This window comes from Capra hircus, chromosome 5 (assembly GCF_001704415.2).
Source record: "Capra hircus breed San Clemente chromosome 5, ASM170441v1, whole genome shotgun sequence".
In the NCBI taxonomy this organism is placed as follows: Eukaryota; Metazoa; Chordata; class Mammalia; order Artiodactyla; family Bovidae; genus Capra; species Capra hircus.
In genome coordinates this window covers 80,571,337-80,859,694 of record NC_030812.1, presented here as the reverse complement: position 1 = coordinate 80,859,694, position 288,358 = coordinate 80,571,337, and the positions used below count along the sequence as shown (strand labels likewise).

The following is a 288,358-nucleotide window of genomic DNA, read 5'->3' as shown; positions in this document are numbered from 1 at the left end:
CTCCGTTCTTCTTTCTCAATACTGCTTTGGCTATTCAGGGTCTTTTGTGTTTCCATATGAATTGTGAAATTTTTTGTTCTAGTTCTGTAAAAAAATGCCATTGGTAATTTGATAGGGATTGCACTGAATCTGTAAATTGCATTTGGTATTATAGTCATTTTCACAATATTGATTTTTCCTAATCAGGAACATGGAATATCTCGCCATCTGTTGATGTCATCTTTGATTTCTTTCATCAGTGTCTTATAATTTTCTGTATAGAGTTCTTTTGTCTCTTTAGGTAAGTTTATTCCTAGATATTTAATTCTTGTTGCAGTGGTGAATGGGATTGATTCCTTAATTTCTCTTTCTGATTTTTCATTGTTAGTATATAGGAATGCAAGTGATTTCTGTGTATTGATTTAGTATCCTGCAACTTTGCTAAAATGATTAGCTCTAGTAATTTTCTGATACTATCTTTAGGGTTTTCGATGTACAATTTCATGTCATCTACAAACACGGAGAGCTTTACGTCTTCATTCTGATCTAGATTCCTTATATTTCTTTTTTTCTCTGATTGCTGTAACCAGGGCTTCCAGAACTATGTTGAATAATACCGGTGAAAATGGACACCCTTGTCTTGTTCCTGATCTTAGGGGGAATGGTAAAAGAAAAACTAAAAGTTTTTCACCATTGAGAATAATGTTTTTGTGGGCTGATCATATATGGCCTTTACTGTGTTGAGGTAGGTTCCTTCTATGCCCATTTTTTGAAGAGCTTTAATCATAAATGGGTGCTGAATTTTGTCAAAGGCTTTTTTTGCATCTATTACCGTATGGTTTATATCCTTTGCTTTGTTAATATGGTGTATCACATTGGTTGATTTGCATATATTGAAGAATCCTTGCATCCCTGGAATAAACCCAACTTGATGATGGTGTATGAGCTTTTTGATGTGTTGTTGAATTCTGTTTGGTAAAATTTTGTTGAGGATTTTTGCATCTATGTTCATCAGTGATATTGGCCTGTACTTTTCTTTTTTTGTGTTGTCTTTGTCTGCTTTTGGTATCAGGGTGGTGGTGGCCTCATAGAATGAGTTTGGAAGTATTCCTTCCTCTGCAGTTTTTTGAAAGAGTTTTGGAAGGATAGGCATTAGCTCTTTAAATGTTTGATAGAATTCTCCTGTGAAGACTTCTGGTCCTGGGCTTTTGTTTTTTGGGAGACTTTTGATAACAGCTTTGATTTCAGTGCTTGTAATTGGGATGTTCATTAATTTCTATTTCTTCCTGGTTCAGTCTTAGAAGGTTGAACTTTTTAAGGATCTATCCTTTTCTTCCAGGTTATCTGTTTTATTGCCATATAGTTGTTCATAATAGTCTTTTATAATCCTTGGTATTTCTGCATTGTCTGTTGTAACCTCTCCTCTTTCATTTCTAATTTTATTGATTTGATTCTTCTCTTTTTCTTGATGTGTCTGGCTAAAGGTTTGTCAATTTTGTCTGTCTTCTCAAAGAACCAGTTTTTAGTTTTATTAATCTTTATTGTTGTTTCTCTTCTATTTCTTTTTCATTTATTTCTGCTCAGATCTTTATGATTTCCTTCCTTCTGCTAATTTTGGGGTTTTTTGTTCTTTTTCCAGTTGTTTTAGGTGTAAAGTTAGGTTGTCTATTTGATATTTTTTGTTGTTGTTTCTTGAGGTAGGATTGTTATCACTATAAACTTCCCTCTTAGAACTGCTTTTGCTGCATCTCATAGGTTTTGAGTTGTCATGTTTTCATTGTCATTTGTTTCTAGGAATTTTTTTATTTCCCTTTTGATTTCTTCAATAACCTGTTCATTATTTAGAAATGTATAATTGAATCTCCATGTGTTTGTGTTTTTTTACAGTTTTTTTTTTTTTTTTTTGTAATTGATATCTAGTCTCAGTGTTGTGGTCAGAAAAGATGCTTGATACAATTTCAGTTTTCTTAAATTTACTGAGGTTTGATTTGTGAACCAAGATGTGGTCTGTCCTGGAGAATGTTCCATGTACACTTGAGAAGAAGGTGTTTTCTTCTGCATTTAGATGGAATGTCCTGAAGATATCAGTGAGATACATCTTGTCTAATGTATCATTTAAGGCTTGTGTTTCCTTATTAATTTTCTGTTTTGATAATCTGTCCATTGGTGTGAGTGGGGTGTTAACGTCTCCAACTATTACTGTGTTACTGTCAATTTCTCCTTTTATGTCTGTTAGTGTTTATCTTATGTATTGAGGTGCTCCTGTCCTTCCTTATTTCTTGTAATATTCTTTATTTTAAGGTCTACTTTGTCTGATACGAGGATTACTATTCCAGCTTTCTTTTGCTTCCCATTTGTGTGGAATATATTTTTCCATCCTCTCACTTTCAGTTTTTAGGTCTGAAGTGGGTTTCTTGTAGACAGTATATATATGGGTTTTGTTTTTGTGTCCATTCAGCCAGTCTGTGTCTTTTGGTTGGAGCATTTAATCCACTTACATTTATATTAATTATTGATATATATGTTCCTATTGCCATTTTCTTAATTGTTTGGGGTTTGTTTTCATAGATCTTTCTCTTCTCTTGTATTTCCTGACTATATCAGCTCCTTTAACATTTGTTGTAAAGCTGGTTTAGTGGTACTGAATGCTCCAAACTTCTGTGTGTCTGAAAAGCTTTTGGTTTCTCTATCAATTTTGAATTTTTAAATTATATATATTTAATATATATATTTTGTTGAAGTATAGTTGATTTACAGTGTTTCAGGTGCACAGCAAGGTGATTCAGTTATACAAATACACATATATTATTTTTGAAATTATTTTCCATCATAGGTTATTACAAAATATTGCCTATATTTCCCTGTGCTATACAGTAAATTTTTATTGCTTGTTGCATATCTGTTTTTAATTAGAAATCTAGCATTCTATTCATACTAAATTAAGCAAATGGAATCAAAATGTCGTAATTTTCTTAGGCAAAAATTCATAAGATTTCTAAAATATATGTTATGCATATATATATATATATATACAAAGCTTTTCTCTACTTGATAAAGGCTTGAGAAAGAACAAGCCAAGAAAAGAGATGGAGAAATTGGAGAATATATATATATATATATATTCAGTAACTTATGTTTCAGGAGTGTAATTCTCAGGGCGTAGGTCAATGAAGTCACCAATCCATTTCTTTCTAAACACAGATGATGCAGAGATCATGGTCCTAGTCTGGTAAAGCAAACACATCTATTCCTTGTGGGGCAGTTTAATGGGAAGAGCGCCTACTGCTGCGTCAGCAATGAAAGAGTTCATAATGGGCCAACCCACTTTTTAGAGCTATAATTACCTCACTGGGGTATGTTGGTTCACAGAGTTCTACTGGTGTGATAAAGTGTTATATACCACTGAGCTGGTAATTGTTTTTATTCAAACAATCACTATACACATTTAACAGTAGTTCAGGATATTCTTTCAGAATGTGATGGGATCGAAGTGGTTTGACTTTATATTTTTTGAGTGATATTTGCAGTAGCACATTAAATAAAGATAAATGTGGAAGGATTTGATTCTACAGGATTTCTTGGGTATGGAGGATAGAGTTATAGGGGTAGTATAATTGTTTTTCTTACATTTTTGTAAAAGAACATTTTCAGAATATTTATATAATATTTTCCCTCTGAAGACATGACTGACTGTAGTCAGCAGTCTGATTTCTACCAGACTACCCCTCTGCTTCAAGAAGTGTGCAAATATAATGAAACAAACTAAAAGCAAGGTGAAAAGACAACCTTTAGAATGGGAGAAAATAATAGCAAATGAAACAACTGACAAAGAATTAATCTCTGAAATATACAAGAAGCTCATGTAGTTCAATGCCAGAAAAATAAACAACCCAGTCAAAAAGTGGGCCAAAGAACTAAACAGACGTTTCTCCAAAGAAGCCTTCAGAGGGCTAACAAACACAGGAAAAGATGCTCAACATAACTCATTATCAGAGAAATGCATATCAGAATCATGAGGTACCATCTCACACTGGTCAGAATGGCTGCCATCAAAATGTCTACAAACAATAAATGCTGGAGAGGGTGTGGAGTAAAGGGAACTCTCTTATACTGTTGGTGGGAATGCAAACTAGCATAGCCGCTATGGAGAACAGTGTGGAGATTTTTTAAAAAACTGGAAATAGAACTGCCATATGACCCAGCAATCCTACTGCTGGGCATACTCACCGAGGAAACCAGAACTGAAAGAGACACATGTACCCCAATGTTCATTATAGCACTGTTTACAATACTTAGGACATGAAAGCATCCTAGATGTCCATCAGCAGATAAATGGATAAGGAAATTGTGGTACATATACACAATGGAATATTATTTAGCTATTAAAAAAAAAACGCTTTTGAGTCAGTTCTAATGAGGTGGATGAAACTGGAGCCTATTATACAGAGTAAAGTAAGTCAGAAAGAGAAACAGCAATATAATATATTAATGCATATATATGGAATTTAGAAAGATGGTAATGACGACCCTATATGCAAGACAGAAAAAGAGACACAGATGTAGAGAACAGACTTTTGGACTATGTGGAAAAAGCAAGGGTGGGATGATTTGAGAGAATAGCATTGAAACATGTGTATTACCATATGTAAAATAGATGACCAGTGCAAGTTCGATGCATGAAGCAGGGTGCTCAAAGCTGGTGCTCTGGGACAACCCAGGGGAATGGGGTGAGGAGGGAGGTGGGAGGGGGGTTCAGGATGGGGGGACACATGTACACCCATGGCTGATTCATGTTGACATATGGCAAAAAGCAGCACAATATTGTCAATAATTAGCCTCCAATTAGAATAAATTAATTAATTTAAAAATAAAAGAATTGTGTAAATAATTGGAACATCTACTCTAAAATTCTTGCCCCCAATTGAAATGGAACCCCCTGTTTAAATATATTAGGTGCATTTTACGTTATAGCTCATAATGTTTTTCATATGGAATTTTAATATATAAGATTTTCACTGTGGTCCATGATATTTGTTATTAAAAAAATGAAGTTTAAATATTTGTCACAAAGGAAAATTGGTGTGTTTGGAAGCTGAGCTGTATTCATTCTCTCATCCCCACCCCCTGCCTTATACAGTTGCATAACACATGCAATTGCATAACACATGCAATTGTATATAGATTTATTTTTATATAAAACTTCATGGTGGACTTTCATCACTTCAATCAGTTCAGTAAAAGTGTTCAAAGAATAACAGCTTTTGAATTCCGAAATTGCTTAGAATTTTTGATTTAGAATCTTTCTGTGGGAAGTAAAAAATATTTGCCAATACTGGAAAAGCTGGGCGTAAAACTTTAGAATGAGATAAACAGCAAGCCATTACTAAACACTACAAATATGATTGTGAAACAACATGTTAATTTAAAAACATGTGGCCCTTATTTGATGTAACATGTCAGTAGATATTGTGACTACTACAGTTTTAGAACCTCAAGGGAAATTTGACTATATTAAATTTGATATTGACATGGCGAAAGTGAGTTCATTGAGGACTTTGGGACATCAGAGATTATCAGATTATTCATTCACCTGGTATTTAGAGCATAGTGCTTAGTACTGTGAGAAGACACAAAAAATTGTACACTTAATCTTTTTAACACTGAAAAGATTAGTTTGAAGCTTTTTGTCCAACTTTAGATTTGTGAATCAACTCTAACATGTAATTTCTTCAACTCTTTAATATCTGTTTATTTTTTGGCCAAGAGTCATCACTTTGTTGTACTGCTTCACTTGATCTTTACTTCTATTAGTAGCCCTAAGCGATGAGCTTTTTGACCATCCCACAAAGGAATGTTTTCAGTCTGTTCATCTGAGTTACTGCATAGACTAGAAACAAAACCATGTTGGAATACAGATGTTTATGGTTGGCTGGGCCCCATGTAACTAGCCAAACACCCCAAGCTTGTAATTTACATTTGCTTCTCAGCTCAACTAGCCTTATTCATCAGGACCTTGCACCTAAAATTAAAAAATGCCAAGAGTCTCTTTGAAAGAATCTATTCTTTGACAACAAAGTCTTACTGAGGAGGCAAAACAAGGATATTTAAACAGTGGAAATCAATGATCATTAGATGCCCAAATGAATGCATGGGTTGAAACATGAAATGGCAGTGAGAGATGGGAAGACGATGTGGGGGCATAATATGAAAGCCTTTATTATTTGAACAAGACATGAGGACTGGCTACAAATATGATTTTGAGCATGGTTAGGCATCCACCTGATTTATTTGATTGTAATTCTTACACACCCTATTTCTGGTCAAAGGGAGCCAGGATTTTGGACCCAGGGCTCTCTGACTTTAAAGTTTATGATGTAAACCTTTATCCTATATGGTGACTCCTACAACTGTTTACACTCAACTAGTCTATAATGAAGGACTAAAGCTGAAGCTCTAATACTTTGGCCACATGATGGAAAGAGCCTACTTTTCCTACATCAGGAAAAGACCCTGATGTTGGGAAAGATTGAAGGCAGGAGGAGAAGGGGGAGACAGAGGATGAAGGTGGTTGGATGGCATCATCAACCCAATGGACATGAGTTTGAGCAAACTCCAGGAGATACTGAAAAACAGAGAAGACCGACATGCTGCAGTCCATGGGGTTGCAGAGTCGGACACGACTGAGCGACTGAACAACAATAACACCTCCTTCACGGTCCACACAGTGATGGCCTTTCCCTAAAGTCTTTTTAGATCTCCTGATCTGGGTCCTGTACCACTTTGAACCTTTAATATACAGCTTTAGTTTAGTCTTTTATGTACTCGTTTCCCCTCCTGGATTGTGAAGATCCAACCTTCATGGGAAATACAAATTATATCCCATAATATTCAGTACAGAGATTTGGCCTGTACCTTGGATGTGAGGGTTGGCAGTAGAAGACAAAAAAAGGTAGTATGAAGTGAGTATTGCCTTAGAAGCAGGAGTAGATAGGATGAAGCAGGAGTTGACATGAAAGAGAAAAGACCATCCAGGTTGCATGAAAGACCAAAAACAGAGTGAGATTGGAAAAGTAGGTAAAGGATAAAATGAGGATTTGGACTTTACTCTGCAGATGTGGGAACCAATGAAAAACTAGCTTGATACAGCATGCTTGGGGCTGGTGCATGGGGATGACCCACAGAGATGTTATGGGGAGGGAGGTGGGAGGGGGGTTCATGTTTGGGAACACATGTAAGAATTAAAGATTTTAAAATTTAAAAAAAAAACTAAACAAACAAAAAAAGATGACTAAGACCATCTCTAAGTGTGAAATTGATGGTGAGTAATTTAGCAGTATATTTTCCCCTTATTTTATTTGGATCATGTCAACCTATCAATCAGTACAAAAGAGCACTGGGTCATATTTTAGGTGACACATTTCCCTAGATTTCCTGGAGATTTTCTGAAAGTGGTAGATAACTCATGAAGGGAACATCTTCCTGAGTCATGTGATGGTGGATATCTGGATAGCACTGTCTTGCTGCCCGTGTGAAAAGTAGTCATACCAAAGTTCCTGTTAACGCTCCCTCAGCCTTTTGCCAAATGGAAAAGACGTGGAGGATAAGATGGGATGGGAACAAATTTGGAAGATTTAGGATGCCCTCTGAAAGTGAAAGTGTTAGCCGCTTGGTCCTGTCCAACTCTTTGCAACCCCATGGACTGGAACCCACCAGGCTCCTCTGTCCTTGGAATTTTCCAGGCACGAATACTGCAGTGGGTTGCCATTTCTTTTGCTAGGGCATCTTCTGGACCCAGGGGTTCAAACCCGGTCTCCTGCATTGGCAGGCAGATTCTTTACCATTTGAGCCTCCAGGGAAGCCCTAGGATCCCTCTGGTAAATCTATCCTGAAGGCTTTCTAAAGGGCCTAAACCACCTGGAGAGGCCTTGTTTACCAAAGGAAAGATAGACGTTGGTCAGTTCATTTGATTCCTTCATTACTCATGGTAAATAATAAAGAGTATTATAACTTTTATATTCCCCGTATGCCAAGGTTAGCAAATCAGAAAGGTCTCTAAGTGTCTATGGCTGTGCATGTATATTGTATTTTAGGTATCTTATCCTAAACCATACAGGGTATACTTCATTGTACTCGCCTAATATTTCTAACTAACAAACAATTTGAGATTTCCTTTTATTATCTATGACTTTAATGAAATTAAATTATTATCAATAGAGCACAGAGATTAATTATACCAGTTCAGGACCCGTGTTGCCTGAGTTGTGATCCCAGTTTCTCCACTTAACAGCAATATAATCTTTTGTAAGTTATTTAACCCCTCTCCCTCAATTTCCTCATCCGTTTGATGGGGATAATAATTTGCTTCTCTCTGTCTTTGCCAGAATTAAGTGAATGAATTTATTGTTCGTTTACTAAAAGTAAAATTGTTAGAATAGTATCTGGTACACAAGTTATCAATACATATGACTTCTTATTGTGTTGTAAATGAGGGAAAGCAGCTAAAGGTGAAGTGACTCAGGTAGTTACCCAATAAGATTACTACACTAGATTGTTGTTGTTTAGTCACTCAGCTGTGTCCAGCTCTTTGCAACCCCATGGACTGTAGCCTGCCAGGCTCCTCTGTTACGGAGTTTGACCCAGTGATTGAACCCTGGTCTCCTGTATTGCAGGCAGACTCTTTACCATCTGAACCAGCTGGGAAGCCCCACTCTAGGATTAGTGTTTCTCATTTCAGGATTTAGTCCACGGAAATAGCTGTTTCCTAGACCAAAGGTCGGGAAACTTTTTCTCAAAGGGCCAGATCAGATAGCAAATATTTTATACTCTGTAGACCTTACTGTCTCTGTTGCATCTTCTCAACACTGTCATTGTGTTCTGCAAAAGCAGCCATAGACAATATGTAAACTAATGGGCTTGACTGTGTTCCAATAAAATTTTATAAAAACAGATGGCAGACCACATTGTCCTGCATACAGACTCCTGCTTTAGATGCTTGTCTAACATGAATAGAGCTTCAAATTCCATTTATAGTATGAAATATGGCATTATTATAATAAGCAGTAACTTCCCTTCCTAACTCCTAGAGAATTCCATGGACCGTACAGTCCATGGGGTCACAAAGAGTTGGACACGACTGAGTGAATTTCACACTTTCACTTCCCTTCCTAATGAATATTAGTCTGACATGTTACTTTCCATTATGATGGTCATGCTTTACAACATCAAAGGGGTTTAGAAGATAAGCAGTAATGATAAATCTGTTTTCCATCTCAAAGGGATATACGGAAGTCATTTATTTAGTGGTTTGGAGAATTTTCTTGGTATTTGAAATCTGAGATTTGGGCAGGATGTTAAGGGTTCATGTTATTAAATGCATGCAAATATACTGGGTTTTGCGCTTTTTTTTTTTGTAATCTCTGAAAAGGAAAGGTTTGTGAGTCATATAAAAAGTTGTTTGTAATTATCCTTGTCATTACACTAAGGGTTTTTCTGCTAGGAATGTAGTTTGCATGGGTTTCGATTTTTTGATGGCTTAACTTTTCAGTTTAATAATGTGCTCTTGTTTTTAAATTAAACTTGTCAGTCAGCCTCTTTGTGAGCAGCTGGCTGTGTTGGTTAGTTTGTATTTATAGTTACTCTGTTTCTGAGGAAATGATTAAAATCTCTTGAATTTGGTCAAAACTGCATCACAAAGGGTATCTTTGACTTACTTAAACAAGGCTCATGATGGAAACTCAAAAAATCTCATAGTTCATGTTTATAAATGTTATTATGTATTCAGTCCTGGTTGCGCCAATAATCAGAGTTCTGTGCTGAGGGAAGGCTCGAATGTTCCCAGTGCTTCTTATTAATAGTTAACATGAATTCCTCTGGAGCAAGTTCAGGCAGCACTTTGTTATATAATACTCTTGTAAAAAATCGTTTTCTAATTTTACATGTGACTTTGAGGTGAGTCTTATAGAACATAGCTAGGTCTTCTTCTTCTCCTTAAATTGTTTCACTCTTTTTTCTCCTTCTTTATTCCTGTTCAGGTAGTCCTGACATGTAAAACATCTAAACCTTGTACATGTAATTTCTAACAAAGACCACCCCCCACCGCAGGTCTCCCCACCTCTGCAATATCCGAGTCCTCCGCAGCCTAGCTTCGCGCCCTCACTGTGAATCAGTCATAGCAGTGGAGGGGGCCCGTATTCTGCTCTTTGTTCAGGGCACTGGGTGGGAAGGAAGGGCAGGCCTGGCTTTGGTCGGCTCAGACACAGGCTGACCTGTGCTCTGGGACCCAGGCTGGAACCCACGTTTTCCCATAATGGGCTCTGTTAGAGATGGTGGTTGGGATTTGTGTGATTATGCTTCTAGATCAGCAGTGTTATGAGCTCATTGAGATTTCTGCCGTAGCTTTTAACGCAATCCCTGTTTAGTTTGAACCCTTCTGTAAGCAGCTCAAGAAACCAATTCTCCAACTTAAATCTTGGATCAAAGTATAAAACAGTTAAAAGTGCAATTACTCTGCCCGCTACCACACATCTATTCATCTCTGCCTCTGTTCTTAGAAACACCTATTGGGTAGGGTTCCCAGACACTCACTTTAGAAACTGCTGATGAAGATGCCTGTTTGCTTTTGGAGCACACAGTAGTCTTCAAATCAGGTTTGCTTATGTATGCATCATTAATTGCTTAAAATTTACCTGGATTGGTGTGTATGTGTAAGTCGTATATGAAATCAGCTTTTGAGGAGGTTGAATGGACAGAAGCTTACCTGAGCTGAGAAATTCCTTCAAGACAGCCTCTATCCACCATTCATGCCTAAATTCCATTGCATTTTATTTTAGTGTTAAGCTCCTGCCTCTTCTGAAGCTCTTTGTTTGTTTGTTTAATGAAAATGTTCTCAAGATCCATATCCATTAAGTTGGAATCTTTGAGCTGATCCTATTGCTTCTGTGTTTAATTAAGCATGTGAGGTCACTGGCTCCTCAAAAGGACAGAGAGAAGGACACAGCTAAACTCCTACTTCATAATTTTGTCTAGAACTGGTCCTGATCATATGTACATTTGAAAAGCACATGTGAGATCATGCCTCTAGCATTTGACATGGAAACACTCAACTTTCTCATTTGGATGGAAGTAGTTATGAGATATTGGGACATTTACTATTCCTCAGTATTCCTTCATGACCAGAATATATGATACTACTGTAATGGTGAGGATATTCATGCCCAAATATATAGTACTGGAAATTTTTTGTTAAGTGTATGCTATTTAAAAGAAATATGGGAATCAGAATCACAAGTCTAAAAAACAGCATGTTTCTACATACTGTTTATGTATTATTCTTGTTGAATAAGAAAATAATAAGTTTCTTCCTTTTTTTAAACCTTAACAACTAAGCATTGGTGAACTATGATTAATTCATTTACTCTGGAAACATAAAGCACCTAACCTATTCCAGATACTTTGTGATATAAAAACTAATGATGGTAGTTCTCTGCTGAAATTCAGGTTTCAGGGAATATATGAAGTTGTGGCCAGTAACTGAGGAAGTAAGGAAGAATGAATGCTGGAAGGGGGGAAGGAAGAAAAGGAAGGGAGAGGAAGGAACAGTGGAAGGATAGGTGGAAGGAAATTAGTTAAATCTGTTGGTCCTTAACACATATTATTGTTTTATTCATTTTTAATTTTTATTTAATTTAAAATGTATCTATTTGACTGCACTGGATCTTAGTCGTAGCACACAGATTCTTTGATCTCCATAGTGGCGTGCAGGATCTTCAGTTGCAGCATGAGAACTCTTGTTTGCAGCCTGTGGAATCTAGTTCTCTGATCAGGGATCAAACCCAGATCCCCTGCATTGGGAACACAGAGACTTAGCCACTGGACCACCAGGGAAGTCCCATGTTTTTTTGTTTTTTTGTTTTTTTAATTGCACACATGTTATCTAGTTTGATGTTCTTTGCTTATATAATAATTCACCATCTATAGGGTCTTTTTATGGTGTGTCATAGTTTGAAGTTGGTTTTAATTTATTTCCTTTGTATTTGTTTCTTTTCAGTGTAAAAAGGACTTCATGGATCAGATTGCTAACAAGTTCATGAAAGATTTGAAGAGCTGAAGAAAAAAAATTCACTGTTAAACTTGTTTTTTAAAATGTAAGTAAACTCTGCTCACTGTTGTTCATTTGTGTCATCTTCATAGCCTGCAATGACCTTTCTGTACTCAGTGTGTAAATTTTTTTCCCAGTAGTAAAGCTGCTCATCTGCATGGTCTGCTCATAAAGTCTACAATAATTTATGACCCATTCCTCTCCTTAAAATTTTTTTAAATTCTAAAAGTAATATGACTAACATAGGTGGTTGTAGAACTTAGTCACGTTGTGACAGTCAGTGAGTAAATCTTTCTTTGGCATCAAGAGGGAACATAGATCTGGCAGCACATAGAAAGCACCGCCCTTTTCGCAAATCCTCTGTTGCTCCTTACCCTACAGGTTCTTTTAGTGAACCATGTAAGTCAGTGAGAATTGTTGGTCAACCTGTTAAAGAAGCCATAGACTTAGAGAAGTGAGGTGTTTCCAATATAAGCTTATTTATCTTTTCCTCCTTGTTTCTATTGCTCTGTAATAGTAGTGATACTTAGCTATGTATTGAACTTCTATTAAAAGACAAGCACTCGACTGATTCAATTCAATCAGTGTTCATTCAGCAAATGCTTTTTCTGAGTGCTTGTCATGTGCCAGGCACTGCTCTGACACCATCACCTTGTGCTACACTTGGGGCAGCCTTGCAAAGTAGGAGCCCATATTTTAGTGATGGTGATCCAGGTGAGTATACTGAGGTTCAGAGAGAGGTAAGGAGGCTACAGACGATCACACAGCTAGGAAGGGGAGGAACCTAGAGTGAACACCATGCTGTCTGACTTTTCTCATTTGCCATTTTCTAAATAATGTTGAAATCCTCAACCTGGCTCAGTTGTTGTTGAGTTGAATTCCAGGTTCAGAATGGAACCTTCTGGGTTGTGTTCTTAATAGGAATGTGGTCGTGATTCTTCTAAACCTTGGCTATAGTCTCAATAAGAAAGGAAGTTAGAGAAACATCTTCCCAAGTGTGAGAGGTACTTTTGGTATCTGGAAAGGGAGTTAAGAGATCTAATGTCTAGACTGACCTTTCCCCAAATTTCTGTGTGTCTTTGGGTTACTTAACATCCTTGGAAAACAGTTACTATTATGCCTGTTAAGGAGAGCAGACCAGATGTTCTCCAGGGTCTCTTTCAGTAGGCTTTTTATTGAAGTATCTTATACACAGAACAAAGTACACAAATTATAAGTGTTTGGCTTGATGGAATGATTGTTACAAAGTGTACACATCTGTGTAACCAGTGCAAGAAAACAGAAAATTACCAGCCCCTCCAACTCTCCTCCCCTAATGCTCCCATGAGTAACCAATTTCCTGATTTCTAATGCCATTGATACAGTTTTGCCTATTTTTATCATTTATATAAATAGAATCATATAGTTTATATTCTTTTGTGTCTGGCTTATTGTGCTTATTATGTTTGTGAAATTCCTGTATGATATTGTATATAGTTAATTTATTTCATTCTCCTTAACTATCATGGTATTCAGTTGTACATGTATTTTATAGTTGCTGGCTATTTCAGTAGCTTCCAGTTTGAATGTATTACAAATAGTGCTCACCAGGGAATGTTTTTGTGCACATCTTTTGGTGATGACTTTATTTTGGTCAGGGACTAAATTCAAGCAATTTGAATTCAGCAGTCCTGTGGAGTGATGTTGAAGTAAGCGTCTTTGAAAGCAGACAGGTGGATTTTAGGAAGGCAGGTGATGTGTCTGCTTCAGCATGATGTTCTGAATGTTGCTGGTCAGGAATTTGGAATCTTCTTGGGTGTGGCTGGGCAGAAACCCTCTATGATAAGTGTGTGATGATGTAAGGTTTGCTCTCCTGGCAGTGGAGGGCTTTGATTCTTTTCAGGAAGGTACGATAGAGCAGAGAAGTCAGATCCAGAAGACAAATGTGTTTGGGCTACCCTAGAAATGATTAGGATATGTCACCCGCCAGATCAAGAATCTGGAAAAGTGATAACCCAGGGGAAGAACCAGCTTATGAGACCTGAAGAGTCTAGGAAATGAACAGAGAAATAAAAATTGATTTCAGCAGGCAGGTGGGAGCTCTCAAAGCATTTTTAGACAAATTTATTAAGTCTAATGAAACTCTTGGTCTCTCAGTTATGTCCAACTCTTTGCAACCCCATGGACTGCAGTCCACCAGGCTCCTCTGTTCATGGGATTCTCCAGGCAAGAATACTGAAGTGAGTAGCCACCCCTTTCTCCAGGGAATCTTCCTGACCCAGGGATTGAACCTGGGTCTCCTGCATTGCAGGCAGATTCTTTACTGTCTGAGCCACAAGGGAAGCCCTTGTTAAGTCTAACTCCTGTTTAAGGAAGCTTTGAAAAACCAGTCCCTAAAGTATGAATCTTGAGTCAAGAATGAACTTAATGAAATTACCAAACTAAGAACAAATGTATTTTTCAAGTAAATACAGGATGTGAGTGTGTGGGCTTTGCCGGGAGACTGTTCTGTGTCAGATCACAGCTTCACTTTCTTTCCCTGTAATCTTTCCCACCAGCTTCCTGATCTGTAAAATGGGGATATTGACACACCCACCTTGTAGATTTCCTGTGACAGGGTACTTCCATAGTGCCAGGAGTGTGCTGGGTGCATTGCACTGGCACTAAGAATGACAGCCATTATTCTTATTATTTGTCTGATTTTTACTGTGATATTACATGTTGACTGCATCAGATACGTGGTAGAAGCTTTCAGATTATTTTTTTAAAGTATGAGATTAACATAGTTTTTTTTTTTTTTCAAGTGTGGAGAACACTAACAAAAATATTTTCCGACTTGCCTCACCTTAAACTGAAACTCAGAGGAAAGCTGAAGGGAAACATTGTCTGTGTGTCCTTGACAGGTCCCTCCCCAGCGTGAGTCAGTAAAGACACTTCTGGTTGTTGCAACTGCTTTACTTGGTTGTTTCAAGAAGAGACCAGACGAGCTAAGATTCACAAGAGAGCTGGGTCATTTTGCACAAAGGAAAATCATGATTTTATTTATTTCACTGTCAACTTGTATCAGGCATTTTGCAAGTAAGTGTATGTATGCAGCAGGGAGCTTTAATGAGAGGCTCTGTGAGTGATTCACTACAGACTGCGGCTGGTATAGGGTGTCCATTCCAACTGACTGTGGCTAGTGACGTCTTTCCACCTGTTGGTAAATTCTGGACTAACTTTTGGGGCGTCTGTTGTAGATTAAACGTAATTTTGCCCTCAGTGAGATTATGATCTCACAAATGAATATTTGTTCTAAGAAGGAAACTTTTAGAGTGAGTTGAGTCTAAGACAACATTTGACCCAAGACTCTGAAATTCTAATTCTGACTTCTCTACAGATGATCTGTGGGACTTCAGGTATAGCATTAATCCTGGGTCTCAGTTTTCTCATCTGTAAAATTAGAAAGTTAGACTTTGAGGCAAAGGAGGATTCTGTGAATCTCTAAAGTTAATAGTATCTAGTTTGGGGTGTAGTTTTATTTTTCTAAAAGCTGTATTCTTTCATGGGTTTTCCCAAGTCAGAAGGTCTTATGACTGCAAATTTTGGCACTTAACAATAGTAGAGGAAGGAACAGTTTTAAGATATGACCTAAGTTCACGAAACAGTTAATGTCCACTGCAGATAAAAAACAAATGACCTGACTGTTGTGACTGACATACAGTTATGTGAGTATATATAAATTTACTTTCACACTCGCATTTACTTTAACCAGCTTTCATACACTTGCTTTATTCATTAAAGGATATTTATGTTAAACAACATAAATAAATATTTAAGACACTGTATATAGCATAACTGGATTATGGAAACTGCGTTGGCTTTATCTCATGTATCTATGTAAATTCTCAGGTCTCACATTACAGTCCCACAGTTGGGTGTGTCACAAATTTGAGTTTGTTTTGTTGTTCCACATGTTGAAGAAATTATATGTTAAAAATTATATTTGAAAATGAAACACTGGATTCAATTGAATTAATAAGAATCCTAAGTAGTGTTATCACTGTTACTTTTAAGTAATACTCAATATAATTGCTTTTAGGTTTTGAGCTCTATGTTCTTATACCCAAGGGTTCTTATTGTTCAGTCCCTAAGTCGTGTCTGACTCTTTGCGACCCCAGGGATTGCAGCATGTGAGGCTTCCCTATCCTTCACTATCTCCTGGTGTTTACTCAAACTCATATCCATTGAGTTTGTGATGTCATCCAACCATCTCATCCTCTGTCACCACCTTCTCTTCCTGCCTTCAATCTTTCCTAGCATCAGGGTCTTTTCTAATGAGTCAGCTCTTCGCATCAGGTGGCCAAGTATTGGAGCTTCCGCTTCAGCATCCGTCCTTCCAGTGAATATTCAGGGTTGATTTCCTATAGGATTAACTGGTTTGATCTCCTTGTAGCCCAAGCAACTCTCAAGAGTTCTCCAGCACCACAATTTGAAAGCATGAATTTTTGGGAACTCAACCTTCTTTATGGTCCAAGTCTCACATCCGTACACCCAGGCGTATGCTAATAGCTGATGCAGGAGGACATATAGGAAATATTTAAAGAAAACTGAGAACTTTGGAATATTTGTGCTTTGACCCATTTAGTTGTTTTGGCAAATGGCAAACGAAATACCATTTGCCTAGTGTGCAGGCAACACCCTGGTCTCTCTGATGTAATCACGGATGATGGTGGTGAAAGCTCTCTGGTTATACTAGCCTTGAGGCTGAATAGACCAAGTACAGGAATGAGGAGGGGGCTCATCAAAGCCTCTTCATCAGGCGGAGGAAGGCTCTGGGAATGTGCAGGTCATTCCTCAGGCTTCCCATGGGATCATTCTACCTGCTCGTGCAGTGGTTTCTAAGAGGCGATTTGCAGCCACTGAGGCAGTGTCCTTTCCCAGAGAACTTCCCCTTTTGTGCTCTCTGTCTGTACCCTTCTTCCAGTCTCTATCATTTTATTTATTTATTTTTCTTTTGCCTGTGCTGGGTCTTCATTGCTTGTGGCAAGTAGGGGCTACTGTGCATTGCAGTGTACAGGCTTCTCATTGTAGTGGCTTATCTTGTTGTGGAACACAGGCTCTCAGCATGGAGGCTTCAGTAGTTGCGGTGCATGGGCTTAGTTGCCCCGAGGCATGTCGAATCCTCCTGGACCAGGGATCAAATCTGTGTCCCCTGCGTTGGCAGGTGAACTTTTTACCTCTGGACTACCAGGAAAGGTCCCTATCACTTTAATTATTACGGGGGATTTGAAGTTTTCTAACTCCTGACTACATATTTTGGACCAGATATTCCTTATTCTAGACAATTTGTACTAAACATTCTGAAAATGCTACTTGGAGATGACTATCTTGTTCGGAGTCCTGTGTCACATGTGTGGTTTTGTCTTGTGCTTCTTTGATTCCTCATAGCCTGAGATAATACATAAATAAACTTGTTCATTAAATTTACGAAAGCTTTTCCTTTCCATTTTTCTTTCCTCTAGTAATCCCTCCCTGTCTCATGAAGTATCTAAGATCAGCTTTGCAATCAAATGGAGATTTAGTTGGGCTGTTAGAATCCCTTAAGCATCCCTGAGTGTGAGCGTGAATAGATGGAGTTCAAGGGCTGCTCGAAGTTCTTGTCTGAACTGGCTGAAGTCATAGTCATCTATTCATTCTTGGTTGTTCCTTTTCCCTTCACCTCTTGGGAAACTGGTGGTCAGTGCCTTTGACTTTCTCTCTCCTTAATCCAGATGTGCAAGAGGGTAACTGTTGACAGAGAGAAGGAAATGTTTACATATTTAAATAACCAATATGTAGGGGGCATGTGTGCAGGCTTGCGCATGCACAGGCTCTGTAACTGCAAGGTGGTATCTGTTTCTCTTAAGTCGCCATGCATATCCACAGATGATGAGGAGGCCCTAGCATCTAGAATGGCACTCAGGTGTGTATTTTCATCAGTGTTTTAAGGAGGAATTAGGTTGGTGGGAGTTCTAACTCTTAGTGGATCTATGGCTTAAAGTTGTGATATTTTCACTGATATATTTAAAATGGATAACCAACAAGGACCATGGAACTGTGCTCAATTTGATGTGGCAGTCTGGATGGAAGTGGAATTTGGGGGAAAATAGATACAAGTTTATGTATCTTATGGCTGAGTCCCTTTGCTGTTCACCTGAAACTATCACAACATTGCTGGTGAGCTATACCCCAATACAAAATAAAAATAAATAAAATTGTGATGTTTTGGGGAAACCTGGGTTCTGGCACCAGAATTTCAGTTAGCCAGGATCTCCATTGCTTTGAGAGTGAAGTGAGATAAGTATTTTCAGTCATTCTTAAATCCATTACTTAGTAGTAGCTCAGGGCTTTGTGCTGAAGTTAAAGCTCCAATACTTTGGCCACCTTATGTGATGAGCCAACTCATTGGAAAAGACCCTGATTCTGGGAAAGACTGAAGGAAAAGGAGAAGAGTGCGGCAGAGAATGAGATGGTTGGACAGCATCACTGACTCAGTGGATGCGTTTGAGCAAGCCCTGGGAGCTAGTGAAGGACTGGGAAGTCTGGCATGCTGCAGTCCCTGGGGTTGCAGAGAGTCAGGCATGACTTAGGGACCGAACAACAACAAACACAGGACTTTGTGCATCAGAATCACAGAACTGAAGTTGGATCCTCAGGATGTGTTCAGTGTTCCTTACATACTATAATGGTGGCCTCTCCCAGAGATGCCCCAACCAAGAGGCGACTTAAATTAGGGGTGTGGCAGTTCACAGCCATTGTAGCAGGAGCCATTTAGTCTTCAGGCAAAAAGAAAGTGTTCTATCTCCTTTTAAATATTACGTTGCATTCAGAGTTTGAAATAGCCTTGACAGTTTCCTGTGGCCATTACCTTGAACCGAGGTGTAATGCCTTGCTGATAACTGACTCCCAAGTTTGGTACAATAATTGTGTTTGTTGTCTGTGTTTTAAGTTTGTATTTCTAAATACATGTTGTTATACCATCATCTTTTCTTGTTTGTGTGTTCGTCTTTACTTTATTCTCTTACCTTCGTAGTAGTAATTATGCTTGGCTTTGGATACTTGTGCCATTTGATACTGTGATATTAAGAGATTTTAAAAGAAAAGGTCATCAGCTGTCTTTCTGGGCTATTCTGGGCATTTTGTACTATATTTATTTTGGGCCCAGCTTTTCTTGCCCTTGGTTTTTGATTAGCTGTTCCTCTTCCTTGCCTTGGCCTCTCATCTTGCCTGGAAGCGTTTCAAGAGATCTGTTTGGATGACTGTTTTGTTTAACAGATAAACACTACCTCAACCTTGGGAGAGAGTCAAGATGACAGGATGGAACTCTCCATTAATGCTTCTGGATCTAAGGCATGAAATCCCTGGAGCAGAGAGTCTGGCCTCTTAGTATAGTACACTCATGTCGGGAAATTGTTTCATGCTTTGAGATTAGCTTTTACAAGGGAAATGTGGGATTCTGGGACATTCTCAAAGTTTTGCATAATTTGGTGGGACTTAAAGTGTCTTATTGTTTATAAATTAAAGAATGATAATTTGACTAAAAAAGTGGGCTTTTTGGTTCTTCAGGGTCTAAATTGATCTTAGCTGAGGTCTGGCACAGACCACTCCTTTCAGGGAACTTTCACTAAGATTATTGGGGTTCTCAAAAAACCAAGTATTGTATAAAGCAGAAAATAAATGGTCTTCAAGGAGTATCAGGCCATTAAGCATAAGACGTCTCCCAAGAGAAAACGGTAATGCCTCCAATACCCATTTACTTTGACCTTCTTTGAGAGACTGTGTCTGAGTGACTCTTCAGGGACAGAAAAAAACAACTAATTCTACTGAAGTGTTGCAATACCCAGAAGGTGGTTTCTTTTTTCTTTTTTGTCATTTTTTTTTAAAATTGAAATACAGTTGACATACAATAACATTAGTTTTAGATACACTTACAAGATGGTTTGACATGTGCATACATTGTGAAATGATCAATGGACATGAACTTGGGCAAACTCTGGGAGATAGTGAAGGACGGGGAAGCCTGGTGCTCTGCAGTCCATGGGGTTGCAAAGACTCAGACACAACTGAGCAGTTGAACAACAGCAGCAGCAGTGAAACGCTCACCATGATAAGTCTGGGAACCATCTGTCCCCACGGTTGTTATAACACCATTGACCATAATTCCTTATGCTCTGTGTTACATCCCCATGACTTACTTGTTATATAACTGGAGGTGTGTACCTCTCAATCCCCTTCACCTATTTCACCCACCTCCACATCCTCCTTGCTCTGACAGCCAGCCATTCATTCTCTTTATCTCTGAATCTGTATTCATTTTGTTTGTTTGTTTTTTAGGTTCAACATATAAGTGAGATTATGTGATATTTGACTTTTTTCACTTGGTAGAAAGTGATTTCTGCTTCCTCACTTTGTGGTCTTACTGAATCCTCAGGAGGTAGAGCTGGAAAAAAAAAGAAACCAATGTGTTATGGCTGGTTCTTTGCACTGAAAATCCAGCTGATTCTTGTTATTTGTAGTAGTTACTGTCTGTAAAGTTGCCAGAACTCTGAAATAGTGCTTACTGAGCCATTGCTCCTAGCGGATACACAGGCTTAGGTTCCTGTGAGCTTCTGTCACAGTGTTTTCCCAACTGACCAATGCATAACCTTGTTTCCATTGCAAGTGACCTTATTTCATGTTGTTGATACATTAACATTGAACTCATGATGAACAGCACTGTAACTCATGCTTGAATGAAACTTATCTGACACGTGCATTTTCTGTCCCAGGCTCATCACAGCTTTTCTTGCATTTAGAAATGCTGAAGTGCTTGGGAACCATCTTAAGCACTGACATCACCAACCAAAAGCATGTGAGTGTGAAACATGACACGGGATAGATCATGGAACACTTACTTAATTTTTTTTGGCCACACCATGTGGTATGTGGGACCCTAGTACCCTGACCAGGGATCAAACCTGTGTCCCCATCAGTGGAAGCTTGGAGTCTCAACCACTGAACTGCCAGGGAAGTCCCTGGGACACTTATTTGTAGTGGGAGAGCTGAGCAGAAACAAGAAGGCAGAGCATTGCCTTGTTAAGCCTCAGCTGGGACTGTGCACATGGGCACTTAAATTTTTTGCTGCTCTGTGTATGGCCATGAACAACAGCAGAAGCACCATTGATAATGGTTTTGGGGTTACAAGTAAATTTTAGCTAGTGGGAAAATTCATAAACATCTACTGTATAATATAAGCAAAATAATCCCAGACATTGTAGCAGGAATCACCTTCAGCTCAGCTTTATAGCTCATGTAGAAAGCCAGTCATTCAAGGTAAAAATGTATTTCAAGTTGGTGCTATAACCAATATCCAGAACACATTTTTTAAATAGCGTCATGTAAAAGTGAAAAAGTGAAAGTGTTCGTCGCTCAGTCATGTCCTACTCTGCTTACCCCATGGACCATGCTCACCATGCTCCTCTGTCCATGGAAATCTCCAGGCAAGAATACTGGAGTGGGTTGCCATTTCCTTCTCCAGGGGATATTCCCGACTCAAGGGTCAAACCTAGGTTTGACCGGCATTGCCGGCAAATTCTTTACCATCTGACCCATCAGGTCATCCCAACTTCAAGTAAAATGAAGGCTAATTAGTAACTCCTTTTGTTGAATATAAACGATAGTTAACTCTTCTGATGCACTTTGAACATCCTGTAGAATAGGAACAACGTCTTGTGTATCCTCCTGTTCCTGGCATGAAGGGTAATGCCGACACATAGTGGCACCTCAGTAAGTGAATGAATAATAAACAAATGAAAGAGCCAGGAGAAATCTGTTCCATGGTGCCTGGGTGCCTGAGGGCACAATAGGAATCTAATGCATCATTTCAGCTTAGATAATTTCCTGTCCATTAACTCATGTAAATGCTTATTAACCATCAGAGAGAGTAGTGTCTTGGATCTGGTGTAGCATGGAGGGTATCATAGCTGGGCCTGAGGATGGAACAGGAGTACCACCAACCATTTTGAGAAAACTACTAAAAAGAGCTGGAACTGAATTGGACTTCTTCCATCTCACCATGGAGCTAGGTTGGCAGCATTTTTTTCTCTAATATTCCCGACACCAACTTCTCTCCACTTTAACCTCACTCCCACACTGCTGTTATTAGAAACCTCTCTCTGGGTCATGGATTTGATCATGTCAGTCTCTTGCTTCAAGAACTCCATTCTCCCCTAAGAACCAGTTCAAAGCTCCTTAGTAACCTGGCCCCATCCCTCTACCTCAGACTTCAGACTATTACCATTGCACCCATGCTCAAGCTAAACTGGACACATCCCTGGAACCCAGCCATGCCTTTTAGGATTTACAGTCGTTGCATAATGTTGTCTGCTCCTTCACCCAGCTCTTCCTTTCAGCCCTAGCTCAAATTACAGCCCCTGTGCTATGTCTGGCAAGATAACCAGTCTCTCCCTAAGTAGACTCACATGTTAATGTTCAGTAAACATATTTGAATGAATCAGTGCATCTAAATATTATGTACAACAGTGGTCCCCAACTTTCTCGAACCAGGGACTGATTTGGTGAAAGAGAACTTTTCCAGGGAGCAGGGGTTGGGGTGAGGGGTGGTTTGAGGATGATTCAAGTGTATTACTTTTATTGTGCACTTGATTTCTAATCTAATGCTTCTGCTGATCTGAAGAGAGGTACCAGTCCTCAGGCTAGAGGTTGAGAACCCCTGATCTAGAGAAAATAGGAAGCTTTGAAATATCTTTAAAGCAAAAAGAAGAGGCTAGACCTCAGTTTCTACTAAGGCAAGTAAAAAGCTGTGGCTGCCTTTTTGTTAAGTTGCTTTGTCTGTTGTACAGAACTCAGCTTTTCCACTCAGGAAACACCTACACTTGGCCACACTCCACAGCCCCCAATATAAACATCCAGGGACTAGACTTGATTAAAGTAGAAGCAAGTGAAATTTTATGTGTGCAGAAGTTACATTCAATTTCAGATATTATCTGTTTCAATTATTTCCTGCAGATTAGCCATTTCAAATATTCCAAATATTTATCGTGGAGCTACTATATATTAGAAACTTGGCCAGGGGCTTTGACGCATGAAAAAGATAAGTAGAACGCAGGGACTTTTGTCTAGTGGGATGAAAAACGTAGAAGCACATTTCTGTAAAACAGGATAAATTGTACACTTACTGCAGGTAGTGATGGTAGCACAAAAGAAGGTGAGACTTATTTTCAACCTGCTCAGTTCCATAGAGGAGCTTGGATTTAATGTGAGCCTTAAAGGGTACATTTGGGAGTAGGTAGGTAGCAGGGTCGACTGAAGGAAGAGCATGGTTAGAGCGGTTCCAAGGGGAGGGAACCATGTGAACAAAGGCACTGAGGCAGGAAAGTACAGGGAGCAACGGCAGGGATAAGTACAGGGACAAGTAGGGCAGGGAACGCAAGGGTGAGGGAGGAGCATTGTTAACCCAGACTGGGAAAGCACATCATAATCTGGTGGAAGGAAATGTAATGGCAGTGTGCTTGGACTTAATGCTGTAGTCGTTAGGAGCCATGCACAGTTTTAAAACAAAGGAAATATAAGACAGCAAGAGCAGCTACTAAAATTTGTCAACATTTACTAGGTGTCAGGCACTTTTACTTAATCCTTACTGTAGCACTTTGAGATGAGTACTGTTAGTATCACATTTTATAGATCAAATGGAAAACCCAGAGAATTTAAGTAACTTTCCCAGGATCTACCACAAATAAGTGGTGGATCTGGGACTTGAAGCCTGCAAGTTTTATTTAAGAACTTGGTTGTGAACCTGAGTGTGTAGGGTTTAGGCAGTCTCTGAAACTTTCTCAGTTGTTTGCAAAGTGTTTAGTATATATGAATGTGTGTGTTTGTTTAAGAGAACATCTAAAGCTTTAATCATATGAAAAGTATGTTCCATAAAAGGTTAATTAAGAAAGACTATGGTAGCCCTCTCTTTTGCTCTCTATAGTCCCTCAGGATGTTCATTATATGGTGACTTTAGGCTTATGTTGCTTCTTACATTGGAAGAAGCAGAAGAATATAGCACCAGTCAAAATGAAACGTCACAGCATATATAAGAATTGTTATTATAGTGTTATAAGTGGCAAGCTCTTCTTGATCTGTGAGAAACATGGAAAATGCTCAAGAAGTTCTTTGAAGAGTAAACATGAGCTATCCAGATCATAAAACTTATGATAATTTTTAAAAGAGTTTTTTGATGTGGACCATTTCTTAAAATCTTCATTGAATTTGTTACAGTATTGCTTCTGCTTTATGTTGGTCTTTTGGCCATGAGGCATGTGGGATCTTAGCTCACCAGCCAGGGATAGAATGCACACCCCCAGCTTTGGAAGGCGAAGTCTTAACCACTGGACTGCCAGAGAAGTCCAAAATTTGTGATAATTTGAAGGCAGAAAGCCTGGGTCTCCATTAGACAAACATCATTCTTACAAAAGCTAAATAAACTCCTGAAATTTGAAATGTTTTTGAAAAATGCCTAGATGCTAATCTTCTTCAACTGTTCCAGTTTGGTTTTTTACAGTTAGAGGGACTTAGGGGATGAATATGTATTAACCTATGAGACTGTAAATTCCTTGTAGCTAGTAGTAAATTCAAAGGCAGGTGTGCAGATGAATGAATCCACATTAAAGAATTGCCCAGTTTATATCACTTGAGAAATCAGACTATTACCTAAGTTTTGTTTAGAGTGAAAAATACTAATGATTTAAATATGTACATCTTTAAGATGTTCAAGCTGGTTTTAGAAAAGGCAGAAGAACCAGAGATCAAATTGCCAACATCTGCTGGATCATGGAGAAAGCAAGAGAGTTCCAGAAAAACATCTATTTCTGCTTTATTGACTATGCCAAAGCCTTTGACTGTGTGGATCACAATAAACTGTGGAGAATTCTGAAAGAAATGAGAATACCAGGCCACCTGACCTGCCTCTTGAGAAACCTATATTCAGGTCAGGAAGCAACAGTTAGAACTGGACATGGAACAACAGACTGGTTCCAAATAGGAAAAGGAGTCCGTCAAGGCTGTATATTGTCACCCTGCTTATTTAACTTATATGCAGAGTACATCATGAGAAACGGTGGGCTGGAAGAAGCACAAGTGGAATCAAGATTGCCGGGAGAAATATCATTCACCTCAGATATGCAGATGACACCACCCTTATGGCAGAAAGTGAAGAGGAACTAAAAAGCCTTTTGATGAAAGTAAAAGAAGAGAGTGAAAAAGTTGGCTTAAAGCTCAACATTCAGAAAACGAAGATCATGGCATCTGGTCCCATCACTTCATGGGAAATAGATGGGGAAACAGTGGAAACAGTGTCAGACTTTATTTTTGGGGGCTCCAAAATCACTGCAGATGGTGACTGCAGCCATGAAATTAAAAGACGCTTACTCCTTGGAAGAAAAGATGACCAACCTAGATAGCATATTCAAAAGCAGAGACATTACTTTGCCAACAAAGGTCCATCTAGTCAAGGCTATGGTTTTTCCAGTGGTCATGTATGGATGTGAGGGTTGGACTGTGAAGAAAGCTGAGTGCCGAAGAATTGATGCTTTTGAGCTGTGGTGTTGGAGAAGACTCTTGAGAGTCCCTTGGACTGCAAGGAGATCCAGCCAGTCCATTCTGAAGGAGATCAGCCCTGGGATTTCTTTGGAAGGAATGATGCTGAAGCTGAAACTCCAGTACTTTGGCCACCTCATGCGAAGAGTTGACTCATTGGAAAAGACTCTGATGCTGGGAGGTATTGGGGGCAGGAGGAGAAGGTGACGACCCAGGATGCGATGGCTGGATGGCATCACGGACTCGATGGATGTGAGTCTGAGTGAACTCTGGGAGTTGGTGATAGACAGGGAGGCCTGGCATGCTGCGGTTCATGGGGTTGCAAAGAGTCGGACATGACTGAGTGATTGAAGTGAACTGAACTGAATATGTTACTATCACTGATAACTCATGGTAAAGAATCTGCCTGTAATGCAGGAGACCTGGGGTTCAATCCCTGGGTCAGGAAGATCCTTTGGAGAAGGAAATGGAAACCCACTCCAGTATTGTTGCCTGGAGAATCCCATGGACAGAGGATCCTGGTGTTCTACAATTCATGGGGTTGCAAAGAGTCAGACACCACTGAGCAATTAACACATCACACAGGCACAGCAAATATGATACTTTAGTAACAGAGATCTGGATTCCCTACTTACTGGATTTTTTTTTTTAATGTTTTTTCCCATCTTTGTTTTACCGTTCTCTATTTTATTTTATTTTTCCTGAACTGCTTGAAAGTGTTTAATATACAGCCCCCATTCAGATTTCTCCAATGATTAAAAAATATCTTTTATCATAGTTTTGTAGATTTGGAGGATTCAATAAGGATGGTAAATAGCAATTGGTTGTCAGATCTCTTTTTGTCTTTTTTGAATTATCTTGTCTCCCTCCCTCTTTTGTTTTTTCTTGTTTTGTATTTCATGACATTAACATGTTTGAAAAGTCTAAAACATTTGTCTCAAAGTATATCTTTCAATACGGGTTCATCTGACTGTTGGTTTCCTAATGATTAGATTAAGATTCAACAGTGCTAGGAAGAATACACCGCTTCTCTTTAGAAAGTATGTGATAGTGCTTAGGCTGGATTTAATCACTGGATTAAGTTGGTGTTCCCTGGACCTCTCATCGTACAGGTACCTAATCCCCTTAATAAATTATCTGTCAGGTAATCTTTCAGGACCATGTGTATATTTTGTTCCCTGACACTCAGTCATTCATCCAGTGTTTTTAACATTCATCTTGAATCTTTATGCGAATCAGTGACCAGGTTGGTGGTTGCAATATGGTAAGTAAGTAAGTAAAGTCACTGAGTCGTGTCCGACTCTTTGTGACCCCATGGACTGCAGCCCACCAGGCTCCTCAGTCCATGGTATTCTCCAGGCAAGAATACTGGAGTGGGTTGCCATTTCCTTCTCCAGGGGATCTTCCTGACCCAGGGATCGAACCTGGGTCTCCCACATTGGAGGCAGACGCTTTAACCTCTGAGCCACCAGGGAAGTCCACTAACTGAATTTTTGAAAGTTACTTTACTAAAGAAAATTTCTCCTTTTTACCCCCATCCCTGTTTGGAAAAAATCTAGACCCCAAAGACAGGTGGCAGAGGAGCCGACAAAAGTGAAACTCAGAAACAACTGTCCAAACACATATTATTACTTTCAGTGTCAGAAGTGTTTTATTTTCTGAGTGGATGTATAGGAAGAAAGTTCTAGAAAAGAGAGAGAAAGAGAAGTGTGTCTTTTAGTTTGGGGGATTTGTCCTTAAAGTAATAAATCTTTGTTGGTGCAGATGAAGAACAGCAAAACAAATCACCTTTCTGATTTCCTTCTAGACTGAGAGCATTCAATTAATAATGAGATGAATTTTCTTTTTTTTTTTTTTTTGAGTTCTTTTTATTTTATTTTAATTTATTTTAATTTTTATTTTTACTTTATTTTACTTTACAATACTGTATTGGTTTTGCCATACATTGACATGAATCCACCACGGGTGTACATGCAATCCCAAACATGAACCCCCCTCCCACCTCCCTCCCTACAACATCCCTCTGGGTCATCCCCGTGCACCATAATGAGATGAATTTTCATTCACAGCCACAATCTGAAAAGATATTTCATGTCTGCCTTCCTATCTGAAAATATTCTTTATAAATAGTTCTTTAAAGGTACGTTAGTTGAAATCAAATGGGCATCTCAACCATGAAATTCCTGTGAAAGGTAGATAGTAAACAAAATTGTTTAGGAGGGGGAGATTCCTTGATCTAGACTTAGAATTCTTTCAAGAATTATCCTAAAGCATTATACCTCCCCTGCTCACGACCAGCTCACTCAGTGACTTGGTGTTATCTGATGAGGATCTCATTTCACTTTTGAAAGCAAAGTGTTGTTCTCTTTGTTGAGGTAGTAAGAGGAGGCAGGAAAAGATTGACTCTGGACATTGCAATTGAAACCCCTGCTCCCCGCCCTGCCCCGGCCCGTCTTGAGATGAGCAAGTACCGTGAATGCAGTATCAGTTCTCTTGTTTGCAGTTCATGATGAAAAGACCTATTTTTGAAGCTTGTTAACTATCCCTCCTGCCTAGACAAAACTATTCTTGAATACTGGGGTCATTACCAGAACTCTATGAATTCAGTTATAATTTGCTTTGTTTTTCTTTTCATTGTTTTGTAAGAGGATTTTGTACATTATTGTTGTGATCAGGTAGACCTTGGACCCCTTGCTCCCTTTGAGCATTTTCATGGTATGTTCTTGAAGTTTGGAAAAGTGATTTGCCCCTATTTTGCTGGTATGGTATGATCACATACTTTTTTCTCTTGTTGAGATCTTGCTGAGTGAGAAATTGGTGTGGCATGAGGTGGTCTGTGAAATTTACTTTAACCAATCCTAATTCTGTGTTTGGAGACAGCTGAATACTCCTTACATTTGTTTGATAATTTCTTACCCTGCATGCTGGATTGTATTACTGTGTTGTTACAGAGTCTAGAATATGAATAAGGCAAAACCTTGCTAATTCAAGCATCTGAGCTTTATCACAAAACTGAGAAGTTCACTTGAAGAAATTAGATTAGCACATTGCCTGGCAAGCACAGTCATTCTCCTAGAGTCTTGAGGTTTCTGCAGAGCTGGAGTCGCTCCATGACCATGCCAAATTTGCTCTCAGTTCTCTTGCCTTGTGGTAGTCTCCTCCAGCCCCAGTCCCTTGGATACAACACAGAGCAGAGAACCTGGTTCTGGTTTGGCATGCAACTAAGAGCTTCATAGCATATTTGACACTATAATAAATGAGGAGGTACTGAAATATTTCCTGTTTTTAAACACTTTGACTCACTTTCTAAGATGTAGCAGAACAATCTCAAAGAATATTTGGAATTACAATTTTTATAAAGAATATTTATTATAAAGGCTTGTAGAGTACATTGAGTCATAGAGGTGAGTTCATACTTGTCAAACAGGTTTATACAACACTAATTATTAGAATAAACACTAATATGTTGGAAATAAACACTAATATGTTGGAAATCTTCCGAATGAACAGGGCTTCTTTTTAATGTGGGCAATCTTATAGTAGTTCACTTGGGGTGAGTTTTCCTCAGAGGTTGACTTATTTAATAAAGAATTGAACAGACAGTAAGAGTGGTTACAAGTTCCATGATGGTAGGAGTTGTCATCTTTCTTTTAGGTGTATTCTAGTGTCTCATCTAAAGCAACAATAAGGCTCCATATATATTTGTTGAATTAAATTTTCGAATTAATGGTGCTAAGTCACTTCAGTTGTGTCCGACTCTGCAACCCCATAGATGGCAGCCCACCAGGCTCTCCCTTCCCTGGGATCCTCCAGGCAAAAACACTGGAGTGGGTTGCCATTTCCATTTCCAATGCATGAAAGTGAAAAGTGAAAGTGAAGTCACTCAGTTGTGTCTGACTTAGCGACCCCATGAACTGCAGCCTACCAGGCTCCTCCATCCATGGGATGTTCCAGGCAAGAGTACGGAGTGGGGTGCTATTGCCTTCTCCGTCAAATTAATAATAGTTGCTAAATTCTTCTGGCCTTAGTTTTTCCAGTCTACAGGTCACCACCTCCCCTGACCTTCTGCAGATAGCCATTTCCTCTTCTTCCTGTCACCCCCAACCCTGCTTTCCTATTCTTGATCCTGCTGACCAGTAACTTTTTTGACTTAAGGAATAGGAAGTCTAAGCTATTGTGTTTCATTAAAAAAAAAAAGTAGGAAAAAAAAGAAATAGAATATATTCAAATCTTAAAATGATTATATAGAGATAGAGCACTCTATAGCAGACTCTGTTAAGATCTTGCAGTAAAAAACAAAACCTGGTGCTTGTCTTCAAGAGGTCAGAGTCTAAAATAGTCATATCAAGAGAGCTGAAACATACAAGCCATGGTGTGAAGGTGGGGACTGAGGGACAGCTTAAGTAAAGTTGATGATGTCAACTGCAAGAATCACTTTTGGCCTCTTAGCAACCCTGGAGCAGTGTCTTTAAGGATGAGTGCCTCAGGCAATGGGGGACTTGAGAAGGCATTGCGGGAATTCTCCAGAAAGTGGAGAAGGTAATTCTGTGTTTGTGTGTTGGCTCTTGTGAGAGAAGGAAGACTGTTGTTCTATTGAGGAATTTGGAGAGTGTAGATTAAAAGATCTGGGAAAAGAAAAGGGCAGTCATTGTCAGTGCCCGTGGATGTGGTGGATGTGCCCTGGCTTGAGAAGGAGGGGCAAAGTCTGCTCCTGGAAGGAAGTGAATGAAATTCATGGGGTAATGAACTCAAAGTCTTGGTGAAATCAGGAAGCAGCTGAAGGTGAAGGAGGGCATTCACATGAGCTAGTTGAATTGGGAAATTTTCTCAGAGGTAGATAAAGTGAGGAGTCGGCTGTGCAGAGACTCAGGGTGTAACCATGGACATAGATTGCTAAAAATGCACTATTCTTTGATTTCTTCATTCCCATGGTACTTTCTTTCCTGGGACAACATCCTTGCCAGTGTCAGTCATGTATAACCTGCCAGGGTTGCACACTTTAACTCCATGCCAATTTGTAAAGTCCTCCATTTTAGACTAACCATATTTGTGAATCAAAGAATCTCATATGTGAAACCTTTTAAAATCAACCTACCCGTGTTGAATTGGTTATTTAGTATTCAAGGTCCGTTTAGTCAAGGCTATGGTTTTTCCTGTGGTCATGTATAGATGTGAGAGTTGGACTGTGAAGAAGGCTGAGCGCCGAAGAATTGATGCATTTGAACTGTGGTGCTGGAGAAGACTCTTGAGGGTCCCTTGGACTGCAAGGAGATCCAACCAGTCCATTCTGAAGGAGATCAACCCTGGGATTTCTTTGGAAGGAATGATGGTAAAGCTGAAGCTCCAGTACTTTGGCCAGCTCATGCGAAGAGTTGACTCATTGGAAAAGACTCTGATGCTGGGAGGGACTGGAGGCAGGAGAAGGGATGACAGAGGATGAGATAGCTGGATGGCATCACTGACTCGATGGATGTGAGTCTGAGTGAACTCCGGGAGTTGGTGACGGACAGGGAGGCCTGGCGTGCTGAGATTCATGGGGTCACAAAGAGTCGGACACAACTGAGCGATTGAACTGAACTGAATGGACCATGTGCATACTCTTACTTGCCATAACCCTTTATAGTCATGTGTTTACATGGCTTTATTTCTTAAATAATAAGTCAGCTGGAGGCTTCCTTGGTAGCCTAGTGGTTAAGAATCCACCTTGCAATACAAGGGACATTGGTTCGATCCCTGGCCTGGGAAGATCCCACATACTGCTGGGCAACTAAGCTATTGAGACTGTGCCCTTAGACTCCGTGAACCACAACTACTGAGCCTACATGCAGCAATTACTGAAGCCTGTGTTCCCTAGAGCCCATGCTCTGAAACAAGAGAAGTCACCGTAGTGAAAAGCCCCCACTCACCACAACTACAGAAAGCCCGTGTAAAGCAATGAAGACTCAGGGCAGCCATAAATAAATAAATTCTTTAAAAGAATATATATTTTGTTTACTGGGGAAAACAACTTGTGGGGATTGTAGAATAGGGACTATCAAAAAGTTTAAAAATCTGGTGGTATGGGGTATCCTAATTCGAAGGATTCTTGAGGTTGGATTCTCTTGCTTCTGCGAGAGAATCTTTTCTTTTGTACCAGTTCACAGGGGTGCTCAGTGGCCTCCTTGGGGTCCTCTCTCCCCAAAAGTGAGGAGCGGACTTGGGGCCTTAGCCAGCGGAAGACCCACCCGAACTTCAGACACGAGAGGGCTGTGCTGGAGTGAGTGTCCTCCTTCTCTGGTGGACCTGATAAGACTGAGGAGATCTCTGCAATATCTGTCCCTTGGCTGCCAGTTGCCTCGCTTATTGTCTGCCAAGAAGACAAATGTTAGATATTGTGTAACCTGGACGACAGTGGGGCCAGTATATGTCCATTTAGGGAGCTCAGATCCTTCAACTGGCTTCCCTGGTGGATCAGATGGTAAAGAATCTGCCTGCAGTGCAGGAGACCTGGCTTTGATCCCTAGATCAGGAAGATCCCCTGTTGAAGGGAATGGCTACCCACTACTCCAGTATTCTTACCTGAAAAATCCCATGGACAGAGGAGCCTGGCAGGCTACAGTCCATGGGAGTCACAAAGAGTCAGACATGACTGAATGACTAACACACAACCCAGCTATATGTGCTCAGTTTCAGTACTCATTAATATTCACACACACACACACACACACACACACACACACACACACACTGGTATTTTGGTCATAATTGTTGTCTTTACATTGCTACGCTCTTCTCTGTCTCAGGGCCCCTCAGTATTTTGCCTTCCCCTCTGCTCTCCCTTCTATAGTGGGGAGTAATGCTCCATGCGTTCCCACCTGGACCCTCCACCAGGCCCATCCTGTGCTTGCCTGTGAGGCACCTCTCTGCTCACCTTAGCAAGCTCCTGGTTCTGAAGCCTTGGAAGAATCTCTGGAAACTGGTTGACATCTTCATTTTCTAGTGGGTTGAGCTTGGCCAAGTCTTGACAGCTACCATATTCTTGATGACTAGCCTGAGCCATACCTGGAAGGGAGCTGCTAGGCAGCTGAGAGTCTTCCTCCTGAGCAGATTCAGGGAACACAGAGTCGTCATCATTGTCATCTTTCTGGTTCTCTAGAAATTTCTCAAGCTTTTGCACAAGACCATCCAGTTTGCTGAGAGTCATCTGTGTCTTCTCTTTGGGGTGCTTGTCTTTGTTGTCTCCACTTAGGTCACAGTTAGCGGTCGAGTCTGAATTGTTAGAGGCCACGTCAACATCCCAGGCCAGGGTGATGCTGAGTTTGCAGAACTGCTCTGGGCCATCCTGTATTTGGTCTCGTCTCGCCAGGCGCCTCCCTGTATTTTCAGTCCACCATGACCCTTGGATAGGAGGGACAAAGTGGACTGAAGAACCTTCAGAAGATGAGTCTTCGCAGGAGAGGGTGTCCTCACAGGGGAAATAGCCCACAGAGAGACTCAGGTTTGATTCAGAACTGCTGGAGAATGAGTGCACCATGGAGTTCGGAGGCTCAAATCTCAGGTCTCCCTCATCCCAGGGATCTTCAAAAGAGAAAATCTAAGTGGGACTGGGGAGGAGAGGAGGGTAATATGGTACTTACCCAATAACATTATCCGTTCTTTTTTCTATTTGGGACTATCCCACTCTGAGAGAGGTTCATCTGTTTTACAATCTCCAATGAAGAACAAAAGAGGCAGCCCTCTCCCTTTAAAAACCTGCTCTATACCACCCTCTCCGCTAAGCATCTTCACTGGATGCCTCCTATCATCTATGACTACAGTTGAAAAAACTTGTATCGTAAAAGAAAAATGATCATGCTGTGAAATTTGAAAAATATAAAAAAGTGTGAAGTTGAAAATAAATATGCTTGTGATTCCCCTGTCCAGAGATAATGATAATCATCATGAAAACACTTTGGTGGATTTCCTTATAATCTTTTCTTTTTATTTATATGTACTTATGTGTATACAACAATATATATATATGTGTATATATATATATATGTACCATCATGTGTATATGTAGATATGAAAGTCACATCAGTTGAAACTGAGATGATTATGTTTTATGGCACAACGTGAAAGTAGCTCAGTCCTGTCTGACTCTTTGCGGCCCCGAGGACTATACAGTCCATGGAATTTTCCAGGCCAGAATACTGAAGTGGGTAGCCTTTCCCCTTTCCAGGGAATCTTCCCAACCCAGGGATTGAACCCAGGTCTCCTGCACTGCTGGCAGACTGGACTGCAAGTGGATCAAACCAGTCTATCCTAAAGGAAATCAGTCCTGAATATTCATTGGAAGGACTCATGCTGAAGCTCCAATACTTTGGCCACATGATGCAAAGAACTGACTCACTGGAAAACTGACTCACCCTGATGCTGGGAAAAATTGAAGGCAGGAGGAGAAGGGGACGACAGAGGATGGGATGATTGGATGGCATCACCGACTTGATAGACATGAATTTGAGGAAGCTCTGGGAGTTGGTGATGCACAGGGATGCCTGGCGTGCTGCAGTCCACGGGGTTGCCAAGAGTCGGACACGACTGGGCAACTGAACTGACTGAACTGATGGCACAACCTACATTAAACGTGTATATGGCTATTCTGTCTTTTTTAACCACTTTCTTATTAATGACTTAGTTATTGTCTTTAATAGACACGTCTGCAGTAAAACTCCTTGTTAATAAATCTTCGTGTCTCCCTTTATGTTTTTATAGGTGGGTTTAATCGATCAAAGGCCACAAATGTATTAAAGGCTCCTAATAGTTGATACCAACTGGCTTCCCAGAAAGGTTATAGCCATTTAGATGCACGTCCTTCCACCCTCGGATGGCACTTTTTCTATGATGTCCCATAGAAACAGGGGAGAGGGTAGGAATACACAGGCACACATGCATGCACCTGTTGTAGTCTCTGTAATGTTCTGCCTTGGTGTCTGCCCACGTGAGAGGGGTGCTGCCAACTCCTGAGCCATAAACTGGGGACATGAAAAATCCTTCAGGTCCTGAGTCTCAGTAGCTAAAAGTCCAACTGCCAGCAGTCTGTGTTCTGGGACTGTTGGTTACCATGGTAACAGAAGGACCCAAGTTAGAGTCAGCAGTGTGGGAAGAGAGAAGAAAGGAATTGAAAGCTACAGGAGCCAGTGCCTTGCTCCCAGAATATCCCATCCCCTCATCAACTCAGCTGACAAGACTCCTTTCAATGGCAGGACAGATGCCATGACAGTTCCTTTCATGTTGGTGTCCAGGATGGTTCCTGTCTTGAGGGAATTTAGAACCTATTTGGTGAAACGGACATAAACAGCCTTTTATAGGACAGAATGGTAACTGCAGCAGCAGAACTTAAAACTAATGTGGGAGAACGGAGGGTGGAGATCTGGGAGGGGGCATCAGGAGAAGCCTCCCAGAGGAGATTCCTTCCGTCTGATCTCAGCATTTAGTGGGGTGTGGAAGTTAGCTGAAAAGGAGGGAGTGACTAGGGGAGAGGACCTTATAAGCAGATGGGACACGTGAGCAAGGACTCCCAGGTGAGAAACAGCCAGGTGTGGGGTGGAGATCAAGCATGAAGTGGTAAACAGGGTCACTAAGATCATGGAAAGCCTTCCACCCCTGTTAGGGAACTTGGCTTTTATCCTGTGAGCACATACTCAGGTAGTGGTTTCATTTATTAGGCATTCTTTCTGGTTAACTCAAAGTATATTGAATGCTCAACATGATGAAAACAAGCAAACAAAACAAAACTTCCGGTGCACTTGGCACAGCATGAATGTTATTGGTTGGCTTTCACGAGAACAGAATGAGTAGCTTTGCCCTGGGTTGAGAAATGGATGGGGGGAGACGAGGTGGTAACAGTGGGCCTAGACTCGACTTCATCTGTGTCTGAGTGAGAAAGTGAGGGAGGAGGCAGAGGCCAGCTTAGTTTCTGCACCCACTCCCCAAATACAGAAGAGGGCACAGTCAGTACTGGGGGACAGTTTAAAAGGTTGGCTGCTGCTTTCAGAGAGTAAGGGTGGGATACGTGTCATGGGCAGGGGGCTTGATTGTAATAATACTTGGTTATTTCCTGGTGTTAGAAGAAAAAATGTGAAGGTGGATATGGACAGGTATGGAGGAATGCATTGTTGAGGACTTCTGTATTCTTCTTTGAGCTTCCCAGCTAGGCTTTGGCCTTATTCCTGAGGTTGTCTGTATTATTTTACACCAGTTCTGTTACCTGGATCTCTGTCCTTGTTGTCCTTGTTCTCCTTTGACAGTCTCTTCAATAACATGAGGCACCTTGATTTTTTCTAGACTTTGAGCTTTGCTTTTCCTTGTCATCCTCCTCTGCTGACACCCCTGCTGACCTCACTAGGTCCTCCCACTTCCTGGTCTGCCCTCCCCTTCCCTATGGCATCATGGAATTATGAGGGGATTGGTGAGATCTCTGGGGGCACTTTATGGGTGGAGGCAGTAAGTCTTTCATTGTCTGCTTCCCAAATGTGCAAATTCTGAGGACAACTGGGTCATGTAGGATTGAAGGCAGTCAGTCGGTTGCAGAGGCTAAACAAAAATTAACCTTTCCAACAGTAGAATCATCCTAACAAATGTAGTTACAGCAACTGCCAGCCTGGTCTAAACTGTGGGGCTGTGGGGTACTGTTTCTGGGTCAATCAGTGATTCTCAGGAAGGGAGTAGGGCTTCCACTCAGAGTTTCCAAGGAATGGAGTGCATATGTAATTGGAAAAAGTACATGTTACGTTTAAAAAAAAATTTTTTTTTTCACTTAAGTATAGTTGATTTACAATGTTGAAAAAGCATGTTCCTAAATTAATATTGTTTAGAACTTTTTTTGGTCACTTTAAAAAAAAGTTTCAAGTTACAATCAGTATTAAAAGAAACCAAACGGTTTTTATATTTATCCAAAAAGAAGCATAGGTTTCAACATACACACACACGCACGAAAAGGAAAATAGCCAATAAACACTGGTCTGACTTAAAGAACTCGAGCTCATTGGAATCTATTAGTTGCTAAAAGATCTTTTTCAAACATTTTTCTGTCTTTATTTCCATTTGACAAGATTATATTTAACGTTTGCTACGTTTGCTCAGTATCAGTACAATGCTTTTGCTGTTGTACTGGTTAAATTTCTCTTGCTCTTGTTTCGTCACTCAATCGTGTCTGACTCTGCGACCCACAGACTGTAGCCTGACAGGCTCCTCTGTCCATGGGGTTCTCCAGGCAAAAATGCTGGAGTGGGTAGCCATGCCCTCCTCCAGGGGATCTTTCCGACCCAGGGATTGAACCCAGGTCTCCTGCATTGCCAGGTGGATTCTTTATCACTGAGCCACCTGGTCAGTCCCACTGATTAAATTTCTAGGTTTTGTTAGATTATTTTCGGTCAGTCTGTTTAAGGAGTTATGATGTCCTGGTGTGAAAAATAGGCAGAATTGGAATTGGGGAGACACCATCTATACTCTACAGAGGCCACATGGCAGGTGACCACAGATGCCGCACATTCCATGAGGGTTTGGGGTCCTAGGTTAATTATGGGGAGCTCAGGTCAGGAGCAGCCTCCTCTGTAGCATTTATTGCCCACTTATGGATGCCAGGTCCTATTCTAAGCACTTTGTGTGTACTTATTGTTTAATCTTCACAGCTCCTCAATCAGTTAAGCATCGTTAGTTGCCCTGTTTTACAGACAAAGTACCCTGGAAGAGGTAATGACAACCCACTCCACTGTTCTTGCCAGGGAAATCCCATAGACAAAAGGAGCCTGGTGGGCTTCAGTCCATGGGGTCCCAAAAGTCAGACATGACTTAGCGACTAAACCACCACTACCCACAGACAAAGGAACCAAGGCGTGAGCAGTTACGTACCCTTCTCACATCACCCTAGAACCTGGGTTCAGACATAAGCAGTCTGGCTCCAGAGCTCGAACTCTTACCCTCTACACACTCCTGTCTTTTGGGAGGCTGGCCACCTGCCTCCCCCGTGAAAGATTCCTGGGACTTAGGCCAAAATTAAATCTGTGTTCTGGTGCCTTGGAAGAAGCTCCTTTGAGTGGAACTGTGTATTCTAAGTACATAGACCATAGGACTGGCCCCAAGCAATGGCATCCACATTTGGAGCAGGCTAAAATGAGATTTAAAATAAATATTCAGCTTCCTCTTTGGCATGGTGAGATCTGGATTCCTCTGCTCTGGCTTTTCATAAGAACTCTATGACTGCCTCCTAGGGTACTGGGAGCCTAGAAAAGGATTCATGAGTTCCTTTCTTTCCATGCAGCTGGAGTGAAGTTCTGGGAGAAGCTGTGTGCTATACCATTACCCATGCCAATGGAATGCTTTGAACTAAACATAAAAATTTAAGTGGGAAAAAATTATTTCTCAGCCTAAACTACTAAAGTATAGAATCATCCTGAAGAGAAAAGAGCTTCACACAGGGGAAGCATCAGAGAAAACTTGAAATCTTATATATTTGTACATGCTGCCATTTCTTGGTATACTTTCTCTCTCTCTCAGTATATATATATATATATATATATATACACACACACGTGTTTGTGTATATATATGTATACATATAGATTTCATTATAAATGCATATGTGTATATATATATTTAATATACTGCTCAAACTCCTTGAAACTTGCCTTCTCACCTACCCCAGAAAAAGGATAATCACTGTTAATTGCTTGTTATATATTCTCCAGGCCAGAGTACTTGAATGGGTAGCCATTCCCTTCTCGAGGGGATCTTCCTGACCCAGGAATCAAACCTGGGTCTCCTGCATTGCAGGCAAATTCTTTACTGTCTGAGCTACCAGGGCACCCCTATATATTACATAATTTATTCTGATATTTTTTCCTAAGGCATCATTGAAGTAATAACACATCTTTAGGATGCCATGCTGAGGAGTGTAATCAATTCTAAAAGGTGACTTAGCTTTTACTTCCGAAAACAAATCAGAGGATTCAGGGTCCTCATTAACAATACCAGTTATGTTCATTTCTTTCCTAGGGCCTTATTTTGACTTGGTGACCTACCTTTCCTTGGGTCACAGGTATATTATCTAAATAGTATAGCTGGCTCATTACCTTTTCTCTTGAAGCAGAATCATCTATAATAAAGCTCGTGAGGTTTTAAAAATGATAGTATGTGGTGAATTTACAATGTTTTAGAACTGAAGCCAATAATAATGACAAGTTTAAAAATTGGAATGCTTCCTCAAATCCATTTGACTTGATGGGATTTAGAGCCTAAATATATAAAGTGGAAAGTTTCTGACTTAGAAATTAAGCTACTATTATGGTTAATTTTATGTGTTGACTTGACTTGGCCACAGGGTACCCAGATATTTGGTTCAGCATTATCCTGGGTGTGCCTGTGAGGGTGCTTCCAGATGAGATTAACATTGGGATCAGTAGGCTGAGTAAGGCAGATAGCCCCTGCCTAGTGTGGGTTGGCCTCCAATCCTTTGAAATCGGAACAGAACAGAAAACTGAGGAAGGAGAATTTGCTCTCTCTGCCTGACTGTCTTTGAGCTAGGACATTGGTTTTCTCCTACCTCTGGACTCAGACTGGAACATACATCATCAGTTCTCCTGACCCTCAGGCCGCTGGACTTGGACTTGAACTGCTCTATTGTCTCTTCTGGGTCGCCAGCTTGCAGAGGGCACACCTTGGGACTTTTCAACTTCCCTAACTTGCATGAGCCAAGTCCTTATAGTAAGCCTCTTTTGTCATTCATATGTGTGTGTGTGTGTATGTGTTGATATACATACACATTCATATGTCTGCTATTGGTTCTGTTTCTCTGGAGAACTAAGACTAATATAGCTACAGATTTTTCATCTTTGAAATTATGAAATATTTTGACAGTATAAAAAGATATCACAAACCTGTGATATGGTACACTAAGGACACAGCTTCATTTTTGTGGTAGTCTTGCCCATAATGTGTAATCACAGCCTAATAATGAGACAGTATCAGACACACTTCATTTTTGAGACACTCAACAAAATAACCAGTGTCAAGGCCATAGAGGGCAAGGAAAGACTGAGAAACTGCAGAAGACTCGAGAGAAATAACTAGATGGTATTATCAGAATGGGAAAAGGACATGAGTGGGGAACCTGGGGAGACTTCATTGTGTTTTTAATTTTAGTTAATGGTGTTGTCCCAAAGTTAAATTTCTGGTCTGATTATTGTACTACGGATGCATAAGATGTTAACATTAAGGGAAGTATGGTGAAGATACATGGCTACTGTATTTGCAGCTTCTCTGTACATCTAAAATTAGGTCAAAATAAATTTTTGAAAAATAATAGATAAGACTATAGTCAATGATTTAATACCTATAATACTTACAACTAAGTTTGGTCAAGTCAACATTTTGGCATATTTGACCCATTGTTTTTGTGAAAAGGAATGAAATGTTGGAGATGAAACTTAAGTCCTATTGTATTCCTTCCCTGATCCTCATCTTTCCCCACATCTCCCAGGAACACTGTCCTGAATTTGTTTTATTTATCTTGTGCTGCTATAATGTGGTTTTACATATTAATGTATTGTTTTACCTTCAGAGACAAAAACCAACATATAGATTTACTTGGACTACATAAATATAACTTAAATGGACTACAGTTCATGCTCTTTAGAAAAGAGGACGTCCCCATGGTTTATTTTGGTTATAAGAACTATTGTGACAAAGATATCCTTTTTCCAGATCGAATTCTTAGCTGAAATTACTTGAGGGATTAGGGAGAGGATGGGTATAATTTCCTACGTTCTATTTATATGTCCATTCCCAAACAGATAAAGCCTTATTAAAGCTCATGTACTTAATTAAAGAAGGATGGTGGTGAAAATAGCATTTTGGTGTTAGCAAAGTTCAGTGGTGCTTTTACAGGTGTGGTCATTTAATTTTCAAGACAGTCCTTTGAGTTGTGTATTTTCACCCCAGTCTTAGCTTTTGCAGTTTATATTACCCAGTTCTGCCTCCAAAGTCCAGAGGTCCCCTAGAGCCAGGCTGCTGCTACTGGGTACCAACTTCAAGGAATCTGTTTATACATCATAAATATTGAATATTGTTAGTCGACAATAACAGTGGTGAGAACTATAGGTCTCCTCTCCCACAACTTCACCAACCAGTATTGCCATGAAAGCAACTCTTAGATTGAATTTCTGCCACATATACAAGTGTTTAATGGCAGGCACAAAAACATCATACAGTCTTGTTTTCTAAGCCCCAGAACTGTGCTGTGCAACAGGGTAGCCACATGTGACCATTAAAATTAAACTTATAAAAATGCTTCTTCGGTCATTCTCATCACATTTCAAGTGCTCAGTGACTACCTGTAACTAACAATAGCAATGAGAACTGTAGGTCTCCTTATTGCTACCTTATAGCAAGCTCACATGCTAGCAAAGTAATGCTCAAAATTCTCCAAGTGAGGCTTCAGCAGTATGTGAACCGAGAAGTTTCAGATATTCAGGCTGGATTTAGAAAATGCAGAGTAACCAGATATCAGATTGATCCAACATCCTGTTGGATCATAGAAAAACCAAGATAATTCCAGAAAAAAAACATCTACTTCTGCTTCATTGACTATACTAAAGCCTTTGACTGTGTGGATCAAAACAAACTGTGGAAAGTTCTTAAAGAGATGGGAATACCAGACCACCTTACCTGCCTCCTGAGAAATTTGTATGCAGGTCAAGAAGCAACAGTTAGAACCGACATGGAACAACAGACTGGTTCAAAATTGGGAAAGGAGTACATCAAGACTGTATATTGTCACCTTGCTTATTTAACTTATATGCAGAGTACATCATGTGAAATGCTGGGCTGAATGAAGCACAAGCCAGGATCAAGATTGCCAGGAGAAATATCAGTAACCTCAGATATACAGATGACACCACCCTTATGGCAGAGAGTGAAGAGGAACTAAAAAGCCTCTTGATGACAGTTAAAGAGCAGAGTGAAAAAGCTGGCTTAAAATTCAACATTCAGAAAATGAAGATCATGGCATCCAGTCCCAGCACTTCCTAGCAAATAGATGGGGAAACAATGGAAACAGTGAGACTATTTTCTTGGGCTCCAAAATCACTGCAGATGGTCACTGCAACCATGAAGTTAAAAGATGCTAGCTCCTTTGGAAGAAAACCTATGACCAACCTAGACAGCATATTGAAAAGTAGAGACAGTACTTCGCCAACAAAGGTCCGTCTAGTCAAGGCTATGGTTTTTCCAGTGGTCATGTATGGACGTGAGAGTTGGACCACGAGAAAAGGTGAGTGCCAAAGAATTGATGCTTTTCAGCTGTGGTGTTGGAGAAGACTGTTGAGAGTCCTTTGGACGAGGAGATCAAATCAGTCAATATTAAAGGAAATCAGTCCTGAATATTCATTGGAAGGGCTGATGCTGAAACTGAAACTCCAATACTTTGGCCACCTGATGCAAATAACTGACTCATTGGAAAAGACCCTGATGCTGAAAGATTGAAGGCAGGAGGAGAAGGGGAGAACAGAGGATGAAGTGATTGGATGGCATCACCGACTCCATGGACATGAGTTTGAGCAAGCTCTGGGAGTTGGTGAGGGACAGGGAAGCCTGATGTGCTGCAGTCCATGGGGTCACAAAGAGTCGGACATGACTGAGTGGCTGAACTGAAATGAATCTTAGTAGCTTCTGGCCTACCTTATTGTGCTGGGCAAAATAATATATATATATATATATATATATATATTCTGCCATTGTAGAAAGTTCTTTTGGACAGAGCTACTCTGGAACTTCCTGTGGTCTGTCCTCTTGTTCATTTGGATAACACTCTGAAAGAAAGTTTTGTTAGAGCCAGATGGAACAATACTCTAGCTAACCTGTTGGGATTTAGTTAACTTTCTTGTTAGGATTGAGGGGCAAAATTTCCTTCAAAGTGTCTAGAAACAGAACTAGTGGGAATCTTTAGATGAGTACACTGTTTTGCTTTTTTTCTAAAAAAAAAAAAAAAAATTTACGTATTTAGGCTGTGCTGGGTCTTAATTGCCGTGCGGGCTTTTCTCTAGTTGGATTGCGTGGGCTTCTCACGGGGGTGGCTTTTTTGTTTTGGAACATGGACTCTAGGGCATTTGGCCTTCAGTAGTTGTGGTTCCTGGGTTCTAGAGCAGAGGCTCAGTTTTTGTGATGCATGGGCTTAATTGCTCTGAGACATGTGGGATCTTCCCAGACCAGGGATTGAACTGGTGTCTCATTGGCAGGCTGATTCTTTACCAGTGAACCACCAAGGAAGCCCATCCAGGGCACTGTTTTGAAAGATTTTGACAACTGGTTTGCATAGAGTCTTAAATTCAGTTTATGCAAGTGTGGGAATGTCTGTACAGTACTTAGAGTCCATCATGAAGATAATTTGATTGATGAAAAATCATGTGCGACAGCCATCAATGCTAAATAAAAACCCTGTAGTTTTCATCAAAGAGAACTATAGTTGACTTTATAGTCAACTATATGAGCTTTTGATTAGTTCTTCAAATGCCAACTGCCCTAGAGTACAGGTTAAAAATAATTATCAGCTTTGCTAACTTGTTCACGTTGAAGTGTTTTGAAACATTGCAGACAGTATGAACAGTTTGAGTATAGATTGTCTCATTCAGTCTTTACAGCATCCCTTTCTAGTAGGCATTGCAGTTATTAATCCCATTTGTGGCTTGAATTCCCCAACATCCTGTAGCCAGGCTGTTACATGATAGCGTCAGCTTTTTTATTTATTGAGTGAGAATTCAGTGCAAATCATTTGTACAATTGCCAAACATAAATGTATAACTTTTCTTGTTTTATTCCTTAACATCAAAGCTCATACCCACTTCGGGCCAAGAGAACCTATAGTCCTTTCCTACCTCTCTGTTAAAATATGCCCTCTATTTTTCAATATTTTGAAAATAAACAACTGTGTACATTTCCAGTTGAGAGCCTACCAAGTTCCAGGCCACTCCTAGCAGCATCTAAGTCATTTTTAACCCAGCTTTGCTTCATCCATAAACTAGAGATAATAATATCTTCCTTGCAGAGTTTTTATAATGATTAGATATTGTATATAATGGGATGCATGGCAGATGGTTGTTTTCATTCCATAATTGAGGAACCTAAAACATCTTCCTCTTTCATTGGCATTGCCCCTATGGGCAAAATGTTTTGGTTTTATTTTAAAATTTCAAAAATAAACCCATTGCCCATTCATGTGTACATTTCACAGTCATACTTGGTTTTCTGATTGTCTTCCCCCAAGTGAACCGGAGCCTCCAGGAGAACAAGGCAGGTCCCTGTCTGTCGTTCTGGGTAGTGTCTGCATCTGCCAGCATAGTGGCAGATCTGTGAACCCCTCTGGGATTCTGGTAGTCATGGGTAACCCTCCTTTCCCAGGGTGTCACTAACATGGGAGCCACCCTAAAGACTTTTCCATTTCAAGTGCATTTTCCAGTTGGGGTGGAAATACACAGAAGGATCTTTTGGGGCTAAGCACTGGTAAAATGAGTGTCATCTGCTCTGGACGGGTAGAGTCCCTTTGATGGAAATTTTCACAAGAAATCTATGAGGGAAAGGTGGGAAGATATAATCTCTGCAGATGCTCTTATTTATTTTTTTGACCACACCACACAGCTTGTGGGATCTTAGTTCTCCAATCAGGTATTGAACCTGGTCCATTAGTAAAGAATCTGCCGGCAAAGCAGAAGATCTGGGTTCAATCCCTGGGTTGGGGATTGAAGGAAATGGCAACCCAATCCAGTATTCTTGCCTAGAGAACTCCATGGGCAGAGGAGCCCGATGGGCTACAGTCCTTAGCAACTGAACAACATCAGCATGGCAGTGAAAGCAGAGTCTTCACCACTGGACCACCAGGGAATTCTCCGCTGGTACTTTTAATTATCTCAGAGGGAAAAAGAAACCCCAGCTCAAAGAACCTAGTTAGCATTTTACCACCTTTCCTTAAAGGACTAGCAGTAAAATGTTCAATATGCAAAGGCCTTTGTTCACATTCTCTAAAAGATTGCAAAGGAAAGGAGAAGAGGTGGGAGCCAGGGATAGAAGTCTAAGGGGATGTGCCTAAGGTTGATTATCCAGAAGGACCTGAAGAGTTCAGAGGCAGATAGACTGGCACTCTAAGTAACTCAATGGGAGAAAACATGGATAGGAGCTCATCTACAATGTTGTTCTTATATTCTGGAAAATCAGAAAGATGGTGTACAGTGTCTGAAGAAGGAATGAATCATGAATGTGAATAGGAGCAGGAAGTGTGAAAGCCTGCTATAAATACTAATTAACTGCAGTTTAATTTGAAGGGAATCAGAAGAAAAGCAGAACGGGAACAGTGGGGTCTGGGGTGGGTTGTGGACTGGATGTCTCTCTACGTCTCTTTGGCCATTATCATCAGCCACTGCAGAGTTCCCACAGGTAGATACTCCCTGTAGCCCCCGCTTCTGTCTCTCTTCCTCCTCCCACCTTTAAATGATTTACCCATTCAGTCCCTTACATTTTTGTCCAATATTTTCTTAGCACAGTTAAGGCTTTCTCTCCACTTTCCTGAGGCTGAATACAATTATGCTATGGGAGGTTCTTCACCTCTGGCTCAGATCTCCGGCAGCATCTGTGAATGGATGCTGTTGTGTGTCTGCACAATGGTCTCCATTCAGTTATGAACCACTTGTGCACATCTCCTTCTGGAAGACGGTTTGTTACCCAGAATGCATTTGTGGTGGCCTACTGGCTTTGGAACTGGTTAATGAAGAGGATATTGGTTAATTAAAATTATAGGAAATTATCAGGTAAGATTTTTTCAAATCTTTTAATTTTAAAAGTAAGTTTGTTTTTAAAAGCTCTAAAAACATCATGAGATAATTATGGAGAAACACAAAAAGGAAATTTGGCATTGGCCAAAAAGTTCATTCTAGTTTTTCCATTAGATATTAGGGAAAAACATGAATAAACTTTTTGACCAACCCATTGTTTTTAAAAGCAAAACTTTAGGGATGGAAATCAGTCATTATTAGAAGCCAGGAAAGTAGAAATGGTATGTGTTGTAAGGAGACTGAGGGCATTCTTTGGGGAACAGAAATAATCCATTACTGTATCAGCATTGTCTAATAAAAATGTGACTTGAGCCACAAATGATAGCCAGTTACTTTTAACTTTTAATTTTCTTATAAGTACATTAAAAAGGGGGGAAAAAAGTAGAATTAAACTGTACTATATTTAACCCAGTATATGAAAAATATTTTAATTTCACCATATATTAATAAGATCTATGCGTTTGCATTTTTAAAAACCAAATCTTTGAAGTCTTATATTTTACATGTCTGATTTTGCGCCAGCTATGTTTCAAGGGCTCACTAGCTACCTGTGGCACCTGTGGCAACACAGCTCCATACTGTTTCGGTGGTAGTTACACAACTGCATGCATTTATCAAAACTCATTGAATTGCAAAAAGATTCATGCACTTCAGTGTTCATAGTAGCATTATGTACAGGAGCCAAGGCATGGAAACAACCTAAGTGTCCACGGACAGATGGATGGCTAAAGAAGATGTGGTATATATGCAATGGAATATTAGTTAACCATAAAAGAGAATGAAAATTCCATTTGCAGCAACAGAATAGACCTAAGGATTATCGTATGAAGTGAAGTAAGTCAGAGAAAGACAAATAATCATATGATGTCACTGATATGTGGAATCTAAAAAAGAAAAGATGCAAAGGAGCTTATTTACAAAACAGAAATAGACTCATCAACATAGAAAACCAATTTACATTACCAAAGGGGAAAGAGGATGGGGGAGGGATAAATTAAGAGTTCGGGATTAACAGATACACACTACTATATAGAAAATAAATAAATAATAAAAGACCTACTGTTTAGCACAGGAAACTATATTCAATATCTTGTAATAGCCTATAATGGAAAAGAATCCGAAAAAGAAAACATATATAACAGTCCCTTTGCTGTATATCTGAAACATTGTAAGTCAACTGTATTTCAATAAAATAAAAATTAAAAAAATTAACGATTATGAACATTTAAAATAACCCGAGTTGTGTACCTAAAAAGGATTACTTTTACTTTATTTAAATTGTGTATCAATTAAAAAAAGAAATATTTTCCTGCTAGCCAGAATGACCCAAAATAGGTTCTGTCCATGAACAACTATTAAAATTCTTTTAAAACACATCTCAGAAATGGAATTTAGCAATTTAAAAAAAATGAAAGTTAACATACATCAGAACCCCCAAGGCTATTAATTTTTGTAGATTTCAGATGTGTATGCGTCTGTTTTCCACTTCCTACCTCAGTTAAGAAAGGGATAGTAAAAATTGAATTAGTACAGTTTAAAAGCAAAGGATTTGCATGTGTTTGACAAAATAAAGATGAACACAGATTGTTTTAAGAAAGACCCAAGCTAATTCTAGAGAAGAGCTTGTCATTTTCTGTTTCATAGCTACTTCTCTTATAATGCTATTAAAAATCACATGTCTTTTCCTTCTGCTTCTGTTATATAACATGCTCTGTAGCAACTGTTTTGACCATGGATTTGTCAGTCTGCAGGCATTTTGGGGGTGTTGGGGAGATCAAGGGTGAAGCTCATGTACCCACTTGATAGGAGGGAGTGGTGGGGCAGTTGGTTGTGGGGAACTAAATTTAACTTTCATAACTAAAGCCAGGAAATATTTTTGGCTGTGAGATGATGTGCCACTAGTTATAAATGATGTCATTTGCTTTTTGACAGCTATTTTGGTGTTTTCTTTTTACACTTAAAATTCAGTGTTTACATTCTGTTGAAGCTTACATTAACAATTTACAAATGAATACTTCTAGATGAAAAAGATATTTTCTAAGTGGTCTTAAAGCTCTGGTATCTGGACCAACAATTAAAAAATAAAATTCATTAGGACTGAAAAGTCAGTTCCGTAAGTGTAGGCTGGGGAAGAGACCCTGGTAAGAAATTATTTCACAGTATTTGTTGAGGATAAAGTGTGATTATCATTGTTTTAAAACTTTATAGTTTGAAGAATACATTTACGGTGTGGACCACAGGTTAGGAACAAGATAAGCTCTTGTCATTTCGTTTCATTTTAGTTCAGGGATTCATTAAATGTTCTATACTCAAGAAGCAGTTCTTCTAAGCCTGTAGTTAACAAGTTGAATCTCATCTACAGCAGGGGCGATGGAATTTCAGTGTGCACTGAAGTTGCAGGCCCCGGTGTGTAGAAGTTGCTAGTTTAATAGACTAGAAATGGGGCTGAGACCCTGTCCTCTCAACCAACATACACGTGCCAATAGATTCCACCTTGAGAAACACTGACCTGTAACAACCATTTAGATTTGATTAGGTTTTCTCTTTATATCAGACACTATGCTGAGTTTAAAAAAAAGGCAGGATCCCAGTAGGAAGGTACTAACGTAGTGTGTAATACAAAGCAACATTCTGAGTGGCCCAGCTGGAATGAAGTGAGAGAGCTCAGAGCAGGAGGGCAGCGCCACCAGCAGTGGACTTGAAGATGTAGGTAGGGTTCAGGTTAGTGGAGGCAAAACTGGGTGCCTGGACACCTTGAGGGAGATAGTGTGGGACCCAAAAGAGAGATGGCCTCACCTGGAGAAGGAGTCTTACTTAGATGTTGACTATAATTTTGGAGGACCGAGAAAATTGTAGCACGAAATAGAATTATGGAATTTAGGAAGCAAACAGTTGTGGGAAATCTGATTGGATTTTGTCAGTGGTTCTTAAACTTAAATGTGCTTTAGAATCACCTGGAGGCCTGCTTAAAGTATAGATTGTTCAGGTCCACCTTCAGTGTTTCTGATTTCGTGGGTCAGGGCTGGGGCCTGAGAATTTTCATTTCTGTTCCCAAGTTTTGCTGATGCTGTCTGGGTTGGGAACCATACCCTGAGACACTGTTCTTCATGAATTTGGTGTCTTGATTTATCAGTAATCCACAGATGAGGACTGGGACAAGTTGTGGAGGCAAGACAGAGAAGGGGATGGCCGTCAGCATGTTACGTGACCTAGAATGCCTACAAGTGGGCTGTCTTTCCCCCTTTTTCTTCAGATATTTCTTTAACCTCGGAGCAAGTGGTCAAACTAAAAATACCCTGAGGTGGGGTCAGGAATGTGGTCATAGACAAGAATTTGAGAAGTATAACCTTATATTCAGCCCAGAATACTTCCAAAACCATGGTTGACACTGTATTTCTCAGATTTTATTTTAAACACATGTAAGTATCTTACTTGAAGACTAGCATTTACTAGCATATTCACCCACTGCTTTATGGAAATCTCTAAAACTGAACCTATGACCATAACCTGTCAAACTTACTCCTCACAGTATTCTTTATATATGACATCCATCATCTGCCCAGTTTTTTGTACATCATCCAGGACATTTTTCCTTTTCTCTCATACTTTCAGCCTCCATCTAATCATTCCCAAAGTCCTGTCAATTCAGTCTCCCAGTATAGTTTGTCCAGTTCTCTGTCATCACGTGATCCATCCACCAGTTCTCACCTGGACCTTCCCACACCCTCTCTGGCTCCCTGTGGAGCAAGAGAGATTTGTTTCAGAAACACAAATCGTATCAGGTCACCCCCATGCTTAAGACCATTTAGTATCATCCCTCTGGATGTAGGATAATCTTTAAATTCTCAAAATGGCCCGCATGACTTGCAGGTCATGGCCCAGACCAACGCCTCCTCATTTTGCATGTGTGCATGCTAAGTTGCTTCAGTCATGTCTGACTCTTTGTAACTCTGTGGACCATAACCTGCCAGGCTCCTCTGTCCCTGGGATTCTCTGGACAAGAATACTAGAGTGGGTTGCCACGCCCTCCTTCAGGCGATCTTCCCAACCCAGGGATGGAACCCGAGTCTGCTGCATTGGCAGGCAGGTTCTTTACCACTAGTGCTACCTGCCACTGCTTTTTATTCTCTAAATTCCAGGCACACCGACTATGTCACTTTCTGAACTAAATGTGTTTAAAACTACTGCTTTTCACTGCAGTGATTCTAGACTTATACCCAAGGGTAGCCCTGCAGAAGGTGAATGTGGCACTGGTCTTAAAGAGCTTTTGTGCAGTTAGGAAATGGCTGTCCTCCAGGCGGATGTAGCACCTGGGCTGGAACAGGCTGGGGTTCAGCCTCCACTCACTGGGGCAGAGAACCCTGTACAGGACACAACCTGCACAGCCAGAAGGGTGACTCTGACTTGAAGATGTTAGTTGGTTTATCTCCAAATTAAAATAAGTCTCTTTGTCCTATTTGGAAGCAGAAAATTGGACAACTTCTGGAAATCCTTGATAGCCCAGTGACTTAGTAATAATTTTAAATATTAAAAGGCTTTTTACCACAATGCTGTAGAAATTGTTCTTTGCATAAGCAGGATGACATGTATGTTTCTTTTCAAGCCAACATGGTTCTATGTGTGCTGCCTAATTGGAGCCTTGTCTCATAGTTGAAGCTCAGGAGGGACTTTCAATCTAGAATGTAGCTATCTGCTAGGATCTGAGTTTGTAAGTGAACCTGTGATGCCCCTGGACTAATATGATTTTCCTATTTGGAGGAAGGCCTCCAACCTGGTGGAGAGGCACAGCATTCCTTCATATGGCGTGTTGGCTCTTGTGAAAGTGACTTCAAGTAATTGAGAGCTGGCAGCAGAAGAGATGGGAGGGGATCTAATTCTTGCTGGGCATGAGTCATCTTATTATACCTTTAAATTGATGATTTTATTAAGCAGTTTCTTTGTTGATACAAAACTATTCCTCAATCCTAGATTGTTTGGATGTACGTGTTATGTATCCACATGTCCTCTGTCAGGATCCTAGCATAGACCTCTCCCTGAGCAAACACTGAGAACATATTATTACCATAATTTTGCCTTTGATTTGGGGGGCAGTTTTGTTTCTTGTGTTTAAAGTCAGTGTTGAATATTCAGGGGAGGTGGTTGTGCATCTTTTTTCAGATTTATGGGAATGCCTAAATCTTACTTGGGGAGGAGGAGTATAAGAAAGTATAAGAAAAAAATCATGTATACTTGATACTTCTGTAATTTCAAAAGACTTATGGATGTTCCCTGCAGATTGTTGCTGGGTCTCTCAGGAGGAATAGAATTTGAATCTGAGAGCAAGCGATTACTCTGTAAATGTTTGTTATGTTACTGCAATTGCTGAGTATGCTGCATCTAATTGAATTTGTGTATCATGCTCATTACTGGGTCATAAAGACTGTTGTTGAATGTTTTCACAGAAAAGAGCAGAACGTGGCCAGCACCTCGTGGCCTTAGAAAACTCACTCATATACAAAGATGTAGCTGGATTTTTCATGCCAGCTGCATTCTAAACTCTGCCTCCTAGGAAGCCCTGTACCTTTGTAATCCTGTGTCTGCTTACCCTGGCCGTTGGTCAGTTGCTACTGCCATAGTCCAGCATCTCATGCTAGGCCTCACCACTTGAGATAGTTGGTTAAGGCTGCTGTGATAGAGTAAGCCAACCAAACTGGGTGGCTTCAGCAACAGAAATTCATTTTCACAGTTCTGCAGGCTGAAAGTCCCAAAATGAGAATGTGGGCAGGGTGGGAGTCCTCTGAGTACGGGATCTGTTCCAGACTGCTCTCCTTGACGTGTAGATGACTGTCTTCTCCTTGTGTTTTCACATCACCTGCCATTATGCATGTCTCTCTGTCCAAATTGCCCTTTTTTATGAAGATGCCAGTCAGGATGAAAAAGGACCCACTTGAATGATTCCATTTACCTTCATTATCTCCATATAGACCTTCTCTCCGAATGAGGTGCTAAGGTGCTGGGGGCTAGAACTTCAACATAGGAATTTGGGGTAGAGGCACTTCAACCCATCCCACCAATTATAGCTGAGCTGTGATACAGATGAGCCTCAAAAATCAAGCTATACTTACTTTGGAATCTTCTTTAAATCACCAAAGGAAATCTGTAAATTAGCTGAATTAGTGTTGGTGGTTTTGCTTCTGCAGTTAACAGTTGTCTCAGTCATTTCATGAGTCATGAGGTCAAAAAGTGTTGGATAAATTAAAACAAATATGAGAGCAGCACTTTTTAGGAGGGGGCTTCTGACACACCATTTTCACCCAAGTCCACCACCTGTAAACTGTCTAACCCATTCCACATTTGGAAAACTTAAAGTCCTGTAATATGTTGATCTGTACTGTGTTTTTACCTGGAACTTGCCTTGGCTACCCTGCTCATGCATAGCCTTTATTTTCCCCATAAGCCTTGTTCAGCTGAGTGGTTTTGACACTCAAAGCTCTGCAGTACTTTGGACTGACTGTGTATTCCAGGAATTTATGGCAGAATTTTCTGGCAGATCATTGTGATACACTGTGATACATTGTGCAGTCTGCTAATAAAACTACCCATCCCTGCGGGAAGCGGAATTTAGAGCTGGTTAGGGCTTCCCTGGTAGCTCAGTTGGGAAAGAATCCACCTGCAAGGCAGGACACTGTGGTTCAATTCCCAGATCAGGAAGATCCCCTGGAGAAGGGATAGGTTACCCACTCCAGTATTCTTGGTCTTCCCTGGTGGCTCAGATGGTAAGAATCCACCTGCAATGCAGGAGACCTGGGTTTGATCCCTGGGTTGGGAAGATCTGGAGGAGGACATGGCAACCTGTTCCAGTATTCTTGCTTGGAGAATCCCTATGGACAAAGGTATCTGGGGGGCTACACTCCTGTGTAGTTCAGTTCAGTTGCTCAGTCGTGTCTGACTCTTTGTGGCCCCATTTACTGCAGCACGCCAGGCCTCCCTGTCCATCACCAGCTCCCAGAGTTTACTCAAACTCATGTCCATTGAGTTGGTGATACCATCCAACCATCTCATCCTCTATCGTCCCCTTCTCCTCCCACCTTCAATCTTTCCCAGCATCAGGGTCTTTTCCAGTGAGTTAGTTCTTTGCATCAGGTGGCCAAAGTATTGGAGTTTCAGCTTCAGCATCAGTCCTGCCAATGAATATTCAGGACTGATTTCCTTTAGGATGGACTGATTGGATCTCCTTGCAGTCCAAGGGACTCTCAAGAGTCTTTTCTACACCATAGTTCAAAAGCATCAATTCTTTTGTGCTCAGCTTTCTTTATAGTCCAACTCTCCCATCCATACATGACTACTAGAAAAACCATAGCCTTGACTAGATGGACCTTTGTTGGCAAAGTATTGTCTCTACTTTTCAATATGTTGTCTAGGTTGGTGATAACTTTTCTTCCAAGGAGGAAGCGTCTTTTAATTTCATGGCTGCAGTCACCATCTGCAGTGATTTTGGAGCCCCCAAAAATAAAGTCAGCCATTGTTTCCACTGTTTCCCCATCCATTTGCCATGAAGTGATGGGACCAGATGCCATGATCTTAGTTTTCTGAATGTTGAGCTGTAAGCCAACTTTTTCACCCTCTTCTTTCGCTTTCATCAAGAGGCTCTTTAGTTCATCTTTGCTATCTGCTATTAGGGTGGTGTCATCTGCATATCTGAGGTTATCGATATTTCTCCCAGCAATCTTGATTCCAGCTTGTGCTTCTTCCAGCCCAGTGTTTCTCATGATGTACTCTGCATAGAAGTTAAATAAGCATGGTGACAGTATACAGCCCTGACGTAAACCTATTCCCATTTGGAACCAGTCTGTTGTTCCATGTCCAATTCTAACTATTGCTTCCTGACCTGCATACAGGTTTCTCAAGAGGCAGGTCAGGTGGTCTGGTATTCCTATCTCTTTCAGAATTTTCCACAGTTTGTGGTGATCCATACAGTCAAAGGCTTTGGCATAGTCAATAAAGCAGAAATAGATGTTTTTCTGGAACTCTCTTGCTTTTTCTATGATCCAGTGGATGTTGGCAATTAGATCTCTGGTTCCTCTGCCTTTTCTAAATCCAGCTTGAACATCTGGAAGTTCATGGTTCACATATTGCTGAAGCCTGGCTTGGAGAATTTTGAGCATTACTTTGCTAGCATGTGAGATGAGTGCAGTTGTGCGTAAGAGAAGCGAAAAGCAAAGGAGAAAAGGGAAGATATACCCATTTGAGGAGAGGGCGATGGCACCCCACTCCAGTGCTCTTGCCTGGAGAATCCCATGGACGGAGGAGCCTGGTGGGCTACAGACCATGGGGTCTCGAAGAGTCGGACACGACTGAGTGACTTCACTTTCACTTTTCACTTTCATGCATTGGAGAAGGAAATGGCAACCCACTCCAGTGTTCTTGCCTGGAGAATCCCAGGGACGGGGGAGCCTGGTGTGCTGCCATCTATGGGGTCGCACAGAGTCGGACACGACTGAAGCGACTTAGCAGCAGCAGCAGCAGCAGCATACCCATTTGAATGCAGAGTTCCAAAGAATAGCAAGGAGAGATAAGAAAGCCTTCCCCAGTGGTCAGTGCAAAGAAATAGAGGAAAACAATAGAATGGGAAAGACTAGATATCTCTTCAAGAAAATCAGAGATACCAAGGGAACCTTTCATGCAAAGATGGACTCAATAAAGGACAGAAATGGTATGGAGCTAACAGAAGCAGAAGAGGTGGCAATAATACACAGAAGAACTATACAAAAAAGATCTTCATGACCCAGATAATCACAGTGGTGTGATCACTCACCTAGAGCCAGACATCCTGGAATGTGAAGTCAAGTGGGCCTTAGGAAGCATCACTACGAACAAAGCTAGTGGAGGTGATAGAATTCCAGTTGAGCTAGTTCAAATCTTAAAAGATGATGCTGTGACAGTATTGCACTCAATCTGCCAGCAAATTTGGAAAACTCAGCAGTGGCCACAGGACTGGAAAAGGTCAGTTTTCATTCCAATCCCTAAAAACGGCTGCAGTCCATGGGGTTACAAAGAATCAGACACAACTGAGCGGCAAAGCACAGCAAAGCGCAGTTGCTCCGTGGCATCGTCGTCATCTCTAGCGACGTGGAAGGAGACCAGGGTCAACAGTCTTTGCTGTCTGTGTGAAAGGCCCAAGTAATACTAAGATGAAGTAGAATATTATAAAGTTTCTACTAAATAAGAAAATTTAGGTATATATGTAAAGATATCAGCCATCTCATCTCTCATTTACAGTGGTCTCCAACCTCTTTGGCACCAGGATCAGGTTATATGGAAGACCATTTTTCCATGGACTAGGAGGTGGGGGATGGTTTCAAGATGATTCAAGTGCATTACACTTATTGTGCACTTTATTTCTATTTTTATTATTACATCAGGTCCAGTTCAGATCATCAGGCATTAGATCCTGGAGGTTTGGGACCCCTGCTTTAAAAACAGGTTTCTACCCCAGAAGTTCTGTATCTGGCTGGTTTCTGTTTATTTACAGAATCTTGAGCTATTGACTTATCCCCAGGTAGAGAAAGACCTGCGACAATGGTGAAGAGTCAGAGCTAGATCTGTAGCTTCTGAAGGGCAGGGAAGAATTTGAGAGTTCTTTTTTGAGTGCTGTTTTTAGGTCTAGAAGAGTTTTAAAATGTTTATTGGTTGAGGAGAAGGAAGCAGATGAATGCAAAAGACTGAAGATACAAGGGAATGAGGGAGTGAATGTGAAAAGGTTGGACTGTCATTGAGAACACGGTGGAGAGTTTTCCCATGACAGAAGGAAACAAGCAAATGAGAGTGTATAGAACAATTAGATAGAGGCGAGTGCCCTGGGATTCTCAGCAAGGTAGGATATGAGGGAATCTACTGAGATTAAGGGTAGAGAGAAATAGGAATAGATTAGGGGAGAGTCTGGTAGGAATTTTGAGAGACAGCCATTATGAGAAATGTGATAGGGCAGGAAATAGAGATAAATAAAGGATCACTGAGTAACATTAAGTGCCCTGCTGAGATTAGATAGCAGGCATTTGAAGTGGAGCCAACCTAGCTTCCTCTAACAGATCAGTAGAATGAAATCAAGACACAGCTGGGCATTTCATAAGGAGAAATACATTTTTAATGGTCTATCACTATTTGGCAGAAGGCAGGACTTGAAGGTATCCTGAGATTAAGACATTCAATACACATGGTTTAAACAGCAAGAATGTAAAAAGTATACTTTTACATATTAAAAAAATAGTTTAATACTTAATCAAATATACAAACACTATATATTTTATATTATGTAAAAATAGTATATTTTTGTTGAATACATAGTAAAAAAGTATATTTTATATTTATAAAAGTATATTATTCCTTTGCTTTGTTTTTAAGCTCAATCACTGTGTTAAGTAGAATGCCCTAGTTTGGGATTGCATCTTGAAAATAAGACCAGTGCTGTAGTTGGCTAAGGAAAATGTATGTGTCTGGCAGGTGGACTCACCTAACCAGGTGCGTGAGATGGACTTTATTGGAAAGCAGAGATAGCAGTTGGGGATGGTCACTGGAATGAAAGTTCCTCAGTGCCTAGAAGAATTCCTGGTACATGATGGATGAATGACCAGTATCCTTTGAATAAGTGTATATATGTGTGTATGAATGAAACGATGGATTAGCTGTGTCATTTTGAAGCAGTAGTTATACCAGATAAAGTATGGAGAATCTTGATTATATTGCTTATTTGGTAGCCCTTACCCTAGGCATTCAACTTATAGCTATACTGAAAGCAAGCTTTCAGAATCCCGTTGAGACAGTTCAGCATATTTTATTTGTTCCATTTTTCTTCTCTGTCTCCCCATTCCCTCTCTCCCAAAAGCTGTTGGATTGCCAGAACTTTTATTAAAATGAAAACAAAAATCTGGGTTGACTGTGATAATCTTAAGGGGTGAGATGGGTGGGCGGGGGGTGGAAGGGAGGTTCAAGAGAGAGAGGACATATGTATAGTCATGGCTGATTCATGTTGTATGGCAGAAACCAACACAATATTGTAAAGCAATTATCCTCCAATTAAAAGTAAGTTAAAAAAAACTGTGCTGATGATCTAAAACATATTGCAGGCAAATTCCTTACAATGAGTCACCAGGGAAGCCAGAGTGAAGAAGAGCTCATCAAATCCTAAAAGCCCTAAGCTTGTCCTGAAAGCCATAGGGAGCTGCTGCAAGCCTCTGAGCTGTTTATCATACAGTCCTACCATTGTTAGTGGTTGGCCAAACAAGTCCATTAATGTACTGTTCTTTAATATATAATACTCTATAGCACATTTGGTGGTGATTAATGAATAATTTCGTGTTGATGGATGTTTGATAGTGAATGATTGTTCATCTATTTATCAAATCTTTTTTGAATACAGGGCTTCCCTGTGGCTCAGCTAGTAAAGAATCTGCCTGTAGTGCCAGGACCTGGGTTTAATCCCTGGGTTGGGAAGATCCCCTGGAGAAGGGGAAGGCTACCCACTCCACTATTCTGGCCTGGAGAATTCCATGGACTGTATAGTCCATGAGGTCGCAAAGAGTGAGACACAACTGAGTGACTTTCATTCACTTCACTTTCACTTTTATTGAATATATGATCTGAGCTAAGCTTGGTATGGAAGCTTATTATTAAGAGCAGGACCTTCTTTTTAAAATAGTGTTTTATTTATTTATTGGCCATACTGTGTAGCATGCAGGATCTTAATTCCCTGGTCAGGGATCAGACCCATGTCCCCTGCAAGAAGAAACATGAAGTCTTAACACCTGGACCTCCAAATAAGTCCCAGGACCTTAATTTTTAAAAAACTCCATCTGGCAGAAACGGCATTTCATGGACCTAATCAAGTGAGCCTAACTATCAAAGACATCTTTTTTTTTTTTTCCAGCCAAGTGCAGTGTCTGTCGAGATAACCAGTGGTCCATATGGTACCTGGTTGTAGAGGTTTAAAAACAAAAGAGTGTTATGGGAGTGCTTGATGCTGAGGTGGGGGTTTTTCTTGGGTAATCTGCCATGATGCACAGCTTTCATATACAAGATCTGGCTATTTCATTAGGCTTCAGTGTAAAGGATGATGGGAATGACTCTCCTTGGATGATCATTTTATAGTTCTTGCTTCCTTCCTTTAGTAGATGGAAGGACTACTTGTCATGCTCAGTTTGGGAGCAAGTGGTTCACCTCACTAAATGGCCATCCATCTCTCTATGGATTAGGCCACTGACTCGGGTCCTTTATTTTTCCTAAACACTCATCAAATTTTATTAGCTTTTCCATCAAAATAAACACAAGATGTTAGGAAAGTTGTTACCTTGTTAGAGTGTGTGTTACTTAGGTGTATACACTCCTTAGAACTCATCAAATTATGTAGTTAAGCCCTGTGCCTTTCAGTTTATGTAAATTGCCCTTTGGGCTTCCCTAATGGCTCAGTGGTGAAGAACCTGCCTGCCAATGAAGGAGACACAGGTTTGACTCCTGGGTTGGGAAGATTCCCTGGAGAAGGAAATGCCAACCCACTCCAGTATTCTTGTCTTGGAAATCTCATGGACAGAGGAGCCTGGGGGGCTACCATCCACGGGGTCACATGAGTTGGACATGACTTAGTGACTAAACAACAACAACAAAATTCCCCTTCTCGGTTCCCCTCTCCCCACCTGGGCCTCAAATACCAAATACATGAAACTGTCCTTCCTCAGGGCCTTCACACTGGCTATTGTTGCAGCCTAGAAGTTCTTCCTATATATTCACATGAATTTCTCTTTGACCTCTTAAGGGCTTAGTTCAATATCATTCTGTCAGTGGGGTCTTCCCTGATTATCATATTAAAATAGTAGCTTCCTCTCAGTCTCTTTCTGCACAAAGAGCCAGCAGATTGTACAATTAAAATCATGGGCTCTGGTTTCAAATCTGTTTTCTAGCTGTATGACTCAGGTACCCTTTCTGTGCCTCAGTTTTACCACCTATAACATAGAGATGAGGGACCTCCCTTGTTGTCCATAGGTTAAGAATCTGCGTCTCAGTGCAGGGGATGGAGGTTCAGTCCCTGATCAGGGAACTAAGATCCCACATGCCACGGTGCAACTAAGCCCACATACCACAACTCGAGAAGCCTATATGCTGCAGCTACAAAAAGCCCTCATAATTGCAGTGAAGACCCTGCACAGCCAAACAGAAAAGAGAGAGATGAATATCATGTCAGAAGGGTTGTGAAAGATTAATGTATTCATACATTAAAAGCATGTAAACCAGTTCCTGATATGTAAGCTAGTGTGATCTTACCCGCTTTGTTTTACCCATATTTTTATCATCATCTGAGTTACTATAGAGTTCACCCACTTATTTGTTAATGGTTTCTTGCCATTAGAATGTATGCCTCATCAGAGCACCAACCTTTTATTTACTTTTTTTCTTTCTTTTTCTTTACTTCTGTACCCTCTTCCCTTAGAATAGTGCCTGATATATTATGCGTGTGTGAGTGCACGATCGTGTCTGACTCTTTGTGACCCCTGGACTGTAACCCGCCAGACTGCTCTGTCCATGGGATTCTCCAAGGCAAGAATGGTATGGTGGGTTGCCATTTCCTACTCCAAGGGATCTTCCTGACCCACGGATCAAACCCTTATCTCCTGTGTCTCCTGCATTGGGAGGCAGATTCTTTACCACTGAGCCACCTGGAAAGCCCTCTGATGTATTATACATTGTCAGTAAATATTGTTCTGTCAATGAGAAAATGTGCAAATAGGAAAGGGGCTGGGGCAGAGGTCTGCTAACTTTTCCTGTAAAAGGGCCAGATGGTAAATATTTTAGGCTTTGTGTTTATAGCTGTTCAAATCTGCTGTTGTAGCATGAAAGCAGCCTAGAGGATTACAGAAACGAATGCGTGTGACTGTGTTCAGGGAAATTTTATTTACAAAAACAGGCAGAGGGCCAGATTTGGCTTATGGGCTATAGTTTGCTAACCCGTGGGCTGGGAAATAAATTTTGGCTTTGCTTTCATTTATTTATTTGTTATCTATCTGTCTGCCCTAGGTCTTAGTTGCAGCACATAGAATCTTTATTTGTGGCATGTGGAGTCTAGTTCCCTGACCAGAGATCAAACCTGGGCCCCCTGAGTTGGGAGTGTTGCTTTCCTCATTTTCATCATCCCTCCCTTAATCAAATCTCCCATTGCAGCAATTAGTGCTAGTCACACAAACCTGAAGTATTAGTAATTTGAAAAACATTATATTACCTCTTATTACGTGGCTCAGTTCAGTTCAGTTGCTCAGTCATGACAAGCTCTTTGTGACCCCATGTACTGCAGCACACCAGGCTTCCCTGTCCATCACCAACTCCTGGAGCTGGCTCAAACTCACGTCCATTGAGTTGGTGATGCCATTCAACCGTCTCATCCTCTGTCGTCCCCTTCTTGTGCCTTCAATCTTCGATCAATTACTTGGCTCAGTCTTCATTAATTGTACACAGTTTCCATATGTCTTATTTTTTAAAAACTTTTAATTTTGTGTTGGGGTAATCGCTTTTAACAGTGAGTAACAGTGTTAAGAATATATTTTATACTTTCAACTGTATAATTTCAGGGCTCTGGTTTTCCGTTTTTTTCCTACAACAGCTGGAGATATATCTGTACTGCTGATTATGGCTAGAGGCGTGTATGCTATAAAGGGAAAAAATGATGACATTCTATTTATCATACAGCTAAGAATGTAACTGCCACTCAGTTGAAATAGAAAAGCAATAGAAATTACCTATTAGACAAACAGTTTAGTTTTTTAAATTATTACAGTCTTGTTTCTGTATGAAACTACTCCCTAGCCCACAATTTTTACCACTCTTCCTGGTGTGCTGGCAAGATTCTTACGCTTTAAATTAAAAAAAAAATTTTTTTTGAGCCATGTTGTATGAAATGACAGTCTGTGAAATTTTAGTGAAAAATATAATAGCTTTTATTGCTTTATTAAAACAGAGATGATCAGGATACATTCTTTGTGGCTGTGATGTTTTGTAATTAGACATGTAAGTGGTTCCTTACAGGTGTACATTGGAGATACTGTGAGTTCAGTTCCAAACCACTGCATTAGAGCAAATATCAAAATAAAGTGAGTCACAGGGAATTTTTTGTCTCCCAGTGCATATGAAAATTATGTTTACACTATACTATAGTGTAGTAGACTGTAGTCTTAAGTGTGCAAGAGCATTTTGTCTAAAAAAAAATCAATGTACATACATTAAGAAGCACTTTTGCTAACAATGCTGTCATCTGAGCCTTCCAGCAAATCATCATGTTTGTACTGGTGGAGGGTCTTGCCTCAGTGAGATGTTGGTGGGTGCTGACTCATCAGGTGGTGGATGGTAAAGGCTGGGGTGGCTGTGGCAATTTCTTAAAATACGACAACAGCGAAGTTTGCCTCGTCAGTTGTCTCTTCCTTCCATAAATTTCTCTGTACCATGCAATGCTGTTTGATAGCATGTTAACCTCAGTAGAACCCCTTTTGAAATTGAAGTCAATCCTCTCAAACCCTGCCACTGCTTTATCAACTCAGTTTATGTAATATATGTAGTACTTTACCGTCACTTCAACAATATCCACAGCATCTTCACCAGGAGCCGATCCTGTCTCAAAAAGCCACTTATTTGCTCATCTATAAGAAGCAGCTCCTTATCTCTTCATGTTTTATCATAAGATTGCAGCAATTTAATATCTTCAGGTTCCACTTCTGATTCTAGTTCTCTTGCGGTTTACCACCACATCTGCAGTGACCTCCTGCACTAAGTTTGAATCCCTCAGAGGCATCCAGGAGGACTGGAATCAGCTTCTTCCAAACTCTTCTGAATGTTGATGTTTTGACCTCTTTCCATGAATTACGAATATTCTTAACGGCATCTAGAATGGTGAATATCTCCAGAGGTTTTCAATTTAGTTTGCCCAAATCCATCCCAGAAATCACTGTCTGTGGCAGCTTTAACCTTATGAAATGTGTGTCTTAAATAATAAGACTTGAAAGTCAAAATGACTCCTTGATGCGTGGGCTGCAGAATGGATGCTGTGTTATGGAAGCAACATTAATCTCATTGTACATCTCCATCAAAATTCTTGGGTGACCAGATGTGCTGTCAATGAATAGTAATATTTTGAAAGGAATCTTTTTCTCGAGAATGGCTGAAGAATGGATCTCAAGAATGGGCTTAGAATATTTGGTGCAACGTGCTGTAAATAAATGTGCTGTCCTCTAGACTTTGTTGTTCTATTGATAAAGCACAGGCAGAGCTGATTTAGCATAATTCTGAAGGACCCTAGGATTTTCAGAATGGTAAATGATCATTAGCCTCCACTTACAGTCACCAGCTGCTTTAGCTCCTAGAAAGAAAGTCTCTCTTCTGAAGCTTTGAAGCCAGGCGTTGGCTACTTTTCTCTATGAAAATCTTAAATTCATAACTTTTTTTCAAAGCTGTTTCATCTTCATTAGTGCTGTGTAGTGTAGCCACTTTCATTAATGATTGGAGCTGGATCCTCTGGATAAAACTTGCTGCGGCTTCTACATCAGCACTTGCTGCTTCACCTTGCACTGGTATATTATAGAGAGGGCTTCTTTCCTTCAACCTCTGCTAGCTTCAGACTGAAATTCCGCAGCTTCCTCACCTCTCTCAGCCTTCGTAGAACTGAAGAGAGTTAGGACCTTGCTCTGGATCAGGCTTTGGCTTAAGGAAAGGTTGTGGCTGGTTTGATCTTCTATCCAGACCACTGCAGCTTCCTCCATATCAGTCAGCAATAGGGCTCTTTCACTTTCTTATCATTGGTGTGTATACTGAAGTAGCACTTTTAATTGCCCTCAGGAAGTTTTCCTTTGCTTTCACAACTTGGCTGTTTGTCACAAGAGGCCTCGCTTCCAGCTTATCGTGGCTCTCAACATGCCTTCCTCACTGAGCTTAATCATTTCTTGCCTCTGACTTAAAGTGAGAGACATGCGACTCTTCTTTTTGTGAACATTTAGAGATCACTGTAGTTATTAACTGGCCTGATTCCCATTGTTGTGTCTTAGGAAATAGGGAGGCTCAAGGAGGAAAGAGAGATGGGAAAAAGGCCAGTCGGTGGAGCAGTCAGAATACACACAACATTGGTCAGTTAAGTTTTCCGTGTTACACAGATGCAGTTCGTGGTTCCCCAGAGCAAGTCTGATAGTAACATCGCAGGTCACCGTGAGAAGATTTGAAATATTGCTAGAATTACCAGCATGTTACACAGAGTCATGAAATGAGCAAATGCTGTTGGAAAAATGATGCTGATAGACTTGCTCTTCGCAGAGGTGCCACAGACCTTCAGTTGGTAAAAAAACACAAAGCTGTTGCTCTCTGTGAAGCACAATAAAAGTGAAGCAGATTAAAGAGGCATGCCTGTATGACTGCCATTGATGTTACTTTAAGAGAAATGTGTTTTTTGTTTCACTTCTTCTGAATTTAGCCATATAGCATCGTTGTCAGTGCCAGCACTTTTCTACTTTGCATTGAGTTATTTTAACCATTTGACTGTATGGAACGAGAACAAACCTGAACTATTCTCCCTACTTGTTGCAGTCCTCTTGCCAATCCGTCACTCCTTCTGTCTGTGCTCTGCAGTGACAGTTCTTGTGTAAAGTCCTGTGTGCACACCCGCTCCCCAGACCCCCACCCAGTGTGTCCTTCATAGCAGTGCTTCTCCAGCCATCTCTGGTGAAGATGAAAGTTGTTTTTTTTTTTTCCTTATTTCCAGTCCATCATGGATTGATTCTTTTTTTTAATTCAATTTGAAAATAATTGGGCAGCAAAATTACCATGAAATTGGATATCACAGCAAGATGATGTTGCTATAAAATTTCTGAATACTTGCTCTGAATTTCTGTACTTATAATAGACCAGTACAGTTGGTGAATTAGCACCAGTTCATAGACCATGTTTTACATAGCACCACTTAAGAGAAAGAGGGGCTTCACTGGTGGCTCAGAAGGTAAAGAATCTGCCTGCAAAGAGAAAGAAGTAATTTTCAAATGTTTTTGACCCAGTGTAAGATATACTGTCTTATCTCATGATGCAGTACATATACACGTATGTCCACATACACACACACACCCCCCACTGGAATGTCAGTTCCCTAAAGGCAGAGTGATTTTTCTTTTTGCTTCTCTTTCCCACTATTCTGTTACCAGGCCATGCACATGATAGGCCTTCCATCATTTGTTACATTTATATTTGTTACAGGCAGGTATATGTATAAAATGAAATCAAAAGTTTCACAAAATTATACTTTTACTTCTTGTGAGACATTTTGATGTCTTCTATTTTATTAAAATAAATGTTGATAAGACTAAACTTTTTCACTACCTTTTAATCTGAGGGTTTATAACACAGTTCTTCAGAGGCTGCTCACGTATAGGCACTTTGTCCATTTCCTCCCTTTTGGAGCTTTGAGTAGCTGTTACCCATCCCTACCCTCCTCAGGAGTATGAGTCTGGGTCTCATGTACCCCAGAGCTGCTTTCTTCTGAGCCAGCTGAGTCGAGGTTGGTAGACCTGGGTGGGAAAACAGGAGAGAGATGAGTCACCAGGTTATAAGACCTAAAATGAAGAGATTAGAGTGGGTGAAAAAATTAGAAGTTGAAACCTGCTCAGGCCCCAAAGTCCATCATATGGGGAACGAAGTAGACGTAAAGGAATAGCATCATTCCACAGTAACACAGTAACTTGGTTCATCTACCTCCTAAAAAGCATGAACATTTATTTTGTGAGATTGTAGTTAACAAGGGTGATAGTAGTGATCAAATTTATCAAGATTTATCTTAAAGGTTAAAGTGAGAAGATAGTTTTCTGGCCTATGCCACTTAGAAGAAGCTCATGCTGTTCCCCAAACCAGGGAGCATAGGAGCAAGACTAGTTATGACATGACAGTGTGCATGTTTGAGGGGCCCCTGGGCATGAGCATTTGTGCTGCAAGCATTTGATGTCCATCACTTGAGACACTGGGGTTGCAGAGACCAGGAATACAGTGTCTGTAATCAAGGGAGCTCACAGTGCAGTCACAGAGACAGATACTGTAAAATTAGGGCTCTTGTGAAGTCATCCTGGTAGGATGTTCCTGGTGGGCTCAAGAAGGCCTTGGAGGAAAGGATGCCTGAGCTGTCTTGAAAGTATGTGTCCCAGGGTTTAGAAGGGGTGGTGCAAGGAGAGAGGTGACAATACAGAGGTAAGAGAGCAGGGTGTGTCCAGAGCAGGGTATGTTGTGCAGAGAGACAGGCAGGAGTGGGTGTCCTGTAGGTGGTATATAATGTGGACCAGAAGCGAATGAGAGGTCAAGGTTGGTGGTCCTAGTCAGGGCATAATAGTTATTTGATAAGCACCTGTTAAATGAATGAGAAGTATACTTGGGTTTTAGACTGAAATCTCTCTTCTTGAGTGACATTGGGCAAATCCATAATTTTGTGCAGTCATCATATAATGGTAGAGTAATGAGATGGTTAGATAGCATCGTCAACTCAATGGACACAAATTTGAGCAAACTCCAGAAGATAGTGGAGGACTGAGGAATCTGGCGGGCTACAATCCACGGGGCGGAAAGAGTCAGACATGACTGAGTGATTCTTTCAGTTTATCACAAGATCTTCTGATTTACTGGCATCTAATACACATTAGTCTTTCAAATAGCAGCAACATCCTTTTATACAAGAAGTAAAAGATCTTGGCTTATTGTAACGAACTTTTGAAATCATCTGCCTTCTTGTTATCATTCCTAAATATTGATAGCAAAGAGCCAAAACGTTCATTTCCTTTTCTTTTGTCCTGTTTTCCTTGCTGCTTTGTTTGTTTGAATACTTAACCATTTTTTATGGCTCTTCATTTTAGTGAGCACGAAAGTAATCTTTTTCTAACACACAGTCATGAACATGCCCTCTTTTGTGCTTTGCCTTACATCTCTCTGTGAGAGGCTATTCCATTTTCTGAGTGTGCGTTTGTGTTTATGCAGGTGGTTAACATAACATGTACTTTATTATTTGATTTGTAAATATTTGGTGAGCTCTTGGTATGCTTGAGGTTATGCTAGAAAAATAAAATATTTAAGCCAATTATATCAGGGTCAAGAGTGTTTGAAAATCCTATTGTCTGAAGACATGGGTAAAAAAGTTTAAATATTTTATTATGGAAATTCTCAAATATATGAAAATGTAGATAAAATAGTATAGTGTTACCCCTATGTACTTATCACCCATCTTCAACAATTTTCAAATCATGACTAATCTTTTGTCATCTATATCTCTATCCTTTCTTCCCTTCTGTTTATCTTATTTATTTATTTTAGTTTTATCTTAATTTTTTGGTTGTGCTGTGCAGCATATGGGATCTTAGTTCCCCAACGAGGGATCAAACCCATACCCCCTGCATTGGGAGTACAGAGTCTTATCATTGGACTACCAAGGAAGTGTCCTCCTTCGTTATTTTAAAGCAAATTCCGGATGTCGTATCATTTCATCCATGAATATTTGGTCATCCCTAATATGCCATAAACACTAAAATAATTCCTTAATATCACCAAATACACGATGTTCATATTTCCAGTTCTGCCATCAATATTATACTTATTTTTACAGTTTGATCAGACTTTTTACTTGTGTGTTTTAACATCGACATCAACCCCACTGCCAACATCCCTGCTGTTTTCAGCGCTTTTCCTGCCCCTCAACCCCCACTCCTTACTGTGCTGCCCTTTTCAGTTGATTCTGAATTCATTTTCTAGGGTTGTTAGAGCAGACTGGAGGTGAAAGGATTTGGGCTAATAATACTGTGTGGAGGAGGAAATATGTGATACATAGCAGAGAACCAGAAAGCGAGGATTCTATAAGAATCTTAAAAGTTGTGGGCATAACAACTTAGTAGTTGAAGTTTAAAGGGAGAGATTTTACTGGGTAAAACCTGAATTGCCTCTTCAGAGCTGTTATTTTTTAGATCAAAGGTAGAAGCAGGAGGTGGGGAGAGGAGCTCTGCCCTTGTTTACCTTGGTAGCCTGTTCCCAACCCCTCTGGGTGGGGCTTGTTGTTCGAGGAGGAAAGAGGACTGCTTGTGCTCTAGCACAGTGACGGAGTGGGCATCAGAATCACGTGGCAGCTCATACAAACCTTGCTCCTAGAATTCAGATTCAGTGGATCTTGGCCAAGGATTTACATCTGAACTAGCTCACGGGTGATGCTGTGCCACTGCTGGGCAGTCCCCACACTTCGAGAAGCACTCAGCAATCCTTCCTAGTCCAGTTTTTTTTTTTTTTTTGGGGGGGGGAGCAAATAATTTTTATTTTTTTTACAATTACACCAAAGAATCATGCAATGCTGCCAGCATTGGATGCAATCCTGGGCCACAAGTCTGCACATTCCTTTGCAACTGGTCCTGTGATGGCAGAACCTTTCATCTCACCTTTAATGTTTACTATGACCCCTGCATTATCTTCAAAATAAAGAAACACACCATCTTTTCTCCGGTATGACTTTCGTTGTCGAATTACCACCGCTGGATGTACCTTCTTTCTGAGCTCTGGTTTGCCTTTCTTGACTGTCGCCATTACCATGTCACCCACACCAGCAGCAGGAAGTCTATTCAATTGTCCCTTGATCCCCTTCACAGAGATGATATACAGATTTTTGGCTCCTGTGTTGTCAGCACAGTTGATCATGGCTCCAACCGGAAGACCCAAGGAAATCCGGAATTTCGCACCAGAGGACCCACCACGTCCTCGCTTCGACATCTTGAAGGCCGGAAAGGGACAAAAAGCCCTAGTCCAGTTTTTAAGACATTTCTTTGCTAAGATTGTATTGCTGCCTGCATGGGAAATCATCTTGTGATTGATTGACATCCCTCATGAGCATCTTGGGGGAAAAAAATTGATGAGAGATCTTGGGTAATTTACATGAAACTATATTGTTTTCATAATGGCCACATATAATAACATGGTGCTCCACCAGCCTAGTTGAATGTGTGTAAACATTCTCTCATTCACTGAAGGGATTTCTTCTTTTACGTGTCCTTAGTATCTGTCTCTGGACACGGAATTCATAGTTCTCTTTCAAACTTAAAACATTTTACTTAAGGAAAGCTGAGAAAGTTAGGACAAACGTCATTCTCACCAAAGTTTAGAAACAGATTCTGTAGTTTTCTTACAGTCTTTCTTTCATACTTCATGGAGAGACTGGGCAGCTCTTCCGACCTAGAACACCAGTTAGTCAACAACCCTGTAAAAGTTGTGGTTTTCTGCCAACCTTTAAGCCACCACACCCATTGCTGGAACTTTCCCTGATATTTTACCTTACTCAAATCTGCTCTAAATGGGTCCTGACCAAGCTTGAAATACACCCAAAATATTTCTTCATTGGTAGTCCTTTACCATTACTGTAAAATATGAATGTTACCTCCAGGAGCTTGCTTTTCCAAGACTTTCTGAACTCCTTTTCATTAAACCGTTAGAATAGGAAACCACTAGACTGAGGTCTCCTTAAAGCAGAACTGATCTCTATTTACATCAGTTCAGTTCAGTTCAGTCGCTCAGTCGTGTCCAACTCTTTGCGACCCCATGAATCGCAGCACGCCAGGCCTCCCTGTCCATCACCAACTCCCAGAGTTCATTCAGACTCATGTCCATCGAGTCAGTGATGCCATCCAGCCATAGTAAAGGCTTTCTTCAGTTTGAACTATGACCTTGAACCCAAACCACACTCCTTTGTTGTTGGTAGTTGTATTTTCTGGTGCCTTTTCCATCAACAGGTCATTCAAATGAGTTTATATTAGCTATTTAGAATCCAGAAATAATTTTGGTATTGTGTGGGAATTATTAGATGGTAAAGTTTCTATTTTCTAAGTGGTTTTGTGTGTCCAAAAGATGACAACAGGTTTCTAGGTAAGGAAAGAGTCCAAACATAGGGAGCTGGATATTCTGAGTTTAATTTTAGACCTCAGGTGCATATAATTGGATTATTCATTATTCTTTATTCATGATATATTATCATATAAGGCCTGCATATCCTACTTACATTCATTCATTTTTTTGGTTCATTTTAAAATATTGTTTCAAAAAAATAAAAATATTGTTTCATTTCTAATTTCTAACAGCCATCTTCAACCCTAATTTTAAAAATTTGAGGTGAAGCTTACATACAGTGAAATGAACACATCTTAAATGTACAGTTTGATGAGTTTTGACAAATGTATAAGCTTGTATATATCCATCAAGATACTGAACAGAAAGTCCCCAGAATTTCCCTGAATCATTCACCACTTCCTGCAAGAAACTATTGTTCTACTTTCTATCACCATAGATTAACTATTTGGAATTTTACATAAAAGGAATCACACAATGCATAGTCATTTATGTCTGACTTCTTTTGCTCCAGGTAATGTTATATTTATTAGTCTTTTTCACCGTGGAGGAATAATCCATTGTATTAAGTATGTGAAGATGCCCTGGGGAATCTTCCTCTCAGAAATGTTTCTGATAATATAGGAAATTTTTGATATAGCGTGAGATTTTCTGAGGCCTTTTATAAAATAGTTTGACTCAGGCATAAAAATTGACATAACCTTATTAACACAGATGCTCATGAAGTTAGGTGGCCACTAAAATAGCTCAAGCGTGGACAAGTCAGATTTTAATAAATATGGAAGCTCTGTTCTTAACATTAGTACTTTACCACTTTCGGTTGCTGTTCTTACTCCTCTGTATAATCCTTTAATTTCCGTTTGGAATTTATTGAGACTTATTTTGTGGCCTTGCATACATGCATGGCCTGGCCTAGTGTGTATAACATGTGGGTTGAAAAGAATATGTTCTGCATTTGGATGTTTTGTTTTGTAAATTGATTTAGGTCAAGATGGGTGATAGTATCGCTAAAGTCTGCATTATTACCTGATTTGTTTCCCTGCCTTGTCTGTCATTCCGAAAGAAGGTTGAAAAGGAGGAACAAATGAAAGGTGGGATAAACAGAGAAAAAACGGCAGGACAGTAGATTTACATCCAACTATATTGACTATTAAATATAAATGGACTGAATTTGTGTAATTCTCCCTTAGTTGTGTCAGTTTTTGCTTCATGTTATTTGAAGCTCTGTTATTAGTTGCAGAAACATTTGTGATAAATTGACTCTTATCATTGTAAAATATCCCTCTTTCTAGTAATACTTGATTGAAAGTCACTTTTCACATATTAATATGGCGAATCCTCCTTCCCCAGGCTTATTTACTGTGTATGCATTATCTTATTTTTCATTCTTATATTTTATATGTCTTTACATTTAACTAGTCTGACAGTCTTAGGCTTTTATTAAAAGTTTATTCCATTTACATTTAATGTAATGGTAGATTATATAATTGAGTCTAAATTTATCACTTGCCATTTGATTTCTTTTTCTCCCATCAGTTCATTGTTTCACCTTTACTTCCTTCTTTTAGATTAATTGAGGATTTTATTAACATTCTATCTCATCAACTCAACTGGCTTTTTACTTTCTCTTTGTACAGTTTGGATGGATTATATTATATATTCTTATCACAGCCTGATGTGAATTGGTATTGAACATCTTTGTGCATAATGTAAGAACTACCCTCTTCTATCCATTGAGCCAGTAAGATTGTGATTTCCTTCACAAGCCCTAATCACTTTGCATCATGTGGACGGGGGAGTGCCCACAAGTGAAAAGATGTATGAATGTGAACCTCACTTGTTATGTATGGTTACCTTACTCAAGAGCTAAACCCCCCATAGTTTCTACCTGCTTTTGTTTTCATTTTAGCCCATTTTGCATTCCCATTACCATTCTGTTAGAGAGTCTGTGAATTCACATCCTTGTACAGTACTTAGTAGTGTCCACTGTTTTGCCAACGGACTGAATATAAAATGATACCACATTGCTATCTTAAATTCTTTGAGTATTGATAACATTAAGCATCTCTTCATATTTTATATTGGTGAAAGTGTTTCCCTTTTGTTATATGTCTATTCATGTCTTTACCTCTCCTGTTTTTAAATCAATTTGTAGTGATTTTATACTCGGAAACCACTGAACTACCACCTATATTTAACTAAATTTAAAGAAGTCTTTGATCTTTGAATCTGTCATTCTTCCTGACAACTCGATTTAATTTGTGTGCACGTGTGTGTGCTCAGTCTTTCAGTCATGTAGAATTCTTTGAGACTCCGTGGACTGTAGCCTGCCAGGCTCCTTTGTCCATGGAGTTTTCCAGACAAGAATCCTGGGGTGGGCTGCCATTTCCTCCTCCAGGGAATCTTCCACACCCAGGGACAGAAGCTGTATCTCTTGTGTCTCCTGCATTGGCAGGCGGGTTCCTTTACCACTGAGCCATCAGGGACCTCTCCAAATTCCTGACCCCTTGACTCCCTGAGGATAACTGCTCAAATTTCCTCCCTTAGCACCTACCGCCTTTGCCATATTATGTACATATTTATTAATTGTGTTTACTGTCTTGTCTTTTCCTTATTATTACATGTAGGCTGCTGTGTGATAGGTATAGAGATTGAGAGTAAGCATCTATAAACTTCTATAGCACTTTAATGTTTACATCATATTATATTAAACAAAGACTTGGTCTCTAATAAACTGGAAATTTTTAAAAAAAATTGGTTCTTCTCCAACATTTTAAAAAGCATCACCTAGGTTCTCATACCTCCGTGTCTTAGCATTTGAAAGGTTCACTGGAACAGAGAAGAAATAGATAACTACCTGTCTTTCTTGAAAAAGTGTTCTTGATCTACACAAATTGCAGTTACCTGCAAAGATTTGGTGGGGTGATGAGAGCTTTTCTAATGTGAGCATAATTTTATTTTATTGATATTTCCCATGTTTATAGCTGAGCCTGGCATGTATCTGTCTGTCTCTCTTATTTATAAACACACACACACAAATACAGATAGATAGAGAGCATCTATCTAGAGCTCTTTGAAGTTCAACTTTAAAATGAAAGGAAATGTAGGCTACTTAATTATGTGAAATTCAAGGACCGTACACTCTTTGGCTTAATCCTTCATGTCTCTTGCGTATTTAAGGCTGAAGTGTGATCATTAAATTTCTGCCCTACCTCTCTGGACTGTGCACTAGCTAAATGTGGTATTAGATTTTTGAGAATGCCTAGGTTTATAACCTAACTTATTAGCCCCTTGATTTCTGGGTGACTGTAAATGCATGCCTTGGGTGTTTTTGTGCTGTAGTATTTAAAATGATAGTGATATTTTATACCTTCTGAAGGGAATAAACTCTGGGAAATTCTTTGTTATTGTTCAGTCACCAAGTTGTGTCCAACTCTTTGCAGCCCCATGGATTGTACCACACCAGGCTCCCCTGTCCTCCACTATCTCCTGGAGTTTGCACAAATTCATGTCCATTGAGTTGGTGATGCTAGCTAATCGTCTCATCCTCTGCCACCCTCTTCTCCTTTTGCCTTCAATCTTTCCTAACCTCAGAGTCTTTTCCAATGTGTCGGCTCTTTGCATCAGGTGGCCAAAGTATTGGAGCTTCAGCTTCAGTATCAGTCCTTCCAGTGAATATTCAGAATTGATTTCCTTTAGGATTGACTGGTTTGGTCTTCTTGCTGTCCAAGGGACTCTCAAGAGTCTTCTCCAGAACAGTTTGAAAGCATCGGTTCTTCAGTGCTCAGCTGTCATTATGGTCCAGTTCTCACATCCATACATGACTACTGGAAAAATCGTAGCTTTGACTGTGAAACTTTGTCAGCAAGGTGATGTCTCTGCTTTTTAATACTCTGTCTAGGTTTGTCATAGCTTTTCTTCCAAGCATCTTTAGCAAGCATCTTTTAATTTCAAGGCTGCAGTCACTGTCCACAGTGAGTTTGGAACCTAAAAAAACAAAATCTCCCACTGTTTCTACTTTTTGCCCTTCTATTTGTCATGAAGTGATGGGACCGGATGTCATGATCTTTGTTTTTTTTTAAATGTTAAGTTTCAAGTCAGCTTTTTACTTTTCCTCTTTTCCTTTTTCACCCTCATAAAGAGGCTCTTGAGTTCCTCTTTAATTTCTGCCATTAAAGTGGTATTATCTGCATATCTGAGGCTGTTGATATTTCTTCCACCAGTCTTGATTCCAGCTTGTTATCGATTCACTGCAGCATTTCAGATGATGTACTCTGTATAGAAGTTAAATAAGCAGAGTGACAGTATACAACCTTGTCATACTACTTTCCCAATTTTAAACCAGTAAGTTGTTTCATGTCCATTTCTAACTGTTGCTGCTTGATCCACATACAGGTTTCTCAGGAGACAAGTAAGGTGGTCTGGTAGTCCCATTTCTTTAAGAATTCTCCAGTTTGTTGTGATTGACATAGCCAGAGACTTTAACCTTTGAAATTCTTAGATGAAATATATGAAAACTATCCAATCAGAGTAAGATTTCACAATGATTAATGGCATTTTATGAGAGTGAACGCATAATAGAGAATTGATCTAAGCAGCTGTTTATCAGAGCTGTAAATATGTTTGTAAAAATAAAGTGGTAAGACCTAGGTTGCTTGGAAACAGAGGGCAAAGTTTTCTGTTAAGCAGCATATGCTTTATTTCCCAGGTGTTTGTTCTACCACAGTAACTGCTAAGTAGCAGGAGCTGTATTTGAGTGTGTTGGGAGAATTTATTTGGATGATTAGCTGGTACCTGAAATGCCTTAATTAATATTGAAAATCATATAATTTGCCTTTTTTCCTGTTAGTGGCCAAATTTTTTGCAAGAATAATTTTAAATTATTTTTTTAGCTGGTAAAAGAGTGAGTAGATTGTGACATAGTTTCAGCCTAACTCTATTTCTCAGATAGGATTAGAGAAACAAAAATTTAATATTACAGTGGAAATCAGATAGACCTAGTTCAAAAACTGGTCTTTGTAAACTTGTTTTTGTTGTATTTACTTGCAGTCTTTATAGGCAAAGATCATTATGAAATGAAGAGGGATTTATGCATTTAATAGGGTTTCTCTCATGACTAAGGATTATGGGTAATTTATATTAATGTCTGAGACTCAATACAGGATATACACTCATAGGCACTCAATACAGGATAGCCATTGTCACAGTGCAAAATGCCAGTAGGTATGTGTGTCCTTGTTATGTATGTTCCCGAATCATTTTCTTAGACAGATCTCATCGTAATTCCTTATTGAGGAAAAAAATAAAACTAAAGGCAAAACTGACAGAGCAGAATTGGGTGAAGCCAGTGCAGATAGAACCAAGTCTCATCTATCTAGCATCCCTCGTGGCCCTGGGCAGGGTTCCACAGCCACCTCTGTTGCCCTCACAGAGACCTAGAGCTCTCCAGAGTACAGCATGGAAACCGTCCTACTGGAGTTTAAACACTGTGGGTGCAAGAACTGAATCATACTCACTTTATTAACTGATCAGGCATAGCATGAGATCCAGCGGTAGAGCAGGCACACAATGACTGGTCACAATTTATTAAATGATACATTTAATTCAGCTCTGATACTTCACAAATTCTCTGTATGTCACTGCTAGGTGGAGTTACAGTTTAATGTTGAAGTATCAAACCCACCAGGAAGCATATATCATTTGAAGGATGTAATGATAAACATCATTGTTTTTTCAGATCTAGGTTCGAATTTGCCCTTGACAACAAGATGATGAGTGATGCAAGTGACATGTTGGCTGCAGCGCTGGAGCAGATGGATGGGATTATAGCAGGTAATCTGCATCCTCTAAAAGACGCAGTCGTGGCATTTACTTGGCTCTCTTGGCTTTTTTTATTGCAACTTGTTTATTACCTCTCCACTTTGATAGTTTCATTTATTGGCTTTCTCCAGTGCCTTTAGGTTCCCCATGGTTTCAGTCTTTGCCCTTCTTCCCCAATTTCTGCCAGAATTATTCTTAAATTTTGTTTTAAAATGTCAAAAAATTCTGGTACCTTCCTCGGCTTCCAAACCCGAGTAAAGGGGACTCTGGTCCAGGTGGTCTGTGGACTGCATTTGGAGGGAGGGATTAGTGCTCTACCCAATATTCAGGATTGTTCTTATCTTTTCCCTGAAGTTTAACATTCACTTTCCCAGCAATGAGTCTCACATCTGTTTATTTTTCCAATTCTTTGCTAAGCTTCAGGACCTTATCTCTACCAGCCAACCAGATAACCCCCTGCAATGTCTTATTATAGACGCATCTTGTCATCATTTAAAACATTGAGCTCACCATCTTTTCTCAGAAGCCCCTCTAGTTGTGTGTTTTTTTTTAATTTATTTATTTTAATTGGAGGCTAATTACTTAACAGTATTGTAGTGGTTTTTGCCATACATTGACATGAATCAGCCATGGGTGTATATGTTCCCCATCCTGAGCCCCCCTCCCACCTCCCTTCCCATCCCATCCGTAAGGGTCATCCCAGTGCACCAGCCCTGAGCACCCTGTCTCATGCATGGTACCTGGACTGGCGATCTGTTTCACATATGGTGTCTTTTTCTTGGCTAATCTCATAGTCCTCCCTCTATACACTTTCATAAAGCAGTTTAAATCATTCTAGACATGACCCTTATGTTCCTGCACTTAGTCAAATTCTGTCAGTTCTGCCTCCTGCCAAATTCTCCCAGTCCCTTTTTTCCTCTCTAAAATCTGTTGTGTTTGTGCTACCCTTGTCCTGCTCTATCTAAATAACCCTCCCAGTTGATGTCCTTGGCACACTTGCTTTCCTGCTCTAGTCCACCCTTTTCCCAGACCACCAGAATCTTTTTTTCTGAAATGCCAGTCTCAGCAATGGAAACGCAGACATAAAGAACGGACTTGTGAACATGAGGAGGGAAGGTGAGGGTGGGATGAATTGAGAGAGTAGCCCTGAAACATATACATTATCATATGTAAAACAGATAGCCAGTGGGAATTTGCTGAATGGCTAATTCATTCAATTTGGTGCTCAAATCTGGTGAGCTCAAATCTGGCGCTCTGTGACAACCTAGGAGGGTGGGAGGTGGGAAGGAGGTTCAAGAGGAAGAGGACATATGTATACCTATGATTCGTGTTGGTGTTTGGCAGAAACCAGCACAGTATTGTAAAGTAATTATCCTCCAATTAAAAATAAATTAAAAAATAAATGATCATCCTTTTTAAGAATCTTCAGCAATTCTCTGTTACAGAAGCTGAGCAAAAGAAATAGACTATTATCTCCTTGTGTTCTCACCATGGTGAGGGGACTGACTCGTAGATGAGCCCCTTCATCCCCCAGCAGATCCCCCAGGAGTAGTGCGACCTAAGCTCCTCTGTCTTCCATGGGCTTCCCTAGTAGCTCAGTAGGTAGAGATTCTGCTTACAATGTAGGAGATCTGGGTTGGGAAGATCCTCTGGAGCAGGAAACGACAACCCACCCCAGTATTCTTGCCTGGAAAATCCCATGGACAGAGGAGCCTGGCAGGCTACAGTCCATGGGGTTGCAAGAGACGGACATGACTTAGTGACTAAACCACCACCAAACCAAGCTCTCCTGTAACATTTTGTGTCTTGTCTCAAGAAAAGGACTTTCATGTATTTGGGAATGAACCAGTTACAACAAGGATATGTCTGAATGGGTTGGCCTGCATGCACCTGGTGGTCAGGGTCCTGCTACAGTTGGCCGTGACCAGTGAGCAGGGTCAGGATATAGTTGTCCTGGCCCCAACTGCTTCTCTTTTCTGGTCACAAATTGGACCCACTCAACTTTGGTAGTTCGGAGAAACCAAAGGTGTTTTCCTGTTCGGAAGGTTCTTCTCTTCAGGGAAGCGACCTGCATAGTCTCTTTATTATACTTCTATGTCTTGGAGACCTTCTTTCAATTTGACCTCCTTTGTAGATCAGACCACATTTTGAATACTGTATTCAGTTCTTAGAATATTATTTTCACAGTGTCATGGGCAAACTAAAACTTATCTAGAGAATGTGCATGAAGGTGAAGAGTTTAACTGAGGAACTGGTTATGTTTAATCTAGGAAAGTGTATTCTTGCTTGGGGAATGATACATCCTTTTATTTTTTTAATTCTTGAAAAAAATTTTCTGTTTTAACTGCCTTGTTGAAAATTGAAAATAGTTGATTTACAGTGGTATGTTAGTTTCAGGTATACAATGAAGTAATTCAGTTACATGTACCTATACTTGCTTTTTCGGATTCATTTCCATCATAGGTTTTTATAAGATATTGAATGTAGTTCCCTGTGCTCTACAGTGGGTCCTTGTGTTTGAGTCACTCAGTCATGTCCAACTCTTGGGGAGCAGCGGGGACTGTAGCCCACCAGTCTCCTTATCCATGGAATTTTCCAAGCAAGAATACTGGAGTGGGTTGCCATTTCCCTCTCCAGGGGATCTTCCCGACCCAGGGATTGAACCCTCATCTCTTGCATCTGCTGCATTGCAGGCAGATTCTTAACCACTGAGCCATCAGGGAAGCCCCATTTTCTATGATATATGCTTTTAAATAGTTTAAGGACTGTTATATGAGAAAGAGAATGGATTTACTCTGTCACAATTTCAGAAAATATAACAACTAGAACCCATTTTAGGTTCTTCCCAGGGATTATATACAACCTTACCTCTCATCAGGAAGTGACATTTCTGAGGGATTGCATGTTACGCATTCCACTAGATTGTGTCCTTGATCCCTCAGTCCCAGCAGGGCCTCGGGAGCAATTCTAGAGTCATTAAGACAAGGTTCCCCAGCTCTCACCCCACACTAAGTCAGTCAGAGCTTTGTGGGTAGGATCTGGATTCATATTTTCAAATTACCATCAATATTTCTCCAACTGAGGTAAAGAGGGAGAAGAGGAGACCTGAGAGCAAACATTTGGGAATTTTCTAAATACACACCTCTCCCCTCTTCCCACTTTGTTTTGTGTTGAAGACGGAATAGAACAGAGGGTTGCCATGGGCTCACATGTTTTTTAAATCATTGCATTGTATGATCCTAATACTTAAAGCTGCTGGAATATAGGACGTTATAACGTCCGGGTTTTGCTGCTTTTCTGTTCTTCCCTCCTCCTGACTTGCTCACCTCTTTTTTTCCTGAGTTCTCATCTCAGCTGTGCAGGGTTTCCTGAGGAGGCTGATTTACATGGTTATGAAGCTCCATTAGCATTCATCACTATAGCTGTCAGTGGCTACCATTATCACAGTTTGGCAGATACTTGATCCAAATCTTGTGGTCCACTATCAGGGACGTCAATGGAATGAAACAGCTGAAAGAGAATTCCTTTCCCCATTGTTAGAACTGATCAAGCCCTGTGGCCAACTGGAGAGAGAACTTACACGTTGGCTCACAGGTCTCATCCAGCTGTAAGACCTTTGGATTTGTGAGAAATGAAATGAAAGTCGCTCAGTCATGTCCAGCTCTTTGTGACCCCGTGGACTACACAGTCCATAGAATTCTCCAGGCCAGAATACTGGTGGGTAGCCTTTCCCTTCTCCAGAAGATCTTCCCAACCAAGGGATCAAACCCAGGTCTCCCGCATTGCAGGCAGGTTCTTTACCAGCTGAGCTACAAGGGAAGCCTGGATTTGTGAGGTGATGGCCTAAATATCATAGTTGTTGAAATTTAAGTGTAAAGTTAATATGTATATTTGATGGTAAGTTTGATAGACTAGAAAATAAAAATCAAAGAGATGTAGAAGTGTCTATGGGTGCTTTCAGAATGCACTGTGAGTCAGTGTATGTATTTAAATAGTAGAGTGTTCTGTAAAAGTAATAGAAAACAAAAGTGGCTTTAAAACTATGTTTGGAAGCTAGCATTAGCAAGAGCATTTGATGCTAGGCTGCAAACAAAATTGTGGGGGAGAGTGTTCATCCACACATGCTCCCTTGTACATATACAATGTACATGTGTAAGTTATTGAACTTCAGACATTAAATTCTAGGCAGTTAACTGGCTAGGCAGTAAGCTGGCTCTCTTACCTTTGAAATTATGCTATGTAGTTTTCACCTCAATATGCAACTTCTTTCTAGGGGAATTTAAAAACTTTATGCTTTCTAATTTTTATTTTGGGGAATGCATGGCTCCACACAAACTTATCTGCTCTCTTCTTAGCCTGTGTTTCTTGAGGTCAGCACATCTTATACCAAGACCCAATCTACTCTTACTGTGCCACACAGCTGGCCTCCCTGTTAAGTGTTTGACCACTGATGTTTAGGAAATGGCAACCCACTCCAGTTTTCTTGCCTGGAAAATCCCTTGACAGGAGGAGCTTGGTGGGCTGCAGTCCACAGGGTCGCAAAGAGTTGGACACAATGACTAAACATCAACAATCTCTCATCAATTATGTAATATTTATTTTTTTACCAAATGACTATCCCTTGGAGAGATTTACGTGATTGAAGTCTCTTTTCCCTAATCCTTGTTTGGTCATTCCTCACTGTGACTAGACTTGCTTGTCACCTTCACCTTTGGTATATTATCTAACATAAATCCCATTGCTCTATGATTTTTTTTTTAAACCTAGGTTCTAAGGCCCTGGAATATTCCAATGGGATTTTCGATTGCCAGTCCCCCACCTCCCCGTTCATGGGAAGCTTGCGAGCCCTGCACCTTGTGGAAGACCTGCGCGGGTTGCTGGAGATGATGGAAGCGGACGAGAAGGAAGGCTTGAGGTGCCAGATCCCGGACTCTACAGCGGAAACACTCATCGAGTGGCTCCAGAGTCAAATGGTAGATATCCGCTTGTTACCAGCCCCACACTGTGAATCTTCCGTTGCTTAGGCCAAAACTTAGAACATAAAGTAGCTGATCAGAACAGGAATAAAACAGCTACAGGGTGACAAGTTTGCCCCGACTTTATCCATTAAGAAATTCTGATTTCCTTTTGACTCTAAAAATTGTTTTTTTAAAAATTGCTGTTAGTATACATTTCCTGTGTGCCAGCTGGTCACCTGATTTTGCCCATAAAGGTGGACTAGCATTTGAACTGTGCTTGAATGATCTGCTGTGGCTCAGAACAAATAGTCCTGTGAGGAAAGAGTTTTGCACTTAATAGATGCTTTACTGGTAATACTGGGAAGTTTATTTGAAAAGGGCCAATATCAATTCAAAATAGGGAGTACTGTGAATTGTTGTTCAGTGAATTGTTGCTCAGTCGTGTCTGACTCTGCGACCCCATGGACTGCAGCACGATCAGTGGAAAGATACTTCTAATAGCAAGGGAGGTTGGTAGCAGTATGTGGTATCAAGTGCCATCTAGTGGTTGTGACAGTCATTTCGATTCCAGTACATGAGTTAATCTGTGGATTGGGCTCTGAATGGTGTTTAGTCACTGAACAATGAGCCTCTTTCTAGGCATCCTTCTCGAAAACTGATTGCATGGCAGATCTGCCCTTTCCCTAAAAACAATGCTAAATGCTGTTTTAGTATGTGTTAAGCACAGAAACTCCACAGAATGTCACAAAAATATTCAAAAGAGAAGCTAGAAAAAGTGTTTATTTTGTAAGTATTTAATGGATATTCAGTTTTTCAGGAAAATGCATGAATAAGCTTCTAAGTTCATAGCTTTTACATAAAAGTTAATGAAAATTGTATGAAAGAATGACAGTCTATTTTTGGTCTATGGTGGCAATGTCAGTTGTTTGCTTTGGGAACCTTAATGGTATCAGTACATCCTGTACCTGAAGCATTTTCATGTGACGTGGCACGAACACCAACGCTCCCACCCTGTTCCAGCCGGTGTACCTCCCCATTTCAAGTGCAGATGGTACGGTTCATCTTTTAGTGCATCTCTGCAGCCTTGACAAGCATAAATATTTTACTTTATATATCTTACTTTGGGATATATATTACTTTCAATACCTAATTATTGCACCTTTAGTTTTTCTGCAAGTTTATCCTCTAGAGATTTAAGTATCCAGGTCTGCTGATTTCTTTGGGGAACTGCTTCATGCTCTGAAACCAGAGATTTCCTGCATATTTCTCAGGCTGTTTCTCCCTCCTCCCTTGCCCCTTCTTTACTGCTTGTTTTCCTGACCATTCAGCACACTTTGGGAAGGGAACTTAGAGGAACCCATTCCCACCCTGCATTTAGAGGCAGCCAATGCAGCCATAACATGAGGGCTCTGTGGTTAAGTGTTTCACTTGTGTCCAAAGTATCTCCATTAATAGGTGCTCAGTCTGTTAAAGTGTTTCTGGAAAAGACTGAAAGTGACGTGATGGTTCCTGAAACATAAATCATGTCATCCATGCCTTTCTGAGAAACCTACAGTGGTAGTCACATGTGACTTAGAAACAGAAACCACAGTGCTTGCTGGACTGCAAGGCCTTTAGTTTCGTACTTGCTCCTTGTTGCCTTCTGACCTCAGGTCTCATTGCCCTTTTGCTCCACTTCAGGCTTGTGGGATTCCTCACTGATTCTCAAACATGTTGGTGAAACTGGGCCTCAGGGCCTTTGCCCTGGCTGTGTACTCTGCCTAGAAAGTTCTTTTCTCAGATTATCTGGATGACTGGTTTCGTCACATTTACGTAAAAGTTGTGCTCTCCGTGAGGCCTTTTCTGCCCACCTGATCTAAAATTTCACGTAGATACTCTTCATAGTACATATCCTTATTTTTATTTTTTTACTAAGAATGCACCACTTTCTTATGTACTATGTATTTGCCATATTTATATGTATTTTTTTCTCTCTCCAACTGGAATGGAAGTATCACTGAGACTTTTGACTATATTTAAAACAAATCAAAACAAAACCACTGCATTGATGGTCCCTAGAACAATGCTTGGCATGTAACAGGTGGTCAGTAATTATATTTGTGATGAATGTTACTCCATGAATGATAAAATGGTATATACATTTGAATGAACTGGATTTAACATTTATTAAAATAGCATTTATTTATTGTGTTAAATGTATTCATTTGATGGATAATGGCTTGTTAATTTGTGGTTTTGGTTGCTCTTTGGCTTAATATCTAACATTTTAAAGTTAAGTAGCCACAAAATGGACAAATACTTCACCCACCTTACAAAGATTCAGTTTTTATCCAAAAAAAAGGCAATTAAAAAACTAACCAAATGTTAACTCCACAGAGGTGAGTTTTCTTGGGTTAAACTTACTTATATTTGTACGACCTGATTTATATCTGTCCCCTCATGTGGAATCCAGTCCTTCCAAATTACGTGTATTTTTGCAAGCACATAAATAATAAAATTAAAAAAAAAAAAGATTGATGACAAAGGGCAAAGCCCAAAGCAAGAAGGGGAGAGTGGGAGTGAGTGTTTGGAATAATGAAGGCATAGGTGTGTGACCTTGTTGTTTATCCTTCTGTATATACCAGTTTACATCTGCTAATCCCCACTGGAGGACAGAGGAGCCTGGTGTGCTTCAGTCCATGGGATCACAGAGTAGGACACATCTTAGTGACTGAATACCAACAACAATCCCAGCTACCATAAATGCAGGGAACTATATTCAGTATCCTGTGATTATTAATAATGGAAAATAATATAAAAAAGAATTTGTGTGTATATATGTGTATAACTGAGTCACCTTGCTATACTGTAGCAATTAACACTGCATTGTAATTCAACTGTGCTTCAATAAAAAATACACTAAACAAAAAGGCATAGGTATGACATGAATAGTCAGAGCTTAGCCTATCATAGACTTTAATTTTAGAACCAAAGGGAATTGAGGCAGTATTAAGAATCCAACAGGTAGAAGGTCTTATGCTTGCAATTTAATGATTTGCTGATAGTATAGCCTTCTCCCATTTGATATCTCAGAAGCTGTGATGTGTTTTATGATCTTAAAAGTGGTATCTGTACATGTTTGGGGCTTCCCTGGTGGCTCAGATGATAAAGAATCTGCCTGCAGTGCAGGATACTTGAGTTTGATCCCTGGGTTAGGAAGATCCCCTGGAGAAGGGAATGGCAACAAACTCCTGTATTCTTCCCTGGGAAATTCCATGTCAGAGAGGTTCCTGGCAGGCTGCAGTCCATGGGGGTCGCAAAGAGGTGGACATGACTGAGCATGCATGCAGATACCTAGAGTAGTCAAATAAATTCGTAGAGAGAGAAAATAGAACAGTGGTTGCCATTCGCGGGGGAAAGGGTGGGATGTGGAGTTAGTATTTAATAGATACAGAGCTTGAGTTTTGCAATATGAAAAGAGTTCTGTAGATGGATGATGGTGATGATTCCACAGACCTGCGAATGTACTTATTGCCACTGAACTGCACATGTAAAAATGGTAAATTTTTATGTGTATTTTACCCTATAAAAAATTTTAAATTAGTAATTTGATAAAATGTGGTGGCATCTTATAATCGAAGGAACACAGAATTCTCCCGATTGTGTCTTAAGCTGTTTGTCTCAGTTTCCTCATCTGTAAAATGGGAATGGTGGTTTCTGCCACACAGGATTGTGAAGATCCTATTAGCTAATGTATGTTGAGTGCTTGTCAGTGAGCCTGGCAGAGGATTAGTCAAAAAAGTCATAGTGAAGAGTGGATTGTAGAGAGTAGAGGGAAACATTTAGCAGGACCTTTTGCAATGAAGGAAAGAAAGGGTTGAGTCTGGTTATGGGGCAGTTAAGTTTACTTCTTTGACGGAAAAGTGCAGACATTTCTCCGACTATGGAGAAACTTCCACAATGTTTTAGAATAACTTATTAATGATATGAGTTAAATAATTAATATTTCATTCATGCTTAATGATGGCCAACCTGAAAGTCCATTTACTTAAGAGTGACTGATGCTAAGTTTCTCATTACTGCAACTGGGCCTTTGCGTTTCTAATTATTATTTTACCCAAGCCAGGAAGATGCCCTGGTTTCCTGTAGGGTGCAGATTATTCCTTCACTACTAATTTCTGCTGCCCTCTTAATTGATTTAGATGATCAGAAGCTGGATAAGAAAATGGAAAATAGTAAAGACTGTTACAGTGAAGTGAAGTTAAATCTACAAAAATGAATTTGTTTTAGTTGGGTAGCTAAATATGAAGGAAGGAGTAAGTTTCTTTTAAGACTTGAAAGTTTGTCTCCTGTGGTAAAACAACAGCAGCAACAAATCAATTGAATATGACATGTTTGTTCAACTCCTGAGGTATAATTCTCTGTTTTCATTGTGAAATGTGTGTTAACACAAATACTAATAACAGAGAATTATGTACAGAGAAATAACAGAGAAAGTTTAAGAGGGCAAATAGAAAAAAAGTCTTAATTTTTTGAGCCTAGCAAGTAGTTTTTGTTTACTTTAGATCTAACTTGATCCACTGCCCTAAAACATTCTTACAATGCTTTCTCCAGTAGATGGAGGGAAGGTTCATGACCTTGAGTGGATCCTGAAATCCCAAAGTGTCTGGTTGTCTGGCAGCTTTAATTATGACACAATCTCAAAGTCAGCAGGAATTACAGAAAAAGACAGTTTGGGGGACTTGCCTGGTGGTCCAGTGGTTAATAATCCACCTTGCAATGCAGGGGACGCAGGTTCGATTCCTGGTCGGGGAACTGAGATCCCATGTGCTGTGGAGCAACTAAACCCACGTGCCACAACTAGAGAATCCGTGCACACAGCCCAAAATCCCATATATCGCAACTAAGACCCGACACAGTCAAATAAATTAATTTTGAAAAGAAAACAAAGTGAATGAAAATACTCATGGTAAAAACTGCAAATCAGGCATGATAACCCAGTAGTATATCAGTGGGGGAAATGAAGTGCTCTTGACTGACTTCTGACCTGTTAAATCATTATAATGCATTTCTATCTTTTCTCTATGTTGAAAAAGAAAATATTAATCCTAAGTGTCCCTTGGGTTAAATGTTTCATAAAAATAACAATACTCATAATTTATTTAAAGAGTTCAGACACGGGGCATGTTCTCTCCTGGGCTTCTAGCTGTTCTCCCCACGTCCTTGACCCCCAGCCACACACTCCATCCCCGCCCCACCACCCTCTGATCCTCACTGTTCTCTGCCCAGCTTCTTTCTCTTTTCCTGTGTGCCTCAAGGGAATGTTTTTCCAAGCCTTGGCAAGCAAGATAACATCTTAAGGTTGTATCCCGTATGTGGTCACAATTATACGAGCTGTGCCTCATCTCTCACTGAGACATCCTAGCTGAAGTTAAACCTGTTCTTCCCTTATGCTTCTGGAAAACTCCCAGGAAAGCACATGGACCAAATCAGCAGAGTTCTCCATCAAAAGATGCCAGTGTATGGACAGTGAGAGAGGTGCTTTCAGTGGAATCCCAGGTCCCTTCAGTGGAATCCCAGTTGTTCAGGTTGAATAGAAAGATTCCTCTATTCTTTTACAAAAGTAAATTATAAAAGAATAGTGTTGGTTTAAGTTAAAAAAGAATAGTGTTGGTCACTCAGTTGTGTCTGACTCTTTCTACCCCGTGGACTGTAGCCCACCAGGCTCCTCTGTCCTAGAATTCTCCAGGCAAGAATACTGGAGTGGGTTGCCATCCCTTCCTCCAGGGGGGTCCCTGGAGGAAGTGGCAAGAAAAGTAGACACAGCATTTTCCCTTGATCTCAAGTTCTCCTTCCCAAAGTAAAAGAGATTCTTCTGCTAGCTCTGCAGCCTGTCACATGGCTGAGTTTTTAAAAAATAAGCTTTCATTGGAGTATAGTTGCTTTACAGAGATGTGTTAGATTCTGCTGTACAACAAAATGAATCAGCCATACATACACACGTATTATCTCCCTTTTGGACTTTTTCAGGTCAGCACAGTGCATTAAGTAGAGTTCCCTGTGCTATGTAATAGGTTCTCATTAGTTATCTATTTTATACATAGTATCAGTAGTGTATATATGTTAATCCCAGTCTCCCAATTTATCCCACCCTCCCTTAACCCCTTGATATCCATATATTTGTTCTCTGTGTCTTGGATTTTTATAAATACTGAATACAGGAATGAACAATGCGTGAATGAATGAATATGTTTTACTCCTAGAATAGGAGCTGGCTTTATTTAGCTTTGGGGAACTTCTATTTTCCATCCATCTGGAACTCAGGGAACTTTGGAGCCTACCTGTGACTGGGATAATGTTGCAGTCTCAGTGTGTACTCCTCTCCCCACTACAGAAGCTTCGGGAGCATTGTGATATGCCTGAAAATAAGGTGAGGAAGGGGTAGAGCGCATCTTCCCTTCTCAAGGATCTAAAAGAACTCTTTAGGAGACACTGAGGCAGACTGTCTCTTCACCCGGTGCTGGCCGTGGATGCACAGACGAGGAGATGCAGGTGTGCCCTGGCCATGTAACAGGGCAACCACTGCTCGTGGCCGTGAATAATGTGGCACAGATGCTCTGAGGGAAGCGCTCTCATGATACTTCTAAGAAGATTGGCAGATAAGCGCCCTTGGCATCTGCTGTTCTCACCAGCATTTCAGATATAGTTACATTTTTGGAGCAGTGAGTCTTAGAGGCTGACCCATTACTGTGGTTTTTCTTGCTCCAGAGCACTTGTTTTTGCTCCAGTTGACTGTTTGGTTAAGAAGATGCCTTCTGTCTCTGGGAAACAAACACTGTGAAAATTAAAACCCAGAGAAACAAAACCCCAAAGTAATCTTGACTTGGAAAGTACAGCATACATTCAGGATCATTCTGAGTTTCAGTCTTTGATGTACTTTCTGACAACATTGAATAAACTGATATCTTTCTAGGAGAGGGTCATGATTGAGTTTTGGGGGTATGATAAAATGCATGTGAGATTTATTTCCCTTTTTGGGTTTCTTAGCAAATGATGAGATTTTGGAATAAGTAGAGGGCTTCCTGAAGAGGCTGTTCTTTTGAACTTCAGTAGAAATTTAGGAGGAAAATATAAGTGGGGTGTTTGCAAGATGGACCTAGAGTCAGAGGTGCCATAGTACAAAGGGGCACTGGCCAGGTGGAGGGGTGCTTCGGTGGCCCTGAATGGTAGTGGTGTTGCCCTGAGATGATTGTTTACAGCCCAGGAGCAGGCCTCTCCATGCTAATCACACTACATCGAGTGTGAGGACCAGATAGCAGAGCACTGCTCCTGCCTGGTGGATTGATTTCCAACATTGTTGGTGTTGTGTTCTTTGACTCTTTGTACAAAACAGTGTGAGATGCTGTCTTGTGTGTTGGACCCAAATGAAGTGTGACTGTGATATTTCTGGCTGAAAGATTCCAGTCTTATTTCAGTCTTTCCTCTAGTGGAAAGCCAGCAATGGATGTTTGCATGCAGTGATAGAAATATTAATACCGTGATTAGGACATGAAAGACCCTGTATTAGATATATCATTTGGCAGCTAAAGATAACATTTAATTAAATGAGCTTTAGTTTAACACACCTTCCTTTTTATTTCTTACTTTTTGAAGGCCATACTTTGTGGCTTGTGGGAGGGTTAGGGTTCAGGGTTTAGGGTTAGGGATCTCAGGTCCTTGACTAGGGACTGAACCTGAGTCACGCCAGTGTAAGCCCAGAGTCCTGACCACTAGGCAACCAGGGAACTCCCTGCTTTCCTTTCTTGATATTGAATTTTAAGAAATAGAATCATGAAATCGTAAGTGTATGGCAGTTTTAAAAGTATATTTATGGGATTTCCCTGGCAGTCCAGTGGTTAAGACTCCACCTTCCAATGCAGGGGGGGCGGGGGGGTGGTGCGGGTTCAGTCCCTGGTCAAGGAACTAAGAGTCCACATGCCACATGGTGTGGCCAAAAGATTAGACAAGAAAAAAGAAAAGAAAGGCTAGTATATTTACTGGGTGGCGGGAGAGCGAGAATGAGAAGAGTGTGAGAGTGTGTGTGTGTGTGTGTGTGTGTGTGTGTGTGTGTGTGACAGAGATGGTGTTAGTCTAGCTCTTTTAAAATATTTGTTGTCTATAAAATTGGACTGATTTTCTTTTCCCTGTTTTAATTCTGTTACCATTCTGATATGGGAATGCTATATTCAAAAGGAGTTCTATATTTTAAGATAAATAAGTTTAATCGTAGCAAATCACTACTGGTATATTGATTTTGGATTTTTTAGAGGAAAACAGAGCTCAGGAAAGAACACCAAACCAAAACTGGAGGTTGGGGAGAAAAGAGAGCCAGGTGTAGGCCAATGCAAACCAATAAAACTAAGAAAATCGAGGAAAACACAGCATGGTACTTTCTACAAAAATAACAGACAGAAGACTCCCACCTGTCATGAAGCTGAAACTGGGTGATGAGTACAAAGGGTCTCATCATTGTAGTCTTTATATATATTTTAAAAGAGACTCATATAATGCAAAATGCTAACATTTGTAACATCTTTTCACTTGATTGTGTATTTATATTTGATGATAACAGGGTAATTAATATAAAAAGAAGAGCTTCTGTTTAGATGGTGAAGGGTAGAGTAGATGGTGCGTGCAGCACCTGCCCTGTGAGTTCAGCAGTTCACGTTCTTGGGTGTGGTTTCTGTCTAGCCTTAGGATTCTGTAATTCTGTGAGGAATAAAGCTTTTTAGACATACCCCTCCACACCCAGTACTCTTGCCTGGAAAATCCCATGGACAGAGGAGCCTGGTAGGCTGCAGTCCATGGGGTCGCGAAGAGTCGGACACGACTGAGCGATTTCACTTTGACTTTTCACTTTCATGCGTTGGAGAATGAAATGGCAACCCACTCCAGTATTCTTGCCTAGAGAATCCCAGGGATGGGGGAGCCTGGTGGGCTGCTGTCTATGGGGTCGCACAGAGTCGGACACGACTGAAGCGACTTAGCAGCAGTAGCAGCTCCACACCCATTATGTCAGGAAAATCTGGCAAACTCCATAAGTTCCTTAATTAAAGTATCACTACTATAATCCAGCTGCCTCTTGCGCCCTGCCCTCTCTGGTGTATTCCAGTCCTGCCCCTCCACACCGCCTGTTAGTTGAAGATTGCATTGTTAAAATCCTCACGTTGATTCCAGTTTTGACCTAAACTCTCAGCTGGATTGAATGTGGTCAATAAAAGGTTGCATCATGAGTGGTACTAGAAAGAGTTCTTTTGATGGCATCTCTGGGATTTTGAGTAAAATAATTTGGGCTGGCTGGTCTTCAATGCATTGGATGTTAAATTCACCCAACAAGAGTTTATACCAAATATGTTTTTAATTATAGGCTTAGAATTTCATAAGCATTTTGGGAGAATCAAAATAAATGTTATAAAGTTTCTATTAGCACTGAAAGACTATTGGGAAGAATAAATGACTGATGCATAAAATCACTTGTAAGCCCTCCCTGGCAGAATATTAGCTTTTCAGCAAAAGCTAATCATGAAGTTCAAGGTAAGATGTGGAGGAGAATTCAGTAGAGGAGAAGAGAATGACATGGTATAAGAAAGAGGATATGGGAAGCAGCTGTGAAAGGTGGATTTCTACAGGCAGAGAGAAGTGGGAGCTGGTACAGAGATGGGCACAGAGCCATGGAGAGTTAGAGCTTGGAAAGGAGAATGAAAGTTCATTGAGAGAAAGAAACTGATGAGATAAGGATGGAGGCGATAAGTGAAGGTCTGTTCACAGGGAAAACAGGAACTCAGGGTTCCAAAGTAGAAGAATGGTGAGCTTGTAAGAAGGAGTTAAGACTCAGTTCTCCCGAGTCTGGCAGGAAGAAAGACGGGGAAGATGTAGGAGGCGATATGTAATACTGTGTGTCGAAGAAGGAAGTACATGAGGGAGTTAGTGGAAGAGGGCCTCAATTACTGACCATTGAAAAGGTCCTGGAGGGAATTCTCTGGAGGGCCAATGGTTCTGGCTCTGCACTCTGACTGCCAAGGGCCCAGCTTCAATCCCTGGTCAGGAAAGAGATCCCACAAGCCATGCAGCACGGACGGAAGGGAAAAAAAAAAAAAAAGTCACCTCTAAAATGTTGTAGGAAGAGGATATGGCTTGAGGGGAAAGGAGCTAGTGATCATGGTGTGTGCATACCAGGTAGTAGAGGAAATGCGAATAAATGTCTTGCTCAGAAGGAAGAAGGCCAGGATAAAACCAGACATTCGTTCATCTTTTATTTGCCTGATGTTTATTGAACATCTATCAGTGTTCCTTCATTCAGCAGTTGGTTAGCACCCACTGTGCATCAGATTAAAAGAGGACTGTACAAAGGCTTCAGAGTCTGTTGGTAGAGAGAGTTGTGTATGTAGTCAAGTCTAGCCTAGTCCATTCAGTGTGATGCCTGCTGCAACAAAGGGGCATCTGGGTGTGGTTAACTAGCATATGAGTGAACAGGCAACTCATGGAAGACATTCCAGACCAAGCCCCAGTTGAAATGAATCCTAAGGAATGAGGCGGAACAGGGAGGGAAAGAGTTGGAGATATAGCCCATGCAGAAGGAATAGCATTAGTGTTTGAGAGAGCATGCTGGGTTTGGGGAGGCATGGAGTGATCTGGGAGGTAGGGCACAGGAGATGGAGGAAGAGTAGAGACAGTAGGATATTTGCCTAATGGAATGTACCTCTTGCTAGCATTTTTTGAGGCAAAGGTAACAAAAATTTAGCAGAAACTAATGTGTGAACAGAACAGACCTTTATCTACTTGAATATACCAACAGAATACTTCAAAAGTATATAACTATTCCAGCAGTGGCTCATTTGTCTTTTATTCCTAAAATTATTTTAGTGTTTAAAAATAAACTACTCATGAGTGTTACGACTGCTTGTAAATATCAATACAGTGTTGAGAAACATGAGCATGCTCATTGTGGTCAATTTTTAGTATTTTTTAAACAGATCATTTTGTAGAACTGGTTTGGGGACAGCTTATTTCCATATCATAGGCAGTAGCTTCAAAAAACACTTCTAGAACTTGCTCTAGAAACAGTTCTGATCTTGCTATAGTCTCCTTCAGTCAGAAGAAAGAGGACTTTTGCTTTTTTGTCCTCACTAAGGAGAAAGCTTTTTTTTTTTCCCCTACCCAGGAAACCGTGTCTGTTTATAAAACATTGCTTGTGTAATTTTAAAAGCAGTTGCCTGCTAATGTTCATGATTAAAATGAGAGATTTAAAGCCATGTAGGGTGAGTCTCAGGACTTTCTCAGATTGAGAACATGCATCCATTACACATCCTACTTCTTTCCCCAAAAACAGTCCTCAAGAGGTTAAGATATATTTCATTTTCCTGGTAGCCCTCAGGGATGGAAGTCATCCTAGCCACTCCATCACACTCCTTCTAATACTGGTAATTTAATTCTGGGTGTGATTATGCTGTGATCATTGTGTAGGTATGTGGTCAAGCAGCTGATGTTAAAAATTGTTCCCACATAGTGCATGCTTACTAACTAGTTTCAGATTCTCCTGAGCCCTTATGGGATGTATATATTTTTAGAAGAAACACCCTGCAGTTTTCTTTTTTATTAATTCTCTGTTTTTGTTTGTTTTTGTTTCCTTCCCAATACATAGCTTTTGGTATTTCCAGAATTTATACTAGAAAATGCATTAAATGGAAAGGTAGAATGATAAAAGCAGTTGATTCTGGAAAAAAAATAGCTATCACATCAGCTACATCCTGGGCAGTAAGGATATACAGTGTGTGTTTTCTCTGATTCTAAGTCTGGGGTGGTTTATTTGCTTTTTCAGTTGAACTCTGGTTGGCCCCATTTAACCATTTTGGACTCCACTGGTTTGTATTTCTGTTGTATTTGAATGAATAATCAGAAAATTCTATTGGGGTTACACATTATATGATTATGAACTATTTAAATGAGATACCAAGGGACACATCACATATACTACTGTGTTTCAAAATGATGTTTTTATGTTGTCTGCACTCTGTAAGCCTTTTCAATGTGTCTCCTTAATTATTTGCACATATAAGATGGCTGAGGGAAAAAAAATCTACACTTCCACCCCCAATCTGTATTTCCTTTGGCGTTTGTACCATCTGTAAACATACCCAAATCTTGATTTTAAAGAAAAAGTGAGGGTGGGCAGAAGGGAGGAGAAAAACAGAGTGAGCACTAGTGTAAGTAGAGCTCTGGGCTGGAAGCTGAGGAGGTTACAAGATAACACGAGTTTACAGACTGCCTGGAAGCTTGGTGTGATAGTAGGTGAACAAGCAAACGCAGAAGTTGTTGATGAATTCAGAATAGAACATGATAAATCGCCAGTGAACTTGGCTCGTGCTGCCAGTGGAGGACATTGTGAACTCAGTGCTTAAGGTCTTGAAAAGAAAAACAGAGAAAGGCTTCAGGGAGAAAGGAAACATTTGTTTTGTGATTTGGAGACTGGAGTAGCGGGAAGAAGTAGCGGGAAGCCTGCAGTCTCGCATTTAAAGGACAGCATTTGCAGCCCTGGATTTGAGACTGTGAGAGGAGAGGGGAGGATTAGAAGGGCCTCTCAGTACATTCCCACTGATCATGGCATTCAAGAGAAAGAGGGATTTTGTGCCCAAGCACACGCTCACAAAGCTTTGCATGTCTCAGGTGGGTACTCACTGTCAGTGACTCTCAGTAGCCACTGTCCCTTTGGGGTCATGATTTTCTGCTTGATGAGAAGTGCTTTGTTGTTGTTGCTGCTGTTTTTATATGAACTATGTTGCATTCTAATATTTTGTATTAATAGTAACAGCTGTGCTGAATTCGATTCAGGTTCCTTGGATTAAAAAATATGCAATTTTTATTTTTCCACAGTAGTTCAGTGTTAAAGAGGGTCAGGCTTACACGTATCACTTCCTTTTTCAGACAAATGGACACCTCCCTGGGAACGGAGATGTGTATCAAGAAAGACTGGCCCGTTTAGAAAATGATAAAGAATCCCTCGTTCTTCAGGCAAGTGATTTTTAAATGCTTTTTTCCCCTCATGACTTAACTTACAAAGACCATTGTAAATTGGGATGGCGAATTCAGTTGCTTACAGGAGCCAGATTGCTAATAGAAATAAGTACGGGGCCATCTATCCACGTTAGGGACCGGTGAGGACTGTGACGGAACAATGGTATGCATACCCAGTCTAGAGTGAGCAGCCCTTAGCCTCTGCTCTTCAAGGGCCAGCTGGGTGATGGGCACAATGTCATCTGATTTTCTGATAAATGATCTTTTTAAAAATATATATATGTAGCAGAAATTCTGACTTTGTAACTATATGTGTATATATATGTGTGTCTATATATTCATATATCTATTTCATAAATATGAATAAGGATTTCTGAATCTGAATATATATTTAATTTTTTCAATTTGAAAAATGATGCCATGGACCAAACAACATAAAGTGGGTAGTGGGCTCCTATTTGTAGGTTAAATTAGAGTTTTCCTCTCCTTCACAGTCTTTTAAATCCTTGACAAATAGTTTTACTTTGGTATTTTGAGCTAAAAGAACTGAAGCATAGGGAATCCCCTGATGGTCCAGTGGTTAGGATTCAATGCTTTCACCGCTGTGGCTGGGTTTGATCCCTGGTCAGGGAACTAAGTTCCCACAAGCTGTGTGGTTGGGGGGGTGGGTGGAAAGCATATTTATTAGGCTGGTGATCCTTGGAAGGAAAGCTCAGAGATTTGTAATAACACTGAGGATGAAAGACCAACCCAGTGGCTCTTCTTGGACCTTTGAGCTACATCCTGGCTTTTGAACACGTTTGTGGACAGTGGGATCATGAAAGATCTCATAGAATTTGGATTCCCAGGATTTTTTTCTGTATTCTTTGTCAGGTATCAAAATTGAATAGTCCTTGTTGTGTGGCAGCCCTGAATGAGAAGGGAGTTTGCAGGACAATGTATACATGTATTAATATATGTATGGCCGGGTCCCTCTGCTGTTCACGTGAAACTGTCACAGCATTGTTAATATGCTATACCCCAACACAAAACAAAAAGTTTAAACTAAAAAGAAGAAAAAGGAGATAGTATATCTATCTAGTATATACTATATATATTTACAGTGGAATACTACTCCATCATAAAAAAAGGAAATCTTCCCATTTGTGACAATGTGAATGAACCTTGAGGGTATTACGCTAAATGAAATGTCAAGACAGAGAAAGGCAGATACCACTTGTTTTCACTTATATGCAGAATCTAAAAGACAAAACAAATGAAAAAAAAAACAAAAAAAAACTCATAGATACAGAGAACAGGTTGATGGTTACCAGAGAAGAAAGGTGCTAGCAAATAGCTGAAATGGGTGCAGGGAGTCAACTGTATGGTGGCGGATGGTGACTAGACTTGTTATGATCACTTTGTAGTATATACAAGTATCAAATTATTGCATTGAATACCTAAAACTAATAAAATGTTTATTTACTTCAGTAAATAAATGATACAGACCACTTTCAGTCAGTAGTGGAAGTCGCTCAGTCATATCCAACTCTTTGCAACCGCATGTCCATGGAATTCTGCAGGCCAGAATACTGGAGTGGATAGCTTTTCCCTTCTTCAGGGTATCTTCCCAAACCAGGAATCGAACCCAGGCCTCCTGCATTGCAGGCCGATTCTTTACCAATTGAGCTATCAGGACCATGGACCGCTTTGGGGGAAAACAAAACAAAACTAAACTAAATAATCCCTGAGGACTTCTGTTTCTAATATTAACTCCATTTCCTCTCTTAAGCTCTAATACTGTCTCCCATCCTAACCGGACCCTCCGAAAAAGATAATTTGTATACATGCTCTTTCTCATAAAGATTTGCAATGTTTTTATCCTATAAAGTGTTGCACATCCCCAGTGCAGCCCTAACTTTCTTAAAAATTGAAGAGGAATCCTCAGACCTTGAGACACTTGATATGAATAAGCTTGTGAAGGGCTGGTTTCTTATTAATTCTTAGATTTTTTTTTTTTTTTACAACCAAAAGATTGGTAACATCATCCCAGTTTTTGTTCTCTGTAGACAAATAAAGTTGGCAGTGGGACCCAAATTCTTCCTAATCGATGACAGTATTTTGCTCTGTATACAGGTGAGTGTGTTGACAGACCAGGTAGAGGCTCAGGGAGAGAAGATTCGCGATCTGGAGTTTTGCCTTGAAGAGCACAGAGAGAAGTTGAATGCCACAGAAGAAATGCTGCAGCAGGTATGTTCAGAGGTGGGGCTTCCCTGCTGAACTGCTTGAGATGCTACGTTTATATGTTGTGTTTGCTCTGATACAGTGGTGAATTGTTTGATTCATTTAGACTGGCTTATTTGAAGCAAAAGCCTAGGGTTGTGGGTCTCCAAACACATATATACAGTAGAAAGTGTTCATTGCCATTAGTGTCTGGAATAAAATATTACGATTTCAGTTTTCTTCTTTATGCTTTCATATGGTTGCCTCATTTCCAACCATGAGTGTATATTTTGGGATTAGGAAAAAGGGCTTCCCTGGTAGTTCAGATGGTAAAGAATCTGCCTGCATTGCAGGAGACCCAGGTTCAATCCCTGGCTTGGGAAGATTCCCATGGAGAAGAGAAAGGCTATTCACTCCAGTATTCTTGCCTGGAAAATCCCATGGACAGAGGAACCTGGGGGACTACAGTCCATAGGGTTCCAAAGAGTCCGACACAACTGAGTAACTAACACACAAGTACCTTATATGACTCTTAGTGGAAAAAATGTATAATGTATGTGGGCACACACACATGTATGATGCTTGGTTACCAGAGAACCTGTAATACAGTGGGTAGACTACACACTGGAGTAGGACTGTTTAAGTTGAGTCCATGAATCTTTGATGTAATGACTTTCTGCAAGTTCTTAACCTCTCTGTTCCTTTGGTTGTGTCCGACTCTCTGTGACCCATGGACTGCAGCATGCCAGGCTTCCCTGTCCTTCACTATCTCCCGGAGTTTGCTCAAACTCATGTCCATTGAGTCGGTGATGCCATCCAACCATCTCATCCTCTGTTGTCCCCTTCTCTTCCTGCCCTCAATCTTCCCCAGCATCAGGGTCTTTTCAAATGAGTCAGTTCCTTGCTTCAGGTGGCCAAAGTATTGGAGTTTCAGCTTCAACATCAGTCCTTCCAATGAATATTCAGGACTGATTTCCTTTAGGATTGACTGGTTGAATCTGCTTGCAGTCCAAGGGACTCTCGGGTCTTTTTCAATACCACAGTTCAAAAGCATCAATTCTTCAGCGCTCAGCTTTCTTTACAGTCCAACTCTCACATCCATACATGACAACTGGAAAAACCATAGCTTTTACTAGACAGACCTTTGTTGGCAAACTAATGTTCCTGCTTTTTAATATGCTGTCTAGGTTGGTCATAGCTTTTCTTCCAAGGAGCAAGTATCTTTGATTTCATGGGTGCAGTCACCATCTGCAGTGATTTTGGAGCCCCCCGAAATAAAGTCTCCCACTGTTTCCGTTGTTTCCCCATCTATTTGCCGTGAAGTGATAGGACCGGATGCCGTGATCTTAGTTTTTGAATGTTGAGTTTTAAGCCAACTTTTTCACTTTCCTCTTTGGCTTTCATCAAGAGGCTCAACCTTTGAAGAAGGATAATTCATGGGTTATCCTAATGAGTTTCTATCTCATAAGGTTGTTTTGAGGATTGAACCACTTAGTACATGTAAGAACAGTACCTTTCACATAGCAAACATAATGTCATCATCAGTGTTATCACAGGCTTAAGAATATGTAAGTTTATATAAGTGTTTGTCAATAGAACATATGTTTCCTGAAAAAGGAGACATGTGCTGCTTATTGAACACTAGTTTGGCTCAATGAAGGTTAACTAAAGCAAATAATTTTTCCAGATGTATCTGTTTAGAATTAATCTTCACATCCTCTACTTAATAGTACTGTTTTACAGTCATAAGAAAGACACATCCATATGTGACTGTTTATAATAAAGCAACTTTTGCATGTATCTCTTCAATTCTAATAGGAGCTTCTGAGTAGGACATCCTTAGAAACTCAGAAGTTGGACCTGATGGCTGAAATATCTAACTTAAAGTTAAAACTGACAGCTGTAGAGAAGGACAGATTGGATTATGAAGATAGATTCAGAGACACAGAGGTAAGTGGTGCCCTTTCTCTCGCTTTATATGCATAAGCATATACACACACACCCCTGGAGAAGGAAATGGCAACCCACTCCAGTATTCTTGCCTGGAGAATTCCATGGACAGAGAGCCTGGTGGGCTACAGTCCATGGGGTCGCAAAGGGTTGGACACGACTGAAGGCAGATTTTTAACCACATATATATGTACACATACGTATATATATATAGATACAGGGCTTCCCTGGTGACTCAGACAGCTTAAAAATCTGCCTGCAATGCAGGAGACCCAGATTCAATTTTTTTCAATTCAATTCGATTTTCAGCTTGGGAAAATCCCTGGAGAAGGGAATGGCTACTCACTGTAGTATTCTTGCCTGGAACATCCCATGGACAGAGAAACCTGGAGGATTACAATTCATAGGGAGATATCCTGCAAAGCAAGAGACCATCGCTCAGTCGACAAGATCCCCTGAAGCGAATGGCCACCCACTCCAGTATTCTTGCCTGGAGAATTCCATAGACAAGAGGAGCCTGGCGGACTATAGTCCATGGGGTCACAGAGTCAGACATAACTGAGCAACTAACACTTTCATTTTAATTTATATATATGCATACTTATATATCTCACACACATATATTTCTAGAACAAGTTGAAATTCCTTGGAGTTGTGAAGGAGAGGCAGTTAATTACTATATGCCCTCATTATCCATACTTCTTTTTAAGAATAAGCTTACATTAACTTTTTAATCACTAAATGATAATAGTAACTTCTATTTTGAGACTTTTGATATAAAATATTAATCCTTTCACTCGCCTTTAAAAATACTTTTGACTTTAGGACATTTAGACATCTATCTGTCTGCCATTCATGTATCCATCTGTCTGTCCATTCATCAGTTCATCCATACTGATTTTCTTCTTTGTGGAAATAATGGATTCAAGTGCATGACTTTACTAATAGTTCTTATTTAGGCACATTGATTATGTACTATATAATAAGTAGATTTTTAAATAGGTATAGCAAACATGCTTTCATTATTTCACAGATTTTAGAGGTCATTTAATTTGTACTTTTACTTTTGGTCTATTCCGCATGTAAGTCATTCCAGTTAATAAATACAGCTCATTATACTTTTGTGAAATTCAGGGTAGATTTTACAACTTGAAGTACCCCTTTTCGTGGCTAAACATGCTTTTTTGTTTGTTCAACTTAGTTTATTGTTACTCGAGGTCTTCTAGTTTGTTAACTGCATTTTGTCAGGAGGTGCAGTGCAGAGCATATCCATATGAAATCTACTCATTAGAAAAGAAATACAAAGAGCTGTAGAAATTTTTTTCTCTCCTAGGGCCATCTCTTCATTTTTCTTTATTTTGTTTGCTTGGTTGGGTATGGAGAAGTATCATACTTAGCTACAAAATGGGCACCAAGAAGGAGAGAAGAGAAATCATTTACTTACTCTTCCCGTCTGTTTTCATTTCAAATATTTATTTTATGCTGACTGCATGCCATCTTGATATGAGCAATATTACATGTTTTCCAGTGTATGAAAGTCCTTCATAGATCTGAATTTAATAAGGTTTATACTCTTAAGTTGCAAAGAGTCAGACATGACTTGGTGGCTGAACAACAACAACAAATACTTCATTGCTATTTTTAAAGTTAAATTTTCTGTCAAATATATAACTGTACTGGAAAGTCTTGGTATATGTATTGTTTCCTCAGTAGCAAAAGGAAATCCCAACTTAGCTCACATTTTAATCTTAAAGCTCTTTATCAGTCACCTATGTTAGTATGTTTTTCATTTAACTGAAACTGGAGCTTTTAAAACTTAGCAAACTACTTAGTTTCTTTAAAATTCTTGCTTTTGTGCCTTCCTTAAAAATCTGTTTGGATATTTATTCTTTTCCCTTTTTGTCCTTCCCTGACTCCACAGCTGCTGTATAAAATGGTGCTAGAATTCAGTCAACAGGTAGATAAGGTGGCAATAGAGCTAACTCTGGTGTCAGGAAAGAAGGTAGCAGTTTTGGAGTATAAGTGGTGGGCTTACTATACATACACAGTTTAAGGAAAGTCTTAACCCATACAACTGTGGTTAATTTGGATACAAGATGTTAACCAACCATTAGGACTAAGTTGAAGTAGCTAGCTGTTTTATGATTTTTTTATAAGATCCCAGAGCAATAATTCTATCTCTTGAGTTTGTCTGCATTTTTTGTAAAACCTTTTTTTGTGTGTTTCTAATAAACATTCAGCACTATTGGTAAGATGTAGCATGTGTTTCAGAGATGATTATGGCATATTATAAACTGCTTTTATATATGAAAATAATTGAAGTAGTCTTTAAGATTAAAACTAAAAAAATTAAAATTGAATATGCTCATTTTCCTGCCTTTTCCTTAATTGAAATGTTTCCCTGGCTGTTTCATGAATCTAAAATTCTTTAACTTTGTCTTAAGATTTTAGGTTATCTGGAGATTAATTTCTAAGAAAACAGTGGAGTGTGGGGAAGAAGTAGAAGTATAGGCACTTCCAAAAGATTAGGGGTAGAGAAGTCTTGAAACCTTGGAAGAGAGGGCTTGCCTATCCCAGGAATTGCTGATAGGTGGTTAGCATCATTCAACAGTGCCCCCTTCTGGTAAGAATACAGATATCAGAAATGTGTTTCTGTGGAGCCCTAGTTTTCTGCGAAGGAAGAGGGAAATAGAACAAGGATTTTCACTTTTAAAAGTACTGAACTTCTGATAAGAAATTACTTGGAAATAATTTGTATTACATTTTTTAAAGTTTCATATTTGGAGCTATGTCCAGATTTTCTAGCTTGAGTTATCATGGAAAGATAGGGCTTCTTTCAGATTAAAAATTTATGTTCATACTTACAATATTGCCTGAAGGGATAATTGGGTAGTTCTTTTTTAATAGAAAAATGACCTCAATTTATAATTCTGTTTTCTTTGTTTGTTTCTTCTTTACAAATTGCCATTATTTCTAAAGGAAGTGGTAAAATATAACAATCCAAATAGAAGTCAAAGCTGAGGAATTCCAACAATCAACAATTCAACAACAGAACTGAAACAATCCGAATAGAATTCCAATCCAAATAGAATTTACTTTTAACAATAAGTGGGAAAATATATCTGTGGAAGACCAGATTGATTAAAGACGATTACCAAGAACTCGTATTATGCAAGAGTGGTTAATAAATGGTAGATAAATGAACAGGAGAAACTGACTTTTTCCTTTTACTTGAATTTTGAACTTACAGACAAACTAAATCACAACTTAATCACAATTAAAATGTTATTAAATGATGTCAAACAGTTATTTATGTCATTCATAAACAGAAAATAGCTTCTTATTGAAACACTGTATTAACAGTTATAATATTTAAAGGTATTATATAATACTAGGTAATAATTTGCCCCATTTTACAAGAAACTACAATTTAAAAACCTGTAGGTTTTCTGAGAAGTATATTTCACTAGAGCATCCTTTACCTGGCCTCTGTGAAGTTGAATCATTACACTTTAATAGCATTGTTCTGTTTGTTTTTTATAGCATTCTTGTGTAATTCTTTTCTGTTACCTGTGAATCTGTGGCTCAGGAATAAATATCTTGAGAAGAACAAAAACATGTTAACCATTGGTGGAAGCTTCATACCTTGTTGTTAGAGAAGAGGCGTCTTCACAGACTATTTGAGCTCTTCTTCTGGATGACTTAGTGTTGTTCTGCATTCTAATTTCTTTTTCCTACTCTCTGGCCTGTGGACAAAAATATGTCACTATTGCTCAGAATATTTAGACAATGTTTACAAACAAATTAGATTTTCTAAAATAAAAGTAAAAAAGGTGTATGTATTTGTATTATGAAAACATTAGGGTTGCTTTCTTTTGCATTTTTCCAAACATAAAATTATATTATGATGCTGAATATATTTGTAAATGACAGGGCTCTCATCTACCCTCAAATTTAGAATCCTTGGTTTAAAGTGTTTGAAGTTAATTCATTTCTCTCAGATTGGGTTGAGGAACAATATGTATCTTTTGTAGACAAATTAAGAAATTAGAAAAATATTTTTATAAATATCCATATATTGCTGAAAAGGCCCTAAAGTAAATGACTTTCCTAAAGAAAATTTCTCTGGATTATTTTAAAAAGATGGAATTGATATAGTGATTTTTAATCTAGAAATATTTGCTTAATGATAACAAGTGATCAGTTACCTTTCTTAAAAATTATTGTCACTTTTCATTTCCATAATCAGTCCCATCATTTTAGGGCAGAGGCAACGTTTTCAATGAAAAGATTCAATGGATCTTTCAGTGGATCCATGGAAAGATTCACTGGAAAGATTCTCAAGGAGACACATTCATTCCCATTTGTCTAATCTCATTCATCCAGCTATAACCCAAGAGCCACTGACTGAGGATTTCCAAACTGCAATTTTGGTAGGTAAAATAGGTGTTTACTGCTTTCCTGATGTATTTCCTTGTTTCTTTTTGGACAGGGGCTAATGCAGGAGATCAATGATTTGAGGTTAAGAGTCAGTGAAATGGAAAATGAAAGACTTCAGTATGAGAAAAAGTTGAAATCTACCAAGGTAAGTTTTCACAATGGTGAAAAATTTTATATAAGTGGCTCCACTACTTATCCATGATCAATAATATAGATAAAATACGTTTTCTACTTAGAATGTGATAAAGAAGACATTTTAAGGCATTTTACAAGTGAACAAAGTTTTTCCCCAAGCTGGAGACCATCTAGAATTTAAACACTATTGTTCTGAATAAGGGCTTCCCTTGTGGTTCAGTTGGTAAAGAATCTGTCTGCAATGCAGGAGACCCTGGTTCAATTCCTGGGTTGGGAAGATCTGCTGGAGAAGGGATAAAGCTACCCACTCCAGTATTCTTGGGCTTCCCCTGTGGCTTAGCTGTTGAATCCACCTGCAGTGCGGGAGACTTGGGTTCGATCCCTGGGTTGGGAAGATCCCCTGGAGAAGGGAAAGGCTACCCACTTCAGTGTTCTGGCCTAGAGAATTGCATGGACTGTATAGTCCATGGAGTTGCAAAGAGTTGGACACAACTGAGCGACTTTCACATTCTGAATAAGAACAGGAGGGAATGGAGAAGGCAATGGCACCCCACTCCAGTACTCTTGCCTGGAAAATCCCATGGACAGAGGAGCCTGGTAGGCTGTAGTCCATGGGGTCACGAAGAGTCGGACACTTACTGTGCAACTTCACTTTCACTTTTCACTTTCATGCATTGGAGAAGGAAATGGCAACCCACTCCAGTGTTCTTGCCTGGAGAATCCCAGGGACGGCGGAGCCTGGTGGGCTGCCGTCTATGGGGTCGCACAGAGTCTGACATGACTGAAACGACTTAGCAGCAGTAGCAGCAGCAGAGAAGGGAGTGGCACCCCACTCCAGTATTCTTGCCTAGAAAATTCCGTGGACAGAGGACCCTGGCAGGCTGCAGGTCCATGGGGTCCCAAAAGAGTTGGACACAACTTAGTGACTGAAGAGCAACAATTTTGAACAAGAATCAGGGTTTAACTAATTTGATAGAACATAACCTGTCGTTTCTCTCAGTTATCTAACCTCCTTTATAAACTGGTGCTGTGTTCTTGGTTACTTAGCTTGTCTTTTTCTATCTGTAGTTTTCTTTCACTCCTGTCTCTCTACCAGTCTTTAATGGCCAAACTTTCTAGCATGAAAATCAAGGTGGGTCAGATGCAGTATGAAAAGCAGCGGATGGAACAAAAGTGGGAATCACTGAAGGTGTAGTAGACCTTGGGTAATGGGTCCATGGCCTGTTGCTTTCTGGCTTGTGTTGTTTTGCTGTGATGGTGTTTTTGGTGGTGTGTGCATTCATTTTTTTGTGTGTGTCCCCTGTTTTTTTTTTTTTAATATGTGTAAAGCTAATTAAAGGGACATTGCAATCCCTAGTATTGTTTTCAGAAGCATATGAAATAGTGAAAAGTAATAAACTTGTAAAATAAAAGTATTTGTTTATAAATTAAATCTCATTGTCTTAAAATGAGATCCAAGCATGGTCAAATAATTGCAAACATTCACCTGGGAAAGACTTCTCTTTGGTATCAGTAATAAACGGTCTTATTCTTTCAAGACTTTCTCAAAGGTAAATGCGTACAGCAGTTAAGGCTGCCGTGGTAGTGAGTAGATGATACTGCTTTGTAAGCACAGTAGAACTATAAAGAAGCATAGTAAGCTCGTGGCAGTACTTCCTGACAGTGCTACTGAAAATTCCTTATATTTGGTGTTGATTCCCACCATAAGTAAAACTATAATAGGCCAACTTCTTAGCTACTTTGGAGAGCTACATCTTCTCTTAATGCTAAACGTAATAGGTTTCTTTACCAACTGAAAATAAAATGTTATATTGAAAATAAAGGCACACTTATTAACATTGCATAGCTTTATTTCCTGTGTTAACTATAACCAGCAAAACTTAAGTTTGCTCAAGTTTATAATTCTTTACCAAAATGAAGCTGAAACAAACTTCAGTAAATAGAACATTGGATTTGAGGTCTTAAATAATTGTGTAGTTTTTTTTTTTAAAGATTAAAGAATCTCTTTTTTTCCCATTGTTGTAGGAGATTCTATTCTTTTACCTTAGTGATGAGAAGGAATTATTTAGTCCCATGACTTAAAGTTGTTTATTGCCTGCTGCCGTATCCACTAATTAAGTTCTATCTTGTCTAGGGAACATGAGTACCATCTTGAAATGCTGAATAAATGTCAAGCAAGTCTAATATATTTTTTCAAATTTGTATTTTGTTTTGCTTTTATGACACTAAGCATCTAATTTGATTATCTTCTTTGATTAACTTGGTCAGATGTTTTACTTAACATAAGATTTAAACCTTAGGGCTGCCCTAGTCCTAATTACAATTTAAAAGATTCATTTTTAATTTGGTCACAAAGAAACTGGAAATAATTATACCACAGTTATTATAAATTGGACTTTTATTAATTGTCTTGCTTCCTGCTTATCATTGCCACTGATTTTTGAAGTTTGCGTCTAAATTCTTGTAGTTTTTTGTTTCATTCATGAAAACTAATTATTGACTCAAGAGTTAACAGACTCTCTGAGTATTCCCTTTTAGTCATAATCTACTGTTTCTGGATGGATTTATCATTTGTAGGAGGAGCTGACATCTCTGAAAGAACAACTGGAAGAGAAGGAATCTGAAGTGAGAAGACTACAAGAAAAATTGGTTTGCCAGATGAAAGGAGAAGGGATTGAAATTCTTGATCGAGGTAAGAATATGTATTAAACATTTGTTTTCTTCTTTTGTTAAAACCGTCACAATCTATAAAAGAAGTTGATGTTAGATGATGTATAACTTTAGCATCAAAAGAGAGAGGAGCAGCAGAAGCCATCTGAGCCCGGGATCCCAGGGACGACTCTGAGACTCTTCACTATGCTTGGGCACCAGTTAACTTCCTCTTGAGCAGCTAGAGGAGAGCACCTCTGTACATTTGTGGATGTTTATTTTATTTTATTTTATTTTTCTTGGATGTTTATTTTAGATTAAGCCTAATCATTGGTCTTAGTGTTAGCTGCTCAGTCGTGGCAACTCCTTTGCAACCCCATGGACTGTAGCCTACCAGTCTCCTTTGTCTATGAGATTTTCCTGGCAAGAATACTGGAGTGAGTAGCCATTCTCTTCTCAAGGGGATCACCCTGACCCAGGGATTGAACCCAGGTCTCCTGCACTGCAGGCAGATTCTTTACTGTCTGAGCCACCAGGGAAGCCTACATGGTTAATTATTACATGGTAAATTCTCATCATGAGAGAGTTCTTGTCCAAATTGCAATTGGACAGTGAGGGGCTTAAATGAGATTACCTCCATAGTCTTCTTGGCTCTAGATTGCCCTGACTTTATTTATCTGCAGGTATCACAACTCCCTATCCATCTGAAAATTCAGTTCGTCTAACATTGAGGGAAATGGATCTTTCGTCTCTGTTTTCACATATATAGAATGTACTTTCTTTGGGGACATTCACAGGCAGGTTATGCTTTCAAGAGTCTTAAGAGAAAAATGGATTCATAGGACTTGTGAGCTATAGAGGCTACGTTAGAGTAATGCTACCCAAAATCAGATCTGAGGACTAGCACTGGTCTGTGATTAGGATAAGACAGAGGTTGAGATGGTTGGATGGCATCACCGACTTGATGGGCATTAGTTTGAGCAATGGAAAAGGAAATGGCAACCCATTCCAGTGTTCTTGTCTGGAGAATCCCAGGGACGGGGGAGCCTGGTGGGCTGCCGTCTAAGGGGTCACACAGAGTTGGACACGACTGAAGCGACTTAGTAGTTTGAGCAAGCTCAGGGAGTTGGTGATGGACAGGGAAGCCTGACGAGCTGCAGTCCATGGGATCGCAAAGAGTCAGACATGACTTAGTGACTGGAGTGAACTGAACTGGTCTGTGAACCACTTGTTAGCAGTACCCTGCCAGACAAGTACAGGCATTAAGAGCTAGTGTTTAGAAACTTCAAGGAATCTGACGCTGACATAACATCTAACTGTGATCAGTGGACTCATCTTGTTGAACAGGAGATGGTGGATCATTTCAGTGCTGTTGAACTTGAATGGTGAGATGGAGATGACATAAGCAGTGTCCTCATCATTTTCAGGAGGGTCATAGATCAGACTGTAATGGAAATATAGAAAGCAACTGATGCAACATTAGCTGGTTTTTCATCACAGTGTTTAAGAAGCACTTGTACATTGAAGGCCCAATTTTAATATGAGAAAATCACGTCTCAGAAAGATGAAGTAACAGAGGTAGTAACTCAGATTTACGTCTTCTGATTAATTACATGAGGTTCTAACCTCACAGAAAGCATTATGGTATTATAGTGCTGGTCTTAGTCATAAAACAATGTTTCCTATTCAGTCTTTATGAAATTAAAGTCTCTTTATTTTAGGTAAAAAGAGACCAAATTATAGTGCTTTTAAAATATTATCATTGTAATATATGCTAACTTCCAATTCAATGGGTTTTCCTGCACAGATGAAAATTTTAAAAAGAAGCTCAAAGACAAAAGTAAGGTTTTTGGTGTATTTCCATCAGCCTTCACATTCACCCAAAGTACTACTTGGACTGTTCTTTGCATGTGTTTTTAAAACATTTCTCTCACCAAAGATGTAAAATTGCTTCATCAATAAGCTCCTCATTTCTTCAGAATTTACAAAATAGAGGATAACTAACATGATAGAAGCAGGAGTAAAAGACCATTTTGCAGATTGTACCTGAGTCAGCCCTTTTGCAGATTGTACCTGAATCAGCCCCTTTGCTCTGCAGGATTCAGCAGTGGCCCTAGACTTGTGGAGGTGAGGAAGCATTTTCTCTGTGGCCTGAGATACAGGGTCAGAGGAGAAAACAACGTTTATACTCCAATGAAAATCTGCTTTTAAAAAAATAAATTTACTTATTTATATTTGGTTGCACTGGGTGTTTGTTACTACATGCAGGCTTTCTCTGTTGCAATGTGTGGGCTTGAAGGCATGGGCTCAGTAGTTATGCACAGAGTTAGTTGTCCCTCAGCATGTCTTGCCAGACCAGGGGTCAAACCCGTGTCCCCTGCCTTGACAGGTGGGTTCTTCACCACTGGGCCACCAGGAAAGTCAAAACCTACTGGTTTTAAAATTTACCACAGTTAACAATCATTTTGAACTGGCTTTTGCTTTCCAGTGTTTTGTAGCCCACTTTTTCACTGAGATCTACATTAGGGGATTCTGTAAATATACCCTCTTGTGTTACAAAAGAAATTGTACCCAGGCTGACTAACAGAGCCTAGATTATATAATGCAGGATAAAGATAAACCCTTAGTGGGCTTTCCTCCAGATGTTAAATCCTTCAGGAAATTTGCCATTTAAAAAATGATAATAAAAGCAGTTCCTACAGAGTATACTGTAATTGAAAATGTTACATCTCTGCTGGATGATGCATGATTGTGTTAAAATTCACCTTCAGTATTTTTTTCTCTTGGAAGCAGACAATTTTAGCTGAACTTTTTCTCTGTTGTAATTTTTTAAATTTGTGATCTCATTTTGCATTGACTTTTCATATTTAAAATATTTGTTTTTATGATTAAAGTAGCATGCTTTTCTATTTGAATATCAGGTTTTAAGGAGAATCACTTACTTTGGCTCTTATATTTTAAGATAGTACTGGAAATGAAGTTTATAGATGAAGCAACGTACTTATTATCCTTTTGTATGGAATCTACAGCTAGCTTCTTAGCATGACACTCATGTAAATATCACATTCCATCAGGCTGTTACCATTTGTGTCTCTGTCTTGGTTATAACTGAACATTTTCTCAGCTTTTGTCTTATATATGCCATTCATCACTTTCACCTGCTTTATTATAAGTTTCTTCTTTTAAAACTCCATGTTTTTATTGTTATGGCACTGAAATTTCATCTTCAGCGTTCTTATCAGGATTTTGCTCTTGCTTTGAGAGAGGGCAATTGTTTTTTTTTTTTTCTAGAATGATGACTATTAAGGTGAGCTATAATAGAAAGTGTTCGTTTTTCAGATTTTCCCTAAAAGAGAATATAAATGGTAAATGTGCCTTAAAAAAAAAGGCAGAATAAATTATTAACATTTTTACCTTAAAACATTTCAACATGAAGAGTCAGTAGTTTCTTGTTATTTTCACACATGTTTTAAAAAACACATTTCTGATTTGATGTTGTGATATTTCAGATATTGAAGTACAAAAAATGAAAAAGGCTGTGGAGTCTTTGATGGCAGCAAATGAAGAAAAGGTATGTAGGTGAAATTTAACTGTTTATTTGGATATGTTACCTCATCATTTTGATCATTCCATGCGTTTTCATCAGATAACCTAGTTTGAAAGAACATCCCCTAAACAACTGACATTAAGGGGAAGCATTCTCCCTTCCTGCCCAAGTGGACCTGCTCTCAGCGGGTCAGTGACATACTTGTGCTATGTGGATAGTGCAAGTAGAGCCAGCAGCTCTAGCTTTACTGAGAATCCATCCCTCCAGCCCACTGTCTTGAATTGAGAAAGTGTTAAAGCTATCAGATCAGCTTTTTACATTCAGGTGACAAATGAGAGAAAGGACATAGTCCATAGTACATCCTTTCTGTGGTCCCTGGAAATTCTGGCCACCATATGAACTCTGAAGGAGGTAGCCATGGCAGTTTTAGCTTCACCATCATGTTGACTTTAATCTCTATGAACATGTTGCTTCCTTCACACTGCTGGCCTCTTTCCCATCTGGGATTGTCTCTGCTCTCCGATGTGGTGAGATGTCAGGAAACAGGCACAGGCACCGTAATCAAGATGGCACTAGGCTTTGTTTGAGATGCACTGGCCTGATGCCAACATCTCCAGGAGGGCTCCTCCTTCAGCCGTTGCTTCTCTCTGCATTCTGCTCAGAGCAGGGATGCAGGGCCTTAATAAAGTAACGTGTCTCTTCAGCTTCCCTGACCAACCACATACCAGCAGGCAGGTTCAGATCCTGTCACCAGAACTGTCCCCCACCATGTCCCTTAATGAGTAGAACAAGGAGACATTTTCCCACAGAAAGAGTTAACTTCGAGGAAATAAAAACCAAGCCAATGCTAAAGAACTTTGTCTTGATCTTTTTCTCATCATAAGCTTCCTTCTCTTTCTTCCCTAACTCTGTTTATTGCTTTTCATTCTTTTTGTTCTTTATTCAATGGAAATAAACTCATTCTACCCACCCACCCTTATATAGGTTTATCTGTGCCAGTCCTCCCCACATCTAATAAAAAAGTCATTAGCAAGCTGTCCACATAGATTGAATTTGAAAAAAAAACACAACAACACTAAACTTCATTTTGTTTTCATTTCTCTCTCTTAAAAAGCAACAATAACAAGCAAAACTCCCAATGTTGTATGAGGACTTATTAGATGCTCAGACTTCTCTAAGAGCACCAAGAGTGACCTGACTTCTTGGTGGTTCCAAGAAGCCCTCAAAGAGGACATATTTGGGCAAATCCTGAGTGAGAGCAAGAGTCATTCATCAGGAAAATGAAATGTTCTGGGCAAAAGATCCATGAGCAAAAACACAAGTCAAAACCAAGTCTTGAAACAGCCACGGCATACTGGGAAAGTTCTGGAGCCATGAGATACAGGTGGAAGACATGAGTGTATGAGGGGGTGCTATAGTGAAGCTGATGATTTAACAATTTGGGGTCTGAGCTTTAGACCTACAGTGACATAATTAAATTGCCATGTTAAAAAGCCAATTCTGGTGGCAGAATAGAAGCAAGACTAAAAGAAAGAGAATGAAGACAACAATTAATAGGCCGTTAAAATAGGTGAGAAATGAAGATGTGTAAACAAGGCAGTGGCGGTGAAGTGATAAGGAGAGGGGGATTTTAGAGAAATTCACTGGTTAGCAAGATTTTTAAATCTTTGGATTTGGGAAAGATTTTCTGGTTTGGGCAGTGGGTTGAATGAAGGTACCCATAAAAGAGTTAAGGGAATTGAAGCAGAGACTCAAGTACTAGGGGCGAATAATGAGCTTCATTTAAGATGTATTCAATTTGTGATGTGTTTGTGGGACATTAAAATGAGATTTCTCATAGAAAGTTGGAAAATAAATCTACATTTTAGGATTAATGTAGGATTATAAGTTGGTGGGCAGTGAACGCTATCAATTTTAGGAGAAATGATAGAGCTGAATTATGTAGATTGGTGGGGACAAAGCTATAGTTGATGTATCAGTTTGCTTTTGCTCCATAATAAATCACATTTGTTAATTCTCATACTTCTGTAGATTGGCTAGATTGTTCTAGTCTGGGCTGACTTTGCTTGATCCTCTGCCATTTGCTGGTGACTGGGATGGGGCTGGATAGTTTAAGATGGTGTAATTCACATGTCTGGTGATTGACAGACTGGGTTGTGTCTTCTCCAAATGATCTCCCTACCTCCATTAGGCTAACCTACGCTTCTTCATGTAGTGGCCTCAGAGTTCCTAGGGCAGCAAGAGAGGGAACGCCCCAGTGTGCAACTACTTTTCAAGCCTTTGCTTTGAACCACATTTGTTATATATCATTAGTCTAAGTAGGTCTTATGGTCATGCCCCGAATCCATGTTGGAGGGAGCTAGGGAGCCCATGTTTATAATCTACCACACTGAGGGCCTGGGAGAAGAGAAGAGGGTAAAGGAGAAAACCCTGAAGCTCTAACATTTCATATTCTGGGTTAGGATGATAGCATGGGGTGGAATGGGGGGTAATGGAAGTAGAATATTCATCTGCTCAAGGATTAACAAATCAAGACAGAAGAAAAGAAAGAGTGGAGAGGAAAGTGAAAGAAGGAAAGTGGGGGTCAATCAAGTGCCACCTGGAGATCAGATTTGGAAAAGGATGAAAAGTGTCCATTCTTCTAAAGAGAAGGTCGTGTGCGTGTGCTCAGTGAGTCAGACACTTTGCAACCCCATGGACTGTAGCCCACCAGGCTCCTCTGTCCATGAGATTTCCTGGGGAAGAATACTAGAGTGGGTTGCCATTTCCTACTCCAGGGAATCTTCCCAACCCAGGCACTGAACCTGGTTCTCCTGCGGCTCCTGCATTGGCAGGAGGATTCTTTACCACTGTGCCACCACCTGAGAAGCCCCGAAGAGAAAGGTTCCTTGATGACTAATTGAAGCAACTTTGATGGAGTGTTGCGAGAAGGGAAAAACCAGATGGAGATTGATGGTGGCTGATGAAGATAACAAGTATAGATCTTTCTTTCCAGCTCTGACTTATGTTAGAGAGGAGAGTAATTAAAGTTGATTTTTTCCTCGGCTTTTTTTTGTATCTTATTACCTTGTTTTGTTTTTGTTTTTTAAAGATGGCAGCTGAAGGATAGGATCTCTAAATTTAGAGGTACTTTTTCTATATCTCTGATGTATGTAGGAAAAATATTCTAGACATTAGCAGCTTTATTAAAGTTTAGAACTATTTTTTGAATAATGTAAATAATTCACAACTGTTCATTCTTTGTGTCACAATTACTTTTATTGTTTTAAAATCATAATATTAAAATTTATTATTTTATTAATAGGATCGGAAAATAGAAGATCTTCGACAGTGCCTGAACAGGTACAAGAAAATGCAAGAAACAGTGGTTTTGGCTCCAGGTAAAAAAGGTATGTAGTTCTAAGAGCTTTTCTACTTGAGTTGATTTTATGTGGCTGTAAACTTTACATTTGGCCTCAATTGCTATTATTTCAAATTAGGTGGCTCATCCATTCATTCAGCAAAGTTCTTAGGCATCTCTTCTCTGCCAGGAAAAGTGTAGGCTGCTGAGTACAGTGTTGTTTGGTTGTTCAGACAGAGCCATCTCCACGTATGGGGGACATTCCAGAGAGAGAGAGAATCACAGAATGTACGAGAGCCTCGGTGGAGAAGGACCTCAGTGTGTGTACATAGAGCTGATTCACTTCATTGTACAGCAAACTAACATAACATTGTAAAGAAATTATACTCCAATTAAAAAAGGGAGACACATGTGCCTGAAAGGCAGTGGGCAGAGGGGAGAGTGAGACAGATGAGATAATAGAAGAGACACAGCCGGATCATGCAAGGTGAGGAGTTCAGCTCTTATTCCAGCCCAGAGGATCCACTGAAGGGTCTTAACAAGTCAGTGACACAACAAATGGAGAATCATGGACTATGGACTATTCCAGCAGTGTTGGAAGGAAGGGAGACCAGTCAAGAGAACCTTGCAGTATTACAGTGGGAAGATTTGATAGTGCTGATTGGAAATCTATTTTGGTGTTCAGTTCAGTTGCTCAGTCGTGTCTGGCTCTTTGTGACCCCATGAATCACAGCACGTCAGGCCTCCCTGTCCATTACCAACTCTCGGAGTTGACCCAAACTCATGTGCATCAACTCGGTGATGCCATCCAGCCATCTCATCCTCTGTCGTCCCCTTCTCCTCCTGCCCCCAATCCCTCCCAGCATCAGTCTTCTCCAATGAGTCAACTCTTTGCATGAGGTGGCCAAAGTATTGGCGTTTCAGCCTCAGCATCAGTCCTTCCAATAAACACCCAGGACTGGTCCCTTTAGAATGGACTGGTTGGATCTCCTTGCAATCCAAAGGACTCTCACGAGTCTTCTCCAGCACCACAGTTCAAAAGCATCAATTTTGGTGTTCAGTTCAGTTCAGTTGCTCAGTCGTGTCTGACTCTTTGTGACCCCATGAATCGCAGCACGCCAGGCCTCCCTGTCCATCACCAACTCCCAGAGTTCACTCAGACTCGCGTCCATTGAGTCAGTGATGCCATCCAGCCATCTCATCCTCTGTCGTCCCCTTCTTCTCCTGCCCCCAACCCCTCCCAGCATCAAAGTCTTTTCCATTACCCTTGACTTAATAGTGTGATGAGTTAGATTAGCAAAGTGAAGGAGAAGAAAGCATCAGGAAAGAAGAACATTTCTGGCTAAAGCAACTAGCAGAGGATGGCTCCACGTACCAAGAGGGGGAAACCTAGAGGAGAAACATTGCAGGGCTTGAGGGGTTTGTGTTCAGCTTTGAATACTTTTTTTAAAAAGTCTGTAAAACATCTAAGTAAAAATAGCCTGTATTTTGTTATATTTATTATTATTTTATCTGCTGATGGGCCAGTTGGCCATCCTCAAATACGGCAAAGCTTTGGGGGTCATTCAAAATAAGCGAAAATGTTAAGAGCTTTGAAGTTCTCTTGTTCATTCGCACTGCATAGGTGGGGCTGTTTACTTTACAAGTAAGTGGTGAAAATAAGTCTTTGGGAAGGTACTTGTGGAACACTTGGGATTTTGAAATTTTAATTTTGATGGGTTCACAAAGAAAATCCTTTGGACCACGATCTTTGAACAAAATGGATCTTCATGTTTTTGTCCATGAGGCCTGGCATGTATTAAGACTTTATAGTTATCTGAATGAGCAAATAAACCTATAATTATCATGACAGTTCTCATCACTCAGCATTTTCTATGCCTTCACAAGAGTCTCTTTTAAGGAATATTACAGATTCTCTAATTAATTTTTACATAAAATTATTATGTAAATATTTTACATAGTAGCTTTGCATAGTCATAGTATTTGTAACATTATTTGATTTTATAGAATCTCAATACTATAACGTTTCAAAATGAAAGAAGAGCAGATTAATTTCTGCAATTAGACTACATTGTAAAACTTTTAGAAAATAGAGAAAAGGGGTAAAAATCACTCATAATTGCACTGGCATGATCGCTACTGGCATTTTCATGTAATTCTTTCTACCTTTTTAATCTATGCATATAATAGTCTAGTTAAAAGAGAGAGTTTTTAACCCTGTACTGAAGGATTTTTATAAACCATTGGAAATTATGTCCTGTTCTAATGAAGAGTTTCATCAACAGTGCTTTCTCAGTAGGATTTATATTTACTTAGAAAATCCTCAGGCAATTCTAAGAATACCTCGATTCTATTAAAATTAGAGTAAAAATCTAATAAAACCTAAATTAAAAAGCTATATCTAGTTAGTATCTTTAAACAAGTAAATGATTTGCCATTCTGTGTTATTTAAAGACTAGTTGGAAGGACCATTCTGTTTTTTAAAAAAGAATGTCTGGCACTGTTCAGCAGTTAATCCTTTTCATTTCTAGACACATTAAAAAAAAATTCTCAGAGCTGCTACTTTGCTGGTTATGTGATTGCTTTTTTCCATTAGGTCATTATTCCTTCTGCTTTTAAATGAAATGAATGGCATAAAGAACCCTCCTAAGAGGGACCAAGAGTCATCATCTTTTCTCTTTTCCCTTTTTGCTTTGCACATTTCTTTTCAAGAGCATAGTGGTGATGGAAATGGAGTTGTGTATGACTCTGTTGCTGTTTAGAATCACTTTTGTACTACTGGAATTCCTCCACAAGTTATTTCTGAAGTGAAATATTTAAAGCCCCAAATGCTGCCACAAAATTACAGAAGGGTTGTCAAACTAAATTAGCTTTAATGCCAGTGCTGTGAGTCCATAGTTACATCTGTTAAACCACTATTGATTAATTGATCACCTCTATTAATACCAGTGCTGGGTACTCATGTGGCCCAAGAGCCCCTGGGCCTTAGGTGCTCCCAGTTTAAGATGCTGTTCCTAGCGCACATGTTGTTGTTCTTAGGGATGCCAGAAGTTGACTCTTTGATTTTTAAGGATCAGAAAACTCTTTATGTTCAGGATCATTGGGATTCTTATCTTCCTCCAAAAGTGAAAAGCTGTTGCTGTCCACTCTGTGCTTTGTTGTTTCCTAGGCCAAGATGGCGACTTTGAAGACCTGCTTCCTTCCAGCTCATTCTCCACCCTGCTGGACGCACAGGGCTTTAGTGATCTGGAGAAAAACCTGTCGCCGACGCCAGTAAGGGGATCTCCCAGTCATGACCCATTTAACACAAGTGCTCCAGAAGAGGTATTTACAGACTTACTGTTTCTTCATGTTAAAGAGACTCTGTCACTGAAAGTTAAAGTGCTATTGACAGCATCAAAGACATGGATTCTTTTTTTTTTTCTTTTCTTTTTAATATAAATTTATTTATTTTAATTGGAGGTTAATCACTTTACAATATTGTATTGGTTTTGCCATACGTCAACATGAATCTGCCACGGGTGTACATGTGTTCCCCATCCTGAACCCCCCTCCCACTTCTCTTCCCGTACCATCCCTCTGGGTCATCCCAGTGCACCAGCCCCAAGCATCCAGTATCATGCATCGAACCTGGACTGGCGATTCATTTCATATATGATATTATACATGTTTCAATGCCATTCTCCCAAATCATCCCACCCTCGCCCTCTCCCACAGAATCCAAAAGACTGTTCTGTACATCTGTGTCTCTTTTGCTGTCTCGCATACAGGGTTGTCGTTACCATCTTTCTAAATTCCATATATATGTGTTAGTATACTGTATTGGTGTTTTTCTTTCTGGCTTACTTCACTCTGTATAATAGGCCCCAGCTTCGTCCACCTCATTAGAACTGATTCAAATGTATTCTTTTTAATGGCTGAGTAATACTCCATTGTGTATATGTACCACAGCTTTCTTATCCATTCATCTGCTGATGGACATCTAGGTTGCTTCCACAAAGACATGGATTCTTTTCTTAGTTGGATCACAGACTTGCTTTGTCTTGGCAGTCATTATGACCTCTGGGTCTTTATTTGAAACATCTTTTTTTCCCCCTCTCTTTAATAAATAAAAGTTTGGTCAATTTGCAGCAACGTGGGTGGATCTAGAGAGTGTCATACTGAGTGAAGTAAGTCAGACAGAGAAGGAAAAATATCACATGACATCCCTTATATGTGGAATCCAAAAAGAAATGATACAAATGATCTTACTTACAAAACAGAAATAGACTCACAGACTTGGAGAACAAGGTTATGGTTGCCAGGGGAAAAGATCAAGGAAAGGATAATTAGGGAGTTTGGAATGGACATGTATACACCGCTATACTTGAAATGGATAACCAACAAAAACCTACAGTATAGCACATGGAACTCTGCTCAGTGTTATGTGGCAGCCTGGATGGGAGGGGAGTTTGGGGGAGAATGGATACATGAATATGTATGGTTGAGTCCCTTTGCTGTTCAGTGGAAACTATCAACATTGTTTGTTAATTGGGTATCAGTTCAGTTCAGTTCAGTCACTCAGTCATGTCTGACTCTTTCCGACCCCAAGAATTGGGTATACCCCAATACAAAATAAAAAGTTTAAAAAGGAAAAAAATAAAGACTTGGGCAATGTCAAAATCACTTATATAATTCGGGAAAGACATATGAATCCTTTGGAGATGGATGTGGTCTTCAATATGAGATTATAATCTACTTACTAAAAAATAAGTAGGCAATGAATAAAGTGGGGGCAAAGTGAGAGTATATAAATTTTAGTCACTTGTGATGGTAACACAGAAAGGTGATGGACTTCGGTTAACAAGCTAGGTATTGTGGAGCCAGGTATTGCGTCGAGGTACCCAAACTGGATGTCAGCAAATGAATTATCTACTAGCTTAGTTATGGCAAAACAATAAGAAGCAAATTGCCTTGACAGATTACACATTGGTTGCTTGATCACTTGGTAAATATGGTATTATCTGCATAAAAGATCTGCTTCGTGGGATCTGTAGTATTGGAAAATGCTTTAAAGCAGCAAACACCTTCCTACAGCCCTGTAAATTATCTTCACAAGGTGGAATGAAGAGAAGGGCCACATGTTTTGTAGAAGGTGGAGATGCTGGCAGTACAGTAGACCAGATCAACAAGTCTTTTGAACTAGGGTGTCTACCATGATTATTTTTGTAATCTGATCAGTTAATAAATAGTGACTACTTTCAAATTAAAAAAAGAAGAAAATTTCCCCTTCAATTTGTTAAACTTGAAAAAAGCAGCTTGAGGGAAATGAACAGTCTTAAACTCACTTATATTACTTTCATTTCAAAGTGGCACCAAAATCTATTATTGTTATCTGCTGCACACCACCCCCAAAACTTTGTGGCTTGAACCACAACATTGGTTTTGCTGATGAATCTACAGTTTGGGCAGGGCTTGGCAGGAACATCATGTCTTTGCTCCCCTGGACATCAGCTGAAATGGTGAGAAACCTAGGGGCTTGAGTCATCTGAAGCCTACTCTGTTCACTTGTCTGGTGGTTGAGGCAGACCATTGGCCAAGACTTCAGCTGAGACTCAGACTGGAACAACCGCATATGATTGCTTAGCTTCCTGTCGTGTACTGGTGGGTCTTAAGAGTGAGCATCCCGAGGAGAGGACTGGGCAGATTTTACCGCCTTTTGTGACTTATCTCAGAAGTCATGTAGAATCTCTTCTCCTATGGTCACAGGTCCATCCAGATTCAAAGAGTGGGAACATAGACTCTACCTCTTGATGAACAAGTGCCAATATCATAAAAATACATAGGATGGGATATATTGGGGCAACCATATTTGGCTGTCTGGCTCCAACAATTTATATCCCTCTCCCATGGAAAATAACATTCATCCCCTCTTCAAATACCCCTCAGCCTCTTCCCAATTTGGCATCAGCATCCCTGGATCTTGTCATACAGATCAGATCAAGTTATAGATGAAGCTCTTTGGGTCCATTTTCTTGGGCACAGCTTTGTGAATACCATTCCCTTCTATTTAAGGAACCTGGAACTTAAAGGACAAGCTGTCTGTCCCCCACACATCCAGCACACAGTGGTGGGATAGACATAATGTAGCTGCTGTTGGCATTCCCATTGAAAAATAGAGAAATACAGGACACACGTGTGTCACTAGTCCATAGCAATTCCATGGAGCCTAGTCCTCTAGGCGCTTGGCTTCCTTTTGAGCCATCCTTCTTTTTAATAAGAAGAAACCTCTATTTGCAGATGAGTAGTTTTCTGTTGTGGAGAAGGCAATGGCACCCCACTCCAGTACTCTTGCCTGGAAAATCCCATGGATGCCTCAAGGAGCCTGGTGGGCTGCCGTCTGTGGGGTCGCACAGAGTCGGGCATGACTGAAGTGACTTAGCAGCAGCAGCAGTTTTCTGTTGAGTGTGCATTTAGGTCACAAAACCTTCATTTCTTCTCGTTTTCTACTAGCTATATTCCCTTCAGTCTAAATTAACAGAATATTTTAAACATTTAGAATTTCTTATGAATCAATGTATAATTCACTGCATTAGATAAAATCATATCCACAAATATCTTCACAAAAAAGCCTTCATAACCTTAGGTTCCCTGTGAGGCCACTATGAGACATCCCTTTATCTTTAGAGTTTTTTGACCTGTTTGAAAGGTTCAAGGAGAGCATCACCTCAAATTTTCCTCTCTTAACAAAGCCACACCTGTGGCTTCATCTTAAGGCTGTTTTCCTGACAACACCTGTGCTTGATCTCGGCCTTGAAACCATTTCTTAATTTCAATTTGTAGTGTTCCATCTAGGGAAACTAGGAATGAGAAACAGTTTGATTTTTCAATTAAATCTTGGCTCCTTTATATTTAACAGATCCTTCTTTGGTCATCTCTCTTCTAACATTTTATTATAGGAAATTGTGAGAAGGAATCAAATAGCATCTTTACTTTTTATATATGTTGCTCATAATTACATAATGAAAATACAAAATTTCAATTGAATGAGAAACAGTTCAATGAGAAAACAACATTTCTCTTAGCTGAAATGTGTCATTAAAAAGGTATTAATGAGAAGGGGAACTGCATGAAGGTAGTCAAAAGGTACAAAGGCTATTAGTAAGTACTAGGATGTGATGTACAACGTGATGACTATAGTTAACACTGTATTGTGTATTTGAAAGTTGAAAAGAGAGTATATCCTAGAAGTCCTCATCGTAAGGGAAAAACTTTTTCTTCACCTATCTATATGAGGTAATAAATGTTAATTTAATGAAACTTAACTATGGCAATCACATAAAGTGTATGTAAGTCAAGTCATTATCCTGTACACCTAAAACTTTCACAGTGGCTATATGTCAGTTGTTGTTGTTCAGTTGCCAAGTCGTGTCCAAAACTTTTCAATCCTGTGACTTGCAGCACGCCAGGCTTCCCTGTCCTTCACCATCTCCCAGAGTTTGCTCAAACTCATGTCCATTGAGTCGATGATGCCATCCAACTGTCTCATCCTCTGCTGCCGCCTTCTCCTCCCACCCTCAATCTCTCCCAGCAGCAGGGTCTTTTCCAGTGAGTTGGCTCTTCGCATCAGGTGGCCAAACTATTGGAGCATCAGCTTCAGCATCAGTCCTTCCAGTGAATATTCAGGGTTGATTTCATTTAGGATTTACTGGTTTGGTCTCCTTGCCATCCAAGGGACTCTCAAGAGGCTTCTTCAGCACCACAATTCGAAAACATCAATTCTTTGGCACTCAGCAATTTTTCTGGTCCAGCTCTCACATCTGTACATGACTCCTGGAAAAACCATAGTTTTGACTATGTAGACCTTTGTTGGTGAAGTGATATCTCTGCTTTTTAATATACTGTCTAGGTTTGTCATAGATTTTTTTAATAAAACTGATAGGGAAAAAAACCTAAGGAATTAGTTAAGGAATAAGAATTATTTTAGAGGGGAAAATTCTCTAGTTGTTAAATATTTACACTAAAAGAAAAAATACTGTATGATGGCCACGGCATGTGCTCCATTTGTTGAAAGCAGCTGCTGTTCCATATGGGACATACCCAGATAACCTCATATCTTTACCAAAAAAGTCTTCACTATGTGAATTGTAGGTTAATGACAGATACTGTTTGGAAGCACATGCTGGAATCAAGATTGCCGGGAGAAATATCAATACCCTCAGATTTGCAGATGATACCACCCTTATGGCAGAAAGTGAAGAGGCAGAAAGTAAAAAGCCTCAGATATGCAGGTGACACCACCCTTATGGCAGAAAGTAAAAAGCCTCTTGATGAAAGTGAAAGAGGAGAGTGAAAAAGTTGGCTTAAAGCTCAACATTCAGAAAACGAAGATCATGGCATCTGGTCCCATCACTTCATGGGAAATAGATGGGGAAACAGTGGAAACAATGTCAGATTTTATTTTGGGGGGCTCCAAAATCACTGCAGATGGTGACTGCAGCCATGAAATTAAAAGACGCTTACTCCTTGGAAGAAAAGTTATGACCAACCTAGACAGCATATTGAAAAGCAGAGACATTACTTTGCCAACAAGTTCTGTCTAGTCAAGGCTATGGTTTTTCCACTAGTCATGTATGGATGTGAGAGTTGGACTGTGAAGAAAGCTGAGTGCTGAAGAATTGATGCTTTTGAACTGTGGTGTTGGAGAAGACTCTTGAGAGTCCCTTGGACTGCAAGGAGATCCAACCAGTCCATTCTGAAGGAGATCAGCCCTGGGTGTTCTTTGGAAGAAATGATGCTAAAGCTGAAACTCCAATACTTTGGCCACCTCATGCGAAGAGTTGACTCATTGGAAAAGACTCTGATGCTGGGAGGGATTGTGGGCAGGAGGGAAAGGGGACGACAGTGGATGAGATGGCTGGATGGCATCACCCACTCGATGGATGTGAGTCTGAGTGAACTCCGGGAGTTGGTGATAGACAGGGAGGCCTGGTTGGTGATGGACAGGGAGGCCTGGCGTGCTGCGATTCATGGGGTCGCAAAGAGTCGGACACGACTGAGTGACTGAACTGAACTGAACTGAAATGAAGTTTGGAACAAGAATGATTTTAGGATGACTGAAGATGTTCAGCCTCATCTTTAAAGAAAAGTCAGGAGGGCAATTTGAGGTTGGAGTGAAAGCCCTAAATTTTGAAAGGAAATCTAGAAAATGGGTCAATTTGCTAGTATAGCTATTTTTCCCAAGGAAGGAACCCAAGGAAATGAGTGCACGTCCAAAAATGGGTATGGTGGTTAAATAAATTGCCTAGAATGAATCATAATGATTCAAACTTAAAAAAGTGATAATGAAGTAATCTATTTTATAATAATATTACTTGTTAAGGAACAAAATTCAGCTGGGTAAACTTTAAAGATCTGTTGGCTTTATTCAGTGATTCATGAATCCAGCAGCATCCCATCAGCTGTTATAGTCAGAGTGGAGCAGAAAAGGGAAGTCTTTCTTGGCCTGTGCTGATTGGTGTAACGCAGGGTTATTCCTTTACATGGAATAGAGGTCTTGGGTCCCAGCCAGGTAACTTGTGCTGAACAGGAAATGCTGACTGGTTGACCTAGTCCTTCCTTGTCTTGGAAAGCTGAGCATAGAAAATGTAGTTATGTCCAGGCTTGCTAATATAGGGCTTAGCATGAGTGACTCCATTTTGTGCCCAATCCTTAACAGACTTCACATTTTATAACTTTTTCTAGTATCATAGAATGGGACTGCCACTCAGTAACTGAAACAAATCTCATAAAGCTGTTTTTATTGCCTATTTAAGTAAGTGAGTTTGTTGGTGGGTCAGGGACATTGGGCTTTCAGTGGCAGGAGTGAGCTGGCATCAGTTGTGTGTGGTTGTGAAGGTGAGGCTGTTGTTGACTGGTTGGCACTCAGAAGTGTGTTCCTGGCCTGGGTCCCTACCTGACTAATTTACTCCCAGAAGCCAAGAGCTGTCTTGGATTGGTTGACTTTCAAAAGTGAGTTCATTGAGGCAAGTTTTTTCCATTTTATACTGGAATTTTTTTTTTAAGTGCTTCATTTATTTCTTCATGGTGTGGCTCACAATCTAACTGCTCTCTAGTTGTCAGAAATTACTGAAAACCTGTGTTTAGAAAGCCTTTCACAAAATCCATCCTTAGAATATACAAAGCATTTGGGGAAGAAAATATATTATGCTTTTTTGTTGTTTTTGCTATAATATTGTTACTACTAAGCTTTGTGTTTTAAGTAGTGTACCCACAAAATCTATTATAATTTGTTTTAATGACACTTTTCATCAGTTCTGTTAACTGAAGTTAGTTAACCTGTGCACATATAGAATAATTAACTACCATATTAGACTAATGGTGGAAATTAAAGTGAAAATAGTGCTTTGTTTACAAAACTCTTTAACCAAATTTCATCTACAATTATTGCAACCCTGTAAGGTAGGCATTGACATTATCATTTTATAGGGGAGAAAATGAATGCACAGTTAAGTGACTTGACTAAGGTCAAGTTCGCTTAGTCAAGTGTGTCAGGGCCAAGATGTCAATCAGGGCTTAACGTGGTTAGGATTTACTGTTAACTTCTTAATGGTATTTATTATGTCGTCTTCTCAATATTCGGTGTCTTCTTCAAATGCACATTAACTTCTTCTGAATGTTTCCTCTGATTACCACATCTGGCTGTTTATGTCCTAAAACCATTTTATCAATATAAGGATAGAGTTGTAAACACAGGTGTATGAAATTTTAGCAGTAGACCACTTGCCTTATTTATTTATTTGTTACTCTGTGGCTTATGTTCTGTTTGATGGATTGATTTGGGGTTTTTTATTATTACATTACAGTTCCACACCAGCATCTTGCAAGTTTCAATCCCTTCATTATTGCCAGCATCTAAAGGCTTGGAAACTTCTGAAAAAGCAAAATTGCCTTCTAAGCCAGAGACTTCATTTGAGGAGAGGTATGTCATTTATGACCTAACACTGCAATATGAATACTCAAAAAAGTAGATCCACCAAAAGCAGGAGTGGCCTGCATTTATTTATAGACGTAATCTTTTACCCAGAGAAGCAAGAAACAGCAAGACACAGGCCAGGGAGGCCCACAGCAGTTCTGAATTATTAAAATAAGAGGTGTGAAGCAGGAAGTAACTGGAGGTTCAGCCGGGGAAGTATGCTGATCAGGTTAGAGAGGGACCTTGGCTTGTATATCCTAGGTCCCAGGTGGCCATCAGAGGGCTGCAAGGAGAATAGCAACAGTCATGTTCCTGAGACTGTTTGAAAGATGTTGTCAAGGAGCCAAGACAAGGATACGATAGTCTCTCCCTGGGCAAATGGAATGTGGGGGGAATGTGTTCCCAAATTAATTGCCTAATCTTTCAATTAGACTAAATAAAATTAAGTAGAATATCAAAAGAGAGAGAGGTAACTGTTTTTGCACAATTTTTTATCATTGACAGTTTTGTTCACTTGGAATATATAGTCTTTAATTTTTTCCATAAATCTCATCAATTTTTTTTTGCAATATTTTAGTGATGGAATTGGTTCTGCTGCTGAAACTCAACTGTGTGATAGTCTTGCGTAAGTTCTGTTTTATCAAATATGAAAAATATGATTGCTGCTTGGGACACAAAAGTGTGTTACACTAACAATGATTAGTATTAGAAGCAGGTGACCCTGAGGCCTGCATAAGTGAATGCAGCCATAATGACTGGAGCGGGTGGGGGTGGGGGTTGTGAAGAAACAAATAAATACTTGCTCTTTTACCATTATTTCATGCCAGCTTTCTGCTGATCTTGAGCCTTCCTTCATCAATTTTCATGTGAAGTTCAGTGTTTTAATTTTCATTTTTGTACTGACCTATATTTTGAGTATGTCTGTCAGAAAAGCATCACAGCAGCTGGTAAGGCTGCTCTGGTATTTTGTACTTTCAGCTTAATAAGCTGACCTAATGGCTACATTTATCCAAGTTAAAGTCTGGATGAAATTAGGAAAATATTTTCAGAACTACACTCAAAGATGAGATCTTTTTTCTCCATTATCGTTTTTTTATTTAGTAGTTGACATTTCTAGTAACTTATTTACACATAAATACATGAGAAATGCCTTTTAAAAGTTTGTTAGTATATTCCATTATCCTGTATCTTCAGTTCAGTTCAGTTCAGTCACTCAGTCGTGTCCGACTCTTTGTGACCCCATGAATCGCAGCACGCCAGGCTTCCCTGTCTGTCCATCACCATTACCCGAAGTTCACTCAAACTCACGTCCATCGAGTTGGTGATGCCATCCAGCCATCTCATCCTCTGTCGTCCCCTTTTCCTCCTGCCCACAATCCCTCCCAGTATCAGAGTCTTTTCCAATGAGTCAACTCTCCTCATGAGGTGGCCAAAGTACTGGAGTTTCAGCTTTAGCATCATTTCTTCCAAAGAACATCCAGGGCTGATCTCCTTTAGAATGGACTGGTTGGATCTCCTTGCAGTCCAAGGGACTCTCAAGAGTCTTCTCCAACACCACAGTTCAAAAGCGTCAATTCTTCGGCACTCAGCTTTCTTCACAGTCCAACCCTCACATCCATACATGACCACAGGAAAAACCATAGCCTTGACTAGACGGACCTTAGTCGGCAAAGTAATGTCTCTGCTTTTCAATATGCTATCTAGGTTGGTCATAACTTTTCTTCCAAGGAGTAAGCGTCTTTTAATTTCATGGCTGCAGTCACCATCTGCAGTGATTTTGGAGCCTGGAAAAATAAAGTCAGCCACTATTTCCACTGTTTCCCCATCTATTTCCCATGAAGTGATGGGACCAGATGCCATGATCTTCGTTTTCTGAATGTTGAGCTTTAAGCCAACTTTTTCACTCTCCACTTTCACTTTCATCAAGAGCCTTTTAGTTCCTCTTCACTTTCCGCCATAAGGAGAGTGTCATCTGCATATCTGAGGTTATTGATATTTCTCCTGGCAATCTTGATTCCAGCTTGTGCTTCTTCCAGCCCAGCGTTTCTCATGATGTACTCTGTATAGAAGTTAAATAAGCAGGGTGACAATATACAGCCTTGACATACTCCTTTTCCTATTTGGAACCAGTCTGTTGTTCCAGGTCCTGTTCTAACTGTTGCTTCCTGACCTGCATACAGGTTTCTCAAGAGGCAGGTCAGGTGGTCTGGTGTTCCCATCTCTTGAAGAATTTTCTGCAGTTTATCGTGATCCACACAGTCAAAGGCTTTGGCATAGTCAATAAAGCAGAAATAGATGTTTTTCTGGAACTCTCTTGCTTTTTCCATGATCCAGCAGATGTTGGCAATTTGATCTCTGGCCTTTTCTAAAGCCAGCTTGAACATCTGGAAGTTCACAGTTCACGTATTGCTGAAGCCTGGCTTGGAGAATTTTGAGCACTACTTTACTAGTGTGTGAGATGAATGCAGTTGTGTGGCAGTGTGAGCATTCTTTGGCATTGCCTTTCTTTGGAATTGGAATGAAAACTGACCTTTTCCAGTCTTGTGGCCACTGCTGAGTTTTCCAAATTTGCTGGCATATTGAGTGCAGCACTTTCACAGCATCATCTTTCACGATTTGAAAGAGCTCTACTGGAATGCCATCACCTCCACTAGCTTTGTTCATAATGATGCTTTCTAAGGCCCACTTGACTTCACATTCCAGGATGTCTGACTCTAGGTGAGTGATCACACCATCATGATTATCTTGGTTGTGAAGATCTTTTTTGTACAGTTCTATGTATTCTTGCCACCTCTTGTTAATATCTTCTGCTTCTATTAGGTCCATACCATTTCTGCCCTTTATCAAGCCCATCTTTGCATGAAATGGTCCCTTGGTATCTCTAATTTTCTTGAAGAGATCTTTTAGAGCAAAGTTATTTATTCTGTCTTGTTTTTAAACTGGTCACGTATTCCTGCTTTCAGTTTGAGTAACAACAGCTGCATATAATTGAATGCAGCTTATGAGAAGAGCAAGACTTTCCCAGGTGTTCACACTGTCACTGTGCTTTCACTAAGGTTTTATACAAATTTTTCACAACAGGGATTCCTCTATTATGCTTCAGTAGGACTGTAAAATAAAGTGCTTTGCCAGACTCAGAAAACTGATTCCTTTGTGAACTGAAAAGTAATACTTTTTCATCCTTTATTTTCATTAGAAGGATTAATATAAAAAGTACACAACCATTTTAAAAGTTCCTGGTGTAAATGTGTATATGCAAAGGAGGCACCACTAGCCTGTGGAAAACACTGGTTTATTTTTGAACATTGACATCACAGGATAGTCCTAAGTGTTTTTCCAGCCATTCTAATGTTCGCAGGACAGTTAGAGTTATTGGCGGGACAGTTAACCACTCCTGCTTTTAAAAGAACTAAACATTATAATTTAGTTAAGCACATAAATGTCTGTCTGAATCCAGATTTTCTTTTATTACCAGGACTCCATTCACATGCAATTTTAGTTTCTTTCTAAGGCATTATACTTAGAAGCAGTGGCACCAGAGCCACTTACTATTAATCATAATTATTATTGTTGTTATTTTTAGAATTTCAAGTTTGCAGAAGTCTAGCAGCCTGGGCAATCTGAAGAAAGAGTCATCAGATGGGGTTGGTCCTGTGTTTTTTCTGTCTGTTACCCTGAGGCGAAATATTTAGGGATCTTCATCTTGTCCCGTTTGTGGTTTTAATAATGGAAAAGTATTAGATACTGCAGTTAATGATAAATATTAAGGAATATGAGTGTAAAGGATTGAAAGTAGAACATAAAGTCAAATATGGAGACATTAATAAAGTATTGCAGAAAATAAGTAAAGATGAGATTTTGTAGCCCTGAAATAGATGTAAATTTATTTTAATTTGTTGAATTACATGTGAGAAATTCTAAATCGATTAATTCCTATAACAATATTTAACTACTATTGTTGTTTTGAACAGGAAAAGGAGTCTATTCCAAAGCCTTCCGAAGTAAGTTTTATGTCCAGATTACAATGTAGAAATGTTTGAGAGTCTAATACATGCATCAGACTTCTTAATACATAATGCATAAGATTGCTTAATATATAAAACATAAGACTACTTAAATGTCTCTAATAAAGCAAAATTCTTAGAATCTGAAAAACAAGCCAAATGAATCTAGCTCAACACAAAAGTTCACATATTATATGATCTCACTTATGTGAAATACCAGAATAAGTAAATCCGTAGAGATAGAACACAAATTGGCGGTTACCAGGAGTGGAGGAGAGAGGATGGGGAGAAACTGCGTAGTGCATAAGGGGTTTTACTTTAGAATGATGGAGATGTTTTAGAACCAGGTAGAGGTGTTGGTTCCAGCACCATGAATGTACTGAATGCCTCTGCACTGCTCACTTTAAAATCATTACTTTTGACTTCGCTGGTCCAGTGACTGAGACTCCGCACTTCCAATGCAGGAGTCATGGGTTTGATCCCTGGTTGGGGAATCAAGAACCCACAAGCCATGTGGCGCAGCCAAAAATTAAAATAGTTACTTTTATGTTATATGACTTTCACATCAATAAGAACAAAATAAAGGCGAAGCTCCGAACTCTTGGCTATGCTACTTGATGACAGTAACAACCAAACCTGGGTTTCCTTACACTTCACAAAAATTCCTTCTTAGAAAGATCACCAGCTGTTTATAACCAGTGTCTATCCACAGCAGACATGCTGGTATTTTAAAGCCATCGTCAACATGGGTTCTGGCTCTTCTTTATTGTTTTTCAAATGTTAGCCTTGCACAGGTCACAGTCTGGTAAGCACGCTCTCTCCAGATGCAATCTCTCGACTGTTGGCTCTTACTGCCTTGAGTCATGAGTAGGTGTAACTGACAAAGCACAGAAAGTAGATCCAGTCCCAATTCAAGTCATTGTTCTTTTTGTCTTGCTAATTCAGTAAGTGATGTGAAATGATTTTGATATAGAGCATTGAGACATAGATAACAGAATCACTGAACTGTGGCATCTGTACATGTTTAGTTACTATGAATGGTAGAAATGTAGAGAAAAATAGCTACCTTAAAAGCTTGTTTCTCTCTGTTTGCTCTTCTCTCTTGCCTTTCTCTTGTCCTTCTCTCTATTTTTGCAGAAAAGAGAGAGAGGACAAGAGATGTTCACGAAATGAGAACATGCAGACAAAAGAATCCTTGGATAATACTGAAACAGTATAATTATCAATTTAAATAACCAGAAAGCTCAAAATTAAGTTACAGGCAGACCTCGGAGATATTATAGGTTCAGGCCCAGGCTGCCACAATAAAGCAAATATTGCAATAAAGTGAGTCACACAGATGTTTTGGTTTCCCAGTGTATATAAAAGCTATATTTACGTTATACTACCATAATCTATTACATCTGCAGTAGCATGATATGAGCAAAAACCATGTACATACCTTCATTAAAAGGTGCTGGAAAATGCTAACCATGATCTGAACCTTCAGCAGGCTGTCGCCTTTTTATAATAGTAACATCAAAGGTCACTGATCACAGATTTCCCTAACAAATATAATATTAATGGAAACGTTTGAAAGATTGAGAATTACCAAAATGTGTCATGGAGACACAATGTGAGCACATGCTTTTGGAAAAATAGCACTAATGCAGGGCTGCCACACACTTGCAGTTTGTTAAAAACACAATATCGGCAAGGCACAATAAAGGGTGATGCAATAAAATGAGGTATGCCTGTATTTAAAGTCACAGTTAAAATTCTTGATAAGGATTTTGAAATATTGTGAGGATCTGAAGTGGCTTCTGAATCAATCAAGATAAATTTAATTTCAGTGTATATAGTTTTAATGGTTAATCATATTTGAATGTATCACAGTCATTGAAAACTGGTAATCCATGTTTGGTAACTTGAAGGTGAGATATGAATATAACTCAGAACCCCATTTCAAAATTATATATCTTAAATAGTTGCTGATTGTGCTTTCATTTTATCATTAATTCTTTGAGAGGAAATATTTAACTGGAGTAGAAAAGTTCTTATACTGCTGGTATAGAAGGTCAGAACTAATGTCTACTTTATAGAATAATTACATTGTATTGGGATTTTATTGTTGTAATTATAAAGACTGTGAACTATATCATAACCAGGTCTTTGTCATGATTGTTAGGAAAGTAGGAAATCTGCCACTACTCCAGTGATGTAATGTTTTATCTCTGCGTCTTTGAGGGAATGAGGCAAATAAAATTAAAATAAAATTTGAGAATGTCTATATCTATCCTAAATACTTGAAGCCCTAAACACATGGATTAAGATTGGTGATGACCATGTTTGTGTCGTTGTTCCTTAAGTAAAAATCAGAATTGACTTTTTAAACTTCTAACAGGACATTTGACATTCATAGTGAATGTGTTAGTTCAGTAATCCTTTGTTAACTAGAGTCACGTGTGTAACGTATTTGGTACTGCTGTGTACCAGTAATTATGCGTGTTCATGCTGTGTCACAGTCGTCACTACTTCTCTCTCAGGATAAAGCTCCGGTAGAGAGCAGTCCCTTTGGGACCCTCCCTCCCAAAGCTCCAGGACATGATGCTTCCGGGGATGATAATCCCTTTGGCACTCGGAAAGCCAGATCTTCCTTTGGTCGTGGTTTTTTTAAAATCAAAAGTAACAAGAGGACAGCAAGCGCGCCAAACTTGGGTATGTGTGGCCAAAATGCCATTTCCTTAATTCTTCCAGAGTCAGGAAAATATCAATCTCTTTCCTTATTCGTCTATCTGTACATTTCTTTTTCTCAGAAATGAAGGTGAATGACTTGGGGGGAAAAGTTAATTTAAAAAAATGCTTCCACAGGCTTAATTCAGAGGTAAAGATAGCTTGGTGTGGACTCTCTCACTCTGCTCCCTGTTCTGGGTGTAAACTTAGAGGAAAAACCAAAACCCGTGGCTCTCTCTGACATCATTACAAGCAGCTTCCCATCTACTCTGAAATTCACCCCGTATTGACACTGCTAATAGAGTCTGTGTGTAGCATCGGAAGCACAGTGTGGCACCCCTCTCACTGTGTGTATTTTGTGAGTAGGAGTTTGATCTGTGTTTCATTTTGTCGTTCCCCTGTGTTTTCTCCATTGGGCTGCGTGTGATTGTGTGCGTTGTTGGGATTTCTGAAGATCGTAAACGAAGTGCCAGTGCACCCACCTTAGGTACCGTACCCCTGCATGCCTGCCTTTGCCAGCGCTGTGCTCCCAACCAAGCTAATCCCTGCTCTTGGCATCCTGATCACTAGACAGCGAGCTGGCAGCATCAAAAAATGGAGTCCTCTACTCCAGAGGTTTCCTTCCACCTTCCGCTCACCAGGACTCTCTGTAGAGCCTCCGCTTCTAAGCCTAAATGCTGCTGTAACCCATGCTAATGGCACCTTGCAAGCAGCTCTGTGAAGACCTAGATGTGCCCAGCAGCCGGCAAAGTACAGGGCAGGAATATCCTGGCGTCATAAATCCAGCTCCTTCACCCCAAAGTACATCACATCACACTAACTCCCAGGGCCTTGCAGTTCCTCCTCGATGGTAACATTTCCCCAGACTCCAGGAAGAAATGCTTTTAGCTGAACAGGTCTGTGGAAAACACTGAAAACGATCATTTTAGACTTACTTCTCTTAGAGGAACATCCTTCTGACATATTACTTTGAAGATGGAGGTGACATTTAGTTATAGCAATATCTGAGGAATTACCCCCAAAGCGATTTTAGGAGAGGGAAAGCTCAGTTTTCCTTTTTAAAGAATATAGTGGTAGGGAGGTTATCCTCAGAATAAATAAAAACAGGATGCTTTTAAAATGAGGGAGAGCTGGGCAGCATTTTCAGGGACCCCAGTGGCTGTAGGGTTTGAATGGATTGATTCCTTTGGATTTTCCCAGTGGGTCCTATTACCTTGCATAGGTATCCACATATTAATATGGGTCAACAAAAGTGACTTCTCTCTCTTCATTGCCTTAAATGTCCAGCATATACACAGGATGAATGAAAATGATCTATCCAGACAACTGTTCTCAAATGTGTTTGCATCTTTCTTAGGAGAAATGTATTGTTGATACTGAGAGGCCAGTCAATGCTGCTTACCATAACCTATAATCACAGCTCTGCTTCATAGACAAGTCAGCCTCTGCAACTTTTAGATCTTGCTGAAACACTGTCCCTGTGATTTTTGTACAGCTTTTACTTTGCTCTGTAAAAGTGCGTGTTCTCACATAGAGGAATCAGCATCCTTGTGTTTGCTAGTGTAAGATCGACAGCTAAACAAATGAGGAGAGTTGATGCTGGGAAGTCTGAGGATAACAGATTTGGGTGTTACTCTTTTACAGCAAAATCAACAGGCACTAGTTTCCTATCAAAAGAAAAATAATTTTATTAAGAAAAATTTATGACTATCCAGTTCATTCTTTTCTTAGTTCCTGGAACATAACAGGTTATAATTAAGAATGAATTTCTTAAATAAAGAATTCCCAGAACTTGGTAACCAACTCGATATAAATGCCAAAGGGGAGAAGGGAATGAAAAGAAAATGACAAAGAGGTTAGACTGGAGTAACAGGGAGAAAATTACCTGGTATTAATGAAATATGAAATAAGAAAATGTAAAAGAAGACTCTCAGGAAAATTGGATGGATTTGTTAAGTCCCAGGTACTCTTGGCACATCAAATTGGGAATATCCACTGACATTCAGATACTGAAGCTGGGGAGAGAGATTTTTAGGCTCAGAGATTCTGATACCAGTTGCTTTGTTCATGAAATGAGCAAAGCCATCATTTCGTGCTGAGCATAGAGTGAGTGAGTCTGTTAAAAGATCCCGCAGAAGGAACCCAGGAGAGAATCTTGGAGTGAAAGAGGAAGAGAAAACAGCGCTACAGCAACGAAATTTTCAGATGGCAGATCTAGGAGCTTGTTATGTCAGGAAGCTAAAGGAGATGATGGCTTTGTAGGAAGTAGTCAACAGTACCAAGCACTGCAGTAAGTTCGAGAATGATTTCATTATGGATTCAAATCAGTTAAGGAAAGAGTATGGTAATGCTATTTTACCTTTGATCTCAAAGAAGATATAATTTCCAAGTTAATAAACTTGATACACAACAAAGTAGATGGTAGAGTAGGATGTAGATTTGTGTTCCATTTTTAATATTTGCAGGGTGCTCTTTCTAAGTCACTGGTTTATAGATCAACAGAAGAAGAATTCTTAATAGTTGCTTAAACCGCGGCGGTTAACATCTTGGCATGTTCACCCATGTTTTAAAATTCATCAAGTGTGTATTCTGTTCTTGGAATAGCTGAAACAGAGAAGGAGACACCGGAGCACCTAGATCTGGCTGGTGTATCTTCTCGGCCGAAAAATTCACAGGGAAGTAGTGCCTTCCAGATGTCTCCACCATCTCCAGATTCCAAAAAAAAATCCCGGGGTATTATGAGACTCTTCGGAAAGTAAGTAACAGAGCTTTGTCTTATATGTGGCTCAAAAGTAGGGATGATTGGCAAACTGGCTAAAAATGGTTACAATATTTTAGGGCTTTTGTGATCCTTTTACAGAGGGAAGATTGTGACGGAATTCATTAACTCTTTGAGTCTCAAAGTTTAAATCCAGATGTCTTTTCTAACCATACATACATAAGCATCAGTTTAAAATGTTCAAATTAAAGTCAAAGACATCTTCAGGTCTAATGTGCTGTGTCTTCTTTACAGACTTAGGAGAAGTCAGTCCACTACATTCAACCCAGATGACATGTCTGAGTCTGAATTCAAAAGAGGAGGGACAAGGGCAACTGCGGGGCCCCGATTGGGTTGGTCTCGTGATTTGGGACAGTCTAACAGGTAGGAGCAGCCACATGAATGGACATTTGCATCACCTCCCAAGCATCAAGGTCTTGTGAGCATCTGCAGTGTTATTATTGACCCTGGGTTAGACAGCTGAATCCATTGCTTACTGCTGCACCTATGGAAGCTTCTGTCATCCTTAGACTAGTGCTGTTTGGCTGTGGTTAATGAGGAACTATACAGAAGATGAGGGCTCTGTGAGCTAGGTGAGTAACCTGAGCTGAAATGTCAGCAACATCTGTACTAGAATGGCTCTTGGATTTAAATTTTACATAAAAAGTAATTATAGGAACTCTAAAGCGTAGCTCTGGAAAGATGGGAAAGTGTAGTGGTTAAGAATAGGTTCTACAGACTTGTGGTTGCCAAAGGGAAGAGGAGATGGGGGAGGGATGGAGTGGAAGTTTAGGATTAGCGGATGTAAACTAGTATATATATGATAGATAAACAACAAGGTCATACGGTATAGCACAGGGAACCATGTTCAAAAGCCTATAATAAACTGTAATGAAAATGAATATGAAAAAGAATATATATATATTTATATATCTAAATTACTTAACTTCACACTAGAAACTAACACAGCATTGTAACTCAACTATAATTAAGGGGGGAAAAAAAAGAGAGAATAGGTTCTAGAGATAGACTGCTTGGACCTGATTTCTGACTTCACCACTTCTTGTAAGCTGAGTGACCTTAACCTATTACTTTCATGCTCTCTGCCTCTGTTTCCCATAATATGAATTAGTACTTACCCCCAAAAGATGATTGTGATGATTGAATGAGTTGATACGCTTTAAGTATCTGGCAAAAAAATAACTGTTCAGTGTACATTAACAGGGCTTCCCTGGTGGCTTAGTCGGTAAAGAATCTGCCTGCAATGCAGGAGACCACCTGCAGCACAGGAGACCTGGGTTTGATCCCTGGGTCAGGAAGATCCCGTGGAGAAGGAAATGACAACCCACTCCAATATTCTTACCTGGGGAATTCCATGGATAGAGGAGCCTGGCAGGCTACAGTCCATGGGGTTGCAAGAGTCGGGAACGACTTAGCAACTAAACTACCAAACATTAACAGTTAATATATAATGTGAAAGCACTTAAAAGACATACATGCTTTCGGAATTCAGTTTATCAGGACTGTGTACTGTTAAGACTCTAAGAACTTTTCCTACACCTTTATCCCAGTTTAGGGCTGGTTTGGAACTGCTCCACAGACTTGCTAAACATCAAAGGGTGTGGTTGGCAAACATATAGCACAAGTCATTGATACTAAATCTTTAAAAAGAAAATAGGCTTAAAACCTTTCACACATGGTCCCTCCCACCAGGCAGAACACTGGGCACCGGTTTCGTCAAGGAGGAAACTCTTTGGCCTTCTTCAAACACGGAGCAGTCTCGTTTGCCATATGTTCTCTTGTACACAGTAGAGGAGCTCTTTGTGCTGTTCTAAAAAGAAATTTTCTTATTCGTTGCCACACTGTTTTTTTTCCAAACAAGAATGCCATTTGTAAAAATAGCATAAGAAGCTAATACAATATTATAAATCAACTAGATTCCAGGTTAAAAATTAATTTAAAAATAGCAAAAGAAAGCAAAAATTTACTTTGATTGCACTATCTCACACTCAGGAATGGCATATTGCCCTCTTTTCATTGAATACCACGTGGAGAGAAATTGTAGTTCTACTAAAGTTAATTCAAGTTAGACTTGAGTTCCTTCAGTCTGATCTAGTGTTCTCTGAAGATTCAACCTCTAAACAACATTGGTTGGTACTAGTATAATACCTTGATCTGTGCGTTTAACTCAGTCTTCTTCCATAGAACAAGGTCTTCTTAAGTCATGTTGAATCTTTTGTGGCTTTGTTTGACACAAGGGAGCGTTCATCTCCCTTGTAAGGAAGTATCATTTCCTTCACCAAATACATCCTAAAAATTAGGCTTTTCATAGTCAGATGGGAATCTCTGTATCTATTAAACATACAGTTGTTCCACCTTCATGATAAGTTACAGGATTGGCTTTAAATTGTTTTTTCATATGATTGTTCATTTTCCCTTAGTGACTTGGATATGCCATTTGCCAAGTGGACCAAGGATCAGGTTTGCAGTTGGCTGGTGGAACAGGGTTTGGGGTCCTATCTGAATTCTGGCAAGCACTGGATTGCATCTGGCCAGACACTTTTGCAGGCTTCTCAACAAGACCTAGAGAAGGTGAATGCCTCTATTTTGTTTATGCATTGGAGACAGAGAGAAAATGTGAACATAGGCTTGTTTTATTTTCCAGAAAGGGAAGTGAGTAGGGCTGGTAAGTACTCTGCAAAAAGCTTGAGTTCCCTGCTTTGTGCTTATTTTATCTCATGGACTTAAAAAGGGAGGACCTGGTCTTAATGATTCCTTTGAGACACTTAAGCCACTGGGCATTTTAATGAAAGAATCATTATAGAGCCATAATCATAAAGTTTCAGTTCATATTCTCAAAACCATTCTGTGGCTGTATCATTGGTCCATCTTCTCAATGTAATATGTACAATTCAATTGCACTTTGCACAAGGGAGAAAAGCCCTACATTTTATGTCCAGTAATTTAACATTTCTTCCCAATTATTTAACATCTGGTGCAAATAAGAGTGGGCTTCCAAGGTGGCATTAGTGGTAAAGAACCCATCTGCTAATGCATGTTAGATATAAGAGATGTGGGTTCGATCCCTGGATTGTGAAGATGCCCTGGAGGAGGGCATGGCAACCCACTCCAGTGTTCTTGCCTGGAGAATCCCACAGACAGAGGACCCTGGTGGGCTATAGGCCACAGGATCGCAAAGAGTCAGACACAACCGAAGCGGCTTAGCACACACACACAAAATGAGAGTAGAATTGGTATTATGCATCCTACAGTTCCAATCTTGCAAAGGAAGGAACCTAGTGGGAATATCTAACATACCACTAAATCAACTGCAGTGGCCTTGGCTTTTCAGGAGCCTTTTATTCAGCAACATTTTATAGCTGGGGTTAGTATTCTGATTTAATGTAATTATTGAATCTTTAATACTAGCTTGATTTTGGAGGTATTGGCATCCTTTGCCAATGGCCGCCAGCCTATGTTGACAGAGCTGTAATGCCAGTGTTTCTGTTTGCTATTTCAGGAGCTTGGAATCAAGCATTCCCTTCATCGAAAGAAGCTCCAACTGGCACTGCAAGCCCTGGGATCTGAAGAAGAAACCAATCATGGAAAGCTGGATTTCAACTGGGTCACTAGTAAGAGGTTTTCAATTCATGAATGAGTGTGTATAAAATTATGCACACACCCACACATACATGCACATACATAGCTGTTCTTTCTTTTTCATCACAAGAACCGATGTTCTGTGGCTTCTCAACAGAACTCATTTCTATCCATAGGATGGTTGGATGATATTGGCCTCCCCCAGTACAAGACCCAGTTTGATGAAGGACGGGTAGATGGTCGAATGCTTCATTACATGACTGTTGTAAGTGACTCACTCCTGGGGTTTGGGGAGGCTAAAGTTGCTTTTCTCTGAAAAACACAGAAATCGAGTAAGCAAAATACAGTGTTTTCACAATGGTTCTACCAGATTTTGAAGGTATTGCTTTAATTTGAGGAGAGGGACAGGCAGAGTTTTCTAAGTTGATGTTGTGGGATTTGGCATTTGTAATAGGCTTGGGAAATTTTGAAACCCTGATACAAGCTACATAAAGCTTTATATATATTCAACAATGTAGACATTGACGTGTACACTTCTGAATGGGTGCATTTTATGATATAAAATAACATCCCATAAAAAGATTTAAAACTGAAACTAGAGTTCTGCAGCCCTGGCGGTTTCTAAGTGGTACACTTCTATTAGTAGTGACCACTGGAAAGGCTGCCCTTCTGATGGTTCCATTGGAACTGTCTTTTCCCTTCCCCTTTTGAGAACTATTTCCTGAAACCCCCTAGTCCTTCTCACTTCAGCCCAGTTCTGCTGGAGTGAAGAGGAGACAGGGAAAGGTAGGGCTTCACTCGGCTCCCTTCCTTTCTCTTGTGTATTTCTAGCCTTCTGTCCAGTGGATGGAAAAATTTTTCCCTACTTTAAAACAGCAGGGAGAGATGGGTTGCAGGAGAACTTGTTCTGGACTCCATGGTACTAGGAGTGTCCTGCCTAAGATACATTTTTTTAAATGGCTTTTTTGTGGTCTAGGATATGGATCCAACTACCACAAGTATCTTTCTTTTTTAAGACAGTGGAAACTGTTAAATTAATTTTATTGACTTGGACCTTGCTGTTTATTTGGTGAAAGCTGTTAAAAATTGCTCTAATTACTTCTGAACAAAAGTTTAAAATTAAATGTGAAAGTCTTGTAGTATATTTTTCTCTTAATTTGTATAAGAATCATATATCCATATTAACTTTATTTTTATATAATAGCTTTATTTTTTAATTGGAATATAATTGCTTTACAATGTTGTAAAATTTCTACTGTATAACACTGTGAATCAGCTGTAAGTATACAGGTATCCCCTCTGTCTTGAACCTCCCTCTCCCACCCCCGTCCTACCCCTCTAGGTCATCACAGAGCATTGAGCTGAGCTCCCTGTATAGCAGCTTCCTGCTAGCTTTCTATTTTACACATTGCAGAGTATGTATATCAATGATATTATCTCAATTCAGACAAGTATCTTTTTAAAATAAGTGGAAAGTTTCAAAGAGCTGATTTATTTAGGAATTTTTCAATAGCAAAGAAAGCTGGGGTCCAGCTCATTTTCTTCTCCATCACTGAAACAAAAGTTTGAACGATGGTGGGCACATCATGTAAGATGTAGGTAAAATAACACCAGTGGGCGGCATGTTGCACGCTTACGTGTGCCAGGCACTCTTTTAAACGCTTTGCTCATAATTAATGCTCAGGTCTCAGCAGTGCTTGAGGTAGCACTCTGTTATCCCCAGCTTTTAGATGAGGAAACAAAAAAACTGAGAAATCAGGTAACTTACCCATGTTGCCACTGTTAGAAAGTAGTAGAAAGTCAGAGTGCATTTGTGGCTGTTGGCCTGCCTATTTACGGTATGAGGATGTTCATACTGAGAACACTGTGAATGTGAGCTGTGAGAATTTGCTCACCTGAGAATGTGAGCAGATTCAGACTGAAAATCACAAAAGGCAAACATAATTTTCCATGTCTATGAAAGAATAAATTACCTTAGAAGATTTGACCCCAGAAATCCTAAGTCATAAAAACATCTGTTTGTATGTAGTGTCCTGTATTGAATCCTGGATCAGAAAAAGGGACTAGTAGAAAAACCGGAGAAGTCTGAGTAAAGCCTGGGTCTAATTGAATTTCATTATTGTCTTTGTTAATTTCTTAGTTTTGCTGACTATCATGATTATATAGAGCTTGACATATAGAGTTAACATTAGAGCAAGCTGAGCAAAATTTGTATGGGACTCTGTACTATCTTTGGCAACTTTTCTGTAAATCTAAAATCACTTAAAAATAAAGGATTTTTAAAAAATCCTCCCCTCAAAAACATGTGTTTTGATTTAAGAGAAAATGTTCCCTACTTTTAAAATCCCTTAAACTAAAATAATTAACATTTTATTTACATTGTAAACATTATGCATTTCGATTTTTCTCTTCAGTCTGACAGACTTCAGTTGGTTGAGAATAGTCCATGTGGAAATGTTTTGAATAGGTGTCTCAGTCTTAGATTAAAATATGATAAATGCCCTTTCTAACTTACCATCAAGCACTGCTTTTAAGAAGTCAGTCTAATAACACTAAGATGTAAATCAACTATACTCCAATATAAAATAAAGTTACATTTAAAAAAGAACTTAATCTAGAAAAAAGCTCAGGAAATTATTTTTGCTTGGATTTAAGCTGTCTTATCATTTTATTTTTAAAATATCTCTATAATAGGTTAATTTTTCCCATATAGGAAATGTGTTCTTGAAGTTATGGTTGCCGGGGGGAAGGATGAGGGGAAGGGACAGTTAGGGAGTTTGGGATGGACATGTACACATTGCTATATTTAAAATGGATAACCAACAAAGACCTACTATATAGCACATGGAATTCTGCTCAGTGTTATTGTGGCTGGGATAGGAGAGGAGTTCAGGGGAGAATGGATACATGCATATGAATGGCTGAGTCCCTTTGCTGTCTATCTGAAATTATCACAACATTGTTATCAGCTATACCCCAATACAAAATAAAAGGTTTTTTTTAAAAAAAGAAAAGAAATGTGTTTTCTGTAAGGTATGCTAAAGTGGATATTTTCCTTATATATTTTCTGGGTGTGTTTGGAAGTAGACTGGTACTTAACCTTGACACTGCCTCCCCCATCACCTTCTTGTAAAATACTTTGTTTTGGTATGTTTGAGAAGTTCCCTATAGTTACAGATTGGTGAAAGTTATTCCTTAAAGGAATTGTTTGGTGATATATGTTGGTGCTTATAACGTCTTCATTTCTCTTCTCTCTCTACCTCTCACCAAAAGCTTTGCATTGATTAAGATAGCTTTTCCCAAACTGTTCACATTGTCTGCTGGATAAAGCACAGTAATCCAGAACCAGAGATTTCTTGAGGCTGGGGGATGGTATAACAGGAACAGTCTTCTGGTTTCCCTGCAAACTGTGATATGCCTCAGCTCAGAGAACCAGCTCTCAGTCATCAGTGAAGATCACTTGGACTCAGTTATCTGCTTTATCACATCACGTCAAAGCCGGTCACTTTTCACTGCTTTTCACACTGCGTGTTTCAGAGCTGTTTGGGCCTAACATCTTACCTCAGTAGAAGAGAGATAAATAGGAAGAAGTCAGCTTCAGTTGAAACAATGTGAATTTTGGTTCTCTTCTATTTGTATATTGGGATCCTGGAGAAAATTTTGTTCAGAACAGGAAAAAGGGTTCTGTTAACAAATAAAAACTTTGAAAAACCTGACGAGCCCTTGAGGCCTATTGAGGGGCCCTTCTACTTTTAGGTGAGTTTTCTGAGATCTTCCTGAGAAGGTGCTCCTGCCATCTCAGTTTCTTTGTTTTGTTTTGCAGGATGACTTACTGTCTTTGAAGGTCGTGAGTGTGCTCCACCATCTCAGTATCAAAAGGGCCATCCAAGTCCTAAGGATCAATAACTTTGAGCCAAACTGTTTACGGAGGCGACCCTCTGACGAGGTAGCACCTGAGGCTGAGGTTTCCACAGCCCGTCCTTTCCATGTGTGTGACAAGTCTGGGTGGAGAAACAGACCTATTTTTTTCTTCTCGGCGCCTACATAGAAGGGAAACTTCTGGCTCCCTCAGAACCTCAAATCCAGCCTCATTTACTTCTTAGGCTTTGTGTTTCTGTATCCCTTCCTTTGGGCTCCTCTGGTGGCTCAGTCAGTAAAGAATCTTCCTGCAGTGCAGGAGACCCAGGTTCAATCCCTGGGTTGGGAAGATCCCCTAGAGGAGGAAATGGCAACCCACTCCAGTATTCTTGCCTGGAGAATGCCATGGACAGAGGGGCCCGGTGGGCTACAGTTCATGGGGTCGCAAAGAGTTGGACACAACTGAGCGCACACGCATCCCTTCCTTTCCCCCACGACGGGTCTGCCTGTGTAGCTGAGCTGTGTTTTAGTTGTACTTCCTCCTTTCTTGGGTACATTTTATACTTCTGCCTCCTTAAGCCACAAAGTTAAGTATCACTGTGAAGACTTCCTTTCCTGGAACACTGCTTTACTAGTAAGTATGTGAAAAACTTAAAACTCTGGGACATGCATTCATTAAAAGAGAGTTCAAGTTAGCAAACAACCTTTTTACCTTTATGCTAAACTCCTCTCCATGAGGCAGATTCTTTACTTTTTTTTTTTACTTTATTAAAATACTGAGTTTATTTCACATTATATTCTTATCTCCCCACCATTTCCATTTGTCTGACCATCAGTACTACCATATCCTATCATAACATGGTATACATACTTAAAACCTGGAGTTCCATCTTTGCAAACTAAATTGGCATTTTGGATAACACACTGTTGTCAATGGAACCTAGACAACGATTATCAGATACGACAGAGAAAGTTCTCACCCTTATAAAAAGGACAGCTAGATATCAGCTGTTGCAGAAATGAAATGATGGAAAAATTTAACAAAATATTTAAACTACTTTCTTAAAGAGTCTTCCTCCCCTGAGGCAGGCCCTTTAGAATTGGCAGGCAGGTTTTGTATTTGGAACCCCGTAGTCGTGACTAAAGCTCTGGGTGGTTGTTTGTCCCCATAGAACAGCATCACCCCATCAGAAGTTCAGCAGTGGACCAATCACCGAGTGATGGAGTGGCTGCGCTCTGTGGACCTGGCGGAATATGCCCCCAACCTCAGAGGCAGTGGTGTCCATGGTGGGCTCATGGTAAAACTCTGCTTTCATTTAAAATTGGCTCTTTATCATTTTGTTTCCATTAGTCTAATGAGTAGGAGATTTATCAGTTGCTTGTCATAATCCTGAAGTCATGTAACTGAACCTTTCTGCACCATTTCTAGTGAATCTTTACTTTCAGAGTATTCTTCCCCATATTCTAAAATTAATATCATCATATAGTCTAGATTGAATTTAAACTGATTTCTCTTTCACTGTCTTCACTAATGTTGGATAACATCTGGCCATCGGCTTGCATACGATCATGTTTTAAAACCCCTGGAGGGATACTGCATTGCTGCACCTTGATGTTGCATAAGGAGTTGGTTCCCAAAGGTGCCACTTCAGAGGTAGAAGCCCCAACTTTGTAATGCTTGGGTATCAGGACCAGCCCTGCTTCTCACTAGCTTAGGCAAAACAAAGAAAAGATCCTTAAATTGGAGGTCAAAGTCCACAGTTCATCTATCCTCACCAGGCTGTCAAGAGAGTCATTGGAGATAACTAAAGGAAAGAGCTTTGCAGACTATAAGGCACAATCCAGGCATGTGTGATCCGTGGTGCCTTCAACAATCTTAATTTTTCCTGTAGGTTCTAGAACCTCGTTTTAACGTAGAAACGATGGCTCAGTTACTGAACATCCCACCAAGTAAGACCCTGTTGCGAAGACATCTGGCCACTCACTTCAACCTTCTGATCGGTGCAGAGGCCCAGCACCAGAAGCGGGACGCCATGGAGTTACCAGATTATGTGCTTCTAACCGCGACCGCCAAAGTGAAGGTTGGTTCAAGCTCCTGCCATTTTATAATTGCCTATAGCAAAGACTCAGTCTTGGCTCTTACCTGGCTATCCCATGTTCTTAGGTTTTCTAAGTTTTGTGAATGGGTTGAAGGTAAATGATTCTTTAAGAATAGTTAGGAAAATGGATTTTTGAAGGCTTCCTTCTGGAGGGATCTTTGCTCAAATCACTTATTTTATTAGAGTGAACAGGAGTAAAGAACATGATGTTGGCATCTACCACTGATTTTTTTGCCAATGCGGAAAGTCCATGTCTTGGGCCCAATATTGATTGCTGTTATCCTGTGGATAAATCAAGCATAAGAGGAGGATTTTTTTTCTCATAAATAACCAGACCTGCAAGTTAGGAAAGGATACTCAAGCAGTGATTCAAGGTAGACCAGCACAGAGTTGAAATCTTCAGATTTACCTGGATTCATGGATCATACCAAGTTCAGATCACTTTTTATTTTTTAAATCACTCTTCTGTGAACTCTTCTGAGTCTGTTATATCAATTAAATTAATGTGAAGATTGGGTTTATCAGTTCCTCCACAAACATGGCTCCTCCATGAACCCCTTTTAAAAGAAAAGAAAAAAAAAAAAACCACTCCCCCTACCCACTCAGTACTTTCTCTTTAGCTCCCTTTCTCCCTTAAAAAAAAGTGTCAGATTTGAAACCTCTGAAAGAGTCTGTTCTATATAAATTCTCAACATCAGCATCTCCTTGAAATATAGTCTCAGGTGCTATCCAGTGAAAAGATGGATTTTTTTCTTCTCTTAAAGTTTTCTCCCTGGAAATGAGGGCTTCTTTTAGCAGTTACTGGAATGGATAATCATAGTCTCACTCAAAAAGAAAATACAGTAATGGCTCTTTCCTCTTTTTGACCTTGCAAAATTGGATTCAGCCCTGAGAAATCTCATTGCATTAAGGTCAGTCACAATTAAGGCTCTTGGCTTTTCACAGTGACTACCCAGCTAGTGATGTGAATAAGGAGAACAAGCTTAATTTTCTGAGATTCATAATGAGGATCATTTATCATATTTGGGTGTTAATCATATGCTTGAGATGTCTTTGTTTTTCTTATACCCACTCAGTCATCAAATTGCATTTCTTGGTGGTGTGAAGACTTAAATGATATGTGTTACTGGTCCTTTGTCGTGTGACTTTTGTCAAGTCCCTGGTTGTTCTTGTTTTTCTTTTAAAGCCAAAGAAGCTTACCTTCAGCAATTTTGGGAACCTGAGAAAGAAGAAACAGGAAGATGGGGAGGAATATGTTTGTCCGATGGAGTTGGGACAGGCATCAGGAGGGACATCTAAGAAAGGATTTAAGCCTGGTTTGGATGTACGCCTGTATGATGAGGATGACCTGGACCGATTAGAGCAGGTAAATGTAACACCATAGGCCTGTTTCAAAGTTCTTTCACTATTAAAACACTAAGTGAAAACTTTGTGTGCTGTCTACTAACTAAAGATGTTTTCCTCAAATACCTAATAATAAAGATAATAGTAAGATAACAGCAAGCACTTACAGATTGTTTGCTACATCCCAGGTACTATCCTAAGCACATTACATGCATTAATGTTCAGGGTATCCTAAAACATAGGGAGCATTGTTATTCCCATTTTAGAGATAAGGAAACTGAAGCACAGAATGGTTAAGTAACTTAAGACAGAAGAGCTGATAGAATTGCTGGGATGCCAGGCTGGCTTCAAAGCTTGTACTATTTACCTGTGTTATGCCCATCTCAGTATTAAGGAACTCTACATACTAAAACAAGTCAGGAATGGACACCTCTTACTCCTTAGCCTTTTCAGTATCAGGTCATGCATCTGAGTATTGCTTTCAAATGAATATTCTTTGGTGCCATTGTCAACATCAGAGCTTTGGGCTCAATGTGCCAGCAAAGTGTTTTTCTTCTCGTTTCTAATGTCCAGTTGCAGTCGTAGGAGGAGATGGCTTCGGAAGTATTCTGTTGCTCCCACCCCATTCAGTGCCACTTGCATTGTTTCTTCTTAGGCTTGTGTTCGTTTTGCTGCATTTTTCTTGAAATTGTGCAAATGAATGTCATGTCATGGTGTGTTCATTGCAGATGGAAGACTCAGAAGGGACAGTGAGACAGATCGGTGCATTCTCTGAGGGCATCAACAACCTAACTGTAAGTTGTAAAATGAATTTCAGATGTTCTAAGAATAAGCTTGACAGTCACCCCAAGGGGGACTGCCTGTGTAGCGGAGAGCTCAGGGTGCCTGGTGTGTGTGACTCCCACCTCCTTGTCTTCCAGCACATGTTAAAGGAAGATGACATGTTTAAAGATTTTGCTGCCCGTTCCCCCAGTGCCAGCATCACTGATGAAGACTCGAACGTCTGACCATAGCACCTGGATGAGAGTTGGGAGCCCTTCATCTTTGTTCCACTTGATTCCTCAGACGCTCACAGTATCTACAGCAAGCCACAGACTGTGTATTGTTTATCGTTCCCACTTCTCATGTGGAAGTGGAGATGGAAAGCAGGGATTAGGTGCTGATTCTAAAGTTGCCATGACAATTGAGACACTGGTGAATGAGAGTATAATTGTTTCTCCTCTATTTAATGTAAAAAAAAAATCTGTGATATATTATATTTAAAGTGTTGCATTTAATATGAGTATTTTACCATAGTCTTTCCATCCACATTCACAGCATGGAGGATTTGGGAAGCAGTGACCAGTATGTGAATGATTTTTGTCACGTCGATGTGATAGCACTGCGGCCCTTGAAGCAGGATGTTACATGCTTTCGAAATCAAATTGTGGAATTTCTTAGGCATTCAGTGTGCCCACTATATGCCAGCCACACCTCCACTTGCCTCTTATTGTCCTATTTTTATATATTTTTCTAAAATATATGTATATACTTAGTACATAGAAAATAGAACTTTTATTTTGTAACATAAGGAAGATGGTAAAAAGATCACGTTAAAAAAATACAATGATCAAAATTTTTGTATACCAGCTGTTTCTTGGAGAGGTCCAATGATCTTTATTTCCCCCAAACTGAATTCTAATGATGCTGATCATTCAGACTAAATTAACATATGTGAAATACCCCTTCTTTGATGACACCTCACAAAATTATTGAACAGCTTTTTAGAATTTCAGCCTTAGTCTTGGATCCTCTTAACTCATAAGGAAGACCCTGAGGGACATTTTAAGTTCTATTAACTTGAGTACATTCAAGAAACTCCCCCAAAATTTGTAGAAATAATTCCTGAAGAAACCAAAACAAAACCCTTTACAGTATTAAGCTTCTTATCTTCCTCTTTGCTAAACATATCATTGCATCAAAATACTAACAGTCTGCCTAATGTTATTAATTGCACATTTCTCAGACTATCAGCAAATGGATTTTTTTTTAAAAAGCTGAATACTTGTTTGAACATTTTGTCTCAGATTTCAGTAACTCAAAGACTGCAAAATTAGTTTCATAATGGCTATAGTGTGATGATAAAATGCAGTTCATGTTTTTCTGTAGCACAGGGCCCAAATATTCTTTATCAAGAAAAATAAAAGCTGCAGTAAAAACTGTTATTGTGTTTATTATTTTCTAGAGGTATCAGAAAAATATCTGATTTTTTGTTCACTACTGTCTCATTACTTATGATAGTCAGTGGTGGTAAAGGCAGGTTTTCAAAAATTAATGCAGGGTGGGCAGTTCAATATATGTCCGAAGACTTGCCTAATAAACTATATTTGAATGTCAGTGGCATGACCTTTCAAGTTAGCAAGTTTCCAAGTTTCTTATCAAGGAACCCTGTGATACTAAATTACTATTTATTCATAATTAAAACAACTCAATGCTAATAATATTTTTGCTCCCTATCACACACTATTTGGTAACTGTATTGAACTCTTTCTGTATTTGTGTTTTATTTTAATGTGAACATATGTCACCATTTGAAAAACCATTTGTTATTCAATCCTGGTTAAAAATACCAGGAGACTGTTACAGATGCCAAATATTCCTTATTCAGGACAGTGTAACCTCACTGATGATATGTGATAAGGTTAAATTTTTTTGATGGTATATATTCTTTTTACAAGATATTTACACTGCTGGTATTACCATATGAAAAGAAATAAAGTCAATTGATAAATGCCTCATATTTTTATTGTGTGTTACTTTGTTTTCCTTTTCTGGGAATAACCAAATCGCCTTTATTTTGGATCCAAAGAATAGTAACACCAACTCTTTACAGCTCACAAACTCTCAGAAATTTGTTTGAGGGGGGTCTGTAACCTGTATCAGGGCTTCCCCGGGGGCTCAGCAGTAAAGAACCCCCTGCAAAGCAGGAGAGGTAAGAGAGATGGGTTCAGTCCCTGAGTCGGGAAGATCCCCTGGAGGAGGGCACAGCAACCCACTCCAGTACTGTTGCCTGGAGAATGCCATGGACAAGGGAGCCTGGAAGGTTACAGTCCATAGGGTTAAAAACAGTCAGACATGACTGAAGCCACTGAGCATGCATAGCCTGTATCAACAGATGAAAATTTAAGACCTTTACTTGAGAAACTTTCTCATGAAAGGAAACACAGGCAGCTGAGCTTGGGGGATGAGGAATCATGGCAAAGGGGTATCAGAAAAGCAAACGGAAATGACTTGCCTACAAGTTTGAGGAAGTTAGTTGTAGAAAGGAGTTAGTTATAGACATCTGTTTCTTTAAGGAATTAAATAGTATTTTTTAATAAAACTAAAACTTGAAAAAAGGAAACTTGTCTCAGAAGAGGTTACCGAATATTTAAAGTCAGGTGAATATAACTAGAAGACAGATGATTTTTTGTGAAAGCTAGTATCTCTGACTCAATAAACGAGCAGGACTCGATATGAGTACAACACACCCAGTTGGCAAACAGGAAGGCCTAACGTGTTTGTTTAGCTGTGTGTGTGTATGCTTACTTGTAGAGTTCAAAAACTGGGACTACATTCACAGATGTGACTTCACTGCAGAATTTTTACTCTGAAAAAGAACAGTTCACGTGCTCAATTTCTAGAAGTAGTGTTGAGCGTGTGCAGGGAAATGGGGCAGAAACCATCACAACAGCTGGCTCCAAAGGACAAAGAGGTTCTCAGCGTCTGTGAGGTGGTCAGTGGAGCTATCATCCACGCAGCTCAGAAACTGAAGGCCTATCTTGGATTTGAAGACACACTGAGCAATCTGTGCCCAGATCCAAACACTCTCAATGAGATCTTCTTAATCCACTTTGTCACTTTCTGCCAAGAGAAAGGAGCTGACGAGTGGCTCACCACCACCAAGATGACCAAGCACCAAGCCTTCCTGTTCGGGGCAGATTGGGTTTGGACCTTCTGGGGATCTGATAAACAAATACAGCTTCAACTGGCCGTGCAGACACTGCAGATGGCTTCTCTTCCTCCTGTGGAATCTGACCCCTCCAACCCAGATTCCAAGGCGGAAAAGTCTTCCAGCAAGAAAAGTAGGTTTGACAAGCTGGAAGAATTCTGTAACATGATAGGAGAGGACTGTCTTGGCCTGTGTATCATCTTTGGTGTGCCAGGAAACCCTAAAGACATGCGAGGAGTTGTCCTGGACAGTGTCAAGAGAGAGAGAATGAAGGGTCATCTGCCAGGAGGGACAGCTGTGGCACGATTCATCCTGGAAACAGAAGATTGTATCTCCATCAGGGAGCTGCTCGGAAACTGTCTGAGTAAGAAAGACAGGCTGAGAGAGGTGGGCAAGGTTTATATTAGCATCCTCTGAACTGGCCGGGTGAGATGAGACTGGCCTGTAAGATAAAAAGAAAACAAAAATATGTTTTTTTAATAAGTTTATCTTGGGAATTTTTTCCTCCCCTCCCCCACCCCACATTGAATGAAAACCATCTCCTGGGTCAAAACATCCTAGTGTCATGATTATGGACAGAAAAAAAGCCTACCTGTATTTCAGGGAAAATGGGAAAATTTAGCTTAATCTTTTATTTATTATTCAACAATAAAAGTGGGAGGAAAGGATAATAAAGTCACCCTTAAAATTCAAGTTGAAAACAAATTGTGTTTGATAAGAGTAATTCTAGCATTTAAAAGTGTAAAATGGGTTTTGACTGCTATGGGTTGGAGGTGGGGAGGGCAAGGGGGTGCAAAGGACTACAGAAGTTTTAGTTGTATTTATTAATACAAAACCAGTTTCAATTCAGGACACATAAGCAAAACTGAGCCTGGTTCTCTTCCTCCCTATCCAGGCTCTCACCTCATCCCAAGCTGCTTGCTCTCTGCACTGAGGGCCGTGGTGGGATCCCCTGGGGACTTGTTTGAGTGTTAGCTTTACTTATGATTTTAACCCATATCACAATCCCTTGTAATAATGATTAACATCTATTTAGCATTTGCAGTAAGAAAAATATATATAAAAACTATCTTTACCTAAAAGCTGGGGTGAATTAAAACCACTCTAGGGAAGGAAAAATAATTTTTCCTCTATGCTTCTAGAGGACAGAAGCAAAAAGAATGCTTAAAAGTGTAAAGGGAAGCTTGATTCATTCACACATGATTGTTAAATGCTTGTTACTTGAAAGGCCCTGTTCTATGCCTTGCCAGTCCAGCAGTAAAAAGAACAAAGTCCGTACTCTCAGGGAGTTTTCCTCTTAATGGTGGAAGATGGACAATAAATAAATACCTGCATATATTGTACATGCATATTTAAATAAATGTCAGGGGTGGTGTAAAGGAAAAGGAGATACTATTTTATATGAGGTGGTTAAGGAAGGCCTCAGAGAGAAGGGGCAATTTACCAGAAATGTGAATGGAGAGAGAGCATCAATGCAGGTATCTGGAAAAGAGTGTTCTAGACATTGGAATCTGCAGATGCCAAGGGCCTGAACTGGGAATGGAGTTGATGTGTTCGAGATATAGTAACAGAGGCAGAATGAGCAGGGAGAAGACTGATGGGAGACAGTCAGGGAAGGAGCCAGCAAACAGGAGAAGCAGATCACACTTGTAAGGACTCTGGATTTTATTCTGAGTGATATGGGGACAGACATGCCTTGATCTGACTTAGACACTAAAACCCTCACTCAGTTGCTGGGTGGAGACTAGACTGTAGGGAGGAAAGAGTAGCAGCAGAGCCCAGGGGGCAGCTAGGAAACTATTATAATAACTGAGGGGGAAAAAAAGACTTGGGGCTTCCCAAGTGGCTCAGTGGTAAAGAATCCTCCTGCCAATGCAGGAGATGTAGGTTCAATCCCTGGATCAGCAAGATCCCCTGGAGAAGGAATTGGCAACCCACTCCAGTATTCTTGCCTGGGAAATCCCATGGACAGAGGAGCGTGGTCAGCTAAAGTCCATGGGGTCGCAGAGAGCTGGACACGACTGAGCATGCACGCGTGCTCACACACACAGTCACATACACATATGAGAGCAAAGAGTAGCCTCGAGCAAAGTGGCAGAAGAGAAGGGGCGAAGAGGTCAGATTAGGAACAGTTGATGGTAAAGCATACATCATTTGCTGATGACTGGATGTAATATATCCCAATTAGAACATTTATTTCCGAACTTCTTAAATATGACATTCCTTCATTCCAGGCAACCAAAAGTTCAAGGAAAACATTTTAGCCTTCTGTCTTCAATAAGTAGGTACAAATAGACATGAGAGGCATCTCTTCATGTTGTTAAGCAATAATTATTCCTACTTGGAGTATGCTGGAAGGTTATACTACTCAGTCAATTTCTGTTTCCTTGTATAGAGTGACCCCTGTCTGCATCAGTGCTATGTAGGGCAAGCTATCAAGGAGGTGGAATAAAAAGAGTATGCAACTTGGAATCAGAGGTGGGTTTGAGTCTCAGTTCTTTTTAAAAGTAGAATCTAGAGGTTTAACTCTGTTTTCTTATCTGTGAAAGGGGAATGACGTCAGCTAATTCAAAGGAGACAATACTTGTGACAACACTTTTCTATTTTGTTGAAGGGTAAGCTTACCAAAATTTTGATGTGTCTAGTACAAATTGTAAGTATTCATGTGATAAAGAGCTGGAAGATATAAATCAAAGACACCATGTTTTTTTTTTTTAAATGAAAATAAAGATGTGAAGCTTTTACTGATTTTAAAAAATACTGTACTCTCATGTTTTTTGAAATCAGCATTTTTGTGTAAAGATTTAAGTACAGAAGAATAGAAAGTTACTTCTTCATGAGTCTTACACTGACCGCTGTTCCAGTTTACTGTTTACCATTCCAGAACTTGTATTGTGTATTAAACATATTTTACACAAGTGTAATAATATGATCTACAAATGCCTTATAACCTGCATTTTAAAAAAAACTTCAAAAAAAAAAAGAAAAAAAAACTTCACTGAATATTGTGGACAATTTTCCATGTTAATACATTTATATTCAGTTCAATTCAGTTCAGTTCAGTTCCGTTCAGTTGCTCAGTCGTGTCCGACTCTTTGTGACCCCATGAATCGCAGCACGCCAGGCCTCCTTGTCCATCACCATCTCCCGGAGTTCACTCAGACTCATGTCCATCGAGTCAGTGATGCCATCCAGCCATCTCATCCTCTGTCGTCCCCTTCTCCTCCTGCCCCCAATCCCTCCCAGCATCAGAGTCTTTTCCAATGAGTCAACTCTTCACATGAGGTGGCCAAAGTACTGGAGCTTCAGCTTTAGCATCATTCCTTCCAAAGAAATCCCAGGGCTGATCTTCAAAATGGACTGGTTGGATCTCCTTGCAGTCCAAGGGACTCTCAAGAGTCTTCTCCAACACCACAGTTCAAAAGCATCAATTCTTCGGTGCTCAGCCTTCTTCACAGTCCAACTCTCACATCCATACATGACCACAGGAAAAACCATAGCCTTGACTAGACGGACCTTAGTTGGCAAAGTAATGTCTCTGCTTTTCAATATACTATCTAGGTTGGTCATAAATTTTCTTCCAAGGAGTAAATATCTTTTAATTTCATGGCTGTAGTCACCATCTGCGGTTAAAAAAACAAAAACAAAAACAAAAAACTGCATTAAAAAAAAAACTTCACTGAATATTGTGGTCAATTTTCCATGTTAATACGTTTATATTCACTTTCCTTGTTTCTGGGTTGATATCAATGGTTCTGTTCTCAACCCTGCATGCATATTAGATTCACTTGGGAAACTTCAAAGCAAAGCAAAAAAAAAAAAACACCAAGGCTGCAAACACACCTAGATCAGTATCTCAGAGAGAGGGAACCAAGACAGATTTTTTTTTTAATCTCCTAAAGTAATTATAATGTTCAACTAGGATTAAGATGTGTTTAAGTAGTCCTCTCTATTGTACGTATACACCATGATATACTTAATGTGTAATGTCTGGATGGATATTTGAGTTCCAAAGTCCATCCACATACCTGGATATATTTACATATTGTTTCTTTAACATGCTTGTGACTCAACATACTTCGCTCGGTTTTTTTGGTAAGCGTGTATTTATTTTTGAGTTCATTTTTCCAGCTTTACTGAGATATAATTGGCATGCAGCCCAGGATAAGTTTAAGTGTACATCATCATAATTTGACTTAATACATTATGAAATTATTATCACAATAGGTTTAGTTAATGTCCATCTCATATAGATATAAGAAAAAAGCAAAAAAAATTTTCCATGTGACAAGAACTCTTAGGATCTATTCTCTTCACAACTTTCAATTTTACAATACAGCAGTGTGAATTATAGTCATCATGTTGTACATTACATCATTAGTACTTTATTTATCCTATAACTGGAAATTTGGCTCACTCACTTTTTATGTTATTTTTTAAATTAAAAACAGCTCCCTGACAGTCATTGGATTAATGCAGATTTCAAATATAGCAAAAACCAATTGTAAAAAAATATCTTAATATTTAAAATTGATCTACATATGTAGACTTGGCTATGTAATTTGTGGGACCAAATGCAAACTGAAAATAAAGAGTGTAAAAAATTTGTAAAAAATTTGTAAAAAATTTTGTAAAAGATTGTAAAAAATTTCAAGACAGAGACAACAAACATTAAGCCAAGCACAGGGCTCTTCTATGTGTAAGTCACAAGCCCATGAAACTGACCTGACTTCTACATTTTGTTGGATTATTTGGTCATGAAGGCTTAAAAAAAGATTTTTATCATGATCGTTTATACCTCTAACGTCTTTTCTAACTGAAAAATTATGTTATTCTTACTAACTTCTATGTACATGATAGTACATGCTTTACTCTTCATACTGCATGAAACAGCATTATTGCCCATTTATAGCATTACAAGTGACATTTTAACTTTTAATATAGAATAAATTTCATAGTATTTGATATCAGAGAAAACAATAAGAATTTTCTGGCTCTTCTAACTCCAGAAGAATTGATCTACTTTAGTCTTAGGGAGAGAGTAAAACAAAAGGAAGAAATCATAAGCAGTTTGAACGAGGAACTGAATCTCTTAACATGTTGCTCAGAAATTGAGAAGTCTCTGGATATGAACTAATTCTCTAAGGATTCATTCTCAGTTCAGTTCAGTTCAGTCGCTCAGTTGTGTCTGATTCTTTGTGACCCCATGAATCGCATCATGCCAGGCCTCCCTGTCCATCACCAACTCCCGGAGTTCACTCAGACTCACATCCATCGAGTCAGTGATGCCATCCAGCCATCTCATCCTCGGTTGTCCCCTTCTTCTCCTGTCCCCAATCCCTCCCAGCATCAGAGTCTTTTCCAATGAGTCAACTCTTCGCATGAGGTGGCCAAAGTACTGGAGCTTCAGCTTTAGCATCATTCCTTCCAAAGAAATCCCAGGGCTGATCTCCTTCAGAATGGACTGGTTGGATCTCCTTGCAGTCCAAGGGACTCTCAAGAGTCTTCTCCAACACCACAGTTCAAAAGCATCAATTCTTCAGCACTCAGCTTTCTTCACAGTCCAACTCTCACATCCATACATGACCACAGGAAAAACCATAGGATTCATTCTCATTTGTCTCTAAATGAGATAGGCCTTGCACTTTATTCTACTAAAATATACAAAATTGAGAGAAAAAGTGGTTGCTGCATTGACCCTAAGCTTAATTTGAATGGCCACCTTTTATATTATGGCTTTGAAAACATTACTCACCTAATCACAGTGGTTTTCGGGAAGATGATACTGTTCCCATTTTCTCTGAAACTGAAGCTCAGTGAGTTTAGGTGGAGTTGCCCAAGATCACAAAGAAACAGAACCTGGACTCAAATCCCACATCCAACTGACTTAAAGGCCATGCTTTAAGTCTTAAAAATGGAGGACGGGAGAATACCACGTGAAGATGGAGACAGAGATTAGAGTCATGTGTCTACAAACCGAAGAATGCCAGAAATTGCCAGCAACCATCAGAAACTAGGAGAGAGACAGAGAGGCATAAACAGATTCTCCATCAGACCCTCCAGAAGGAACCATCTCTTGCCAACACCTGGATTTTGGACTTCTAGTTTCAGAACTGTGAAAGAATAAATGTCTGTTGTTTTAAGTCACCCAGTTTCTGGTTCTTTGTTATAGCAGCCCTAGGAAACGAACACATCTAACACACCATACTTGCACTTTGGAACAATAATGGGATGATAGGCCAGAAAAGATGAGGAAGGTGATTACTACAAATACTTGTTATTATCATGCTGCATGCTTATGGATGCCCATAGCACACTGAATGTTCACAGGTAGAATACGATAGGACACCTGCACACCTGCTCTACCTGGCATGCTTAACAAGGCGCAGTTCTATTTGTTTCCAGTTGTTCTTATTATAATCATCTACTTTAAGAGAAGGCTATGGCACCCCATTCCAGTACTCTTGCCTGGAAAATCCCATGGGCGGAGGAGCCTGGTAGGCTGCAGTCCATGGGGTCGCTAAGAGTCGGACACGACTGAGCAATTTCACTTTGACTTTTTATTTTCATGCATTGCAGAAGGAAATGGCCACCCACTCCAGTGTTCTTGCCTGGAGAATCCCAGGTATGGGGGAGCCTGGTGGGCTGCCGTCTATCGGGTCTCACAGAGACGGACGCAACTGAAGCAATTTAGCAGCGGCAGCATATTGATTGAAAAAATAGAGGATAATTTTATTAAGGGTTGTATGTTAATCCATCCTAGGGTAGAAAATAAGAGAGCTCCTTTAAGGATTACCATCATTTTCTAGGTCTGATGAGTTCTGCCTTTTTGTAATTCTAACCTGATCTACACACAAGCTAACAGAATCATTGATTATAGTTAAAGCCTATAGGAGCTTTCTTAGTGGTTCAGGCCATAAAGAATCTGTGTTCAATACAGGAGACCCAGGTTCAATACCTGGGTTCCCTCTAAAGAAGGGAAGGGTCACCCACTCCAGTATTCTTGCCTAGAGAATTCCATGGGCAGAGGAGCCTGGCAGGCTACAGTCCATGGGGGTCTCAAAGAGCGGGACAGGACTGAGGGACTAACTTTTCCACTTTCTAATTTTCAAAGCCTAAATGGCACAGGAGATCAATATGCTAATATTACACCCAGATATATGATGGAATAGGATCACACATTCTAAAGATGGTAAGGTCAAGTTTTAAACTCAACCCTCTTCCACAACACAGGAGAAGACTCTACACATGGACATCACCAGATGGTCAATACTGAAGTCAGACTGATTATATTCTTTGCAGCCAAAGATGGAGAAGCTGTATACAGTCAGAAAAAACAGGACTGGGATCTGACTGTGACTCAGATCATGAACTCCTTATTGACAAATTCAGACTTATATTGAAGAAAGTAGGGAAAACCACTAGACCATTCAGGGTATGACCTACATCAATTCCCTTATGATTATACAGTGGAAGTGACAAATAGATTCAAGGGATTAGATCTGATAGACAGAGTGCCTGAAAAACTATGGATGGAGGTCTGTGACATTGTACAGAAGGCAGTGATAAGACCATCCCCAAGAAAAACAAATGCAAAAAGGCAAAATGGTTGTCTGAAGAGACCTTACACATAAATATGAAAAGAAAGTGAAATTAAAAGGAGAAAAGGAAAGATATACCCATTTGAATGCAGAGTTCCAAAGAATAGCAAAGAGAGATAAGAAAGCCTTCCTCAGAGACCAATGCAAAGAAGTAGGGGAAAACAATAGAATGGGAAAGACTCCAGATCTCTTCAAGAAAATTAGAGATACCAAGGGAAATTTTCATGCAAAGATGAGCACAATAAAGGACAGAAATGGTATAGACCTAACAAGCAGAAGATATTAAAAAGAGGTATTAACAAGAAATACACAGAAGAACTACACAGAAAAGATCTTCACGACCCAGATAATCATGATGGTGTGAACACTCACCTAGAGCCAGACATCCTGGAATGCAAAGTCAAGTGCCTTAGGAAGCATCACTACGAACAAAGCTAGTGGAGGTGATGGAATTCCAGTAGAGCTATTTTGAATCCTAAAAGATGATACTGTGAAAGCAGTACACTCAATATGCCAGCTAATTTGGAAAACTCAGCAGTGACCACAGGACTGAAAGTGGTCAGTTTTCATTCCAATCCCAAAGAAAGGCAATGCCAAGGAATGCTCAAACTACTGAATGATTGCACTCATCTCAAATGCTAGCAAAGTAATGCTCAAAATTCTTCAAGCCAGGATTCAAAAGTATGTGAACTGTGAAATTCCAGATGTTCAAGCTGGTTTTAGAAAAGGCAGAGGAACCAGAGATCAAATTGCCAACATCCGCTGGATCATCAGAAAAGCAAGAGAGTCCCAGAGAAACATCTATTTCTGCTTTATTGACTATGCCAAAGCCTTTGACTGTGTGTATCACAACAAACTGTGGAAAATTCTGAAGAGATGGGAATACCAGACCCACTGACCTACCTCCTAGGAAATCTGCATACAGGTCAAAAAGCAACAGTTAGAACTGGATATGGAACAACAAACTGGTTCCAAGTCTGGAAAGGAGCACATCAAGGCTGTATATTTTCACCCTGCTTATTTAACTTATATGCAGAGTACATCACAAGAAATGCTGGACTGGAAGAAGCACAAGCTGGAATCAAGATTGCAGGGAGAAATATCAATAACCTCAGATATGCAGATGATACCACCCTTATGGCAGAAACTGAAGAAGAACTTAAGAGCCTCTTGATGATAGTGAAAAAGGAGAGTGAAAAAGTTGAGTTAAAACTCAACTTTCAGAAAACTAAGATCCTGGCATCTAGTCCCATCACTTCATGGCAAATAGATGGGGAAACAGTGGAAACAGTGAGAGACTTTATTTTTCTGGGCTCCAAAAATCACTCCAGATGGTGACTGCAGCCATGAAATTAAAAACTCCTTGCTCCTTGGAAGAAAAGTTATGACCAACCTATACAGCATATTAAAAGGCAGAGACATTTCTTTGCCAACAAAGGTCCATCTAGTAAAAGGTATGGTTTTTCCAGTAGTCATGTATGGATATGAGAGTTGGACTATAAAGAAAGGTGAGCACTGAAGAACTGGTGGTTTTGAACTGTGGTGTTGGAGAAGACTCTTGAGAATCCCTTGGACAGCAAGGCGATCCAACCAGTCCATCCTAAAGCAAATCAGTCCTGAATATGCATTGGAAGGGCTGATGCTGAAGCTGAAACTTCATTACTTTGGCCACCTGATGCAAAGAACTGACTCATTTGAAAATACCCTGATGCTGGGGAAGACTGAAGGCAGGAGGAGAAGCGGAGGACAGTGGATGAGATGGTTGGATGGCTCACCCACTCAATAGACATGAGTTTAAGTAAACTCGGAGAGTTGGTGATGAACAGGGAAGCCTGGCATGCTGCAGCCCATGGGGTCGCAATGAATTGTACACAAGGGAGAGACTGAACTGAACTCAACTAGTCTGGATCACGAGGGCATCCTTTTACTTATTATTGGATACTGCCTCTCTCCTTTAAGCACATCACTTGCACTAGCTGAAGACCTTTAATTCAAGAAAGTGCAGAAAAGCAGCAACAGCAAAGAAGCAGGGCCTTAGCTAGACTGCCAGACTCCCAGCCCATCTGAGATTCTGCCCTCCAATAAGCCACATTTCTCCCATCCTCTATGGCCCTTCTTTACAACTGTCTTTGGACTGACAGCTTAGATTTTTCACAAAATCTTTTTGTTTTCTTTCCATTCCTTTTTCTACGTGGAGAGTATTTTCTTGCACAGCTAGTTGACTCCGGCTTTGCATTCCGAGGCCCACGTGCTTCCTGTTTCTCCCGCCCAGGGGCGGGGCAACGCTCGCCAGCCTGCGCAGTAGGGCCTCAAGCCCGCCCCTTGACCCGGAGCCGCGCTTGTCCTCTCCGGCTTGCCGTCTTGGCCAACATGGCCGCCCCCTCGCTCCCTGCGTGGTTGGCTTTGCAGACGCGAGGCAGGACCCTTCGTGCCTTTTCCACCGCTGTGTCTCCTGTCACTGGCGCTCCGAGACTAAGCCCGCGTGAGTGTCTGCCGCGTCGCCTCCGGGCTTTGGGGGCTGTAAGCGGGCGGAATACGGGCTCATGATGGCGGCTGCGGTGGCGGAGCCAGAGCCACCCTGGGGATTCAAGTACGTCCTCCGTGCCGGTCATTGGCCCGTCTAGTAGTAGGAAACCATGGACTTAGGTGTGCCCCCTGCGCGGAGTGTCGCCTAGTTCCTGGCAGTTTCTCTTTCTGGTCCTCGGGGCGCCGCGGACTTACTTCCCCACCTTCTCCGTGACCTGCGCTTTCCGGTAGCCTCTCTCAGGGCCAGCGGCACAAGTCTCTCTCTGATTGCTGGTTCTCGGAATATTTGTTGGGTGATGCTTAACCACAGATTTTCCCGAAATTTAAGAGAGGCCCACAAATGGCCTGAAACAAGGTACAGCTCTGAATTCCAGGGCTAGCTATGTCACCAAAGGGGGTTGACCTTCATTCAATAGGCGTACTGAGGTGACCTTCATTCAAGAGAGATTTTAGGGCTGCCCGATACCGTTCTTGCCTTGGAGGAATCTAGTGGAAAAGTCTAGTTGTGGGTAGACTAGGTAGGAGTACTGTGCAGTGTTAGGTGCTGTTAATAGAATCGTGAATACAGTAAGGGGGTGGAAACACCGAGCAGGAACCCTCAAGAGTCAAAAAAGCTCTGTGGAGGGAGCGTTGCCAGTCATTCGTCTTGTCTTATCCGTGCTATTTTCTGTAATATTTCTAGTATTGATACTTCTCACTGTCCAGTTTAGGCCAGCATATCTCCCGGTTGCCATAGTTTCTTTGCTGGTCTCTATTTCTACTCTTGCTCTCCTACATTGAATTTTCACAATAGCCAGAGTGAAGTGTGCAAAAAGCGAATCTTAACTTGCCACTCCCATGTTCAAAATAGACAAAAGATTTTTCATTGCTTTGAGATAAACGGTAAATCCCTTAATGCATCATCATAGCACTTAATAGTCTTAACACTTTTTAATCATTCGTTCAGTTATTCATTCTGCAAATACTTAACTCCTACTGTGTGCTGGGTAGCCTTCTAGATACCGGAATGTAGCATGGCCCTTCAGACTTCCCTGGTGATCCATTGGTTAAGAATCCACCTACCAAATGCAGGACAAAAGGGTTTGATCCCTGGTTAGGGAAGATCGCACATGCAGCAGAGCAAGTAAACCAGTGCACCAGTGCACAGCTACTGAGCCTGTACTCTAGAGTCTGGGAGTCGCAACTACTGAGCCCAAGAGCCGCAACGACTGAAACCCGAAGACCATGGAGTCTGTGCTCCACAACAGGAGAAGCCACCACAATGAGAAGCCTTCCTTTGCTGCAACTAGAGAAAAGCCTGCCCAACACTGAAGACCCAGTGCAGCCAAAGATAAATAAATGAATAATAATAAAAACAGGTCCTTCATCTCATGAAGTTTACATTCTTGGTAGGAAATCAGATTATAAATAGGTAAACAATGTCAGATGCTATGAAGAAAAATAAAATAGGGTCCTGAGAATAATAGATTGGGGGAATAGAGGCTGTGAAAGTGAAAGTGAAGTTGCTCAGTTGTGTCCTACTCTTTGTGACACCATGGACTGTAGCCTATCAGGCTCCTCCGTCCATGGGATTTTCCAGGCAAGAGTGGGAGTGGATTGCCATTTCCTTCTCCAGGGGATCTTCCCGACCCAGGAATTGAACCTGGGTCTCCTGCATCACAGGCAGACACTTTACGGTCTAGGGCAAGACAAGATCGGATAGTCAGGAGAGAACTCCCTGAGGAGGTGATGTTTGAGCATCTCTGGGAAGAGCCTTGTTGGTATAGGGAGCTGAAAGTACAGACGCTCAAAAGTAGAATGAGGTTATGGGTATGACCAAGAAACGAAAAGGAGACCAATGTGGCTGGAGCTAAAGTGAGTAAAGAGGAGAAGTAAAAGATGTCAGAAGATACATAATGACCTGATCTGGTAAAGGCTTATAGGCATTTGGCTTGGAGTTTATTATAAGTTTGGGATCACATTGGTAGGTTTTGAACAGGAAGTGAGGTAACGTGATTTATACTTTTGAAAGATCACTGACTGCTGTTTGGCGAGCTTGGTGTAAAAGTGGGAGCCAGGAGACCAGTTTGAAAGCTGTTGTAGTGCTCCAAATGAGGTGGTAGTGACTTGGATTGACCTAACAGTGGAGATGCTGGTATGGTTGGATTTGGGATATATTTTGAAGGCAGCACTAACAAGACTCCCTGATGGATTTGATATGGGGCCTTGAGCCAAAGTCTCAAGGAAACATGTTAGATTTTGAGCAGTTGGATGAATGGTGATACCGTTTACAGGAACTGAGGAGACTGAAGAGAGAAATCAAGAGCTCTATGATGTGTTTTAGTTGAGATGCCTATTGAATGTATCTCTGACGTTTTATTTAAAATTTTTTTTTACTTATTTATCTAGCTGTGCTGGGTCTTTAGATGCATCTTAGTTGAAGCACCTTAGTTGAGGCAAAATCTAGTTCCCTGACCAGGGCTAGAACACAGGCCCCCTGTGTTGGGAGTGCAGAATCTTAGTGACTGGACCGTCAGGAAAGTCCCTGTCTCAGACCTAGTAAATACCAATTTTCTGGGTGCTCTTTATGCCCTGCTCTTAAATTTCAGCCATTTTTAACTTGTTTACTTTGATTTTCCAGCTTCTCTTTCACTCTAGAACACTTTTTCTCACTTGCCTGTTCCCATGGCTACCTCCTGCTCATCTTTAAGGTTTTTTCCCCCTGTTAACTGACTAAGTTGGGTCCCCTGCTACATGTTTACATTAATATTTATCACTCTTTATTGAAATTTCTTGCTAGATAGTTACCTTATATGACCGACTGCATTCAGTAAGAGCAAGGACTATGTGTCTGTTGTTCATTGCTGCCTTTTGAGTTGCTGGTACACAGTACCACTCAAACAATTTTTTAATGAATCAGTGAATTACTGTTGAGGGGTAAATAAGAATCTGTCCGATCAAGGAATGAGGTAGAGAGGGAGTAGAGGACAGAAGCCAGGTAGATGAAAGGGAGACACATTCCAGGCAGAGAGAACAGAAAGTTCAGAGAAAAACTCAGGGGCCTGGTACTGAAAGTCCAGTGTAGCCTAGGGCTTTGTGAAAGGAAATGAAGCTGGAGACAGTAGTTCAGAGTATGAAGTCTTTTGCGCTGAGCTTTCATTATCCTAACACCTTGTCTTTAGTTTTCTTGGCTAAATGACTTCTAAATAAGGATAATATATTTAGTGCTTATAGTTACTGTGAAGAATAAGATTAAAAAAGATACAAAAAAAGCATTTAGCTCAGTGTCTGGATGTGTTAAAGTACTGAATATAGTTATTTCATATTATTTTAGTATAGCAAAACATTAATTTAGAGAGGTATAAGTTAATATTTTAAAAGATAGTATATAAAAATAATTTTTCTTGTACAGTTATGTGATTTATTAGGAATAACTATGATTTTTGTTATTGTTGATGCTATTGTAGCATTGGCAGTTCTACTTAACAATAGAGATGGAAAACTGAAGGTTATTTTGTGTGTGTGCGTAAAGAACAGAATAATACCAGATATGAGCAAATATATGTTAGAACATTTCAAACCAGTTGTTTTTCAGTTCAGTTCAGTTCAGTCACTCAGTTGTGTCCGACTCTTTGCGACCCCATAAATCACGGCACACCAGGCCTGTCCATCACCAACTATAAAGATGCAAAATACTTATTTCCAACTAGATATTTCAACTTGGGAGAGTGAGTTTATTTGACAACCTTAAAAGTTATTAAAAATACATCTTTAGTTGATAAGCTAACTATATCTTATCATCCTGGTGGCTCAGTCTGTAAAGAATCCACCCACAATGCGGGAGACCTGGGTTCAGTCACTGGATTGGGAAGATCCCCTGGAGAAGGGGAATGGCAGCCCTCTCCAGTGTTCTTACCTGGAGAATCCCCATGGACAGAGGAGTCTGGAGGGCTGCAGTCCATGGGGTCGCAAAGAGTCGGACATGACTGAGCAACTAAGCACATGTATTGTCAGTCACAGTATATTTTCAAGTAACTGTTGAATTTTCTTATCTATTTCTGACTTTTCATTTGCATTAAAATGATTTAGTCTCTGAACTTACAGAAAATGGATTATTGTCTCATTTTTATATTACTAAGTACTTTAAATTATGTGAGAATTGTGGGATCATGAACAATGTGGAACAACTCTGTACTAATAAAATTCTCTGCAACTGTTGTGTCGTCTTTTAGCTACAACAGAAAGAACCTCCAGACATGAAAGGCCACCAAGAAGAAAGGTAAGTAGTTAACGTGCTCTGGTGTAGACTGTTGTGTGGGTTTCTGATCTAAAGTAAGGCAGATCTTCATTAGGAGGTAGAGGGTGCCACATGAGCAGGCTTCAAAAGGGCATGTGCACTGGGTGACCCTGAAGCCCTGGCTCTATCTAGTCTTTGATTGGTTTTGTCAGTTCCCTGAGAATGGATCATCTTTTCAGAAGCAGACTCACTCACTTACTCCCAGGAAATAGCTATATAAACCAGAATAAAAAATTGTTTTTGACAATGCCTTGAACAGTCAGGCAGCCTGGGATGTATTCGTTCATCTAACCAGTTTGGTCTCATCCTGTGGGCATCGTCATGGAGGAATCCATATTGTAAGGTCCCTTCATAAGTGTGGATTCAGAACAAAGGCACATTAGTTGGAAGTTAAGTGGCACCAAATTTGGAAAACTCAGCAGTGGCCACAGGACTGGAAAAGGCCAGTTTGCATTCCAATCCCAAAGAAAGGCAAAGCCAAAGAATGCTCAAACTACTGAACTCTCACACGCTAATAAATAAATCCTCAAAATTCTCCAAGCCAGACTTCAGCAATACGTGAGCCATGAACTTCCAGATGTTCAAGCTGGTTTTAGAAGAGGCAGAAGAACCAGAGATCAAATTGCCAACATCTGCTGGATCATCGCAAAAGCAAAAGAGTTCCAGAAAAACATCTATTTCTTGCTTTATTGACTATGCCAAAGCCTTTGACTGTGGATCACAACAAACTTTGGAAAATTCTTAAAGAGATGGGAACACAAGACCCCCTGACCTGCCTCTTGAGAAATCTGTATGTATGCAACAGTTAGAACTGGACATGGAACAACAGACTGGTTTCAAATAGAAAAAGGAGTACATCAAGGCTGTATATTATCACCCTGCTTATTTAACTTACATGCAGAGTGCATCATTATAAACGCTGGGCTGGAGGAGGCACAAGCTGGGATCAAGATTGCTGGGAGAAAATAACTGATATGCAGATGACACCACCCTTATGGCAGAAAGTGAAGAAGACCTAGAGAGCCTCATGATGAAAGTGAAAGAGGAGAGTGAAAGAGTTGGCTTAAAACTCAGCATTCAGAAACCTAAGATCATGGCATCTGGTCCCATCACTTTATGGCAAATAAATGTGAAAACAGTGGCTGACTTCATTTTTTGTGCTCCAAAATCACTGCAGATGGTGACTGCAGCCATGAAATTAAAAGATGCTTGTTCCTTGGAAGGAAAGTTATGACCAACCTAGACAGCATAGTAAAAAGCAGAGACATTTCTTTGCCAACAAAGGTCTATCTAGTCAAGGCTATGGTTTTTTCAGTAGTCATGTATGGATGTGAGAGTTGGACTGTAAAGAAAGCTGAGCACTTCAGAATTGACGCTTTTGAACTGTGGTGTTGGAGAAGACTCTTGAAAGTCCATGGACAGCAAGGAGATCCAACCAGTCCATCCTAAAGGAGATTGGTCCTGAGTGTTCATTGGAGGGACTGATGGTGAAGCTGAAACTCCAGTACTTTGGCCACCTGATGCAAAGAGCTGACTGATTTGAAAAGACCTTGATGCTGGGAAAGATTGAGGGCAGGAGGAGATGGGAATGACACAGGATGAGATGGTTGCATGGCACATCACCGACTCAACGGAGATGAGTTTATGTAAACTCCGGGAGTTGGTGATGGAGAGGGAGGCCTGGCATGCTGCAGTACATGGGGTCACAAAGAGTCAGGCACGACTGAGCGACTGAACTGAACTGAAGTGGCACCATTTATAATCATATAGAGTACTCATTTTCACAGGAGTACTGTTTCCAGGATATATGCTACACTGGTCTGTTGCTTAGAAGGATGTTACCTAGTTTTGCATCTTCAAACCTTCCTTTTGGGTTTAAAGGGAATGATGGCCATCCTCATCTGTCAAATACAGTTTAAAAAATAAAATAAATGTTAATGTGATTGACTAAGTTATCATATAGCTATTCTCTGGGCATGGAAGACATTTCTCATTATGTGTCTATTCAGTTAGTTTAATCTTAATTTATTTCTGAATTCTTATTCTTTATTTTTCTTATTTCTTGTTTTCCTTATTTCAAATTCTCATTGTCATCTCATGTACTGACTTTCACTGAAGTTTTAAAAATTATTCAACATATACCGTTACTGACCCCTTCATAAACAATATGCAGAAAATTTGCTAAAAGACTGTAAGTAAGAGAAATTTTTTTTTTGTAAAGCAAATGTGCTATTAAAGGGTTCCTTTCCACGGGGTTTGAGGAAACTGCCAAGGATATTTAGGTAGGTTTGTTTGGGGGTGTTTTTTTTTATTTCAACAGCAGCAGTTATGGGACGTCAGATTTTATATAGGTTGCAAGTCTTTGTGTTTCTCTTAATTGTACCTTTTTTCCTTTAAAATTAAAGTTCATGTTTATATTTAAAATATTAAATTGTTTTATATTCTTCAGGCACTACCTCCCAGGACAGAGAAAATGTCTGTTGACCAGGACTGGCCTAGTGTTTACCCTGTTGCAGCTCCATTTAAACCTTCCGTAGTACCTCTTCCTGTTCGAATGGGTTATCCAGTAAAAATGGGAGCGCCCATGGCTAAGGAGGGAAATCTGGAGCTTCTAAAGGTAGGATAAGTTGCTGGTTCATTGGCTGAAACTTATATTTAAATAAATGCTGATTTCCCTCTGACACCTGCCCTCCCCCTGCCCTCGCTGCCACCATCCCCCCCAACACTTCCAGGTTCAGTGCATAGCAGCTTACTGTATTTTAACTCAGTTGTTTTGCAGATAATAATGGATACTATGTTTTACTTTTCCCTGGGAAAGATAGCTCAAAGAATTCTAGGCATTTAAGAATGGGTAATTAATTGGTCTTGTGGCTTCCTTTTGGCTTTTTTTTTTTTCTATTGTATCTTTTCTATATTGTGTTTTTCAAGCAGAACTAAATGAAATAACCTAATTTGAGAGTGAGAATGGGGGTGGGGGGAATGAAGTTTTTACTTTTAAAAAAGAGATTTAAAAACTTTCCCTAAAAGTAATTTAGTATTATTGTTATGGTCCTTAAACTTCTTTATTTCATGAAGCAAAATAGGTCCTGTTAAATGCTTCAGTTAAATGCATCTATAATGAGTTGATAACACCTTTTGTGATTTATGGAAAGTAGACTTCTTAAAATATAAATGTCCATCACCAGGAAATGCATGTCTTAGATGGTTTCCTTTTACCTACAGTGAAATTATCATCAAGGAATTGTCTTTTCTACTAAATGAGAGAAACTATTTTCTACTTCATGAAAAACAAAAATTTGCTAAAAGTTGATGGTAAAAAAATGAGATAGTAAATAAACAAATTTTTTTTAATGAGAGAGTAACGTGGAAAGGGGATCATCTTTTGCTGGGGACAGGCAGATGAAATTTGGACAAGGTAACATTTCAAAAGATAAGCAAACACTTGTAAAACTAATCTTTTCTTCAAATGGAAGAGAAGAATTCAACTTAGTTTAAAGAAAAAAAAACTTTGGAAAATATCACTGCAAGAGAGAGTAACAATATGTTTATAATGTTGTAATGGTGGTCGTGAATAGAATTTTAATAAATACAAAAATCTGAACATTTAATGCATGCTGTCCCTTTCAAGAATCACCATGTGCTTAATCCAGTGATACGGTCTGTTACCAGTAAGTGCCATATGGATAAGCTTGTAAACTGAGGTAATATATGCAGAGTTCATAAAGCAGTGCCAATATAAATCCTGTGTAAGCATTCACTATTATTTTTTTTCTTTTATGACTTTGAGTCACGTTTCAAAAATAAAAGTATAGAAAATGAAGTCACCCACCCCCATAATCCCACTATTCGGTGTCTGTTTTCTCTTGTTTAAAATAACCATTTTCTGATTGGTACTTAAGATTCCAGACATAATGTTTGGAGGAACTTTCTGCTTATTCAGATTTTCTTTCAAAATAAGTTTCTTTAAACTAAATTTTCTCTTTAGATGTTTAACATTAATTTTAAAATATCCTGCTACTGCTGCTGCTGCTAAGTTGCTTCAGTTGTGCCCAACTCTGTGCAACCCCATAGACGGCAGCCCACCAGGCTCCCCCGTCCCTGGGATTCTCCAGGCAAGAACACTGGAGTGGGTTGCCATTTCCTTCTCCAATATCCTAGGAAGTGTTAACTATTTATTTGAAGGAATCAAATCGCTGACCTTACCTAAGTTTTCATTGGCCCTGTAAATACAGAACCTTTCAATGTATTATAAACATATTCCCTAGTTCATTTAACTATTCATTTAAGATTTCCTCGCTATGTTTATTCATTCCATTCAATTCATAAAATGTCTGTTAAGGATAAAACAGAAAATGTCTTGCAGTGGTATGTGTTCCAGGGGGATTAAGATTATTTAACAATGGTCTGTGTCTTTAAGTGTTTTCAGTTTTACAAGGGAAATATGTACACGTGTAGATTTGTGGCAGGAATAATACTATAAAAATAATGTTTTTTTCTCTACCATTATTCTTATAAGATACTTGGTACTGAATCTTTATTTCAGGAAATCCATTTCTTAAATTTACATCTGTGACATGGATTCAGTATTGTTAAAAAAAAAGATTTATTACAAGGTATGTGAGGCTTATGATTTAATTTTATGAGAAGATTATGTTTGATATTTTTAAGAGACTTAGGCAGGAATTCCCTGGCCAGCCAGTGATTAGGGCCTCGTGTTATCACTGCTGTGGCCTTGCTCAGTCTCTGGTTGGGGAACTAAGATCCCACACTGCATGGCATGGCCAAAAAAACAAACAAAAAACAAAGACACTTGGCTAATTTATCCTTTAAAATTCTCTATTTTAGATTCCCAATTTTCTGCATTTGACTCCTGTAGCAATTAAAAAGCACTGTGAGGCTCTTAAAGGTATGTGGTTGTTTTATAATATGAACTTAATATTTTATTAATCTAACAGGAATCTCATTTCCAATGATAAAGGGGTCAGTTTATCAAAAGGATACAGTATTTGTAAATATTTGGGCACCAAAAATTGGAGCACTTAATATACAGAATTGAAGGAAGAAATAGAAAGCAATACAATTATAGTAGGGAGCTTCAGTACTCCACCTTCAACAATGGGTAGATCATCCAGATGGAAAATCAGTAAGGAGATGTTGGATTTAAGCTTACGCATTAGACCAAATGAATTTAACAGACATTTACAGAACATTCCATCCAACAGCAGTAGAATACACATTCTTCTCAAGTACAAATGAAACATGATTTCAAGATAGATCATATGTTAGACCATAAAATAAGTCTTAATAAAATTTAAGAAAATTGAAATCACATCAAACATTTTTTCCAGCCACAGTGATTTGAAACTAGAAATCTGTTGAAAATTCACGAACATCTGGAGATTAAATAACATGCCCTGAAACACATACTGATTCAAAGAAGCAATCAAAGAGACATCCAGAAAATATCTTGAGATATGGGATGTCTCAAAAGCAGTTCCAGGAAGTAATTTTATAGTAATAACAGCCTACAAAAGAATAAAGAAAAATATCAACTAAGCTACCTAACTTGGAACTAGAAAAAGAAGAACAAACTTAGCCCAGAGTTAGTAGAAGGAGGGAAGTATAATGGTTGGAATGGGACTAAATTAAGACAGGACAACAGAAATAATAAGAACTTATTTTTTGAAAAGATGAACAATATAGACAAACCTTTATCTAGCAAGAAAAAGACGGGCTTGAAAATTAAAAATGATAGGAGATGTTACAACTGATATCACAGAAATGCAAAGGATCTAAGACACTACTGTTAACATTTTTATGCCAACAAATTGGACAATCTAGAAGAAATGGATACAGTTCTACAAATATATAATGTACCAAGACTGAAGCATAGAAAATCTGAATGGACCAGTTACTAGTAAGGAGATTGAGTCACTCCAGATGGCTTCATTGGTGATTTTTTTTTAGTTGAATCATAGTTGATTTACAGTGTTTCCTTAATTCAGCAGTACATCAAAGTGATTCAATTAAACATATGTATAAATCTATGTATACTTCTATAGATTATTTTCCCTTATAGGTTATTTTAAAATGCTGAGTATAGTTCTCTGTGCTATACAGTAGGTCTTTGTTAGTTATTTATATATAATCATGTGTATATTTTAATCCCAAGTTCCAAATTCACTGGTTTGTTCTACTAAACATGTAAAGAATTAATATCAATCCTTCTCAAACTTCCAAAAAAGTAAAGGAGAAGAGAACACTCAAAGTCATAAACTTAACATTATCCTGATTCCAAAACCAGACAAAGGCAAATAACACAGGCCAGTATCCCTGATGAACATGGATGCAAAACTCCTCAACAAAATATTAGCAAACCAAATTCAACAGTACATTAAAAGGATTGTACACCATGATCAAGAAGGATTTATTTCAGGGATGCAAGGTTGTGCAGCGCCTGCAAGTAAACCAGTGTGACATATCACATTAACAAGTGAAAGATAAAAATCATATGATCTTCTCAATAGATGCAGAAAAGGCATTTGATAGAATTCAGCATCCTTTCATGAGAAAACTCAACACTGTGTGTATAGAGGGAACAAACTTCAACATAATAAAGGCCACATGTAATAAGCTCAAAGCTAATATCACAGTACAGCAATGAAAAGCTAAAAGCTTTTCTTCTAAGATCAGGACAAGACAGGGATGCCCACTTTCACCACTTTTATTCAACATAGTACTGGAAGTTCTAGCCAGAGCAGCTAGGCAAGAAGAAGAAACAAAAGGCATAGGAAAGGAGGAAGGAAAATTGTCATACTTGCTGATGGCATTATTTTATGCATATAAAATCCTAATGACTCCAAAAAAACTTAATAAATGGATTCATTTATTATTTATTATTCATTCATTATAAAGTTGCAGGATACAGTTGGTATACAAAAATCAGTTGCATTTTCTGCAGTGAAGTTGAGAGTTCAGAAGGAGATTAAGAAAGAGAAGTTAAGAAAATCGTTTACGATAGTACCAAAAAGAATAAAGTACTGGGTGGTGGGAGGAAGAATTGAATGAAGGCAGTCAGAAGATACAGACTTCCAGTTACAAGGTAACAATACGAAGGATGTAATGTATGATATGATAAATATAATTAATTAATACTACTACATGTTATCTATGAAAATTTTTAAGAGAAGAAATCCTAAGAGTTCTTATCACAAGGGAGAAGTTTTGTTTCTATTTATTTTATTTTGTATTTATATGAGATGATGGATAGTCATTAAATGTATTGTGATAATCATTTCATAATTTATGTAATTCAAATTATTATGCCCTGTACCTTCAATTGCACAGTTGTTGTTCAGTTTCTCAGCTGTATCTGACTCTTTGTGACCCCATGGACTACAGCACACCAGGCCTCCCTGTCCCTCAGTATCTCCCGAAGTTTCCCCAAGTTCTTGTCCATTGAGTTAGTAATGCTATCCAATCATCTTATCATCATCCACCCTTTTCTCCTTTTGCCTTTCATCTTTCCAGCGTCTGTTCTATTGAGTCAGCTGTTTGCATTGGGTGGCCAAAGTGTTGGAGCTTCAGCTTCAGCATCAATCCTTCCAATGAGTAATCAGGGTTGATTTCCTTTACAATTGACTGGTTTGATCTCCTTGCTGTCCAAGGGACTCTCAAGAGTCTTCTCCAGCACTACAGTTCGAAAACGTCAATTCTTTGGTGCTCAGCCTTCTTTATGGTTCAATTCTGAAAGACCATTGCTTTGACTCTAGGGACCTTTGTCAGCAAAGTGATATCTTTGCTTTTTAATACACTGTCTAGGTTTATCATAAGTTTCCATCCAAGAAGCAAAGTGTCTTCTAATTTCATGGCTGTAGTCACCATCCATAGTGATTTTGGAGCCCTAAAAGAGGAAATCTATCACTGCTTCCACCTTTTTCCCTCCTATTTGCCATAAAGTGATGAGACCAGATGCCATGATCATAGTTTTTTTAATGTTGGGTTTTAAGCCAGCTTTTTTAAAAAGTGCTTAAAACTTATACAGTGCTGTATGCCAATTATATCTCAAAACTGGAAGAAATAAAAGTAAAATATATATGAACACATAATAAAAATAAGAATAAAGTACTTAGGAATATATTTAACCAAGGGGGTGAAAGATCTGTTTACTGAAAACTAGTATTGATGAAAGAAATTGAAGAAGACACCAAAAGTGTTAAGATACGGATTGGAAAAATTAATGTTAAAACACCCACAAAACCCAAACCAATATACAGATTCAATGCAGTCTCTGTCAAAATTCCAAAGGAATTTTTCCCAGACATGGAACAAACTCCTAAAATTTGTACAGAACTGTAAAAGACCTCAAGTACCCAAAGCAGTTTAGAGAAAGAAGAACAAAGCTGGAGCCATCACACATCCTGATTTCAAACTGTATTACAAAGCAATAGTAGTAGTCAAAAAACAGTATGGTATTGTCATAAAAACAGACACATAGATCAATGGAACAGAACAGAATTCCAAAATAAAGTCGTGTATTTGTTCAGTTAATTTGTGACAAAAGAACCAAAAATACTTAAGGATAGTTTCTTCAGTAAATGTTGGGAGAACTGGGCAGCCACATGTAAAAGAATGAAACTTGACCACATTCTTATACTATACACAAAAATGAATATGAATTAAAAACTTGAACGTTAAGACTTGAAACCATAAAACTCCTAGAGAAAAGCGTTGCATGTAAGCTCCTTGACATTGGTCTTGGCAATGATTTTTAGGAATTTGACACCTAAAGCAAAGGCAAGAAAAGCAAAAATAAACAAGTGGGACTACATCAGACTAAAAGCTTCTGCACAGCAAAGGAAACCATTAGTGAAGTGAAAAGGCAATCTGTGGAATGGTAGAAAATATTTGCAAGTCATGTATCTGTTAAGAGGCTAATAGCCAAGATATGTAAAGAACTCATACAACTCAATAGTAAAAAAAAAAAAAAAAATCTGATTTTAAATGTGCAGAGCTAAATAGACATCAGTTTTCCAAAGAAGGTTTACAATGGCTGATAAGTACGTGAAAAGATGCTCAACTTCACTAATCATCAGGGGGAAAAAAATTGAAAAACACTGCACCAAAGTGACTATTGTCAGGAAGGTAACATGTTGATGAGAATGTGGAGAAGAGGACTCTTGTGCACAGTTGGTGGGAATGCAAATTGGTGCAGCCACTGGAAGACACCATGGAGAGTCCTCAAAAAAAAAAAAAAGAAAATTAGAATACTATATAATTCAGCAATCCTATTTCTTGATATATATCCAAAGGAAATGAAGATGGAGTATTGAGATACATGGACTCCCATGTTTATCTGAAGTTGATGTCTGCTTGCTCAGTATAGTTATCAAGGCTTTTCAGAAAAGGAAATGAAACCAGAAACTTCACAGGTAGCCTGATTATGCTAATAGGAGAAATAAATTAGTAAACATGATTATGATGAAATTTGAGCTTCTGTAAGGGCCTTCCAGTTGAAAATTAAAAGGAAGAAGAAAAAATGAAAAGATCGTAAAAAGAGGTCTAAAAAGCAGGAATAATAACCTTACACTTAAAACGAGGGAAGAAAAATCTCTTTTATTTTCATTAAGTTATGTTGTCTTCTATTTTGAGACATTAGGGTGAACTTGTGTCCCTTTAGATTGTATGTTTCTTTATTGGTTGGTGCCTAATGTTAGACCAAGATAATCACGATGGTGTGATCAACTCACCTAGAGCCAGACATCCTGGAATGTGAAGTCAAGTGGGCCTTAGAAAGCATCACTATGAACAAAGCTTGTGGAGGTGATTGAATTCCAGTTGAGCTGTTTCAAATCCTGAAAGATGATGCTGTGAAAGTGCTGCACTCAATATGCCAGCAAATTTGGAAAACTCAGCAGTGGCCATAGGACTGGAAAAGGTCAGTTTTCATTCCAGTCCCAGAGAAAGGCAATGCCAAAGAATGCTCAAACTATCGCACAATTCCATCTCACATGCTAGCAAAGTAATGCTCAAAATTCTCCAAGCCAGGCTTCAGCAATACGTGAACTGTGAACTTCCAGATGTTCAAGCTGGTTTTAGAAAAGGCAGAGGAACCAGAGATCAAATTGCCAACATCTGCTGGATCATGGAAAAAGCAAGAGAGTTCCAGAAAAACATCTATTTCTGCTTTATTAACTACGCCAAAGCCTTTGACTGTGTGGATCATAATAAACTGTGGAAAATTCTTCAAGAGATGGGAATACCAGACCATCTGACCTGCCTCTTGAGAAATCTGTATGCAGGTCAGGAAGCAACAGTTAGAACTGGACATGGAACAACAGACTGGTTCCAAATAGGAAAAGGAGTATGTCAAGGCTGTATATTGTCACCCTGCTTATTTAACTTATATGCAGAGTACATCATGAGAAATGCTGTGCTGGAAGAAGCACAAGCTGGAATCAAGACTGCCGGGAGAAATCTCAATAACCTCAGATATGCAGATGACACCACTCTTAGGGCAGAAAGGGAAGAGGAACTAAAAGGCTCTTGATGAAAGTGAAAGTGGAGAGTGAAAAAGCTGGCTTAAAGCTCAACATTCAGAAAACTAAGATCGTGGCATCTTAGTCCCATTACTTCATGGGAAATAGATGGGGAAACAGTGGAAACAGTGTCAGACTTTATTTTTCTGGGCTCCAAAATCACTGCAGATGGTGATTGCAGCCATGAAATTAAAAGACGCTTACTCCTTGGAAGAAAAGTTATGACCAACCTAGATAGCATATTCAAAAGCAGAGACATTACTTTGCCAACAAAGATCCATCTAGTCAAGGCTATGGTTTTTCCAGTGGTCATGTATGGATGTGAGAGTTGGACTGTGAAGAAAGCTGAGTGCCGAAGAATTGATGCTTTTGAACTGTGGTGTTGGAGAAGACTATTGAGAATCCCTTGGACTGCAAGGAGATCCAACTAGTCCATTCTAAAGGAGATCAGTCCTGGGTGTTCTGTGACAGGAATGATGCTAAAGCTGAAACTCCAGCATTTTGACCACCTCATGCGAAGAGTTGACTCTTTGGAAAAGACTCTGATGCTGGGAGGGATTAGGGGCAGGAGGAGAAGGGGACAATGGAGGATGAGATCGCTGGATGGCATCACCGATTTGATGGACTTGAGTTTGATTGAACTCTGGGAGTTGGTAATGGACAGAGATGCCTGGTGTGCTGTAGTTCATGTGGTCGCAAACAGTCAGACACGACTGAGCCGACTGAACTGAACTGAATGTTAGACTGACAGAGATCACTGGTGCACATTTGTGCCCCATATGACACAAATCATATGTAATTTTTTTATCCTTTGCAAAGCCAGTTAACAAATGCATTGTTGTTCAGTCGCCCAGTCGTGTCCAACTCCTTGTGACCCTGTGGATTGCAGCACACCAGGCCTCCCTGTCCCTCACCATCTTCCGAAGTTTGCCCAAGTTCATGTCCGTTGCATTGGTGATGCCACCCAGGGATCTCATCCTGTGATACTCTCTTCTCCTTCTACTCTGAATCTTTCCCATCATTGAGGACTTTTCCAGTGAGTCGGCTTTTCACATCAGACCAAAATGCTGGAGCTTCAGCTTCAGCATCAGTCCTCCCAATGGTTTTCATAGTTGATTTCCCTTAAGATTGACTAGTTTGATCTCCTTGCTGTCCAGGAGACTTTCAGGAGTCTTCTCTAGCACCACAGTTCAAAGGCATCAATTCTTTGGCACTCTGCCTTCTTTCCACCCAAAAGTAAAAAAGTGGAAGTCTCTCAGTCATGTCCAACTCTCTGTGACCCCATGAACTGCAGCCTGCCATGCTCCTCTGTCCATGGATTTCTCCAGGCCAGAAAACTGGAGGGTATTGCCATTCCTTTCTCCAGAAGAGCTTCCCAACACAGGAATTGAACCCAGGTCTCCTGCATTACAGGCAAATTCTTTGCTGTATGAGCCACCAGGGAAGCCCTCTTTACACCCAAAGATGGGCACAATGAAGGAAAGAAACAGTAGAGACCTAGTAGGTGCTGAAGAGATGAAGACAAAATGGAAAGAATACACAGAAGAACAAATATATTACCCTGTGATAAATTCCACTTTTTTGTTTTTTAAACATTTTTTAATGTGCATTTATAATTTAGAAACTGGTAATGAGATAGTTTGAAAATACTTCATAGTTTTTAAATGAAAGGGTTTTATACAGTGCGTTTAGAAGGGCATTATATTTTATAATATTTAAGTGAATGTTTTAATCTTAATTTTGCCTTTATACTTTTGCCTTCTTCTAGATTTAGATCATATCTTCCAAATAACTCAAAAAGCTTTTCAGTTTTCAAGTATTTCTTCTCAATTTTCTTTCAGAGTAGGTCAGTTCAGATTTTGTATCTTACTTGCAAATGGAAAATCTGAAGCACAGGAAAGTTAGGTAATTTACTAAAACTTTAATAATCAGTGGCAGAAGTTAAGTAAAAACCAAGGTCTTCCGAATTCTAGTCTGTTGGTCTACCTATCAGATGAATAAAAGGTTGAGAAGGGTCTATTATGTACTTTCCAGTTGGCTGGGGGTTTTTGAGCATATAATCGGGCAATTTAATTTAAAAACTGTAATTATCATCTGGTGATTGAAATGACTTATCCAAAGTTTAAAAAAAAAAAAGGTCAGTACAAACTCAGTAACTCATAAAATTCCCCAAACTAGTCTGTCTAATAAAGTTGCCTGGCACTGTTGCATCTTACAGTACAGGATACTGGGATTAGTCCATAATGGGAATGCAGTTTAACCCCAGGAATTTTGCTCCATTCATTTTATTTAAATGTCAAAATGTTCTTAATGGCAAAGCTATTTCTTTCCCCTCAGTGTGTCTGGGTATTGATCTCTTAAACACAGTATTTAGGGAATGGTGTGAGCTATACTTAATTTGCTAACATATATTTAGTCCCAGGTCTTGGAAAGTCTCTGTAATCTGGAGTGACATTTTGCTGACTGATTTTAAAGTCTAAATGGGAGCTAAATATAGTGTCTACTATAAGAACGTTGTTAGCTCGGGGAAAATGTTGTTGGAAAGAGCATCGATCCATGGGATCTCATGCACTTGATCTAAGAAACCTATTACTTCTAGCTCTTCTTAGGAAGAGGTTGTTTAGGAAATGGGATTTCTGTTAAGGGGAACCTGATAGTCTCAGAAGTTTTCATCCCAGACTGGGAGCCCTCTACTGTACTAACTTGATAGACTAGGGCAAAATGAAATCAGTTGTCCACCTAGGGAGTGCCTCAATATTGTACTGATAGCTACAGGAGGCTGAGAGCTCTCTCATTTCCTTGAAAGATTTTTTTCTTTTCCATTTGAGGCCTGAGTTTGCACCTCTGTTCTATGAGCAGTGTTCTCTGGGCTTAGAACTTCTGGTTGTAGCCCAGATCTCAGATATAGACCCACTCTCTCCAGACTGGCTGTCTTGCGTGAATATGCGGACAAGTCTGTTCTTCTTTCCATTTAGTGCCAGGAGCTCAGAAGTCAAAAGAAACATGAATTAAGGATCATTTAAAGCTGAGGCTCTTACAGTTAGAGGCCCTGTTGACTCAATTTCGGAAAGAAGATGGACAACATCTCACTTCTCTGGTAGAGCTTGCGCTACGTGGCTTGGTGGATGTTAGTTCCCTGACCTGGGCCACGACAGTGAAAGCACCAAGTCCTACCCACTGGACCACCTGGGAATCCCCTCTTAGAACTCTTCAGAGCTTCTATTACTTCCTTCAGCTGATTTTTTTTTTTCCATGTATCAGTACTTTTAACGTTGTACACATCAAATTATAGGAGAAAGAAACTATAAACTAGATGCAGCCCCTCTACTTCCATGAACAGCACACGGCATTACAGTAAGCCAAGTTTATATTCAGCCATCAAATGCAGTTCTCCTATTAGTTCACTTTTTGATGGGTCATTAAGAATGTCTTCAAATCCAGTAGTCTCATCTGCTGCTGCTGCTGCTAAGTTGCTTTAGTCGTGTCCGACTCTGCGACCCCATAGACGGCAGCCCACCAGGCTCCCCCGTCCCTGGGATTCTCAAGGCAGGAACACTGCAGTGGGTTGCCATTTCCTTCTCCAATGCGTGAAAGTGAAGTCGCTCAGTCGTATCTGACTCTTAGCAACCTCATGGACTGCAGCCTACCAGGCTCCTCTGTCCATGGGATTCTCCAGGCAAGAGTACTGGAGTGGGTTGCCATTGCCTTCTCCAAATAGTCTCATCATTACCCCTCAAAATATCCAGTGAAAGGGTTGAGCTTGGAGGAAATGGAAGAGGCTTAACCTGCTGCCCTGCCTTGAATTCCGTCTGCAGTTTTAGTGGTGCAAATAGAGCCTGGATGTTTCTCAGTGTGGAGAAGTTCATCTTATCTTGGTTGAGCTGGTAATTTTTTTCTGATAATTCAAGAGGATGACTGGGCAGAAGTTCATTTTTCACACAAGAGGGACCTTTTCGAAGATCATGACTTTCAAAAGGTCTACTTGCTGGAGAGCTCAGTAACTGGAATACTGTCCTTTAGCTGAGATCCAAGTCCTCTGGCATTCATGTTCAACTTGTTCGGCGCACAAACTCTCAACCCTGTTATGATCAGCTGGCCCTGCCGCTCACTTCCGTTTCCCCTTCAACTGAGTTTTAATAACCTTCATTTGGATGTGAATTCATATTACCTATTGCCATTTCAAAAACAATCATGCTCCAGGCTCTATGAAATTTTTTGCTTTCAGTTGGTCAGAAATTAACACTGTCTCATAACAGATATGTGTAAAGCTATAATAAGCTTCCATCAGGTCATAGTTCCCTTTTAACTTACTGCTCCCCATCCAACCTGAACTAGCTAAATCATTCCCTTAATTAAATCACCTAATTAGAGTTCACCTAGGAAGAAAAGTGATGCATGTGGAATGATGATGTATATAAAGTGCAGAAGAGAATCTGTTCTTTCATTTCATGTATCCTGAAAGGTGATCTCCCTCAATAATTTGATTTTGTCTGGTAATATATATTACAATGAGAATTATAAAACTACAATTGAAATTTTTTTTAATTATCAGATTTTTGCACTGAGTGGCCCGCTGCGTTAGACAGTGATGAGAAATGTGAGAAGCATTTTCCAATTGAAATTGACACAGCTGATTATGTTTCATCAGGACCATCTATTCGAAACCCCAAAGCACGAGTAGTGACCTTAAGGGTAAGAGTTATTTTTTTAAAAATAAGAATTATTATAACACCTTATTTTATAATAGTATTTTGTATGTATGACTATAAAACTGATACATTTAGGCTTTCTAACAGTTTTCTTTATTAGAAACATATAATGAATATTCTTAGAAATTAATATTTATATATAGTTCTGATTATGTTCCTCAGATAACTTACTAAAATGAGAAGTCAGGTCAAAGGATATAGATCTTTTAAGGATTTTTTATATGTATTGTGATAGTTTTTTGATTATATAAAACTCCTCCGAATACAATACCAGCAGATTGTGAAAAAGCCTGTATTTTCCTGTACTCTTACCAGATTAGATATTATTATTACCTAGTAGGTTGATAGGTAAAAGTTTTATTTGAAATATATATGTCTTTGAATTCAGTGAGGGTGAAAGTTTATTCCTTTGTAAAATACTTTTTTTTGCTCCTTTGCCCATTTTGATGCTGTATTGATTTCTTACAAACTTATTTTTTCTTTTTAATAGCAGCTTTATTGAGATAATTCACATACTGTAGAATTCATCCTTTTAAAGTTTACAGCTCAGTGGTTTTTAGCATAGTCACAGAAATGTGCAACCGTCACCACTACTTAACTCCAGAAATTTTCATCACCATAGAAAGGAAATCCCATACCCATTATCAGTCACTCCCTTTTCTCCAGTGTTCTTTACTTCCCCCAAGCTCCTATCAACTACTGCTCTTACTTTCTTTTTTTGTGGATCTGCCTATTCTTGACATTTCATGTAAATGAATAATATAACGTGTATGCTTTTGCCTAGTATAATGCTTTCAGTGTTTCATCTGTTATAGCATGTATCAGTTCATTTCTTTTTATTGCCAAATAATATTTCATTTTATGGATACACCACATTTTTTTTTTATCCACTTGGGCTTCCCTGGTGGCTCAGATAGAGAGTCCACCTGCAGTACTAGGAGAACTGGGCTCAGTCCCTGGGTCAGGACGATCCCGTGGAGAAGGAAATGGCAACCCACTCCAGTGTTCTTGTCTGGAGAATTCCACGGACGGAGGAGTCTGGGGGGCGGCTATAGTCCATGGTGTTGGAAAGAATCAGACATAACTGAGCAATTTACACTTTCACTTCATTTTTATTTATCCACTTAACAGTCAGTAGACATTTGAGTTGTTTACACCAGGATCCAGTCAAACACAGTTGCATTTGCCTGCAATGTTATTTACGTCTTTTTAAATCTAGAACAGCAAAGGACCCTGCTACTCCTTTTCCCACTCCCCGACCTGCCACCCCCACCATGACATAGACAAGTTAAAGAGACAGGCGTTTTATTCTGCAGCATTCCCTACCTTCTGCATTTGTTAATGCATCCTGATGTCATTTACCTTATTTTTCTGTATTTCATATAAGCTGGAAGTTCGATTTAAGGGGCTGATTACGTTACAGGTAACTGTGACAACAGTATTTGAGAGATGTTGCTATGTATTTTATATTGCATTCCATGAGAAGGCACGTAAAGTCTGGTTACTATATTTTTAGTATGCTGAGATTGATCACGTGCCTAAGAGACTGACAACACAATCTTTCTCTAATGTGAGGTTATATATTTTCCATTTCCCTTGAACAGGTAAGTGTAGATAGGTATGTTCAGCAAATTTTAATCAAATAAAATCGTATTCTTTTTGATATCCGAAGTGTATCCAAACTTTGGCCAGTAGGAGTCTCAGCTGATTCCTATGTCCTTTTTTTTTTTTTAACAGTCCCATTAGCATTTGAAAATTTCCTTGCCTTCTGACACAAGATGGCCCAGGCTCCTTTTATAGTGTATTTCGTATCTCAGACCTGGAATTAGCTATTTCTCTAGGAACTCTGATACATTTTAGTGAACATTGATGTTTGGAGACCAAAATCTGAATGCTGGGACTTTTCAGTTGGTTCTTTGAGTCTTTTCTCAAGAAATAAATGATAATTAATGGTAATTTTCATTTTTAACATCTTGGTTTTTGTTTTCCTTTGCATTAGTTTCTAAAATGTTTATGTAGTCCCTTGTGCTGCTCTGAAATGTGTGTGCCTCTAGTGTTTAGCCTTTAACTCTGAAATGGACCCCAATTTGAGATAGTAGTCCCTATTATGTTAACGACATATCCTATTCCTGCTGCTACTGCTAAGTCGCTTCAGTCGTGTCCAACTCTATGCGACCCCATAGACGGCAGCCCACTAGGCTTCTCCGTCCATGGGAGTTTACAGGCAAGAGTACTGGAGTAGGTTGCCATTTCCTGTTCCTAGTTTACTAGTATGTTTGGAATGATCTCCTTTGAATTTTTTAAAGTAACGAGTTATATTTCTAGATTTTCAATTACTGAATTATTTCTGAGTCCTGATCAGTTTATGGTACATTATTCTTTTACTTTACCACTGACTGATTTGCTATTTTAATATTTTATTTAGGACCATTTGTCTTTATCTCATGTTGCTTTGGAGGAACATCAAAGCCCTGCCTCACTCACCAGGAACATGCCACACGCCAGTGCAGTTCCACATGTGGCCTAGTAACTCCTAAGTTAGTATTGGAAACCCTTGTTTCTTGATGCACATGCTGTATCTTTCTCAGACAGCAGTCATGGACAGTTTTTTAAAAATTAAACTGTTACTTTTAGAATAGATTTACAGAGAGGTTTCAAGGATAGTACAGAGTTTGCTGTTCAGTTCAATTCAGTTCAGTCGCTCAGTCATGTCCGAGTCTTTGCGACCCCATGAATCGCAGCACGCCAGGCCTCCCTGGCCATCACCAACTCCCGGAGTTTACTCAAACTCACGTCCATCGAGTTGGTGATGCCATCCAGCCATCTCATTCTCTGTCGTCCCCTTCTCCTCCTGCCTCCAATCCCTCCCAGCATCAGAGTCTTTTCCAGTGAGTCAACTCTTCGCATGAGATGGCCAAAGTACTGAAGTTTCAGCTTTAGCATCATTCCTTATGTCTCAGCAAATATCTCCTATTGTTAATATCTTATGGTACTTTGGTACATTTGTTACAACTAATGAATGAATCACTATTGATATGCTTTTAATTAAAAGTCCATACTTTATTCAGATTTCCTTAGTTTTTATCTGTTTTTTTTTTTTTTTTTTTTTTTTCAGAATCCCATCCAGGGTACCACATTGCATTAGTCATTTTGTCTCCTTAGGCTCTTCTTGACTATTTCTCAGAATTTCCTTGTTTTTGGTGCCTTTGACAGTTTTGAGAAGTACCAGTTATGTATTTTGTGGAATGTCCTTCAGTTTTGATTTATTTGAATTTGTTTGATGTTTTTCTCATGGTTGGACTGTTCTGCATTTTGGGGGAAAAAGCCTCAAGCAAAGTGGCATTCTCATAGTGTCAGAGCAAGGGTATAGGTTGCTCACTTGATTTATCATTGGTGATGCAGCTTAGACCTTTCTCCACTTTAAAATTACTCTTTTTTTTCTTCCTTTCCATAGTATACCCTTTAGAAGGAAGTCACTCTGCATAGCCCACATTTATGGAAGTTATACTCCACCACCTTGAGGGAGAAGGATCACACAGATTATTTGGAATTGTTGTATGTGGGGAATTTGTCTGTTCACCTCCATTTGTTTATTTATTCAATCATGAATTTATATCAGTGTGGACTCGGATATTTATTTCATCCCTTGGATTTTGGTCCAGTAATACTTCATTGTGTTGCTCAAATTGTTTTGGTTTTGGCAGTTGGACACTTATTCACTTGGCCCCTCTGTTCCTGGCCATGCCCCATCATTTTTGTTTTAAACACATCTTCATTTTTTGACACCACAAAGTGCTCCTAGTTCATTTTAGGTACTCCTGTCCCATTCCTAGAATCAGCCCTTTGTCCAGAGATCCTTTACTAATGTACTTTTGAGTCACCTATTCTAGAGGGTGACTGCCCACCTTTTTGAGGGGCTTTCCAATACAAAAAGTTTGTTTTTGTACTCCATGTAATCTGTATTTTAAATTGGAAGACTCCAATTTACTGCAAAAATATGCTGAAAATCTGTGCAACCATCTTTGCATTGTATGCTAACAAATAGGCAAAATTTAATTTTAGAAATTTTTTCAGTGTTATAGCCATAACTACAGAGAAAGCAATGGCACCCCACTCCAGTATTCTTGCCTGGAAAATCCCATGGGCAGAGGAGCCTGGTAGGCTGCAGTCCATGGGGTCGCTAAGAGTCGGACACGACTGAGCGACTTCACTTTCACTTTTCACTTTCATGCACTGGAGAAGGAAATGGCAACCTACTCCAGTGTTCTTGCCTGGAGAATCCCAGGGACGGCGGAGCCTGCTGGGCTGCCGTCTATGGGGTCGCACAGAGTCGGACACGACTGAAGTGACTTAGCAGTAGCAGAAGCAGCCATATATAACTTGTAATTTTCTTTCTTTGAGTTTCAGTGTCAGGGTTATGAAATGAATTTTTGAAGCTTTTCAGCATTTTAAAAAAAATTCCATAGGATAGTTTAAGTGTCTAGCAATATAATTATGTATTTAGAGATACTTGAAATATAAAAATTACAAAAGATTTATTGTATACATTTTATGAAACATAGATTGACAAAGGAAAACAGGAGAACTTAAAAGTCTGCTTTACTGATACCGTTCCGTGGGTTAACAGAGTGTCTATTATAGACTAATAATACCTCATACATTTTTAAGAACTTAATAAATATTACTTCTTTTAAAATAATGATAACAACAAAACGCTGAGTTCTGTGTTTTATGGTAAAATCTCTGAACCCAGAGAAACCCAGATTCTTTTTTTCTGGCCGTACCATGGGGCTTATGGGATCTTAGTTCCCCAATCAGAGACTGAACCTGGACCCACAGCAATCAGTGGAGTCCTCACCACGGGACCGCCAGGGAATTTCTAGGAAACTTAGATTCTAATTCATGTTTTGAGGTTTAGTTTTTGTGGACCTTAGTCTTAAGTACTAGAGTATACAGTAAGGTCCCTACTGGTTCTAAATCAGCTGATTTTGTTTTGCATAAAAATAATCAGTGCTTTATTTAAAGTACGCCCACAGATGCCACTCACTGTATCCTGTGGCCATCCCTGCCGATCTGCTCCTTGTCGCATGCCACCACGCCACACCTTCCGCCGTCCCTTATACCCCCTGCCTGACTCCTGGCTGCCCTTTGGAACTAGTTTCAGTGCATCTGCTGATAGTTGAGGCTCAGAGGTAGTGTCCAGACTGGTATTGTGGTCTAAGGGTAGAAGCAGGTGAAACAGTGAGACTAAAATGTATAGACCAGCATGATTTAATGTAATATTGTGAAGATAATCAACTATTGTAAAATATTATTTAGAGATACTCAGATTTTTAAATTCAGGGAAGGAAGAGTTGGTATCATGTTTTGTGATAAGTCATAGAAGTAGTTCAGAATTTAAAGTAACATATTTGTGTAGGATTTTACTTTAAAAGTGCTTTCTTCTATTTAATCTCACTTACTCCTGACAAAACTTCTGTAAATTCTTTCTGTTTTATAAATGAGGAAACAGACAGGAAGATCACCTGATTTGTTTAAAGTCACTTATCTGTTAAGAGATAAGAGAAGGAGAAGGCAATGGCACCCCACTCCAGTACTCTTGCCTGGAAAATCCCATGGACAGAGGAGCCTGGTAGGCTGCAGTCCATGGGGTCGCTGAGAGTCGGACACGACTGAGCGACTTCACTTTCACTTTTCACTTTCATGCATTGGAGAAGGAAATGGCAACCCACTCCAGTGTTCTTGCCTGGAGAATCCCAGGGATGGGGAGCCTGGTGGGCTGCCATCTATGGGGTCGCACACAGTCGAACACGACTGAAGCGACTTAGCAGTAGCAGCATCTGTTAAGTAGAAATCTAGCCATGAAGTCCAGTTCTTGGCTTATGTGTTAATGCCATTGTTCTTTAACTAATTGCATATTCTTATAAATAGAGAAACTATTTCACACATTTAGACCTCTTTCAATTTATGTCATTCTAAGTGGACATTTGAAGATATACACCCTACTGCAACCACCTCTGATTTGGAAGGTCACCATTGTTTGGAGCATAATGTTAATAGTTTAATACTGACCCTTTAAGATATAGTAACTTGTAAAAAAAAGGTCTAAGGATTCTTTTGAATTTTGGAAAAAGAATGACAAATAAATGTCAGTCAACTTCAAAGTAAGAGTTTTAGTCCAGGTTAAAGACTACAATTTTGCAGTGCCTTTGAGTGCTAGTAGGTGGCGGGAGTGTACCACATAGCTGCTTCTGCAGTATTTATGAGTTTCTGGCATAAGACCCTATATAACTTTTGACCATTAAAATGTTCATGTGAACATGAGTTTTAAAGCAGTTGTCACAGTAATGATCAGCATTGCTGCCAATTTTTGTTTTTGACTTTCTCACATAAGAAGCTAGAAACACAAATTGTTTTAATGGTAAATTCTAAAAATTATTGTTAAATATCTTGAGTTTTATTGAACAAGTTTTAAAAGGGAAAAATCACTACGTTCTCAATACCTGAATGTAAAATCTGTTTCTTTCTCTGTACTGTATCTGTATGGATGCATATATTTTCATAATAATAATCACAATGTAGGTATATTTTTGGTTTTCTTATAGGTAATTCTCAATAATGCTAGCGATCAGAGTCATCATAAAACTAATATTTTATCCCTCAGACTAGTAACCTGATTGTTGGCATAAATTCTTTTCAGAAGACTAGTAATTTCGCATTGCCTACACCATATGATCATCCTCTGGAATTAATATTTAATTGTCATTGTTCTTACTAACGGTTTTGCATTCATATTTATTTATTTCCTATTTTCTCTAATCCAAATAAAAAAAATTCACTGTGCTTAAAAAAGAAACAGCATATCCTCCCTTTTTAAAATGTATGATTTTGTTTAGCTAATACATGTTGCGTGCTTTTTAGGTGCGAGGTCACTGCCAGGAACAAGATGGACATTGTTCTTACTCTCAGGAGTTTGTGACCTAGTGGGAAAAATGGGAAAATAAATAAGCTCTTATGCTACAGTTGTCTTGAGAGAAATGCTGGGTTATTGAAGCTAGAAAGAAGAAATATGTGGGATTTCAAAATCTTATTTAGCCTTTTACTCCATATAGTTTTAATTCTTGCATATGCTCAATGCTCTCCATGGAAAGATAATCTTTAGTTTACCTCACTTGACTGTATTCTAGCCTGTAACCCGTTTTCCTGGATCCAGCCTGTTTATCACTGGATAATACCTTTCAGCCAAGGCCATAATTCTGTGCAAATTAAAAAGTACGCTCATTTAGCCCAGCATTTCCCAAAATATGTTTTAAGAAAGACTAAGTTCATGAATTACCCTTGAAAAGTGGAATCACAAGTTGAATAAATTTGAAAATTATTACATCACCGTCCTGCATTTTGAAATTTCAGAATGCTCTTTAACATTTTTCTTTGTCTAAGAAATCCTGCCATGAAGAACCCAGTTTAATTCAGCATTTCCTAAATAGATTCAGTAGAGAGAGCCGTTTTAATGAAGTAAATTCTTTTAAAATTCTTTTTAGTAGCTTGTGGGACTAGCATTTTGAGAGATGTTGAACCAAATCATTTCAAATGTTTTGACCCCTCATGGTGCTTTATTCTGGCTTCCTTGAGATATCTGCAGCTCTTAAAATAAATGCCCCTAAACTGTTGCAGTGATATGGGTCTCACACTTGCATGGTAGGAGTCCTTAAAGCCTGTATGTTTCATCCATGTATTTTTATTTTTTTATTAAAAAATTTTTTTTCATCTATTTATTTTTAAAAACAGCTTTACTAACACTTATTGAGTTGAATTCTACTAGTTACTGCTACTCATAAGCACTGTGATTTCATCCAAGAGACATGTCATTGATTCTTTTAGGAAAGGTACTTATGCCCAGAACGTTCAAAGAACTCCCAGTTTGCTCCCTTTTTTTTCCCCCCTGTGAATAAGATCAGGCTTCATGATACTTGTGAATTGATAATTCTGTATACAAAGGAGTTTGAAAAGGTTTCTTTTTTAATGTTAGTATAGATAATATTGCCACTGTTTTTTTTTTCATTTAAAGCATATAATTTTTTTCAAAATTTTTTCATGTATTTTTAAGGTTAAACTTTCCAGTTTGAATTTGGATGATCATGCAAAGAAGAAACTCATTAAACTAGTGGGAGATCGATACTGCAAGAGCACAGATGTGCTTACCATCAAGACAGACAGGTAAAGAATAGTTCAATGTATCATCACATGTGTTGCTTTGTTGTTCTCCAGTCCCCTGGCAGGCCTGATATTAACCTATTAGGTCAGAGGAGTTGTCTCATTCATATTTTAATATCCTCACACTAGCCTCCTATTGATGTGGTCTTTGTGTTCAAGGAGAGGCTTGTGTAGCTGAGTTAAATTATTGTTATTTTTAATATATTTGTGCATGTAAAACTCAGGGAAGATGTTAGAAGGAAACGAAGTATAATTTGCCAGTGATTAATGCTTTAACAGCTTTCTGCAAAATCAAAGTATGGAAATCTTACATTTCAAAATCAAGATTATTAAATGTGGAAATTTAATGTATCAGGGCACTTTTGTAAATAAGCACAATTTCATTGCTAGCCTCAACGTTTGTAAAAGCGGTATTAAATTTATTGTATATGAATTTATAAATTAGATCATTTAAGGTAAAGCAAGGCTGTTGGTATGTTTTTGCTAAATGATTATTTTGTTTCTAGAATTATACTTTGGTTGTTTCTAAATTATGTCAAAATATAAAGAAAAGCAAATGGCAGATATCCTCTCTGCCGCCTTATCCTAGTTTCAAAGCATTGGGAGGTGTCAGTATTAATTAGGTTTTTTTAAAATTTGTTTTTAATTGAATGATAACTGTTTTACAATATTGTGTTGATTTCTGCCATATATCAGCATGAATCAGCCATATCAGTTAGGTTTTATGTCTTGCTTCTTAGTGGTATAGAGAAGTAGCCTAACATTCAGGCTACTGAATGAGGGGTGGAAAAAGCTCAGGGAGAAATAGATTTGAAATATTAATACATTAATAATATGTTCTTGCTAGCTTCAGAGAACATAAAATAGCACTGTGTTTTTAGTCTTTGCAATTGTTAAAAATACCTTTAAAATGTTACTGTTAAATAAATTTATATTTTAAAAAAGTGTTACTGTTAGAAATTTTTTTAAGTTTCTGATAATGTTGCTTTTTTTCCCCTAAGTTTACAGGGATCAGAGTATACATATGTTTTACTGTAACAACTGTATAGAAAACTATTAAACCAAATACAGAATAAACAGAGTACAATTGAAGTCAACTGTCATGTGATAGTTTTATTTTATATTGAAAGAAATTAGAAGTAATTACTTCCGTTTCTCTATTACTTTTGTAACCTAAAAGCTAATGCCAGCTCCTATTCATGTAGACGTTTATCTAATATTGGGCCATTAGTTCCATTTTAAATATGACAGCATAAAAATACAGCATTGTGTTGTGTAGCTCATTTTTAAAAGAGTCAGCTCTGGGGAGATCAGGGTGAACTTCTAGATTACCATCTGTCTCTCTATATTCTTTAAAGAAACATAGCAGATATGTTCCTGTCATCGCAGACTCGTAGCCCTGAGATCATGAAAGGCACTTGGGTTTGACACAGTCATATTAAAAATAGTGTAAAGCTATTATCATATGTAAATAACTTTGTTAGTAGTGAAAGCGAAGAGATCCTCTAAATAAAAACAAAAATAGCATCAGTTTTCAATGTCCTCAAGTCATAAAGTGCATAGATAATTCTTATTCCAAGGACAGAATTTTCTTAAGGCAGATAGGGAATTCCTGAATATAAGTTATCCTTTGTATTTAGTATTTGTGTACTTTGCAAATTATTCTGTATACTGAAAGTTTACCATTTTGACTTCTTCCCTCTGTCTTTTAAAGGTGCCCTTTAAAGAGGCAGAATTATGATTATGCAATGTATCTACTAACAGTTTTATACCATGAGTCTTGGGTAAGTGACTGCAGAATGAATGTTTAATAATTTTGTCATTGTAGTTTGAGAGATGTTAGCCTTTCAAAACAGTCTGTGTATCCAGCATTCAGTTGAGAGTTTAATGAACTGCTGTTTAAGGTAAGGACATGTAAAATGTTTTAAGGTAACTTCTACTGATATTGAAAGTGAGGATCTTGAAATATATTATGCAGTCCATCTCAGGACCTTCAGAAATCAGATGACTAAAATGCCTTAAATTCAGGTTCTGGCTTAGGCTAAAAAAAATGCAAAAATTTTTATTTGTTTTTTTATTTGTTTGACTTTGGGTGAAAGTTGTCAAAGTAATGGAAGGGAGATCACATCTATATTACTTGAAACTACATAATTCATCCTGTTATTCAAGTAAACTACAAAACAAAACTCTAAAACTTTATAGAAAGTATGTTAAATGTTTATTAAAATTTTAGTTAACATGTAGTCGTTCATGTGAACTTTTCACTTGTATACATTAGGGGCAGTTAGGGCAATTATTGAAACAGTATAAAAACAGTCTGGTATCTGATTTTACTGAGTTGTATACACATAAGGAAATTATACACATAAGGAAGATTTTGCTATGTGTGAGCATCAACTCATTTAAAATTGGTAACTAATATATTTAGGTAACTCACAGTTTTATATGTTTTTAAGTTAAAATAATTTTAGATATATACATAAATTTAATTTTTTGAAGCTTGCCCAACATAGACATGGGACTTATTGCATTTCATGTTAGGAACACATGAAAGAATGGAAGTTAGGTGGAGAAAGTCACTCTCTGTAAATGTTCAAAGGACTTCATACGAAAAAAGAGATCTGCTTTTCATGACTTTTAAGGATACAACAAAGTAGAAACAATAATGATTTATTTACTGAGTGAAAGCTCTGTACAGGATTCATCTGAAGGTGGAGTGGGCTGCTTTAATAGGTAGAAAATGTTTCATCCATTGGTTGCTTCTTGCGTGTGTGGGGGTGTGTGTGTGTGTCACTCAGTCGTGTCAAACTCTGCAGACTGAAGCCCACCAGGCTCTGTCTGTGGGATTTTTCAGTCAAGAATACTGGAGTAGGTTGCTGTTCCCTTCTCCAGGAGTGGTTGCTCAGTGGGGATATAGTAAAAGGAACATACTCTTCAGATGTTAGTTGCATTAGATGGTCTTTGGAGTCTCCTTTCATCTCTGTGTAATTCCGTGAACACATACAGCTACTCTTATTGCAGATTTCACTGATGTTAATCATAAAACAGCACAAGAGGGTGAGTGAAAAATAATAAAATAAAACTTTGTTGCAAGTTTAGTAAAAGGACAAAAAGTAGCTGGTAGCTCTTTGCTTTTGAGCTGTTCTAATTACAGTTCATCTTGTTTTCTAGTTCCTGGCTTCAGGAACATTATAATAGCAGTTAATCTGTTTCCTGTCAACTGATTTTATAAATACCTTTGGCTTGAGGTAATTAAGTTCCCTTTGAACCAACAACATGGCTGAATTAGCTTCAGCTCTATGGCTACCACTTAAAGAGTTAATACCAAACAATAAAAGCTGACCAGTTTTGAGTCTCTTATTTTGCCAGCAGTCTGTAAAATGAATTTGCCCCAAAGGAAATGACAGGCGTAAATAAATTCAGTTAAAGTTGACTTACTGGATTCTTTCTGTGGTTCCATGACATAAAATCCAAACAAATTTGTATTCTGGATTCACGCAAGGAGCTTTTGATCTTAATGCTAATTACTTTGATGGCAGAATAACTACCCACACACAACTGTCCTAAACAGATATAATTAAATAAATCCTATATTAAACTTGGCTCTTGATCCTTTCTAAACAAGTAACATCAGTGAAGAAGCTTTAAGAGAATGCAGATGAGCCGTGAAATTTTGCAGAGCTGGTGGAACAGAATTTTTATTGAATTGAAACTTTTTTTTTCCTTCACCAGCATGGAATTCATACTTGAAATTGATGTTACCACCTGGTATTTAATCAAATCAAATATTTAGAGAGCCCCTTTTAATCCATTCGTTTATTTTTAAGGCTGGTTTCAGAGCATTTAATACCTAAAAGCTAAGCTCCATGGAGGTTACCTGTAAGTAGCATTGAGACAAAGTAGTTGATACTTTTATGTAACATGGTACTGAAACTTCTCCAAAAAGGTATTTGTCTAGACTTCAGTAAAAGGAAGTTACTGTTGTGTGCTATTCAAAACAGTTAACTGTATAGAAGTATCAAAGTGAAACTTGTTGATCTAAAACAATAAAATAGGTTTATTCAGAAACAGCGCAGAAGTACAGTTTGGAAAATGTAATCTATGGTGAACCATAGATAAGTCCAAGGGGCTTCCCAGGTGGTGCTAGTGATAAAGAACCCGCCTACCAGAGCAGGAGACTTAAAAGACACGGATTCAATCTATGGGTTGGGAAAATCCTCTGGAGAAGGAAATGGCAACCCATCCCAGTAATCTTGCCTGGAGAATTCCATGGACAGAAGAGCCTGGTGGTCCATAGGGTCACAGAGTTGGACATGACTGAAGTGACTTCACACACACACACACACACACACACACACACACGTAAATCCAAAGACAAAGGGAGCATGCTTTTATAGGAAAAGGAGCGAGTTGAGAGGGTCTGTTCTAAATGAAAGTCCTAGGGAGGAAAGTAGGAGTTTAGGATGGTGGTGACTTCATTTATGGAGCTGAGAGGTTTCTTATTGCCTGGGCTCTTGCTGAGCAAGGAGAAATTCCTCCTTTGGAACTGTAAATTAGATGCACTTTCTGTTTGGGAAGGCAGAGTGCTGCTTCCAGTGCGGCATGTCAGTGAAGGTCACTGCATGCAAATAATGGAGTGTGAGAATATGTGAGAACTCCCTCTACAAGCCATTCCCGACTCTAGTTTTAATTGAGGTTTTCTGTATTAATTTTTGTATTCAAAAAGTATAGACTTCAGGCACAGAGTCTTAGTAATGCTGCAAAGAATGATTACTGCATGCTAAGAAGATGATGAGAAACAGAAATACATTAAATCATTTATCCTTAAGCAGTTCAAAGAAGGAAAGAGACTTGTAGAAATTTGGGTTAATATTTCAATATTACACATTGTTAGCATAGAAGTGAATCAAGTTTTAATCTTTGGAACCATTCAAATTTGAATTTGAATCTCGTTTCTTGTTACCTGACTCAGTGGGTAAAGAATCCATCTGTGATGCAGGAGACTTGAGTTCAGTTCTTGAGTTGGGAAGATCCCCTGGAGGAGGGCAAGGCAACCCACTCCAGTAGTCTTGCCAGGAGAATCCCATGGACAAGAGGAGCCTGGCAGGTTACCGTTCATGGAGTTAAAAAGAGTCAGACACAGCTGAAGCAACTGAGCACACACTCATGAACCTGTTACCTGTGTAGCCTTGGCCAGCCATTTAGTGTCTGAGGCTCAGATTTCTTTGAGGGGCTTTTGGATGGATCAGGGAGAATTTACGTGAAATGTCTGGTGAATAGTGGGTGCTCATTAAGTGGTGGCTATTAATATTGCTGTTAACTACTAAAATGAAGGACGAAGTATCTTAGAATTTCAAATTCATTCATTCCCAGTTTCTGTGTATAGCTCAGATTTAACTTGGCAAAGACTTTATACAGATGAAGTCAGAGCTATGTCCTATTGTATTCGAATTTTTAGAACTTGTATCTGACTCAGGTTCTGACACAACTGATAATAACAAAAGCCCTTCCTAAATGTTAACTTTGTTGCATGTTCTTTAAACCTTCCACAAGTGATTTGGTTAAGAGATGATTGAATGAAGCATTTTACAACGTGACTTGCACAAAAGATAGACTAAAATACAGACAGAGGGGGAAAGAAAGTAAACACTTGCTTCAGAGATTGTAGAGATCTAAAACTAGATTGAAGGGGTTCTTGAATGATTTTGATACTTACTTACTCAACGTTGCCTTTTAAAGTTTGAATTTTGGACTGTCTTATTTGGACTGCATGATAGTCTTGTTGCCAGTCAGAAATGTATCTAGGTTTGTAACAAAGTGGTTCTGAAAAGTCACATAACAAAATGGATAAAAGGGATAATTTTACAAAGAGTTTATTTTTAAAGGGGACTTTATTGTAAGTATTTCTGGTAAAAGGGCTTCCCTGGTGGCTCAGAGGTTAAAGCATCTGCCTGCAGTGTGGGAGACCCTGGTTCGATCCCTGGGTCGGGAAGATCCCCTGGAGAAGGAAATGGCAACCCACTCCAGTATTCTTGACTGGAGAATCCCATGGAGGAAGGAGCCTGGTGGGCTACAGTCCACAGGGTTGCAAAGAGTCAGACACGGCTGAGCTACTTCACTTTCACTTTCACTTTCTGGTAAAAATAATAATGGATCCTTTTGCAGAGCAATAATTGCCATTTAATCTGGTGGTTGATGGACTCATTGTGATCTTTCATGTGTTTTCACGTACATATACATCTCCAGGTTATATTAGAGAGAATGCTTGAACAATATCTGTTTGCTTTTCTTAGCATTCTTCAGTGATTTTGTTCTTGTTTAAAAGTGGTGGGTATCCATCAGATGATCAAAATGAATGAGCCTCTGCTTTTAAGTAGCTTTATTTCTGGAAGGATTTGGTGGTTAGTATAGTCTGTTTCACCAGGTAAGGGAGGTTGACACATAACGCTATGAGAGGTGCAGACAAAGATTAACTCACCCTTGAAGCTTCACAGAAGTGGTGACTGGTTTTGGAAGATGAGTAGGAGTGTGCTGTGAAGAAGTGGGTGAAGGACTCTCTAGGTCTGGTGGGTTTAGAGAGCAGGCAGAAGTTTGGTGTGGCCAGGGTGTATGACCAACAGGCAGAGGTAGGAGATGAGACTAGAAAATCATCCTGAGCCAGGCTCTGAGCAGGCCATAGGGCTTATTTAATGAGTGTAGATTTGCATCCAGAGGGGAGTAGTGACTGATGTAGTAGCATTGGTGGGGATAGGGGCGGAGGGGATCCTTCCCAGGTAACTCAGTGGTAAAGAATCCACTTGCCAAGCAGGAGATGTAGCTTTGATCCCTGGGTCAAGAAGATCCCCTGGAGGAGGGCATGGCAACCGACTCCAGGATTCTTGCATGGAGAATTCCATGGACAGAGGAACCTGGTGGGCTACAGTCCATGGGGTCAGAAAGAGTCGGACACAGCTGAGTGTGAGCATGCACCGTAGCGTTTTACTTGATGTTTGAAAAGGCACCTCTTTCACTGTTGTGGTGTTTATGAAAGAGTAAACCATTTTCACGGCAAATATCAAGTGTGCTTTCAATAAAATGAACTGTTTATTAATTGATGGGCACATGTTTACTAGTTGCCTGTATGCTTGGTGGTGTTGGCTATGGAGATTGATACCTAAGGAGAAAACTCTATCCTTTGAGGAGTACTAGTGGAAGCAAGTTGGTTTAGGAATAAATACTATAATATTTAACAATAAATATTATAAAAGTGTTATAAAGGTTATATAATTTACTGTTCAGTTTTTTATTTTTCTCTACTTGTTTATTGTATATCCTTCAGGGCTTTGATAGGCTCTCAAGCAATATGTCAGCTTCCACCACCATACATAGTTAATAGACATTTTTTTCTTTTGATGAGAAACTTTTAAGATCTACTCTCCTAGCAACTTTCAAGTCTTAACTGTGGTCACCAGCAGGCTGTACATTATATTCCTGTGACGTATTTATTTTATAACCAGAAGTTTGTACTTTCGATCACCTTCGATCATTTTGCCCACCCCGAGCCTCTGGCAACCAGCAGTTATTCTCTGCTTCTGTGAGGTTTTTTGTTGTTGTTTTTCTTTTAGATTCCCACACATAAGTGAGATCTTACAGTGTTTGTCTTTCTCTGACTTATTTCACTTAGCATAATGCCCACAGGGTTCATCCATGTTGTCGAAAATGGCAGAATTCCCTTCCTTTTTATGGCTAAATGATAGTCCCTCGCATATCTACACACTACTTACGGCTCAGATAGTAAAGAATCTGCCTGTAATGTGGGAGACCCAAGTTCGATTCAAGAAGAAGGGAATGGCAACCCACTCCAGTGTTCTTGCCTGGAGAATCCCACAGACATCTCTGTCCATGGGATTGCAAAGAGTTGGACATGACTGAGCGACTGTGACTAACTGACTATGCTTTATCCTTTCATCCATTCATAGACACTTAGGTTGTTTCCATGCCTTGGCTATCATAAATAATCCTGCAGTGAACAGGTGCAGATACCTTTTCGAGTTCAAGTTTTCATTTCCTTCAGCTAAATACCCAGAAGTGGAACTGTTAGATCATATGATAGTTCTGTTTTTAGTTTTTTGAGGAATCTTCATACTGTTTTACATAGTGGCCACACCAGTTTACATTCTCACCTACACTCGTTAATGTCTCTTTGGTAATAGCCATTCTAATAGGTTTGTGAGGTGGTACCATTGATTAGTGATGTTAAGCACCTTTGGCCATCTGTATGTCTGCCTTGGAAAAATGTCTGTTCAGATCCTCTGCCTATTTTTTAATCAGATTGTTTCTTTTATTGCTGTTGGGTTGCATGAGTTCTTTATATATTTTGGAAATTAATTCTTTTCAGATATATTTGTGCCTCTTATTTGTCTGACTACATTGCATAGACAGCAAGTTACACTGTCTTACTATCTTCAGTACAAAAGTTGCCTTAGCCCATGTTCCATGGATTGACAGCTATTGAAACATTGTGTATTCTTTTGGATATCCAAAAACAGACATTTGAAGTGGGTTTTCATCTTAAAAAAGTAAAGTGACAGAGTTACAAATTCATTTTTTAGTAATGTAAAATGTAGCATACTTGTTAGATGTTAGCAATAATTTTTTACTGGTATAGCTTTTTAATGATTTATTAATAATCAACAATCAGTAATTATGCCCAAAGTTTAAGAAATGTCTTTGCAGCAGTTTGAGGTACTTAATTTTCATGGATGTATGATTTGGGCTATATGTTGATCAGGTTTGTTTTTCATTTGACTATGTGTTTTTTTTCCAAATATTTAAAGGAAACATGTTCTAATTCTATATTATTTTAGAAGTTATCTACAAAATTTATCTATTACAATCTCTTCATTATATAACCTTTATAACTTCTTCATTCCCCTGAGAAAAATTAAGACTTAGAGGAGAGATCAAGTATTTTGCCCGAGGCCACAGAGTTTGTGAACCCAAGAAACTCAGACTTGAACTGCAGTTTCAGAGTTTCACATTCTTTTCATGGTATCATATTACTTAGTTTTATTCAGCTTCCATGGTAATATATTAGGAAACAAAAGAGATGAAATCAAACCTGAACTTTAGCTGCTAGTTCTTAAAACTTATCTTTTAATTGAAAATTTATCTGTCTCCATAACTGATTTTCAGCTGGGGCTTTCATCACACTCACCTGTCAAGCTTTTCTAAGTTACAGATACTTGTATCTTGCAGAGTCAAAATCTCCAGAGGAGAGACCCAGATGTATTTTATTCTAAAGGCTCTGTTACTGAGCTCTTGATTGTGAATAATTTCCCCAGTCTGAATTTTGTTAGTAAAGAAGCTGATTAGAAGGTTTAATATATCTCTTCCAAGACAGTTTTCGGGGACTTCCAGGTGATCTAGTGGTTAAGACTTTGCTTCCAATGCAGGAGGTATGGTTCAATCCCTGGTCAGGAAGCTTGTGCCCAAAAAACCAAAACAAGGAATAGAAGCAAAATTGTAACAAACTCAATAGAGAGTTTTAAAGTGGTCCACATTAAAAAAAAAATCTTTAAACAAGAAAAAAAGACAGTTTTTGTACATGTATCTAGTGTTAGCCCTGAGGGTGTGATATGGGCATTAGAATGAAAGGAGCAAGAAAAAGGAAGGATTTGTGTATCATACATACATAGATTTTTCTTTTTTCACTTAATGTGGTAGGCAGTAGGCAGCTGTTCTTGAGTAGGATGATGATATGTCTCATATCTTTGCCTTCAGGCAGACTTCATTTTATATCTGATGCCCAGAAGCCTATTATATACTTAAAGGCCATTAAGAAAAATTTCCATCCAGTGGCTGAAGTCATGAAACTTGAAAGTTATACTTTTTTCTTTAAAGTTATACTTTTTTCTTCCCTCCCTATCTCCCCTGATAAATCACCAGATCTTTTCAGTTCTAGCTTTTAAACATCTGTTAAAACTATTTTCTCTTCTTTATTCTTACTGCTATTATCCTGTATGGGTCTTTGTCATTTTTTATCAGAATAACTATAATAGCCTTATTGATTTTCCTGTCTTATCCATCTTCCATATTGCTATTAAGTAATTGTTCTAAAAAACAAATCTGTTATATCCCTTTATAAAATCCTTCAGTGGTTTCCCATTATGTGGGATAAAATCTAAACTCCTTAGTACGTCTGTTTACAGCAGTTTACCACTTCATTTCATTAAGAGCCTCTTGATGAAAGTGAAAGGAGAGTGAAAAAGTTGGCTTAAAGCTCAACATTCAGAAAACTAAGATCATGGCATCTGGTCCCATCATTTCATGGCAAATAGATGGGGAAACATGAGAGACTTTATTTTTTGGGCTCCAAAATCACTGCAGATGGTGACTGAAGCCATGAAATTAAAAGATGCTTGCTCCTTGGAAGAAAAGTTATGACCAACCTAGACAGCATATTAAAAAACAGAGATATTACTTTGCCAACAAAGGTCTATCTAGTCAAAGCTATGGTTTTTCCAATGGTCATGTTTGGATGTGAGAGTTGGACTATAAAGAAAGCTAAGTGCCAAAGAAGTGATGCTTTTGAACTGTGGTGCTGAAGAAAACTCTTGAGAGTCCCTTGGACAGCAAGGAGATCCAGCCAGTCCATCCTAAAGGAAATCAGTCCTGAATATGCATTGGAAGGACTGATGCTGAAGCTGAAACTCCGATACTCTGACCACCAGATGGTGAAGACCTGACTCATTTGAAAAGACCCTGATGCTGGGAAAGATTGAAGGCAGGAGGAGAAGGGGACAATAGAGGATACGATGGTTGGATGACATCACTGACTCAATGGACATGAGTTTGAGTAAATTCTGGGAGTTGGTGATGGGCAGGGAACCTGGCATGCTGCAATCCATGGGGTCACAAAGAGTCGGACATGACTGAGCTACTGAACTGAACTGAACCACTTCATTGGGCTTCTCTCATGGCTCAAATGGTAAAGAATCTGGCCTGCAATTCAGGAGACCTGGGTTCAATCCCTGGGTGAGGAAGATCCCCTGGAGAAGGGAATGGCAACCCACTCCAGTATTCTTGCCTGAAGAATTCCATGGACATAGGTGCCTAGTAGGCTACAGTCCTTGGGGTTACAAAGAGTCAGACACAGACAAAGCGACTAACCACGCACGCACCCCCTCATTACCAGCTGCTCAGGAAATGTAGGTTATATACCCTATAACTTAATGAACAGAATGTGTTCTTCCATAACTTTGCATGTACTATTCTCTTTGCTTATAATACCTTTTCAAACTGATCAGCCTTGCAACTTCATATGAATCCTCTAATAAACCTCACATGTGACCTCTCTTAGATGTCTCCTAGCTTCCTTTCCCCTGCCTCCTTCCACCAGTTAGCCTTCCTTTCATTGTGTTTATGGTTATTGCCTGTATGCATGTCTGCCAAGCTCGATTAGACTGTGCAGTCACTGAGGACAGGATAGCGTATTTCATTCATCTTTATATTCCCAACATCTAGTACAGTGTCCATCTGGCATATTAGCTTTCAGTACATTTTTAAAAAACTAATCTGATTTGAATTGAATTCTTTGACATAACTCAGTTAAAAGTTTAGGTTTGGTAACCAAAATAGTTGTCAGTAACTTCTTAATCCGTTACAGATATTTAACCTCTTCCTATTTTTCATGATTTTTGAGTAACTTGGATTTTTTTTAATAGTAAAACTGTTTTCCATTCTCTAGCACAATGCCTTACTTGTAATCATGAGAAGTGGAATATTACAGTGATTCATGTCGTAGGCAAAGGGAGTTATAAATAAGATGGTAGAAGGTGACATATTTGTGTGTTCAGTGAAACAGATGCTTCATTGCCTTCTGTTACATTCAAATTCATTGACCATTGCATGAAGTAGCTATTGTGTTTTTCCTTGTATTGAATTCAAGCCTACAATGAGAAGAAACATGATAGATTGAAATTATTCTTTTGTGTTGTTTTTTTTTACCATGTTTCTATGTTCCTTGCAACATGTTCTACCACTGAGAAGCAGTATGATTTGAGACAGATTATTTAATTGCTCTGGGCTTCAATTTCCCATTCTGTAAAACAGATATGAATAGTACTACCTCATAGGGTTGCTGTGAAAGTTAAATGAAGTAATATATGTAAGGTGCTTTCTCATCCCATGCCACTTGCCTCACCTTGGCCTTCATTTAGCTCTGAACGTACTAAGCTCGTTCCTGCCTCCAGCCTTTATAGATACTTCTTCCTCTACTGGGATCACAGCCTTCATCTGACAGCTCCCACTCAGCTCAACATTCCATATATTAGACTGGCAGTTCCAGGAGAGCACGGTGCCTGGGACAGTAGTTGTATAACAAATATGTACTGAGTGAGTGAATAATAGAGCTGACTGTGTGGACAAGAGAACAGGATCATGTGGAATGGAAGGTTGCTTCCTCTAGGAATGTAATCAGAGCAGGTTCTCTTGTGGTAGGCAAGGAAGAAACGAGACCATATATACATATATGTATTGTATACATACCTAAGTCGGATGGTGAAACGGTAAATGTTTAGTACTTGAGGTATTAAAATTGAAGTCTCCAAACTAATCAGACTCTGCCTAAATGATGATCGGTTTGAGCTTACGTTGGTTATTTTTAAGTGCCCTCCCCCAATAATTTGAATATCTGTTGTTTATGCTTTAAAATTAATACATGCCAACTACTCTTCGAAAAAAAAGAAATTCTTTACAATTGCCCACTTCAATCCTGGGTGTAATTTCAGAAGCAATAAAAATTTGGCAGTGAATTACAGCTCAGGGTACAAAATTATATATGAAAGGTAATCATAGCTTTGCTTTTAAAAAATGAATTTAGAAGGACATGCACTGGCTAGCAACAGTATTGATTGATTTTCTTTAAATGTCTGAAGTATCTAGTAATTTGCATGACGGATATTATGTGTGAAAGACCTGTGCTGTGCTTAGTTGCTCAGTCATGTCCCACTCTTTGAGACCCCATGGACTATAGCCCACCAGGCTCCTCAGGCCCTAGGGGTTCTCCAGGCAAGAATACTGGAGTGGGTTGCCATGCCTTCCTCCAGGGAGTCTTCCCAACCCAGGGATCGAATCCGCGTCTCCTGCATTGCATGCGGATTCTTTACCATATGACGTCATCCATCAGAAAGAATTGCCTCTTTTTTTCTCTTAGGCAGAGATGATCACTGGCTTATCATTTTAATCCAATCATAATTGAGCTGGAGTGGGACTGGGTTACAGTTTTTTCAGATTTTGTTCACCTGTGTCTCTTTCTCAAGCATTTTGTTTAGGAACTTGGTGAATCTGCTTCCACATCTCAAAGCCTGCTTAAGAGTCACTTGTGCCTTTGAGAAGTTTTGAGCTTAACTTGATAACCTCTAGCCCTTGCAGCAGAATCTAGCAGATAGATGTCTTGATAGGGAGACTGGTTGTGTGTTTGAAACAGGGCTTTCCTCTACTAGGAGTTTGCCTCCTAACCACTGCAAGAATACAAGAGATTTGCTTTTTAGAAGCTTGATTCAGCCTCCCGAGTTTTCCAGAAGTAGTACCAGAACTAAAACCAGTCATTCTGGGGACTCTTCAATTCCAGTCTGTCACACAAACCCTGGATGACAGCTCAAAAACCTCATTTCTTTTCTCTTTTCCCAAGTAGAGTCCTTCCACATGGGCCAGGTGCCAGTCTCATACAGAACTGGAAAATGGTCTCAGGGCAGAAAATCGGTAGGGGTTTTCAGAAGGATGCTTCCCAGATCCTTGCAACCCGAAATTCACATTCATCTAGTCCTTACTGATTCTGGAACTCTCTGGTATCTTTACTGCCTGGCTTTTTTTCCGGTTGAAGCCAGAGCAGAGGCAGGCTGTGACCTGTTACATCCTATTTGAAAGTGGAAATCATAATGTAAAATTTTTTAAAATTTGGGAGTTTCTTTTCCCCTCAAGGATTTTATATCTGTACTTCTTTAAGTGAAAAATATTCTGAAGTGACAAGCATTATATAAAATATTATTGCTTTTTTATCAGTTACAAAGACTAGAAGATTATTTTGGAATTGCTTTTTTGTTTTTCTTCATTTTCAGGATATTTTATTAAGGAGACATTTTACCAAGGTTCAGTAACAGAAACAAGTAAGGGTGCCGTTCTCAAGGGTGGTGAGAGTAGGGTGCCATCACACCCCGTATATGAAGAGGGGAGGGGGAAATGCTGCGAGCTGTGGGTGGGTGGGCCACCTGACGGGGCTGTGGGGCGTGGTCCCTATAAGGAGAGAGTTGGGAAGACAGCGGTGGCCTCACTCTCCATCATTCTCTAGGTCTCCTGCTGGTCCCTCCCATTAGCCAAACCCAGCCAGGAGCCAGAATTCAAGGGATTCCAGGCAGGGGTCCATTGAGGTTACTTTTTTTTTTTTTTATTTAGTTATTTTTGGCTGTGCTGGATCTTCATTACTGTGTGTGGGCATTCTCTAGTTGTGATGTGCGGGCTTCTCATTGTCGTGGCTTCTCGTTGCCAGAGCACAGGCTCTAGAGTGTGAGCTCCATAGTTGTGGCTCACAGGCTTAGTTGTACCATGGCATGTAGGGTTTTTCCAGAAGCTTTGGAAATCACTAGTCTTTTCATGACTTACTGGGTGGCAAAATGAGATCTGAATGGATGAGAAGCTATTTATAGCCTTTGTTTATCCCATTGGTTGTGAATATTCATGCCTGTTGCTAGAAAAGTAGTAGTCTGTCTGATTAGGGGTTGCTGCTGTCACCTTCTTTGGAGAGGTTACATAATTTATGGTGTATGTGCCACTCTGAACCATTCCTAGGTGACTGTGACCCTATGTTTAAATTCTGTAATATTTAGTTTTCTTATCTGTAGAGATGTTAAAATCTAATCCAATAGATCTTAATACAAATTCTGTTAATTACACATGTAAGTATTGAAGTACCAGGTATATAGTAAGTATTCAAATTTGGGAGATTGTTACTATTATTATCTTGGAAGTTATATTGAGCTGGGCCGAGTTTGGATCCTAAAGCTAGAATATATGGAAAAACAAGAGTTTTGTTAATCTTGCAGCTGACAGTGACTATTTAGAACAGTAGAAAGTGTACATGTGTGTGTGCTGAGTTGCTTCAGTTGTGCCCGACTCTCTGCGAGCCTGTGGACTGTAGCCCGCCAGTGTCCTCTGTCCATGAGATTCTCCAAGCAAGAATACTGGAGCAGGTTGCCATTTCCTTCTTCAGGGGGTCTTCCTTTCCCAGAGATCAAACCCAGGTCTCTTAGGTCTCCTGCGTTGACAGGCAGGTTCTTTATCACTAGAACCACCTAGGAGTTGCAGTGGTTTTCATGTCACTGCACACATAGAAAATTCTCTCCTGAGATAAATGAAGGAGGGGGATGTTTGTGGGCATCCCTGCTACTCCCGGCTGACTGGGCACCTTGAGTGCCTAGGAATTAGTATCATGGCACAACTGTAAACACATCTTAGAGACCAATGTAGAATTGTATATACCAAATATAAGGGGAAGATTAAAAATGTTGGAAATTGTTAGTGGATTTAATGTGGTTAGCTCCTCTGTTTAAGCATCTATTTCAAGTCAATTAAGAAAATCCAGATAAACCTAGGTGAAATAATTTTTTAAACAGTTGTTTCTTAATTGCTTACTTTCTAACAGTTCAGAATGAGATGGAGTGACTGTTTTGCTTAATGCTTTATAAAATGTGTTCGTTGAGCTCAGTTTATTTCACTTGTAAGTTAGAATTATGAAGAAACTCTGACACTGTCTTGAACATTTAAAGCATTGGCAAGAGTAGATAGGCCCAGTAACGTATTTAATTTAGGGCATTTACTTTGTTAAGGGGCTGACATTTATTCCTTCCTCACATATTACAGTGTTGGAGAAGGAAATGGCAATCCACTCCAGCACTCTAGCCTGGAAAATCCCATGGACGGAGGAGCCTGATAGGCTACAGTCCATGGGGTCGCAAAGAGTCGGACACGACTGAGCAACTTCACTATTACAGTGAAAGCTAGGCAGGGTACTGTCATTTTGTCAGATTTTTTTTTTAATGTACAGACTTAGAGTTTGGCTGTTAGAAGTTATTTGCAACAAGGTTGTGGAGACAGAGCACAAAAAGAAATTATTCCATATTCTCCCTGCCCCTCTGCCAAGCCTAAAACCTCCCTTACCAGGCAAAAGGGGGCACAGAGTTGATTCTCAGCTGGGTAAGATGTTTCTAGAACTTAAGTTGGAACATTGTCCTCAACCATAAACTCAGCATAAGGAGGTGGGGCAGACACAGGGGAGCTGCGAGCGGAGACCCCGCTTCGGCCGAGGAATTTGGGAGCTGAGGAAACACTCTGTGTCTGTTTGTTTCTCTTGAAGAAGAGAGTCCACAGTTTGAAGGATTAAAGGAGGGTTTCTTCTTCTTGTGGATCTCTGTGGTGGAGGAGCTTCTTGCCGGGGCTTTAGTGATCCAAGTGGGGTTTGCTGAGTCAGTGGCATCCCGGTGGCTTGTTTGCCTTTGGCGGGGCTCCTGTGCATCCTTTGAGAGAGGACAGATCGCTCCTGCTTCTCTCTTCTCAGGAGCTCTTGGGGCGGGAGTGGGGATGGGAGAGAGGCATGGCTGGAAATCCTCCTTCTTGCTAACTCATTTGGTTCCAGGGCGCCTTGGAGCTCTTGTCTGCTCAAGCTGTGGTCTATTTCAAGAGGAGTTTTCAAAGTTAGAATGTGATTTCTGACAGCCTTACAAACCTGCCTTCATTTTTAATACTTTAAAAACTTTATAATTTGGGGGATTTACCACCTTCAAATGTTGTAAGACTAGTGGCTCATTCCATAATAGCCTATGGCTCACAATACTGTTATGTGTTAATTTGGAAAGAATGTGACTGGTATTCAGCACTTCTCTGAACCAGGGTGTATTACATATGAGCTGTGTTGCTTGATTTTTTTTTCACAGAATGTTAACGTCTTCATTTAAATCATAAATCTGAATTATATTAATCTAAAACCTACCAATGTTCCCTAAAATAACATGGTAATACTTTCTGTAAGAAAAAATAAGTAGTACTGAAAATTATTTCCATTTTAGGAACAGAAAGTTATGATAATAACAAAATTCCAGAATATATAGTCATTATAACTAAAAATCACACAAACTTTATATTTTAATTTTTATTATAATAACTGGTCTTCCCCTTGTGATCCCCACAGGCATGTTACAGAGATAAATACAGTCTCCTTTCAGCACTCATAGTTTTAACCTCAGAAATGCTTGCTGTGTTAGAGTCTAGAAAGCTACAAGGAGTGAGTTTTCTGTCTTTTGGGAAACAGTCTTGCTTTGTAAGTGCCATTTATAGGGCAGATAAAGTATAAATTCTGTGGATAGAATTAGTGAGTGGTAATGAGGTATTCATGTAATAAGGGTGTGCAGCCCACGGCTGTTAGTGCAGGTAGGCAGCTGTACTGGATAAGGGAGGTGAATCAAGGTGAACATGCAAAGTGTTGACCAGACTTTGTCTTTGAGTAATAATTCTCAAAATCAGAGATTGTTTTTTTTTCTTTTCAGAAAACTGAAGAGTGGGAGAAAAAGAAGACTGAAGCAGATATGGAAGAATATGTATGGAAAGACAGCTCCTCAGAAAAAAACATCCTGGAGACCCTTTTCCAAATTAAAGCTGCTGAGAAAAATCCAGAACTAAGTAAAGAGGAGCTCCTTAGTACTAAAGAAGTTGAAGATTACAAAAATTCTGTTGTTAGTCTTAAGAATGAGGGGGACAATGAGCATACCCTTTCTCAGTACAAAGAATCAGTGAAGAGACTATTACATTTGACGTGAATTATATAGAAAAATTTCCTTGATTTACTAATTTTATGATACATATGTAATCATTAATTTGATATAAAGTTGAAAAATTTTTTTTAAAAAGCCATTGTTTTCCTACATTAGAGTCAAAATTATTCCTTTCATTCTAAGATACAAGGGCAATGATTATTCAAAGGTTTTCTTATATACTGGGGCAGTCAGACTAATTTGATTCTGATTTCTTCTGGTCCTAAAGTGTTTGAATTTTATTTCTACCATAACCCTTTAGTATTCATACACACATATATACACACAATATTGTTCTTTTGTCACCTGCTCTATCTTTCTCTACAAATCAGTACTTACTGGTTGCTTTTGAATAATGATTTTGGTTATTTAGGAAGTTCGGCTCAAAACCCAATCCCCTGACTGCAGTTTAGTGTTTTGTCTACATAACTGCTACCTGCCTAGTGAGGTTTTTGCAGATGCTGATTCTGATTAGAAACAGGTTCTTGGCAGTATTTTCTAACCTAAGAAGTTTGTTCCATCCCTCTGTTCTGGGATCACGTTATGTTGATTCAGTTCTGTTTAGCATCCTGTTTCCATTTTCTTTGGCTCATTTCTCCAAGCCCAAACTTGCAGAAAAGTGGAAGTGGAGGTTGACCGATATTCACCTCTCTGGAAGCCCCAGCTAGAACTTCCACAGCTCAGGAAAGAGATAAGATATAAAGACCTTTAATTGGAATAAATGACAGTGATCAGTGCCCTAAGAAACATTTCATTCCATTTAGCTGTCAATTGAATTCTTTTAAATATATCTGTGAGTCATTTCTTACCACTTTTAAAATTGTCGATGGGTAATTTAAAATTGAAAGAAAGGAATTATGGAGGCTGTTATTTGCTTAAAACTTACATTGCTTAACAGAATTTGAGAATATAACATGCTAAAAGGAATTTCAGAATAGTTTCTCAAAAGATGTATATAAATTGAAGGTATGACTTGGTATTAGCAAGACCAAGAGTCCATAGGTTATGAAGGATAACAGTAGAGCTTCAGGTTCCATCCTCCATTGGATGGAGATAGCGAATAAAAAACAAAGTAGATACAACTGAACTTCTCGGTCTGATTTAAAGCATATGTAAATGTATCGAAATGTTACATTTCTTAGAGACCTAAAGAGTTATGGAGAACTCAGATGCTGAAACAGGGTTGAAGAAGGAACATGAGAACAGTAGAAGCTGAGGAGAGGTGGTTATTTGGAAACACGTGGAGAGGTGGTCATTAGGGTCCTCAGTCCTGGACTAATAGTATAGTGCAGATCGAAGCAGACGGAGTAACGATGTGTAATAAAGATTTTCGCTTTGCCCAAAGAGATTCTGGCCTCTTCTGTCACCTTCTGGGCGGTAATCTGTCATACCTCATGGAAGTGTCTTTGTTTAGGGCAGGAATTGGTCACAGTGGATTTTAGGGTGGGGCTAGCTACACCTAATAGTCTTAGGCATGCTGGAAAAACCAACCGTGTGTTTTAGGGTTGGGGGGCTTTGAGTCTGTCAGTAAATCAGTCCACCTACCAGCTGAGATCAACTGCCCAGGTAATTGATCAGTCAGATATATCTGTGTAACAGAGCTTCAACAAAAATGTAGAACACTGAGGCTCCAGTAAGCTTCACTGGTTGACAATACTCTGGACATATCGTCATACACTGGTGCTGGGGGAGTCATGCATCCTGCTTCCACAGGGAGAAGACAGTGTCTTACAAAGTTGTGAGTGTGGAACCCCCCTGAAATTCATCCTAGGTACTTCTTACCTTGGCTGATTTTAATCCATATCCTTTCCCTGTAATAAACTGTGGCTTCCCTGGTGGCTCAGATGGTAAAGAATCTGCCTGTAATGCAGGAGACCTGGGTTTGATCCCTGGGTTGGAAAGATCCTCTGGAGAAGGAAATGGCAACCCATTCCAGCATTCTTGCCTGGAGAATCCCATGCACAGAGGAAGCTGGCAGGCTATAGTCCATGTGGTCACAAAGAGACATGACTGAGCACCTAACACTTTTGCACTTTCATAATAAACCGTAAGAATAACAGCTTTCATTGAGTTCTGTAAATTCCTCTAGTGAAGTACAGAACCTGAGAGTGGTTTTGGGACTTGCCATCCCCCAAACTTATAGTTGGTGTCACAAGTAAGGGAGATCTTGTAGAAGACTGTGCCCTTTTTACCTTTGCAGTTTGACTAACTGAGCAACTGATTTGAAGATTCTTAGGCTGTGGCATTGACACCTAATGGCAATATCTTAGGGCGGTAAGATTAACACTACAAAACTGCTGTCATTGTATTGTTAGCAATAATTAAACAGCACTATTTGTCCTTATTTAGATTCTTGTTCTTTAAGCTCTTAATGGATCTAATATCACAATGAATGTAATGAATATCCTTTTAATGAGGTTTCTAAGGGACACTTTTTGCTATATTGATAATGTGATCACTTCTGACTTCAAACGTAAATTCCGTGGCTCAGAAGTTGCTTATACACATAGGCAACTAAAAAATGGAACAAACGTGTTTTCTTAATTGTAGGGAGCTTTAGTTTTCTCTTTGCATATTTTCTTTCCAAATTGGTAAATATATCACACAAAATTGGACTTAATATAGACTTTTCCCCCAAAGGTCTTGGCCAGTTTCAGTGTCAGAAAGCTTTTGATAATCGTGGTTATTTCTTAAATGTGTGTAACAACCTTAGCCTTTGTTGTTGACTAAGCCCTGAAATCTTTGTTTCTTGAAAGTTTTAAATTCTATTCAGAAGTTCTCTTCAGTCCCTCTGACTTCCAGTAAGGACATGATTTCAGGTCTATTTGTTTTTGCTTCTTGGCCAAACTTTTGGGTCACCTTTACAGTTTAAGTTTCCTCTGTTTATCTGATGGTCAAAAGTAGAGACTGAAGAAGAGGGCTAAGAATTTGTTTTCTTACAAAGTAAGTATGTTTTTCCTAAATTGTGGTAATTTTTATAAAAACTGCAATTTTAGGGAACAATAAAATTCTGAAGGAATCTCAAGGAAGAAAAAAATGTTTTTAGTAACCCTAGTTTGTTGGGAAACCTTCAGACAATTTGTATATATTTGAAAGAAAAGTAATCCTTTAAAAGAATGTGTATACAAATCATAGCTTCCCAGATAACTTAAGTATCTTTTTAGAGTAAATCTTGGTATTCCCTCTAAATTGCATTTTTTTTTTTTTTTTTTAACTAGTGTATTAAGAAACATATATGGGGAGGAAATGGAAACCCACTCCAACCCATTTTCTTGCCTGGAAAATCCCATGGACAGAGGAGAGTGGCAGGCTATAGTCCATGGGGTTGCAAAGAGTGGACACAACTGAGTGACTGAACGTGCACACACATACTTACTACAAATAGCTGTTTAATGTCTGTGCTCCCATTAAAAAATATTTTCAAGGATGAGACTAAGGGTCTAAAGTTTAAGATCATTAGAGATGGTAATTTAGTTTTCTACACTTAAAGAGTTGGAGTGTAAGATCTAGGGGGTGAGTCTAGTGTAAGGAGTGGACAGAGCTTGAAATACCTAGAGCTAGTATTTGCCCTGGGAAAACAATGTATACAACTGAGGAACATAAACTAAAACTCCCAACATTTATTCAACAGAAAACTCAGAAATCTCTGCCATAATTATTGAGAGGCATGTTTTAGAAAATGAAGAGGATGGATTAGGATTGAGAAAGATTAATCAATTGAACATAGAAAACTATATAAAAGATCAAGAAGCTTTTTTGCTCAAACCACTACAAGATTTCATTAACATATGTGATGCTAATATGACCTTAATGGGAGAAAAATATTGTGGTGTTTTCCTCCTATATCTTTTTTCCATGCTTACTGGGAAAGTGGAGACTTGTAGTCCAACGGGGATTTCAAGTGTGAACTTTTGAACCATACTGCCTATGAAATCTGGCTTTGCTACATACTAGCTGTGTGACTTTCAGCAACATACTTCGCCTTTTTTCTCCTGTTTCCTCATCTGTAAAATATCAGTATGATAGTTAATGAAAACCCACAGAGTTCTAAATATTCAACAGGTCAATACACATACAGCACTTAGAACAGTATCTCCTATTTTGTGCTGAATAACTGCAGGGGTCAGAATTTTGAAGCTTGGCAAAGGGTACACTATTCAAGAAATGGATATAATCACAAAAAGCAGTTATGTTTATCAAACATTGGCCTTCTTTAGAGATTGGTATGAATGGGCATCTGTGCTTTATTTTTTTTTTCTTTCCTTTTTTTTTTTAACCAAATTGCTTGTCTTAAGCAAACAAAATGATACTCTTGAAAACTCACCTTTCATCAGTAAGAGAACTTCCGATTGGCACATTTTTTCGTTTGCCTGGGTCCTGACTTTCTCTGTCCTGATCTATACTGGCCGTACTGCTTTCGACAGCAACCAGATGCCAGGATGACTACACAAGAGCAAAGAAAGATGACAGAGGTGCAGAGGGCCACGGGAACCAGCCACGTCTTTGCAGGAGTCACAGGTGCCCCATCGGGTGTTGCGTCTTCATTCTCAGATGTATGGTTTCTGCTGTTGTACCCTTTGGTCTTGTTTAGTAATTGTTTACTGCTGTTAAGTTGGGAGGGACTAGGCATATGAGAAAGTTTTGTGTCTCTGGGCACAAAGAAAGGAGAAACAGTCTTGTTATCTGGATTGTTGACGTCAGTACTGGCTGACACCGTATTTATCTTTGTGGTAATGGAGTCATTCAGGGCAATGAATCTTGCCCAAGAGCCTGTGGTCAATTCCTTGGAATACCTAGTATTATTTGCGGTTGCCAACAAATCTTGATGTGTGGTTGGTGACGGAGCCTCTATTGATGGTAGCATTTGGTTTATCATGGCGGTTTGTTGTTTATCTAAATACATAGCTTTTAGAATCCTTAGTCTCTCCCATGTATCAGATGAAGAACGGGTATTTAGATATGTGGGCAGTGATTGTTCAAAAACCAGCAAATCAGGATCTATACCTGAAAAATAAGTAAGGCATCATTTATTTTTAGTTTAGCAGAGAGGGCCCTAAAGTACAGTTCAGTGAAGTCCTGGATTTTGCCTCTCTGAGTTATGAACTATAGCTAATTGCAAGTTCCGCTAGTTCACATTTCTCAAAGGCTTTGAGACATACTGACCACATTTGAATTCTTAACTTTCTAAGACATCTTCTATTGGGAACAAACTTGGCTACATCATAGAGAAAACTTTGTATCTGCCAGGGCTTTTAGGCAACAATAGCAGCGTGAGGGCAAGAACTTCAGAAACAGTAACCATTTGATATGAATAACATTTTAGAGTTAAACAAAATGAGCCTGGAGAAGTGTAGCTATGGAAAATTATTAGCAGAGCCCTAAATCTCATCCCTTGGCAGTGCCTCCAGTCTTCTTCAGTGTTTGTCCTCTCTCCTCTTATAAACTCCTTTCCGGCTGGCTTCAGAAACTGTTTCCCTCTCAGCCTCTCTTGTTCCCTCTCTCTCTCAGCACACCAACATCCACTTCCTTCATGTCCTTTCTGACTTTGTTTTGTGCTTTCTGTCATGCTGTTTCCATTCTCTATTCTGCCAGAATTCTGCTGCTAGAGTGGTCAGGACCTTCCCTCTTTCCTGATTGCTGGGAGTCACTGCTTTGACTTTTCTCTTGTCCTTGACACTGATGGCCACCCCTCCTTGAATTCTTCTTCCGACTCCCTGCCCTGGGAGAAAAGTTACGACCAACCTAGAGAGCATATTAAAAAGCAGAGACATTACTTTGCCAACAAAGGTCTACTAGTCAAAGCGATAGTATTTGCGGTAGTCATGTATGGATGTGAGAGTTGGACTATAAAGAAAGTTGAGCACTGAAGAATTAATGCTTTTGAACTGCGGTGTTGGAGAAGCCTCTTGAGAGTCCCTTGGGCTGCAAGGAGATCCAACCAGTCTATCCTAAAGGAAATCAATCCTGAATATTCATTGGAAGGACTGATGCTGAAGCTGAAACTCCAATACTTTGGCCACCTGATTCAAAGAACTGACTCAAGACCCTGATGCTGGGAAAGACTGAAGGCGGGAGGAGAAGGAGACAGCAGAGGAAGAAATGGTTGGATGGCACCACTGACTCAATGGCCATAACTCCAGGAGTTGGTGATGGACAGGGAGGCCTGGCGTGCTGCCGTCCATGGGGTTGCAAAGAGTCGGACACGACTGAGCGACTGAACTGAACTGACTCCCTGCATCACAGATTCCTTTGGCACTTTATCTCAGGCTGCCTGCGTCCCATATTTTCCTTCCTCTGTTGGTTCTCTCCTTGGTCCTAACTGGATTGCATGATTTCTACAGTCTTTAGTCCTTGGTTTTCTGCAGTATTTCTCTGCATCCCATATAACCTCTGCCCCGACCACACCCCCCAAGCTCCCCACCCCACTGCCACTGCCAAAAATACTATCCTCATTGTCACTACTACATTGATGACCCTGAAATCCATGTGCCCAATTTTTCCCCCTTTCTTGAGCTCTGATCTCATTTCTCCTGTGCACTACTGGATGTTCCCACCTAAACATCTCACATCACCACTGACATTTTCACAACCATCATCTTATCTACCTCCTTGTCTTGTTCAGAGGCATCATCATTCTTCCATCACCCATGAGAGACTGCACTGCTAAGGGATTTTTGACTCCTCTGCTCTCTCTCTCTCTCTTTTTTTCTTTTTTTTTTTTTGCCTGGAGGGATCTTACTTCCCAGAGCAGGGATCAAACCTGTGTCGATGCAGCAGAAGCACAGAGTCAACCACTGGAATGCAGGGTTAAGATTTGTCTTCTCTATCCAAAAACTAAGTGCTATCCGATCCCTTCCCAATATGCTGGTAACTATCCCTCTCCTTCGTTGCAAGTAAAATCGCCTTGTTCTGGCCTGCATTCTGCTTATAATTTTCCTGGACTAAGATAACCAGACACATCACTCTAATGATAGCATTTTATCATTAAATATCTTTGTTGTTTCCATATTTCTGACAAAGTCAAACCAACAGTCCACTCTTCTTTTGTTACCTGGCCTACCCTATCCTACCCGTATTTCCATTGCAGCCCCAAATGTGTCCATACTGTTGCGACATCAGTGTTCTTATTCTCCTGGGGAGTGACATAGACTCCTTACCTCTACACCCTCTTCCATGAAGCCTCCCCTGAATAATCGAGCTTTCTTTAGCTCCCCACCCTCAACCTTTTGAGCCTTTGTACTTGAGGCAGTATCACCTATTTTTAATTGAATTGTATGTCTTTAACTGTGAGACTTCTTTCCTCAGCTAGATTAGAAGGAACTTGAGGGCAGAGACACAGCTGCAGTGATAAACACAGCTTGTGGGCAACAAGCGCAGATCAATATCTCCTTTGTATTGTGATGGCTAAAATCGACCTTTGATGTTTACTAATCTGTACCCTGAGATTATATACATGGGCAAAGGACACTTAAATAATGTGTTTTTCTAAAGTAAAACATACTGGTTATCTTGGGACCAGAAATTAATATGAGGCAGTAAGTGTATTTCCCATCCCCGAATCAATCTTTGTAGAATCCTTGTATATAGTGTCAGCAAGCCTCAAAAGTGACATTTAGCATATTACTTCTTAGTTGTATTCTTAACGACTATAGTAGAAATACCTATTTTGGCTCCTGTTTAAGGCTCTTGGGATAAATGAAATACAATATTCTTGTTCAGTCACATATGATTTGTTATCTGGGACAAAGTCATCCTTGCTGAACATGCCAAATTAATGAGAATTTCCTTTTACTTTCTGCCTTGGAAGCCCCAAACTTTTCCAGACAGAGTTCACTGGAAAATAATTACTTAGAGATTCATACATGGCTTCTTCCAGCCAATTTCTAGGTTATTTGCCTCTACTAAAATATTAGACATTCTTAGAAATACATGCAAAATACATAAATCATTACCATCTGTTATGTTATATAAAATGGCACTGGTTCCAGGCTCCAATATGCAGCTGTCCAGGGTTGGGCAGTGAACATGGAGGCAGTTGACATTGTCATGAATAGGATCGTGGAAGAAGACGGCCAGGTTACAGGACACTGAAAAGGAAGCAGGCAAAGTATGTCTGCTTGACTTCTGCAGCTTGTTAAGCTCTGAGTAGCTTATGTTTCTTTCACAAACACTGGATTAACAGTTCATTGCAGGGCCTTTCAGACATCTAACTATGAACTGAGAGCAGCTATTTCTGTGAAGATGGGGAAATGCCTCTTCAAAAGAAAATACTGATTTGTCTTTCAGTAATCGTTTGTACATTCACAAGCTACGTAGGATTACCTGGAATTATTTTGCAATCCAAGTATTTCATGTTCAGGAAAACTCAATTGACTACAAAAACCTGTCCCCAGAGGGGAGATTTATAATATCATAATATTCTAATCTGATGTTTACAGTATGAGATTTCCAGGCGTAATACCCTCTTGGAATGCTAAGGGATTCACCAGAGAAAGAAATAGGACAATAAATGGACAAATGCTATAACAGAAAGGGGAGTGATGGGAAGAGCAAAAACAGCACTGACTGTTGCTGGAAGAGGCTCAGGTGGTATAGAGGCAGCAGTGTTAAACATGACCTTGACCCTGACTGCAGGTGTGTGCCAGCCCTATGCTGCTAAGCTACATCCAGTGAAAGCTAATCAGAGGAAGGGAGTAGACTGACAGGGTGGCTAGCGTTTGGAATTGTAGGGGGCATTGCTCTCCCCAGCTCCTCTTTTCTAAGATTTGCTCCTTAAAAGGTATCATATTATTTCTGGATAACTTTAAAGTCAGATTTATGGAGTGCATATCTTCAGTCTTGTCATCCCTGTAGTGCAGCACAGATTTTCCTCCTGCTGCTGAATAGTAGGAACCATGTGATAAGAAATATTCTTTGACCCAAAGGTATCAGCTTCTTTAATAAAATGAGATTACAGAGGGATAGTGTACTGTTACCAGACCTCAGAGTGTGCCTGCAGCTGCTGTGGAACGGTTGGCAGAACCTGCTCCGCTTCTGTGTAAGGCTAACTGTGGGGGTTACCTCTCCCCCATTACTTTTGGGACACCCCATGTTTCTGCTCTTTTTATTTTTCCAGGAGGAAGAATGAGAGAAAAGTCAATTAATAATTCATTGCTAATACATTATAGATTACCAAGACATTTTCCCTGAGGACTGTGCTATAAAGTTCAAGGAAAAGGAAGAAAGAACATCATTCCAATTTAGACATCTGAATTTCTGATAAGAAAGCAGTGGATCCTGTAGCGATTAATTTTTTAAGATCTTTTACATTCTTCATGTGTATTTCAGAGTCCCAGCTCTGAGTAGGTTAGCTACTGCAGGATGGTAGCATTTTGAAGTTCTGGCTTCCAGGTAAAAAGAGATACGTGTTCGTGCCTTTTCTTCTGGAGAAGGAAAGCCACAACCCCACAAGACTCTAAAATCCTGCAATTCCAAATGGATGCATTTAGTATCTGTGAAAGTCCATAGTCCATAGTTTCCCTGGTGTGGAAAATAAGGTAAATTCATGGCATGGGAAAATGGGGAAAAGTTATCACCCCTCCCTCATCTGCTCTCAGTGAATGTTTCTGGGGTTATAAGCATCTGGAAGCTGAAAATTTGCTACCTTTTTCAAAATTCCCCTTTAATAAATTAATTGCTGTCTTCTGTGCCTGATTAAATTTGAGGGCTTAGTCTGTGACAGCTTCTTATACTGGGGTCTCTTGACAGTTTAGATTCTCCAAGGAGCTCCAGCCTGCACCCTAGAAATCTTAGATGGATAATTGGGTAAGAGGCAATTAATGTCAGTATGAGACCACAGGAAGAAAGTGTGGAACAAGAGAATTATTTTAAAGTGCTGTGTCACTTTTGTTCTTTCCAAGTAGCTTTCAAATCTTGGAAAAGAAATAAATGAAGGCAAATGTAACTTGAAATTCTGCAACAATGAAGCATTTTTCTAATTACAGGCCTTGATTGTATTATATGAATGATATTTAACCCTGATTCCACATCTCATACCCAAAAAAATTATGTCAGGGTATTTTGTAGATTTCTTTCTTCCTTCCTCCCTCCCCAACTTTTGTTTCTCCCATCCTTCCTTCCTTTCTTTTCTCTTCTTTGCCTTTCTTCCTTTTTCTAGTTGATATATATCTCCCTATTTCTTTCAAAACATGAATCACAATCTAAATCCTATTCAATACATTCCCACATTTGGTGAACCCAAGCGAGCACATTTCAAAAGTGTGGTATGATACTAATATCACCGAAAGAACTTTGAAAAGGAAATTATTATACATTCTTTTGGAATTATATATGCTGTATTCTGGGCTATAGAAATATTGTTAGTTAGCCCTCAAGGAAGTATTTTCATTTAGCACTTTAGTGAAGAGAAGCGGTTCTCTGTTACCAGCAGGTTCACTGCCTCCTGGGTCATTGCTAGATTTATGAACCAAGCTGGCGCTGACCTCAACTGCAAAGTCAGTCTCAGTGTCTCTCCCTCTCTGCCCACCGCCTCCTTCAGCGCATCTTCCCTAGTCTGGGTCAGTTGTTCACTGGACCCTCTGCCAAGGGCTCCTTCCCCAGGTCCTCATTTTAGAAGTTTGCCCTGATTTTCTCAGGTCTATCATGGACACTTACCATCCTTCCTAAGACAGCAGTTCCGACTGCACTTCTGACCTGTGTTTTCAGAATAATACCTCAGGAACTGGGCCCCCAGCTTCTGAGACTCCTCCAGGTCAATCAGAAGACCTGGGAAGCGACGGATCCAGCAGTCTCTGTAAAACATGGTGGGCGAGCAAAGAGAGTTTGAGGTGCCCCCCATGCTCAGGAGCAATATCACGTCTGCTGCTACCACCACCGCATGCATTTCCCTGGAATGAAGACTCGGCAGTAAGCCTGGCGACCAGACAGTTGCTGGAGCTGACCATCAGGGTACAGAACAGCTGGGATTTCAGGGCTGTTGTGAAGGAAGAGCTTCCTTGGAACTTTGAGAAGGGTCACTTTCTAGAAAAATAAAGCAGCTCTTTGACTGCACATTGATTTTTCTTTTGTTTCTTCCCAGTTGCACCCCACACCTTGGACTTGGTGACTTGCTGGTGTTAATTCTGAACACTTTCCAGGCCATTTCAGTACTCTGTCCTTTAGCCTCTGGTAGACGTAGATTCTCTCCTCTGCTTTTCTTCTTTCTCTGAAAGGGAAGTCACAGACACCTTTTACCAAGTAAATATAAAGACAATTTGAAATCCTAGCCGAATCTTTCTGAGTAAAACAACAGTTCAGTCACTTGACGTCAGATAAAGGAAGGATCAGTTTCACCGGGAAACAAGACATCATTTTGTCAGGATACTTCTGTCAGTTTCTTTGAGAAACTTGTGACTGCAGATTTTTTTTTTTTTTTCCAGTGATCTTTTTTCTTTGAATTGAAGTTCTAATATTCAGAATCACTGGGGGGAAAAAAAAAGTAAATGAAAAGTGAAAATGAAATAAAAATGAAAAAAAATTTTAACTTTGCAGTGATTTTGAAAACACTGAGTATGAACCCTGGTCACTTCTGGGGTCAGGCATTTGTTTCTGCAAAGGCCAGCCACATGCTTTTTGAAAAGATTAAAGATCCAGCCAAGAATATTTTGTTCAATCAAGAGTTAAAAGCATAATAGAAAATTGTGAAGAAGTTCAGCTTGGGGGTTTTCTGCTATTTATGTTTTCAAGTTACAAAGAAAACTTTGTGAAGCACATACATGAAGGCATCTCTGAAGCAGATGTAGTTACAGGAAATGTGCATTAGGGAAATAGTTTTAAATTTCTAAATATTAATAAACTTACTTCCATTGCAATGCCAAAACATTTGAAAAAATATTAAAGGCTGTGAAAATGGCCTCTTTTGTGAAGATTATGTTCCATATTCCACAATATCCAAGATGAAATTGGTTGAAAGCAAAGAACTGTTGCCTTTTAATATCTATTTTTATACAAAGCACTAGTGGTAATTAGTTTGGGGTATAAAGTACTGTGTGTGCTTAGTCGCTTCAGTCGTGTCTGACTCTTTGCAATGTCATGGACTGTGGCCTGCCAAGCTCCTCTGTCCATGGGATTCTCCAGGCAAAAATATTAGAGTGGATTGCCTTTCCTTCTCCAGTGAATCTTCTCGACCCAGGGATCGAACCCTAGTCTCCTGCATCTCCTCCATTGCATGTGGATTCTTCACCCCTGAGCCACTGGGGAAGCCCAAAAATGCTGTACTGCTTTTTAAAAAAATGAAAACAGGTGAAAATCTTCCCTCCTGTGATCTGTTTATCACACATTTTGAACTTTTATCTCTCCATCTGTCTACTAATAATAGTGTAATTATATCTTTTGATTTTTAGAAACATATAATATTAGTAATTAATAATAAAGAGGATGACAGTCAAAAGGCTGATTAACTTACAAAATTTCTTCTGAGCAAAAGTTAGAATAAGTCTTAACCTTGCATAAGCTACATAAAATACACTAAAAATAATAAATATTTTATTCTAATAAACTTCTTTTAAAAAACAAGTTTCAGTTGCTTACCTGCAAACAGGCTTTCATCTGTTCAGAGGAAAAAGGGAAGAAAGGCTTCCTAAAGGCAAAAACAGGAGACAGAGGAGGAACAAAAGAGTGCTTCCTGTTTTCCCCTGAGATTCCAGTAGCTGTTTGGATTAGTCCAAACCCTGGGGACATAAACCGGAAAGTCAACTTTCTAACCTCCACATCTTTCAGTCACATTAAATGTGGCTTCTTTTCTGTGATATATAATTCCTTGAAGTGCTCATGTTTCTGGCAGGGGTAAGGGAACAATCCACAGTTGTTTAATCCTTTTGCTCTCAAATGATGTTCACGGGGTGATCAAGGTTGCATTTTAAAGAATCTACAAGTTCCAATGTAAAAGCAGGCTTTAAATTTTTTAAAACAAATTTTGGGGTGGTTGTTAAACACTGAGTCTGGAAACAGGTAACTTCTTGGAGCCGGCTATTTTGAAAAGGAGAGATTAAAGGCAGGACGGGGGTAGGGGTCGGGGGTGGGGATGGGGAGAGAGGGAGGAGACTACAATGACCTGAGGTAGGGCCCGGAACCATCCTCCCAAGAGCCTGGTTCAGTAGCTCTGAGATGGGAACCAGAGTTCTTATATTTATATGAAGTGTCTCAGTGATTTCCTAAGATGTCTGGAAAACACTGAAATAAGTGAAAGTTTTGGCTTCACGAAGATGCTCAGCATGAATTAAATAGAGCCATTTTAAGAACTGTTCTACTTTAAACATTTAAATTGCCCCCATGCTTTAATGAAAGCAAGAAATTTCAGTCTTGCTTATTAAAAAACAAAAAGGAAACAACTGTTTTAGAAATACAGGAGAGACTGAAAAATAGATATAAACAATTTTTAAGTGGCAGTGAGGTAACAGCAGACACTAAATTCAAAAGATGTTTGAAAAACAGTCAATATTTCATCTTTTTTAAAAGATAGTAATTGCAGTATTTACTTAACATTTTCATTTCACCAGTTCATAAAATTGATGGAAATCATTTTTTAAAATGGGGCCTGAGAAATTGGAATATAGCATTAATTTTTCTTAAAATGTTTTGTTTTTATTAAATGGATATACAAATGACAATCCACCCAGTGGGCAGAGGAACCTGGCGGGCTGCAGTCCCCAGACACAACTGAGTGACTGAGCCTGAGCATGCACTTTAAAAACCCAAATCATACAGAAAAGTACAAGAAGAAATAATAACCATCCAAGATCTTACAATCTTAAATCTTTTGGTAAACATCCTTCCAGATATCTCCATAAAAAAATACATGTGTGCAATTTTACAAAAAATGGATTCATACTGTTTCAGAAACTGTTTTCAAAAAATCCAATGCAAAATCATATGTTCAGTATCTCTAAAGAAAGCTCTGCATCCAAAGTTGTAACAGTTCTACGGTATTCATTCTACTCATATACCAAAATTTACTCTGCACCTCAACTTCCTCAGCTGTAGAAGAGTATTAAAACAGATTGCAATCCATGTAAAGCACTTACAACATATAATAAACATTCAATAAATGTTAGCTACTGCTATTGTTATATGTTGTTTTTCAATCTTTTATTATTCAAAGCAACACTGTGATAAACATCTTGTACTTTGATTTTTCTCTCTTCTAGGTCAAAAGGTATATTTTCCATAAATTCTTTATTTTTCTTTTAAAATCTTTTTCTTATTTTTGGCTGTGCCAAGCAACTTAGTTCCCTGAAGAGAGAAAAAGTGAAAGTTGCTCAGTCGTGTCTGTTTGCAACCGTATGGACTGTAGCCCACCAGGTTCCTCTCTCCATGAAATTCTCCAGGCAAGAATATTGGAGTAGGTAGTCATTCTCTTCTCCAGGGGATCTTCCCAATGCAGATCAAACCCAGTCTCCTGAATTGCAGGCAGATTCTTTACTGTCTGAGCAACCAGGGAAGTCCATTAGTTCCCTGACCAGGGATCAAACCTGTGTCCCCTGCAGTGGAAGTCTGGAGACTTAACCACTGGACCACCAGGAAAGTCTCCATAAATTCTTAAAGAAATAGTCTAACTTTGTGTTTGACCCTTACTTTAGATTTTAGTAAAACAGACTGTTATGTGTTCGAAGTGAATCATGGTGCCACAAAGGTCAGTCAATAACAGATCAATCAATAACAGATCTATAAAAGTGTATTTCCAGTTATAGACAAGCAACATTTTCATGAAGCTTAATAGTAATTTTAGGTCTTTGGTAAATAAAGTTTATAATGTTTTGACTGCATTTCTGGCTTAACAGAAAACTTACTTTGTGAGTTATTAAAATGATTTGATCTTTAAGAAACTTTCAATTCTAAATGACGTTACTATCATGTCAGGGGCCAATACAGGATCAGCACCTAGTACTGGCAAACTGACACCTTACATTACCTGCCTAAGATCTGCTCTGATAATATTATTGGGCATGAATTATTTTCTAATGCATGCGCTTCTATGAGCGTGATCTTTTTTCACTTTGGCCCATTTTTAAAAAGCAAGAAAACACCAGTCTAAGGCATATCTATGACACCTGGGAAACAAAAGCATCCACTGGTGAAAGATTCTAAAGGGACTGAGGAAACACTAAGAGCCTGTTCTTAGCTGACCCACTGAATCTGGCATTGTTGCTGAAGGAGGCACAAATTCCAGGTTCAAGACTCTTTGACACAAGGGGCACCTCCTGGCCAAAGTTTCCCAGCCTAACACTGGAAGTGAATCATTGCCTTTCCAAACAGGATGCTACTGTCATGATCATGCACCCACAAAGAACCTTTGATGTCTCCACTACTTGCTCATTGAGAACAGAAGTGTGAGAGGTCCCATGTGAGACTGGAGTTCTATCAGTAATGATCTAAAGGCCACGTCAAACAAAGGGAATGCTAGAAGTTTTCCCCAGAATCCAAGAAAATACCTTGAAAGAGGCAAGTCAAAGGTCCATCTTTGTTTCCTTCACTTTTCCCAGGGAGGCCAGAATCCACTAGAATTTTCTTCCCCGTCTTTAAATTTTTAGTTCCTTCTTCATAGTGTAGTATAAAGAAAATAAGGGATGACAATATCTCATGATGAAGCAGCTAAATTACACAGTGTGTGTGTGTTCAGTCATGTCCGACTTTGCGACCCCATGGACTGTAGGCTGCCAGGCTCTTCTGTCCATGGGATTTTCCAGGCAAGAATGCTGGAATGGGTTGCCATTTCCTTCTCCAGGGGATCATCCTGACCCAAGGATTGAACCGAGGCCTCCTGCACTGGTAGGTGGATCCTTTACTGCTGCCCCAGGTGCGCCACCTGGGAAGCCCTAAGTCACACAGAAAGAAGCACCATGTAACTGAACACTGTGTTGGAATGATTTCATGTTTTAGGATATGACTTCCTTCTCTGGTTTTTAACCTTTCCCCTCCTTAACATAATTGCTTCCCTGGTGCCTCTGTGGTAAAGAATCCACCTGCCAGTTGAGGAGATGGGGGAGATCCCTGGGTTGGGAGGATCCCATAGAGAAGGAAATGTCAACCCACTCCAGTATTCCTGTTCAGAAAAACCCCATGGACGGAGCAACCTGGTGGGCAACTTGGTGGGCTACAGTCTGTGGGGTGGCAAGAGTCTGAAATGATTCAGCAGCTGAACAAACAACAACTTCCTAACAGAAGTTAATCACTGTAGGAGGTTATCTTTTGTTGAAATACAGGGCATTGTACTCATGAAGAAGCTACTATTTAACATTTTGTCATTCATGAAGAAAGATGAAGCTTGTTAAAAAAATCCAAGGACATATTTTCCCCAGGTTGAGGACTACTATATTTGGCTCTCAATCTCTGGGCAAAGAAAGTTTCCAAGGAGCTTTTGTTAAGATAAGAGTGAACACACACACACATACACACACACACTATTGCCCCCCAATCCTAATCCTTCTTCTACTCAAAGGTAACCTAATAAGTATCACTACCTACTCCCTTTTTATAGAATTCCCTGGTAGCTCAGACGGTAAAGCGTCTGTCTACAATGCCGGAGACCCGGGTTCGATCGCTGGGTCGGTAAGATCCCCTGGAGAAGGAAATGGCAATCCACTCCAGTACTATTGCCTGGAAAATCCCATGGACAGAGAAGCCTGGTAGGCTACAGTTCATGGGGTCACAAAGAGTCAAACACGACTGAGCGACTTCACTTTCACTTTCCCTCTTTCTAGGATTAATTCTCCTCTTATGAGTAATACCAAGATCCTTATATGAGGTGCGGTTTCTACTTCGCTTTCACTTTGCCCCTTTCTAGGATTAATTCTCTTATAAGTAACACAAGATCCTTATATGAGGTGCGGTTTCTACTTGCGGTGTTCAGTGGGAGAAGATGGGGAAGCAGTAGCCTTGCTTAAGTGGTCCTCAGTTGGCCGGGGTCAGGGAGGTCAGAGGGTGGACAGAAAAGCCACCTCTGTAGGAAAATACGAGCAAAAGCCGCCAGACCTTTTGCCCAGAGGTAACATTCCAGGGTGGCTAGTCCCACCAAAATGAAGCCGGGAATGCAATGGCTGTTAGAAAATATTTTGAAGGAAGGCAGCTGATCTACGTTTATTGAGTCGTACTTCTTTTAATAGCACAAAGAGCACAGGCCCTAGCAGTGCGCACACGCTCCTCTGCTTCGCAGCCCTGCACAACCTGCGGCCATCCAGCAGGCCCTTCCTGCAAGATGGCTCCTTCACGATGACCCTTCCGAGGAATCAGCCCGAGGTGCCACCTACGCGTCCAGAGACGGCCCGCGGGGCTCGGTCCCCACCCGAGACCCGAGGCCGGACTCGGTCGGATGCGTCACCCCATGCGTGATGTCGTCTTGACTCCCTAGACCTCGACTCATTTCATACCCTTCCTTCCACGCCCCTTTCTCTTGCGTTTCCTTCCCGCTGGTAAGGCGCGGTGGAAGGCAAGGCTTCCTCTCGTGCCCCGCGCGCGCGGAGCGGCGCTGCAGCCCCGGCGGGCAGCAGGGTCACGGAGCCCGGCGTGCGGGGGAGGACGCGGGGAGGCGCCTTCCCGGCTCCCGAGACCCGCCGCCTCCTGCCCTCCCTGGAAGCCGCAGCGCGCGGCGGCTGCGGTCCCGCGGGCGGAAGTGAGAAGCCGGGCGTGGCAGGAGGCTGCGGCTGGGGGCTGGGATCCTCTCCCGGCTGACGGCCCGGGACGACCCGAGCGGGTAGCGCGCGCCGCCCCGGCCTTTTTAGGCGCGGACCGAGGCCGGAGGGGCGGGGAGGAGGGGGGGCGAGGCCGAGCCTCCGCTCCCGGGACCGGGAGGAGGGGCCGCCTCGGCCCGGAGAGTCTGGGCGGGGGCGGGCGGCCCCGCACCGCCGCCGCCTCCTCCCGGCGCTCCGCGGCCACCCCCGAACCCGGCGAGCGCGCGCGGGGGCGGGAGGCGAGCGCGCAGAGCTGGCGGGAGCCCCCGCCGCCCCCGGTCCCCCGGCCATGTCGGCCGACGAGATGGTGCAGATTCGCCTGGAGGACCGCTGCTACCCGGTGAGCAAGCGAAAGCTCATCGAGCAGAGCGACTACTTCCGAGCCCTCTACCGCTCCGGCATGCGGGAGGCCCTGAGTCCGGAGGCCGGGGGCCCCGAGGTGCAGCAGCTGCGCGGCCTCAGCGCCCCGGGCCTGCGCCTGGTGCTGGACTTCATCAACGCGGGCGGCGCCCGGGAGGGCTGGCTGCTGGGCCGGCGCGGGGAGCCGGGCGGCGGGGCCGAGGAGGAGGAGGAGGACATGGACGAGGCGAGCCTGCTGTCTGAGCTGGTGGAGGCGGCCTCCTTCCTGCAGGTCACGTCCCTGCTGCAGCTGCTGCTGTCCCAGGTGCGGCTCACCAACTGCCTGGAGCTGTACCGCCTGGCGCAGGTGTACGGGCTCCCCGACCTGCAGGAGGCCTGCCTGCGCTTCATGGCTGTCCACTTCCACGAGGTGCTGTGCAAGCCCCAGTTCCACCTGCTGGGCTCTTCTCCTCCGGCCCCTGGGGATGTCAGCCTGAAGCAGAGGCTGAGAGAGGCCCGGATGACCGGGACTCCCGTCCTCGTGGCCCTGGGGGACTTCTTGGGGGGACCCCTGGCCCCTCACCCCTACCAAGGGGAGCCCCCGTCCATGCTCAGGTACGAGGAGATGACGGAGCGCTGGTTCCCGCTGGCCAACAACCTTCCTCCCGACCTGGTGAATGTCAGGGGGTACGGGGCCGCCATCCTGGACAACTACCTCTTCATTGTGGGCGGGTACAGGATCACCAGCCAGGAGATCTCCGCGGCGCATTCCTACAACCCCAGCACCAACGAGTGGCTCCAGGTGGCCTCCATGAACCAGAAGAGGTAAGCACCCAGCCAGCTACTGCGTTCCCGCGCATCCACCTGTTCCGGAAGCCATACCCCTCAGGTTGGCTCTACTGGAGTCAACAGCAGTCACTGGAGGTTGTTCTGAGATGGGAATGGCTTGCTCGGGAGTGTTGTTGGCCTTGACTCTGGCAAAGTTCCCGATGAACTAAGAAATTGCAGAGAAGCAGAGGCCCCCACGGAGGTCAGCTCGCTGAGTGGTTTTCCTAGCAAGTATTTTGCCTTCAGACGAATTGCCTTTTTTGGGTTTTCCTAGAAGGATACTTCCAAAGAAAACTTTATTTAATTTTGCTTTTATTTTTATTTTCTTTTAGGAACTAATCCTGATTATAATGACACACGGGGCAGTAACCTGTAACACTGACTTTGGATGTTCTTGTTGATGACTTTGGAGCTTACCAATCTGTGATCAGAAATAATCATTAGACTTCTACTAATACTAGCTATCCAAGATTACCTTTCTTGTTTTTTATTCTCTTTTGCATCTCACTTTTCTTCCCAGACAGTCTTCATCATGGACCCAAGACTTGAGCCTGGCATTGGTCACCTGCAGAATTAGAACATGATCATCCACCCCAACCTTCTCCCTTCCCATCCTGCAAATCCCTCTCAACATGCACTTGGGTGACTTGAAGAAAGGAAAAGGAAGAAATCAGGGGCAGGAAGAGGGAACAGAGTCAGGGATGGAATAGGAAAACAAGGGCAAAGAGTATTACAGGAAGAAGCGTTAGGGAAAAAAAAAAAAAAAAAAAAACACCAATGGCAGAGCCCAGGATGGCCCAGAGCCATTCAGAAGTGGGGAGAAGAATCAATGTAACTCAAGAAAGGACAGGCATGCCCTTTCTTCTGGTCCATCTGTGTCCATCTCAAGCCCCCACCCCTCCACCGTGGTTCCTGCCCTGAAGTGTGGAACAAGGAGTTGGGGAACTCACAACTGCGCAAAGAAAGTCTTAACAAGAATGAGAAGGTCATTACACAGATTTACTTGACTTAAGATGCCCCTCTAGGCTGAGTGGGGGAGGGTACACTGGCTTTATTTGTACTATAATATAAAATTCAATTTGGAATGTGTTGTTTGTTTTCTCATGGTAAAAAATGCATAGTTGTTCTAGGAAACATGGTAAAAGGGCAAAGAATGAAGAAGCAGAAAGACTGTCACTTTTCTCATCCGAGTACTAAGCAGGCCTGACCCTGCTTAGCTTCCAAGATCACACATGTTCAGGGTAGTATGGCCATAGACAGAAATATCATTGCTACTACTTCCTCCTTGCGGGAGGTGATGACCATCCACAGGTTGGCATATTTTCTTCTGTCCCCTCTCTAGTGTATTATCTACACTGCTGTAAAATCTGATGTCACAGTGTTACTTTTAAATGGATTCTAAGAGGTTTTGTTGAAGCAAGCAAGAAACATGCAGTGGTGACAGACGATGCCAAGATCAGGGTAGAAGGGCCAGCAGGCTGGCACCTCTGCTCCCGTGTCTCCTGCTGTACATTTGGTGCTCAGCACACAAACCCAGCTCCACAGCTCTTAACACAGCACCTCACATGATTCTTTTTTCTCTCCAAATCTCTGGTAGTCCTTCTCTGCCACCCCTGCAGGAACTCCTTACTGTCCTCTTTAGGGAGGAAAAAAAAAAAAGTATTCCAGTAATGCATGAATACATGCTTAGAAAAATTGCAACTGACATTGAAAAACCATGGAGTAATACATAATGTGTATCTATAGACACTGGAGGAGGAAATGGCAACCCACTCCAGTGTTCTTGCCTGGAGAATCCCAGGGACGGGGGAGCCTGGTGGGCTGCTGTCTATGGGATCACACAGAGTCGGACATGACTGAAGTGACTTAGCAGCAGCAGCATAGACATATGAATGTAAATATATAAATACATAATATACATCACAAATGTATATTTATAAATATAGTAATGGTGGTTTACAGGGGAAAATATATATGTATGCATATACATGTTGGAGTATATATGCATCTTATACATATTTTTACTGCAAAATTGTTTAGCTTATGCTGATTATTATGGCCCTTGGTATTTCCACTCTGAGAGTGTTTTTCTGTATCAGCAAATGTAGACCCGCCTCACTCTTGTTAATGGCTGTGTAGTATTCCAGCCTATGGATGCACAATACTGTAATCAGTTCTTCCCTTATTATGAGCATTTAGGTCACTTCCGTTGGCCATTATAAAAATCCCATATTGAACATCTTTGAATATGTGTGCCTATCTTAGTTGGTATATGTTAGCTCTATATGGCAAATGCCTGGAATCCCTGGATAGATGGAACAAAGTATACATGGATTTTAAAGTTTGGTAGCTCCTGCCAAGTTTCTCATCAAAAATTGATCTAATTACCTCTCTTAGTAACAGTGTTTCAGCTTGCCAGGTTCCTAAATTCTTGCCAAGATAAGACATTATGAACATTTTTTATCTTTACCATTATAACGGACAAAAACACTGGTGTGAATGTCTCTGCTTGGAGGAGAGATTGTTTCATATGTTTATTGGCCATGTGTATATCTTTTATAAATGGCCTTTCCCAGTTTTAAAAAAATTGACTTTCCTTTTTTGTATTCATTTTAGAAATTCTCTTCTTGTATATAGATAATAACTCTTATCTATTAGGTAATGTTGCACATGTTTTTCATCTGCCTTTTTTTTTTAATCATAAAGGTCAAAAATGAAACGCCAGAAGTGACCAGGCAGGTAGAGCCACTGAGTAGAGGGGTTTGGAAGGGTTATGGTGAACTGGAGAGTTACTGCTGCTGCTACTGCTGCTAAGTCGCTTCAGTCGTGTCCGACTCTGTGCGACCCCATAGACAGCAGCCCACCAGGCTCCGCCGTCCCTGGGATTCTCCAGGCAAGAACACTGGAATGGGTTGCCATTTCCTTCTCCAATGCATGAAAGTGAAAGTGAAGTCACTGAGTCGTGTCCAACTCTCAGCGACCTCATGGACTGCAGCCTACCAGGCTCCTCCGTCCATAGGGTTTTCCAGGCAAGAGTACTGGAGTAGGGTGCCATTGCCTTCTCCGGGAGAGTTACTAATCCACCGCAAGAGGGCGCCACATCGCGACCACAGCTGTTATTGCCATAGGCGTGAGGAATGGTGTCGCCAGACATCTCAATTTTTAAACGTTGGCACCGTACTCCATTTAAAAAGCAAGCAAGTCGACAACAACAAGAACTGGCCTTGTGAGCCTCCAGTTTGGGGCTTCATGTTTATAGGAAAGGGAACTTCCCTGGTGGCTCAGATGGTAAAACATCTGCCTACAATGTGGGAGACCCAGGTTCAATCCCTGGGTCGGGAAGATCCCCTGGAGAAGGAAATGGCAACCCACTCCAGTATTCTTACTTGGAAAATCCCATGGACAGAGGAGCCTGGTAGGTTACAGTCCATGGGGTCACAAAGAGTCAGACACGACTGAGCAACTTCCCTTGCTTTTATAGGAAAAGCGTTTCAATATTTTGTAGTCAGTTTTGTCATCTGCGTCCTATGAGCTTTTTATCTTGCATAGGAAAGGCTTTGTACAAGGAAAGTTTCTACTAGGATAGCCCGCGTCTCTCTCGTGCTCTGTTACTTTTATAGTTTTGCCATTTTACATTTACATCTGAATATTTTGGGGGGTTTTAGGTTATAACATGTTTCCTGAATGTTCTGTAGTCTTGGTTCTTCACTGTGATTTGCTAAACCAGTTATCCTATGCTAATTTCCCTGTTTCCCAGTGGGCAGTTTAGCCATTCCTATTTAATAACACATTTTTAAATTTTTGTAGCTTGGGAATCTATTTTATTGTCTTATAGCACAGAGACCCATTTGTTCTATTTTAATTCTGTTGGTTATTCTTGGTACATTTTCTCCTTCAGATATACTTTAGAATCTTCTTGTCAAGTCCTGTTAAAATTTTGATTAGAATTATGTTGTATCTTAGATTAATTTGAAGGAGGATTCACAGTTCTCTGATACTTTGCAGATGGAAAAATGGTTTGTTTTTCCACATATTTTTTTTGGGGGGGGTTGGTCCTTCAGGAAAGGTTTTTTTTATTACCTTTGTCTGGTCTGTTTTTTTGTTTGTTTGTTTGTTTTGTTGTTGTTGTTATATGTATTTTCAAATTATTATTGTTCTTTCTACGCAGATACCTTTTTTCATTATATTTTTAGAATTGGGTACCATATTGGAATTTTAGAATTGGGTACCATATTGGAATTTTAACCTTCTTTTCTCCTTCATACTTTGACTCAGATCTGACATACTCTTAACCAGGATTCCATCCCCGAACCCTCAACTGGACTAAGTGATGAAACGCCATGCTTTCTTTTCTAGCATATTCCTCACCCTGAATTGAAATTTTCTGTTTTTGCTTTTTTCTTTCTCTTCTGATTGGGACCTCTTGCTTATTCAATGCTTATGTATATTCAAACTGCTAACATGATAAGCAATAAATGCTTTAAATGCATGGCTTTTTTTGAACTGTGGAATATATTTTACATTCAGTTCAGTTCAGTTCAGTCCAGTCACTCAGACATGTCTGACTCTTTGTGACCCCATGAATCGCAGCACGCCAGGCCTCCCTGTTCATCACTCCTCCCGGAGTTCACTCAGACTCACGTCCATCTAGTCCGTGATGCCATCCAGCCATCTCATCCTCTGTCGTCCCCTTCTTCTCTTGCCCCCAATTCCTCCCAGCATCAGAGTCTTTTCCAGTGAGTCAACTCTTCACATGAGGTGGCCAAAGTACTGGAGTTTCAGCTTTAGCATCATTCCTTCCAAAGAAATCCCAGGATTGATCTCTTTCAGAATGGACTGGTTGGATCTCCTTGCAGTCCAACTGACTCTCAAGAGTCTCCTCCAACACCACAGTTCAAAAGCATCAATTCTTCGGCGCTCAGCCTTCTTCACAGTCCAACTCTCACATCTATACATGACCACAGGAAAAACCATAGCCTTGACTAGACAGACCTTAGTCGGCAAAGTAATGTCTCTGCTTTTCAATATACTATCTAGGTTGCTCATAACTTTTCTTCCAAGGAGTAAGCGTCTTTTAATTTCATGGCTGCAGTCACCATCTGCAGTGATTCTGGAGCCCAAAAAAATAAAGTCTGACACTGTTTCCACTGTTTTCCCATCTATTTCCCATGAAGTGATGGGACCGGATGCCATGATCTTCGTTTTCTGAATGTTGAGCTTTAAGCCAACTTTTTCACTCTCCTCTTTCACTTTCATCAAGAGGCTTTTTAGCTCCTCTTCACTTTCTGCCATAAGGGTGGTGTCATCTGCATATCTGAGGTTATTGATATTTCTCCCGGCAATCTTGATTCCAGCTTGTGCTTCTCCCAGTCCAGCGTTTCTCATGATGTATTCTGCATATAAGTTAAATAAGCAGGGTGACAATATACAGCCTTGAAGTACTCCTTTTCCTATTTGGAACCAGTCGTTTGTTCCATGTCCAGTTCTAACTGTTGCTTCCTAACCTGCATACAGATTTCTCAAAAGGCAGGTCCGGTGGTCTGGTATTCCCATCTCTTTAAGAATTTTCCACAGTTTCTTGTGATCCACACAGTCAAAGGCTTTGGCATCGTCAATAAAGCAGAAATAGATGTTTTTCTGGAACTCTCTTGCTTTCTCCATGATCCAGCGGATGTTGGCAATTTGATTTCTGGTTCCTCTGCCTTTTCTAAAACCAGCTTGAACATCTGGAAGGTCACGGTTCATGTATTGCTGAAGCCTGGCTTGGAGAATTTTGAGCATTACTTTACTAGCATGTGAGATGAGTGCAACTGTGTGGTAGTTTGAGCATTCTTTGGCATTGCCTTTCTTTGGAATTGGAATGAAAACTGACCTTTTCCAGTCTTGCGGCCACTGCTGAGTTTTCCAAATTTTCTGGCATATTGAGTGCAGCACTTTCACAGCATCATCTTTCAGGATTTGAAACAGCTCAACTGGAATTCCATCACCTCCACAAGCTTTGTTCGTAGTGATGCTTTCTAAGGCCCTCTTGACTTCACATTCCAGGTTGTCTGGCTCTAGATTAGTGATCACATCATCATGATTATCTGGATTGTGAAGATCTGTTTTGTACACTTCTTCCATGTATTCTTGCCACCTCTTCTTAATATTTTCTGCTTCTGTTAGGTCCATACCATTTCTGTCCTTTATCGAGCCCATCTTTGCATTAAATGTTCCCTTGGTATCTCTGATTTTCTTGAAGAGATCTCTAGTCTTTCCCATTCTGTTCTTTTCCTCTATTTCTTTGCATTATTGTAATAAAAGTGAATGTATGTTTTTGTTCTTTTAAAAATGTAATATTACAGTGAATATTTTTATTTTATAAGTCATTATAGTCATTTTAGTTACTTAGAATTGCTGAAAAATAATAGTAAGTAACATTTAATTGAACATTTACTCTGTACTTGGTACTGTCTAGTACCTAGTAGCCTGTACCACTGCTTTGCATGTATTGTCTCACTTATTCTTCTCAAGGATTATATTCGGTCCCTATTTTACAGAAGCAGAGACTGAGGCACAGAAAGTAAATTGCTCAAGGTGTGTAAAACGTGGAGTAGTGAAAGGGTTAGTGCTCAGTCATGCCTGATTCCTTGCGACCCCATGGACTGTAGCCCCTCAGACTTCTCTGAGCATGGGATTTTCCAAGCAAGAATACTGGAGTGGGTCGCCATTTCCTTCTTCATGGGATCTTCCCAACCCAGGGATTGAACCTGGGTCTCCTACTTTGCAGGTGGATTCTTTACTATCTGAGCCACCAGGGAAGCCCTACTTGGAGCTTGGTTACTCTACTTTTTAAAAAATTGGTCAAGGTGTGTAAAAAGTAGAGTAACCAAAATTTAAATATTCATTGACTCAATATAACCATTTGGAGCATTTACAAGTTTTGGCTTAATGACTGATGGTGACTGTCTTCATGAAAACCTTTAACTTTTCCTTTTAAAAATTATTTTCTTCCGAGAAGTCAAGCTCAGATATTTCGTGATCCTGGGTTGCTTCTCAGAATTTCCTCGCGTGTGTCTCAGCTCTCACCACAGCCTCTGTGCCAGCCTCGTTCTGGTCACTGTTGAATAAACCACACGATGATATGGCTCTGCCCTGAAGGAGTTTATAGTTGAATTTAGATGATGAGACAAATAAAAGTGAAACCTGGAATGGAATTATTGCTGGATAAGGTGTCCCGCACAGGCTCCGGAAACACTGGAATTTAGGAGACTGGAAGAAATAGTGGAAGAAACCTGGTAGTAAGGGCAGATTTTGACCCCTGGTTACACAGCGTTTCACATCTACCCATTCACTTGCCTTTGCCGAGCTAACTGGACCATTGACAAAGGGATCAAAGACACAGCAGCCTACTTTCCATGGGGACTGAACGGCAAAATGATCCCATAATCTTAAATAACAAGGGACAGGTGGGAACTTAGACTCCCCTGGGACTGGGAGATTTATAAAGCCCTTTGCACCCTGGAGAAAATGATGCTAAATGACCAGTGGTGAACCAAAAAAGAAAAGGAGAAAAAAGAAACTTTTAGGATAGTGCTTTCTACTTGAAAATGGCAGTGAGTACACAGCACTGCTGGAGGGGCTGCTTTGAAGTCCAAGCACACAATTCTGCCCAGGGGTCTGAACGTGGATTTGATCTCTGGAGTTGTCAGGATGCAACTCTGCATGTGTAGACGCTTGTGTGCCCACAAACTTGCTTGCTTCCCTTCCTCGCTTTAATCTGTGACACCTTGCAGGAACTGGCCCTGTTGCAGTCATTAGTTGGTTACCTTCTCTATTTCTAGAGTTGTCTCTAGTCTCTTCTGTTGCCCTGTACCCTTGCTCTGAAATCAGAGTAGGGTTGTTCTGCATGTGAGTACAGCAAGGCTGGGAGAGAAACCTACCAAACAAGTCCTTGGCCTGGAAGGAATTACACTTGTCAGCTTTGGCTGTCCTCTTTCCTCTGAGCCAAAGTTTATTTTAGAACTTTTCTAGAGTAATGGAACCTTTGAGAAATTTTGTCTTCTATGGTGAATTGCAGTGGAGCCTCAGGATAGCATGAAGTAAAGTGTGTTAGTCACTCAGTCTTGTCCAACCCTGAGACTCCATGGAATTCTCCAGGCAAGAATACTGGAGTGGGTTGCCATTCCCTTATCCAGAGGATCATCCTGACCCAGGGATTGAATCCAGGTCTCCCGCATTGCAGGCAGATTCTTCACTGTCTGAGTCACCAGGAAAGCCCCGTGAAGTAAAGAAAACCATATGTCTATTCGCCTCCTCCCCGCACCCAATATAATTTTGGCCAGCAGTTTAAATTGCTTTGTGTGTTAGGTTTTCTCAGAGATGGTTGGTAGTAGGGATCAGGCATGACTACTTCTGTCTCCTAACCTTTCCTTCTCCCCTTACTGGTCCCCAGGGCACCCTACTATGTGGGGAAGTAGCATAGCGGAAGGAGGAGACAGAAGGCCCTAGTGGTCCACAGACTGCACCATCTTTCTCAGAGAGCTTGGGAAAGGACGGGAGAAAGGAGCGAGCTTTTCGCTCCAAGTTTTACCCTAATAGTAACAACTTTTCTAAGCAGCAAGACCTGCTGGTAGTTTACAGGTCTTGAGCTCTTACTCAGGGCTGCATGTTGTGGTCAATGCTTTAGAAGTCCTCCAGGGCCTCTGTAAGGTGGACCTTACTGTTGGCTCCATTTTCCCCAAAAGGAAACAGGCACAGTGAGTTTCATTGAGTGGCACTCCCAGCCTCTCAGACCCCAATCATCCTGTGTAGCTACTACAGCTACAGTGGTTGTGGTAGCTCTTGTTCATCTTTGATACCTGTGTGCTGGTGGTTAGCATAGTTCATGTCACTTAACTTTGAAGGATTTCAAGAGCTTTTAATTTCTTCTAAGTGAAGTAGAGACTAGATCACCATCTAATTTTTCTCACTTTCATTTCTATCCACTGTTTAAGTCAAGTATGTAGCTACAGCAAATAATTATTTGATTTAAAAATCCTTTTTGCTTTCTGAATGGAGGATGTCAAGGATCAGTATTAGGAAAAACCCTATAAAAGTGATAATTAAAATAATTGCTATCTTGGATTCATACCTTTACCCTGCAGGATGTGAAGAATGGAAGACTTACTTTCAGAAAATGGGAAAGGGCAAGAATTTATGGACATGAGGGTACTTTGTACAGAAATCCAGCACTTTGTACTTGTAGCCAGTGATAGCTGCAATTGCCGGATGAGAAACTAATCCTCCTGAGATTAAGAAATGCGCAGAGACATGCAGGCAGTGATCTCTTTCTGTAGATTACCCTTCTTAACTCTTAACAATGTGTTGTTCTTTTCCCCCCTTCACAAGTGGGGAAACTGAGACTCAGATCAGCTGAGATTCAATGCCTTGTTCAAGGTCACAGAGCTGTTTAGCAGGAGGCTGAGACTTCCCCATACAAGCCTGGGTTCATAATCCTTGGCCGTCTGCCTCTTCATCAAGTGGCCTGTGTTTGGGTGGCAATTTCATCATAAATTCAATATTGAAAACTTTCTCTTTTCAAGTGAATTTGAGCATATTGGGGTCTGGAGAGATGGAGTTGTTTACTTTTAACTGCCTGTTCGTTCAGCCTCAGAAAGAAGTCCCTTACATATTGCACAGGACAAGTGATTATGCTGGAGGAATATCAAACACTGTTTTGATCTTACAAAATTTACTATCTGTGTACCTTTGGGGAACAAAAACAAATTGTGGGATGGTAAAATTTAGTGCTTATTTACAAGCTTTATTTCCTTTGGTTCCCCAAATTTACACACATAGAGAGGGCATCACGGTCAGATTTTAAGGACCACTGGCAGCAGGAAAGGTAAGCACCGTGAACCAGGGACCCCCCAGTAACTGCCACCCCGGTGAAGTCTGTTGGCAGGAAAAACTGAATGGCTGATTGGGTTTAATGGACAGTGTGAGGTTCTTGATGAAGAGTACTCTGTTCACTCTCTGATTTGAAAAACACAACTAAGCTAAAACTCATTTAAATGTAAACATTACAGGAACCATTGAAAAAATCCTAGTTTTTTAGTAGGTGGCTATTATGAACATACGTTCTATATCATAATGTGTCATTGTTTATTAAACATCTGTCCAGCATGGCTACTTGTTCATTACCGCTTTTTAATCTACCCTCGTCCATGCTTTCTTCCATTTGAACATTTAGAGCCTCTGCACCCCCATTCTTTAGTAGGACATTGTTACTTTCGACAAAAGCATTGTGTTGGTACTTTCTGATATGCTGTGTGCTGTGGTTGTCTCCACCGCCCTGGGATGGGTGTGCTTGACACACTTGAGATGAAGGGCAGATAGCTGGTTATCGCCAGAGCAGGTCCAGAACCAGGTCTGCAGCTCTGTGCCGCTGCTCGTATGAGTGCAAAGTTGAGACTGCTGCATGTATCACAGGCAACTCACCCGGCACTTCCAAATGCTTATCCTTCCTGGCCTTCAAGGAGTCCATTAATCCCTGTACTACAGTGAAAGAAATTAATTTTTTCTTTTCTGTCCAAAAGTCATGAGACTTTTATTTAGTATCTGAAGCCAATAAGCAATGTAATTGTGTTACTGAATATGAATCTTAAAAGCAATACATTTCTCTTTTTAAAATTGTTTACTCTTGTGATAGGTGAGCATTTGTTGCTATCTGTTATTCGTTGAGATCAAATGCCAGATCAAAATATTTCTATTTAGTTCAGTGCTTTCCTCCCTCTACTTTGTATGTTGCAAAGCAGTGTAGAAGATGCCCTCATATGAGGATGGGTGAGCCATCTGCTTGAGTGAACTCATGGCAAATGGGTGTTTGGACCACCCTGTAGAAAACATATTGCATATGCTTGTCTGTGTAGGCAGTGCTGATGTATACCTAGGATGGAGCCTACCCGCTGAGAGTAGAAACGGGCAAGGGAGTAGAGTGGGTACTTGCTCCCACTCTTGAGAGAGTATTGAGTTTATTTTTTAATCAATCTACTTATTATTGAAGTATAGTTGATTTACAGTGTTGTGAGTTTTTTATTTCTGAATGAAGTATTTTTTACAACTATATTATTTTTGGATTGGATACAGAGGTCTTGAGTTTAGCATATACGAAGTATCTTTGATTCTAGGTTTAAACTAAGCAAGATTAGTCCTTGTTAAATTGAATTGCTTACCTTCAACAGCTAAAGTTTGGAGAATGCAGCTTTCTTGTGGCTTCTTGGGGATGGGTGAAATCTTGGATGCTATTCCATCATTCCTCTGTCCCCAGGCATAACAGCACCCCGCTTGGAGAGCTCATTTCCTTCAAATACCCAGCAGATTCCACACACAGCTTTAGCAGATTGTGCCATGGTCTTTTGAGTGATCAGAAGAACTGACTTTGTGGGCCTTTGCTTCTCTCTTGCAGGTCTAACTTCAAGCTCGTGGCTGTCAATTTCAAACTCTACGCCATTGGTGGGCAGGCAGTTTCTAATGTTGAGTGTTACAACCCTGAGCAGGATGCCTGGAATTTCGTGGCACCCTTACCAAACCCTCTGGCTGAGTTCTCTGCGTGTGAGTGTAAGGGGAAAATTTATGTCATTGGAGGATACACTACCAGAGGTAAGTGAAGGCCTGGAAAGTGGTCGTCCTCCATGTGAGCTTTGGCAGCCTGGGGGAGGATGGGAGGGACTGGAGGAAGCCCTCTAGTGCACACCAGCCTGATGTTATGTATTGCTTACTGTATATTTACATATCTGGAAAAAAGAGCATCCTTTGGGACATCAAAGAGGGGTCTTTGATGCCTTTGTATGAACATGAAAATTGCATGGTGTGGGGGGAGCTGTGAAGAAAACATGTATTTTCTTCTTCCTGCTCTGGAAATCCCACCCTGTAGTCAGCCATCTGTGACTTGGCTGGATAACTCCTACCTTTCTCTTAAATGTACACTGAACCCGCCTTGTCTAACACTGGAATTTAGCGCCAATGCATCCTTGCAGGTCTTTCTTTTCACTTTCTCCCTTGTGTTTGGGCACAAACATATGGGATACAGATTCCAGAAATTCAGCTCCAGGCTGTTCAGGTATCATAGGAGGAACAAAAGCACGAAGAGTGTTCTTTCTTGACCAGCAGTGGAAGGTGGTTGTGCTGCTTATTAAACCATACATATGTGTTTTCTGGACTTTCCTGGTGGCTCGGATGGTAAAGAATCTGCCTGCAATGGGGGAGACGTGGGTTCGATCCCTGGCTTGGGAAGATACTCTGGAGAAGGGAATGGCAAGACACTCCAGCATTCTTGCCTGGAGAATTCCATGGACAGAGGAAGCTGGCTGGCTACAGTCCATGGGGCTGTAAAGAGCTGGACACGACTGAGTGACTAATGGGCTTCCCAGGTGGTTCTAGTAGTAAAGAACCCACCTGCAAATGCAAGAGACTTAAGAGACATAAGTTTGATCCCTGGACCAGGAAGATCCCCTGGAGGAGGGCATGGCAATCCACTCCAGTATTTTCCTCACCTGGAGAATCCCATGGACAGAGAACCTGGCGGGCTACAGTCCATACGACTGTAGAGTCAGACACAACTGCAGTGACTTAGCATTCAGTACGCACATGTATTTTCTACTTTGTTTGGTGGACATTTTATAGGTAATGATTTGAAAATAACAAGCTTCTCCAGTAGGTTTTATGCTCCTGGTCTTGGTAGGGAGCATCTCATAGCTTGTAAAAAAATTTTTTTTATTGGAGTATAATTGCCTGAATGCTCAGTTGGTAAAGAATCCGCCTACAATGCAGGAGACCCCAGTTCAATTCCTAGGTTGGAATATCTGCTGGAGAAGGGATAGGCTACCCACTTCAGTATTCTTGGGCTTCCCTGGTGGCTCAGCTGGTAAAGAATCAGCCTGCAATGCGGGAGACCTGGGTTCGATCGCTGGGTTGGGAAGATCCCCTGGAGAAGGGAAAGGCTACCCACTCTAGTATTCTGGCCTGGAGAATTGCATGGACTGTATAGTCCATGGAGTCAGACATGACTGGGTGACTTTCACTTTCATTAGTTGCCTTTCAATGTTGTGTTAGTTTCTCCTGTATAGCAAAGTGAATCAGCTGTATGTTCACAAATATCCCCTTTTTTTCAGATTTCCTTCCCATTTAGGTCACCACAGAGCACAGAGTAGAGTTCCCTGTGCTGTACAGGGTGTGCTCATTAGTTAACTATTTTATACATAGTATCAGTAGTGTATATATGTCAATCTTAATCTCCCAGTTCATCCCACCCCTTCTCCCCCGCTTGGGGTCCACATGTTCCTTCTTTATGTCTATGTCTGTTTTGCAGAGAGGTTTTGTGTTTCTGTTTTGCAGAGAGGTTCATCTGTACCATTTTTTCTAGATCCCCTATATGTTAGTATATGATATTTTCCTCTTTCTGACTTACTTCCCTCTGTATGACAGTCTCTAGGTCCATCCTCATCTCTGCAAATGGCATGATTTCATTGCCTTTTATGGCTGAGTAATATTCCATCGTATATAGGTACCACATCTTCTTTATCCATTCATCTACTGATGGATATTTAGGTTGCGTCCATGTCTTGGCTGTTGTAAATACTGCTGCAATAAACACGGGGGTGCATGTGTCTTTTGGAATTTGTCTTCTGGGATTTGAAAACCATGTGTCTTATGGTTTTCTCTGGGTATACACCTAGAAGTGGGATTACTTGGTCATATGGTAGTTCTATTTTTAGTTTTTTAAGAAAGCTCCATACTCTTCTCCATAGTGGCTGTATCAATTTACATTCCCACCAACAGTATAAGAGGGTTTCCTTTTCTCCACAAAAATAAATGACCAGCATTTATTTTTCATAGATTTTTTTGATGATGGTCAATCTGACCCATGTGAGGCGACATTATATTGTAGTTTTGACGGCATTTCTCTAGCAGAGAAGTTGAGTGTCTTTTCATGTGCCTCTTGGCCAACTGTTTGTCTTCTTTGGATCCTCTTCTGTCTCTTACAAGGACATACTTCTCCTTGGATTTAGAGCCGCCTGGGTTATCCAGAGGATGGTCTCTTCTTTAGATCCTTAACTAAAGTTACATCTGCAGAGATCCTTTTTCCCAAAAAAGTGACATTCAAAGGTTCTGGGGGTTAGAAGATGAACGTATCTATCCAGGGGCCACCATTCAACCTGCTGTAGGTGGTGTTTTTATTTGTACATTTAAGGATGGTGACGTGGAAAGAAAAGTGCATGGGGAGCAGTGAGGTTTTTCTTTTTCACACCAAGTTTTCATCACTTGTCCCTTGTGACTCTCCACTGATGATAAGATATCCTTCCACTTTTCCTTTACAAATAATTGAAAGAAAATGAAACCTAGCAGTCACTTCTTTCACGTCAGCATTGGTGTTCAGGTTACAGTGGTCAACTTTATAGACTTAACTAAGCCATAGACCCCAGAGAATTCCTGTGTGTGCACATGTACCCCTGTGTGTATCTGTGTGTCTTCTCTCCTAGGAGAGTAAATACAGTTATTTACTTTTGCACATTTCTAAGAATTCTGATTCCTCCCTAGAGCTTGTGACACAGAATGTGCCCTGTGGGCTGACCCAGTACACACACAGCCCTTGGTTTCTCTTCTACCCCAGAGTCGGGAAGCCCTGACAGGCAGCACTGTAACCCAAAGACGACTCTACTGGTAGATTTCCTAGTTTTTCCATGACCCTGGCTGAGCAAATGTTCTTTAGATTTGACCTGGAAAACCCTTGCTTGTGTGTTTTCTAGTTTCACAGGCCACTACTAATGTGCCTTCTTCACTTGGGCCACCCACTGTGATCCCTGACCCGGCTTCCCTGAGCCAAATCCCCATGACAGGATGGTTAGGTGACGTGGATGGATGGCTGTTTGTCCAAGGGCTGAAAATGAGTTTTCTACGATGAGAGGGCAGGCAGCTCCTTGTCCTCTGAAGCCCCCTCCTCCTCTGCTTGGGCTCCTCCCGGCACTTCCTAATAGTTCCTTGTCTTTCAAATAAGACATCATAATTGCCATGAAAAAAAAATCAGGAATTGAAGTTGGGTTTTTAACCTACTCACTTAAGTCAGGTGATACTTTTAAAATTTAGTAAGAGATAATTCATTATTTTTATGATAACTGTTTGATTATTTTAATTCTTTGGCCAGCACTGAAGAAATGAAATTCAATAGAAAGCAGTAGTAACCACTAAAGGGAAGAGGGGTGATTTGTTAAATGTCAGAGTCAACTCTCTCAATGTAAATGCAAAAAGATCATTCCACCAACTCAAACCTCATCATGGCCTGAGCCCTTGTTGGGTGAGGAGAGAAAACATTTACAGAAGACCTGGAAGGACCTTCAAACCTGGACCTGAGAAATAAATACACTGACGCTTGGCCAGAATAAGTCCTTTATTCATAGGATGGGGAACCAGGTTACTCAGGAGTACTTGTTGGTAGATTAGTAACCAGACTCTCTAGTGCTGTCTCCTAGAATGTCCCCTTATCCCCTGTGCCCTTGTCAAGGCACTTGACTTGTAGCAGAGAGCACGGTGGAGCTTTAATTACAGCCCTCTGTGGGTGGGTCCTTCTCTCAGGAGGAAGTACTGCTCCCAGTCTCTGCAGCGATCAAAAGGCTGCGGCTTTCGTTGAACGTCAGTTCCCAAGCTGACCTGTCTCTTTACACTGATGTTGTTGTTTAAAAAATAACAAACAGAAAGTTCATTCTTTCGGATAATTCAGAGAATTTTTAATTTTTTTTTTTTTTTTTTTTGCTGAGGCGAAAATATTCCATTTATTCTTCCCTTGAGGAAAGAAAGAATAAAAGAACAATTTTTTAAAAAAAGAAAAAGGAAACTAGATATTTTCAATTTCACAAGCATTTTTCAAAGAGACTAGGCAACATTTTTCCTTGAAACAGGTATTAATTGAAAATGATGTTAGGGTGGTCTTTCGTCTACCATCCAATTATATCCACACAATAATTAACCATCTCAGGACTTCCTGGTGGTCCCGTGATTAAGACTTCTGATTCCAGCATAGGGGGTGTGAGTGCAATCCCATATGCCTCAGGGCCAAAAAAAAATCACAAAACATAAAATAGAAGTAATATTGTAATGAGTTCAATAAAGACTTTAAAAAATGGTCCATGTTAAAAACAAATATATATATGTAACCATCTCTTGTGAAATGAGCAAGGGGAGGGGAAAGAGCCGTTAGCCGTTGCCAGTGCATCTCTGGTGTTAACAGTTGGGAAACAGAATTGCCAAGCGATTCTGGCTTAAAGGCCAGAGGTCAGAGTTTTTTTCTTGCATCTCTCTGTCTTGCAGCTCTGCTTCCTTTCCGTTAGACGGCTCCAGAGATCCCGCCCAGCTCACTTGGCTTGTGTCACAGAATCTGTTGTCAAGAATAGATCCTCTTGGGGCTCAGCCTGTCACTTGCGTTAGGCAGCCACTCGTTCTGTTAGGTACTGATGGGGGCTCTCTGAGGCTCGGATTCTTCCTACACTGGCCTGGTGGTTCTCCAAGGTGCAGGGGTCCCAGGGAGGAGCAGGTGCTCTGTCACAGCGGCTCATCTCCCTGGTCCGACCGGCTCTGAGAGCCAGCCCAGTGGGGCGGATTCTACACGGATCTCCTGCCAGCCATTTCCCAAACTCTTTTCCCAGCTTCGGCTTTCCGGAAGCAGTTTGGCCTCTGTGTGAGGCAGTCGTTCAGGCGGAGGCAGGCGTGCACGTCCAGCCGGGCGGCTGGTGGCGCTCCCCCTGGTGGTGTCCTCACGCGGCTCCTCTCTGCCTTTCAGACCGGAACCTGAACATCTTGCAGTACTGCCCCTCCGCCGACCTCTGGACTCTTTTCGAAACGTGCGACGTCCACATCCGCAAGCAGCAGATGGTGTCGGTGGAGGAGACCATCTACATCGTGGGGGGCTGTCTGCACGAGCTGGGGCCCACACGAAGGGGCAGCCAGAGCGAGGACATGCTCACCGTGCAGTCCTACAACACCGCCACCCGGCAGTGGCTCTACCTCAAGGAGAACACATCCAAGTCGGGCCTCAACCTGACGTGCGCGCTGCACAACGACGGCATCTACATCATGAGCAGAGACGTGACCCTGTCCACCAGTCTGGAGCACCGAGTTTTCCTCAAGTACAATATCTTTTCAGATAGTTGGGAAGCCTTCAGGCGTTTCCCAGCTTTTGGACACAATTTGCTGGTCTCTTCTCTTTATCTGCCCAATAAAACAGAAACCTGACTGAATTGACCTAGAATTGAAACAGAAACCTGGTTCAAGGCCAGAAAACACAACTGTCCAATTTCCAGAGAGACTGATTTTCAAAGGGAAAGTGTGAGTTTTAGGTCATTTATACAGGAGCTGTAAATAAGCTTACTTGAACTAATTACTTGAAAACTTGTGAGAAAAAAGAGAGACCAACTTTATTATTTTTTTAATTATTGATTTTTAAATTATGGGAGCAAATCCATGATAATGTTTTTTGTACAAATGTGATACCCTTGGGCCAATGTCTGAAACTGATCTTCAAAAAGAAGATTCATTGTGCCTGTTTAGTAAAGGGCCAAAGTCAAAATTGGTAAGAATGCTAAAGATGATTTTTAAATCTGTTTTATTTAGGTCACTTGAAATATCATTGATACCTTAAGTGAGAGGTTTTTTTTTGTTGTTGTTATTAATTTACTTGACAAATATGAATATTAACGCTGTCTTTCTTTCCTGGTCACAACCACTTATGTTGCAGTATGTTTAAACTAGGGTTCTGTGTTCATCTATTTTATCTGCACATGACTTTCCAGGAAACTTACACCAGTGGAACCGACACCCAGTCCTCCCCAAAACCTGTGTAACAATGTTCTCAGCTATTTTTCAAGTCTTTTTTTTTTTTAACAGTTATAAATGCTGAGTAAATAGGCCAATATAACTTCTTACTTCATTTATGTAGCAGATTGCAGATTTGTGTGGTCAGATAGGTTATATTGCTAGGCATTCTGTATTTCTTAAAAAAGAGGATATATTGTTTAAAAGAATGGATCTCTATATTTTTTAAATTGAGTCTTAATGGGAAGGGAAGGAAGCACCAAATATGAGAAAAAAATGCCTTTGAAAGTTACTTTTATCGAATGTATTTGACTTAGTTCTTTAAGTTTGAAAGTGTAACTTTATACTTAGGTCAGACACCTTTCAGATTTAATCTTGGCTTTTTAATTCATGCTTTGCTTTTGTGGGGTAAGGTGAGGACAGCTTTGAAACATTTGTGCTAGAGAGAGGGAAAGAAGCCCCTAGAGATGGAGTAGCATCTGCCTGGACTTCTGAAATTTGGTAAGGTGCTCTATTTGCCTTGGGTGGTAAATCAAGTGGAACCCAGCTCAAGCAGTTGTCTGTTTACAATAAGTAGTTAACAATGAATAAAATCTGCCAGTCATAGATCAGCATTTCTTTAAAAATATACAGGCATCTCTTGGATATACTGCAGTTCAGTGCCAGACCACTGCAATAAAGCAAATTGAAAGGATTTTCAGGTTTCCCAGTGCATGTAATGGTTATGTTTACACTATACTATATAGTCCATTAAGTGTGCAGTAGTATTATGTCTTAAAAAAACGTCCATACCTTAATTTTAAAAATACTATTATTATTAAATACTGCTAACTATTATACCTGACAAAGTGGTGTGGCCACAAATCTTCAATTTGTAAACAGTGTATTAATCTGCAAAGTATAGTAAAGTGAAGCCCAGGAAATGAGTTATGCCTGTATATACACATGTAAAGCAATTTTATTTCCATTGAAAAACATTTTCTGAAGTCCTCTGATTTTTTGCAGTGGAATAACTTTAAACTGTGACCTGGATCCTGTCGTTCTGTCCTAACATTCCAGTTTCGGCATGCCTCACTTTAAGAAGGTCCTGTAGAAAAACAAAAACTGTTAGGGCAAATTCATGCATTCAGCACGCTTACTGATGCTTCCAGTATGCATTCACTGGGCAGGACCTTAACAGGCTTCAGTTTATGCAAGGAGTCACTACAGGGTTTCTTCACAACTGTGACCTCCTAGTATATTTAAAATAAGGGTCTGGCTGTAAAAAATTCTAGTTGTACAGCTTTTCAGGAATACTTCTCTTAGGTAAAATGAGGTAAGTCTTTATTGTGGACATGGAGATAGATCTTTGTGTCTTGTTACCAAATAATCTTATCAACAACAATATTGAAGGGTTTCTAAGCCATATCCATTTATTCTCAAATACTTAGCCTTCTTTTTCTTTTTTTTTAAAGAACAAACTCTGAACTGAATTTTTATTGGGAATAGTACTTTAATAATAGATTTATATTAATTTATATTCCTTATAGAATTGAATTTGCAGTGACCAGTAATTTCATTACATATATTTAAAAATCTAATTTATTTTAGATAGTGTTAACTTGTGTTACTATAGATCTTAGTGTCTTTAAGGCTTAACCTTATATATTCCTAAGATTATAGCCAGTTGAATTAATTCTGGACAAACAGTTGGAGATTAGCTTGTAAATACCCACATTATAAGAAATACAAAATTTCCTGCCAACCAGTTCTCTTCTTGATTACATTCTTTGGATCTATTTTCCTCCTGCCAACAATTAGATTCTTTGACCAAGTGAAGGCATACTCTCATCCACAAAGCTCTTTTTATAAACCAAGTTTAATGTGTGTGTATGTGCATCTATGTGTGTGTGTGTAACAAGTGTGCATGCACACACACAGGCATCTGGCATATTAAGCTCTAAGATACGCAGACTCTAACAAGACTTCCTCGGGGCTGCCAGCAGTACTTAGGCAAAACAGAAAGTGCCGCAGGAGAGATCTGTGGAGTTGGGACTTCCTTCCTGCTGTACACATTAGCTGTGTTGATGTTTTGAGAGTGATTCTAGTTTAGCCTCATGCCCTCACCAGTGCCAGTGTTGTACTGAAGACTCTGCCTATGATGAAGGCAATGTTGCTTGAAAGCCTCCCTCTATTTCCTCTTTCTCCAACTGCTTTCTCATTTTCAGAGATGCTTCTGAGGGGTGCTGCCCTCCCGCTGTGGAGAGGGGAGTTACTGGGAAGACCTGAGTGCCGGCCACCTTGCCAGAAGCACCCTATTTCACTGAGCATGGTCTGAGTGTGAATTGTTAGAGGGAGGTTATTGGTTCTCCCGTCATTCCTTCTGGCTTTCTTTTCTGCATCCTTACTTTCTGAGGCCCCTCCCTTTAAACATTTGTCTGATGAATGTATAGGAGTTGATTATTTCAACTATATTTGTTAAATCTTAACAGTGAAGTACTGAGAAGGTTATGGATACTAGTAAGAAACAAGTAGATTAGGATTAAGCATGAATACCAAAGAGAATTTAACTCTGCCATTTTTTAAAAAAACCAAAATCCTAGGTAATTCCAAATGCCTTAGATGTCAATTAAAATTGTTCTGAGATGGACAAAACTCTCTACTGGGAGAGTAATCAAGTAAATGCCTGTTCTCTTTCGATAAACCATTACTCTGAGCGTTGTGAGTGCCGTGTTTTCAGATTTCTAGGTAAAGTCATGACCCTATGTGTTTGGCTGCACAGGTAAATCAAGTGTGAAGGCTTTGCTGTCCTGGTCTACTAGCACTTAATAAGCAGTGGCTTAATGCAGAGCACTTGAGAGACCACATAGCATCAGAAAGGCAATACGGATGAGTCCTTCATTGGATGCCTTTCTCCTAGACTAGGGCTGGGGAAGATGAAACACTATGCCACCATTCTTTCAAGGTGGCGTGACGAGTGAGCAGCACTTTTTGCCTCTGTGGCAGAAATTGGTCTTAAAAATCCATGTCATTAATGCTTCCAGGCATCTATTACCAGCCCATCAGAGTGAGTTGAGGTCTCTTTGTCATCCCTGCCTTAGGCAGAGGAGTGAATGAATTATTTGAGTAGACACCACCCAGAATGGCTGTGAAAGCAGTGAACTGATTCAGCTGTTTTCTGGTTTCCCAAAATACATATTAAATCTCTATCATGTGCAAGAAAGTGCTAAGAAGTGGAGAGAGAGACATAAGTAAGCCACCATCCCTAGCCTTGAAGACCTTGCAGCCTTGTGAAAATGTTTGCCGTGACTGTCTTAGACTGTCTGGAAGATGCCCGCTTTCATCAGGTGCACCGGGGCGTGTTGCATTCCTGCATCTTCAGTCCTGGCCCCAATCTGGCCCCTACTTTACGACTGACTAACAATCATCCTACTAGCTGATTCATACTGGCTATACACTCAATTTAAACGTCACATCCTGTGGTTTTTCTTTTCTTTTTCACCATATGCTCTTTTCTCACTACTTTCCGTAGTCTTCTCTGTACTTCATTTTCCTGAGAAGGATGATATGAGATTGGCTTTATTTAAAAATACTTAGTAGGCACCATGTCTCATGGAGCTGAGAGCTCAGCAGCTTGATCCCATGAGAATGATGAGCAAAGCCAGGGAGGCAGGTATTGGGAGAGAAGCCAGCTGTTCATGTGTGTGTTTATACCTATGCCTTTAACACACTTCGATAAAAAATACTGATAAAGAAATGGACATCTAGATACTAGTCCTGACTGAGAGTCAGTTGATTTCTGCCTTTGTGATAACTATTAAAGGGTATATTTCATTCACATAAGCTTATTTTTTTTTCCATTTTCTGGTGTTAACTTAGGAACACAATATAAAATACACACCAATTGACACAGACTGAGTTTAGCACTTAACATAACCAGTTTTACCCATTCATTCCTGCAGGAGACAGATTAAATGTAAAAGATGGTCAATTTTGAGTTGCAAAAGGGTGCTGAAATGACTTTGATGGGGTTGGCAGGTGCTTTGTCAAGTGGATGTCAGAGTTTATTACTAGTAAAGAAAAGGAAAATGTAACTTGCATTATTATGCCGTTTTTCTAAAAAACTTAATAGAGACTCTTTAGATGTCTCTACAATGTTTTCATATCTAGTGGTCATTTTAGAAAAAAATGATTATCTATAGAATGAATAGTTATGTTTTGTTATGATTGAAACTTTCTTGGTTAAAATGGTTGTATTGTGTCTTCAATTTCCAGTGTGGCTTAAAATGTAAACATTCACATGATTCATTTAAATACAATGATGCCTATGAAGCACTCACTCAAACAGCATTCCTTTTGTGTTTAGAACTACAGAAGAAAATCTCTTTAAATAAAATAGTTCTAAATTGGTGTTTGTTGTCCAGCTGTGTACTCAGGGCTGATCAGGGCTGGGAGGGGGAGACAGGTGTCTGTCAGTGGGAGCTCCTGAAGGCCAGATTAACCTGTGAGCCAGTTAATGGAGGAAGAACTACATGGAGTGTCTTATGAAAACTGTTAATGTTTGAAGAAGATGGATCTGGGAGGAGGAGCTCTGAATCCTTACAATTCTAAATAAAAGAATGAAGTCAAAATCCCATAGCTTACCAATTATGGCTCCTCACGATCTGTTCCTCCCTGTGTTTTCTACCATTTCCCACTGCTTTAAACACCTCTTGCCCTAGGAAAACTAAAGCAAACACATAGTTCTGTTTCTATTGTGTTAGCTATGACACGGTCTGTGAGTCTTAGAAAGGGCTGGGGGTAAGTGTCCAAAAATAGAGTTCAGTTACTAGATGATATCCATCCATGGATGTCCATCTTCCTCTTTCTCTTCTTTTGGCTGCACTGCAAGGCAGGTGAGATCTTAGTTCTCTGACAAGGGATTGAACTCTGGAAGCCCTGCAGTGGAATCATGGCGTGCTAACCACTAGACCAGCAGGGATGTCCCCTGTGTCCATCTTCATCTATCCTTTGGTTGCTTGACCTGTGAGAACAAGTCTTCTCATAAAGTTTTAAGAGTGATCCAACTTGAAATATACTACTACCCCCATTAAAAACCAAAGACACACCCATCTTTTTCCTAACAGAAACAAAGATCAGATCCAGCTACTGTATCCCAGGTGACATCCCAGTTCATGGAGTCCCAAGTCCAGGGTTGTCAGGGGTTATCCATCTCTCCGCAGCCCATGGATGACCACCCAGCTCTGACAGCCTATCAGCTAATGAACTTATTTCATACATACCCAACACTAATAGAGCACTTACTCTAGGAACTCTAGGCGTTTAAAAATTTAACTTATTTAGGCCTCACAGCTGACAAAAGTCCATATAGTCAAAACTATGTTTTTTCTGGTAGCAATATACAGATGTGAGAGATGGGCCATGAAAAAGGCTGAACACCAAAGAACTGATGCTTTCGAATTTTGGTGCTGGAGAAGAATTGAGAGACTCTTGTACAGTAAGGAGATCAAACCAGTCAATCCTAAAGGAAATCAATCCTGAATATTCATGTAAGGACTGATGCTAACGCTGAAGCTCTAATACTTCAGTCACCTGATGCAAAGAGCTGACTCATTGGAAAAGGGCCCCTGATGCTGGGAAAGATTGAAAGCAGGAGGAGAAGGGGATGACAGAAGATGAGATGGTTGGATGGCATCACTGACTCAATGGACACGAGTTTGAGCAAACTCCAGGAGATAATGGAGGACAGGGAAGCCTGGCATGATGCAGTCCATGGGGTTGCAGAGAATTGGACATAACTCAGGGACTGAACAAAACAAAAGGCCTCACAGCAATCCAAGGTGATAAATATGAATCCCCCTTTAGCTGAAGAAACTGAGGCAGTGCTGGTCACAAACTGCCATTTGGGAAAAGGGAGAAGGGGAAATCGTATGTAGAGGTCAGAAGTCAAATGGTGTGCATTTTCCTGCTGGTAGCCTCTGGCAAGGGCTTCCCAGCCTGATGGTAGGGTGGGTTCTAGCCAGTCAATCTGAGAGCCCTTGCTTCTGCTCTGCAGCAGATGTTCTGTGACCATTCCTGGCTGTGTGTGCCAGGTGGCGGCTGGCTTCCTGTTGACCGGGTTAGGGGGAGTGGTGGGAGAAAGCCTGAGGTTCTACAGACACCATGGAATCCCGGCCCCCTGTGTGGGGACCGTAAACATTTCCTTGTCAACAAAACCCTTAAGAAACCCCAGTTAGATGCTGGTAGATCTGATGTATGGTAACTGTGGGCCAGTTCCTTGAACTTGGAACCCATCTTTGTGACGTCTTTCTCTTGGCTTCAGAGTTCCTGCCTTCACCCTTCATCCTCAGCGTGATGGCTCCAATCTCTTCATCAACTTTGAACTTCAGGCAACTTCAGGCAACCTGAAACAGTAGGGTTCTGCCCTTGCCAGACTACCTCCCAGGGAAGGCTGCTTTAGTAGACATGATTGCCTCTGTTTTGGGAGGGGTTTGGGGATGAAATTCCCACCTGATTTCTTTGCTTCCTTCAAGAACCTAGTCATGCACCTTTGGTTGAAACAGACTCTGGCTTGGGTTGCAGGCAGAAGGGTTGAAAGTGTGGGCTGCAGACCAAGAATGATGGAGTCTGCTTCCCAGTCCTGCCACTTTCTACCTGTGTAGCCTTCGTAAGATTACTGTACCTTGCTCAGTGTCTGTCTGTGAAGTAAGGGAAAGAAAGTGGTATCCACTCTATGGGATTATTGTGGGAACTGAATAAGGAAATCCATTACTCAAAACAGCTCATACCAAAGAATTGGGGGGTGGGGTGGAATATCCACATCTATATATATTTGGAAGACATGCTAGAATGAAGGGAACCAGAGTAAATGAGACTGTCCTGTGTTTCCTGGGATTGTCGGTCTGTGCCATTGTTGAGTGAAGTTTCAGATACAGACACCAAGCTGTCCTGTAATGGAGTTGCTATGCCCCTGGTACAAATTCCAGTTGTGGACAGGAGATGCTAGCTACCACCTCTGGGCTGGTGGTCACCGACCAGCCTCTACACTGGGGGTGATTCATGCAGAGTGAGCCTGTGCCACTGAAACCCAAAGAAAAGGCATGTCTGTGTCTTTTCCCAGCTCTGTCTTCTGAGAGGTGAATAGGTGTTTTCTAGTAGTGCTGATGTTTATTTGTTCTGAAGTCTCTTCTGCTCTGTTGTGGGTCTTGAAAGTCACCAGTCTTCAAAGACAGCTTTGTCAAGTGGGGTTTCAGTGTCACATACTCGTGGATTTGTTGCATGGCTTCAAAATATTTCCCATCACGGTGCCTGCCCAGGGGTCTGTGTCAAGCATCGTGATTGTTTCTTCGATACAATTACCCTCCTGTTTCCTTCTGAGCTTTGAAGTTATTCAAGCTCTACTGTATAAGGAGTGGGGTCAGTGTTACTAAGAGGAGGCTGGAATGAAACAGCAGCTGCTGTGAATACTGCTTGGAGTAGATCCTGGGCCCATACACCCACTGTCCTGCTTAGAGATGGCAACATCAATATAGAGAAAATTCCAAGTGAAAAACATTTCAAAGTTGAAAGAAAGCTGGAGAATTTACCATGGGATTAGGTGTATTTACATGCAATAGAGAACCCTAATGTTACAGTACCTTTAATACAATAGAAGTTAATTTTCTCTGATGAAACGGAAGCCTGGTGGCAGGCAGCATGGAGCTGGTACAGCTGGCAGGGTGCTGAGTTGGCTTGTCCCAGCTCCTGAGAACCAGCTATAAGCATCTCTTCCCAACTCTATGTTCAGTAATGTCACATTAATAACTCAAAACTGGCCCTGGTGGAGTATTTACATCACAGAAATTGGCAAATGCTGCAAGTCAGGGTTTTGCTCTCCATTGAACCTATTTTTTAACACTTAGCAGCACACTGCTGGGTGTAGGTTTCTACAGAATTCGAGACCTAGGCTTTTTCTGTCATCCTGCTCAATCATTCTTGTATGTGGCTCCCATTCCTATGTTCATTCATGTCCAAAATTTCTGCAAAAGTTCCAGACATTGAATTATACTTTCCAGGTGGCAAGAAAAAAATCCAAAAAGAAGGGGACAAATATAGGGCACCAGCGGTGTCTTACAGAGGTTTCTGGGATGCCGCTCTACATTCCTTTGGCCAGCATGGAGACATGGCTGTACATAGCTGTAAGGGAGCCTGGGAGATGTAGTCCGTATTTGGGGATACATCTGTCAAGTTAAAAGGTAGGGGGCTGTGGTAGACAGAGCTCTAAGATGTTCCTCTGCTCTTCGTTGTTCAGTCACTCAGTCATGTCTGACTCTACCCTTGTATAATCACCTCCCCTTGAATATTAACTTGCAAATATGATGAGATCTCACTCCTGTGATTATTTGTTGTTGTTCAGTCTCTATATCACGTCCGACTCTTTTGTGACTTCATGCAGTTCAGCATGCCACTCTGCCCTGTCCTTTACCATCACCCGAAGTGTGTTCAGATTCATGTCCATTGAGTCAGTAATGCTATCTAACTATCATCCTTTGCCACCCACGTCTGCCTTTGCCTTATGTCTTTCCTGGCATCAGGATCTTTTCCAATAAGTTGGCTTTTCCCATCAGGTGGCCAAAGTGTTGGAGCTTCAGATTCAGCATCAGTCCTTTCAGTGAATATTCAGGGTTGATTTCCTTTAGGATGGTTTCCTTTAGGATGGTGTGATCTCCTTGCAGTCCAAAGGACTCTCAAGAGTGTTCTTCAGCATCATAATTTGAAAGCATCATTTCTTTGGTGTTCAGCCTTCTTTATGGACAAACTCTCACATCTGTACATGACTGTTGGAAAAACCATAGCTTTGACTATATGGACCTTTGTCAGCAAAGTGATATTTCTGCTTTTTAAAACACTGTCTAGGTTTGTCATAGCTTTTTTTCCAAGGAGCAAGTGTCTTTGAATTTCAAGCCTGCAGTCACCATCCACAGTGATTCTGGAGCCCAAGAAAGTAAAATCCGTCACTGTTTCCACTTTTTCCCCATCTATTTGCCATGAAGTGGTGGGACTGGATGCCATGATCTTCATTTTTTGAATGTTGAGTTTCAAGCCAGCTTTTCAACTCTCATCTTTCATCGTCATCAAGAGGCTCTTTAGTTCCTCTTCACTTTCTGCCATTAGAGTGGTATCATATGCATATCTGAGGTTGTTGATATTTCTCCCGGCAATCTTGATTCCAGTCTGTGATTCATCCATCCTGGCATTTTGCATGATGTACTCTGCATAGAAGTTAAATAAGCAGAGTAACAATATACAACCTTGTCATATTTCTTTCCTAATCTTGAATCAGTCTATTGTTCCATCAGTTCAGTTCAGTTGCTCAGGTGTCCAACTCTTTGCAACCCCATGAACTGCTGCACACCAGGCTTCCATGTCCATCACCAACTCTGGAACTTGCTCAAACTCATGTCCATCGAGTTGGTGATGCTATCTAACCATCTCATCCTCTGTTGTCCCCTTCTCCTCCTGCCTTCAGTCTTTCCCAACATCAGGGTCTTTTTCAATGAGTCAGTTCTTTGCATCAGGTGGCCATAGTAGTAGAGCTTCAGCTTCAGCATCAATCCTTCCAATGAATTTTCAGGACTGATTTCCTTTAGGGTTGACTGATGTGATCTTGCAGTCCAAGGGACTCTCAAGTGCACTCTCCAACACCACTGTTCAAAAGCATCAATTCTTCACCACTCAGCCTTCTTCATGGTCCAACTCTCGTATCCATACATGACTACTGGAAAAACTGTAGCTTTGTCTATAACATGGACCTTTATTGCCAAAGTAATTTTAATATGCTCTTTAGGTTTGTCATAGCTTTTCTCCCAAGGAGCACACGTCTTTTAATTTCATGTTCCGTGTCTTTTAATATTGTTGTTCCATTTCCAGTTCTAACTGTTTCTTCTTGACCCTCATACAGGTTTCTCAGGAGACAGGGAAGGTGGTCTGGTAGTCCCATTTCTTTAAGAATTTTCCAGTTTGTTGTGATTCACACAGCCAAAGGCTTTCATGTAGTCAATGAAGCAGAAGTAGATATTTTTCTGGAATTTCCTTGCTTTCTCTATGATCCAGGGAATGTTGACAATTTGATGTCTGTTCCTCTGCCTTTTCTAAACCCAGGTTTGTACATCTGTAAATTCTCAGTTCAAGTACTGCTGAAGACTAGCCTGTAATTATGCTGTGTCCCAATTGATTTTAAAATAGGGAGATTTTCTGTGTTATTGTTGTTCAGTTGCTCAGTCATGTCTGACTTTTTACAACCCCATTGACTGCTGCACACCAGACTTCCCTGTCCTCTACCATTTCGTGGCGCTTGCTCAAACTCATGTCCATTGAGTCGGTGATGCCATCCAACCATGTCATCCTCTGTCATCCGCTTCTTCTCCTGCCTTCAATTTTTCCCAGCATCAGGGTCTTTTCTAATGAGTTGGTTCTTCGCATCAGATGGCCAAAGTATTGGAGTTTCAGCATCAATCTTTCCAATGCATATTCAGGGTTGATTTCCTTTAGGATTGTCTGCTTTGATCTCCTTGCAGTCCAAGGGACTCTCAAGAGTCTTCTCCAACACCACACTTCAAAAGCATCAATTCTTCAGCACTCAGCCTTCTTTGTGGTCCAACTCTCACATCCATACATGACTACTGGAAAAACCATAGCTTTGACTATACGGACTTTTGTTGGCAAAGTAATGTCTCTGCTTTTTAATATGCTGTCTAGTCCCACTCCAGCACTCTTGCCGGGAAAATCCCATGGACGGAGGAGCCTGGTGGGCTGTAGTCCATGGGGTCGCTAAGAGTCGGACACGACTGAGTGACTTCACTTTCACTTTTCACTTTCATGCGTTGGAGAGGGAAATGGCAACCCACTCCGTGTTCTTGCCTGGAGAATCCCAGGGACGGGGGAGCCTGGTGGGCTGCCATCTGTGGGGTCGCACAGAGTCGGACATGAATGAAGCGACTTAGCAGCAGCGGCAGCAGTTTGGCTATAGCTTTTTACCAAGGAGCAAGTGTCTTTTACTTTCATGGCTACAGTCACCATCTGCAGCGATTTTGGAGCCCAAGAAAATAAAGTCTGTCACTGTTTCCATTGTTTCCCCATCTATTTGCCATGAAGTGATGGGACCAGATTCCATGATCTTGCTTTTTTGAATGCTGAGTTTTAAGCCAGCTTTTTCACTCTCCGCTTTCACCTTCATCAAGAGGCTCTTTAATTCCTCTTTGCTTTCTAAGCAAACTGATCACATGGATTACAGCCTTGTCTAACGATGAAACTATAAGCCATGCCATGTAGGGCCACCCAAGATGGACAGGTCATGGTGGAGAGTTCTGACAAAACATGGTCCACTGGAGAAAAGAATGGGAAGCTACTTCAGCATTCTTGCCTTCAGAACCCCATGATCAGTATGAAATGGCAAAAAAAATTTTTCTGTGTATGCCTGACCTAATCACAAAATGCTTTAAATCCAAGTCTAAAGGTCAGAGATGGAGAAAGGTAGAGAATAGAAGCATGAGAAAGATTCAGCGTACCATTGCTGGCTTGAAGATGGAGGTGGCCCTGTGGCAAGGAATGCAGGAAACCTCCAGGAGCTGAAAGTGAGCCCCTGCTGACACCCAGCAAGAAAAAGAGGATCTCAGTCCTACAGCCTCAAGGAGCTGAATTCTGTCAATGTGGTGAAGAAATGGGGCTTCCCATGTGGCACTAATGGTAAAGAATCTCTCTGCCAGTGCAGGAGACATAGGAGACACAGGATTGATCCCCGGGTCAGGAAGATCTCCCTGGAGCTGGGCGTGGCAACCCACCTGGTATTCTTGCCTGGAGAATCCCATGGACAGAGGAGCCTGGAAGGCTACAGTCCATAAAGTCGCAAAGAGTCGGACATGACTGAAATGACTTAGAGTACACACATGGTGAAGAAATTGGCTCTTTTGCCTTTTTTCACTTACATGTTCTAAATCTGTCAGTGTTCTAGATTTTAGCATCGTTCGTGCTAACTTCAACTATTTTCCAGGCAAGAGTACTGGAGCGGGTTGCCATTGCCTTCTCCCAGTAAATCCTTAACAGATGTTTACTAAGCAATGATACAAGCATGGATACCATTGGAATACAAAATAAGTAAAAACTTTATGTTCTAACAGTAGGTTGATGTCTATCTAGTTCAGGGATAGACATGAACATCAATTCAATTAGAGAAAAGAGAGTACTCATAGAGTCACATTATATACTGACCCACAAATGAGTGCAGTAGAGCCTAGAACAGTCTGTTAGTTGTGGGTTGTTGGCTGAATTTACCAGGATGGTTTGGACTATGAATAAGAGAAAATTCCAAGTGATCTGGCCTAAAAAATAAAGGGAATTATTAGATAGAAGATATAAGAGAAATTAAAGGATAGCACAGACTTTAGTCAAGATTTTATCCAGCAGGTTGACTATATCACCAAGTATGAAGTTTCCTCACTGTCCTCATGAGGTTGAATGAACCACTCTTGTGGTTTCAAGAGCATCCAGTGAGGAAAAGATCATCTTTGTCACAGCATTTCCTGTATTAGTTCTGAGATTCACTCTTCTTGGACTGGCTTAAGTAATACTGAACTGACACTGTGTTTGGGAGAATTGAGTATGGAAAGAGACAATTGCTGTAGCAAAGGTTACTGCCCTCCCCCGAAGGCTAGAGTGGAAATCGGCTTTCCTGGATCCCCATATGAAAGAGAGAAAATACAGATGAGTGTGTGTGTGCTTGTGTGTGTCTCTGTGTATATGTCTGTCTCTGTGTGTGTGTCTGTGTGGCTGGGGGACAGGGATGGGAAGAGCACTTGTTGGGAAGACAAAAGGAACTAGAAAGTGGATGATAACTACAAAGGACCACTATACTACATCAGCAGTAAGTTTGACATAGTTAAGGAAAGATGTTATTGACGATGATACAATTATTTTTTCATTTTCCCAGTGGGGTGGTATGTGTAATTGATTAAGGTGCAGCGAAGTGGAGACAGGAAGATCAATTAGCAGGCAATTGAAGTGAAATACACAGGAGGTTCTGAAGTCCTGAAACAGGGTGCTAACAGTGGAAATGGAAGATTCTTGGAGACATTATGGGAGAAGATTTCCAGGATTTGGTGCGGGGTAAAAGTCAGGAAAATCAATGATTATCTCATGATTTTGATTCTCAAAGATTGAAAGTACTACAGTGCAACGGACAGAAAAGGAGGGTCTGAGGGAGGAAACTGTTTTGTGGGACAGGGAGAAAAGGAATAGTGGGTTTCAGCCATTTCAAGTGTAGAGTAGCTATGGAAGATCAAAAAGAACTGGGTAAATGTAGCTAGAGAAAAAGCATTAGGTCAAGGAGTAAACCTCAGGCACATGTCGAGAAGAGGAGAAGTTGAAAGAAACAAGGACAGTGCAATGTTAACAAAGCTGAGAAAGGAATTTATGAGGGGAGTGGTGTGGAAGAAGATGGAACTTCACAGAAGATCTCTGTGAATTTAAGTTGCAGGCCAACAGATTAGGCATAAGAAAAATAATGAAACACGGAAGAAGGCAAAAAAAATGTGGTTTCTACACAAAAGAAATGAAATCTAAAAGCTTGATTGATACAGCATAAACTCTTGGTTACCTCACCATATACATTTCTTAGTTCTCCATTGATATGTTAGTTATCTGTTGCTGTATAACAAACTGCCACAAACATTGTGGCTTTAATAAGTAAATAATGGAGTTTCCCTGGTGATTCAGATGGTGAAGAATCTGTCTGCAATGCATGAGACCCAGGTTTGACCCCTGGGTCAGGAAGATCCCCTGGAGGAAGACATGGAACTCACTCCAGTATTCTTGCCTGGGAAATTCCATTGTAGATCAAGAGTCTGGATATAACTTAGCTGGATCTTTTGTTTAGGGTCTCAGAAAGCTCCAGTCAAGGGGTTATCTGAGCTACATTCTTGTCTGGAGACCTGAGTAGGAAAGGACTTGCTTCTATGGTTACTCAAGTTCCTAACAGAATTCATTTCCTTATGGTTGTAGGACTGAGACTCCTGGCTTCTTGCTAGCTCAGCTCTTAGAGGCCATCCATCTATAGCTCCTTGTCATGTGGACCTCACAACATGGCCACATGTTTCTCCAAAGCCAGCTAGGGATATTAGAGTCTGTAGAATGAGTCTTAGTAAGCAAGAATTGTAACATAATCATGGAAGTGGCATTCTATTTTTGCCACGTTATTTTGGCTAGGAGTAAGTCACAGGTCCCACCCACACTGAAGGAAAATGAATTTAAAAACATACTTATTGATTTTTGGGTCTTCATAGGCATGTGGGCTTTCTCTAGTTGTGTGGGCAGGGGCTGCTCTTCATTGTGGTGCTTGGGCTTCTCATTGTGGTGGCTTCTCTTGTTGCAGAGCATGAGCTCTGAGTGCTCAGGCTGTGGCTCACAGGTTTACTTTCTCTGCTGCATGTGAGATCTTCTTGGACCAGGGATTGAACCCATGTCCCCTGCATGAGGGACATTCTTATCCGCTGGACCACCAGGGAAGTCCCAGGAGAATGAATTAAACAAGAGTGTGAAAATCAGAAAGTGGGGTCAGCCTAGAGTCTGTCACACTTGACGTCAATTTTGTTTGGGAGTTTCTATGTAGTTAGTTCTAGATCACAGTTCTAAGCTAACTGTGATTCTGTTTCCTGCTTTTCTGATCTCCCTTCCTCTTAGGAGTGGCCGTGAATGAGGTGAGGCAGTAGCAACTAAGCAAAAGTCTCCTGGGAGGTTCTGGGAAATCTTTTGGGCTCCCCTGATAAATGGAAATGATTATAGATGGCACCACACTTTTTCCTTTTCCATATCTGAAATGAGTATCTGAAAACTGGAACTATAGCAGCACAGGGCTTTGATGGGGAGGCCAAGTGACTCGTAGAACTATCAGTAAAGTTAGTTTGATCACTCCTCACTCCAATTACATCATATTTCTCTGTTGTTAGCCAATAGTGAAAACATCAGCGGGAGACTAAGTTTAGGGGAAAAAGATGATAAATGTGATTTGCCACATGAATTCGGGGTATAACACAACATAAATGTGTCTCATCCTAAAGTAAAGCTGATGCCTGTATTAGATGCTCAGACCTGTCTGACCTAGTAGATTTGGAATCAGCTGTATAGCGATTTTGACTGAAGCTTTATCAGTGGATACATTTACCAAGGATGAGGATCAGAGTGAGAAAATAGGGCAAGAGAGGGAACATTTGGAACACCTAGATTCAAGAAGAAGACAGGAGAAGAGGGCACTTGAAGGGAAATCTGAGCAGTCAAGAGCCATCAGCCCTTAGAATAGAAACACCTGCTGCTGCTGCCGCTGCTAAGTCTTCAGTTGTGTCCGACTCTGTGCGACTCCATAGACGGCAGCTCACCAGGCTCCCCCGTCCCTGGGATTTTCCAGGCAAGAATACTGGAGTGGGGTGCCATACAGAAACACCTGCTAATTTTCAAATCCTCCGTCTAGCATTTCTGCAGGATGTTTATTTGATCTTCTGCTCTCCTTTTGGCTCTTAGGTTCAAAAATTTTGCTCTATCAATGTCTCAACCCTGTTACACTCAACACTCTCTTTTTATTTTATTTTATTTTTAAAACTATTTTTATTTTTTTATTTGGCTGCACTGGGTCTTATTTGCAGCATGCAGGATCTTTGCTTGTGGCATGTGGGGTCTTTACTTGAGGCATGCAAACTTTTAGTTGCAGCATGTAGAACCGAGTTCCCTGGCCAGGGATTGAACCCAGGCCCCCTGCACTGGATTCTTTTAACCACTGGACCACCAAGGAAGTCCCTTATTGTATTTTTTAGTATTCCTTCTTCTATTTTGATATATAGTTTATAAATAAATGTAGCCTCCCTACACCCTTCATTACAAACCAATATGATGTGCTGGTGATGAGAGAACGGAGAAATAAAAGGAAAACAGTTCAGTTCAGTTCAGTCGCTCAGTCATGTCCGACTCTTTTGCAACCCCATGAATCACAGCACGCTAGGCCTCCCTGTCCATCACCAACTCCCTGAGTTCACTCAGACTCACATCCATCGAGTCAGTGATGCCATCCAGCCATCTCATCCTCAGTCGTCCCCTTCTCCTCCTGCCCCCAATCCCTCCCAGCATCAGAGTCTTTTCCAATGAGTCAACTCTTCCCATGAGGTGGCCAAAGTACTGGAGTTTCAGCTTTAGCATAATTCCTTCCAAAGAAACCCCAGGGCTGATCTCCTTCAGAATGAACTGGTTGGACCTCCTTGCAGTCCAAGGGACTCTCAAGAGTCTTCTCCAACACCACAGTTCAAAAGCATCAATTCTTCTGCACTCAGCCTTCTTCACAGCCCAACACTCACATCCATACATAACCACTGGAGAAACCATAGCCTTGACTAGATGGACCTTAGTCAGCAAAGTAATGTCTCTGCTTTTGAATATGCTGTCTAGGTTGGTCATAACTTTTCTTCCAAGGAGTAACCATCTTTTAATTTCATGGCTGCAGTCACCATCTACATCTATAAATAAATAATATGTTTACCAATATGTACATGTTTGGCCACAGTTATACTAAAAGAGACAATGAAGAAGACAGACACCTGTACCTCCATGGAATCATTGTGCATTTAACAGCTATAGATGAAGACTTATGAAGGTATGTTTTGCCAGGGACTCAAGTACCTGGTATGGCCTTGACACTGGTGATGTGGATTTCCACAATAGTACACAACCCTTTGCAAAATTTGGAGTGCAAAAGAAGACAAGTGTCTCTTGATTTAAATAGTAGTTGTATTTCTGGAAAATTCAGTGTATGGTCATACTATGCAAAAAATATTTGATGCATATATATATAATGGACTTTGGTTCTAGGTAACAAAATTATAAGCAGACATTTTAACCTATGAATGTCCTTGGGCCACATGAAATTTGCATACGATGTTGGATAATTCATTGCATAGGACTGTTCCATTTATTGCAGACTATATATCATTAGAAATATTGTACACTGAATGCAGGAAATATAACCACCAAAATGCCAGGTCAGTTTCCAAATTGCCCCACAGGGGGCAGCTCTAGCTCCAGGAGGAACTCTACTTGGTCCTCAGTGGTTTTGTGGTAAAAAGGCAGTGGAACTAGGATTGGATGGCATTAACCACAGTGTTTAGATCCCTCCCAATTTCTAGGGAACTTGGGGCACGTGGATCTGCAGGTCAGCTGGATGAGAAGAATGGGCAAAGGATTGTAGCTTGGAAGGTGGTTTGTGCCTTCAAAAGTTGAGCCTTTGGTGGCAACCTCGAGGACTTGATTTAAAAGACATTCTTTAAAACATTTAAGATAATAAGATTATTAAAAAGAAGAGACATTACTTTGCCAACAAAGGTCCGTCTAGTCAAAGCTATGGTTTTTCCAGTAGTCATGTATGGATGTGAGAGTTGGACTATAAAGAAAGCTGAATGCCAAAGAATTGATGCTTTTGAACTGTGGTGTTGGAGAAGACTCTTGAGAGTCCCCTGGACAGCAAGAATATCCAACTAATCCATCCTAAATCAGCCCTGAATATTCTTTGGAAGGACTGATGCTGAAGCTGAAACTCCAATACTTTGGATACCTGATGCGAAAAACTGACTCATTTGAAAAGACCCTGATGTCGGGAAAGATTGAAGGCGGGAGGAGAAGGGGACAACAGAGGATGAGATGGTTAGATGGCATCACTGATTCAATGGACATGAGTTTCAGTAAGCTCTGGGAGTTTGTGATGGACAGGGAAGCCTGCTGTGCTGCAGTCCGTGGGGTCGCAAAGAGTTGGACACGACTGAGAAACTGACCTGAACTGAACTGAAGATAATAACAATGCAAGCTTTTTGTTTAAAATCCAACCACACACACACAATCAAGATGTCTCTCATCCACTTAATTTCTTTTCCTTCCTTGAACAAGAATTGAGAATATCAAAAACATATATCTCATTCCTGTCATTAACTTTCCCATGTATATTTAACCCTTGGACTGCAAGGAGATCCAACCAGTCCATTCTGAAGGAGATCAACCCTGGGATTTCTTTGGAAGGAATGATGCTAAAGCTGAAACTCCAGTGCTTTGGCCACCTCATGCAAAGAGTTGACTCATTGGAAAAGACTTTGATGCTGGGAGGGATTGGGGGCAGGAGAAGAAGGGGACGACAGAGGATGAGACGGCTGGATGGCATCACTGACTCAATGGATGCAAGTCTGAGTGAACTCAGGGAGTTGGTGATGGACAGGGAGGCCTGAAGTGCTGAGATTCATGGGGTCGCAAAGAGTCAGACACGACTGAGTGACTGAACTGAACTGACCTGAACTGATGTATATTTTAAAAATTTCAAGACAGAGCATCAGACAGGAATTCCAGAGAGATGCTCCCTCAACAAGGTATTCAAGACCCCCAGGCTGCTTATTCTTAACCTAAGGAGGGGCTGGAATTAGCTTCAGATTCCCTTTCACTTCACCCCTTTTCAGTCGTGTCCAGCTCCCTGGCCCCATGGACGGTAGCCCTCCAGGCTCTTCTGTCCAGGGGATTCTCCAGGCAAGAACACTGGAGTTGGTTGCCGTGTCCTCCTCCAGAGGATCTTCCCAACCTAGAGATTGAACCCATGTCTCCTGCATTGGTAGGCAGATTCTTTACCACTAGCACCACCTGGGAGGCCCACCCCTTCCTTCTCACCATTTAGTTCCCCGTGATTCCTTCCTATCTCCTGAAGTTTCAAACTGTCAGCCCTGGAACTTTCCTGGTCATCCAGTAAGGAAGACTCCCGCTCCCAATGCAGAGGGCCCAGGTTACTAGATTTCACATGCCACGACTAAGAGTTCACATGTTGTCATTAAAGATCCTGTTTGGCACAATGAAGACCTGGCATAACCACATAAATAATTACATAAACATTAAAAACAAAAAACCTTCAGTCCCAGCTTCGCAGCAGCTTTGGAGAGAGGGCAGCAGGAGCTGGCATGGCAGCAGCTGTAACTTCTTGCGAATCACCTCCTTCTCACAAACACATCGTTCCACAGCTGCTAGAAACGCTCATTGCTTCTTGGCGTCTAAAGAATGCATTTGTGTCCTCCTCAGTTTCAATTAACTCTCAAATATTAAAGCAGTTTGCAGAAGATACTGATGAGAAAGAACCTGGAGCCTAGGTGACTTTCTCCAATGCCCATCCTCACATGTCACATTTTCAGATTTAAGCATGGGGTGCCTATGAGAGACCTTCATAGAAACAAATGCCACTCATGGTACATGATTAGTTATGGATGGCTCCTGCTTCATGTAATGGATCTAAAAAGGGGAGACAGTTGAATAACTCTGACTAGAAGTCTTTAAAGAGAGGTAAACTGCTAACACAGAGAAGGCAATGGCACCCCACTCCAGTACTCTTGCCTGGAAAATCCATGGACAGAGGAGCCTGGTAGGCTGCAGTCCATGGAGTTGCTAAGAGTCAGACACGACTGAGCAACTTCACTTTCGCTTTTCTCTTTCATGCATTGGAGAAGGATATGGCAACCCACTCCAGTATTCTTGCCTGGAGAATCCCAGGGACAGCGGAGCCTGGTGGGCTGCCGTCTATGGGGTCGCACAGAGTTGGAGACGACTGAAACGACTTAGCAGCAACAGCAGCAGCAAACTGCTAACATGTAGTATTCTGTCCATAGGATCAAATACTTGAGGAAATACTTCTCGTCTTCTTCTTCTTTTTAAATATTTACTCTTTATTTGACTGCACCAAATCTCAGTAGCTGCATGCAGGATCTAGTTTCCCGATGAGAGATCGAAATTGGTGCCCTGCATTGGGAGAGTAGAGTCTTAGCCTCTGGACCACATGGAATTCCAACACTTTTTGCTTTCTGCTATAAATATTATGCCTTCAGGAATTCCCTAGTGGTCCAGTGGTTAGGACTCCACACTTCCACTGCTGAGGGCGTGGGTTCAATCCCTGGTAGGGGAACTAAGATCTCACAAACTGCATGGCACAGCCAAAAAGACTTATGCTTTTATTTGCATTGGGGCAAGGATGCAGGTTTGATCCCTGGGTCAGAAAGATCCCCTGGAGAAGAAAAGGGCAACCCACTCCAGTATTCTTGCCCAGGAAATCCCATGGAGAGAGGAGTCTGGTGGGCTACAGTCCATGGGGTTGCAAAAGCTACTGAAAACAATAAACAACAAGGAGATTTGCCTTATCCCAAGACCTGGAGGGGAGAAAACAGCCTTACCTTCATTACTTACTACTCTCTGTGGAGAAGTGTGATTCCTTTTTAGTGCACTAGGAACGTTTCATTAGTGACACCTTTTAGATTCCTAAATTGGCACTCCTGTGTCCTTTATTAACTTCTGGCCTTGTCTCCACACAGTCAGTTCTGATGTCTAACTCCTACATCATGTGATCATCTTCCTATTCAGATGTGTTGTGAAGGGTGGTACTTCTAAAAGGTGATGTGTGTACAGTTCACCTGGGCGTCTTACAAAAATGCAGACTCTCAACAAGGACCTACTGTATAGCACAGGGAACTCTGCTCAATATTCTGTAATCACCTCCATGGAAAAGAATCTGAAAAAGAGAATATATGTTCAGTTGAATCACTTTGCCGTACGCCTGAAACTGACACAACACTGTAAGCCACCTTTGCAAGCCGGCTAAGTTGCTTCAGTCATGTCTGACTGATGTTGTGGACCATAGCTCGCCAGGCTCCTCTGTCCATAGGATTCTCCAGGGATGAATACTGGAGTGGGTTGTCATGCCCTCCTCCAGGGAAGTCAACTATACTCTAGTATAAAATAAAAAAAATTTTTTTAAGTAAAATGCAGATTTGCTTTACAATCCACCCAGGCAGCTTTTAAAAATGCAGATACTGATCTTCCAGTAAGTTGAGATTGAGTCCAAGGTTCTGCTTTTCTCACAAGTTCCTAGTAAATGCAGATGTTGCTGATCAGAGAACCACGCTCTTGAGTAGAAAGACAGAATGAAGGAATGACAGGTGAGGCCGAAAGGGAACATTACCTTTCAGAGACCCACAGACCGCCTGGGAAGGTAAGCTACAGGAAGTGGTGAGAAGAAGTGTGTATATGTGATTACATATTCATGTATATGAATATATAAGATTTATACAAGCATATAAACTCTGTTTAAAAATGGCATCATTCAAACACCAAGTGGGAGAGGAGAGGTGGGATGAATTGGAGATTGGGATTGACATATGTATACTACTATGCATGAAACTGTTAGAACTGGACATGGAACAACAGACTGGTTCCAAATAGGAAAAGGAGTACGTCAAGGCTGTATATTGTCACCCTGCTTATTTAACTTCTATGCAGAGTACATCATGAGAAACGCTGGACTGGAAGAAGCACAAGCTGGAATCAAGATCGCCGGGAGAAATATCAGTAACCTCAGATATGCAGATGACACCACCCTTATGGCAGAAAGTGAAGAACTAAAAAGCCTCCTGATGAAAGTGAAAGAGGAGAGTGAAAAAGTTGGCTTAAAGCTCAACATTCAGAAAATGAAGATCATGGCATCCGGTCCCATCACTTCATGGGAAATAGATGGGGAAACAGTGGAAACAGTGTCAGACTTTATTTTTTGGGCTCCAAAATCACTGCAGATGGCGACTGCAGCCATGAAATTAAAAGACGCTTATTCCTTGGAAGAAAAGTTATGACCAACCTAGATAGCATATTCAAAAGCAGAGACCTTACTTTGCTGACTAAGGTCTGTCTAGTCAAGGCTATGGTTTTTCCTGTGGTCATGTATGGATGTGAGAGTTGGACTGTGAAGAAGGCTGAGTGCTGAAGAATTGATGCTTTTGAACTGTGGTGTTGGAGAAGACTCTTGAGAGTCCCTTGGACTGCAAGGAGATCCAACCAGTTCATTCTGAAGGAGATCAGCCCTGGGATTTCTTTGGAAGGAATGATGCTAAAGCTGAAACTCCAGTACTTTGGCCACCTCATGCGAAGAGTTGACTCATTGGAGAAGACTTTGATGCTGGGAGGGATTGGGGGCAGGAGGAGAAGGGGATGACCGAGGATGAGATGACTGGATGGCATCACTGACTCGATGGACGCGACTCTGAGTGATCTCCGGGGGTTGGTGATGGACAGGGAGGCCTGGCGTGCTGAGATTCATGGGGTTGCAAAGAGTCGGACACGACTGATCAACTGAACTGAACTGAACTGATGCATAAAACAGATCACTAATGAGCACCTACTGTATAACACAGGGAACTTTATTCAGTGCTCTCTGGGAACTTAAATGGAAAGAAAATCTCAAAAGAGCGGAAACATATATATATATATATAGATAGATAGATACACACACACACACATACAGGTGATTCATTTTGCTGTAAAATAAATTCATGTTATTTACTCTAATAAAAATTTAAAAAATAGACATTTGTCAAAAACTTTTCAAAAGGAGGTATGGAGTTATTTAGAAGAGTTTTATAGATAATCTTTAATATTTAACGTGTCAGCTTACAATGAGTTAAAATTTGTAAAATACTTATACAGTGATTGGTATATTTTAAGAACAATGTAAGCATTAACTATGATATTTAATATTAGTATCATTATTATAGTTTATGCTGATTTTAGGATTCAAAGTTCTGGGAATTAGAATAGAAAGGATTTGCTTGGAGAAATAAATCATTCCTATAAAGAACAGTGATGGAGGTGGTCACCAGGAAATGGAACAAATCACCTACATCTTCCTTAAGTCTTGTGTGAAAACTGTAAGACTGAGGAGGGTCTGGGAAGTAAAATCTTCCGAGGAGTTTTTACAAAAAGGATTAGCTGCAACATGAGAAGTTATATTAACTTCTAACTTAAGTAGTATTTGCACACAGTGTCTCCTGACAACTGAGGCTCCACATATGGAAAAAAAAAAGTTAAAGCTGTCTTCTTAAAAACAGAAAAAGTAAAGCTGAAATTAGATTCAGCAATAATCAACAGTAATTGAATTTTAGTGAGAAAAGCATCAAATTATAGCAATTTGAAGAAGACTTATTTTTCCTCCAAATCAGGTTAATTAGATTCTCAGGCTTATTTAAGAGGGAGGTTATTTTTATAAAATGACATAATTAAGTGGGATTTGGTATTATAGATGAGATTTTTTTTATACCAGGTGGTTTTATTGTTTTCTCACCACTTTAAAATATTGTTTTTCAGTGAAGCTCATTGTCTTTAATTAAAGCTGGTAGAACTAACTTTATAAAGTTAAATGTTTACCAGGTTCCAGGGAAAGTTTACCAGTTATTCGGCAAAGCCATTAATAAGTTAATACACAAAGCATTCCCGTCCACCCAGTGGTAAAAGTCTGAATTGCAAGCATCGTGCTTACGTTGAGAGGCTTCAAACTGCCTTTGAGGGGCTAACCATACAAACCCCAAGCTCTGTAACCACAGGGCCCTGTGTGGTCAGCTGTGACTCTGTCATTCCTGGGGGTTCAGTGGACCCTCAAAAGTGTGGGAGACTTATGCACTGCCTTTGAGGCTGGAGCTAATACCTCCTGAAAAATTTCACTGCTTATTTCCTCCTTAAGAATTTACTAATACATGTTAGACCACTTGGTATACAAGAGAAAAATAGGTAATACTCTAATTATCATGATTGTAAGCAAAGTTGAGCAGTACTTTTCCAAGTTGGTTAATAGAATTAAAGAAATGAAATAAGTATATAAAAGCTATGTTACTACTTATAGAGCTTGTTGAATTGGAAGTAACAAAGATCACGGTCAAAATTATTAGTAAGAGGCTTACAGAATGTTGTATACCATTTAAATTCTTGCTTATTGCTTATTATTGTGAGGCAGTGTAAAATAATAGAAAGTGCACTGATAAGGCACAAACTTGGTTGGGGGGCATTGGCAAGCTCTTGGAGCCTCAGCTTCTCCATCTTTAAAATGGGATGCACTTTGGACCATACCCTGTTATGATATTAAATAACTCATGTACAATGTGATCTCAGAGCCTAGTTTAGAGAGTACTTGAGAGGTCATTATGTTTTTCCTTGGTTTTCAGATGTTTGCGAGGAATTCAGCACCTCCAGGAACGCAGAACCCCCATCACCACCTGGGCTCATGAGCTCAGCATTGAGTCAGAGGAAAGGACGTAGCTTTCTGATTCATGGTTCCACTTCCTGAGGTTCCTTAGTCATCTGAACTGGTCCAGACGAGGCTGCCCCTACTGAGAAATGTTCATGCCATGTTTTGAGTCAAACGACATTATTTGCTGATAGTCTTGGCTAGATGGGCAGGGTGTTTGTGTATTGGAGCATGATGTGGCCAAGGTAACACATATGTTCTTCCAAAGTTGGCTTTTATTTTTTGGAGGAAGTTATGAATAGCCGCAGAGAAGTGGAAACCGTCTTCCAGCTCAGAGGCGCGGCGGAAGTTGGCCTGAGGTGGAGCAGGGGTTGACTAACTTGCCGGGTGACCTCTGGGGAGGCTTTCCAGAGCCTCTGGGTTGGCCACCTGTACGTGAAAGCCATGATCATGGGGTTGCTGCCCTGTTGCTGGGAACGGCTCTCTTTCAGAGACGGTTCCAAGCCCTTTGATTAAATATTAGCATTGCAGTCAGAATGATTGTCACACCGATGGCTGTCAGCACTCTGGGACTGCGGTGGTGAATAATTTGAATTATGCAAGCTTTGACTTGTGATTCCAAGGAAAAAAATGGATATCCACAAGAGTCAGAACTAGGAGTGTCTTTGTTTAAAAAAATGATGCACAACAGAGGCATCTACTTATACTCCTGGCTCAGAATAGAACATTTGTATGTGTAGAGCTTAATGAAAGCTGTCACCCCAATTGGAGCATATGCCCCCATGAGTACTGGTGCCCCAAGGACAGACCGAGTCCAACCAGTACCTCCCTTCATTCTCAAAAATGTTCCACTGGGACAATAGCTGAAGTAGTCACTCTATTCTACTGCCCTCTCCCAGAAACCAAATAACCATGCACACATTGGTTCGTGTCTTTATTTTTTTATTTTTGGCTCTGCTGGGTCTTTGAAGCAATGTGTGGTCTCCTGTAGTTGCCTCACAGCATTAATTCTCTAACCAGGGATCGAACCTGTGTCCCTGTTAACCACTGTACCACTGGGGAAGTCCCTAGTTGGTGTCTTTAGAACCTTTTGTCCAACAGTAGGATCACAGCAGAGTGACGAAGAGCCTGTGTGCCGGGGGGCCTGATAAACTGGCTCTGGATTTCCTGAGTAGCCTACCAGCTCTGTGAGTTTAAGCAAATGTTGTTTCTTTTTTTGCCTCCCCCCACACCGGGCATACTCAGTCGTGTCTGACTCTTTGCGACCCCCATGGACTATAGCCTACCAGGCTCCACTTTCCATGTGATTTCCCAGGCGAGAATACTGGAGTTGGGTTACCACTTCCTCCTCCAGGGGATCTTCCCAACCCAAGTATTGTCACTTAAAATGCATCAAATAATAAACGTGGTAGATAATTTCTAAGAGTAGAAAAGAGTACAAGATTCCTTCCATCTCACCTCTACCTTCCTCCCCAGAGGCAGTGGGATCCTTCAGTGGGATCGGTTCCTCCACTCTTTTACACCTCAGTCTCTCATCTGTGAAATGGGCACGATGAATTCATCTCATGTCCATTCATCTTTATGGACCTGATATGCCCAACACAGGTCCGGATGTATAATAAATGCTCACAAATTATTAGTAATATTGTGTTTCCTGGCCTGCTTTTTTGTAGGCTGCTCATTTTCACTTAGCAAGTATACAGAATATGGTTTCTGAACCTCATTGGTAATAAACAAAAATCCCCCAGTAAATATGGAAATGTGAGTTTTCTAAGGAGTCTCTATTCAAATGTTGTTCTTAAGCAAATATTACCAGGCTCAATAAGCATAGAAATGGAACCATCATCTCTCCGCTTGAAACGGGTCCTTCCAGGTGGGGCTTGGGGCAGTCTGGGTGTGTGGGAGGCAGCGGGCTGGAACATTTACACTGCTGTTTGTGGTGTACCTGTTCAGTCATAAACAGAGAGCTTCAGTTTCCATCTGGCTTCTCTCACTGGCACTCAACTCACATGAAAAAGAAAGAGAGAGAGAGGGTAATGAAAGAGAAAGACATCTGAACGGCTCCACGGAGAGGATCAAAAACAAATTTGGTCCGACGATCCCAGGGCCTCATGTGGTCAGAAGGAGGCAGAGATGGAGCTTTGTGAAATAAGAGAGCCCGAGGAGGTGTGTTTTGACATGTAGAAGATTAGCTGCTGCCAGTTCTCGGTGACGAGTGCTACTCTGTAGTCAAAACATGCCGCTGAAACTGGGGACGGCTGTCAAGAATGTCCTCCCTTTCCTGTTGCTTTATTTAGTGACAGCCAGTTCCAGCTTGTTTTGTCACAGTCAGGCGCTAGGGAGATGCCTCAGTTATCCTCAATAGGATGGAAACTTTGGTTACTGGGGCTGAGTCTTTTTAGGCTCTTCCAGCCCCGTCTCTCCTCTCCCAGGCTCCACCCGGACTGTCTGTCACGCTGGCCTTTCCCGAGGGTGGGTGGGGATCCAGAGTTTTTGCTGTGGGAATTAGAAAACCCAGCCCCTGCTTTCATCCACGCCTATGTCTTCCGGAGCCCTTTTAGTGGATTAAAATCCAGCCCCTTTCATCCCCCCATGTTGAGGGCATGCAGAGTGATAAACACTAGCATTTTCCCCAATAATCGAGCTGTTCTGACACCAAATATCTATCAATAGGAGTTTATTCAGAAGACATTCTTAGCACATCGGTAAGAACAAAGGATTTTTACCGACCTGAAGACTCATGGGTTACAGGTCTGTCCTCCTATCTCCAGAGATGACACCTTGACTCTAGAAAGCATTTCGGTATGTTCATGTTCTTTCCATATGTAGTGACATATATATAGCAAGTGCGTCTTATTACATTCCATGTCTTTTAGCAACATGCATCTTTAAGTAATTAGACTTTTTAACCACACAGACATTGTACTTTATGGAATAATTAAAAAATTATTTTATGGAAATATAGTTGATGTACGATATTGTCTTAATTTCTGCTGTATAACAAGGTGATTTGATTATATATATATATATGGCTTCCCAGGTGGTGCTAGTGGTAAAGAACCTGCCTGCCAATGCAGGAGACCTAAGAGATAAGGATTTGATCCCTGGGTTGGGAAAATACCTTGGAAGTGGGCATGGCAACCCACTCCAGAATTCTTGCCTGGAGAATCCCATGGCCAGAGAAGCCTGGCAGGCTGCAGTCCATAGGGTTGCAAACAGTCGGGACACGATTTAGCATGCACACGTGCATGCAGGGTAACAGAACATATTTTTTCTTTTGGTGGGCTTTCCAGGTGGTGTTAGTGGTAAAGAATCCACCTGCCAATGCAAGAGATGCAAGAGATGCCAGTTCAATCCCTGGGTTGGGAAGATTCCTTGGAGGAGGAAACGGCACCCCACTCTAGTCTTCCTGCCTGAAAAATTCCATGGTGGGCTGCAGTCCATGGGGCTGCAAAGAGTAGGACACGACAGAGAGACTGAGCACACACAGATATATGGTGGGTTAGCTGCTAAGTCGTGTCCGACTCTTGCAGCCCGCCAGGCTCCTCTATCCACGGGGTTCTCCAGGCAAGAATTCTGGAGTGGGTTGCCATTTCCTTCTCCAGGAGATCCTCCTGACCCAGGTTCAATTCCTACATTGCAGGCAGATTCTTTGCCAACTGAGCTACAAGGGAAGCCTCGCACACACACACACACACACACACACACACACAATCCTTTTTCATAGTCTTTTCCAGTATGGTCTATCACAGAGCACTGACTCTAGTTCCCTGTGCTATACAGTGTTATTTCTGTGCACATTCTATATACAATCGTTTCCATCTGCTAATCCCAAACTCCCAGTCCATCTCCCCTCCACTTGTCCTCCCCCTGCACAACCGCAAGTCTGTCCTCTATGCCGAGGAGTCTGTTTCTATTTTGTAGATGAGTTCATTTTTTTCATATTTTAGGTTTCACATATAAGCAATAGCATATAATATTTGTCTTTCTATGACTTCATTTGTACGAGAATCTCCAGGTCCATCCACGTTGCTGTGAGTGGCATTATTTCCTTCTTTGTTTATGGCTGAATAGTATTCCATTGTACCTATGCACCACATCTTTATCTGTTTGTTGCTGGATATTTTAGGTTTCCACCTTTGTTGGCTTTAATCACATTTAATACAGAAATTTTTCTGTATTCACTTTCTATGAAAGTGAAAGTGATTCATCATCTATTGTTCCAAAATGGTTTAGATGTTTCTTATTCACATACCTTCTGAGGTTCAGGAATCCAGGAGCAACTTAGCTGAGTAATTTTAACTCAGAATTTCTCATGTGGTTTCCATCTTGGGGGCTGGCAACTGTCTTTGAGAACTTGACTGGAACTCCCAAGCTCATTCACATGGCTGTTGCCTGGAGGCTTCAGTTTTTACCATATGGGCATCTCCACAGAGCTGCTCACAACAGGGTAGTTGGCTTTCCCCAGAGTGAGGTGTCCAAGAGAGAGAGGACAAGACAGAGGCCACAGTGTCCTTTCTAACCTGATTTCAGAAGCAATCTAACACCGTTTCTGTGCTGTGCTGTGCTTAGTCTCTCAGTCGTGTCCGACTCTGCGACCCTGTGGACTGTAGCCCGCCAGGCTCCTCTGTCCATGGGGATTCTCCAGGCAAGCACACTGCAGTGGGTTGCCTTGCCCTCTTCCAGGGGATCTTCCCAACCCAGGTCTCCCAGGTCTCCCACATTGCAGGCAGATGCTTTACCATCTGAGCCACCACAATCTATTACACAGGCCAATTTTGGTGCAATGTAGAAGGGGACTATACATGGGAGTGTGAAAGATAGGGTGTCATCTTGGAAGCTGGCTACTGCCGTTCATCCTCCGGGTCCTAATGATTCATCTCCCTTCCACCTGCAAAATACAATCATCCCTTTCTCAAGGGACCCCAAATCTCATCCCCTTAGACCATCATCTCAAAGGCAGAATACTGTCCTCTAAATCAGGTCTAGGTGCAGAGGACTCTTGCCAGGTGTAGTTTCCGAGAGTATGGCTCCTCTCTGTGTGTAGACCTGTTGACAAAAAAACAAAAAATAAAATACAAAAACACTGATACTCAACAGGCAGTGTTTAGACAGGCATGAGATGATCGTCACAGAGACTTCTGCTCAAAAATGGGGAAAGTGAGAGGCACACAGCAATCGTTAGCTGTTTGGAATTCCAACTGGTCAAACGTAGAAGCTCCTTGATTAGGACTAAGTTGTACTCCTGACCAGGAGCTACTCTGCCACATTCTTGGCTGTGGACTCTTGCTTCGGTGCTCTGAATCCTCCTTCTTCTTTCATGAAGATTAGCATGTGTTTGCTAATGGACTTTCCAGGTGATGCTAGTGATAAAGAATCTGCCTGCCTTGTAGGAGACACAAAAGATGTGGGTTCAGTCCCTGGGTGGGGAAGATGCCCTGGAGTAGGAAATGGCAACCCATTCCAGTATTCTTGCCTGGGAACTCCCATCAACCAAGAAATCTAGCAGGCTTCACTCCACAGGGTCGCAAAGAGTCGGACACAATGAGCACAGCATGTGTTCACAGCTGAGTATTTGTCTTGATCTGCTTCTTGTCAGTAGAGTTTGGGGGCCCCAAAACTCTATGGTCTATTTTCATTTTATCCTTTTCTCTGTAACTTTCAATCAAAACTGAAATAATTCTTTACAAATGTTATGGGCTTTCTGTGAATCCTCTTGGGGTTATTCCATTAGGTAAAGCCCCATAAATCTCTTTGAGAAAGGCCTCCCTGAAGGCCTAAGATTCTACTGAGGAACAGTGTCCCTAATCATCTTTAAAGTCCTGTTGTTTAGATGTGAATCAAACTCTTAAAATCTTTATAGGGCTTTAATCTGAATGAATAGTACTCTGAGGGACACTGTTTTCCTGGAAGCAGCCTTTATTTAATCTTTGCTTGAAAGCCCTTTTTAAAATTTATCATAGCAAAACCAATACAATATTATAAAGTAATTAGCCTCCAGTTAAAACAAATAAATTTAAATTAAAAAATTTGTCATTGTTCGTCATCTGGAAGGGCTGAGAATGTTCAAAACCATTGTTTATCGTGGGTTTAAATGGTTTCCTAGCATGCTCATTTTAACAGTTTTTCATATGACCGTCTTACTTTCTATAAGCCGAGAAGAAACCAAGTACCACTTTAATAGTCTGGCTAGAAATATCATCAGCTGGATGACTGAGTCCATTGGGTGCATTTTCTACTTTCTCCTATAGCTCCAGGTGATGGCGTTGTTAAACTCTCTGCCACTTCATAACAAGGGTATCCTTTCATCTAGTTTCCAATGTGATTTTCCTCAATTTCCTTTAAATCCTCACTATCAATTTCCTCAAAGTCCCAAATTATATAAATAAGGTATTCAAGGCACTTTAAAATTTCACTAATACTCTCCTCAAAATCCTTACAGCTTTTACACTTTCCACTCATTGCTTGGTTCCAAAGCTGTTCTTACATTTTGGGTTTTTGCTACAAATACTCTACTTCTAGGTAACAAAATCTTTACAAGAATCATTTCAGATGAACAGATTATTCCTAATTCCAGATTGGGCTATGAAAACTCGTGGTTATGACTAGCTCAAGGTCACACAGCCAGTATGTGGATGAATTATGACTCAAATTTAAGAATAATCAAAGTGTATCACCCTTCCTCACCCCTCACACACAATACCACACTCTCTCTGGAGGACAGAAAGGCAAGAAAAATTTATAAATAATTTGGAATTGCTGAAGTCTTGACAGGAACTTGAAATTATACAGTTCTAGGTGGCCCTGTTTTAACCGTATTCTGTTGTTTTGTACTGTCCAGTGCAGAGACCCTGAGTCCCTAGATGGTCCCATTTCATAAGTGAGGAACCTGGAAAGTATTAGAATCAAGATTTAAACAAGGGCCAATTGACTTCAAAATACCTTATTTTCCAAGTGTCCAACCATGCACATCACGCCATACTCATTCATGTCTGAATGATGTTGAAGGCGTTATGTTCACGAAGGAGGGACAGAATGGGACTAACTGTATGCTCCAAATCTATGTACTTGGGGTTCCCAAGCGCAAGAAATGGGAGATAGTGGGTTTCCCATAGGAATATTGTGATTGAATGAGGCAATTCACGTAAAGCTTAGCAGTACCTGGCCTACTGTAAGCCTTCAATGCTTGGGTGCTCACTTGTGTCTGACTTTTTTGTGACCCCATAGACTGTAGCCTGCCGGGCTCCACTGTCCATGGGATTCTTTAGGCAAGAATACTGGAGTGGGTTTCCATTTCCTCTTCCAGAAGCTTTACATAAGCATCCTCATACGGGCGGTACTCAAGAGGTTGCATTCTAGCCCGTGTATGCCTGGTCATCTCAACTTCTCAAGGCCCTGCTTCAGGTATGCTTCAAAACAAAGGTAGAAATGACCCATTCGGGATGCTACTACAACTTGATGAGGAAAAGTGAAATGAATTACATGACCAGCACTGAGTCCCATAGCAGAAAGTTATTCCAGAAGTCTGGCCTTCTGTACCACCATCTCCAAGGGTATGAAAGAACCTCATTCTGAGTTGGTAATGCCCCTTTGGCTCCAGCCAGGAGCCGGCGCTTCATTAAAAACTGTGAGCTGTGCCAATTTGTCTGGGGCTTTATGAGGCAGATGAAAGGGGCCCTCGGAAGAGGCTATCGATTCCACTGTGGCTCAGGCTGGGTGTTCGCCCCCAGACTCATGTGGTGAGATGAAGGCCACCCTCAAGGGCCAGGGCATTGATCTTGTCCCCAGGGGTTGGAATGTGGCTCCAGCCTTCTCCCCAGGCCTCTTGAGTCTCCACAGTGGGCCCCACACTTTCCCAGGTTTATTCCTAGTGGCAACTGGTCTCACAAGGTAGGAAAGTATGAATTTGGAGCTTTGCAGTCATTTTTATGTAACAATGTTTTAATACATAAGATGTTAGAGTCAAGCTTTCTATGCTTTCCAAACGGTGTCTGTATTTTGATTTTTTTAATGTGCTCCTGAACAAGGTTGTCTGCCAGCACAGGCCAAATCTGGTTAAGAAGGGCTCCCTTACCTGGAAAGGGTCCCTTGAGAAAGCACTTCAAGTCATTTATCCAGTGTTGGCTGGTTTTGCTCTTCTTGGCTTGAAGACTGTCAACTTTCCACCAGACCTGCCGCATAGTAGGGCACATCCTCTCTGAGAGGACGAGAGAGCCAGGAGAGAGCAGGTTGCAGGAACGACGGCTATAAAGCAGATGTTATTAGTGGGCACTGGGTGAGGTTGGGAGGCTGAGTACAGTAGCTTTATTTCAGCCTCCAAGGTGGGCCGCAAGACTGTGGTCTAGAAGGAAAGCTGCTCCCATTTGGCCGAGCCTGGCATCCTGAGAATCCCCAGGCGAAGAAACACTTCTGCCCGGTGTGTAAATTCAGAGCTCGGGTCTGGAAGGAGCGATGTTGATGAAATACAACATTTGAGGCACAGGCTTGAGCGCTCTAAAAAAGACGCCAATTGAGAACTAGGAGCAAGGAGTTTAAATATCTCATGACCACCCAGTTTTTATTTTGTTTTGATTATTCTTAAAGCAATAAGCCTGATGAACAATAATTTTTAAAAAAAGAAAGAAAGAAAAGAAAAGAGGAAAAAGAGACAAGTGAAAATCAGATTTCTTGGAAACTGAATTTCCATCATGAAATGGGGCTGAGTTGCCTGAATTACGCATGTGGCTGGGTCTGGGGCCGAGAGACGGATATATACTTTAGGTTAGGATACATGCGCCACATTTGGTATATGGGACTCTAGGTCTTCCTCCTGCCACTCTGATGTCTCATCCTGAAAGGGAATCTGGGTAATTCCGTGTCCCCATGCCCCCTTCAGGGTCTAGATAGACTCCCTTGGCAGATGGTGATAGTGTTGAACTTCCTATAGGATAGCTCAGCACTTGCCTAGTGGTTTGTGTTTGGATTTCTTTCTTTTTTTCTCTCCCAGAGAATTGAAATAAGGATAATTCTTTGACTCTGAATTTGCCCAGCTTTAGATAAGTGTACCCCATACCATCAGGGGGTCTGCAGTTCTTCTGAGTGTTTCCTGACCAAGCCCCTGGATTAAATGCCTTTCCTGATGCTTCACTTGGTCATGGTCACTTTCCCAACCCTCTTATTCACATATTCCCTTACGAAGATTTTAGTAAAATGTTCTGGTGATCATCTCTAGAACTGGAAGTAATAAAAGAGAATCATTTAAGTAGAGGCCAGATTTATCTCACTGAATTGTGTCTGAGCATTTCAAAGTGTGAAAGTGAAAGTGTCAGTCGCTCAGTTGTGTCTGACTCTTTGTGACCCCATAGACTGTATGGGGCCTGCCAGGCTCCTCTGTCCATGGGATTCTTTAGACAAGAATACTGGAGTGGGTTGCCATTCCCTTCTCCATTTGACCATTTCAAGTTCAAGTTATATGACTATGTGTGTATAACGAACAACCACCCGGATGATCCCCAGAGGGATGTAGGTGCATCACAGATAGAGATGCTGTTCCTCACGGATTTGTCTGCTGTACAAAATTACCGTTATAAAAATTAATCATACTTAATGATTTTTTGCCACCCTTTTGACCTAATGCAAATTATGACCACTTCATGAGGCTCCTTTCTGTCTTTAAGGCCAGTGCATAGATGTGAACTCTGCTGTGGTGTAACTTATTTGGTTGGACTGCATGTTTAAATTGGAGAGGGTTAAAAGGAAACATGGCCCAATTTCCATAGCTCTTCAAGGAGGAGTACAACTATTGTGTGCCAAAGCCTAAATATTTAAAACAGAAAGCACTGAGACAGACTGGAAGCTTGGGCACATCCAGGAAAGTATTTTTAACTTCCCAAGTTTCAAGCGTGTAGTCAAACAATTCACTGCTCTGCACGTTCATTCATTCTGTAGTCCTTTCCTTTCCTACTCAGCCTTGTCAGTTTCCGTATTCAGAGTGGTTTTGCTTTCCTGTTGTGATTTGTAAAGCAATCTCATTATCCTCAGGGTTTGGTAGGTTCAGTGTTAGGAGTGGCTAGTGGATCCTTCCAAATACAGACTGGATAGCAATCTAGAACTGAGAATTAATGCAGAGAGAAACACTGAACTAAGAAAGTTAAGAGATAAAATTAGGCCCAGAACAAAAACTGAGAGGCAGGAGAGATGATCTTTGGTCTCTTGATCCCTGCTGTCTACATTGTTTTTCTCCCATTGAGAGCAATGTTGTGCTCCAGTTTGTCTTGCTATTATCTGAAACAAAAGTCCATACTAACACGATGGTAATTGGAGGTGCCTTTTTCTCCAGGGACTTCAGAGGTAGAAGTAGTATTGCGCACAGAGGACGGTGCTTAACTCCAGAAGTGAATGTCTAATGGTGGACTTTGATTTTTGTGTCATTTGCTGAACATACGCTGTCTGAAAGCAGACTTCTACAGTGACCCGTATGATCCACTAGAGAATCGTCCACTTAGATCATTGTCCTGCCAGCCCACTCAAAGAGCTTCACAGATGTTACTCTTCAGTATGACATACAGGTAGAGAATAGGTTGACAAGTTCTTGACTGTTTAGCATAAAGAAAACTGAGAAACAGAGAGGGTAGGGAGACTGAGGGGAGAGACTAGAAACCATCTCTTTTTGCTCTGTAACCTCATCATATACTTGACGATTTTCAGGAAATACGCCTCAAACCCTCTTGGATGAAAATTTTGAGTGATACGGTGGCAAATTAATACAGAGTGATTGCTAGTAAGACTGCATCTCTGCACTTCTTCGTGGTTACAAAAATTTTGAATGACTGAATTACTGCTCTCCCTAAGTAATTTTGATCAGATAGTAACCATACATTCCTTTCCCCAAAATGTATATTTATTCAGAGAATTTCTAATTGCATTGGATATTTATATCTGATACAAACTGATATAACTTGGCAGTTGAAAAAAGTACTGTTTTATTGATGAAGGTAAATAGTTCAACATTTTTTTATAAACTGATAATCAGTGTATAGAACAATTTGCATTTTCCTCCTACTGGGGATAGTATTATCAATTTTCAGTATTCCAGTAGTCTGGCATACTATTCTATTTTTAACTACCAAATCATCACATTTTACTTGGTATGGTACTGTTATTATTTTAAATGTCTGACACCTGAGTCAATTATGTCTCAAGATTAAGAGCAATAACTCAAATTTTCAACTGGAATGAAAAGACAATGTGATGTGCAGGTTACAAGTCTAGACAGATCTACAATGTGTAAGATACAAAAAAGCAACTGGATTGTGCTATGCCAAGCTTCTAATGCAAAAATTGGGCTTCCCAGGTGGCACAGTGGTAAAGAATCTGCCTGCTAGTGCAGGAGATGCAAGAGATGAGGGTTTGATCTCTGGGTCAGAAAGATCCCCTGGAGGAGGAAATGGCAACCTGTTCCAGTATTCTTGCCTGGAAAATTCCATAGACAGTGGAGCCTGGAAGGCTACAGTCCATGGGGTCGCATAGAGTTTGACACGACTAAGCTACTAAGTGCATACATATTGCAAGAATATTTCTTAATTTTGTTCAAAGCTTTTTCAAACCAGAAGAATATGAACACAATAGTATTGAACTCTAAATATGGTAAAGAAGATGAAACAAGTCATAAATGCATTCTTTGAAACAAAAACTACAGGGTTCCATCAATAAAACAGAGCTTTTGAAATAAAAAGTTCACAAAAGCCTCCTTAAAATTGTTAACAAAGAGATGATATTATTTGACAATACAAGAACCAAAGGGAAATATTTGAAGTTGGCTCATAAGTATCTCCTCAGTAGTCTTCAGACTGTCAGAGTCAGAAAAAGCTTTTGTCAACAGCTGGAAAGTTTCTCATGAAAAATTTATGCGTTATTTAAAAATGACACACTGCTTTTTATTAAGGCAGCATTTTAAAATATTAAGTAATATTTCTTATTAACATTTTTCCATTCCTTATACGTTTTCCCTTTCATGTCAGCAACTTGGTGTTTTAAATATTTATTTTTATTAAAATTATTTGCAAGTATTTTATTTTAGAATGACAATGTGTATTTAATATTTACATTTATATAAATAAATTTTTCCTGGAGATGATTTTAGTTTGTAAATGTTGTATTGGAATGTATGACAATCTTAGTTGCACTGACATTTCATACGAAATAAATTTAAAAATTCAAAATACTTTGTGTTAGGTGAAATACATAGAAATATGGCATTGTCATTTGGTACTATATTGCAGCTGAAGAAGGGCATAGCAACTCACTCCAGAATTCTTGCCCGGACAATCCCATGGACAGAGGAGCCTGGCCAGCAACAGTCCATGGGGTTGCAGAGTCAGAAACAACTGAAGTGACTTAGCATGCTTGCACGTGCTGCAATCATCAAGAGTTTCTACTCAGAAATATGCTAATTTTAGTTTTTAAAGGGCTTTGGACTCATAAAGTGTTTCATGCCAAATCACTACTCAATTTAATTCAAAGTTTTAAAAGATACATGTTAGTACAATATTTTCAAAGATTTTTTTACAATCACCATATTACAGACATGCAAACTGAGAGATGTGGGCTATGTCTCTGATACTGACGGCCACATTTATATAGTTATTGGTATAGTTTAATAGTTTAACAATTACAGTTGCAGCTTTGTAAAAATTCATTAGTGTTAATGACACTATTAATCTTCCAACTAGTTCTAGTGGATTGAAAAGTAAATTGTTTATCAAAGTATCACCTACAAATAGTTTAAAAACCAAATAATGTTGAATGGCTTGTGACAAAACTGTAATGACCTGTTTTTCATCTCTATTTCTGTCCTGATTCCCAGAAGTAGCAATTTTGAACACTTTTATATGTATTTTTTGGTGTTTACTTCCTAATATTTTGATTTATCCAATTTTTATGTTATATGTATTGACTTCTTCCAGTATTGTCTTCAATTTCTGCTCAAATATAATATTGAATCTTTTAATTGTTATGACTGTTAATAGTTGTTCACTACCAAGTAGTATGCTATTGTATATTTTTCTTTCTGTACTATTTTTTTCTTCTACCTGGAGGTAATGTTACTATAGTGACTTCAGGGCTTCCCAGTTGGTGTGAGTGGTAAAGAAGCCACATACCAATGCAAGTAGACGTAAGAAACACAGGTTCAATCCCTGGGTTGGAAAGATACCCTGAAGGAGGGCATGGCAACCCACTCCAGTGTTCTGGCCTGGAGAATTCCATGGACAGAGGAGCCTGGTGGGCTACAGGTCATAGGGTTGCAAACAGTCAGACATGACTGAAGCAACTTAGCACAGCACATAGTGACTTCATTTTTTCATCTGTTTAGTTCTCTGATGGAACCCATGGTGGCTCAGTTGGTTAAGAATCTGCCTGCAAAGCAAGAAACCCAGGTTCAGTGCCTGGGTTGGGAAGATCCCATGGAGAAGGAAATGGCCACTCACCCCAGTATTCTTGCCTGGAGAATTCTATGGACAGAGGAGCCTGGTGGGCTGCAGACCATGGGGTTGCAAAGAATTGGACACAACTGAGCAACTAACAGATTTCTAAGAAAGTGTGATGAAGCCTCCCCATACTTTCCAACAGCTTCACAACAAGTTTACTGATACACTGGGCTGCACAGTTAACACTGTTGGGTAGTTTCTTACTTCCATTCCTCCCACCTCCACCTTTGGGGAAGGGAAAGATCTGAAGCATTGTTTGCTTACAGTGTGGAGCATCACCCTTGTCTTTCTCTGTGCTTCCTGTCTAGAGTCTCCCTGCCTGAGTTTCTCCAGAGGAAACACTGCAGGAGCAGAAACCTTTGTCTGCTATGGTGGGGGTGGAGAGGGAGTGACGGTGTAGGGAGGGAGTGACAGTGTAGGAAGGGATTGACAGTGTAGGGTGGGAGTGACAGTGTGTGGAGGCAGTGACAGTGTAGGGAGGGAGTGACAGTGTAAGGAGGGAGTGACAGTGTAGGGAAGGAGGGACAGTGTAGGGTGGGAGTGACAGTGTGTGGAGGCAGTGACAGTGTAGGGAGGCAGTGACAGTGTAGGGAGGGAGTGACAGTGTAGGGAAGGAGGGACAGTGTAGGGTGGGAGTGACAGTGTAGGGAGGGAGTGACAGTGTAAGGAGGCAGTGACAGTGTAAGGAGGGAGTGACAGTGTAGGGAGGGAGAGACAGTGTAGGGAAGGAGGGACAGTGTAGGGAGGGAGTGACAGTGTGTGGAGGCAGTGACAGTGTAGGGAGGCAGTGACAGTGTAGGGAGGGAGTGACAGTGTGTGGAGGCAGTGACAGTGTAGGGAGGGAGTGACAGTGTAGGGAGGGAGTGACAGTGTAGGGAGGGAGAGACAGTGTAGGGAAGGAGGGACAGTGTAGGGAGGGAGTGACAGTGTGTGGAGGCAGTGACAGTGTAGGGAGGCAGTGACAGTGTAGGGAGGCAGTGACAGTGTAGGGAAGGAGGGACAGTGTAGGGAGGGAGTGACAGTGTAGGGAGGCAGTGACAGTGTAGGGAGGCAGTGACAGTGTAGGGAGGCAGTGACAGTGTAGGGAGGGAGTGACAGTGTAGGGAGGCAGTGACAGTGTAGGGAGGGAGAGACAGTGTAGGGAAGGAGGGACAGTGTAGGGAGGGAGTGACAGTGTAGGGAGGGAGTGACAGTGTAAGGAGGCAGTGACAGTGTAAGGAGGGAGTGACAGTGTAGGGAGGGAGAGACAGTGTAGGGAAGGAGGGACAGTGTAGGGAGGGAGTGACAGTGTGTGGAGGCAGTGACAGTGTAGGGAGGCAGTGACAGTGTAGGGAGGGAGTGACAGTGTGTGGAGGCAGTGACAGTGTAGGGAGGCAGTGACAGTGTAGGGAGGCAGTGACAGTGTAGGGAGGGAGTGACAGTGTGTGGAGGCAGTGACAGTGTAGGGAGGGAGTGACAGTGCAGGGAGGCAGTGACAGTGTAGGGAGGCAGTGACAGTGTAGGGAGGCAGTGACAGTGTAGGGAGGGAGTGACAGTGTGTGGAGGCAGTGACAGTGTAGGGAGGCAGTGACAGTGTAGGGAGGGAGTGACAGTGTGTGGAGGCAGTGACAGTGTAGGGAGGCAGTGACAGTGTAGGGAAGGAGGGACAGTGTAGGGAGGCAGTGACAGTGTAGGGAAGGAGGGACAGTGTAGGGAGGGAGTGACAGTGTGTGGAGGCAGTGACAGTGTAGGGAGGCAGTGACAGTGTAGGGAGGGAGTGACAGTGTAGGGAAGGAGGGACAGTGTAGGGTGGGAGTGACAGTGTAGGGAGGCAGTGACAGTGTGTGGAGGCAGTGACAGTGTGTGGAGGCAGTGACAGTGTAGGGAGGCAGTGACAGTGTAGGGAGGCAGTGACAGTGTAGGGTGGGAGTGACAGTGTAGGGAGGCAGTGACAGTGTAGGGAGGCAGTGACAGTGTAGGGAGGCAGTGACAGTGTAGGGGAGGGCAGTGACAGTGTAGGGAGGCAGTGACAGTGTAGGGAGGGAGTGACAGTGTAGGTGGAGGCGTGAGGGAGTGACAGTGTAGGGAGGCAGTGACAGTGTAGGGAGGCATGACAGTGTAGGGAGGAGTGAGGGAGTGACAGTGTAGGGAGGCAGTGACAGTGGTAGGGAGGGAGTGACAGTGTAGGGAGGCAGTGACAGTGTAGGTAGGGATGACAGTGTAGGGAAGGAGGGACAGTGTAGGTGGGAGTGACAGTGTAGGGAGGCAGTGACAGTGTAGGGAGGGCAGTGACAGTGTGTGGAGGCAGTGACAGTGTAGGGAGGGAGTGACAGTGTAGGGAGGGAGTGACAGTGTAGGGAGGCAGTGACAGTGTAGGGAGGAGTGACAGTGTAGGGAGGGAGTGACAGTGTAGGGAGGCAGTGACAGTGTAGGGAGGGAGTGACAGTGTAGGGAGGCAGGTGGGCAGTGACAGTGTAGGGGAGGGCAGTGACAGTGTAGGGAGGCAGTGACAGTGTAGGTGAGGGGGGCAGTGACAGTGTAGGGAGGGAGTGACAGTGTAGGGAGGGAGTGACAGTGTAGGGAGGGAGTGACAGTGTAGGGAGGCAGTGACAGTGTAGGGAGGGCAGTGACAGTGTAGGGAGGCAGTGACAGTGACAGTGTAGGGAGGGAGTGACAGTGTAGGGAGGAGTGACAGTGTAGGGAGGGAGTGACAGTGTAGGGAGGGAGTGACAGTGTAGGGAGGCAGTGACAGTGTAGGGAGGGAGTGACAGTGTAGGGAGGGAGTGACAGTGTAGGGAGGCAGTGACAGTGTAGGGAGGGAGTGACAGTGTAGGGAGGCAGTGACAGTGTAGGGAGGCAGTGACAGTGTAGGGAGGGAGTGACAGTGTAGGGAGGCAGTGACAGTGTAGGGAGGCAGTGACAGTGTAGGGAGGGAGTGACAGTGTGTGGAGGCAGTGACAGTGTAGGGAGGCAGTGACAGTGTAGGGAGGGAGTGACAGTGTGTGGAGGCAGTGACAGTGTAGGGAGGGAGTGACAGTGTAGGGAGGGAGTGACAGTGTGTGGAGGGACAGGTAGGGAGCAGTGACAGTGTAGGGAGGGAGTGACAGTGTAGGGAGGGAGTGACAGTGTGTGGAGGCAGTGACAGTGTAGGGAGGGAGCGACAGTGTAGGGAGGAGGACAGTGTAGGGAGGAGGACAGGTAGGTGACAGTGTGGGAGGGAGTGACAGTGTAGGGAGGAGGACAGTGTAGGGAGGGAGTGACAGTGTAGGGAGGCAGGTGACAGTGGTAGGGAAGGAGTGACAGTGTAGGGAGGCAGTGACAGTGTAGGGAGGGAGTGACAGTGTAGGGAGGCAGTGACAGTGTAGGGCAGTGACAGTGTGCGAGCAGTGACAGTGTAGGGCGGAGTGACAGTGTAGGGAGGGAGTGACAGTGTGGGGAGGGAGTGACAGTGTGGGGAGGGAGTGACAGTGTGTGGAGGCAGTGACAGTGTAGGGAGGCAGTGACAGTGTAGGGAGGCAGTGACAGTTTAGGGAGGGAGTGGGACTCAGAGCCCAGGAATTCCTCCTACAGACTTGCAGACAGGTCTTCTCTTTTCGGTGCCTTGGCCTCATCTCTAACAAGCACCATGAATTCTGGACTTTTCCAGGGTTTGCTTCTCAAAGTGTATCTCCCTTCACGTCCTCCCACCACCCCTTAACATTTCAGACACTGAATTTAGCTTTCCTCCTCTCAACTAAGTAATTCACAGTTCTACTGTTAACCTTTGTCATTTTGATTCAGGGCTATAGATGATTTGATTTTCATCAAAAATATATTAAATGGTTTGTTTCCTATTTTTCTTATCTTGAGAAGATTTTTGAGAGGAGATTGGACCTATCTTTGCTCTTCCAACTTAAAACTGGATGTCTTTTGTGGATTTTTTAAGAAGGCTTTCTTTTTATCTTCTGGCTAGCAGTCTGTGGTATAATGGTCCAGTGGTCTTGAAAATCCATAGGGATTCATAGAGTTCCTTTATATTCAGGAGGTGTTTTGGTTTAGGGCTCTTCGGTAGCAAACAACAGAGCCCACGTCCGGTTAACTTAAACTCACAGAATCCAAGGACAGGCTGAGTGGCTAGGTCGTGGCCAGGATAGAGCCCGGGAAGCACTAAGCATGTAAGTTAACAGGAACTAAAGGGCAGTCTCTCCACTGGGCTGTTTTGAGAGGATTGCACCTCACCATTCCTGTTCTTTCATCACTTCACTCAAGAGTCACATTCCAAGAAGAAAAATATGATTGTCCAAACTGGGATCACATGCCCACTTTTTAAGAATTCTTAGCCAAAAGAAAGGGGAAGGGATGTTGGCAGGCAAAACAAAGCAAATAAATAAATAGATGTCCACCCAGGCGATAATTTTATAGGGTTGGAGAGGTTAATGGAAGCTGGCTCTGCTTTTCTGAGATCTTTCAGGCAAAATTCTCCTTGGGATCTGCCAATAGTACTGGCAGGTCACTTTTTATTACATTGTGTCTGGCTGGTACAAGCTGTCCACTTAGGAGAGAGTGCACTTGCCACCTAGAATCCACTTGAATTCTCTTCAGGAGGATGCTCTTGAAATGCTTTCTATAGGATGTTTTGGGTTAGAATTCTTTGGTGTGGAATTCAGGAATCTTTCTAGGAAGTGAGTGACTTATTTGTTTTTTTTCATTCAAGTCCAAACAGTTTCTCTCTAGGAAGAGTCCCTGATGTAATCATGCAGTTTTCAGTGGGGAGAAAGTTTTGTTCTTTACTTTAGGTTCCTATGAGTACATAGGGTCATACATCTCAGATTTGCAGGGCAGTCAACAGAGTGATTTATGACCCATAGTTTCACGAGTCAGCTTCGCTCAAGCATTTGAGAAAGAAAGAACAATCAAGTATGTTCTCCTATGTTCTTGTCTTTACAGATCAAATGGTAATCTTTGTAGCCAAGCACCCATCTAAAATAATATCAATATTTCAGTCTCAAGGGGCAAGCCAGTCTCAAAAGTTTGTGAATTGTCAGCATAATTAAACCAAGACTCTGGCATAGCCCGAAGACATTTCCCAGAAACTTTAGGCCCCAGAGAAGAGTTATGTCAAACAGATAGAATAGTTTCAGATTTCTTGAGAAAAGGAAAATTACAGTAATATTTATAAGGGGAATCTGTACAAATCCAATGTTTTCCTAAAGTCATCAGTTCTCAGACTCCAGGATGAGAGTGCTTTAGAATAAATAATCTGGAGTTAGTGTGAAGTTTTGAAGTTTGGAAAATTTAATAGCAAAGTTAGCCTCAGGAACATTGCCCTCTTCTGGAAGTACTATTAAATATCTTTTCTTCAGAGAAGTGTAATAATACAATATGAATTTAATGAGGAACATATCGGTAACAGGTCTTTTTTCTCAACTTTGCCAATTGGATGAACATATTTCAGCTAACCAGAAGTTGCGATATGAATATATATATCACATAATATTGAAATGCTAACAAAGTTAGAGCCTGAGAATTGTGATACACATTCACATTGGCTAGTTTAACTAGTTTAGTTTCAAGACTTGGCTGTTAGCAAATGGATGTAAAACATCATTTATCTTAGTGCAAGTCATCCATGGATTCATCCTGATTTTCCAGAAAAAGAAGCTGAACATGCAAGGGAGAGTGAGAGACAAGTATTGACTCTAAGGAAGGGATGAGACAGACACTCAGATAACTTCTGTTTGTTGTTTCAATAAATGTGCAAGTGGGGCCTTACAAGACAGAGATGGCTAAAGTTAATGTGGCCTGGAAGCAGCAGACTGAATTTAGCAAAGCCCAAAAGTAAGTTGATCATTGGGGAGATGACTCAGCAAATTTTAAGCCTCACAGTTACAACAAAGATAAGATGTGATTTTGCGGGGATTTCTCTGGTGGTCCAGTGGCTAAGAGTCTGCTCTCCAGCGCAGGGGCCCTGGGTTCAATCCCTGATTGGAGAAGTAGATCCCACATGCCACGACTGAGAGTTTGCATGCTGTAGCTACGGATCCCACATGCCATCGCAAAGGCTGAAGACCCCATGTGCTGCAACTAAGACCTGGTGTAGCCAAATAAATAAACATATATTCCAAAAAGTGATTTTTTTTTCTTGCTGGACTTAAAAAGACAATGACATTGAAAGAGAGTTTGGTCAATCTTGTCAGCTAATGGCCCAAAAGAGAGGAGATAATGCCTATGGGTTATAACCAGCTGGAACAAAGTACCTTGCCCTAGAAACTAACAAGTACCTAAACACAGTATTTGTTCTTTTCTGATGGTAGCCTCAACAATTTCATGATGATAGGATGAAGCCTGAAAACTTCTGGATTAAAAACAAATTCAAATGAAATTTCACCCCAATAGTTTTGTGTTTGTATGTTTAACATGCCCCGACTCAGTTCAATGAATATTTTTTGAGCACCTCCAGTTTTTTATTTTATTTTTTACTAACCCTAGTGTTAATATCAATCCTTCTAGAATATTTATAAGAATGAATTTCTTGTGAAACATAGCAAGCTGGTCATTAATCCCTTTAAAGTACAATTTAATGCAATGCTTCATGACAGGAAGTGAGAAGGATAATAAAAACCTTTACTACCTAAAACCACGTTTAATATTTTTATGGCCTAGTTGGCCTGACAAAATATTCTTTGTGAGTCATCACTTCAAAGTGAGGTCCTGGGGACTTATTAAAGATACAACAGCAGGCTTCATGTCCATTGTATAAGGCCCCCAAATTTGAACTGCTTAGGCAAGAGCATTTAAGTTAAGAGGGACCCTGCAGAATGTCTTTGTGTGCCCCATGAACTAGGAGACGATGGGCCCAGGTGCCCTTCTTTTAAAACTTAAAATCAGATTCCTGACAACTTAGCCTTGTATAGTTTTACATTTACTTAACGTGGGCCAATTTCAACTACTACAGAGTCATTAACTCTTACATGGTCCTATCTAGCTCATTTAGTGTTGAAATAGCTCTGGCAAGCTTATTAAGATAAAGATTTAACTTGGAGCCATTTGCAAAGCATAGGCTGAGGAGAGGAGCAATTTGCAGTTTGCCATTGATTGTACCAGTCTTGGGCTTCCTGGGTGGTGCAGTGGTAAAGAATCTGCCTGCCAATGTAGGAGGTACAAGAGACGTGGTTTCGATTCCTGGGTTGGGAAGACCCCTGGAGTAGGAAATGGCAACCTGCTCCAGTATTCTTGCCTAGAAAATTCCATGGGGAGAAGTGCCTGGTAAGCTGCAGTCCATGGGTCGCGAAGAATCAGACACGACTGAGCATGAGTGAGCGTGCTCCAGTCTTGGTCGATAGTCAGGAAGCCCTAGCATCGCTTTTAAACCAAGTAAGAGCCAAGAAGGGAATATAGAAGTCTCTTTGGGTAGTATGTAGAACTTTCTAAACTTACTGCCACTCTCATTAACACTAATATTTTATTTTTTTAAATTATTTTTCATTGTTTTAACTTTGGCTTTGCTGGGTCTTCACTGTGGTACCTGGGCTTTCTCAGGTTGTGGCATTCTCTTGTTGCTGGACATCGGTTCTAGAGCGTGTGGGCTCAGTAGTTGGGTGTGTGGGCCTCTCTAGTTGCAGTGTGTGGGCTTTGTTGCCCTGTGGCAGGTGGGGTCTTAGTTCCCTGACCAGGTATCAAGCCCACAACCCCTGCATTGGAAGGCAGATTCTCAATCACTGGGCCACCAGGGAGGTCCCATCTGTAATATTTCAGATAGTCTTTTTTCTTACAAAGTTCTTGGAGTTAGAAATCCCACTGCCTAACCCTCGATAATGTTTCAAAGTGTTTATAGTCAGAAATATTTTCTAAATCTTACAATTTGAAAACCATTTCCCCATTTCTTTAGGTTTCAAAGGAAATGGATTCACTCATAATTTAAAATGTGTTTATTTTTTGAGCATGCTTCATGCACCAGACACTGCTTTACTGCTACTGCCAAGTCACTTCAGTCGTGTCTGATTCTGTGCAACCCCATAGACGGCAGCCCACCAGGCTCCCTCGTCCCTGGGATTCTCCAGGCAAGAACACTGGAGTGGGTTGCCATTTCCTTCTCCAATGCAGGAAAGTCAAAAGTGAAAGGGAAGTCGCTCAGTCGTGTCTGACTCTTAGCGACCCCATGGACTGCAGCCTACTAGGCTCCTCCGCCCATGGGATTTTCCAGGCAAGAGTACTGGAGTGGGGTGCCATTGCCTTCTCCGAGACACTGCTTTAGACTCAGAGAATTCAGGGATGAATAGACACTGCTTTAGACTCAAGAGAATTCCTGCCCTCATTACCTTCTGGTGAGTGCTATCTGATGTGGTGTCTTCTTTCTTTCCCATCAATATGACCAGCTGGCAGCCTCTATTGTCCATCTGCAAGCTTCCAAGCTCCTCAGGGGAAGCAATTCATTAAACCTGAACGATTATCATCTGGCTTTCATCTGCGCTATCCTAATGTGTACACTGCCTCTTATTTTTCATTTTTCAAATACCTTAAAAAAGAAAAGAAAGTAGAAGGAAAACAAATACAAAAAGTATACGGAATAGATGTTGAGGAATGTTGTGATCCATCCTATCTCTTTAGGAACAGAAGCAGTTTGAAAACAGGAACTAGGCCTACTTTCAAGTAGACCTTTCTGGGTTCATTTCTTCATTCACTCATTCATTCATCCAGTAAGCATTTAAACTTTATTGTTTGTAGAAATTTCTAAGCTAGAAGGAATTTTCTCATTTCCTAGAAAATTTTTTTCTAAAAATTTTCAAGAAAAAAATTTCCTAGAAAAATACAAGGAGCAAATACCACTCACTCATACTCCCTCCTCTCAGAATTAGCCACAGTTAACATCTTGGCATGACTGCTTCCAATCTTGTGAGCATTTAACGTGGAGTATAAGAACAACCCTAAACCTAATAGTAAGTGCTAACCCTGTTCTATAGACCTTAACTCAAGAACAGTAACATTTAGATACTTAATCATATTCTTTTACTAAGAAGCAGAAGGAATGGTTTTCATGGAGGTTTCTAAACCCGTTTCTTGAGATGCAGTGGAATGACTTGCTGTAGCTCTTAGTGCACAGTCCTCACAGCCCGAGTCCCACTTCAGGGTCCTCACCGTGTGGCCACAAAGCTTGTCTGTGTACATACAAGCATCACCAGCAATGGTTCTTCTGTTATCTACAAAATATTTGGGTGTGGGTTTGGCGGTTGGGCTCTACTGAACTCAAAGGCTCTTGTGAACACAGACTTAACCACAAATGATCAAACACACACACACACACACACACACACACTCCATTGGCTAAAATAATTACAAAATGTTTAAAATAAATCGTCTTTGACAGTGATTGCTCCTGGGGGAGGGGTAGTAAGTTACACTGGGAACTGCCCCAATTCGTGTATCCACTGGCTGGAAGGAATTTCCCAGCAAGCCTCGCCCACCCGTTTGATTCCCTGGCAGCATTTTCTCAGGGATTGAGTGTGTCTGAGTTTAGTCCTGATAAGTGACACAGAGGGAAAGGATTTCAGCGCTGGGAAAGGATCTCTTTCTGTCTGTTGGGGTGGCAGTGGGTGTTAAGAAGAGTAGATTAACCCTGACTCCCTGCCTTTCCTTCTCTCCTCAGCCCTGACCCAAGGATGAGACCAGACATGTTGGTTGGCCTGGCTCCTGCTCTTCTGGGAGACGGCGCTGGTGGGGCTGATGGGCGGATGGCAGTGGGAATCCTGATCCCAAGCCCTTGTTTGACTGCGGGCCAAGCATTTCAAACAGCAGGCCTTTCATAGCTGGGAAAACCCCTGCTAGACCTGCTGGACATGCCGCACAACCACATACAGCTCAGCTCATGTCAACAGAACTGATAACCAAAGGGGGCTCCTTGGCATCCTGTCCCAGGCAGCTTTGCCAACCCACTTACCCTCCAGGTCCCAATTAACACACGGCTACACTAGAACCCGAGGTGGGAGCTGAGGGTTTGTTTACCGCATAGTTAGCAGGCAAACACAACTTAATCACAAGGAAAACAGCTTTTATGAGAAGCATCTTGAAGTCCTTCGTCGGCCCTACTAAACCATCTAGGAAGCCAAAACCTAGAGTTCCCTCCAATTTCATTACTGTTGGAGACGAGGCCAGTATGGTCTTGCTATTTGACCATTTACAGCTGCCAGGCTAAGCTATGTCTCTCCTGATTCTGAAGGCCTCTCTGAGTCATCACCCTAGGCGATCCTTCTGTGATGAGAAGCACTTGGGAAAGAAATGGACTTTGGAAAGAGATACAAGGTCGGGGGAAAAATCTGTCTCTTAACCAGAGCCTCTCAAACACCAGACTGTTTCCACACACTTTTCCATTCTCATTCCATCACTGGATAGAGGACCCCTCCGCTTACAGAGAAAATCAAGGTTCTATAGGTAAGTCACTTCTAAAGGTTGCACAGTGTAAATTCCAAACTGGGATTTTCACTCAGCTCTGATGGACTCCAAACCCCATTTCTTTTCATTCTGTCTCTTGTGTCGTCAGAAGATCTGGATTTGGACCTGGTAGTTATTAGTCATGGAATACTAGGCAGATCTCCCAACAGTGTGATGTCAATTTCTTTATCAGTAACTTTTAGAAACAGAAATAGATTTGATAATGTAAACTTACTTAGATAGCATTGAGGTAGGAGACTGCAGGCCTCTGGGCCAGACACCTGGTATTTGTTAGTTTAGTTCAGTTCAGTTGCTCAGTCTTGTCTGACTCTTTGTAACCCCATGAACCACAGCACGCCAGGCCTCCCTGTCCATCACCAACTCCTGGAGTCTATTCAAATCCATGTCCATTGAGTCGGTGATGCCATCCAGCCATCTCATCCTCTGTCATCCCCTTATCCTCCTGCCCTCAATCTTTCCCAGCTTCAGGGTCTTTTCAAATGAGTCAGCTCTTCATATCAGGTGGCCAAAGTATTGGAGTTTCAGCTTTAACATCAGTCCTTCCAATGAACACCCAGGACTGGTCTCCTTTAGGATGCATTGGTTGGATCTCCTTGCAGTCCAAGGGACTCTCAAGAGTCTTCTCCAACACCACAGTTCAAAAGCATCAATTCTTCACTGCTCAGCTTTCTTTATAGTCCAACTCTCAGATCCATACATGACCACTGGAAAAACCATAGCCTTGACTAGATGGACCTTTGTTGACAAAGTAATGTCTCTGCTTTTTAATATGCTACCTAGGTTGGTCATAACTTTCCTTCCAAAGAGTAAGTGTCTTTTCATTTCATGGTTGCAGTCACCATCTGCAGTGATTTTGGAGCCCAGAAAAATAAAGTCAGCCACTGTTTCCCTATCTATTTGCCATGAAGTGATGGGACCGGATGCCATGATCTTAGTTTTCTGAATATTGAGCCTTAAGCCAACTTTTTCACTCTCCTCTTTCACTTTCATCAAGAGGCTTTTAAGTTCTTCTTCACTTTCTGCCATAAGAGTGGTGTCATCTGCATATCGGAGCCTGGCAGGCTACAGTCCATGGGGTCATGAAGGGTTGGACACGACTGAGCAACTTCACTTTCACTTTTCACTTTCATGCATTGGAGAAGGAAATGGCAACCAACTCCAGTATTCTTGCCTGGAGATTCCCAGGGACAAAGGAGCCTGGTGGGCTGCCGCCTCTGAGGTCGTACAGAGTTGAACACGACTGAAGCGACTTAGCAGCAGCAGCATCTGCATATCTTAGGTTATTGACATTTCTCCCGGCAATCTTGATTCCAGCTTGTGCTTCTTCCAGCCCAGTGTTTCTCATGATGTACCCTCTATATAAGTTAAATAAGCAGAGTGACAATATACAGCCTTGACATACTCCTTTTCCTATTTGGAACCAGTCTGTTGTTCCATGTCCAGTTCTAACTGTTGCTTCCTGACCTGCATATAGGTTTCTCAAGAGGCAGGTCAGGTGGTCTGGTATTCCCATCTCTTTAAGAATTTTCCACAGTTTGACTGTGATCCACAGTCAAAGGCTTTGGCATAGTCAATAAAGCAGAAATAGATATTCTTCTGGAACTCTCTTGCTTTTTGGATGATCCAGCGGATGTTGGCAATTTGACCTCTGGTTCCTCTGCCTTTTCTAAAACAAGCTTGAACATCAGGGAGTTCACAGTTCATGTATTGCTGAAGCCTGTCTTGGAGAATTTTGAGCATTACTTTACTAGCGTTTGAGATGAGTGCATTTGTTTGGGAGCATTCTTTTGCATTGCCTTTCTTTGGGATTGGAATGAAAACTGACCTTTTCCAGTCCTGTGGCCATTGCTGAGTTTTCCAAATTGTTGGAGTAAAATTGAAGCTTTGTTCTTACCCAGACTTTCCAAAGACAAAGCTAGGGGTAAACGCTGGGCTCTAATAAAGCAAAGAGATAAGGTGCCTGCTCCTGAGGTCGAGGAAGACTTCCCTGTCAGCACATGCACAGGAAGGCTTCTTGGGAGTCAGAAAGGGAGGGAGCTCCACTCTGTAATAAGTGTGGACACGCACCCATAGGCCTCTGCAGTGAAATCCATCTTAGGAAGAAGTTGCACATGCATCTTGGGGAGGATCCATGGACCAGTCAGGGGTGAAGAAAGAAACAAGATAATTGGCCCCAAATAAACAAAGACCTGGAAGGACTGTCCCATATAGTGGTTTACGTCACGTCTGTACTGTGCTAGTCCTCACTCAGGGACCCGCGCTCTTCTCCGTGTGTGTATC

General features: G+C 40.5%; 7 protein-coding genes across 13 annotated transcripts; 4 read left to right on the top strand and 3 right to left on the bottom strand.

The window, feature by feature from the left end:
* C5H12orf71 (chromosome 5 C12orf71 homolog) lies at positions 31,678-33,403 on the bottom strand. The gene is made up of 2 exons (XM_005680773.3): positions 32,688-33,403; positions 31,678-32,003 (listed from the first exon to the last, which is right to left on the bottom strand). Exons 1-2 carry the CDS (start codon positions 33,168-33,170, stop codon positions 31,701-31,703), a joined length of 786 nt encoding a protein of 261 aa, XP_005680830.2. The 5' UTR covers positions 33,171-33,403; the 3' UTR covers positions 31,678-31,700.
* On the bottom strand, positions 66,792-67,282 carry LOC102177091 (60S ribosomal protein L23). The gene has a single exon (XM_005680728.2). It carries the CDS (start codon positions 67,255-67,257, stop codon positions 66,835-66,837), a length of 423 nt encoding a protein of 140 aa, XP_005680785.2. The 5' UTR covers positions 67,258-67,282; the 3' UTR covers positions 66,792-66,834.
* Positions 74,114-144,560, top strand: PPFIBP1 (PPFIA binding protein 1). 7 transcript variants are annotated; one of them, XM_018048370.1, is made up of 29 exons: positions 74,114-74,214; positions 78,970-79,175; positions 92,100-92,186; positions 94,305-94,418; positions 96,210-96,341; positions 100,834-100,926; positions 102,013-102,105; positions 103,494-103,608; positions 105,373-105,405; positions 107,075-107,136; positions 110,417-110,501; positions 113,622-113,776; positions 121,297-121,412; positions 121,984-122,031; positions 124,990-125,050; positions 125,378-125,407; positions 127,936-128,107; positions 128,577-128,609; positions 130,727-130,877; positions 131,136-131,264; positions 133,322-133,472; positions 134,401-134,512; positions 134,657-134,745; positions 138,304-138,426; positions 139,511-139,636; positions 140,231-140,419; positions 141,624-141,803; positions 142,510-142,575; positions 142,702-144,560. In XM_018048370.1, the coding sequence occupies exons 1-29, from the start codon at positions 74,151-74,153 to the stop codon at positions 142,786-142,788; spliced, it is 3,102 nt and encodes a 1,033-aa protein (XP_017903859.1). In that variant the 5' UTR covers positions 74,114-74,150; the 3' UTR covers positions 142,789-144,560. The 7 variants fall into 7 exon arrangements, with proteins under 7 accessions (XP_017903859.1, XP_005680780.1, XP_017903860.1 ...); XM_005680723.3 differs by lacking the exon at positions 102,013-102,105; XM_018048371.1 differs by lacking the exon at positions 105,373-105,405.
* On the top strand, positions 145,382-146,222 carry REP15 (RAB15 effector protein). The gene has a single exon (XM_005680718.2). The coding sequence runs from the start codon at positions 145,470-145,472 to the stop codon at positions 146,166-146,168; it is 699 nt and encodes a 232-aa protein (XP_005680775.2). The 5' UTR covers positions 145,382-145,469; the 3' UTR covers positions 146,169-146,222.
* Positions 155,670-202,803, top strand: MRPS35 (mitochondrial ribosomal protein S35). Its single transcript, XM_005680715.3, has 8 exons — positions 155,670-155,834; positions 160,090-160,136; positions 162,604-162,771; positions 165,000-165,060; positions 175,245-175,384; positions 183,509-183,618; positions 185,330-185,399; positions 201,192-202,803. The coding sequence occupies exons 1-8, from the start codon at positions 155,723-155,725 to the stop codon at positions 201,459-201,461; spliced, it is 978 nt and encodes a 325-aa protein (XP_005680772.2). The 5' UTR covers positions 155,670-155,722; the 3' UTR covers positions 201,462-202,803.
* Positions 198,894-212,729, bottom strand: MANSC4 (MANSC domain containing 4). Its single transcript, XM_005680717.3, has 4 exons — positions 212,109-212,729; positions 209,408-209,542; positions 205,780-206,459; positions 198,894-200,319 (listed from the first exon to the last, which is right to left on the bottom strand). The coding sequence occupies exons 1-3, from the start codon at positions 212,335-212,337 to the stop codon at positions 205,786-205,788; spliced, it is 1,038 nt and encodes a 345-aa protein (XP_005680774.1). The 5' UTR covers positions 212,338-212,729; the 3' UTR covers positions 198,894-200,319; positions 205,780-205,785.
* KLHL42 (kelch like family member 42) lies at positions 219,330-242,537 on the top strand. Its single transcript, XM_013964144.2, has 3 exons — positions 219,330-220,321; positions 231,753-231,946; positions 237,117-242,537. Exons 1-3 carry the CDS (start codon positions 219,447-219,449, stop codon positions 237,566-237,568), a joined length of 1,521 nt encoding a protein of 506 aa, XP_013819598.2. The 5' UTR covers positions 219,330-219,446; the 3' UTR covers positions 237,569-242,537.

Excerpts from the sequence above, each read along its gene's own strand:
- C5H12orf71 (XM_005680773.3), bottom strand. The coding sequence starts at position 33,170 with ATGGTGCACTCATTCTCCAGCAGTTCTGAATCAAACCTGAGTCTCTCT. Across the intron at positions 32,004-32,687 it reads CCCTTCCAGGTATGGCTCAG|ACAATAAGCGAGGCAACTGG; the intron begins GCTAGTCATCAA and ends TCTTCTTGGCAG.
- LOC102177091 (XM_005680728.2), bottom strand. The coding sequence starts at position 67,257 with ATGTCGAAGCGAGGACGTGGTGGGTCCTCTGGTGCGAAATTCCGGATT.
- PPFIBP1 (XM_018048370.1), top strand. The coding sequence starts at position 74,151 with ATGATGAGTGATGCAAGTGACATGTTGGCTGCAGCGCTGGAGCAGATG. Across the intron at positions 96,342-100,833 it reads ATAGATTCAGAGACACAGAG|GGGCTAATGCAGGAGATCAA; the intron begins GTAAGTGGTGCC and ends CTTTTTGGACAG. Across the intron at positions 141,804-142,509 it reads ACCTGGACCGATTAGAGCAG|ATGGAAGACTCAGAAGGGAC; the intron begins GTAAATGTAACA and ends TGTTCATTGCAG.
- REP15 (XM_005680718.2), top strand. The coding sequence starts at position 145,470 with ATGGGGCAGAAACCATCACAACAGCTGGCTCCAAAGGACAAAGAGGTT.
- MRPS35 (XM_005680715.3), top strand. The coding sequence starts at position 155,723 with ATGGCCGCCCCCTCGCTCCCTGCGTGGTTGGCTTTGCAGACGCGAGGC. Across the intron at positions 155,835-160,089 it reads CGCTCCGAGACTAAGCCCGC|CTACAACAGAAAGAACCTCC; the intron begins GTGAGTGTCTGC and ends GTCGTCTTTTAG. Across the intron at positions 160,137-162,603 it reads AAAGGCCACCAAGAAGAAAG|GCACTACCTCCCAGGACAGA; the intron begins GTAAGTAGTTAA and ends TATATTCTTCAG.
- MANSC4 (XM_005680717.3), bottom strand. The coding sequence starts at position 212,337 with ATGCATGCGGTGGTGGTAGCAGCAGACGTGATATTGCTCCTGAGCATG. Across the intron at positions 209,543-212,108 it reads CTGCTGTCTTAGGAAGGATG|TGTCCTGTAACCTGGCCGTC; the intron begins GTAAGTGTCCAT and ends CTTCCTTTTCAG. Across the intron at positions 206,460-209,407 it reads TTTATATAACATAACAGATG|GTATAGATCCTGATTTGCTG; the intron begins GTAATGATTTAT and ends CTTATTTTTCAG.
- KLHL42 (XM_013964144.2), top strand. The coding sequence starts at position 219,447 with ATGTCGGCCGACGAGATGGTGCAGATTCGCCTGGAGGACCGCTGCTAC. Across the intron at positions 220,322-231,752 it reads GCCTCCATGAACCAGAAGAG|GTCTAACTTCAAGCTCGTGG; the intron begins GTAAGCACCCAG and ends TCTCTCTTGCAG. Across the intron at positions 231,947-237,116 it reads TGGAGGATACACTACCAGAG|ACCGGAACCTGAACATCTTG; the intron begins GTAAGTGAAGGC and ends TCTGCCTTTCAG.